Below are 257,714 nucleotides of genomic sequence, written 5' to 3' on the forward strand. Positions count from 1 at the left end.
CTTTGGTTGCCAGGACACCTTGAGAGGAAGGATTGCTTGTTCAAGCCGCACATTCTTGGAAGACCAGGTGTGGGCTGCAGCTCCTAGCTTGGGCCTGAGTATACCCAGCAGACAAGACCACTTTTTGGAACTTCAGAGCATAGAGCTCAGGGCCAGGCCCTGGGCAAAGTCATCAAAGTGCTAGAAGAGAGAGCCTGGAAGAGTTCATGCCTGACCCTGGGAGGAAGAGAGGAGATGCTATAAAAATAAATGCTTATAGGCATAATTAGTTTGGATGGCTGTTCTGAGCTCTGGAAAAAGTAGCATGTAAAAATAATTCTGTTATAAACTGACTCCTATATATAGCAAATACAAATAATCATCCACTTCCCCGGCTCATCTGTTCTGTGAGTTCCTGTTGTTAAATACTGGGTTTTCTTAAAAGCTCACCACACACGCAGAAGTTCTAGTAACAGCCACAGAGGAATGTCCAGCCATCAAGGTGACCTAGAGGTCCCTGCAGGGGGAAGTGGGGTGATGGCTATTGCAAGAACTGGGTGATTCACCCGCAGGGGAAATCAGGCCACTTGGGCAAAATCAGGAGCATACATTTCAGATCGCTGCTGCTGCCGTTCAGTCTCTAGCCCTGTTCCCAGGCAGGCTGGAGGATCTGCTGGAGGACCCCAAAGCCCTCTACAAACCTTTGTGCTCCCCGCCCTGTGCCCCTGCCCCGAGTTCCTTAACAGCCTCACTATAAAGCGCCCAGGATTGCGGTGGGGAGAAGCCACCTACGTTAAGTGGGTATAAAGGCATATGTAAATTTCCAGGTATTTCTGTGGTCCCAGGTCTGACATACTGTTGAGCTTGCCTTTCCCTGTGAGTAGGCATGTGAGCAAAGGACCCAGGCTCTTTTCCTCTGAGCAGCTTAGCCAAGGAACTGAGCCCCCATCAGACGTCAGCCCAGATACAGTTAGAGCCCTGGGGGGAGGAGGGAGGAGCAGCTGCTGCTGGGAATGCACAGAGGGAGGGGTCCCCCTTCCAACTTGCCCAGAGGCTGCCCAGCCGAGTCTTGTCAGGAAATGCTACCTGGTGTTAAGCCTTGTAATTCTACCCAAGAAGACTCACTTCCCATTTCTTTTTAATTGTTTCCTCCCTGTGTCCGTGGAGCAATTTAGGGCACTTGATTCCCCACTAGCAGCCTGCCGGATGATGACAGAGCAGAAAAGAGGAGACAATCTAGAGTAGAAAACCACTGTGAAAATACCTGCGGAGAGTCTCATAGAGTCTTGGGAAGCGGGACCACTCCCTGGTAATTTAAATGTTCAGAATACAAGCGGATCTGAAACAGCAGTGGGATATATTTTCGTGGCCCAGACAGGGAGTATGCGTTAAGTGCCTGTCCCACGTCGGGCATTACAACAACCAACAGCTGTTATTTAGCGGACACTTACAGGCCAGGGTCTGGGCTAGTACTGACTTAGGATGTATTATCTAATTTAATCATCCCAAACATCGTGCCATTATGGCTTCCAACTTATGATCAAGAAAATAAAGGCACTGAGAAGTTAAGTAATTTTCCCAAGATCACAGAGCTGAATCATGGAAAAGCCGGGATTGAGCCCAGTTCAGGCTCCAGCTCTCGCCCCCATGAGAGATGTCCAAGGAAGATTGTGCAACCTGCCCCCCGAATCTGTTCCAGACTTTGCCCTCAGAAAGTCCCTTGTAGGGAATTTAAATTCTTCTACTTCCGTTACAGTCCATTTCCTCTTGCTCAGCTCCAAGGGGAGCTGGAGAACTAGGCGTGGCAGCTTCCGAGAAGGGGAAGGGCAGGGGATGGGGACTCTCCTGTGCTCCTAGTACCCGGAACTGAAACACTTCCAGTGGAGGTCACCTGCCGCCACTGGGGGCCTATTTACATCCTGCTCCAAGCCCCGTGCCCCCTCCCCCCACCGCCCTTGGAGAGCAAAGGTTCGTTTGCCTGCCGAGAACTCCCGATTCCGCCTCTGATGCAACAGCTGGCATTTGATCAAGCTGACGGTGCTCGTGGAAAAGGGCAGATAGTGCTTTTGTGTCCATTCCGAGAAGAGGCCCTTAGGTAAACAGCGTTGACTGTGCACTGGAACCTCCCCCAGACCCGGGGGCTCGTTTCTCCCCATCACAGGTTAGCACCATGACATGAAGCAGCCCTTGGCACAACTGAGCATGCCCGAAACTGGAGCGTGCCCAAAGGGCTTGTTCAAACACAAATTGCTCTGTTCGGTAGTGGGACCCAAGACTTTGCATTTCTAACAAGTTCCCAGATGATGCTGCTGCTGCTGGGCTGGGGACTCCACTTTCTGTCTTCAGAGATTCTTTTGTAGCATTCTTGGTGCTGTGTTAGCACCGGCAACACCATTACCATAAATCACAGCCCCAAACACAATTCCAGCACAATGTAATATTTAAAATCCCAGGAGCACAAATATGTGTGAGGTAAGAGGTTGAGGGAGTGAAGAAATTAGGACAGGGGAGCCCAGGATGAGTGGTAATTTAAGAGTAAGCCCCTAGCTTGGCTGGTGTGGCTCAGCAGTTGAGCATTGGCCTAGGATCCAGGAGACAGTGGTTGGATTCCCAGTCAGGGCACATGCCCGGGTTGCGGGCTCCATCCCCAGCAGGGGGCGTGCAGGAGGCAGCCGGTCAATGACTCTCATCATTGATGTTTCTCTCTCTCTCTCCCTCTCCCTTCCTCTCTCTCTGAAATCAATAAAAATATATTTAAAAAAAAAAAAAGAATAAACCCCTAAAGGATGGGAGGAGGAGGTTGGCTAAAGAGGAAGCTGAAGGGCTTGCAGAGAAAGCCGTGTTCATAGTCAGGCTTCCCAGCTCATTCCTAAGAGGACCAACTTCGGTCTGAGCCACGCAGGCCCTGCCCTGCCCTGCCCTGCCCTGCCCTGCCCTGCCCTGCCCTGCCCTGCCCAGCACTGTCCTGCCCAAGATGTTCTCTCCTTCCTCGGGAGAGTAAATTTACCTCCCAGCCACAGCACAATGATGACATTTACATTCTCTTTCCTGGTAAAGGACAGCTGCCTGCCACCCCTGCCGTCCGCATAAAAAGCTGAAGCGAAGGGTCCTGTCCCTCATTTGCAGCCCTTTACATTTCTAGAAAGTCTAGAGGTCGGGAGCTAGAAAACCGAGCAAGGGCCTGACACAGGCCACTGAGACATTCAACCTCCTCTGGTCTTACCCAAGGTGACTTCACCCATGTCACTCCCTCTGGATGGAAATCCCTTCCTCGTGGGCCTCTGGGTGAATTCCTCATTTTCCCTCAAACCTCATCTCAGGCATTTTGTCTTTGGGAAATGACCCTTCAGCAGCCCAGGTAGACTTGTCACTGCCTTCTCCATGCTTTCCCCACACAGCGAGCCTGTTTCCATACTCTGCAAGCTTCTGAGTGGCAGGAGAGAAACGATTAACCTCTCACTGTTCCCAGCCTGCCTCCTCTCTCCTGACCAGCTAAAAGGGCTTGTCCCACATGGTCCCGCCACTCTGTCACCTCTGAGGATACAGGCCTCCCTGCCAGAATTCCCCTTCTCTCTCTGTGATACAGAACCTAAGGCTGGTGACAGAAAACTGAGGAAACAGAAGGAAAGAAGAGTGCTAAGAAGAGATGAGAGGCTCATGGCCCAGGGCCGGAAAGATATTTGCTCTAGGATAGAAAAGAAAAAAATTGCAAACTCAGGACATTGTTCCAGGGGGTTGAAGAAAGAGAGCCAGGGCAGCCCAGGCTGTGAGGAAGCAGCTAGAAAAAGGAAGGGGTTGGATGAAGGGCAGGTAGGGGCTGTCCATGAGGATTCTATTTACAGAGTTTGAAAACACAAGTAAAAGACTTAAATTATTCTGAAAGATCTTTTGGTCCCTGGAGCCCTCTTTCTCTACTGCTGCTCTGGGACTAGCCTCCGTGGGTTATTCTTTCGTTGGGTTACATCCTTGGGCTTCTCTGATCCTTCGCTGTGCTGTTCTCAGAGCCTGGTGCCTGAGAGATGCTCAGAGGCGGCCAGCTGTTTTCTTCCCTCTGTTCCTTCTGTCAACCCTGAGCAACCCTTCAGGCTGCAACGATGGCAGAAGGGAGCAGGGCTGACAGGAAAGCTCGGGGGAGGGAGGCAAATAAAACATCCCACCAAGTCTCCCTGGACTGAGTACCAGCCCTGCAGTGCTGATCTTGGCTGGGAGCCCACCATTTACCAGCCCCCTCCAGGCCTCCGGGGTATGGCTAATTAAAGACGTGGTTACTCATTTCATTCCCTAGTCGCTATTTAAGGAAGTCGAATCATGCCATTCCTATAAGGCCTCTGACCCTACACCAGAGGCAAACAATGCCAGGGCTTGTCCAAGTGGCTGTAAGTACAGAGCTGTTCAAAGAGGCAGGGAGGGGGCAGAGCAGGGCGGAGACCGCAGGCCCTGCAGCTGGGCCAGCTGCTGGATTGTTCCTCCTTCAATGCCCTCCTCTCTCCCTCTCCCCAAGGGGCCAGGATCTGGTGATAGACAGCCCCTCCCTGAGCCCCCTGCCAGGGCAGCTCCTGTATTTTCTGGACACACTCAGAGTCACACAGCTGATTCAGAAACAAACATGAACATGAATTTCAAGTAGCAGCAACTTGGAGCATTTGAGATTTTTCAGTTATTTTTTTAAGAAGTAAAAATAACATTGCTTTTAATCAACAAACTTTCACAGAGATCTGTTCTATGTCAGGCCCCCTGCTAAGCATTGGGAAGGAAGTGAATAAAAATAATTCCTGCCCTCAAAGAGTATCCAGTCTTATAGATGAAAGAGATACAGAAACAAATAAATCACACTAACATGGAATAAGTGTAAAGGTAGAGTTATATACTATGCATAGTACAGAGAAGGTGGTGATAACCTCTAGTGGGTAGGGAAACAAAGGCGTGCCAGGGAGCGGGGCATTTGAAGTTGGTTTTGAGGCCCATATATTAGTGCATCAGGTAACCTACTAAGCAAAGATCACTACCAGGGGAAAGGCATATTCAAAGTCATTTAAATCACAGAGAAACAGGTTGGACCCATTAATTTCAATAGGTCTCAAGCTTTCCTAACAAAACATAATAGCAGATTACAGTGAATGGGGGGGCTAGTCTGAATCATCCAGTACTAAGCATGAAATTATTTTTTAATTGAGATGTCATTGACATATAACATTATATTAGTTTAGGTAGCACAAAATTTCTTAAATATTTATTTTTATTTTTTAAAGTACAAATGATGCATTATGGTTTATAACATACATGTTGATATTAAAATCATGTTTTTAATTTCTATTCAGTAGAATGGTTTGACTTTCCAAATATACACTGTCAAATAAAAGTGATCAAATAAAATGTTGACCCCTTGGGTGAGAGAGAGGCGGTTTGGACCCAGCCTGAGATCTATAAGGCCTGTAAAAGAAGGTTGGAGACCAGGACTTTGTCTCTGAATGTACACGTGATTTTTCAGATTCCTGTTTAGGCGAGTTGACCAGGTTTGACCACAGCTGCAGTATTTTTCAAACTCTTCTGGAAGTAAGTTTGTGTTAGCTCCCTTTCGTCCTCGCTGTTGCCGTGTTGGTTGATACGAGGAAGAAACCCCTTTGGGGGGCCACTGGGAGCCAAACGAAGCAATGACAGTGTGAACAACATGGACTCTCCCACAAACCAGCGTTTAGAGGAATTCCACCCTGAGTGTGCCGTTGGTAGCCACTCAGGTGCAGGGCACCACTGAGGTTTAAAAAAGCCACCTCAGGTGAAAGGTAATGATTTCCTAATCCCCACGCCAGGTTATGCTCCAGACCAATTAAACTCCGGGTGTGGCGTCCAGGCATTAGTTAGAATTTATTAAACCTCTCAGGTGATTCCAGTGTGTGGCCAGTTTGTGAATCAGTGGGCTGGATCACCTGCTCTCAACCTTGGCTGCACAATAGAATCTCCTGGAGCAGTTTTTATACAGAAGGTGGGGGAGCTGGGCCTCCAGCCCAGTAGGTCAGACACTCCACAGCTGGAGTGTGGGCATCGATGTGGCCCTTGGACCTGGGAAGGGAGCAGCACTCCTTACTCTGCAATTTGAGGTGTCTTCCATGAAATTTTCCAAGTCCTGCGTGGGGACCTGGACCCAAAAGAGCTGTCAGACTCATCCCTGGGGCACCCTGAGAGGGAACAGGAGGCAGGTGGCCTCAGACTGTAGTGACTCACACCTTTGAAGTCGCCAGGACTCCTGTGGCCCAGTCAGTTCCTGGAGGGCGGCCTGGGTCACTCCTGCTGCCAGCATACTGTGTCTCACAGGAGGGATCAGGCCCCCACTGGTGCTGACACCTGATTTGTGGTGACCACTCACACTGAACACACCACTCACATGAGGTGTGTTTGGGGCTCTGGCCCACACATGGTCACCCCTGCTTGAGTTGCACACGTTGGCCCTGCGTGGTTCTTGTTCCTTGGCTTTTAGACCATCAAAGTCCACAGCACTGAGGGGGACCTTGGCCCTGTGCACCCCCTGGCAGACACCTAGGACAGTCATCCCCCCACTGTGGGAGTTCTCAAGTCTTCCCAGGTGACTTTCCAGCTGTCCCTTTCTCTCTTGTCTCCCAAGAGACTTCATGCTGGCCCTGTCACCTTCAGCAGTGCCTAACGAGGGTGGACATTTTTTCGGGAATGGGACTGCTCTTCTCACTCTTGCCACAGGCCACTACCCTCTGGGGTGGTGGCCATGCAAGGCAGGGGTGTGGTCCCCAGGGAAAGAAATCACATTCTGGGAAGGCAATGATTACGCCCAAAGCGCTCAGAACACAGTGGGAGATAATTCTACATTTGTGGTGGAGGATTTCAGACAGCACAGCTAAGATCACCAAAAAAGACTTCTTTTTCACACTTTCTTGCATAGCAGGGAACACTGGCGTTTAGTGCTCAGCATCCAGGGGGAAGCGCAGTATGACTTAAGACTTAAGAGGGTCACCGGTAACAGTGTAACAAACCTTAAATTCACTGCGCTGGGGAAAAGCTGACACGAGAGCATTTACAGCAGCCCCTTTATCTGCAGCTTAACTGTCTGCAGTTTCAGGTACCTGTGAAAATATTAAATGGAAAATTCCAGAAACAAACAATTTATGTGTGTGAAACTGCGCACTGTCCTGCCCCATCCTCCTGGAGGTGGGAATCATCCCTTTGGCAGTGTATCCACACAGTACATGCCACTGAGGGCAGTGATGGTGGTAATTCAGATCCGCCAAAGGGAAGCCATAAAGTTCTTTCTTTAATAAAAAGGTGAAAGTTCTCAACTTAAGAAAAAAATTGTATGCTGAGGTTGCCAAGATCTACGGTAAGAACACATTTTTCTACCTGTGACATTGTTACTGGACTAAAGGGGTCTGTTCACCTGCGTGCATCAAAAGCCCAGTCAAAGGCAAACAGGAGTTTGCAGCAAAGTAGAGGTTTATTAGTTGATGAAATGGTGCCATGCCAGGAGTCACAGGTGAGCTAATGTCACCTTCCAGGGGATGGGTTATATAGGGGAAAATCATTCTTCATGGTGGCTGAAGGAGCTGGGGTCCTGGGCTCTGCCGATTGGTTGGGGCCAGGGTAGCAAGTAGTTGGTCATTGTATCAGGTCCTGACATCAGCCACGGCATTGCTCTGTAGGGTTTCATGAAGGCGTGGTCCACAGGGTCCCACAGGGTTTCCTTTCATGGGCCTGGGGTTGACTCACAACTGAAGTCACTATGTCATCTTTAGCTTGACCCAAACTATTTGTGTGGTCAACAGATCTGAGGCTTTGTTCTTAGGACAGTTTGATGCTAACCAGATTCTGATGTCCTAAGGGCTTAATGATTAAGGAAGGGACTGGAGGGGCAGGAAGGAGAAAGGGTCATGTTAAAGAAATGGAAAGTCTATGCAGTTATGGCATTTTGAAGAAGAAGAAAAAAAAAATCATGCTAGTTTGCTGAGGGAGAGAGACCACATTCACATAACTTTTATTACAGTGTATTGTTATAGTTGTTCTGTTTTATTGTTAGTTATTGTTGCTAATCTCTTACTATGTCTAACTTAAACTAAATCATGTATAAAGTATGTATATATATAGGAAAAAACATAGTATACATCGGGTCCATTACTATCTGAGGTTTCAGGTGTCCACTGGGCATATCACTGAATAAGGTGGGGACTGCTGTATTCTGTTTCAATAAAATCTGGCACTGTAATAATAACAATGTTGCTTCCTTCTTACAGTAGGAAATGTGAAATAAACCAGAAACAGTGCATTGGACAATAAAGAACTGGAAGACAGGGTGTCTGGACCCTACAAAAAGGCTTCCTGTGCACTGACTGGACAATAAATTAAAACACAAAGTAGCTCTTCTCTACCCATTATCTGCTTTTTCTTCAATAAATCACTATACCTCATGTGGGCCCATAAATTTTATAATGCATTTCATAATCAACTTGTTTTACACTGAACAATAAATAAATATGTATGTAGCTCTTCTCTATCCATTATTCTAATTTTTCTGCAATAAATCACTGTACCTTATTATGGGCCCATGAATTTTTTAATACATTTTGTAATCCACTTGTTTCATAGACAGGAGCCCCGACAGACATCATTTGCCCAACCTCTGCACCTGCCAGAGGCAATCCTCGTAGGCACCCTGTTTTGTTGTTGTTCCCCAAAAGCTCTCCAGGTGATGTCAGGTCAGTACCAGAAGCCAGAAGGCAGGTGTCCACACCTCTGATTTCAACCGGCAATGGAGAAGTGCCTCGGGTGGAGTCAGAGGATGATTCATGCCCCCTCCCCCCTGCCCCAGTATTTGATCGTTGAAGCCCTAAGCCCAGTACTTCAGAATATGGCCTCATTGGAAAACAGTGTCATTGCAGATGTAGTTAGTTAAAATGAGGTAAAAGGAGGTCGTATTGGAGTAGGGCGGGCCCCTGATACAGTATGACTGGGTCCTTATAAAAGGGGGGATTAGGACACGGTCACACACACAGGGAGGGTGCCATGTGAGCATAAAAGCAAAGGTCAGGCTGCCATACCTACGCACCAGGAATGCCAAAGATTGCCGGCAGACCTCCAGAAGCCAGGGAGACACCTGCAACAGAAGCTTCCCTCGCCACCCACAGAAGGAACCCACCCTGGCGACACCTGGATCTTGAATTTCTAGCCCCCGTTGCTGTTGTTCACGCACCCAGGTTGTGGTTCCTTGTCATGGCCCTAGGAAACCGGCATGAGGAGGCTCCTCAAAGGATCCAAATACAAGTTCAATACACAAAGGTTCAAAATGGATTAAAAACAAAAAACTAAAACAGACTCTTTCCAGATAGGGAAAGAGATGGAAACACAGAAAAGTCGTTTTTTTAATGTGCTTCACACTGTCCAGGAAGCACCATAAACCTCCATCAATGCACATTCCCCACCTGTTCAGAGCTGGCAAGGGAAGAACCGCCCCGTGTTGTGCAAGCTCTGTTCACACTCGCTCATTTCACCCCTCAGACCCAGGAGAGATCATTGCATTAAGTCACCTGGAAACGTAAGTGCTCTCTCTCCCTATTAGCATCAAAGAAACCTTTTTTGTTGACCAATTAAGAACCTGAGGTCCTCTAGCAAGTAGGAAAGCCTTAGGATTAGGAGCTGGCCGGAACTGGGTTCAGCAGGAGAGCTTCCAGGCGTAAAAGGAAGTTTCTGGTGGGCTCTAATCAGGTCCCCCACAGAGGCTCCCAGGGGTGCCCAGGGGTCCTGGACAACAGTGGCCTGTACCTCTCTCAACAGATACTAAGTTCCTGGAAGGAGGGAACTCTGTCCCTCACCCCTCACCACAGGCCCTATTTTCATGGCTGTTCCACTGAGTCCCCTTTCTTGGGCATGGAGAGTGTGCACGTGAGGCCTGTTCGGGGATATGGGCGCACCGAGGCTCGCAGACTACGAGGGATACAGTGGGAGGGCAGGGGAGGATCATCTTAGCAGGGCATCTGTGGCAATTCTCAGGGCCACCCCAGCCAAATAAAAAGATAATAAATGGAAATTTAATTAGGGGCGGTGAAAGGAGAATGGGTGTTGAACTTATAAATAAATTTTTCTTTGTGAAGATGTAAATAGAACCTCTGTATCCTTTGGCTCTTTTGACCAATGGAAATGGTTTTCTAATTGAAGAACCTGAGACTCACTCATCTTCCTATATAAGATGTAAGCAGGTCTAGGGAGGTTGAGATAAGACCCTTTTAAAAATAAATGCAAAAGAAAGAATTTAATATCTTCCATCCTGACAGCTCTTCTCAGGTCCCCTCCAACTCTAGGACTTCTCAGTGGGTAGATTTGGAGGGGAAATATCCAAACATGAAATCGGTTGTTCAATTCCAAGTCAGTTTCATTTTCTCGTCCCTGGAGGGTTGCCTGCCAAATCAACCAGTTCCCTCGCAGTGCCCTTGCTCACAAGGTCACAAACACCTGGCACCATTCACGCTGAGCCCTTGCTCCTCGCTGGCTGCCTGGATCCCTGCCGCTGAGAAGGAAGCTGGGCCTCTGTAAAGAGCTTCCATTCCAAAGCCCCCGGTCTGAATCCAGGTCCTTCTCCTGTGTGGTGACTGACTCTGTAGGACTCGGTTTCCTCCCCCAAGAATGGAGACGAAATTAGTGGCATGAGAGGCTTCACACCCTTGTGAGGGTCCAATGGAAGAACAAGTAAATAAAGCTCCTGGTACACTGTATCAGAAGAATAGTAAATAAGTATATAAATACACTAAAATAAAATACATATATAATAAAACTCATTATATAGAGTAATAGATATGTATAAATATACTGTCTCAGGAGAATGGTAAACAAATAAGGCTCCGAGATGCTCCTAACAGATAATAAATAAAGCTCCGGATGCGCAGTCATAGGTGCTCAGTTGAAGGGCCTCCACTCCACTTTGTCTGACCTGCAGCTCGGCTGAGGCTCTGATCCTTCTGTTCCATCGGGAGGGGGGATGGGACCAGAGTTCTCTGCTCCCCGGACCCTGACCCCTGTGGAGGTGGCTTAGTGTCCAGGCTCCTGCACTGCGCCCTCCGAAGGGGGAACTCGTGATGCTAGAGAATCAAAGGGCAGAAGGCTGGCCCTTGTCATCCGGGGGAATCAGATAAAGGAGAAGCCTTGTGCCGGACTTAAACTGCAGTCAGTAAACACGTGTTGAACATGTCACCCCTGTGCCAGGGCCTGAGGATGAAGGAGTGAGTGAGACCTGGGCCCACCCTCCAAGCCGCTCTTCATCTCCATGTGCAGCTGCGTAAAGAATGCAAAGCATCTCTCAATATATCTATTTCCCTAGGAAATTGTAGTAGTTCCATATTTTATGACACTACTTTGGCTTATTTTTATTTTAACAAAAAGATTTATGCACCAAAGAAAAACATTGTTTTTTTCCTCTCTTAATCCATAAACCTCACTGACATTTAAGATCAAATCAATTTCTAATAGTATAAACAGGAAGTGACTTTTTTGTTAGTAAATATAAGCAACCATATTTTCATTGAAATAATTTGACAAAGACAGTTTTTAAATCCTGGAGAAGAACTCATTCTTTCATTAACTAATTAAAACACACTTATTCTAGCCCTGCCGGCGTGGCTCAGAGGTTGAGCATTGACCTAGGATACAGGAGACCACAGTTGGATTCCCAGTCAGGGCACGCGCTCGATCCCCGGCAGGGGGCCTGCAGGAGGCAGTGGATCAATGACTCAACATTGATGTTTCTCTCCCTCTCTCCCTTCCTCTCTCTAAAATCAATAAAAAAATATATTTTTAAAAATCCACTTATTCTAATCAAGTAGATTCTCCATGAACCTCCTAGAGTAAAGTGTAGTAATCTGAGTTGAGCTACAATATGAATTTAGGAAATAAACTGAATTGGGGTGGGGACAAATGTGTTCTAAGTGGGAACTCTCACTTACCCACACCAGCTCCCCAGCTGACTCCACGCCATTTGACAGGTAGCTGTCTTCCCCAGTTGGGAGCTGGAAAACCAAATCCCTTTAATTGACAGCTGGTGATGTCTTTCCTTTGGGAAGATGGCATTTGTTCTGCTCCTTCCTGCTGCCAGGTCAAACTGATCTTGCCCAACAGCTTCCCCTTGCAAAGTGAGACCATCTGGTCAACTAGCTTTTCCCGTGCCAGCAAAGGGGGCTTGGTGCAGAGTGGGGAATGACATTGTCTGATTGTCCTCCCAGGTGAGTGGGTACAGAGCAAAACTCTCTCTCCAGGGAGCCCCAGAAGTGTGGCTGACGCAGAATAGATCTTAACCTGGGTTATGGGGCCTCTGAGTAAGAACATGCTACTTTTAAAAAATCACATATATGTGTTATGTATGTATCTGCAGAGATACAGCAATGAATACATCTCTGTGTTTTCAAGAAAGAAGCCTCAGTTGAGGCCAGCAAAGATTTCCCCATACCCTAGAAGTCTCTAAGGAACTTGCTTTAATTAATAGATCAGAATAGTTTGTATTTAACATATCAAATAGATGAAGACAGACAGACAGGTAGATAGATAGATGATAGATAGATGATAGATGATAGATAGATAGATAGATAGATAGATAGATAGATAGATAGATAGATAGATAGATAGAGATAGATAGATAGATAGATAGATAGATAGATAGATAGATAGATAGATAGATAGATAGATAGATGATAGATAGACAGATAGATGATAGATATAAAATTTAGAAGTCAGGTAGACCTAAATTTATACCAGCTACTGACTGAAGGAGACTTTAAAAGTATTACATTTTCCTAAACGTACTTGTCTGTAAAATGAGTCAGATTACCTCTCCAGATGGTTTCCAGGCATAAATGAAACAGAGTACATAAAGTAACTGGCATAAAGTCAGCCTCAATAAATAGGACCCACTACTGATATCATTCTCATTGAAGACCAGTTCATATGGAGCACCTCTGTGAGTTCAGGATTTCAGAACTGGAAGGAGACAGAGCGGATAAATGGAAAGGTTCTGATAGGCACACCAGTAAAGTGATACTTTCCACAACAGTGCACAGTTTAAATAGGGTCAGTCACCTGGTGGTCAGGTGTTTCTCAAGTCACGGAGGGTGAGACAGTTCTGGAGAACCCAGCTTCATTTCCTGGTTCAAAAATCACACCTGTGAAACTCGATCCAGGTGGGAAATTCTTTCGGTTGACTCTGCTGAAGCCATGGTTCATTATCAAGTCATTTCTCTGGGTCACTTTGAGGTCATCTCCTTAATTAATGTAACAGCCAAAGGAGGCTACAGAATCTAGCTGCTCAGCCTAAAAGTCCATCAGAGCACCTTTCTTATATTGAACACTTCCTTGGTGCCAGGCACCATAAAAATAGCTTTACATTCGTACATCAGTTTATTTAATCTTCTAACAGCCCTCCCGGAGGGCAGCTACAATAATCCTCATTTAAAGATGAAGAATCTCAGGCTTGCGAAGTCCAGTCATTTGTCCAAAATCACAGCTAGTAAGTGGCTGGAGCCAACGCTGCAGGTAAGTGCCCCAGCTTCTTCCCAGCAGGCTATGCTTCCGCAGAAAACCATTAACCCCGCTTTTCTCTACCCTGGCTTGTGTTTATATTGCATCTGAGAACAAAAGGAGGTATAAAGTTCTCATTTTTCTCACCCACTGAAGAGCAGCACAGCCTATTATTACTAAGCAAGCTCTGCCTTGCTCCAGGTTCTCCAGACTATTCCTCCAATCTTCTTCACATATCTCATCTCTGATTACCCCAATCCTTGCTCAGGATTCTTTCTGGCAACAACTGGCAGCAATTGAGCAACTGTCTAGTTTGGCCAAGACGCTCCTTTTCAGGGGTACCTGGTTGGAACAAGAGTGCCACCTGGTGGAACATTTGGGTCACTGCCAACACATGTGCCGTGGGCCAAGGTGGGCAGGCCGGCTGGCTGAGCTAGATAGAGGGAGGAGGAGCGGCGTTCACACTGCCGGGACCTTTCCCAGACAGCTACAAGAAATAACTGCGCAGGCACTAACGTACTGCAATCCAAAGTCTTGCTGAAGTACAAGTTTGGGATCTTAAGGGCAAACACTTCTTGGCTCCTAAGTCAGGGGCTGGGATTAGGGTGAGGTGAGTGAAGCACGGCCATACCTGTGCATGGTTGTGTTCCATGTTTATTTAAAAAATTGAAATTTTATCCATTAGTGGGTTTTGGGTTTTTTTTACATTTATTTAGACTCTTTAAAGTTGCATTAAAGTAATATCATTTATCTTAATTGCTGAGTTTTTTGGCACCCACCCCTCTTACATTTTACACCTGCAGCAAATGCCTCACTTGCCTCACCCTAGCATTGGCCCTGCGGAAGCCCTCTGAAAAATGATTCTGTTTTCTTCCAAAGCTCTGTCTATAGATAAGCTACACACAGTTCCTGTCACCTCTCCAAACATCTGCCTTCACTCTTTCCCATCGGAAAATGGTCTTCGTATCACCATGGTCCCTCCCACTTGATTTTCCAGCTTAAGCCAAAAGGAGGTGCGGGAACACATTTCAGTGCAACTAGTTCGCCAGTCACTGATCTCATCCCAGATTACTGCTCTTCAACGGGCAGCTAACTTGCCAAGCTGAAAAGCTGCTTCTGCTTTTGCTAGGTCCAAGACCACTGGGCCACAAGGAATCTGGGCAAGGGCTGTTGTCAACACTGCCCACCCTCACTAACCCTGCTTAGGGCATGGGGACGTTTCTTTCTCTAGAGTCTCCCAGCCCAATGCCCACGTCAGGCTAGGTCACCGTGAAGCTCTGTGTCTATACTGGCTCATGCCAATCCCCCCCTCCACACACACACACACACACACACACACACACACACAGCCTGACTAGGTGGGGTGTGATTTATTTAGAGTATATGAGTGGGCATTGGAGGGGGGATGAGTGGGCATCGGAGGGGGGATGGTTCTGCAAACCTAAAATTTTATGCAAAATTATGTGCATTTTCTGAAGAGACTGTGTAAGACTTTCCTTCCATTCTCCAAGGAGCCCTGACCCCATGGAGGGTAAGAATCTCAATAGTCTAACAAGTCTTCAGGCTTTTTCAAGGGTCTGTGCAAACAGCAACAAGAAACAGCTTCCTGTGCCTGGCCTGGTAAAAGACATCTCCCTGGCCTGATCTGTGGGATATAAATGGTGTCGGGTGATCCTGATACAAATACCCCAGCATTTTTCAGAGCTCAGGGGAAGAAAAAAATCCTCTCTTGATAAACTGGAACCTCAGCGGGACACTGAGAACTGCATAGTTCACGCTGCCTTCTTTGCCTTCCACTCCCTCCTTGAAATCTTTCCCAGCCTTGCTGCTGTCCTCGGGCTGCTCTTGCACAAGCCCAGGACTTTCCTCTGGATACCCTCGTGCCCTTTGGCATCCTTTACTCATCCTTCAAGATCAGCTCCCTGGACATTTCCAGGCAGGGCTGGGTACCTGACGCACTCCCATTATCACGCAGGTGGCCTTTCTAGATTTATTTGCATATTGATCTATCTTGCCCACAAGACTGTGAGCCCACGAGGGCAGGAACCCCATCTTATTGTTTCCATATCCCTGGCACCTAGCATAGAGCCAGTGTGTTGAAAAAAAGTTTAGATGGATGAATAGTTAAATGCATCCATCGATGAACAAACAAACTACTCCCAACCCCCACCATGCCTTCATTCCTAGATGAAGTCAGTGAGGCTCCTCTAAACACTGGCAAGTCAGTGAGCCTGAAATGAGCAGGGCTGCCCCCAGGAGCCACACCCAGCCAGCTGCAGGCCGCTCTGCAGCTGTGTGCTGAGATCATGCATCGCCCCCACCCCGGGGCCACTTTGCTGTGAGAACTACAGCACGCCACCTCGCCCGGCTCTCCCTTCTTTTTGCGGCTCCCTGGCTCAGGGTTCCCTATGCCCATGCTTGGCGCACACAGTAGGAAGACACTGACCAGGGGAATTCAGAGGTGAGAAAGTGGTGGCTGACAGATGCCAACTGTCCCCCTGGCCGAGTCTGGGGGAAAACATGAATCTTCTCCGTGACTCTCTGTCATTACCACTGTGAGGACAAAAATGAGCAACCATCTGACTCTTTCGAACTCACTTCAACAGCAGGATAAATGGAGCTGAACTTCATGCCCAGGAATGCATTGTCCAGGAAAGTAAACAGCTAAGTTTCACTCGGCTTCCTCCTGCCGGAATTAGACTCATCCGAAGTCTGATAAAATCTCCGGACGGCGGCTGCAAGCCCTGCCTGTCCCAAACACATTTCAGAAACTGGAGAGCTGGGAAGAGGGAGGCCTACCAGCTGGTTTTGTTCCTGCTCTAAAGCTTGGGAGAAAACCAGAGACCCGATCATAGCTCTGGTTGTTACCAAATCCCTAGACTTCCCACAACGAGATACAAATTTCAGACAACACAGAAGGCTTTTCCATGGCCTGTTGAGTGGGGCTTCTCGTGGAGTTTTGGTTTCTTCTGGTGGCTCGGCTTCGCCTACAGGGTTTCCTCACGTTCAGTTGGCCTTTGTCAGAAGTCACAGGAGCCCCCACCCACCCACCCACCCACACAGCCCCATGGCCCCTCACACAGCTCCTCGGGAGCTCTCCTCAATGGGGCCCAGGGTTATGTGGGGTTGTCAGTAGGTAAATCTGGAAATGACTTGGGGTTTGGAGTCATTGTGTGAACAGCATTGGGCTTTCTCTTGTCTACTCCTCAGAATCACAGGCCCCTCCTCTGAAGAGCATAAAAGCCCTCGCAGGGAGAGAGAGGGGTATCTCAAGGCTACAGCGGGGAAAGGGAGTCAGTGCCCTGCTTTGTCCTCAGTGTTCACTCGGTTGAAATTCCCCGCCTCTTCCAAGGGCGGCTTGCTCCTGACCCCACAGCTTTTGTCCCGTGTATGTCTTATCTATCGCCCCAGCCCTCTCTGTTCTCTTTTGTACCTACTAAGTGTGTAATAAATATTGGCTGATGGATAACAGCCTAGAAAGCTAAAGCCAATTGAAAGCCAAAGGCATTCTTATAAAAATAGAGACCCTTTAGGAAGGGTTGCTACAGGCCAGGCCCTGCGTGTCACACTGAATCCTCACTGCAATCTTGTACTGTCGGTGTTTTTAGTCTGTTTCACAGATGAGCAAACTGAGGCTCAGAAGGATGCTGGGAGAGCAGACAACTTCTCAGGGGTGGAGCTAGGATTCCAGGACCATCTGACTTGCACAGCTGTGCTATTCATCACCTTGCAGTTCCCAGCAGTTCAGCAAATGAGCCAGGGAGGGAGGCTTTCGCTTACTGAGCACAGGAACAGGAACCTGAGGGTCAGGAGACTGCGTACAGCATGGCCGGGCCCAGAGCAGGGAGAGGTTCGCCCGTATACAGGAGCCGTTAGTGTTTCTCCTGGCGGAGCGGCACACACTGCCCAGGCCAAGCTCTCATTCCTCCAGTCCTGCCATTGCCTCCTAACCATGCCCAGCCCCCTCACCCCTGTCCACCTTGGGTGGGTATCGGGTTAAACCTTCCTTTGTCTCCCCCATTTAACCAGCTCTGTGCGGGGCGCATGGGACACACAGCTGAGGACATGTGTGACCGCTGACACTATTATCACGCTCATACCTGATTTCCCTGAAGTGATTCCAACATTCTTTGCCCTAGAAGACAGACTGGACCTCAGACTCCTCAACACAGCGTTCCAGGCCCGGCTCCTACCGATCAGTCAGCATAGCCAACGACAAAGAGAAGTTAATTTGCGTTCCGTCTGTCCTTCCTGCCTGCCTTCCTCAGTGTTTCTGGGATGGGTGATGCACAGACGATGGCTGAAGGGAAACTGAACTGTCACCTTACACAGGAGCCCGGGTTGGCACCGCTCCTAATTCTGCTGACTTCACTAGATGCTGGTGCTTCCTTGACAAAACTTGCTCTTCGCATGAGGCATATTTTGTGGCATTTGTTACAGGAACTGGTGAGATTTCTGGGTCATTCTGAGGTCACGGAGGATCCTCGGAGTCAGCACTTTGCTTTTTACTCAGTCTCATTTCCTCCCCCTCTAACATATGCCTGAGCTTAAAAACACTCGTTCACCCCATACTTCCTTCTTTTTTTTAAAGCTCGAGCTGACAGGAGAAGTTTCTTCTCCCACTCACCTTTTTTTCCAAAATGTATGCACAGGGGAAAGTGCTCCACTGTGGGGTGTGTGGCAGTGGCCAGTGATGAGCAGCTTTCCTTGCCTTTGGAGCCACCAGCATCCTTACCCTGTGCCATCAGCTGCCGGAGGTTCTGAGTCTCCCCAGGACTTAGCTGTGGGCGAGGGGGCTCGCTTTTCCAAGGCCCTTCCAGGAGCCAGGCTTTTGGCCTTGAACCCATCCACCAACCCAGTTATGGTGATGTCAGGATATCCTTTCCCTTCGCAAAACACCACTCAGTGTTCAAGAGGAAGGCAATGTTAAGAAATTCTTATTCAAGGGAGTCTGAAGAAGAATAAAGTCTTTCTTACACAGAGCATTTCTGAGATGTGAATATGAGTAAGTCTGAAGCATATGGACCGTGTGCCACTAAAACATGCTTTTGTTTCCCCGGGAAGGCAAAAAATACTTGGGAAAAATGTATTTTCTAAAATGGCATATATTGGAAAATAGCTGGAGATTTTTAAGAAAGCCCAAAACGTATTAGGGATGGTCCAACTCTAGTTATTAATACCCTGCAACCAGCTGGGGAGTAAAATTAGGTGGTAAAATGATTGGACCATTTGCCGTCCTAAGCTGGAAATGACAGGTTTCTCGTATAATTCCAGAAAAGAAAAATGCTCTCTAGACTGAGGTCTGTGACATGAGGCTATGTTTCATTGTCTCTGTTTTGATATTAGCTATGATAATAATTCTTTTCCCTGAACTCGCAGACTATGAAAGGTCAAGTTTCAGAGGTACGGGCCCTGTCCTGGGGTCAGAATGTTGGCTACAATCTTGGCTCTGCCCACATTAGCCACGGGCTCTCAGGCAAGTTCATTACCTCTCTGTCTTAGTTTCCTCATCTGGAAAGTGAGAATGATGATCGTAAGAACTGCTACACTTACCACCTGGGTGAAGCACTCGGTAGAAATGCCTGGTGCTCAGGAAGTTCTCGGTAAATGTGAGCTGCTTCTCTCTGTCATCCTGCCTGGAGTGCCCGCCACTAGGAAACTCCATGGCGAGTCACTCACTTCAAACGCTGGCCAGCCTTTAGCTAGACTGACAAAGAGAAAAATGAAATGACAGCAGAGACGTTACAACCAATCATAAAGATGTTAAAAGGATTAGAAGGGAATGTTATGGACAAATGCACCCTAACAGATTAGGTAACCTAGATGAAAAGGCAAATTCTTAGAAACACACAAATTACATAAACTGACTCAAGAAAAATTAGAAAATCACAACCAACCTATAATGAGTAAGTAAAGAGATTAAATCAGGAATCAAATCCCAATGAAGAAAAGTCCCGGGCCATATGGCCTCACAGGTGAATTCTACTAAACACTGAAAGAAAAATTAACACCAATTCTTTTAAAACTCTTGCCAAAAAAATTAAAAAATAGAAGAGGAGGGAACACTTTCTAACTTGTGTGCAGCCAGCATTACTCTGATACCAAAATTCATCACTCATTTCTTTCTGGATTCTGCCATCCCTGACCCTTCTGTATAACTATAGCATCACACACACACACAGACACACACACACACACACACACACATTCCCTCACCCTGACTATTTTCTTCATAGCACTTTTCACCATCTGATATATTACATACTTATTTAGTTATCGGTTTACTAGTTACTCTCGCCTCCTACTAGAATGTAAGCTCCATCAGAGCTTACATTTTTTTCCCCACTGTTGAATTCTCCATGCCTAGATGGTGCCTACCATGTAATAGGTGCTCATAAAAATTTACTGAATGAATAAACTAATTGTCTAATCATTCTTTCACTGAGAGAAAACAGAGTGAAAACTAGAGAGGAACCTAGGTATTACAGAACTCCAAGATATAGCTGACTAAAAGACAAAGAGCCTTCAAAGGCCGATAACCAAGAAAGTGTTGTGTCAGGAAAACAAAGGGAAATGAGATTTCTGAAGATCGGGAACTGGTCAGCAGTGTCAATTAACGCTGAGAAATCAAATACAACAAGAACAAATGTGTCCATTGGATTGAGCTGCAGAAGATCATTGGCCACCTGGTGAGAGTCCTTTAAGGGATGTCATAAGGCTAGAAGCCAGAAGTCAGGCTGCTTTAGGGGGGGAGGCAGTACACTCTGACAACATTTAAAAGAAGCTTTTCCATTTTAAAAAAAGAAAATATACAGAGATAGGGATAGCTGGAAAGAATGGGGGACAAGTAGGGACATTGTTTCTAAGTGGGAAAGACTTGTCAATGTCCAAAAGCCTATGGAAGGAATCCAGTTGAGAAAAAAAAGTTGTATATATAGGAAAGGGCAAAGTTTACCAGAGAAAGAGGGATGGGACCCAAACCATAGGACTGGTGTTGTTGGCAAGGAAGAGCAACCTCTCCTCCACCCTTAGACTGCACACACACAGGACTACAGGAAAACAAGATTCAGAATGAGCGTGGAACTCACCTACCAGCACCAACCAGGACCCATGTCCAGTGTTCTTTTCACTATGTAGTTTTGTTTTTTTCTCTTGCTCAAATTAGAATGTTCAAGGGGCAGTGAAGAAGTAAGAGGGATAGAAACCAAAGCTGATGAATGGAAAATGCCTACTGCAATACACATTGCCATTTAAGACTATTGGAGAGAAGATACTTCTTGCCACTCAAGTGTTCCCTTCCCTGTGGTTTAGGCCACATTAGCAAAATGGTCTTTCTGCAGCCCTCCCCACCTCTCCCCAGGACAGTGGTGAGTCTGCTCTAGATGGTTCTCGAACCCATGGTAGGCATAGCAGTAAAGCTTCGCTGCACACTGGCCTGTATGGAGGCTACTGGTGGTCCTACCAGTACTTGGGCTCAGTATTAGGAAGTCCATTTGCTCACAGATATACTCCATTTTCTCCAGTGTCAGCTTTATCAGTAGAAAAGGTGATATTTTGGTTTCCATCTAACTTTCTCCTTTGCCTTTTTTTTTTTTTTAAGGTAGGTTCAGAAAAAGATGAAGAAGAAAGAAGCTAATTACTCCCCTGGGAAATATACTATTAAAATTGAGGGATATGAAACTTGACTCTCAAAATCATTCTTTCCAAGATATAAAGACAAAAATCCATCAAACACAATATGAATAATTTCTGATACGATTTAAAGAATAAAAGCCCATCTTTTCAGAGAAGTGCACTCAGGGTGTGTAGACCACGAGAGCCTGACTCTTTTCATAGATGTCTAAAACCCAAAGGACCTGCTTCCATAGTTCAGTTGGATCAAAGGGAGGAATCACAGTTCATAGTTTCTTCAACTCTTTTCAGGATTCCATGTTTTCTGTCTGGAAATAGCCACTGCCACATGCACAACTCAAACTTGAGAAAGTGGCCCGGAATCACCACAGCATGTGAAGAGACCGCAGAGCAGTAACCACTCTGTGAAAGCAGGATAGAAACCTGCCAACATACATTCTTTGTGGGTGAGAAAAATGCATCAGCAATCGTAAAATTAGGGGTTGGCACCATATTTAGCCATGGAGCTAGTCTTCAACTCACTTCTCTTCCACTTGTGCCATGCCAAACAGTTGATCCTAATAATCGCTTCAGACATAGCCACTATCACCTTCTCCAATTCTTTCAGTCTCCATATTGCAGGCTGAAAAATATTGGCCTTAACTGTACGTATACCTTCCCTCTACTGCTCCTAAGTTGCTATTTGGAAAGTTGTCAGATAATCTTTAGGCCTATCAGTGAAGACAAAAATTATCATCACACTCTTGCCATTTTGCTTGCAAGCTGTCTAAAGAAACAAAGGGGCTGGGTATATTTAAAGACTTTATGGCACATCAGAATCCACTGCAAGTTAGAAGCCTAGTGTGGGAACCTGGACAGAGACTAAGAGAGCTGAAGGAGACACAGCAAAGCTCAGAGCAGGTGTGTGCAATGCTTGTTCAAATTCAGGGCTAATTCTGTAGAGTGTGTGTGTGTGTGTGTGCGTGTGTGTGTGTGTGTCCAGGTGTGTTAACCAATAAGTATGAGAAAGCATTAACCACTTTTTTCTTGTTCTCAGTGAGGATATCTGGGCATTCATGGTGGTCATGGAAAAATTACAAGTCTTGGGGGCTTCTGGGTCTAACAATGAATTATCTGTGCAGCCTTCTCTTAGATTTGTTCTCTGAAATCTGATGAAGTTCTCCTCATCTATAATATTAGAATAATAATATCTACAGCCCAGCTGGCATGGCTCAGCAGTTAAGCATCAGCCTATGATCCAGGAGATTGCAGTTTGATTCCTGGTCAGGGCACATGCCCGGGTTGTGGGCTCAATCCCCAGATAGGGGCGTGCAGGAGGCAGCTGATCAATGATTCTTTCATCACTGATGTTTCTATCTCTCTCTCTCTCCCTCTCTCTTCTTCTCTCTGAAATCAACAAAGACATATTTATAAAAATATATCTACCATTTATCATGTACTTACCATGTGCCAGACATGATGCTGAAAAATTTTAAATATATAATTTGATTTGTCCCCCAACCCATTAAGGTCTTATGTATATTGATTTTACAAATGACGAATCAGACAGAGCAGTTAAGTAACTTGACTGAGATCAGGAAGCTGGAGAATGTGGAAGAGGTAAGATTTTGTCCCAGGTATGTGTGACCCCAAAACCCATACTCTCTAACACCTCATCCCACTGCCTTCATGCAGGATGTTTCTGGTAAGACAGGGTCAGCTGCAGGTGACCCCAAATCTCAGTTATCCCCCACAATCACCAAGGACTGCAGCTCCTTCTTGTTGCTTTACCATTGTCAATAAGTGGTTTTCACCTCAGGGACTGAAATGGCTGTTCATGTCTAGCCATCAAGTCCACATTCCAGTCAGCATACAAAGAAAAGCAAAAAAAGGGCATGTTCCCCTCAGTTAAGGACATTTCCTGAAAATTACACACAACACTTCTGCTTATATCCCACTGACCACATGGGCGCACAATGCTTCAGGGAAGCTGGGCTATGTAATCTTATTGCAGGAAGTCATGTGCTTGGCTACAACACATGGGGCTATATTATTAAGGGAGACAGGAAGGACAGACACTGCAGGACAATCTCTGGCACACAGGCTATTGGAACTATGAGGGATAATGTACATGAAGCACTAAGTTCACTGCCTGGCACATAGCAGGTACTTGGAAAATAACCTTGTTTATTATTTATTATTATTGACCCAAATCTGGCACTCTGTGGAATACATGTAGAAAATCATAAATTCAAGTCAGGCCAGGAAAGGTCACAGAAAAAGAGTAGGAGAAGAAAACACTTCTTGAATCACTGTGATATTAGGGATGGGCATCTCCTTGTTCAGTTGCACTAAAGTATCATCTTTGCTCATCTGCAGGGTCCCCAGGACTAGGTGGAGGGTGATAATGAATAGATGCTTCAGCGACCATCCCTAGCAGAGCAGTCCACGCCACGTAACCCGCTGTGTGATGTGATCACAGGGGACCACTGGAAAGTGATTTCTGCTGCAGCGGTTAATGGCAATGCAGTTTTCATTACAGTAAGAAAATTGAAATCTCAGCCAGCCTCTGTGGGTTCCATCTGACCCAAACCTCATTTCTCATAAGATTATATGTTGTTTTCCTCCTTCTTATGATTAACCTTTATCATGAAGGGTAGGGGGGAAGAGGTAATTGAAATCCCCAGGAAATCTCCACAGCACGCTACCATTTAAAAAAAATAATTATTGATTGATATGAGAGAGAGATCTATTTGTTGTTTCACTTACTTATGCACTCATTGGTTGCTTATTGTATGTGCCCTGATCAGGGATCAAACCCATAACCTAGACATATACGGATGATGCTCAGACCAACTGAGCTACCTGGCCAGGGCCCATACTACCATCTTCACATTCTTCCTCAACCATCCTGATACCAGAGCTCTGGAGACTTAGAAAAGGGGCTGTTTTTTAATTTAATGTGGAAATATTATCTAGTAGGGAAGGTTCTACATGGCTTGTCTGAGTTGAAGTGACAGACACACAAACAGCATAGAAGGGGAAATAGGAAAGGGAAAGAAAAGAGGAAAAATGGTGGCACCAAGGGACCTGTGTCATTGAAAAGTTTTTAAATGTATGGGACAACTTCCCTTGGGCAGGAGGTCTTTGGCACATTGATACTGTGAATGCCTCCCACACAAAGCATGTTTTCAACTCCGTTTGGCTCTTGCTCTTTGAATTGCAAATGATCTGTGGCTGCACAGATTTTCTCCCTTATAAGAGAAAAGTTCACTGAACACAAAGCAGAGTTGCTCCCTCAGATGTCCCTAACCTCTGAATTCTGAGTCATCGTACCTTAGCTCCTGATCTCCCAGAGGTCCCTCATGCTCTTTCCTGTCACTGCTGGCTCCTTCCTTACAGCTTTCATTTTTGCACCACCCACTCACCAGAGTAGGCAAGGACCTAATAGATTGGCTGCAAAGGGAAATCTGCTCAGCTATGCAAGTTGAGGCATTCTCATAATATTGTTGAGAAAGCAAAAGAGCACGCGACATCTTCCATTCAACAAGGGCACACCCTGCTTACAGCTTGAGGTTTTATCTCTTCCATGTTTTTCTCTGCCATTGCTCAAGATATGACCAAGTGGTTCCTGGCTGCCATTGTCTCAACCCAGAACTGACACTGTATCCACCATGTGCTAGTAATCTCCAGAAGGGGAACTATGGTAAAATCAAGAAGGAGGGAAAGTTAGGTTTTAGCAGACGGCCAGAATCAGAGGCTTTCCCTAGCCTCCTGCACACTGACATGTTCCAACCATAACCAATTCGACATGGAGTGGTGATGGGGGATCCATCTCAGCCATTCTGGAGAGCCTAGTGTCTACTCTGTTTGATCGCTCACAACATTGAGAGAAAGAGAATTGTCATATCCTTCATTTACTCATTCACACATTTGCAAATTCTTCTTCCTGCCCAACCTTGCTCTTTTATGGGATACTTCTTTTGCTGTGATTGACAGAAGTTCATGGGCACCAGAGCTAAATTCACCTATTAGTCTCCTGGAGGGCAATCTACCTCAATGTGCAGGTAAACTAGGATCCTAGGCTGGGGATAACATCACTGGTTGGTTAATTGGGTTTAAGTTCCCCTTTCAAACCTGGAAACTCCCTGGTCCCCACTATTAGCCTTGAATCCTATTTCATTTACATCTGCATGTCTGGGAGACATCTGAGCCTGTGGATAGCAAGACCCACCAGGAGACCAGCAGAGCTGACTTATCTTCTCCTCCTTTTGCATTTCTGAATCCAGTCAAGCAACATGATGCCCTTCCCAAACCCCAAATAAGGAGCTGACCCCCTGCTCTTTGGCAACCTTCAAAAAGATGGGTCAGCAGACAGAGAATGGGTTGAGGAAGAAAAGAATCACAGATCGTAGATTTCAGAGTTATGAAGAACATTAGAGACCATTCATGACTGTCGTTTTACAGAGGGAAGTGCCATGGTGAAGGTCACACAGAAACCTGTGGCAGAGCCAGGCCCACAGACTAATCCTCTGGCTCACAGTTCAGGGCTCTCTCAGATGTGCCCAGTGTGTCTTATGAAATGCTGGCCTGACATGTACCAAATGACATTCCCCAAATGCCAGAGTTCACATCATGTGAAGATATCAAAGAGACATAAATGTGGAACAACTGACAGAGAGGAAGGGGTAGGAACTGCCTTTTATTTATGACCAACTGGTATTTCTACTGGCCTATTCACAATGGGGGAGCATTGAATGGATGTGAAGGTAGGGAAGGGAGCAGAAGAAAGATAACTAGAGGGCCAGAAGAACATAGCATGGTGGCTGGGAAATGAACCTATGGAACCAGCCTACAAGGGTCTACATGCTAGCTCTGACATTTAAAAGCTATGCTGCTTAATCTTTTTGTGCCTCAGTTTATTCATCTTTAAAAGGGAGATAATATTATCTGCTTAAAGGTGAGAATTAAGTGAGTCATTTCATGAAAAGCACTTAGGACAGTACCTGACACTGAGTTAGCCATTGTTATTATTACCAGGGATGGGAAGCATGAGAAAGAGCCAGGAGAAAGCCACAAACATCTCTCAGGCCTCACTGTAAGTAAATCACCTTCCCTGTCTCTGGTAGTTATACTAGGAGGCAGTATAGCACAATGAAAAGAGCCTGGTAATAAAAATTGTATCAGTAATTGTTAAGTCTAAGCTGCTGTAACAAAGAGGCCCTGAAATACCATGACTAACAAAACAAAGATTATTTTTCTATCACATAATAATCCAGATATGGACTGTGCTGATCAGTAAAGCAGCTCTGCTGTTTATAGTCATTTGGGAACCCTGGTTCTTTCCGACTTGTTGCTCTGCCATTCTGTTCAAGATCTTGTCAAACTGAGTCACCACCACATTCAGGTTTTATGCGGCAGGTGGAAGGAAGAGAGCATGGAGGAAGCACTCCCATGATCTTACAGCTCAGGCTCAGAAGTGGCACCATGATTTCTGCTCACATTTACTTGCATGAATTGTATCATACAGTCACACATGGCTGCAAGGGAGGCTGGGAATGGAGTCTAGCTGGGCAGCCATGAACCCAGAGAGGAGAGGAGAACAGAACTATGTTCAAATCCAGTTCTTTCCATTACTAACCATGTTTGGAGGCAAGTTATGTAACTGTTTCCACCTCTTTTACCTCTTTTTGTTCATTCATAAACCAATTCTCTATTCCTGGTCAGTCTTTTATTCCACAAGTATTTCCTGAACACCTACTATGTGCAAGGCACTATTTTAGGTACCAGAAATACGATACATCTTTGAACAAAACAGATCAAGTCTCTTCCTCTCCAAGGCAGATTCACTGTGAGTCTAATAAGGAATCTTCCAAGGACCTTTACTTTTCATTCTAAATCAACATTTATTTCCACGCGTAATTTTATATTCTTATATTTTATTGTTTACTTCAAATTTATATGCACGTTAGTCGCCACAAAACTTGGATCTGCCTCTACTACTCTCATGGAGCTTATACCCTAGCTGGGAGAAAGAAGGTAAACAAGTAAACCAATAAACATAACATCAGATAGTGATAACTATTATGATGTGTAGACTTCAAGAAGAAAGATTCATTTCATGTGAAGCCCAAGAAAGAATTTATTTAACTGTTGAGATGGACTCCCCATGGTCAAACAAGGGCCCACATTTTATAAATAGTAAGAGTCTAGCAGCCATCTGCTTGCAGGAGCTTCTCCTGTACTTACTCTGAAAACCAAGAAGAATCTCTTACTGAACTCTTGGTTTCCAGGCACTATGCCCTGCTCCTTTACATCTTTATAAAGGAGTTCTTGGTTTTATCTTTCAACCAATGGACTGAGACCTGCCTCATCCAATCAGAGCTGCTCCACAGCAACCAATCCAGATGTGCAATACAGGCCAATCAGAATTTTGCAATTCAGACCAATCAGAACTGCACTAAACTGCATGCCTCATTTACAACAGGGGGGACCTCAAGCCATAGGCTGTTGACAGCTCCAAACACGGTACTCAAAGCCAGTCACAAACAGCGTCTGACACTGGCCTGCACCAGAGACCTTCCAAAAGGACTGAGAGTCCTAGAAGTCCTACCTATTATATAGTAACAAACCCAAATAGGCAGCCAAAGTGGGGAGACAAAAAAACAGGCCCCAAATGAAAGAACAAGGGAAGTCTCCAGAAAAAGAGCTAAATGAAATGAAGATAAGCAAGCTATCAGATATAGAGTTCAGAATACTGACTGTAAGGATGCCTAACAGCATGAAAAAAAGATATAGAAACTATGAAAAATGACCAGTCAGAAATGAAGAATGGCATAGAAGAAATAAAAAATAAACAGCAGATTAGAGGAAGCTGAGGATCGGATCAATGAATTAGAAGACAGGGTATTAAAAATCACTCAATCAGAGATCCAAAAAGAAAACACAACTTAAAAACAGGACAGTCTAAGGGAGCTGTGGGACAACATGAAATGCAACAATATTCACATCATAAGAGTGCCAGAAGAGGCCAAAAGTAAGCAAGGTTTAGAGAACCTGTTTGAAGAAATAATGAAAGAAAACTTCCCTAATCTGATCAAGAAAAAAGCCACACAAGTTCAGGAGGCACAGAGAGTCTCAAGCAAGAAGAATCTAAAGAGGCCCACGCCCAGACACATCATAATTAAAATGCCAAAAATTCAAGACAAAGAGACACTATTAAAGGCAGCTAGAGAAAAGCAATCTGTTACCTAGAAAGGAGCTTCCATAAGGCTGTCGGCTGATTTCCCATCAGAAACTCTACAGGCCAGAAGGGAATGGCATGAAGTATTCAAGGTAATGCAAAACAAGGATCTGAAACCAAGACTACTCTATCCAGCAAGGCTATCATTCAAAATAGATGGTGAAATAAAGAGCTTCCCAGATTTAAAAAAAAAAAAAAAAAGGCTTAAGGAGTTTATCACCACCAAACCAGCATTGCAGGAAGTGTTAAAGGGACTACTGTAATTAGAAGTAGAAATAGAAGCATTGCAAGAAATGTTAAAGGGACTGCTGTAATAATAAGAAGAAATAGAGAGAGAAACATAGGCATAAAGAATTAAAATAGCAGTAAATAAGGACCTGCCAACAATAACCTTACGGACTTTAAGGGAGAGATCAACAGCAATACAGTCCCAGTCAAAGACTTTAACAGCCCACTGACTTCACTGGATAGGCCTTCCAGACAAAAAGGCAACACAGAAACAGTGACACTAAATGGCACACTAGATCAGATGGATTTAATTGATATTTACAGAACATTTCATGCCAAAGCTGCAGAATATACATTCTCCTCAAGTGCACATGGGTCATTCTCAAAGACAGACCACATGTTAGGACACAAAACAAGTCTCTACAAGTTCAAGAAAATTAAAATCTGTTACCTGATCAGGCATCTCAGATCACAATGGCATGAAATTAGAAATCAACTACAGTAAAAACACTCAAAAATGTTCAAACACATGGAGGCTAAAAGCATGTTATTAAACAATGAATGGGTTACCAATAAGATCAAGAAAGAAATCAAAACCTTCCTGGAAACAAATGAAAATGAACACACAACAATCCAAAATCTATAGGACATAGTGAAAGCAGTCCTAAGAGGGAAGTTCATAGCACTGCAAGCCTATCTCAAATAGCAAGAAAACTTTTAGTAAACTATCTAATCCAATAACTTAAAGAATTAGAAAGCTCCCCTGTAAAGCCATCTGGACCAGGGCTTTTGTTTGCTGGGAGTGTTATAATTACTGCTTTGATTTTATTGGTTGTTATTGGCCTATTCAGGTTTTCTGATTCTTCTTGATTCAGTTTTACATGATCTCACTTATATGTGGAATCTAATAAACAAAATAGGCTGAGGAACAAAATAGATCCAGAAACAGAGAAGCATGGAACAGACTGGGGAATCTCAGTGGGAAGGTGGGGGTGGGGGAGTGGAGGGGGAGAGATTAATCAAAAAACTTATATGCATATGTGCATAACCCATGGACACAGACAATAGTTTGGTGAAGGCCTGGGGGGTTGCGGATGTGGAGTGCAGGGGATCAATGGGGAAAAAAAGAGGGGAGATCTGTAATACTTTCAACAATAAAGATAAATTTTTAAAAAATAGAAACAGCCTCCCCTTTGTTTTGGAGGAGCACACTTGGTGTTTTCCCTGAGGCTTTCTCCCCAGTTTGCAAACTGTTTACCTAAGTAAAGTCTCTTCTTTTTCTACTCCAATGTCTTGGTTTTGTTTAGGGAGGTAAGAAATAAAGGCAGGATAAGGGGAGAAGAGAACAACTTTATTTAGCACAGTTTGAGACCCCGTCATGTGTGCAAAAATTGAACAAAGTGAGTTGTCCCTACTTTTTCCTACTATAAAAACTACTGTGATTTATCCTCTTATGCACAAATCTTCGTGTATGCTTCTGATTATTTTTTAGGAATTATTTCTGGTAGTGGAGTTCATGAGTCAGAGGGAGAAATGTTTTTAAGTTTCTTAAAAACCATGTGCTTAAAACCTCTCTTTTTATTGAGACTGCTTATGAAGATTATAAAAGAAGCAATGATAAAGGTCTAAATTTTGAGGCATTTTAAATATCATTTTTTTAAAGGTTAAAGATGCTTGAGAATTTTAAAGGATTACTTATATCTGGACAATCTGGGCTTCTCCATGCCCTGGGTCCTAGCTGGCCTTTTCACCTCCCATCTTAAACACGTACATGCAAGTTCTTATCCTAGAATTATTTAAGTCACAGAATTTTAATTGAGAAGGAATCTTTGTGTTGATGAATTCATTGCAGAGATAATGTTGACTTGCCCTAAGCCTCATAGGGACAAGCTAAGATAAAGCCTCTATCTCTCAATTCCTGTGCCTGCAATAAAAATCAGTGATAAGTGCAGTGTGCTTACAGTGTTTTGTGACAACAGAAGTTAAGACAAGTTTTAAAATAAACATCCATGGAGAGGGCCTGCCAGATTGACCTACCTTGTAGGTGGCATGAGCATTAATTGAGATAATAAACATAAAGTATATAGGAGGGCACTGGAACATTGTCAGCAACATTTAAATGTTAGCACTGGATACTACTTTGGTGGCAGAGCAAGAAGAGTGTTCCAAGACCAGATGTGGGCCCCATGGGAAAGGGAGCAGGTGTGGGGTAGTGAGGGGTGGTCTTGGGGCCTGTAGGCATGGACAGAAGACCTTAGCAGAAAAGTCTGGTCATTCTACCTCTGGAATCCCGGGAGCTGGGCAAGAAGTCACATGAGACCACCCAGAGGGACAGAGACCTTCAGCCTGGGTCAAGGGAACCACAGGAGACAGGGGCCCAGCTGGAGGCCTCTGCAGAGCCCATCACAGGGCCAGCTTTAATCATCTGCCAGGCCACCCCACAGAGGCCAGCTGCCGGCCCAAAGGGCTCAGGCCACCCAGTCATGTGAGAACTATATTACTCCCTTACCTCTCTTTCTGGGCTTCATTCCAGGCATGGAGGAAAACAGCAGCTAGCCAGGGGGAGGAGGTGAGCAGAGGGAGAGGAGAGGAAAGGACCATGCCCCTTTCCCAGGGCAGGCTTCCAGCACGAGGCAGGTCTGAGCCAAGGGAGAAGAGAAGATGTAAGGCTAAATCAGTTTCAGAATTTTAACTATTACCTGGGACTTCGGATGCTAAGATCTGAAGTAAGGCTATTTTTTGCAACTCAAAGGATTTTTTTTTTTATTGCCTGACCATGATAGTAAATTCATCGGCTTGTCCAAGTCTTCATTGGGGGTAGAGGATTCTGCTGCTATAAAATAAAATTTAAAGATACTATAGAGGGGCCCACAAAACTTGGATCTGCCCCAGCTGCTCTCATGGGAGATAGATTATAGATAGGGAGAGAGAGAAAGACAGAGAGAAAAGGTTGTATTTTGTTTACAATCCCTGTTTCATGCTTTTCCAGTTTATCAGTTACACATGATTTTAATTTCGTCATCGTTCTGCCTGTGTTATACACGTCCTGTGTTATTTCCTAAATCACCACTTTCTGCTAATAGGACACACTTTTATTCAACAGTCCTGCACTCACTCATGAGTTAAAAATAATTTTTGGATTTCCTTTTAAACCTCTCTTCCTGATTGCACACATGACCGCTTTATTTTTCTAGAATCCCCTCACTTACTCGAGGCCCAGTAATATACATACTATAGGCCAATATTACTCTGAGCTCTACATGAGCTCAAAATTGCTATCATTGACTCCTAATGTCTCTGAGCCAGAGTCCCACATGGTGTTTTCATGGCCCTTGAGTCCTTTCGCCTCACCATTCACTGACTGCCTATACTCATTCATCCATCATTTAATGAACTGGGAACCCTCTTTATGCCAATCACCCTGTGGGGTGCTACAGATACAAACTCCATAGCTGAATGACACACAGTTCCTGCCCTCAAGGCACCTACCATCTACTCCTCCATAATTCTGCGGATATTATTGTGGTAACGGGTGATAAGGACGAGGTTGGCATTACATACAAGGTGCAACAGGAGCACAGGAGGGAGTAATTAACTACCTGGTAATGGGTCACAGAATGAAGACAGTGGGGCTGGAAGGGTCAGTAGGACTCTCCCAGGCTGCAGGGGTAGGGGGGCAGACAGCCTACACTGAAGCACTTCATGAGTCAGGATAGACTAAGTTATGCTGTGGTAACAAAAGGACCCTGAAGCCTTAGTGGTTTAATATAACTAAGGTTTATTTTTCAGTCAAACCACATGTCCAGTGCAGGTCAGCTGGTTGGGGGTGGGGGTCAGGGAGCAGGACTCGACTCTACGCAGTCACTTGGGGACCCAGGCTAGTGGAGGCTGTACACAGTTCTAGCTGGACCATTCAGCACATTTGGCTTCCAAGTTGACATGGCAGGAAACAGCACGCTGAAGGCAACGCACTGGCTCTTAAATACTTCAACACAGGGGTGATACATGAAATGTCCATTCACAGCACATTGGCTACAACGAATCACATGCCTCACTGGGCTGTGAAATGTACAGGAACACCTGACTCTTTAAGGAGTAGTAAATGTCTCTACTACAAGCTCAAAGGCACGAAATCATTTCCCAGGTTTAGGATATGAAATAGTTCAAAATGATTGGAGAAGAAAGTGCAGAGAGGCAGTATCAAAGGTTGAGTTTGGAAAATAAGGACAAGATGATATCTTGTGTGCCATGCATTGGAGTTTCGACCACCTATGTGCAGAGCAGAGCTTTTGAAGGGTTTTAAACATGGTGTGAAGGGCACAATTGTGTTTTAATAAACCTGTCATGAAGCCACATGGAAGATGAACTGGAAAGGATTCAGACAGGAGATGGGAAGACTAATTTAATTCCCACAATTGTCCAGGTGAAAGATGATGAAGGAACTAAAATAGGGCCATTGGGGATGAATGTGAGAAATTTGGAAAATAGTCAATAGAACTTTATTGCTAATTAGAAATGGAGGAGGGAGGAGAATAGGATGACTTTCTATTCTGCTTTAGATGGGCAAGGTGCCACCAATTAAGATAAAGAATACTGGAGGACGAGTGGGTTTGGGGAAAAGACACTGAGGGTAATTTGGGACCTGAGTTTGAGTTACTTAGTATGCTTGTCATGGGTTGAATTGTGTCCCCCCCAAAAAGATTTGCTCAAGTCATAACCCTCATTAGCTCAGAATGTGACCTTATTTGGAAATAGGGTAGTTGTAGATATAATTAGTTAAGATGAGGTCATCTAGAGTAGAGAGGGCCCTTAATCCAATATGACTGGTGACCTTAAAAAAAGATGGCTATGTGGCAATGGAGGCAGAGATTGGACCTTGGCATCTATATGCCAAGAAATACCAGAAAACACCAGAGGTCAGAAGAAGCAAGGAAAGATTCTCTACATGTTTCAGAGGGGATATGGCCCTCCCAGCACCTTGATTTTAGAACTGTGAAGAATGCGTTTTTGTTGATTTAAGCCAGTTGATGGTACTTTGTTATGGCAGCCCTAAGAGATGGATATAGGCATCCAGGTGGAGCTGTCTGGTTCCAAGGTATGCATGAGGTCAGACCAGTCTTCTTCCAAAAGCCCAAAAAGGGGTTACTAAGGAAGACAGAGCATGCTGGGGCGCATGCTGGAAGAGATTTATTCATCCCAGGATGGAGAAGAGAAAGAGGAATTAGGGAAATTCACAATGAGGATGACATTCAGAGAGGCCTTTGGGGAATAAGTAGAAATCGTTTTCTCTCCCAGGTGATGATAAGCTCCTGGGAGCCAAGTCTACATATCCATTCAAGTATTTGACAAATATACTTGTTAGGCTCTATGCTAGGCACGGAGAAAGTAATGGTAAGCCAAACAGGCACAGTCCCCATGCTCGTGCAATTTACAATCTACTGGGGAGAATGACATTGATCGAGTAATCACTCGGAGAAATATGTAAGCACTCACTCTGATTAATGATATGAAAGGAAATTACCAAGTTAAGAGAACATGTTGCAAGGAAATCAGTCAAGCCTGGAGGCTGTGAAAGGCTTGTTAAAGAAGTGATGTTTGAGCTGAGATCTGGGGCAAAGATGTTAATTTTAGGTGATGAGGGAAAGCATGGAGACAGTCCAGGCAAAGGACCTGAAGGAGGGAGAAGAGGGCATGTGCACATTGGAGGGTCTGAAAGACAGCCAGGACCGCTGCAGTACAGAAAGGGCGAGGAGCTGAGGCTGGGAACGGGCCGTAGCCGTGGCCCGCAGACCTTGAAGGTTTAGTGTTCGTCCCATGAGCAAGGAATGGAAGGGAAAGTCAGTCAATGACTTTCAGCAAGAGTGGGGAGAAAAAAGATCACATTTGTTTCTTGTGGTTTGGTTTTTGTTTTTAGATCACCTGGAGATGAGAATGATTGGAGAAAGACAAGAATGGAAACAAACTGAACTATTAAGAAACTATTGCACTGGTCTGATCCCGAGAGAATGGTGGCTTGAGCAAGGTGGTAGCAGGGAGACAGCGGATTCCAGAAGTATTTCTCTAGGCACTTATTGAAGGAAAAAAAGCAATGAATGGATGAAACTGACCATCTATATCTGCAGCTATTTCGTGCTCTTCTCTGTCTTCAGGTTTTTAAATACCATCTCTCTGAAAAGCGGCATTGATGCCTCAGTACAAAACATCCTGACGTCTGATAATGAAGATTCAGTGTATGGAGAAGAGGAAAGCAAATGTTCTGGGGAGATGGTGAGACTCTCCAGTTGGGGGAGGAAGGTCCATCAAGAGAGAGTAAGAAGTTGGGCCCTTGAAGACTTTCAGAGCCAAGGAGGTCCCAAGGCAAAGACCTATCTAACGAAAGGGGTCCCAACAGCACCGGCCAGCCAGTAACCTCCTCTCATCTGATATCCTCTAAGGAGCATCACGCACAGGCACTGTGTTCAGGAGGGACACAATGTACAATTGAGCTCTCCCAAGCCAACCTGCAAGACAGTGTCATCACCTGTAGAGTGTGGAAGCTTCTATAGTTTGATTTCCCTCCACCGCTGCACTTAAACTCTGGGTAAGGATGGAGCCCAGACTGTGGCCTCTGCATCCCAGGAGAAGGTGAGCTTCCTCCCAGGGGCCTGGCACACACCTGAAGGTCTCTGAAGCATCAGATCCCAGCTCCCAAAGGAGGCAAAGCTGCGGTTCTGGGTGCCGAGAGACTTGGCCCACTTTCGCTACTTGGGATGTGTTGTGTTCAAATTGTTGGCTTAGGTGGGTACCTGATGAGATGTGCGTTGCTGTCGGTGGGCCCTGTGTTCATTTTCCGTCTCCATCGTGCCGGGAAGGATGAGCTCTGAGGAGTGAAAGGCAGCCGGCCGTCCTTGAATACTCAGTGTCAGGGCGAGCTGAAGGCTGCTGGGGAATCGCTTCACATCTCACCTCCCGGTATGGTTAAAAATGCTGGCATGCACTCTGCGGATCTAATTTAAAATCAATATGTTTCCATCCTAATTAACCACACAAGAGCTACTTATGAAGTGACACAGACAGATGACTCAATATTTGTTTAATAGTGACATCATGTTCACATATATGTCCAAATTCCAATGAGGCCGAGCTCCCTTGCCAAATGGCAGGACTCAAGACCCCTTTTAAAATCTTCCTGTGATTTCTGAGAAACCCAAAGGGGTGTCCATGCCCTGGCCACAGAAACCACACAGCGCTCTCCACTGGCTTTTTCTGCAGTAATTCATCATGGTTAGAGTCCGCCAAACATATCCTTAAAGAACCCTCCCTGTCACGACTGCTGACAGTGTCAAGACTGTCCCCAAACTCTGTGCCATGGCTTGTCGTGTAGTTGCTAAGGAAGGACTGCCTGGGTCCAGGCTTACAAAGTCTTTCATACAAATAGTCCCTTTGGACTATGGTTCTTACCCCTGTCCTTGGAGAAAACTTGAGCCTGGCTCCGAGGCAAGTAGACAAAGGCCATGGCATGCCCTTTCTTGCCATCCCTTTTGTCTCTACAGGGCCCCCAGCACACCCCATTCCCATCTCTCCCCTTTCAGTTGCACAAACCCCAGGTATGTCCACAGAAACCTGAAGATCCTTTCTTCTTCTCATTAACTGCATTAGAGCTTCAGCTCTTGCTGGCCCAGACACACACACACACACACACACACACACACACACACACACAGGCATAGAAAAGGAGCCAAAGGCCACACATCAAGGAGTTTTAATAATGTTGGCGACCCTTGGAGAGTAAGTGTTAGGGTGTTTCACATTTTTGTCTGCTGACATACCCACTTACTTTGCTTTCCTGTTGTCATTTTATCTTGTAATATTTTTTAAAAATGTGTATTAATATATACTTTACATTTTATTATATCATGTTTTCATTTTAAAAAATAGCTTTAGATATTACCATTTGGCTGATCATCAGAAGCTCTCTAATTTATTTGGGTCTTCCTATAAGTTGCTTTCAACTCTTCAAGAACTGTTCTCTGAGTGTTTTCTGGCTTTGTGTCTCAACCTAAAAGGGAAGCTGATGAAAGTTGGCACCTGTGAGCCCTCCCTGTGTGCCAGGTGCTGTGCCCAGTGCCACCTTCCCCAGAACCCCAGGCGGAAACTGTAATCCCCACAGCACCGACAAGGACACAGCACCTTAGAGTGGATATAATCTCCAAGGCAGCACACGACAGGTGCCAGGTGCATGGTGTGGAGACCCAAGTTCTGCAGGAGCCAAGGGGCCTAGGCTCCTTCTGGGGTATCTGGGCACTAGTTTGGGGGCTTCCTCAGGCACTGCCCAGCCAGACTACCCTTCCTCAGGGAAACATCTTTCCTCTTACTCCAAACTCTCGTGTCTTGGAAGAAACAGGGCAGGGTTGGGCCCTTCTGTGGAAGCCCACACACCCCACCCGCAGGCTCCTGCAGAGCATCGGGGAAGCTCAGCCAGCCCAGTTCAAAGTGGCTGTGGTCCTGCCACGCCCACCCCACCCAACCTCCTGCAAGAGCTTAAGTCAACAGGCGCAGAAAATCAGAAGGGACATCTTGGGATCTGGAAAGGAAAAACCCCAGCAGCTGCCGCCTAATTGGCATTCTAAACAGCTAGAGCCTTCCAAGTGCAGAAATGAATTAAATAAGCTTTTTTTCCCCTTCAGGGTGGAGTACAGGCTCCAGGTCTCCACCCAAGTCACACCCTAGCTGCCGCTATTTATAAGATCTAAATACCAGATGGGGCCTGCCAGGATGAGACCGAAAACAGAGACCTGGACTAAAGGCAAAGGCCTCACGAACCCAGTTGACCCCGGGCTCAGATGCCAACCCTGAGGGGCGTCAGAGACTGACTGCAGGACAGAGCGTGGGAGACTGGGCACCTCCACAGACCCCGTCACCGAAGTCGCGCTTCTCCTACACTCTGCAGCCCAAGGACCGGGCTGGGTGCTGGGCAGGGACTCGGGCTGTACCTGTTTGACTAAGAGCAGCCAGCAGGCTCCAGGAAAGCTTGCCCGGGCCAGCAGCCAGCGGTGGAGCGGCCTGGCCGGCAGCTGGGTGGGGCCTGGGGCCAAGCGGAGGTTGGAACGAGGTGGAGCGTGGTTGGTCCGGGTGCAGGCACAGAGACATGGGGCAAATCCTGCTTTCCTGTCTCACCCGGGGCGACTTTCTGCCTGTTGTAGCCCTTGGGGGACTCTGCTTCCTTATTTGTGAACCGGGCAGGCCGGTAATTAAACCAGCTGAATGGGATTTTTTGAGAACGCGGAATGGAGGGTAAGCACTTTGGATAGTTCCACAGCATTGAAACAGCAGCTGTTACTAGTGGACTTTGTGCCCAGATACAAAAATGCCCCTTTGTTGGCCACTGTCTGTACCAATGCCTTTCAGGACAAACGCAGGTCGCTCTCCTCTTGGAGGCCCTGTCACAGCTTCCAGTTCCCGGCCCTAGTGTGCCAGGGCAGACCCAAAGGCTGGCTGGAGCTGCCACCTCATCCGAAATGGGCACCTGATAAAGGCCAGTTAGCGGCCTGCTGCCTTGCTGGGCTGCTGGTGAGTTAAATAGTTTCTCCCTGCCAGGCCGGGCGTGGCTCAGCAGCTGAGCATCGACCTAGGATCCAGGAGATCCTGGTTCGATTGTCGGTCAGGGCTCATATCAGGTTTCGGCTGGATCCCCAGCTGGGGACCTGCAGGAGGCAGTCGATCAATGACGATTCTCTCATCATTGATGTTTCTCTCTCCCTCTCCCTCCCTCTCCCTTCTTCTCTCTGAAATCAATAAAGATATATTTTTAAAAAAAAAGTTTCTCCCAAACAAAAGGGCTTCGTCTCCCTCTCAGATGAAATCCTCCCTGCCATCTCATCTCGGCTCCCCTCTCCCCTTCCATAACTTTCCTGACCCCAGGCCATGCTGGAGGTTCAGAGTCTCCAGAGTAGCCTGTCCTAGGGAAATGCCATGCAGACCACACAGGTCACTTTACGTTTTCAAGAAGCCACATGAATAAAAGTAAAAAGAAACAGGTGACATTAATTTTAATATATTTTATTTAACCCACTATATAAAAAATAGTATCATTTCAAAATGGGATCAATACCAACATTATTAACGATATTTACATTCTCTTTTTGTACCGGGCATTCAAAATCTGGTGTGTATTTTCTACTTACAGTACATCTCCATTCCTACTAGCTACATTTTAAGCGCTCAGGTTCCACATGTGGCTAGTGGCGACTGGATTGGACAGCAGGGTCCTAGAGCATTTGATTGATTTGCCATTGAATCATTGGGGGCAGGGAGGGGGAAGCCTACAGCTTAATTCTTTATGCTGCTTGCTCTGGGGTTCAAACACATGGAGGGATGTCAGAAGAGGAGCCGCAATGCTGTGCAGGCCAGCATGAGAAGCCTTGCAGGAGAGACTGCCATCTCAGACGGAGCCAGAGACAGGACTGCCAGACTCCAGACATCACCCAGTATTCCTCTGGTCTTCTCCTAGCAGGTCCTCCCAACAGTTTAGGAATTGTTACCGGAAAGGGGACCTGACCCCCGAGCGGGTTTGCCTAGGGCCAGTAGTGTGTGAGTTCTTGATTTTGTGCAGGAAAGATTTCACAACACAAGTCCAGGTGATTTTTACAGAACATTTATTAAAGCTGGGGCCAGTGAAACAAGGAGGGGCCTAGGATAGAAGAAGCAACAGGAGAGGGACTAGGTGGGGAAATGAGCCTAGGCTGGGCTGCTTTGGCTCACTAAGAAGTCAGAGAAAAGGGGCCCCTGGGGACAGGGTCAGGGGGTTAGCCCCGGTCGAGCTGCCACTGCCCATTGCTGCCCTGGTGGCAAACCTCATGGGGTCCCTTAGAGTTTAGGAGATGCAGGTCTGTGGGGGAAGAAGAGGAGGGGAAGGGGGGAAAGGCACAGGTGTGTTCCTGAGAGGGAGAGCATGTGCTGGAACTTTGGTTTTAAGGGTTTTTAAAGGCTGGGAGTTTAGGGGAGGATCTCAATAGAATATTCATCAGTTTTATGCCAAAATAAGATTTATTCCCTTAACTTCATCTGTCCTTGGGTGTGGTTGGCAAATGGCACTAATTGGATTTCTGCTGTCTCCCTGAGTAGGGTGATTTAAGCTCTTCACCCTCTGGTTGGGGAGAAGAGCAAAACCATTTACTCTTAAGTGTCCCTGGTTACAGAATAGGATTTTTGTGATTTACTAGATGTCTGTAAACTGCTTGACATCTAGATGGCTGCAAACTGCTTGTTTAACTATTTGTCTCAGTTTCCCAATTCCTCTTGTCCTGGCTTACTTGCCTGTCTCAATATTAGTTGTAGGGTGGGGATGGGTCATGGGCACAGTACAAATAATACATAAATAAATAAAATATAAAAAGCCATTTGCGCCCTCGCTGGTGTTGCTCAGTTGATTGAGTGCCATCCCAAGGGTTTCGGGTTCGATTCCCTATCAGGGCACATGCCTGGGTTGAGGGCTCAATCCCTGGGAGGGGGTGTGCAGGAGGCAGCTGATCAATGTTTCTCTCTCATCAATGTTTCTCTCCCTCTCTCTCCCTTCCTCTCTCCCCCCCCCAAAAAAATCAATAGAAACATTTTTTAAAATAAACCATTTGCCCCCAAAAGATCTGGAGGACACTGGGACACTGGCACGCTGCTTTGAAACCCCCTATAGCTGAAGGTGGTTTCTTTACTTTCTTCCGAATTCCCACAGGTGGACTGAAGCTTTCAGTCATGACCAGGTTGTCATGATTGAGGGATAAATGGAACTTTCCAGGGAAGGGATCTGATGGGGGAAGAAACAGTAAGGAAAAAGAATGAAAGGAGAATCTCCAGACCACAAGCTGTAGGAACACTTGCAGCCTTTTCACACAGCCTCAGGAAGCTGGAAAAGTTTCTTTGGCTTCCACAGTGTCCAAAACATTTTTAGGTTTGTGGCCTTTGAAGGTTCGGTGGGCCTCCGCATATGAGAAATAGTTTCCAAACACATCACATGAAAAATATTTTCTTTTGGTGCTCTGAGGACCTGAGCTCAGTGAGGTCTGATCCCACTCATGAACACGGAGGAAGGGCCTCCCTGACTGATGAGCCACACTCACCCCCAGTGAACCACAGGATTATGATCCCTGCCTTGTGCAGGAAATCTAGAACCTTCTGGAAAACCCAGGAAGTGGCCAAGATTGAACTGCGTAGCTGGTGCCTACCAGTCGTGAAGCCATGACCCATGGTTTCCCACAGGTCCCCGCCCTGCTGGGGCTGCTGTTTCTGGCACAGCCGGGGAGCCTTCCTGAGCCTGAGTTGGCCTAGTTTTCCAAGGCATCCACTCCTCGCTGTTTCCTGCCTGCACTGCAGACTGCCAAGCCAGTTACTGAGAGGATTTGGATCTGGGGAGTAGGAAAAATCACCACCTATTGCTCTAGGGGAATTTATGAGCTCAGTCTGAACCAGATGACCTCTTTTGGCCAACCTAGCTTCAGTTCAGTCCCTTCGCTTACAGAGGTACAAGTTGCCCCTGAATTGAGCCAGTGGGCAAGGAGGTGCCTCCCCTGATTTTGTCTGGGCTACTCTTATGTCCATCCAAAAAAGACCACATGGATACCTTGTCTCAGGAGATAAATTTCTCAGAGAAATTGCTGCAGCACACTCCCTTGAAAAATAATTTGCTTTCCTCTTATCACTATAAAAATCTCAAAAATTAAAATGCTGAGGAAATGAGGTTCTTTTGATAACTGGCCTTTTCTGGCTAACAGGAAGCTGTTTTTATTTTAAGCAGTGATGCTGAAAATCTCTGTCTCATGGATCAGGGCTTGGCCCGTTTTTAATCATACAGGATCTGCAGGGTTGCAGGGCACTGAGTCCAGATGACATGGGTTTTCGATGTAGAACACATAAGCCACTCACTTAGACCAGGTTCCAGGCATGCCTCAGGCTGTTGGCATTTTGTTTCTGTTAGGTTTGAACCGGAACCTTTAGATGAGCTCATTTTGTTGTAGCATGTCCCCTTTCCCTAAAATCTAAGTATAAAAATTCAATTTGAGGGCTCAAGTTAACTGGGTTCTATTAAGAAGTGGCTCTAGTTGGAGCAGAACATGTTTGGCTCGCATCTAGCACCTGACCACATTTGGACTATGGGATGACTAGCATTCACTTGGCAAGGGCACTTCCATTTGGCTCCCCGTGAAATCATAGAAATTCTAGTTATTTCTGTAGTGTGTGATAGCCTGCTTTATTTATAAGAACCGTCCATCGGGGCTGAACTGTTCTGTGTCTGGAGTTGCTTATATTATCACAGTTATGAAATGTTTATTTTCTTAGATCAGCTTGAGCTGATAAGGCAGTTTTGAACCACTAAGAATCTTGTAAGTCAAGAAAATTTAGATAGGGGTTGATTTTTCTGGTGGGGGCTAAATCAGATGAATCAGTACCTCTCCCTTGATTGGGCTATTACGCTAAGTGGGTGTGACCATCACATGTCCCTGTGAGAAATGCTGTTGCCTAGTGTGGCAGATTTGCTGCCAGCCCTCTTTGTTTCCTCTGGCCCACACTCCCGCTGGGAGGTGTAGCCCCAGGGGCCTGGGGAGATGAGGTCGCCTCCCACAAGACAGAGGGACAAATGATAAATGTTCCAGGGCCACAAGGCCTATTTGAAACTACACTGGGCACAAGAAGCCCAAAGAAAATATTCCAAATTAATGAGGGTTGAACATGCTCATGGATTTCAAACCTAAGGACAAATCTATTTGAAGGGCAACCTGGCAGCATCTGTCAAAAATGGAATAGGCACGTTCACTTGTTCAGCGAATGTTTGAGGGCCTCCTCTGTGCCAGGTGCCGCTCCAGGTTATGACAGAGAGGAAGGCAGCTCATGCCTCACAAATCCTGCTGTCCTGTGACAGGGACAGAAAGAGAAGCAAATAAAGACGCAGCACGCTGACAGGAGCACCGAGTGACGTGGGCAGAGAAAGCAGGGTCGGGGAGAAAGAGAAAAGGGGCAGGTGGGGCAGGGTCACCTGGTAGACAGGTGGTCAGGGCCCGCCTCTCTGAGGATAATATTTGAGTTGAGACCTGAATAAAGTGAGGAAAACCCCAAGTGATCATCTGGAAGAGAAGCTCCCAAAGCAGAAGGTCTAGCAACACAAAGGCCCTGAATCTGGGGCGTGCTGGCCATGGGCAGAGCAGAGGCATCAGGGCATCTGGAGAACAGCAAGTGAGAAGGAGAGGCATGAATCGAGGGGGGGGAGAGGGAGGGAGGGGGGGAAGGGGGGAGGGGGGGAGAAAGGGGGGGAGAGAGGGGGGGAGAGGGGGGGAGAGAGAGGGGGGATGGGGGGGAGAGAGAGAGAGAGAGAAAGGGCAAGCGCAGGGGCGGTGGGCTGCAGATCTGCAGAGACTGCAAACTGTCCCCAGCATCAGTTCTTTCGTCTTCCTTCTATCAACAAAATCCCCGAATCACTGAAGGGCTTGTGGCCCCTCAATGCCACGTCCTCCAGCCTGTCGCGTAGCTGGGTGTGGCTGCGTCACTAAGGCCTTGCCAGTGGGCCCCAGTGGAAACGGCGCCTGCCACTTCTGCTCTTCTGGGCTTGGCTCTTCATGGCCAAGGCCCGTGCCTCTCTCTTACCCTCTCCGGGGGCGGAGCCCAGACGGGGCGGAACCGTGAGCCCGCCTCGTCCACGCGGACGAGTGGAAGACCCCGGGCACAGGATCCACAAGCGCGGTTCTTGGAACTTCTGGGAAACCTGTAGAAATGCCAAATTGGGGGCCCCACTCCACACCTACTGAATTAGAAACTGTGGGAGTGGGGCCCAGCAATCTGAGTTTCAGCGAACCCTCCAGGGGATTCTGACGCATTCAGGTTTCAAAACCACTGCCCCGAGCAGGGGTTGTCAGCATCAGTAATACTGACATTTTGGGTTGACAATTCTTCGTTGGGGGGGCTGTTCTTCATATGGTAGGATATTTAGCAGCATATCTGGTTTCTGCCCACTAGAAGACAGTAGCACACGTCCGTCCCGCCAACTCCAGTGTTTCCAACCCAAAATGTTTCCACACACACACACACATACATGTTTCCTGTAATACACATATCAATTTGGGGAAGAAGAGATAAGAAACTAATGAAAATGATTACCTTTGGGTAGTATTTGGAGGACTTTGCTTTTATTTTGTATGTTTCTGTTGTGTGTTTGAGTTTTTACCATGTGTATGTAACCTAATATTCATGGGGAAATGCTTTAGAAAGACCACCTATTGAAAGATGGAAACTAGCTTTCTTCACTGTAATTCTGACACCAACTCCAATGTGTGGCTTTTCCTGCACCACCAAGCAACCCTACAATTTACTAGTTTAACCTGTTACGTCAACACAATTAACTGCTCTTCCGTCCATGTAACTTTAACTTATTTAAGCTATTATAAAAGATGTCAAAAGATTTGTTGACATCAGGTATGTTTTCCTACAGCTTTTCATCTTATATCTGGTCATAACACTTTCAAAATTATAAAATTATATTGGCCTGATGTGACATGGTCTTGGGGAATCATTCTAATTTTAAAGATCACCTTTTACAATCTGTTGAGAAATTCTGCCTGGGGTGGAGTCCAAGCTCATAGAATCAAATTTATTTACTTTATAGAATCATAATGAAATGATAGCTTATATTTATTGCTTGCTAACTTTGTCTTAACCAGAGTGTTCTTCACAAATATTTGCATAACCATCGTATGAAATAGCTGTTATTATTTCTCTTTTACATACAAGGTCTCAGGGTTGAATTCCAGCCCACTCCAGGGTTTGTGCTTTAACCACTAGATGTTGCTTCTGTTTATATTTTCCAGGATCCCTCTTTTTCCTCAAATGATTTACGGTGATTTACAAGAATGTTAAAGATAGGAGAAAGCATGAAATAACTGGAATAAAGATTGGAGAGGGTCAAAATGAGTCATGGGTCAGAACAAAATGCTTGCACATTTGCTAACTGAAGAGTTACAAAGAGTTTGGCTTTGAGTGTTCTGGAAATGTCGAGTCCAAATAGGATCACGTGCACAGTGGACACTGGAATAAACACAAACGTTACTCGGGAAAAGTACCTGAGAAGCCCTGGGGCTTCCTAAAGAAAGCGCCGAGGGTTAAAGGAACATCTGCAAGAGTATCTTCAGGATTGATGCAGTTAAGAGTTCATAGGGCTCAGAGAACCATAATTTACACCAGCACTTCCTTATTTAAAAAAACAAACAAACAAAAAACAGGGCGTTTGGCTACCTTTATAATTAATTCTTCAAAGACTTCTGCACTCCCATTTCCAGTACCTTTTCCACCATTATCAACTCACTGCAAAAGAATATTAATAACAGCAATCGAGCTATTCTTTGCTCAGATTTTCTCAGTATCCTGGAATATAATTAGAACAGTCAGGATTTACTTTTGGAGAGTTTCACCGTCTCCTGACTCACCTTCCCTTTTGAATTCTCACGCCAGGAAATCACACCTAACTTTAAGGACTATCTTCCCAGTGCCCAGTGTCCCCATCATCACAGTGTGAAGTCAATCTGGCAGTGTCCACAGGCTGGCTGTCAGATCTGTAGGCGACAGTGGCATAAACTGAAGTGACAAGGTCACTCCCTGTCAGGTGTCTATCACAATGCCCATGTCACCAACTCATTCTTCTTTGTTGCTTGATGCTAAGTCAAGAGTTGTGTCACTTGAAACAAAAAACAAAAAACAAAAAACAGTGGATGAGGCCAATAATTTATCATTTATATTTATGGGACTATATAGTAATGGGATGTTCTATCTTGAAAAATGTTGGTTATTTTCTTGCCACCTGAAAAAGACATGATGTTAAAGTGGGTTGGGGATTTTGAAAAATATATCTCATACAAAACTGAAAGGTAGGGTAGAATTATGCATCATTTGGAAAGTGCTCTTCCATCTTCTAACGCTGAGCTGCCCAGTACACTCTCACCCAGCTCTTCCTGGCTTTTGGGTCTCATCCTGAACACCAGCTCTTCACCATAGCCTACTCTGGCTACTCTGGGGGGGCAGCCCCCACCCAGGATTTTCGTTTACTTGCTCTATGTACCTAGCTCCTCTGCTAGATAAAAGCTAGATGATGCCAGGTGCTATCTTATCGCCCCAGGACCTAGATCAGGAGTAAAAACAGACAAGCAGGTGATATATCAGTGAGAGCAGAGTTAGGGCCTGAGTGGTAGGCGGGTCCATATCTACACAAAGGGTACACAGTGGGGGCTATAGAGATATTGAGTGATCACAGAGTACGTGGGGGAAGAGAGGAATCCTGAGTGAACAAGTTCATTTTAACCTTCCTAATAACCAAGCCACTTAGATGATTCGAGCTTATGAAATTTAGAAGTTGACTGCCATGTACGTCAAAGGAAGGAAAATGGATAAAGCACAGAGATGGGTGGAACTTTATCATTCAATAGCCCCCCCCCCCAAGCAAATTTGCCTCTACTTCTCCAATGGGCTACATCTGTACAGATTCCCCAAATGGCAGCTCAGGATGTGACCCTGTAGGGTGTTGAGAACCAAAGGCAGAGCTTAACCGTAACCCGTAAGCTTTTCCTACGGTTGGAAGAAATGAGAAACACGGAGATTTAGAAAAAAATGTCTAGAAGGGCAGGAAGGAGACACCCAGAATTGGTCAGCATGGGTCCAATTATGGAATGAGACAAAAACAAGGTCAGGAAGATGGAGCCAGAGGGTGAGGAAAAGCAGATGAATGTGACTGGAAGAATGTGACAAAGCTGCTTCCCCTCGCCTGTCAGTGCCCCCCATCTCCCCTGGTCCTGGGGAAAGGGCACTGCAGTCATAAAGGGCAGCGAGTCACAGCCGCTATTTTTCACACACACACACACACACACACACACACACACACACACACGGGGGGGGGGGGTTCAGCTCCTTTCTGCTCCACTCAGCCAGCATCTTGCCCGGCCCAGGCCTCCAGACTCGTGACAGGCACACAGGCAGGTGACCCGAAGCCACATGGTAAAGGCCCCCAGGCCAGACCCTGCCCCAGGGCTGAGAGCAGAGGGCTCCGGGCGAGGGGTCCCCAGGCAAGACAGCAGAGAAAGCACTAGTAAAGGGCTTTTCGGAAGAGGATCTGTGGAAGTGTTTCCATTGTTTAGGTCCCCTTCTGGCCAAAAAGCCCTGTGAGAGTGTTCCTCAGTCTTGGAAAGGCTTTTATAACTTGTTCAAAACTTTCCAAATGAAGCGTTTGAGTGCTTTAAAGTCCTTGGTTTAAAAATCTCAAACTCTAACATGTGTGGATTAGTTTACAAGAAATAGTCTGCCAGCAGAGGAGATGGAAATTTTCTAACCAGATTTCAACAAAAACCTCTGCATCATTGGTGAATCAAAGCGAATTAATGAGCTTCATGACTGTCACCAGCAGTGCCCTTCCTCCAGGAAGAGTTACTGGATTTTGGAAGCCACCTTTTCCCAGCATAAGTGCATTAAAACCAACCATCAACCTGGGCTCAACTTGGAAACTGACATGTGAATGACTATATCCCAAAACAATATTTAAAATGAAATGTTCATTGTTCTTAAAAACATGGGATTAGCAACTTTTTCATCATTAATATTTTTAAACTATTTGACTTCATTTTAAAATTTGTTTTTATAATCAAATGTAGTCACATACAAAATTTTAAACTACACACACACCCAGTGGTGTACTTTCAGACACTCTGCTCATAAGGGGTACAACCCAAATGGTTGATTGTTCAGTTTAGAGATACGAAGGCAGATATCTGTGAAGTCTAAAACATTCTTTTATTTTTTGTTATCAATTTCAAAAGGTTCAGTTAATGATTGTTTGGGGCTGCTCCATATCCTCTTACATTTCCCTAATCATTCTGGTCATTTCTAAAAATGGCAGCAAAAAACCTTTATATAATGGAAAAACATTACAATTCAAGGGTTTTCAAAAGTCTAAAGGTTTAAAAAAAAAAGAAAAAGAAAAGCTGTCAAGAACACACGTTGGACTCATCGATCCAGACCCTGTTGCGGGAGTTTTCCTCTGCCTCTGACTCCACACAGCGGGTTGGGCTGGAGAACCCCCTGGGTTTAACTCATGATAAATTAAGGCCCCTGGAGACTCCACATTTCAGGAGAAAACCTGATTTGACTCTTTACTATACAGGTCACCCAGTGAAAATGACACAGGCCTTTGCTTGCTTTGAATCTTGATGTCATCAGAAATGATTCTTAAATCTCACTGCAATTAAAGCTGGGCGGTGTTGACTATTAGGCAGCCAGAAGGCTGGGGATCTACTCCGATCCTGTAGCTGGCTGTTCGGTGATTTTGAAACTCTTTTCACCTCACTTGTCCCTCTATCAAATGAGGTGGGATGTGGTTTTCTAGTATGAAGTAGAAGGTTCCTTACAGCTTTCCCAGTCCAAGATTATTCTGAGCCATTCCAAATCCTTAAGGAAGTTTCAATTTAAGACAATGTGGCCTGTAAATTATTTTACCACATAGGAAACTTCTGGGTTTTTAATTTGTAGAACATTTTTAACACTTGACAGAGGAGAGCAGATGAAGGATGGCAGGTCATCCTGGATGCCAGCCATGGTCTGGTGCGGTTTTTAGTCTCCAATGTTGCATCATCAGTGACTCTCAAAGTCAAAATCAATCTGAGAATCGGAACTCTATGGATCACTGATCATATATATTTAGATGGAGGGCCTCCTTAAAATGACTCACACTGCATGCGGTCATTCAAATTAGGCAGGTTTCAAAATGAACTGGTGTGGTTTGTATTGTTATCTGAGTTAAGTCGGAACTACCTTTCCCAGAGCCCCCTTCCCCAGGTGGTGGTATGTTGGAATTGGCTCAAAGATGTGCCTGTGTGAGATATGGAAGACAAAAGTGAAGCAAAGGCCGTTTTTCTCCGAAGGTCATCGGAGTCAAATATGGCAACTGACAGACACAGAGGTGCCTGTCCTCACTCTCCTCTGGTCCACCTCCATCTCTTCTTCCCAAGTGTTGACCTTCAGTGTTGACCTACAGTGGCCCCGGGGTCACCACTGAGGCATCTGGCTGTAGGTACACGGCGGTGGCACTATGTGGCAGCAACAGCTTCCCACAGGGCTCCCCGAATGCCACCTGCCCAGGCCCACTTCAGCATGGAACGTGTGTTTTGCTTCTCAGATGATCCGCTGGTTCACACACCTCAGTTCACGTACCTCCTCGTGCAAATTCACTCTCAGTTCCTCGCGGCCCTGTTGGGTGCGATTCCTGTAACAAATCCTGATTGCCACGGCACTCAGCGCAACTTCTCCTGATTCACCAAGCGAACAAGCACAAATCCCCCGACGGACAGAGTGCTCCGCATAGGAGAAACTTTTGTGTGTTTTCTAATAATGGGCTTCCTGAGGACTCAGAATGTCCTAAGTCTAAGAGGGCACAAATGGTATCAAAAGAAATTCAACCTTGAAGCACACACTCGAGTGTGTTTGGGGAGAATATGAAGCCTTTGCTCATCCTCATGAGTTGGTTCTATGTATTTTCTTTCCCTGGCTAAGTCACAGGCGAGACTGTCCGACCTGTTTCCACAGGCTCCTGTCAACAGTCCCCTCTGCCCAATGATCTCATAACAGCACCGGCCGGCACATACAAGTGATGGGGCTGGTCTCATTAGTGCCACCATCACACCCCGAGTGGAGGTTAGCAAGCACTACTGAAAACATAAGACGCCAGGACTTCAAATGGTTCCACTGATGGTGAGGTAATAGTCACACTTTGACCTGTAGGTGTTCCCGAGGCATTCCTTCACTCCTGGACTGAGAAGTGAAAATCCGAAGCTTCTAAAAAAGACAAACACCATAAAAGTGTGCACATAAATTGTTTTATTGCTTTCTTGTTTCTTATTTAATGCAGAGTCATTGTTTTTGAGTAATGGTCAGATGTCCAGATTTCAACATTATTAAACATTCAAACAGTAAAATACGTGGAAAGAAGCCCTCCAATGTTAACTCCTGTTCTATCTGGTGGAACAACTTGGGATTGTCGTCTTGGTTTATGAGAACTGCTCCCCTGACACAGGAACAGGGAAGGTCCCAAATACCACTCAAGTGTTTAGGCACCGGGGGTGGCACGCTTGTCTTCCTTTGAAATGCCTGGGGAAACTGACAATGACTCCAAATATGAGAATCCTTCCTTTCGCCTCAGGCTTAATTAAAAGGGTCAAAAGAAACTCCTGTGGAATAGAAGAAGTGGTGAGGACAGCGATTTTCAACCTGTGTGCTGCAAGAATTTTAAAACATGCAATACCTGACTACTGAGTCAGGGGCACTGACCTCTTTCCCCTTAGATTGTTAAGTAAAAATATGACAACAGCCAACACAATAACCGTCCAGTGTGAATGAATCAAAATTATACCTTTTTTGGTCAGATCAGCAAAAAATACACTTTTTGATGTGCTGCAGAATTTTAGTAATTAGTTTATGTGCCATGAGATGGAAAGGGTTGAAAATCGCTGGGCTAGGATGATAAAGACCAGAAATGATTCTGCTGTTAAGGAGTGACATGGGCCCGCACAGCTTCTCTCTGACCCACCCCTTGTAAGGCTTCCGATTCTGAGAGTGCGCGTGGGAGGCCCCAAGCAGTGACCAGGTGAAGCCAGGGCCACCGTGAGCAGTTGAAGGCACAAGGTCCTCATCGTCCTGAGGGAGGGGAGGGTCGCTGTGTTGGGAGCTGTGTTCAAAACACACATCCTACCTCCAAAAAACTGCTCTCAGCTGCCACACATTTGATTGCAATTTTAGGCTGATCTCTTTTTGAAAGTCCCAAATCTCTGGCACCCCTAAAAATCCTGCTGTGGCTTGCTATCTCTCTGCAAGGAATCAGATTTCCAGGGGGTGGAGGCTCAAAGGGACACACAGCTGCATTATGTCATACAACAGGCAAAAATAAATATATAACTATAACATGAATATGAAACACCACAAAGAAATAAATATCTCAGACTCTACAACTGTAGGTCGCATGTGAGCAATACCTCGTAGAGTCGTAAAAATGGTGATTTTTCTCATAAAGCGTTCATCTACAATGACTTTGATCAATACTTAAGGACTAAGCAAAAAATGTATGAAAATACTATTTTTTTTTTAAAAGAAACTTCATTAAATACCAATAGTGATCAAATTCAAGATGTCAAATTTAAATAAATCACTTCGATCTTTCCTAACGGTCATCTTGGCCTTTCATAACGAGAACGGACCAGGGCCACCTGCACGCCCTGCCGATGCTGCTGAGGGTGCAGTCACACCGGCCCTCCCTGGGAGAGCGATGGACCCACCTCTTTGCCCGAGGAATCTTCTCGAGCCCTCCAGCTTCTCAAATTCCACAGTATGAAGAATGCTCTTTACAAACACAGTGATACTGAAAAAGGAACATAAAAGTGCATTTATTCATGTCCATGCCGTCTAAATCTACTGATTACAGTAATCAGGACCAATTGGAACCTAAACAACAAAAACACAGGGACATTCATCCCCCTGAACCACAAGTTTCAGTCCAGAAGACTCCGCATGCTGGCGAGCCAGCTTCCTCCCTGAGAAGCATGCTTCACGCTTCACTCTCCCCGTCCAGCGTCTTCTGTCTCTCTCAGTTAAGGCCTGGATAGTGTCAGGGTGGTGTCGCAAGGTCTCCTCCAGAGCCGTGCCCGGCGAGGTGCTGTCAGTCGCCCGTGGGCCTGGGCTGTGCGCGGTCGGGCTGCGGGGCGCTCAGCTCTGCCGCCCGCCGCTGGAGCTCCTCCACCGTCTGCAGCAGCGCCGACCTCTCCAGCTCTAAGGCAAGGGCAGCCTGCTTCAGCTTGCTCTCACTGGTCAGGAGCTTCTCCACGGTCGCCTCGAGGCTCTGGATCCTACCATTGGCCACCTGGAGAATAAAAGGAAATACGAGAATGTCACTGCCCGGTGACGACACAGGGGGTGCATCCACAGTACCCTCCCCTGTCCAGCCTTTGGGGAGCTGTGGGGCCATATTTTGGCAGAGAGGAATCTACTGTTTACTATCAGTGCTTCTGGCCTCACAGGGAGACTACATTTCCCAGGTTCCCTTGCAGGTAGTCTGGGCCACCAGAGAGCCTCTCCTGCTGTGGCTGCTTTGGAAGCTGTGCTGAGATGGTGGCTTCACAATGCAGAGGGAGCCTGAGCTCCTAGTCACCCACTACAGGGATGACAGCTCTGCTTTGGCCAAAGGATGCTTCTTGGAGAAGAGGTGGAGCTTCAGGGACAAAGACCTCTGTGTTATGCCACTGATATCTGGGCTTTATTTATTCCCGCAGCACAGCCTGGCCTACTTTGACGACTACATATACTTATAAGGACAAACTGTTTCAAACTGACTGTCAAAAGGGACTCCACGTAAAGGCCCAAGTAGTAATAATTCTCTAATCTGAAATTCTATTTTCCTTACAGTAACAAGACAGCTCTATGTCAAGGAACACGGGCATTTCCCCTGGAACATGTGTGGATGCTCAGAACAGCCCAGCGTGCTGCTAAGAGGCTCCTGTGCACCGTCTCTCAGACTGGTCACCACCACTGCGAGCTCAGCAGTCCTCTCATGCCCACCTGGTCTACATCCTCAGCAGCTAGCACAACATTAATGTCAGTTAGGTAGAACTTCCAGGTGCTTCTCTCTCCAGTGCACTCGGGAAGGCTTCTCAGGCAACCAGTGAGTTGCCTCTGGTGAAGCTGAGGGGTTTCCTGCGAAAACCACAGGCACCCCTGCTGTCCCAAGGCCTCTCTGGCTGGGGCCTCGGGGCACAACTGCATTCTAGCAGTGCTCTGGTCACGGGGTCCTTAATCCAGCCCAGCCCTCTAGACATCCCATTTCAGGTGGGAAAAATTGTACTTTTTTTTCTTTTCTTTTTCAAACAGGAGAAACAGTGTTTTGAACAAGATAACACCTGTGCCAGACAGACAAGTCAGAACTCAAAGTCTAGCTCTGGCTGTGCCACTGGGGCACTCAAGACAGAAGGAAGGAAAAGGACTGGGATCCTAAGTTTGTCAGGACACCAGGCAGGGGGTGCTCATGCCTGGTGTGTGTCTCCAAGCAGGACTCTGATCCCCATAATCCTACCCACGGTCACAGCCTGGGTCAGGCCTCACTACTTGCCCAGGAAGGAGCGCTCATTCAGAAGGCCCACAACATCCTGAGGTGCATCCCACAGCTTAGCAGGGAGCTTTCTGCAGGGCCACCTACTGCTCTGCATGAGCATCAGGTCTTCTCAATGTGACCGAAGCTCTTCCATGAGAAAGCACATCTCATCCTGCACAGGGGTCTGGCTTCCCATAGCCCCTAGCTCATGGCGTTCAATGACTTGTGGTTGATTATCATGGAAAATGCACGTCTGTTGTTATCTGGCACTATCTGACATGTCTATGCAATTGTCTCATGTATGCTACTGGATAAAACAGGTTAACTGTTTGGTCTCCAGCTGCTAACAACATTTTTTAGTATTTAACAAGAAAATAAATGGGAACTTTGGGATGTCTAACAACTATAAGGATAGAACAAAGTTTGAAAACAGGTAAATTTTGATACACTGGCCAAAAAAAAAAAAAAGATTTATGTTGGAAAATTAAGCATCGTGTTGAACACCTATTCTTGGACTCTGAAAACTGCTAAAAAAAAAAAGAAAAAGATGGAGGTAAAAATCTCACAGAGTCTGGCTGAAAGACAGTAAACCCACGTGACTCATAGAGGTTGATGGGAAAACAACACACAAGCACCCACAAATCAACACAATGCACTCTGTACCCCAACTCTTTGAGAGCAACAGTGTCTTACAGATCTTGGTGGCCCCTAGCACGCAGGCTAGCAAGGACTCAGTCAATACTGGTGGATTGGCATAAGCTGTGGTTCTGAATGGTACCTCCAGAAATACAGAGCCACTTGGTCAAGAGAAAGAACATTCCAAGGAGAACATCTGTTATTACTGTTACTGCCTAATGCCTTTCTTGAGGAATGCAGATTTTGGAGCAGCTTTTCCCAAAATGGTACAATATCATAGAAGCAGCATAAACTTTCTCTCCACCCTTCATCACACACACACACATAAGTCACCTGGACATTAGCCCAATAAAATGAACTTTTTACTTGAGTACTGCCTAGCTTAGCAAGCCAAGTCCTCCAAATGCAAGCCTGAGCTTTGTGAGAAATGCTTTCATCCTGTTATACTTCAGGGAGCCACTGTCTGTTTGGAAGTCATTTGAAATTACCACCTACACTACAGACCCTTACAGGCCAGATAAGGCTCTTTATCCCCTCAAGCTTCCCCACACATTACAGCTGACATGTCCTGGAGAGATTGTACACAGACAGTTAGGACATCTCAATCTTGGGGGAGAAAAGAGCTAAATTTCTGAATGTGACAGGCAGTTAGGACTGGGTAGGGAAAGCATTTTTCTTTGTTCCGCTACAGTAAACATCTACTCAGTCTACGGGGACAGATCCCTGCCGAGGGAAATGCATTTCAGACATGGCTGATTTATTAGGCTCTCAAAGGCTGGCCTTTCTCATATCACTGCCAAGCTGTGTCTGCAAAGTGGCAACTTCCTATGGAGAGAAATAAGAGGCTCAGATCAGGATGGAAAGCTTATTCTAAGGTCAGCTCAAGGGCACCATGAAACATACACTTAGGGGTGGGGGGAGGAGTATGTGTTTTTCTGTGGAAACGCAAAAAAAATTCTTTTAAACACTCCACAAACAATTCCTTAACCCTGACAGCATTACCACCCATTTATGATGTTAAAAAAGTAGGCCGTGTGGTTCCTTTCTTCGATCTGATTGGTAAAGGGGCAGTGTGCTAAGCAGTTAGGAATTCCTCTTGTCCTTGTGACACAAATGAGGGAATCAGGAAAGAGCAGGTCAGCAGTCTGCCCAGGGTGAGTGTGGGTGGGAGATGTGGGGAGACGGGTCTCTGGACTGCCCCCGTGCTTGCTTCATGTCACCCTCCTGTGCCCACAGTCAGTGTTTCCCTTTCTACAATGTCCTCATTTGCACATGTCCACGTTAAAATGGAAGCTTCCAGAGTGGAGAATCGTGTCCTCACTAATCAAGCTTGGTATCTGCACCAGGGACTCACGTATCATGATCCTGTGCCTGGTGTATTTTGTAAGGTAGGTTTTCATGTCGTTTTCCTCCCTTAGCATCCCTCCGTGGACCTGTCTGGCTTTGCTCCTGGAAGCGCAAGCCTTTGATTCTCTTGTCTTTCCTCAAAGCGCAACTGCTGGCCTTCAGCTAAGAGCACCGCGGCGGCCTGAGCGCAAGCTCGTCTCTGGGCCTGTCTTCTGCCAACGGCAGAAACAGCCCCTCAGAAAGCTGTCTGGCCTCAGCCAAGGATCATCCATCTGCTGCCTAAGAAAAAGGCCCACTTCTCCCGGGATACCTTTGATCCCAACTCTAAACAGACGGGGACGAAAAGGTCCTGCGGTCATGGGAAAGCCCAGCCTGCTGGTGCCCCCGGTGAGTTAATCAACTACTGTACACACGGGGTTCAGGGAGCTGCTTCCGGAATGGGTCTACCTGCAGTTGTTCAAGGAGGTCAAGGTTCTGTTTGCGTAAGCTGCTGTTGGTTTTCTCCAACTTGTCCATTCTTTGGTTGTCGCTGAGAGGAGAGGAATCAATAAGTTCTTCTTGAAGCACATGGTATTCGACTTCATACGCTTGTAACTGTTTAGAGATGTCCATCTCAAACACCTGTCAAATGCAGAGAAGTCGTCAGGCACCAAAAGAGAGAAAAATCACACACATGCACACGCACACACGCACACATGCATACATGCACACACACACACAAGACTATGGCAACGGGCACCCTCTAAACACCTACTCTCTGCCTGGTATGTTCGTGACAATTAAGGAAAACTCCCTGCATTGAGAAAGCAATCATTTTATTTGGGAAGAAAGGGCATAAGAAGCATTTAGAAATAAACCTAAGGTAACCGTAAGTGTGGGTCTCTGACACTCATTGTCCAGAAGCCGACACCTCATTTTCTGAAAGGCTGGCAAAACTTATTCTGAGTTCTTATTCCAGTACTTGTTTTCTTTTTCTTGAAAACTCTATTAGGTTAGAAACATCAACTATGGGTCAAAGGGAGGAAACAAAACAAAAGCATCGTGGCCCTGTCTGCCCAGTCACCGAGTCAAAGTTTAATTACAGTTCAGTGGGGTTTTCAGGCTTACAAGAACAGCTAAGTAATGGAACTGTTTACTAAAAACCATTCTTTGCACACAAGACATGCAGAAATGAGCCAAAACCCAAATGTCACCCACGCAGATGAGTGAATACGAAACAATGCCCGCGCTGCCTTCCTTCCCATAATAGTAACAGTGATAAAAACACCACGCGTGTGAAAAACAAGCCCAGCCGCATGAGCGAGTGAGTGGCTCTGTCTGTACTTTCTCTTGGTGAGCGAGCCTGAGGGAGGCGGGGCTGAAAGGGGGTCAGAGGGCAGAGGCCGCTGCCCAGGCATCTCCTCTCTTTCCCGGGGGGTGCGGGGGGATCACTCCACAGGGCTGTGCCTCTCGGCACCCAACCTGGTCCTCAGGGAACCTGAGAATCCAGTCACCACATAAAAAAGCCAGCATGATCAGAATACAGGTTTAGAGAATGAGATCAGGCTTTACAAGAGCAGAAACAGACTCTTCACTGCATTTCCTTAAGAAAGAAAGGCCAACAGAGTTAAAAATCAACGAAAAGCTCATTCCCCCTGATGGCACTCTATCAGAATTCACACACGGTGAGTCCTATCTTCCCTGAAATCAATTTTCAAAAACCATGTTTACTTTCTCACCATTCACGACAATCTTATTTTGTCTTCCTTAAGGTTAATTTCTCAGCTTCCGGGTTTTCAATTTAATTCAATGGATAATACTAATTAGGCACAAAAGTCTTTCTATGCTGAAAAACTGATCCACATTGTATTTATGGCATGTGTGTGAACTGTTTACAGTACTGACCCAATTCTCAGTTGTCCCTCTGAGTGACTATGAGGTCAGCATCGATCACCATCTCTATTTTCAGTTGAGGAAACTGACTCAGAGGCTTTGAGTCAGTCTCAGGTCAGGCTCCACTGGTGACTTCCTGAAGGACCTTGAGCAAGTCACTTGACCTTTCCCAGTTCAAGCCTCCAGCATCACTGTGGGAGCTACAAGAGGCAACTTATGGGAGTTCCCACACCTGCCTGGCTAGTTGAGTAGGCAGGTGCTCCCTCAGCCAAGGGATCTGCTTCCATATACTGGTGAAACTCTCACATTCAAGCTCATGCTTCAGCCCAGTTACAAAGAATGCCACATCACGGAACTTCTCAACAGCTCAAAAAGAGCGAAAACCGCCAACATCAAAACCGAGACTGCGTGGCATTGGCGTGTGGTTATAAATATGGTGCAGAATAAATGTCACACACACAGTTACCTCTTCTTCTTTCACCAAGATTTATTTCTAAAGGAGCTCCTAACCTGGAAACCTTGGGAGCAAAACCTCTGGCCTTGTATACAGATTGATGATCCGCTAAGGTTAAAGGCTCTCAACTGTGCCCGAAGCTATAAACTCTTTCAGGCCTCCGTTAATACCTAGGAGCCCGCCTGGGTCATAGTCATCTCTGCGTAACTGCACCATTATTTCCTGGCTCCCCAAACACACAGAGCCCTCAGATTTTGCAGTGATGCCCCAGAATTTATCACAAAACCATGGCAGCACATGGTTGGGGTAAAAAGGGCCCTGGTCCTCAAACAACGCTTTTTCAAGATGCTATATATTCTTCATAACGGTCATTATAAATGGCTTCATGGTAACCCTACCAACTCAACGTATCACAACCATGCCAATCCATTCACCAAGTGTTGGCTGTCCAGTTACCGCAAGTTTCTATTGTTATACACGATAACTCTCAACATCCTTGTACATATGGCTTTCCCCATATTTTGGATTACTTTCTAAGCATACATTCCAAGAAGTAGGATTACTAAATCAAAGGGTATGACTATTTTACTGGTTCGTGAGACATATTGCCAAATTGCTTCCCAAATGGGAATGATCAATGCATAACACCATTAGCAACATACGAATGGGCCAGACACAGTACACCCCTGGCACTGTGTGTTGGCATTAAAAATTTAATCTGGTCAGTAAAGCATTATATGTTATGTACATTTGAATCACGCATGAAGCTAAATATTTTCCCAGATGTTGTTTACTAGCTGGATCTCCTCTGTGGAGAATTGTCTATGCTTTTGGCTCATGTTCTACTGGAGACTCAGAGTTTCTCTCTGCACTCTGTGGTCACTTCGTATAATGAAGCCATGAACCCTGGTGTCTGCACAACTAGCCTCGTACTGCCCACGTTCCCTACCCCAAACCCTGTCCCCATCTGTGGGTCTCAGTGGCACACCAAAGGCGGAGGGTGGAGCAGTCGGCCCAGGTATCGGCCCTAAAGGGGAGGTGGGGTCTGTAGTGAATTTAAAGACAGTAATAAACCCCACTAATAGTTAGTCTGCTTTTTATTACCACCACATGCAAACAATTCTAAACAATGCCAGTGGTAAAGTAAAATATCTCTCCCACCCTACCACACCCTTTAAGTCTGGCACTGACTGGCCTTTTAAAAAAGTACTCATTTTCTACAGTGCAAACTGCCCAAGCAGCAGGGCTCCTCCCAGAGGCAGAAGAGGCAGCCTGGCCGCTGACTTCGAGGAGCCTTCTGAACAAAGGAGCCTTGTTAAGATTCTGGTTTCCACCCTGCAAGTCAACTAGAACAGAGAACTGCGGGGTGTGTTTACAATGAACTTGCCCATAGCAGAGCTAAAATGGTCCCCAGAGTGTGAATCCCCTGGGGATCTTGTAAAATCTGCAGATTTTGACTCACCGGGTCTCTGGGGTGGGGCCCCAGATTCTGCATTTCTCACAAGTTCCTACCTGGAAGGCTGGGGCCACACTTTAAACAGAGCCCGAAGGATGCTGAAAATAGGGTCTTTGCTGTGTCTACCCACCCCCATCCCTGCCTTTAACTGTTTTCCTTCCTTACACTGAATCAGGTTGCATAGGCAATCGGCCCTCACTGTGACAAGAATACAAACCTGACCTCCTCTTAGCTTCTGTTTATCCCCCGGGTTTCCCCTCTTCTTGGGTCGGGACTCCACAGAGCCTTCAGAGACCCTGTCCTCTGCCCTGGGCTCTCAACTCTGGAGCTGCCACTCTGTGGCTGCCCCTAGTCCCTCCATAATGAGCCAGCGTTCCAGAGCCCTGTCCCCGGCTACTCTCTCCCCCATCCTGGATGCAGGCTGTGTCCCAGCAGCTAAGCTGAGACCACCCATGGAGAGGGCATTTAATAAAATGGGGCCATGACTATCACACAGGATGCCCAGACCTGCCCATCCACACAGGACAGATGTGTGAGTGAATGCACCCACCACTGCCACCATGAGGACCTCCAAGACTCAGAGAGGAAGCACTGCGCACCCCAGGCCTCATTTCTGGGTAGGACTCCAGATTAGAGCCCCCTCTGGAGGGGCAGTAAGCCTGACAGAGGGCTCTTTGGTAGCAAGTTCCAGGTGGAAAATCTGGGAGGGAAAGAGGAAAGAGCCACCTGGCATTGTAACAGTTTCCCATCAAGATTTTAGCAGAATAAAAACCTGGGCCCCAAAATGTAGATTTTTGTGTTCCCTACACCAGGACTCCTCAGTGCCCCACCCTCTCTCTCTCTCTCTCTCTCTCTCTCTCTCTCTCTCATACACACACACACACACACACACACACGGGACATGTCAGGCATCTGGAACTTCTCTCTGTTCTCCCACTCCTATGCCTTTGCATACGCTGTGATCAGCAGTCAGCAAACTACAGACTGAATCTGTCCCACTGCATGTTTTTGTAAATAAAGTTTTATTGCAGCACAGTCACCTCACTCCTATACACATGGTCTGTGGCTGCTTTCATGCTGCAAAGGCAGAGTTGAGTGGTTGTGGCAGAGACCTGATGGCCCACAAAGCCCACAATCCCACTACCTGGCCCTCTACGGAAGATGTGTGCTCACCCATCTTGGCTCATTCTTTTCTTTTCTTTTTTTTAATTTATTTATTGATTTGAGACAGAGAGAGAGAGACATCAATTTGTTGTTCCACTTATGCATTCCTTGGTTGATTCTTCTATGTGCCCTGACTGGGGATCAAACCCGCAACCTTGGTGTAGCAGTACAACACCCTAACCAAGTGAGCTACCCGGCCACGCTCTGGCTCCTCCTTTCAGGCCCAGCCGAATTGTATGCCTTCAATTCTCAACCCTGAGCACTCCCTCCCTCCACCAGACCGGCTCCTGTGAGCCTCGCACGAGCACCGTGGCAGCTCGCACCACACTTGTAATTACCGGATTACATGCTATTTTCCGCACAGGACAGGCTTTGGTGTCAGAGGCACATTACACTCCTGGCTCTGCCACGTTACACAGGGTGAGGGCACATTACTCTCTCCATGTCCGGTTTCCCCAGCTTTAAAGTGGGGATTATAACACATGTTCCAAGTTGTCAAGGAGTCAGTGGTCTAACGGATGCCAAGTTCAAAACAGCTGTCTGAAACAAGTCAGGGACACACACAAAACTTCTCTCCCCATCTGTGTCCACGTCCCTTCTTCCAGCACTTGAGGAGCACCCGATGACCTCAATAAGTGCCTTTTACAGAAAAGGGGAGGAAAATGGGATTTTTTCCTGGAGCTCAATACCCAGGAGGTAAATGGAACATCAGTTGAGGCTGCTGGCCTTGCAGTCAGGAGCAAAGTCAAGGTGCTCACTGGACGTGGACTTTGATTTAGGTGACCAAGGCTCTCTGTGTTTCTGCAGCAGCCAAAAATATAAGTATATGTAATGAAAGCTCTGAAAAGGAATAAATGCCAGAAATTAAAGAGTGGAGAATTCGGTATCAACATGCAGGTAAAAGATAAAAAAACTCCGTAATGTAATGACACCCAGAGGCCCTTGGGGGTGCTGAGTGGATGCTAGAGCACTCTGAGGCCAGAGGACCCGAGTTTGAGACCCTCCCTCCCTGTCCACTCTGAAGCAGGGTGACTGTGCGCCAGTTCATTATCCACATTGAGCCCCAGGTTCCACGTGGGTTAAAACCACCTCCCCTCTCAGGACTGTGGTCATGATTAAATGGCATCATGTATATTTATAGATTCACACAGAACTTGGCAAAGGTAGGGCCTCAAGAAGCGCGTTATTGACATAGAAAGAAACATGCTAGGGACGTTAAATACAGAGGCAGAGCTTATCAATGAACTGAGGACAACCACGCGGAGTGGAGAACTGCTCACATACAGGCCTGTGCAACGTGCAGAGATCCAAAGGGATGCTCAGCATGATACCCTCCCCCCTCCAGGCCATTTTGCTCGACACCTAAGGAGGGGCAGCTAAGGAAATCACAAACTCTGCATCTGAGTGCACAGCACCAGAACCACTGACTCCTCTTGGACTAACAGAAATCCTCAGAATGAGGATTCTTTAAAAAGCTTTATTTCACTATTTGTTTTTACCCAATTGCTCTATGTTTTCATTATATTTGGAGCAGGTGAGATAAGTTCTAAGCTTAGGAGAGGCCTGACTGCTGACCCTGCAGTGCCTGAAGCAGAACTCTCTTCAAAGCATTTTCAGCCATCCGGCTCTGGGCACCTCCAAGGGTGACCCCAACCTCCACTAAGCAGCTCGGTCCTTCATAGTCAGCAATCGTCACTGGAAGATTCTTCCTTAAACAGAACCAAAATCTGCTTCCATCCCTGCTCCAGGCCATGTAACAACTGGTCTAGTTGTAATTCCTGACTCAATTTATCCCTCACCCCTAACATTCCTAAGAGTAATGGTTCTACTGTACCCGGAAACCAAAGGTGCTGTAACCACAGATGAGGAGGTGAATTCTATTAAAACACACACACATATCTATGAAAGAGTTATTTTTATAAAATAATATTTTCAGCAGAAAATCAAAACACTTGTTTTCAAAAGCCTACGCTGAATAAATGTATGTGTTTTAGAAGAACAAACAACTAGGGGTGAAGTCTTTTAATTATAAGAAACTACTGATAATTTGTGCTGGTTACCACACCTAACCATTGCCACGGTGTTTCCATTGACCTGTCACCATTGTACTCACAACACACATGCACATTCAGATAGGCATTTAATCACTGGACACATATTTTCGATGTGACTCCTACAGGCCAGGCAACACACAAGATGCTGCCCAGAGTACAAAGTGGTAGGAGATAGGTCCTGTTCAATAATAATAATAATAATAATAATAATAATAATAAAAATAAAAAAGAAGAAGAAAAAGAAGAAGGAGAAGCAGCTTCTACATACCCAGGAGTACTTATGCCTTTGGAAGGGTTAGGACTGAATCATACCTGACTGATGGTCTTTTCCATTTGCACCAAGCCCAGGTTGGGTAGTGTGTTTTTTATAAAGTCAACTATGGTTTCCAGGTTTTCATGCTGCAGAATCAAGGGCTTATGGCTCCCCAACAGACTCAAAGCCACTTTAAATATGACCTCTGATCCCTGGAGAAAGATCATATCTGGAAAAACATAGAAAGTTAAACCAGACCAGTTTCTGATGAAATCCCATTCCGTTTCCTTTTCCACACATCACGGAGCAGGGCAGAGGGAAACATGACCTTAAATTGCAAGCTTTATTTCCTTTTCAAGAGCCTGGTATTTCAGATAGAGTTGTCAAGGCAATGTTGCAAATAATAAAGAAATATAGGTAAACACACTACTAAGATTTTGTCATAGACTTACATAAATCTTTTTATTTGCTCCAAAAATATATTAAATCCAAACATGCTTCAAAAGTTAAATTTAAAAAAGGAAAACTTATCAGTCTGTTTTTCCAGGAATGCTCTAGATTTTAAAGGCGTTACTAAAACATATGTTCTTATGGGTAAAACAAAAGTTTTTAGCAATATAGCATCAGATATATAGCATTTTTATATAAACAGTTAAATATACAGCACCTGTTTCCTCTATTTTGAAATAGGGATTGAATGAAAAGACCACTAAAAACTCTAAAATGTCTGCTCAACTCCAAAAGTACATTATTAAATACAAGTATACTGAATTTTAGGTTAATAATGGAGTAAAAAAGTCTTCCTCAGAGGACTCCCAAGAACTTTGCCAGAGTAATTTAGTTCTTGCCATGTTTTGTTTCCTGTGTTAGCAATCCCTACACTGAATGTGCGCAGTGAGAGGGAGGGCAAGTTGCCGAGCAATGGGGTGAGCAGCCAGCCCAGCACTGGCTCCCTGGTTCCTCCACAGAGCTGAAACCACTGGTGAAAGAGGGTCATGCTGTCCTGGGGCTGAAGTGCAATTAACAGCTAACTGTTGGTGACTAAATTCAGGCAAGTTACCTGACAACTGGAATAATATATATAAGAAAAAATATAATTTTAAAGATGGGAGCATAAATCTAGTTAGAGGTGATTGTCAATGTCCCCCGTGTCCCCCCCTCTTTGGCTGTAGGATAATGGAAGAGACAAAGAGGTTGGAAATTCCATCAAGTCAATGACGACAGAAGCAGCTGAGAAAGAATCCCCGGCACTGCGCCTCTCTAGGCGGTTCAGTGAGATGACATGTAAAAGCCGTGAAGAAACAGAGAAGGCTGATGCCGCTGTGCATAAGGAAGAGGTGTCGAGTCAGAGTGGTTTGTGGACATCGCATAGGACAGCCCTAGGTGCCCACTGGCCGGGTTAGCCCTGGAGGTGCACTGTGACCTTCACGAGGCCTTAACCACCTGAGTGCACTTGGCGCAAGGGTTGGGGATGGCCCTAGGTGATGCTGCTGCTGAGGTCAACACATCTGTCTCAGAGCTCAGGGCCACAGTCTCCAAATACTTCACAAGTGCTTGTGGTTCAGGGCAGCCCCAGGGACCACACAGTTTCGGTGGCTGCCTCCCTCTTTGGTTTGGCTGCAGAGGCCGATCTCTGAATGTCGAGTCTTAGGGTCTTAGGGGACCTATCATGTGTATCAGGGCAGTGCTATGGAAGAGTCTTCCCATGAAATGTCCACTTTACAGAATACACAGTTTACCCATGTAATTTGCTACTACAGAAAATAAAGAGGTCTAAAATACCACTATGACCAAGATGTACTTTTAAACAGAAAAGACCTTTTTTTTAAAAAAAGTAAATTTGAAGATTCTGTGGTTTAGACACTAAACCTTCCTTTCAGTATATGAACATTTACAGCTGAACAAAAACTGATGGCATTTATCAGAATAAACATCTAGGACATTTTAGGCAGGGATCCTGGGGAATGGACCACACTTTCAGACCACTGACTTGCTATGGCTCAGTATCTTTGGTCTCTGAGGAACAAGTAACTTAAAATTAGATATAGCACCACTTGGGGTGGTGAACACACAATATACAGTTGATGTGTTATAGAATTGTTCACCTGAAACCAATATAATTTTATTAACCAATGTCATCCCAATAAAATTCAATTTAAAAAATTAGATACAGTACCAGTATCTAAGTCAATAAAATAATTATTGGGGAACTTCTGAGCATAATCAAATATGTAATTCATATTAGCAGTCTCTTAATGTTAACAATGAGTCTTCCAAGTTTTATTCCTTTAGGATCTTGATTTTTATAACAAATCTACTTAGTAGAGTGCTTCCTATGATTCTAGACTCAGACTTTTCTGGACTGTATGAAAAAAACAAAAGGAAGTTCGGACAGTTTTTTTTAACTCTCTTCACTGGTATGTTATAACTCTGGATATATTTATTTCATTGGGTCTAACGGTCTGTATTTAATGTAATAAAAAAGAAATATTCTTTCCTAATGCTATTCTCAACACCTTAAGAGCACTCTTATCTGCTGCTGTTTCTCTAATTTAACGAGCACTCACTGGGCATCTAACACATGCCAGGCACTATAGTGGGTGTGGAGGAATCAGCAGTGAACAAAGAACAAACTGCAGAATCGCCAGCAACCCCCGGTTTGGTAAAGTTATGTCCAGGTGGTTTTGAGAACAAAAGGAAGAAAAACAGTCCAAGGAAAGGTGGTGGCCAAACCCAGTCTTGAAGAACCAAGACAAACTTGCTGGGGAAGAAGTCAGGGAATAATCGATAAATACTCTGAGAAAAGGCAAAGAGGGTGTAAATGCAGAGAGGTGTTGACAGAACCGCAGCAGGTGAGGGAGCCCAGGAAGAGTGCGGTGAGGCAAGAGCCCCGGCTGCCAGCAGGTGTGCTCAGTCCCCAAGGCGTTCTGCCAGGCCACGCCGTTCCAACTTTTCTCTGAGTGGGTCAGTGCACTGGTAAGGAGATGATGTCAGCGAGACCCAGGTTAGGGGTCTGATGCTTGAGTGGGTTTGTTAGTTTTAGAGAGAGAAAAGCCACCTCCTAAGGGCTGCTGACAAGACCACGCTGACTCCACCAGCACCCCCAGGAGCGCAGGCTCGACTCCCCAGTGCTCCTGGAGGCCACAGCAGGTGCCCATCCTCCCAAAGACTAGCCAGCCGGTTATCTGCACTAGTGAGCCTGGGAGAGCCTGGCCCCAGAAGCTTCTGTTAGACGGGGGAGGCCTCAAGTAAGGAGTTCATTTGGGTGCACGAGGATGGAATGTGCCTGTAAAGTGGAAGGAAAGATCCCTCCAAGTTCGCTTGGACGAAGAGGCTTTGAAACCTATCTGACTACACTTGTGGGGCAAGAGCTATACCCTTCAAACAATGAGTGCATGTGTCTCCCTTGGGAAATTTTAAAATATAGTAATTTTTAAACAATGATAAAGAAAAATGTTACCTATAAACCCACTGCCTCAACCTAATTATTTTCATTTTTGCCCATTTTCTGATCCTTATACATTTACATTCTGAAATTGTTTGCTTGTTTTTTAAACCAAAAAACAAACAATAATCTCCTTGGAAAACTGATTTAATTCCTCACATTTGAAAATCACTACGCAGGAAAGTGACCTGCTGGCCCACCCAGCATTCGCACTGTCCAGCTCTCAACACTGGCTGGCTTTCTTTCTTCTGTCCTTTCTCAAGCCACTTAGACAGGCCCAGGGTTTTATCAGGCAGGAAGTAAAAGGAACCTTAAATTCAGCTGACTGCAGCACTTTGCAAATTATCTGCTTAGAACAAAGCAAATAGCGACTTTCCTTTGAAGACACTTGGGCAGCCCTGTTATTGTGCTACGGGTATGGGAACTCTATTTGAAACGCCCCATGATGTAAAAGGGCAATTTTCCTGTGGGGGAAAACGATAAACGCCAGGCCCACGGCCAGTAAGCAAACTTACACCGCATCCCTTTTCCAGCCACCTCTGTCTCTGTCAAGGGCCGTCTCTCCCCCTAACTTTCTAGGGGAGGCTGCAGTCCTCCAGCTGTGACACCCCCACGCTCCTGCCAGGAGCAGGTAGGAGGGGAATGAAGGATGAGGGCAGCCCAGACAGATTTTTGCAAACACTCACTTCATCACTGCTGTGTCACGTTACCAAAGGGCCATTTTTCCTGGCTGTATAAAAATCTTGTTTACCCATCTATTTTAGACCTTTAGCCTCTCTGAATCCTTCCCCACGCTGGAAGCACAGGTGGCTTCTGTGCTTTTTGCTAAAGCCTTAGTTTTTACATTCCGTCTCCTCTCTCACCTACGTGTAAGTGCCTCCTGTAGAAAACTTCAGGAGCCTCCTATTGTTAGGAGCAAGCCTGGTCCTCTGTCCCCCAAAGGCAGACATGATTAGAAGGTGAACAGAGCCAGGACCTCTCCCAGGGACCCCTCTACATCCAAACTGGAAAAATACAGGAGGGGGCTATTTTACATGATGTGACACCCAGGCGGAAGGACTGACTTCCAGAAAAGCATGATTACCAGATGCCTTAATGATGAAGGTCAAGGCACATACATTACTGGCAGCTACCCCTCCAAGCAGCATAGACTTAACTCCAGGTGACCCATTAATTAATGTACAAGCCATGCTGGCTGCAAGCCGAGAATCCTTTACATATAAAATAGTGAATAGTTAACAAAGGTCCATTTGTTTTCAGGGTTTACCCAGACCTAAAGACATAACAAAATGGGCTTCAGACCAAAAAAGACTCCAGTGTATGAATGGCAGACTTTGGGATTTAAAACTGAGCAACCCACCATCATAAAGCAAAACAAACCCAGTTCAAGTCACTGATGCTAAGTACAGAAATGGTTTTTAAAAATCTACCTTTTCTAATAAAACATTTTGTTTTTAAGAACTGATAGATGGGATGAACTGTGCAAAAAATCCCAGCAGTTTTTTTGCAAAATGAATCACGACACAGGGCTGCCTTGAGTTCCCACTTTCTGCCCACGACTCCAAGAGCCCTGAGCCCTTAGCCGGCAGGACATGAACTCACTTAGTGTAGCCAGGGTCTGTGAGATCCAGGAATTAGAGATACTAGCATCTTTATGTATAATGTATAAGAAATTCCAAGGCCCATCATGACTACAGAACATAGGGAGAAATATGTGCTTTTACTGGTTTCAGCTTTTATTTATGAAGTCATGAGGATGAGCTTCACAGTTCTGGACACTCATTTCCAAAGCAGAGTTTGTCTGCTTGCTGTCAATGCCTCTTACCCACTGATGCAGCCTAAGAAAACATTTTTTTCCTAGAGATTTATTGCCCTGGAGCCCAGAACTATCTGCAGACAGCAGCTTTGGTGCTTGTGGCCAGGAACAGTGACAACTCAGCGCTGGCCCTCCTGTCCAGGCCCCTGCACACCCTGTAATTTGACGCTTGAGCTATTTCTAATCACTGGCAACGCTCCCTCCCTGCCCTGTCAATCTCCACTTCCCACCCAGTTTGAAAAGACAGTAAAGAATCAGGAGTGGGGGAAAGGTGAGTAAGAGGGACGGACTAAGGATTTTCTTTGAATTTCCAGAGTAAGAAAAGTAAAATGCACTGAAATTTTGGGCAAGACAGAAGCCTCCAGCTGGAGACCTTATAGTTTCTGTGACTCTTTTGTTAGTAAACTATGCAGGCAATTTTGGGGCTTTTAGGTATCTTTTTTTTTTTTTTTTAACTATGGTATAAATCCTTCATGAAATATCACTAACATTTTTGTTTAACCAGGAAGATATTTTTGAGTATCTATTTTCCTCAACGCTTTTTCTTTTCAGGGACAGAAAATAAAAATCCACTCGGGGAAGTAGTTATACAAAAGGGGGTTAGTGAAGATTTTAAGAACACAGATTCTTCTAGTAAAGCCAAACGGAGACTTTTTTAAAAGTTCTTCTGGATTGAAGTGAATAAAAATGAAAATCTAGTACTTGGGGGGGGGGGAGGGGCAGAAGACCACTCAATGCCCACTTAGATTAAAAAGCAAATTTTAGGATCCCCAGAAATTGGTATACAAAGCTGCCTAATGTAGTACTCTCTCAATGTTTGGGAACATCAGATGCTCCCTAATTCTAAAACAAATGTAAGAAAGGATGATAAGATTATCAGTCTTTAAGCCATCAAGTGACTGAACACAAATGACACCTTAAAACCACCTGATGTTGTGAGGAACATCAATTTTTTAATAACCTCCACAGTAAATAAAATAAAAAAGAACCTGAATTGTCAAAATTATTGTTTCATTCTACAGCAGGGAAATCACACTGTACAAGAACTGCCAGTGCTCGCAGTGTCTCACTTGGCTCCTGGTATCTAAGAGAATGTGCCTATCTGCCCCATGAAGGCAGCTTTAAAATCTAATTTTTAATTTTTTAAATTGATGTATAATAGACAAGGGGTTTTGAGACTTTGCACGTGAATACCTATTCTACTTAGACAGGGACAATCTTCTTGAAAAAGAAATCAAGAAAAAGGGAGATGGTCTGAAGTGTGAGCCTATGGTTACACAGTGGGGTGCGGAAGTGGAGGTGATGTTTGAAAGGTAAGCGCGGGGACATGTGAGGATGGGAAAGTGAGTCAGCACAGAGGTGTCACCGAGAGCTTGATGGCAGAGAAAACGAAGAGCCGAGGGTAGGGAATAGGAGAAAACAGGAGGAGATGCAAAGAGAATCTAGAAAGAACAGGAGCCCAGGAGGCACTGGTGCAACAGCTCTAAGGAGCGATCGGTGAACAGCACCGCAGGCCAGGGAGGCCGAGGAAGATGATTCGTGAGAGGTGCCTCCCGGTACAAGGTGCCCGGGCTCCTTGGCCGAGCCTTTAAGATGTCAGCTCCAGAGAGAGCCTGATGGTGAGGGAATCAGGTCCAGTCCCACCAGATGAAGGCATGTAGGGAAGCCCAGTGATGACCAGGGTTAAGGTTCTGCAATTCACAAAACCCAACCCTGACTAAACTGAGTGTCAAACAACACCCTGTTCTTACAGAAGACACAGGTAGAAAAATAAGAAGAGTCACCAGGGAGTGACAGCTAATGGTTCTCACCAGGCAGGAGAATGGGGGTTTAGGTGAACATTTCCACCCACTTACCGAAGACTCTGGCCACAAATCCCAGGGGGAACTGGGAGGCGAACACGGTGAGAAACCAGGGGGCGGCGTAGAGGCTGGGGCCAATCTCATGCTCCTCCAGGTGGTTGTACAGGTCTCGGTGGTAATCGTGCAGGAGCCGCGAGAGCTGGTACATCTGGATCTGCAGGGACACAAACGGGTCAGCTCTCACTGTCCGCTGCATGTGCGCAGGGACTCACCTTACTCACAGGACAAAGAGAAGAATTCTTAGAACCTGAAACACTCTGTTTGGCTCAGGATGTCTTTTGATCTCAGCTTCTCATTTATCCAACAAGAGCTCCCTGGGTCCCTATTGTGTGCAAGGCCCCGGCAGGGTGCAGGCCCAGAGCACTGATGCTGGGTCTCCGACCACTTCCTTTCTTTCCACCGACCCCTTGTGTTCTTGGCTGAGAGAATCTAAACTTCCGTCTTGTGGAAACACTTCATAAATTCTCTTGCAAATACACATTCCTAGCAAAACCCAAAGCGAGGGGGATGAGAAATAAAATGCTAAGAGTGAAGTGAGAGCATGTGATGATTCTGTGGAAGGACTTTGTGGTATCTGTTCGGTTAGTACATTCCCTCTGGGCCCCCCACATTATTCAAGAGGCAGGACAAGTGGGATTTCTGTAGGTTTATAACATGAAGTAGATCCTGGGCAAGCTAAAATAAGAAGTGTTTATCTCAAGACGGAGAAAACTTTTCCAACTAAAGTTAACTTCAACGTAAAGGGTTCCCTTTTCGGAGTGTGACAGGGTCCTGGCAGGAAGCCCTGAGTCCAGCAATCCCATGGCTCGAGCCCAGAGAAACGATAACCTAGGGGGGTCAGCTCCCTGCTGAGATGCTACAAGTTGGATAGTGCTGTCCAAACCAGAAAATACTGTCTACAGGGGCCATACAACAGTCCTCTTAAGTACCAGCTGTGGCTGTTTTGCTTTGTATTTAAAAGAATCTAATCACCAAGGCCACAAGCCCCTCAAAAAGAGTTTTGTGTTCAACATTAAATTATGTAAAACTTGAAAATTCCAATCTCTTACATGGCAGGTACATCTAAAGTCTATATTAAAGTGAATAGGAAGAAGGTAGGAGGAGCCTGACAAATGTGTGGAAAGTGTTATGTGGGTCAAAATCTTTTAGTGAGTGGAATGGCCTCCTTTTATGAGATCTACTTCCAGGTGGGTCACATTCACGGGTGGGGGCGAACTGGATGTTTAACCACAATTCCGTGTTCTCAAAGAGTCCTTAACGCTACTGTATCCTTTCCAAGGATACCTTCTGAGGCTCTGAAATCATGGTATGGCTGGTAAATAAACACATAAACACGTGCTCCAGCATTCAGAAATATTCCCCAAGGAGGATCCAGAGCTTTCCCACTTCTAAAGGTACAGAGTCAGCGCTTGGTACTTAAAACACACTGTTGTTTGCCTTTCTTTTAATATGACCTTTCCTCCTGTCACTCGTTCATGCAACAAATACTGACTGGGTGTCTATGTCATCCCAGGCACTGTTCTAGGAACTACAGATGCAGCTCCAAGATGGGCATGATCCCCCCTCCCCTTTCAGGATATATTCTAAGGAAAATCAGAAAATGAACAGGTAAGTGAATAGGTAATTTCAAGCAGTAAGAGTGTGAGGCAAAAGAAATGGGACAGGATATCGTGATACAGTGTGCCTAGGGTGGAGGTGGGGGCACACAGTGGTCAGGAGGAGCTTCTCCTGGCATGTGTGATATTTGAGCTACCCCATGGATGACAAGGGGTAGGGGTCACTAGGGTCCCTGGCACAGGAAGCAGCAAACATGGGAGGTAGGAATTAGACCATCTGAAGATGCTTTGATGAAAAATAAAAGGGAGGGCCCTAGGCTCAGAGAGGCTAGCTGTGTGACTTGGTAAAATTCTGTAACCCCTCTGAGCCTTAGTTTTCCCACCTATAAATTGAGCCAGTTGACAGTGTGTTCCTGAGGGTCAGTGAGGAGATCAGTGCCTATGAAACAGGTGGTGTAATGCCTAGCAGAGAGTAAGTTCTCAGCAAAGATCGCTATTAGTGTTAACTGACGGTGGAAAAGCTCCTTAGTGCAGCATGGGGATGCAGTCAGTAACACTGTAGTAACTGTGTATAGTGCCAGGTGGGCACTGGAAATATGAGGGGGGAAGGCTACTTTGTAAAGTATATAATCATCTACCCACAATGATGTACACCTGAAACTAATACAAAATAATACTGAATATAAACTGTAATTAAAAAATAAAATTAAGGGGAAAAAAAAAGAATGAAAAACCTCCTTAGCTAGACCTAAAAAGGAATCATGAACATTTTGGCTTTTGTCCCCATCAAAGACTTAAGGAAGGATCTACCTGTAAAATAATCATGTCGGGCCGATACTGTTTCCGCAGCCCCCGGTCAAACATCAGGAACTTGAGCATGTGAAACGCCTCCTCCTCTCCCATGTGGAGCAGCAGAACGCCGGCCACAAAGCTGAGGCCCTGGCAGTAGCCCACTTCCTGGTCCAGGAGCGAGTAGGCCTTCAAGATGTTGTAAAGGGACAGCTGCCCCGCGCCCAGCTGGGCCGAGAAGTACGGGTGCGTTGGAAAGGTTCGCCCTGCGAAAACGAGACACATCAGTCATAATTTTAAGAAAGCAAGCCTGTGAATCAGGAATCCATGGGCATCAGGTTACAGCAACAGACCTTTAGAAGCCGGATATCCTAAGTCAGCTCTGTAAACAAGGTCATCTGGTTGTTCTCGGAATAATGTTTGCAACTAACACCTCAGCAAGAATTCATGCTGTTGTATGGTGAGAGAAATGAGAACGACCTTAGGTTCTAGATACCTAGATTTCTATCTAAAGCAAAAAGAAAACGGTGGGTCCTCTAAACAGAGGAGCCGAAGCTGTGGTCCTTCAGGAGCACCCGTCCCAGGATCATCTAGAGACAGCAAAAGGCCCGGCTGGCTACAGACCACCCTCATGGGCTTTTCCCAGGCAGCCTGTTTTGTGCCTACAAATGCTTCGGGCCACACGTGGTATTTCTGTACTTTTAAACCAACGGACTGAGGAGCAGGAGGTGTTTTCTTTTACACAAAACAGTTACCTTCCTTCCGGAAAGAGGTTAAAAAAATAAGTTCTCGACACCCTGATTATTTACACAAAAAGCTGGTATTCAGAAAAGGTTTAAAGACTTCTTTTGTCCAGGTGGCTTTTGTGGCTGATACCTGTCAAGTCCCACCTCACCCCCTCCTTCTGGAATGTGACCGATGGGGAAGTGTGTTTCCAGGGAGCAGAGAAAAAATGCTTGGCCAGGGCCCGGCGTGGACCCAGGTGATTGGTTGGCAGAGGCAGAAGGTGCGTCTGGGCCGCAAGTTAACTGTCAGGCCTAATTATTCGACCGGCGAAAGGAAGACGACACACTCACGTGTTCTGCCTCAGCCTCCTGCGAAAGTGTTTGCCAGCCCCGAGTGGTTTATCTGAACTTGACTTAAGAGGATATCACCAGCCCCCTAACTACCTTCCTGATTTCTTGTCCTGTATTCATTTCTTGCCCGCTCTACCTCTTCTCCCAACGAATGTGCCCAAAACACACCTCGCACGCATCATCCCACTGGGAATAGCAACCAATGGCTCCCCAGTGGAGCTCTGCACACTCGCCTCCTTACCTCCCCTCCCAGCCTCATCCTCTACTCCAGGCTTAACCTAGGAACTGTGACCTGGGCCTCTGGATGCCTCCAGGCTGCCGGCAGGCCTGTGCGTGTGCGTGTGCCAAGTATTAGAGAGTCCAGTTAGGCCTGCCCATCTTCCTAGTCTACAGCAGCATGCACAACTGACCTGTAAGGCGAGCCACATACATCATTTAACATTTTTTAGCGGCCACATGAAAAAGGAACAGGTGAAATTAATTTTAGTAAGACATCCTGTTTAACCCAAGATACACAAAATATTGTCATTTTCAACACATGTCAATATACAAATTACTGAGACATTTTGCATTCTTTTTTTCATACTAAGCCTTTGAAATGCAGTGTATTCTTTACTGACAGCACATGTAGTGTAGACCAGCCATATCCAAGTGCTCAACAGCCTCAGGCAGCTGCCACACTGACAGCATGAGCATGCCGCTCTCTGCAGGTTCTCAGAGGGACTAGGAAACGGGAAGCTCTTCACTCCATCACCTCATCAGCCTCCAAGCAGATGGAGCAATCCCACCTCTGCGTGCCCCTGCCCTGCATGCACCTCCCCCAATCTCTCTTGGTCTCAAATAGGCGCAGGTGGCAGAACACACAGGGCTCTGTGGCATGGAGGAACACCAGGGAAGGTTTAACTAGTTGTGAACTGAATCCTTCAATATTATCATTTCTGTTCACCAGATACCCTCTCATATTGACACCACACCACACAGAAACAAGAGCTCACACAAACTGGCGCTGCTTGTGGAGTGGGCATTCCTCACTTAATAAGGTTCCTAAGAGGATGAGCCTGGCAGCCTGGAAAGTGACTCAACAGTTGTCAGATGTGGGGCAGGGCCTTCATGGGCATGGGGCCTGTGCAGTCACACGGGCTCTGCTCAGAAGGGCCTCGTGCTGGGTTTAATGCTCTATTGTTGCCACCTTGAAATTCTCAATTTAACAACAGGCCCTGCATTTTCATTTTGCAACAGACCCTGCAAATTTGGTAGCAGCTAGAAGGCAAGATGCTTGTCAGTCCATGTGGCCCAGCCAGAGAAGAGAGGGCTGAATAGATGTAGCGGAAACAGGGCTTAACGGATGGGGCAGGTTCCTGAACTCAGGCCTCAAGATTCACCTGCTGAGCCTTGGGAGAAGCTGTTTCCTCCTGCTTGGGTGTGGTCAGCTCTGAGGGAGTGTTATGACACTTAACTATAGGAGGAAAAGCTGTGTTGGTATGCAGTGGGCAGGGCAAGAAAGACGGAAGCAATATGGTGTCCTAGAAGGGATGTGATAAGGAGGCTAAGAAGACCTAGGTTTTAGAACTTTCTGCCACTTGGTAGCTTGTAACAACCTCGCTGGGCCTCCTTCATCACCTCTGAAGTGGAATAACATGTGCCCAAGTTCACACAGGGTTGTATAAAGTTGAGACCCAACAAAGCTAGATGTTTCCCAAACGATAAAACACTGCCTAGTCTATCATTCTTACTCTTCGTAAGAAAAAAACCTTGCAAAAAAGCTGATGAGACTAACATCTAATTTCAGAAAGTAAAGCCAGAGGCAGGAAAACAAAATCCATGAAAACGCAAAGTATGTCCAATCAACAAGCATTCTGTTCTGGCCAGAATTTTAAAAAAATATATATCTTTATTATTTCAGAGAGAGGAAGGGAGAGGGAGAGGAAGCTAGAAACATCAATGATAAGAGAATCCTCACTGGTCAGCTGCCTCCTGCATGCCCCCATCTGGGGATTGAGCCGGCAACCCCGGCATGTGCCCTGACCGGGAATCAAACCTTGATCTCCTGGATCCTGGGTCAGTGCTCAATCGCTGAGCCACGCCTGGCCAGGTTGGATGTCACTTTTGAAGAAACACTGAAATTTGTTTCACTCGGTACTATTCACCTTTATTGGGCCCTGAGTTAGCCATAATGAAGACTAAATAGACACTGTAGACTAAGTGACTGACTTGGCAAATGCCACCTCTTGGTGAGAGGTGAGGGGGAAGCAACAGGCAGCTTGGGGGAACTTCTAAGTGAGGCCTCCCTGAACTGACCCAGGAAAGCCTGGCAGGCAGGGTTCTCTGGAACTACCAGGTCTGGGCCAACATACAGGCTTTGCCAGTTCAAGTGTGGAGAGAAGGCTGGCCCTGGTAGGTCCCTGGATAAAGCCTGGAGAGATGCACAGAGGTTATTCGAGACCTGTACTGTTGGAGACAGAGCTTCTTTTCGGCCCTGGGAGGGTATCTGGAGGACTGGGAGAAAAGCAGAGAGAGGAGCCAGGGCTCCCAGGGAGGTGGCTGCAGCTGGCCTGCGGGGTGGGAGCTGGGCAGGACCGAGAGGACATGAGCGCAACCCAGCCCTGCCCCTGAATGAGAAAAGGCCCAACCTTGGCTCCCACAGACCACGTGCAGACTGGAGGAAAGGCTGCAGGAGGCCACCTGGGTGTGGCCAGGGTAAACAGCTCCCCAAGGAGAGGACCCCCCCAGGCCCCGTGTGAGCTGGCATCTTCCTTCCCGTCTGCAGAGAAGTGATTACATCTGAGCAACAAGAGGCAGAGGCCTGTCCTGGCCATGGAAGAAGGAGCGGAAGGCCAAGACAAGAGGAAGTCTGAAACGAGGGGAGACACCTTCCCTCGTCCTCCCCACATCCCGGGAAGGGGGGGGGAGTAAAGAAGCTGTCTGTACTCCCTCCCTTTCAACCTCTTACTCTGAACTGATTTTTCACTTCATTTCACATGATAGGAACATGATGTCATTTTTTCTGTTACTCATCACATGAGCAAACAGAGCTATTGGCAATTCGCAGAACTGCTGTGCTCGGGGTCAGTGGGCCAAACGGGCACCAGCCCCACTGTCCCCAAGGTGTGATCACAGCCTGTCAGCATCCTCCTTCACCCAGCCAGCCGTTTCCATGGGAACACACAGGCTACTTAGCTCAGAGGGCCAGGGCGCAGCACAGAGCCACAGTGGGGTTAGGCCGCCAGCTGAACTGCGTGACCGTGGTCAGCACTTGATCTCTCTGTGCCTCAGTTTCCTCGTTTCTTATCTCAGGGCTGTTGCGAGGATCACGTGAGATTGAGGTGCTAGTGCAGTGCCTCATCAACATTTCAGGAGACTTACTGAGCATATACAACGTGACAGGCTCTGTCCTAGGAGCTGAGGGAGCAATGGTGAAGCATCCCACGGGAAGACAGGCAATACAAACGCTGTCGCCGCTGCCGCAGCACCCCCAGGACCGTGGCGGGGAAAGCGGGGTGCTCAGCAGTACGGCGGCTGTGTCCCGGGAGCAAGGTACTCCACCTCTCTGCGCTCCAGTTTCCTCAGCTCTAAACGGGGATCGAATAGTATCTACCTGGTTGTGTTGTGAAGATCACAGAAAGTAATTTAAGTAAAGGTCACACAACATTTGGTGTGAGGTAAAGTTAAGTATTAGCTTTAAATAATAATGGTAACTGTAAATGTGGTGAGTGTCATGGGGTGTGGGGAAGACACGGGGTGGGACAGATGACCTAACGGAGGCACCTAATCCAGCCAGAAAGTGGGAGGAGAGGCTACAGCCAGGGCCAGCTTCTTGGAGATGACACTCAAGCTTAGACCAATGGCAACATTTATGAAACTGACCCTTAAACTTTGCTGTGTGGCTGGACAGAAAAGACCCAATACTGCCTGATCCAGCTCCCCTTCAAATTCCTGGGAATGTCCTCCCTCCCTCCTGGCTGCTGCAGGGACCTAAAGAGCCAGGCCACTGCCAGGCCTGAAGCACAGAGGCTCAGGCAAGTCCCAGGCGGCAGCAGCAACAGCCAGGAAGAATATTCCGGAAGTAGGGCCACATGCTCTGAAAGCAGCAGGGCCAGGTTCCAGCAGCCTCCACATGGGGCCCTCAGGGCTCCCGGAGCCCTGCGGCCGGTGGAGATGGAAGCCGCAGTTAGAGGCGGCAGGCAGAGAGGGTGCACGGGTCCCCGCTCCGCCTCCACCCGGTGAGCGGCTGGGGACAAATCAGGAGGCTCTTCCATACATTAAATTACATCCTCATGACACATGCTCTTCACCGTGGCAACGCCACATGTCCAATGCACTGTTCCCATCTTAGCATTTTCAAAACTAGTCAAGAGACAAGGTACCCCCTTTTCCAAAATAAAACTGCCCCAGGCACACACAATCTGCTCTCTACAATTTTTCTAATAAACCCTGTTGGAAAGCAGTAAAGGCTAGGGAGTGGCTCCTGTAATTAAACCAGCCCTTGGTTCTGACACTTATGTCTTCCAGGATGCTCCTTCGGTTGACTATAAAACCTCCTGTCAATATTTGAATTACTGACCTGAACCATGGTCACAGCTGGAGCCCTCATGACTGCCACCCTCACACAGAGCAGAGTTAACAGCTGCCTGGTGAAGGGAGAGAGATTTTTATGTGTACTTGATGAAGGCATTTGTTATTACTCCAGGGCTTTTTTAATTGAAAGGCTCAGTAGCAAATTTCGATTGCTAAACCTAAAGGCAGATCACTAAATAACTTGGACAGTCTCCCCCGATTTTTCAAGTGAGTGAAACTTCCATTTCCACATCGCATCGATCTGCAGACTTACCAAGGTCGATAAGGATGGCATGCTGCTGCGAGGTGAGCTGTTTCAAGAGCTCTTTGTACAGCGTGTCCTTGGGTTGCTGTTTCCCGGGAAGCTGGTGTTTAAGGTGGGATTGCTCTGCGAGGAATTTCCAGATCTCACCTCGGTGATGACGTGGCACACCTTCGGGGACAGGGCCAGGAAGGGGTAGAAAATGCAGAGAAAGACTTTATGCACAGAATACAGCTTAATAATAAAAATGAGTTGTGTTTTATTCCATTGATCTGAATTCTTGTTCTATTATGAATTAGCAGCACAGGAAGCAACCAAAATTTTGTTCTATCTGTTCCTTTCCTTCCTTCCTCCACACCCCCCATTTCTCCCCTCACATCCCCAACACCCTCCCACTTTCCTTTCACCTTTCAAATATATACTCTCTGTTGGGACTATGCTAGAATCTGCCAGGAATAAACTGTGAATGGTCTGAGCCCCTATCTGGTGCCAACTGATAGTGTCCTAGGGAAAGAAGAGGAAGCGTGTAACTCTACCACGCAGAAGAAGGTCATTTCATAAAAGGGGTGTGATCAAAGTGAGGTGCGCTGAGATGAAGGAAATCAAGATTCCACAGAACCTTTCATTTGTGCAAGGACTTACGAGTGGGGGTAAGGAGGAGAGAAAACTCAGAGGAAGGGAACTGTGAGTGTTCTGTCACCTTGGCCCAGGGCACACATGGGGCTGGAGCAGGGGCCCGTCATGCTGGACAGATTTTATTAGAAGCAAAACTGAGCAAGAAACCTGCCCTTCATTTAGTAGCTCTAGGGAACCATGGGATGTTTCTGAGCTGGGGAAGGAAGGGCCTAATCACAGCTGAGATTCCAGGCTATTGATGAGACACCTTTCTGCAGGGTGGGCTGGGGAAGGGGCCTAAGGCCAGATGGCGCACCGTCTGCGCAAACCTGCCGGGGTGAGCAGTCGGCGGAGACCTGAAAACAAGAGAAATCACCCAAGAGACTTGGCCCAGTGATTCAAATATGATTGATTTGAAAACTCAAAGTGATAAAAAAAAAATGTCCACACATAAGAAAAGTTCTCTTAAAGTTAATGATGTTATTTAGGGCAAACCTCATTAGAAAAAGTGACGGTTTTCACGATTCAAAATTCTCTGGTTTTCAAGATTCAAAATTATTTGGTTCATCACCAGTGGGAAATGGGGAGAGAAAGACTACCTAATAAGATGCCAAATCTTTCTCATCTCTGATGGGAGTTCTCTTAAGAGAACCTCCAAATAAGGAAAAGGAACCTGTGAATAAGGAATTGAGCTTCCCCCATCCAGAAAAAAGGTGACCGCTCCCTGCACTTCCCTGCCCCTCAGGGAGCCTCCCCGGGAAGAAGGTTTTTCTAGGTTCCCCACTGGCCACCTCCGAGATAAGTCTGTATTCTGGCAAGAGGGCAGCGGCCGCAGCTACTATTCCTACAAGGTCATGGTGCTGTCCCCATTCTGAGCACTTGGCATCATCCTCACAACCTAAGGGAAATACCACCCTCACGGTAAAGATGAGGAAACAGGCTACCGAGAATAGGTCCCTTGTCCGAGATCACCCAGCTGCTCAGTGGCAGCCCAGGGAGAGGGACTGACATTTTCTACAGATGTCCTCCCTGTCACAACAGTTACACACAGGGCTGCTCACAGGGTACTGGAGAAAAAATATTTTATGTTCTTACCTGGCAATTAATAATAAAATAATAATTTGTCGTTTGAACCAGATAGCAGTCAATCTATTACTTGCTCCATAAGGAAATATTTTGAAATAATTACAGCCATCTCTTGGAAATGCTTAAGTTATAGTAAGTAATTTGGTTTTCCCTTACACAAACCAGTTGTAAAAAAAAAGCCTGTGGGAGAAATATAGAGCCACGCTTAACTGTGACCGTATCCTACACCTTTCTGAATGTTTATCTCAGCCAGTGTTAATCTGATGGCCTAAGGAGTGGGTTGAAAGGTGGCCTCCAAAAAGGTATGTCTGCATCCGAATCCCCAGAACATGTGAATGTTAACTTATTTGGAAAAAGGTCTTCATAGATATAATTAGGATCCCAAAATGAGATCGTCACCCTGGATTATCCAGGTGGGCCCTCTATCTAATGACAGGTGTCTGTAAGAGACACACAGAGGAGGCGGCTATGTGACCACAGAGGCAGAGGCCGGAGTGAAGCAGCTACGAGTCAAGGAATGCTGGCAGCCACCCAAAGCTGGGAGAGGGGAGGTGCAGCCCTGCTGCCACCCTCACTTCAGAATTCCAGCCTCCAGAATGTGAGAGAATAACCTGTGTTGTTTTAGCCACTGATGTTGTGATAATTTGTTATGGCAGCAACGGGAGACTAATACACCTGGATATCTGCTTTTCTACATTATTCTATTGCTTCTCTCCCTCTCTAGTGTTCCTGCTCAGAAATATATCTTAGGGCTGTGTGTGTGTGTGTGTGTGTGTGTATATATATGGTTCGAAGTAGTAAAGGCTAGTATGTGTGTGTGTGTATGTCATATATATATACAGAATATACATGTTATATGTATATATATATGCACACACATACTAGCTTTTACTACTGCAAACCGCATTAGAAATAAATGTGGCCTGAGAAACAGCATGCTAAGTGATTTATAGTGGGGCTTTTCACAAAATAGTTTTTTTCAAACTGGAAAATTTTCCCAAGTTATGAGATGAACAATTTCCTCTTATTACTAAATCAATCCCATTAAACTTATCGGACTTTTTTTTTGGAGGAAAAAAACGCACTGGCTCTGTGTCACTGGGCAGTACCACATATTCTGGTATTTAAGAGAAAGCTTAGACACGTGATTTAAAAACAAAGGCTCATGCAAATTGGAGCCAATGCTTTTGCTAATGACCTGGAATAATCTTTCCATGCTCTGTTTTGCCTCCACTCCTAACCCAAGAGAGAAACCTGCAGGAGTCTACCCAGGACCTGTAGGCAGAGCTCTGGGTGGGCAGGCGGCCACCCTCCACCCAAATGCAAATACTTTTTCATCTGTATGACGTTAAAAGTAATATATGCTCACTATTCAAATACAAAACTCCTGAAAGGGCAAAAAGCATAAAGAAGAAAATGAAAAACTACCCATAACTAGAGTGAATATATAAATCACCATCCAAAGCAGGATGCTTATGAAAGCAAAGGGGAGGAAGGGGATTGACTATCTTACTGGAACAAGCTGTAAAACAGGGCTATGCCAGGCAAGCCAGATGCGTGGTCATCCTGCTTATTACTCAGATATCTGCGAACACATCATGATGTTTTTCTACAGATACACACACAACAGCATGTGAGGCCACGCTGTACTTTTTTCTTTCATTCAGCGACTCATTTTTTGCATCAGTACAAATCCACTGTGTCATTTTCAGGGAGTATGGCATGGGTGTGGTCACATGGCTGGGGATTTGGGTTCTGTTTTCTTTTTTGGCTATTAAGCAATGCCAAATAAGCATTCTTTCCTACTGCAGAACACTGTTGATTGATTAGTATCTAGGTTTCTATATATGGCATTGCTGGGTCAAAGGTAAGCAGAGTCTGCACCTGGCCCATAGTGCCTACTGCTCAGGTAGACTCTTTGCAACCCCATTCCTAGAAAAGCACACTCCTGTTTATAAAGTTCTACTTGACACCTCTTAATCATTAAATAAATGAGATCATTTAAATAAATCATTAAATAAAATAAACCACTTAAACCCAAGCTAAACTTTGAAATGTTTAAAATTCCACAGAACTATTCCTCCTTCTCCCAAACTGACATTCTAATGCTGCTACTCTCAGTTTTAACTTGGAAAGTTCATAAATCCCTTCATTTCCATCACTGAGGGGCCTCTTATACATACAGAGATTGCCTTTTCTTTTCAAGGGCTTGGAAGTGAGTTGGCTTCGACCTAGAAGGCCAAAGGTGTGATTCTGATTTAATCTCATTTTTTATTCTGAGCTACAAGATGGACTGAGGCCATTTGTTTGGAGTTGTTAAATCCTATGCGTTGAAACCAGCTGAATAATTGACAAAGCCCCTTTTACAGTTAGAAATTCAGAGTTCCTGCCACGGAAAGTGATGTGGCAATGTCGGAAATACACGAGGAAATTCCAGGTTAGCCTCAGCTCACCTCAGTATACACACTGTTCACCCATCTATCCTTAACAGACAGGTTCCAGGTGCCTAGAGTATTTAGCCCCCCTTGTAAAAATGCAAGATGGAAACCAATATATCCAGGTGCAGGCTTCTAAGAAAGTCAAACATCTGGAACAGCTGTCACAGGCCCAGGAGATTTACCTTTTATATAAACAAAGACAACTGAAGACCATGATGTAGTCACCAGTGAAAAGGGGAAGGAATGAACTCATTCTTTTCTCTGCTTCCTCTTTTTTTCAAAAGAGTGATCTAGGGCCATGTGGTGCAATGATAAACCTCCAGCAACCACTATGGGTGCAAAGCATGTGAGAACTGGAAGAGAGCTCTGAGGACCTCTTCTTGGTCCATGCCTCTCTAGCAGCCAGGAGGCCAGAGCTCAGAAAGGTGAGGACACCTGCCAGAGATCACAAGGGGCCCATTTGCAACCTGTGTCCTCACCACGTGCCATATTTCTGGTCTCAGAGAGCAGCACTGCTGAGGCACAATCCAACCACAGGCAGCGTCATACGGTGCCTAGAACTAGGGTGTGAGACCAGCACTGCAGCCCTTACGCAACTGCTCTGAGTCCAAGTTTCCTTATTCATGGAAGGGGGGAGAGTCATAACCAGCAGTAACTATGTATTACTAAAACTGATGCTGCCAAAACCCAGATAAAGGTTGGATAATGCCTAATATACTACAGAACAAAACCACTTTGCTCCATTTTCTCTCTCATGAAGGACGCATGTATAACTTCTTCCAATGAACAGCTAATAAAGTCAGGAGAAAACCCTAAGATTTATATATTTTTGCAACTCTTTTTCTAAACACTTGGTTATTCATGACTAGATTGGCCAGAACTCAGGAGCACTGGAATTAGATTAGACTCGAAAAGCTCCCACCCTTGCCAGCACACACTCATATACATTTTAAAAGAAATGGTTGTTTCACTTGAACACCAATAAGCATCAAAGTTAAGCTCTAACATGGCACTTCTCCAATTATCTGTGATGAAGGACCAGTGTTTTCTTTTAGAATTTTCCAATCAGCAAACTGATACTTTTGTAAAATGCAGTAAAAAATGAATTAGTAGAAAAATAAAATGAGGGGAAAAAAGACTGACAAAATAAAACGTCTACTTTTTTAAAAAATGGGATCTGTCAAATTGCTGGGAAAGTTTCTAAATGCTTAGTCTCAAGTTCTGAGTTCATCCTGGGCCAGTAAACAGTTTGGATTGGTATAGAGTCAGCAGGCCACTAAGAAAAAAAAGTAGCAGAACTGCCCACTCTCCAGGGACCTCTCAGTGGAGCAGACACATGCAATGTGCTCCTGGGTACCAGCTCATTTACTCCTCGCAACAACCACTGTCACCATCACATGCTACACATATGGGAAATAGGGCTCAGAGAGGTTAAGTCATTTGCCTAAGATCACACTGCAGATTGGTAGGGCTGGGATCTGAATTTGCAACAACTTGTCTGATGTCTGTGCCCAACACTCTATGTTGTCTGCCAAGAGTACTCAGAGAGAAGCCACACAATTAGTTCTCAGCTTACTATTTAACTCAGAGCATATCATCGTATCTTTGCCTAGTTTATAGGCAACTAAGTCCTTGGGTTGTCCTCTGTCTGCTTCCTGTTTCCTGGGCATTGTAACTGGTTTACTTAAGAGGAATCATGAAAGGTGATGAAAGTCACATCAATTAACTAAGATATTTAGAAACAGATTAATTAAGTGATAAATAGGGGAGAGATGCCCACTAACATTGTACCTAAACTTTTTTTTTTTTTTTTTTTTCAGACTTCTCCCCAACCATCAGTGAGGGGTGAGGTTTGCTGGACTGATTCCCAGTAAGGCTTACCTTGCCCAACAGCGGAATGAATTTTTTCCATGTCAAACTTAATTTTGGATCTTCCTGGCATGCTCAGCATCTTTTCCCACACCATCGTTACTTCTTTAAGGCAAGGCGTGATCTCTTCATAATCAAGCTTCAGGCGCTTGTTCAGCAGGTCGTTTTCAGAAGCTGGAACAGACCATGTGAGAGCACATTACTGAACACTGCGGAGACGTGTCTTCTGTTTCCCAGCGTGGCTGCCTAACAGGAAATGTTATCTAAGCTAAGGGAGGCTCTTCAAGGGTGGTCCTTTCTCATTTAGAGCCAAGCCCCTTTCAAGCAGCTTCTACTGATAGTCCTGTTTCTGCTTCCCGGAGCTGAACAGAATAAATGTGCACTTTTCAGATGACATCTCCTCACATATATGAAGGTAGCAATTACTTCCCACCAACCCTACTCGGTTTAAAGCTGCATTAAGAAGAATTCTACCTAGCCTGGCCGGGCGTGGCTCAGCAGTTGAGCATCGACCCAGGATCCAGGCGATCGGGGTTCAATTCCCAGTCAGGGCACATGCCCGGGTTGCGGGCTCGATCCCCAGTTGGGGGCGTGCAGGAGGCAGCCGATCAGTGACTCATCATTGATGTTTCTATCTCTCTCTCCTTCTCCTTTCCTCCCTCTGAAATCAATAAAGATATATTTTAAAAAGGAGAAGAATTCTACCTAAATTACCGAACCTGGGGGTGAGGGGGCAACATCAACACAGGAAGATTTTAAATTGACAATTCTAAGAAAGATTAAAACTGACAACTTCATTTCCACGTAAAACCACTAAATCCTATTTAGATACAGTGGTGATGCTATCAGCCCCCAAATCCACTCCACACCACATCTGAGATCTAGACTGTGCATTTATTAATAGAGCAGATAGGACATATAGCTAAGTATAAGCCAAAACACAGACTTTCACAGAGCTGGTAAACTCGGCTTTGTGATGATAATAAATACTACATGTCTTAAGTGCTTTATGTTTAGTACCATTTCATCGGAATGTCACTCTGAGGCACTAGAGGCTGAGTAGCTTCACCAAGGTCCCAGAGCAGGAGGCAGAGCGGATCTGGGACCCTCGGCCTCACTGTGCTACAGAGCTTGCCCCTATTAATTACACATTTTTCCTGGGATTAGGCACAGATCAATTATTTTTATTTTTATTTTTTAATCCTCACATGAGGATGTTTTTTCCATTGCTTTTCAGAGAGAATGGAAAGAAAAGAGAGAGGGAGAAGGAGAGGGAGAAAGAAAGAGAGAGAGAGAGACGTTGACATGACAGACAAGCATCCCTGGTTGTCTCCTGCACTTGCACTGACCGGGGCCCAGGATCGAGCCTGCAACCGAGGTACATGCCCTTGGCTGGAATCAAACCTGGGACCCTTCAGTCCTTGGGCCAATGCTCTAACCACTGAGCCAAACTAGGTGCTGATGGAGTAAAATAAAATATTTTCTTTTACCAAGTCAGAAACTGAGCAGATGCTAACTCACTAAATCTGGCTAAAGATACCCTGGTGGTGAGACCTTATGCATCTGATGCATGGGTTCTGTACTTAACTGGTCCAATTACCACCTTCCAGTACAAATACATCAAAAGGTAGCACTGAAAAAGCCTGCAGAGACCCCTGGTCCAGCCTCTCACTCATGGACACAGTCACTGAGGTTCAGAGCCATTAAGGGTCTTGACAAGGTTGCTGACTAGCTGGTGGGCAGCCAAGTGACTCCAGGCCTAGTGCTCTCTTATTTTTTGCAATTTCTCATCTACTATCTCTATTCTTTCCCTTCTTACTTTGAAGAATACATTTTAAAGGTCCTGCCAAACAATTCCCTACATCTGCAGAGTTCAAATTTTTAAAAAATGTCAACTCTAGATTTTTTTTGGCTGTGAGGCAGCACAGTAGATGTCATTAGCATTGAACTAACCCTTGTGGCAAATCGGGTTCAGGATCAGCCTTGCTGAACACAAGTGGCACAAGGCTCTTGGAGCCGACACACATTTCTCTGGCTGTGAACGCTTGCTTGTGAGCATGTCTGTGCACTGAAGAGCCCAGCAAACAACACAAGAAACTGGCTCTGAAGTTACCAGGACAGGAATATCTGGCCAGAAGATTCAGCTGAAAAGGCTTAATCCGCATACTTCACTATCGGCCCCGGCAACATTCTGCTGTTCAGCATCCTGACAACACTGCTGCCTAAAATCAGCTGCCTCCAAAATGCCTGTCATCCAAGGCAGATGGTGCAGGCCTGCAACAAACGTCAAGGCGTCCAGGCAAGCCCTTTAGATATAAGACCAAACTGAAACAATAAATAAGGGTCTACAATCCCTTGTGTGTGAGTTTCTGGGGCTGGGGGAGAAACCAGGACTGCATGAGATCGGGTGTAACTTTGCAAGAATCATCAAAAACATTTATTATCACTTAACATGGACGCGTGCGCTAATTTGGACTCTGGACCAATGTTCAGATCTGATTTATGTCCACTGTGTAAGGCGGGCTGTGGCTGCCCGGCCCCAGCTCTGCGCCGTGAGCCACCTCCACAGATAAAACACACTTCCTGCTGCCCCCACCTGGTGAGAGCTTAGAAAGGAGAGGCTAAGGGGCTGGGAGCCTCAGTAATTAAATGGCCCCTGAGCTTGTAAAGATTTTACAGAAACTGCACCCATTACTTAATTTTTTTACAATCAACATGTAGTATTTGCTTAACCAGGAAAAAAACCTTTTTAAAATATCTTCAATCACAATTCAATGAACATTCCAAATTCGATGTGTCATTATGCAGATGTATTACCTGTGATATTTTAATCTTAAACAAGAAATGCTGAACTACGAGAGTCAGTCCAACAAGAAATAACGTGCTGACCAAGAGCTATGCTTGTACTGAATCACGCTCTGCTGCCTGGCAGGAGGCTGCTTGAGTCTTCATTTACAACAGGGGAAAAATGGCCTTGCAGAGGGGCATAGCAGAGGGCTGTTGGGGATGCATTTCAGTCCCAACATCACTGAAAAAATAAGCTGTTTAACTGAGGAAATTACAATTCAGCTTCCAACTGTCTCCAATGAGTGAGGTAGGTTTCAATGATGTAGTTTGGTTCTTTCTCAGATGCAGTGCTTCTAGGACAGTAATAAATATTTGATCCATATATGCAAAAGCCAGGAACTAGGCTGAGCAGTAGGTGGAACCTCCTCATACATTTTTCTTTAATTCCCTTTCCAAAGAGCATGCCAGTTGGCCTGAACCTGGGAACAATTTCAAGAGCCACTCCCAGTTGCAAATGAACTTTCCTTTTTAAAAGCAATTGAAAAATAAAATGCAATAGAAAGACTGTCTCTTTAGCACATAATTCACTCACTCCCTGGTTAGTTCTTGTCAAATTTCGCTTCTGTATTTATTGACAAAATTCTGTCCCCTATCCCACCCCGACACAGCTTACTAAATGCTTCTAGGCAGCTCACGATCAGGCTCTTATTGATGATTATTTCTCAGCAATATGGGTACTGTACACACTGATACAATGCTTTCTAAATTATATTTAGCAAGTTCGTTGTGCTTTCACCACAAAGGTAAACATGTGTTGAACTCTGCAGAGCTAAAAAGAGAAACTAATCCCAGCAGCAAAAACAAAAGCCCACACAGGACTGAAGGCTGCCAGGTGAAATGAGGAAGCGGCAGAAAGATGCAGGGCGGGGCAGTGCACATATACAACACCCAGCAAGGTGTTCCAGGTAACCTGACGAAACGTCCCAGCTCATTCTACTCTGGCAAATCGCCACTTACACTGCTTTACAGCAGCTCTGCTTTTGTGGTCTCCTGATCTCATCAATGACAGTCATGATTCTTCCCAACATTCCCAAGAGGCCGGCCAGCACCATTCCCGTTTCACAGTGGAGCCCTGATTTCCTGTGGCTGTCATTTGCGTGATCTCCAGGGTAGGCACTAAGGTTTATGACCCACGTGATAAACATGACTGCCTTTTTGCTTCAAACAAAATCCCAACCAACACGCACAGGAATGAGAGTGCTGTGTTCCAGAGCTGTCACTCAACTGATGACAGTCAGCGATGCCATCACTATCAAAGCTCTTTTAGACCTCTGCCCTTAGAATTAATTATCTGCAGGAACCCATAAGAAAATGGAAGAAAACTGGAGCTAGGAGAAACCTTCGCACTCACAGCACCCTCAGGGGATGGCCCTTCTCGCTCAGTAGTCTACACCCCTTATCCACAGGGGATATGTTCCAAGACCTCCAGTGGATGCCTGAAACCATGGACAGTACCGAGCCCTATATGCACTGTTTTTTCCTGTACATACTCACCTTCTCATTTAAAGGAATCACTTTATGGCTTCTCTTTGGCATATCCAAATTGCCAGTAACACCACTTTTGTGTTTTGGGGCCATTATTAAGTAAAATAAGGGTTACTTGAACATGAGCACTGTGACCCAGTGACAGTGGATCTGATAATTAAGATGCCTACTAAGTGACTAGTGAGCGAACAGTGCAGACAACGAGGACACTTTGGACAAAGGGATGATTCATGTCCTGGGCAGGATGGAGTGGGACAGCTCGAGATTATATCACACCACTCAGAACAGCACACAATTTAAAACGTACGAATTGGCCCAGCCGGCTGTGCGTTGAGCGTCAACCTAGGATCCAGGCGATTGGGGTTCGATTCCCGGTCAGGGCACATGCCCGGGTTGCAGGCTCGATCAATGACTCTCTCATCATTGATGTTTCTATCTCTCTCTCTCCCTCTCCTTTCCTCTCTCTGAAATCAATAAAGATATATTTTAAAAAAATAAAATAAAAAATAAAAATAAAACGTATGAATTGTTTATTTCTGGAATTTTCCATTTAATATTTTCAGACCACAGGTAACTGAAAGCCCAGAAAGCAAAACCATAGCTAAACGGGGACCACTGTACTCTAATTCTAAAATTTCCTTGGGAGTGATGGCGTGACTGAACTACCTGGACGGGGCTCCTTCTAACAGTATGTCTAGACTCATGATCAAAATCCTCATTATTTTATAGCCAGGCAGCTCTCCACACTTTAAGACCTGTGTTTTTTCCATTATACCGCCCAGGCTATGTAAATAGCTCTTAGCTACTTCGAAAACAATATTTATTGCTTCACATGACAGCACGGAAACAGGAAATGAACAAAACCTAAATTTCCAAAGTTCATGTCCTATTCTGATCCTGACATGCCCCTGGGCAAGTTGCTTGGCTTCTCTGAGCTTCAGTTTCCTCTTCAGGCTAATCCCTGCCTTCTGGAGTTGTCCTCAGGGTCGAATGGGTCTGTCTACATAAAACACCTTGAATCAGCACAGGCAGAGCTCAGCTAACGGTGACGTTTCCAAGTTACTTGAAACTTACTAAAAATGCACGTAAGAGTTGAAGCAATGAACTTAATGATTATGTGGGATTAGTTCATATGTAACATCCAGACACAGACTATTGTTGGGGACAAAGTAGGGAGAGAGAGAAAAAAACAAAACAAAATCCACTTTTAGAAAGTTGAAGCTTGTATCTGCAGGTTGTTCTAGACGTTATGCTAAAAATGGCCATACAGGAATAGCTAGTACACTTGGTGAGATCACCAGATCTCCAGGATGTGGTGTTAACTTTACTGTGAAAAGTAAACAGATACTTATATATATATATCCACACACACACGTATGTGTGTGTTAGAGGACCTTGCTTTCTTTTAAAGGCAGCACGCTTATGTCAGCTGTGGTTTCACTTCAAAGTCCAGACGAATTAAGATCATCAGGCCTGTGCAGTATAAAACCCGCAAACCAACCTTGGAGCTTCTGGTTCTCCTTCTCCATCCTGAGGAGCAGTATCTGCTGCAGAATCGCCTTTCGCCACAGTTCTCGCAGCTCACGAGGGGTCCTTTTCTTTTCCTCTGGCACAGGGCCGAAGGGCCCATCTTCACAGACGGGCTCTAGAGGCGATCGTGGGGGAAGCTCTCCCAGCTCAGAGTAATCTGGAGAGGGAAAAGCACACTTCAGGATGGCCATTTTTCCATAAAAATCTATATTTAATCATGGTGCCAAATCAGAAAATTCTACTTGTTCAGATACTACGTGATGATGTCACCCAAATTGATGATTCATGTTTTAATATGCACTGTAATAAACCACATCTGAACTACAAACTTTGAACAACACATCAAGTAGTAAGCAAAAGCTGTAGCAGCTGAGGCAATGTTCAAAGAGACCTACTTTTTAAGGTGTAATGTATCTTTTTCTGAGTTAATGACTACATTAATAACAATAAGAGCATTCACCTAGTGCTCACTGTGTGTGTATAATAACTTATTTAACACCCAACCGCCCTAAAATTTAGGTACCAGAACTATTCCGTTTTAAAGAAAGCAAACTGAAGCACAGGGAACTTGAGTAACTTGCCCAGTGTCGCACAGCCAGGAAGTAGTAGAGCGAGGACTGGAATCCAGTCTCACTTTCATATGCACTCTCACCCACTCTGTCATATGCTAGGTATTGTGAAAGAAGATCAAAACACATTTAATAGCCAAGAATAACAGTGACCATCAGCGGATCCTCTACCAAGTGCTGGGCACTGTACCAGGTGCTTTGTGTAGAATGACTCATTCGATCCTGAGGACAATTCCAGAAGGCAGGGATTAGCCTGAAAAGGAAACTAAGTCTCAGAGAAGCCAAGAAACTTGCCCAGGGCCATACAGTGAAGGAGCAGGTGCATCGAGATCCCAACTTATGTCTGACTCGGAAGTCCAAGCTTTCTGCTGGATATCCCCACTATTCTAATGTTTCCTAGCAGTCATCAAGTTTTAAATTTCTATTTATTAGTTGAAATCTCCTCACAGTTCGTGAGCCTGTACCTTTCTTGACTGCAGACACTGTGTTGCTGGCACACAGTGTTATCACTCACACGGACCGACAGCACGCACAGAGCACCCCTGCTTGCTGTGAGCCTAGCTCTGAAGAGCAGCACACGTTCTCGTACAGGTGGACCTCACCTGACACAACTCATTCTTGGAACTTCTGTCTAAACTCAACCTAAATACAGTCATGGTCTGAACGCATGCTGTGAGAAGCCCTTCACAGTCACCCATAATATAACATACAATCTCTTCTAGCCCACAGCTCCACCACAGTTCCACGTTACGGTAAGTTTCCAGAACAGTCGTCAGCATCGGCTGCTCACTATCTTCATCTGACCTTGGGTTTGTTTTCTGCTATAAAATCAAAGACAAACTACAAAATGTTTAATTTCCTAGAGTCACTTGTCCATGTTAACTCCTCTTAAAATTACTGGATTAAAAAAAATTATGATTGGGGGGAATACTGTGTAAAGCATATGACTGTTTAACCACTGTGCTGTATATCTGAAACTAATACAAAATAATATTGAGTGTAAACTGTAATTTAAAAATAAAATCTAAAAAACAAAAATTAAACTAAAAAATTATGATAAGCATTAAGAAATCTTAAATCTGTAGCATTTAAATGCTTAGCATCACATTTCTATATATGCTTATTTCATTGTGCTCCTAGTAAACAAATAAATAAATTAAAATTCTATTTCTTTTACTGGTAAGAAATAATACACAGTTCATGTACATTATGGGAGGATGCTCATGTGTTAATGATCGATATAAATTCAGGAATCAAAACTGTGTATAGCATGATATCAATATTATTACATTATGACAGGCAGTACAGTTCAGTGACTAATAGGTTAGGCTCTAGAGCCAGGCTGCCTGGGTTTTAATCAAGAGTCTGCCTTCATTGATTCTGTGACCTTTAGCAAGTTGCTTAACTTCTTTGTGCCTCAGTTTCCCAATCTGTTAAGTGGGAATAACAGCACCTCCCTCATTGTGGTGCTAGAGGGACTGACTTAATACGCATGATCTAAACCACCTAAAACAGGACCCAACACACAGTAAGAATACAATAAACTAATTAGCTCTTTTTGTCTGCTATAACGTGTTCGATAGCACAGAAAAAAATGCTGAGATTTAGCCTGTCGATTGGAAGCTCTAAGAAGACTCAACAAAGCCACCTTGTCAACAAGGGTTTGCCCAGCACCAAGCACGGTGCCTGGCACCCAGCAGGTACTTCATAAGTAACTGCTGAATAAAAGGAGAGAGAAGCAGGTGCTGGGTTTGGGCACATGCGTTGTTCTCCTTTGTATTTCCTGAATTCATGATGAGAAACATTTTTATAATCAGAAAATCAAGGAAAAATAATGCAAAACTGTTCTGATTTAAATCAAAGATTGAAAAATGTTCTCCTGCAAAACGCCCAGAAGACAAACCAATCCCCGAACCACCTGTATACACAGGACCAGTCACTGTGGACCGTGCCCAGCTTCAACCCTCCTTTCCAGAGGAATCTGATGCCGTATCCCCGTTCCCTCTCTCCAGCAGCCTGAGCGCTTCCATTCGAACGCTTTCCTTTTTTCTTTTTCCCCTTTTACCATCTGGGCTGTTGAGACTCTGCTGGACACTCAGTTATGATTCAGGTTCCGCTTTATCTCATGTTGGAAGTATTTACACTCCCTCTGGTTCACAAGGGCCTTGCTTCCAAACGGTGACTCCTGGCTGACGAGGGGGCCCCGGGACAGCGGTCAGAGCGGCAGATCCGCGCTTCCACGTGTGAGCAAGAAGGGCTCAGGGACCCCGCAGGCAACGGGACAGGAGGGGACGTTAACCTGAAAGTTCTTTCCCTTTCTTCTTTGTTGTTGTCTGTTAGACAATTTTTTCTTAACCTTATTTTTCAAGTACAGTTTACATTCAGTATTATTTTGTATTGGTTTCGGGTGTACAGCACAGTGGTTAGACAATCACACACTTTACAGTGTTCTCCCTGATGTTTCCAGTACCCACCTGGCACCACACACAGTTATTACAATATTATTGACTATATTACCTACACTGTACTTTACATCCCCAGGACTATTTTGTAACGATCAACTTGTACTTTTTAATCCCTTCACCTTTTTCACCCTGTCCCCCAAGCCCCCATCCGCTCTGGCAACCATCAGTCTGTTCTCTGTGCCCATGAGTCTGTTTCAATTTTGTTTGTTCATTTATTTTGCTCACATATAAGTGAAACAGTATGGCATTCTTTCCCATTCTTAAGCCCTGCTAATAAGACAAGGGCTCATCTCACCCAGTCTCCTTCCTCTAACCTCATCTTTTCTGTTTACCACAGCCTTTCTCCTGGGTGTCTTGAAAATTCCTGCTGCATTAATTTCCCATGTGACATAATGAGCAGAGCAGGTGTAACTCAGGTCAGGCTGCGGGAACACGTTTAGGAGTTTAGGCTGTTTGGTCCATTTACTTCTGCCAACGGGGTCGCTGACAAGGACCAAAGTCTATAGAAGCTTGTGAAGCTCCAGCTTTTGCAGCTACTTTCCTATTCAGAGACATGAGATCTGCCAAGAGTGGAAGCACTGCTTGATGAGGAGGATGTGGGGTTTAAGGCATAAACCGCTTCCCTAATGTTCTCCGCTCTTGCCTTCTTATTGTCTGTCACAGCTCAGCCTGTTGAGCTTTGTCCATGTGATGAGTCCTTGACCACCTTGTTGATTCTCACGACCAGCTCATGAGAAAGGCAGTGTCATCCCATTCTACAGCCAAACAACTAAGGTGCAGTGAGACTGTCTTTCACTTGGACAAGGTCACAATGCCAGTAAGAGTCAGAGTTGCAATCAAAGTGTATTTTCCTCCAAAGCAAAAAATGCTTCTCCAGTGCTGCTCTGCGCAGGTGCGCAAGCATCATGAGGGAATCTTGCTAAGACACAGATTCTGATTCAGTAGGTCTGAGGGGAGCCTGAACGTCGGCATTTCCACCAAGCTCCAGGGGATGCCACCTGCTGACTCTCCAACACTCTGAACTGTTGGGCGCACACTACACTTTTGCCGTTCATTCTCTCTTGTGGCCCTGGGTACTCATTCTCATGTCAGTTCTTCGTTTCCTTTCACTGTTACCACTGGGACACAGTTCAAAAGCTGTTACGGTCAGCTGCCTGAACTGAGGCCTTCACACATGGCCAGAGCTTGTCCTGACCTTGGTCAGGTACCAAGGCCAAGTGTAGAACACAAAGAAGGATTGCAGTACTATTGTTAATTTCACCTCTGAATTAACTAAATTAAAGTGAATCCACTGAAAATGTCAGCAAGTGCCCGGCTGGCGTGGCTCAGCAGCTGAACACTGACCTATGATCCAGGAGGTCACAGTTCGATTCCCGGTCAGGGCACATGCCTGGGATATGGGCTCGATTCCCAGTGGAGGGCGTGCAGGGGGCGGCCGATTGGTGACTTTCTCATCATTGATGTTTCTCTCTCTCTCTCCCTCTCTGTTTCTCTCTCTGAATCAATAAAGACATATTAAAAAAAAAAAAGAAAAGTAAACCCGACAGTTACGGCAGGGTTTCTCAGCCTCAGCACTCCTGACATTCTGCAAGGGATAACTCTGTCATGGGGGGCTGTTCCGAGCACAGTGCAATGTTTAGCAGCATCCCTGGCACTACCCACTAAATGACAGTAGGATCTGCCTAGCCCAGCAGTGACAATAAAAAATGCCCAGACATTGCTAAAGGTCCCCTGGGGAAGAGGAGGGACAAGATCACCCCCAATGGGAACCTGATTCAGAATTTTTAAAAATTCATCACTTATTGTCCCCTAAACCCTGGGATGAGGTAAAGATGTACCTCCTTCACCCAGATTTATTTTATGTGGCAACAATTACCAAAGTTACAGTTTATATTGAACAAGAATTTTTAAAAATATATCATCTTTTATTCATATTAACAGTAGCCTAGTTACAAAGTGGTTTAGTAACTTACAAGAGGGGGAACGTTAAATATCTGTTTGTTCTAAATTTGGCCAGGCTAACTTGATCCAAGAGGGCTATTTTCTTATCAGTACAGAAAGATCCAGATGTGGGACAAGGCTACAGCTTTGTTACTGGCCTTCTTTCACCTGTGTGTGTGTGTGTGTGTGTGTGTGTGTGTGTGTGCATTTGGGGTACGGTCTGGTAAGGTGTGTACTCATGCACAATAAGGGATTGAGCGGACTGGCAGAGTGAGGATAATAACAAAAATGTTGCACAACTGTCAGCTGGGAACCTTGTTCTGATAATAAATATGCAGATTTCTGCAACCTGGACAATCCCTAAACCACTGACACCAGAATTCACTGAGTCCCTTTCATGTACCCGGGACGCGACGTGCCGAGGGGTCTATGAGAGGCTGCTCTGATGTTTCCACTATCCTACAGAGCAGCACTGGGACCTGGCTTCTTTCCTCAACTTACATCCTGCTGAGAGGCTGGCACACAGAGAGGCTGCCGAGGAAGGGCACGTCAGTACAGCAGAGGCTGAGCCGGGGTGGGCTGCTTCAGCCCAGGCCAGCGTGGTCGGTCCCTCTCCGTAAACACCTCCACCTTTGGGGCTCTAATCCCTGTGCTCAAAATGTGAGAAATTAACTCACCTCCTACTGCCCCAACTGTGGAGACCACAGGCACTGACAGGCACACTTATCAAGTCTGAGAAGCCACAAAACCAAAGGGCTACAATAACACGTTAGCCTAGGATTAAATTTTACTATTCTGACTTCTCTGATAATGACAGGATGGAGAATGCTTCAACTATGTAGACTTTCCAAAACAACAGCCTACAATGGGTTCTAGGAGCTTTAAAACCAGCCATCCTTCAGGGGCCCTAAGAGACAACTGCCTCCATTTAAACCACCGCTGTGATGTTCTCAACGGAGTCATAAATGTGATCTATGCTGGTGTGTCAACATTGCAGATGCCAAATGTTCTCCAACAACTCTGAGCTGCTGCACTCTTCTCTCTGCTTGTACACAAGCATGGGGAAGAGCGTGACCTTGAGTTCGTGGTATGAACACAATCGGCGCTGTGACCGAGCAGGAGAAAAAGGAACATGCAGATGGCCTCACACATGGCCAGCTTCTGGCTCCAGAAAGGAGTGAGTACAGAGGACCTTTGCTATATTTTCACACAAGACAGCGATATTGAGTCTGAACTGCAGTTATGGACATGACATTAAGATGCTCTTACAGACATGACAGTAAATCACACGCCAAGTGCCCTAGAAGAAAGAGGAGCTCCAGGAAGACAATGAAGAGATAGACCCTTATTTTCCAATATTCTGGCCTCTTCTACTATTCCACAAGAGAGCATTTTACAACTCTCTCCTGGTCCCTCCTGAAAATCCTGATCTCCCAGGCGAAAAGAAAAAGAAATGTTTAAAATTCCAGTTATTCCAAAACCTCTGTTTTAACAACATGAATAGATTTTGGAAATGAGAACTGAAATTGAGCACTGACTCTCTGGAGAAAAGTTAACAGCGACGGGAACGGACATCTGCAGCATCTGTTGTTACTCACAGCTGAAGAAAATTGCTTCAAAAACAAAGTAACGTGGACGTGTAGATTTAAGAAAGGAACAGGCAGTCTTCTATGGATGGCATCACACTGTTTACAAAGCATGAATAACTTTACCTCTACTACAGAAGAGCAGAGATGGCAGGAGAGCAGAGATTTCTGTTCCCTGCCATATCTTGTGCCCGGGAAATGGCCGGTGCACATGGAAGAGTCACGCACAAACGGATTCGTTAACCCAAGATGGCTCTGAAGTCATGGCACAGCCCTACCAGGACTTCTTTAGATGGTTTGTGGAAAATAATACAAGAACTTCATTCTTTTCCTATGGTTGTATTGCATGTGATCTAGCTATAGGGAAATGGAATTTTTAAAAATCAACATTCACTGGGTAAAAAGAAATATTTTTAGATTTTTGCTACCTGCTGCTAGAAGTGCAGGTATCACTATGACACAGTCCCTTCCAATTTCAACAGGGCGATGTTCATTGCGGCATTATAGCCAAAATATGGAAACAGGCTCAGTGTCCACTGATGGATGACTGGATAAAGATGCCATAGCCATATACAATAGAACACTGCTCAGACATAAAAAAGGTGCTATATTACCATTTGTGACAATGTGGATGATCTTAGGAGTATTATTTAAGTGAAATAAGTCAGATGGAAAAGAACCATAACCGTAAGATTTCACTCACATGTGGCACATAAAACAGAAGGCAACAAATGAACAAATAACACAAACAAGATCACAGACACACACAACAGCACGGTGGCCACCAGGGTGGAAAGGGGAAAGAGGGGGTGGAGTAGGTGAAGAGTGTCAAATACGTGGTAATGGGAGGAAGCTAGACTTGGGGTGGTAATCGCTCAATAGAATACACAGATGCCGAATTATAATCCTGTACACCCGAAATTTATATATTATTAACCAATGTTACCCCAATAAATTTAATGATAATTTAAAAATTTCAATAGGGTGACTGAGAGAAGTACATGACTACTAAGCATTCTAGAAATTCAGCAAAGAAAATGAATCTCTCCTGTTCATCAGGTAAAGAGCATGGGCCCTGGAGCCAGTCATCTGGCCCCACCACTAATCTAGCTACTTAACCTCAAACAGGCGGTCTGACAACTTTCCACCTGTTTCCTCATCTGCAAAATGTAGATAATAGTGCTCATCCCACAGGGGTACTGTGGGCATTTAATAGGTAAACGTGTGGGAAAAACCAAGCCTGCACCTAGAAGCATCAAGCATTCAGTAAGATGTCAATTATCCTTCTTCTCATTTTCGTCATCAGCATCAGGGTTTTGGAAGCGGCGCTGGTTCCTGAAGGACGAGTAAAAATCAGACAGGTAGAAATGATGGGGGCTATTTCAGGTACACGGAGCAGCACAAACAAGGTGTACAGGTGACCACCAATGAATCATTCAATAATCCACCTGGCTAACAACCAGATGGCCAGATGGTGAGGATGTGGAAACAGAAGACCAGAGTGGCAGAGCCTAGCGTACAAAATGTGAGAATAACCCTGCCCGAGATGGGATGAGTGGGAGGTGAGGTTATGTGACAGGGAGGCAGACACACACGTTTTGATACAAAGCAGCAGCCAGGATACGCGAAAACTAGAAACAGAAGCAAGAGCCCTGCAGATCTTTATTCCTGCACCCTCCCAAATTAATCATTCGGGTGAGTTTCCAAGGCTCTATGAAGACAACTCGGAGTCAGGAGGCCCGGACTCGGCCCGGTTAGGGGTTGTGATGACACCTCCAGGCACAGCAGAAAGGCAGCATGGCGGTGGGGAGTCCAGGGAAGAGAACAGGACTGGAGAAAAGGGGGGCAGCAGGTGCCTGGGGAGCTCTGGTGGCCAGCCAGCAATGTCCTGGCTTCCTCCCTCCTGGCTGAAGCTGTGATAGCACAGGCCCAGGCAAAGAGCTTTGCTTTCCCCAGTGGAGGGGAGATGGCGGCTATGAGAGCCTGTGACAGTCGAGGCCTATGTAAACTTGAAAAGAACCAAGAAAACGCTGTGGACGAATGAATTTTTATTTAACACACTGGGTAAAATTAGCCTTTGAAATAAATGGCAATAGTTTTTGCATCTGCAAGGGGAATGATACTGAACTTTTCGAGAAGGCTGAAGGTCAGGGCTCCTGTTTCTTGTTGAAAAACAATAAAACTATAAAGAGGAATAAATATTCAGCCTCAGTTGGAGTATAAAACGCTGATCTTTGCTGTAGTGTGCTCTCTCCCGTTATAACACTTATACAACACAGGATTTCAAACTTTGGAACTTGCAGTTTTATGGGACACCTGGGGTGGAAAAGCACCACCACACAGAAGGCCCACGGTCAGTGCCAGCAGGATGTGTGTGTGTGGGGGGGTGTCCGAGGGCTCCCTCCAGCACCCCCTTGCTCACCCCCTTCCTTCTTCTGGACTGGGGGGGAAATGGTCAGCATTCACAGGAGCATAGAAACTCAGGGCTGAAAGGGGCACTACAGGATGACTGAGTTTCACCCCACCTCCCTTCCCAGATGAAAAACCGGAGACTCAAAGGGGTACAAAGTCCCATTTGTTGAGCACTTACTACGTGCCAGGCAGTGTGCTGTATAAGTACCCATGGGTTTCGTCCTCACAACCACCCGATGAGTGAGGACTGTTTCGATCCCTCAATGGCAAGGACTGAGACATAGAGTTAACTAGTTGGTGGACCAGGACTGGAACTCAGACCCCAGGCTGGCTCCTGCCAGTGCCTCAGGGTGATGGGAATGAATGCAGAGGGAAAGGAGGAGGCACCTAATTACACCAGTACTGCCACCTACTATCCAAGAAATACACAAGCCGCTTGACCTCTCTATGCTTCAGTTTCCTCATCAATAAAAGCATCCCCTGCCCACAGCTTTGCTGCAGGGCTTAAATGAAAAATCCTTGAGAGCACTTAAAACAGTGCTGAGTTTCTATTATCATCATCATTTTATTCTGAACCTGCCAAATCTTTCCGTCGGGTAAACATCTCCACAAGCACACCAGGGCTGGGATAAAAAAGAAAACTGGGGAAGACAGACACTTATTCTATGAAGAAAATAACAGTGCTGCCCCAGGGACTCCCTACAATAGGAGGCCCCTGGTCCCTACCTTAGTGTGTCCAGGACCTGTGGTCCCAAGAGGCATGGAAGCCCTGAAAAGGGCTGGCCACTCTCACAATGGTAGGAATGCCCTTTTGGCCTTTCTTTGTCTGGCTGACTCCCTTCCTCCTCCTTCAAAGCTCAGCTCCAAGGTCACGCCCTCTGGGAGGGCTCCTCTAGCCTCCCTGCCCTGCCAGATCCTTCAGCATCTCCTTTATGCTCCCCCAGCCCCGAGGCAAACCTCAGTCGAGCCTCCATGGTTTTGAGAATGGCATCCGAGGGGCTGACAATCACTGCCCTGAGCAGAGATCATACATGTGAGAGGAGCTCAGAGAAGCAGGAGATCAAGGCAGCCTGGAGCATCTTGCAAAAGACCAAACAGCCAGGAAAGATGAAAGAGGCTCAGTCTAGACAGAGGGGACAAGAAGACACCTGCACAGAAGTAGAAAGAAACAAGCAAGGCCCTGGTGCAGCACACGATTCAGGGCCCAGGGGACAGGGGCTCAGCTCTTGTCAACAGTTTTAGTCTTACATTATGCAGAACTTAAAACTTTACATATGTCTATATATAAATATCTGACACTTAGGTATATAAATGTATGTATATCACCTTATATATATAAAGCTTTATAAACACATTACAAATAGGTTGTTAAGCATCCCTCCAATAAATCATTCATTTAATCCATCCCCAAAACAGTGATGGAATGAAACCAACTTTGTCCCCAAGGAGAGAGCTGAGTTGGCGACCATGACAGGTCAGCGTGAGAAGCAGCCACACAGGGGTACAAGCAGCACAGAGGGCCACCACGGAAGAGCCTAACCTGACCCTCTCACAGGACGGGGGAGGGACAGTGCTGGAGGGACTGGTTGAGCGCCAAGTCCCGAAGCATGACCAGGACTTACGACTGCCAGAGAGACGGTCCCTCCTTATGAAGTGCAGGAATGAAAACAAAACATCATGATAGACTCAGAAATTTCAAGTAGTTCCATATGACCCTGGGAAAGCATGTGTGTTGGGGTGGGTGGAGAGGAGTGCACACAGATGGTCAGAAATGAGTCAGGTCAAACGGCGAAGGGCCTCCTGTGCCAAGCGAGGCTGCCGCCCTGACACAGGCTCCAGAGAAGAGGAGACAGAATGACCAGCCATTAAGTTCTCTCTGAGAGCCAGCAAGCATTAGCCATGGGGGGACTTACCCACACTCAGCCCTCTGATCTCATCCACATGCATCTTTTAAAAGGTGTCAGACCCTCCAACATTCATCATCTACGCTGTTGACTCTCCATGACTACAGTGCTGGTCAAACCCACCCTGCTTGGACCTCACTGTGGGTGCAGAGGACAAGCTGTCTCCCTGACACCCCTCCCACGACAGCATATGGGGTCACTGTCAACAGAACCTAGGGCGCGAGTTCAATCTACGGGAGCAGCTCTCCAAGTGTGGTCTCCAGACAGGCGGCTTCAGTAACCCCTGGTTGCTGGTCAGAACTGCACATTCTTGGCCCCACCTTAGACCTAGTGGACCACAAGTTCTGGGGTGGAACCCAGCAACTAGAATTCCAGTGCACACTAAGGTTTGAGAACCCCTGGCCTCTGGCATTTTTTTCAGCCACTTTAAGTTAGAGGTTTACCTTAATTGGTGGTTTCATATTATATGACACTAGGGAACAGGGGTACCTTCTAAATAAACTATTTCAAATTAATTAAACAATGACTGCATCTATCATGGATGACCTCACCATTAAATAAAATTTTCAAATGTAACTTATCACCAGCCACACCTAGTTTTTATCTTTGTTCAAGGCAACTGTTTGACCTAAAATTAATACCATTTTCCTAAGAAATGCATTCAGAAAGTGGTCCCTCCCTGCTGACCCACATCAACTACCCCCAGTATTACACTGATAATACTGAAATTTCTTTCCAGAAAAGTCCCAATATGAACATAAAGAGCCAGAAACAGACCGATAGGTCACCCAACACAAACAGAAAAAACTAGTACTTAAAAGCTAAGATTACAATTTTCTAACTCTTGATATTTAACCATCTGTACAAACACAGTGCATTCATTTACAGCAGGGCTTCCAGCACCTCCATGGAACATCCTCCAAGCAGGACAGCCCCTGCCACCTACTCTGGGAGAAAGGTGTGCTCGGTCCCGCTTCCTACTGAGGCAGGTAAAAAGAAGTCTAGAGAGGAAGTCAGTGTCCCCACCTTCAAATCTCCCCTGAGCATAGCACAGGGTTATGAGGGTCAGAAGAGACCTGGGAAGGGCAGAGTGACTGCGTTATGAAGTGAGAGCTTTCAAACTATATCCCAAGGAGCTCTGTTGGCAAAGGCCATGCCAGGGCCAGGGGCATGGTGGGGAATGGAGCTGTCTTGGTCAGCTCGGCCTGCTATAACAACATATCATAGACCAGTGGCTTAAACAACAAACATTTATTTCTCACAGGTCTGGAGGCTAGTCATCCAAAATTAAGGTCCCTGCACGGTCAAGTTCATGGCGAAGGCCCTCTTCCTGGTTTGCCTCCTCTGGCTATATCCTCACACAGCAGAAAGAGAGCGCGCTCTGGTCTCCTCTTCTTGCTCTAAGTAAGGCACTGATCCCATCTTGGGGGCTCCACCCACCTGACTTCATCCAAACCTAATTACCTCCCAGAGGCCCCACCTCCAAACAACAACACATCGGATACTGAGGCTTCAACATCTGAGTTTGGTGGGGGACACTCAGTCCACAGCAGGAGTGGGTGTGGTTCTAAACCAGCCCTGCACTCCACCTTAGCATAGCAGGTCCGATTTAAGGTTTCATAGGGGCCCCGCAAACTTTCCTTAAATAAGAAGTCAGTCAGCAGCCAAGAAAAAAGTTAAGTTTTGAAAGCACAGGTAAGAAGGTTTTATTATGAGCGAAAGGAATAGGATGGTGTTTTGAGTGTTGAGGGATTGGCAAAATTCAGATTTTTTGCAAGGGGAGGAGAGACCTGGAGGCCAGAGAGAGGGAGGTGCTTGAGTAAAGGTACTAAAGCGCTCAGCTCAGAGCCATCCCTCCTTCTGAATTCACAGCACCTGTGTCATGAACGTGGCAACTCACCTGTGCTGCCAGGTGTCATCTTTTACATGCCAGGTGCTGGAGTAAGACTTAGAAGTAGGCTGTCATCTGGTCTACCTTTTACCCGCTTTCTCAGCCAGCCTGCTTCCAGGTCAGAGCAGGACAATGGCTCACCCCCCGGCAGGAAGCACGTTTACAATGGGCACTTCAACCCAACCGGCTCCAGCGCCCGGCTGGCAGTCCCCCGGTACTCGGTACTCGGAGTGAATGCCAGGGCCTCATCCGTGAGCCCAACTTCCAATTTAAATCGCGTGCGCTCCCATAAGATGGAAGAAAAAAAAGGGCAACAGGACATGAGACAAGCACAGGTGTTCAATACAAAGTCAGGAAAAACACATTCAAGGCAAGAAAACATTAAGGTTTTGTGAAAGAACCAAGTCAAGATACAGTTTCTGTTAAACATTTATAATACTGATGGGTAGATGCACACGTAGTGTATTTAATTTGTATTTAAATAATACTTACAAAGCTTGGGGTGGAAAATGATCACTTTATCCCCATAACGGTGCAACCCCCAAATCACGGAGGTCTACGCCATAAAGCAGCACTGCACCCATGTAAGACTAACCAAACCCCTCCGGGGGATCTGAAAGGCTCTTTCCCTCCATCTGCAGCCTCAGCTTTCCAGTTCGGAGCCCTGAACTTCGCTATACCCACACCTGTATGCCCATCCCTTTTTCTGCCTTGGTGTTGGTCTCCCTCGTTACGTTTGCAAGCTGCTTTAGATAGCATTAAATCCACTTTCGACCCCATTCCCAATACAGTGCTTTGCAGACCACCCTGCACTCGGGAGATCTGCGTGTTGTATGTAACACACGACACACCTCCCTCTTCCGTCACGGGCAGGAGTTGTGTCTTGTATGCAAATTTTGGACTTTCACGAAAAATGACATTAGTACCTTGATGGTGTGACAACCAAGACCGAGAATGAGAAAGAACCATCGTGAGGGGCCGAGGACCAGCATGGAGGTCTGCAAGGTGCATCGATGGCATCAGGGAGCAGGGAGGAGGGGGTGAGAGGTGAGAGGTGCTGTGGGAGGAGAGAGCTCAGAGAGGGGAGGCAGAGAGCCTCCTCCAGTGTCTCATCTCCAGGGAGCAGCGAAACGACTGAACGATAGCACATATCGACCATCGTCAAGAAGTGAAGCCCTAGTTTTCGCCTTTGGCCCAGGAGAGAGTTTTTAGATACGCTGACTGGCTTTTTCCCCCTAAAAAAGGTAATTATTTTAACTGATTGCTGAGAAACAGGAAACATTAAAAAATATGGGGAAAAGGAGAAAATGTGACCTGTAACCGTACCTCCCAAAGGTTAGCACTCTTAATATTTTCATCTCTTTCCCTCTGGCCTTCTCTTGGATTTTCACTGAACGCACATAAATGTACCTTCCATCCCCTATTCTGGGTTTTTATTAGCATTGCATTGTGTCATCTCCTCAGCCCATAATCACCCTTTTACAACATCATAATGGGGTGCAGAGTCCGGAGCACCCAAGAAGGAGCGAGACCAGACGCAGTGGGTCACCCGCCACCCCAGTCCCACAGAAAGGGGCTCAGGCCGGGCGGGCACACTTAGGACTCATCTCCAGAGAGGAGCACCTGAAGCTATTCAACTAGAAATAAAAAAACACACGAGAGGGTCATGTCACAGTCCCGTAATCCCCAGGGGAGAGCTGGGGTGGGGGTGGGGCTTCGGTGGGAACTGCTGGAAGAGGGAGAAAAAGCAGCAATGGGAAGCAGATGTCATTAAGGGGTTCAGGGAGGGGGGATGTGGGGAATGTAAGAAAGAAGTGAGTGACCAAGGAAAAAAATCAGAGGAAGAGAGGGAGGGGAGGTCCCACAGGCAGCACAGGTGACACGCAAGGCAGCAAGCAAACCCTAGTGGGGGCTTTGCTGGCACAACAGCCCTGCAGGGAGAACTCGGTGGCTGAAAGGGATGAACTGCTAAAAGCCCAGCCAGTGATAAACTTTGCTGCCCTCCCTCCAGCTGCTCATGCATCTGGAACTGAAAACCTGACCCCACCCATCCCATTACACAATGCTTATCTGAGATGATCTAAGGCCCAAATCCATGAAAGGAAGCCCAGGCCTTAAGAGTTAGGAAATACTTTCGTGCTTCACTGGGGAGAGGGGATGGGGAAGTCCACACTATGAAACAAGAAGTTTAAAATAGTGAACCCGGCGGCTCCTCCCCCCGCTCGACACAATGCTCCCCGGGCCCTGTGTGGAAACGTGGCCTCCCACCTGGAAAGCCCCAGCCTCGCAGCTTCCCTCATCTGCACCCACGTCCTGTAGAAAATCAGCTTGGAAGGTAGCTTTCATCTCAGGTAGATCCACGACCACCCGACAGCTGGGAGACACGGGTGTCAGCTGCGTGAAGTTTGGGACTTTGACGTTTCCAACGAGAAACTGGAAACAGGCTATCTGATCACTGAGACGGCGTCCTTCCCTCAGCCAGGACACTGAGATTCACTGGAAACCTCAGCGGATTTCACACGCTCACCGTGAGTCTGGCTTGTGAACATGCCAAGTTCAGACGTTCTTTGAAAATTGTTTTCCTGGTAAGTAAATTTCTTAAACATTACCACGCTTTACCCCAAAAACTCATTAGAGAGGCGATGTTTCCTCTGGCGTCTCCAGTGACCATGACACGGAGCTTCCCCTCGGGGTCGGGGAGAAGGGAGAGTTGTCACATGGGCACAGGAAAAAGAATGAAGGAATTGGCTGCTCTGATTGCAAAAGTAATTTGGTAAAGACGCACAGGTCTGCCATGGCAAAGGAGGCGGAGCAAAGAGAAAAACCAAGGACTGCGCACTCAGCTGAAAGGGGCGCCTCAAATTCCGGGGATGCTCAGCACCCCGGGACCTGGACCCTCCGGAGCCTGACAACTGTGCCTGACTGCAGGGTCTCACCTCACTGCACTCGCCAGCTGCTCAGACGTCTGAAAGCGGCACACTGTCTAACCTTTCACTGGGACTGTTCTAAAGGGTGCAACATCTATGACTAATTTCTTTACAATGATCCTGGGTCTTTTGTCTCTGCCCATCAAGAGTCTGAAAAGAGACCATCCCCCGTGTCTGCATCAGTCAGCTGGCCGGCTCACAGATTTTTCCACCCCAGAATTCAGAGCACAGCCTGCTCAGCCAGGAGGCCAGCTTGTCCCCACAGGTGTGCACATGGGGTGGAGCAGGAACAACAAGCTGCAGCCTAAGGACCCAGGTTTTCTTAGGCTGTGACTTCAGGCAATGACGTGCACTTTGCCAAAAAGCTAAAGCCATTGTGCAAACCACCAGCACGCTGCCCAGGAGGCCCAGAAAGGCAATTTTTGGCAACACGAGGTACTCCATGACAGAGTCTCCAATTGTCCAAGAACCTCCTTTTGCTTGTCCTAAAAGTCCAGTGGTGTTAAAAGACAAGGTGGGGGAAGGTAGAATTAAAGAATGGCTGCCACTTGTGGAGGGAACTGAGAAGCCAGCTGTATTTTTTAAAATTTCCTCAGACCCTATTAGGAAGAGACTGCCTGTACTTTTCACAAAGCACTAGCTCCCATTTCTTGGGTGCTTCCTCACTGTTGCCCCAACACCCCTGACTCACACCACATCTCCGACTCTGTAAGGTGGGTGCTATGGCTACGTCTGTGTGACTGCTGATTCTGTGGCAGCAGTCCCGGGTCAAACAGCTCCTACATGGAGGAGCCAGGACTGAACCCTGGGTCAGTCTGGTTTTAAAAGTCCACACTCTTCAACTCAATAATTAAAAAAAACAAATAACTAGGTTAAAACATGGGCAAAGGACTTGAATAGACATTTCTCCAAAGATAATATACAAATGGCCAACAAGCATATGAAAAGATGCTCAACATCACCTGTCATTAGGGAAATGCAAATCAAAACTATGATGAGATATACTTCACACCCATTAGGGTGGCCACTATAAAAAACAACAACAACACACACACACACACACAGAAAACAGTAAGTGTTAGTGAGGATGTGGGGCAAGATTTTACAAGATTAAAAAGTTCTGTAGCCCAATTGCACCAATATGTAAGTAAATATAATTAACACTATATGGTTAAGATGATAAATTTTATGTTATGTGTTTTTTACCATAATTAAAAATCTGTTTAAAAATCCGCAGGTTGCTACAACTGACTCTCTAGGCCATCATGTCTTTCTGAAATTATATATAACCCCTTTTCCCTCAAGTGTCCAGAAGCTGTTTGCAGAAATAGTCATTACAATGGGAGTTATCAACTAGCACCGAGTTTCACTTTATTTTGCCTCATAACATGCCAGGAAAACAAAGGACCACAGGCTGGAATGAGTCAACAGAAAAAAGCTCCCAGGGTCCATTTTTAAAATCCTGGCAACTCAGAAAACGTGTGCAAGGAAAGAATCTTGATGTAAATAAAGATCTGAGATTCCAGGATGTCCTCACAAAGGTCACACCAATTCAAAAACGAAATCAAAACATTCCCAAGCCCTGTCTCTCTGCCATCGGGACACGTGTGCCGCGGCGGGGTTTCCGAGGGCACGCACTTTGCCTTCCTTGGGCCCAAGCTCTCACTCGTTATGCAATCCTGCCTCTTGAGGAAGGAGATGGTACTGCGGCCCCACTTCACAAAGGAAGGAGCCAAGGTCAGGTAGCCTAGCCCGGCCAAGCTTCCCTGCGGCCAGCCATCGCCGGGTGCGGACCCTGGACACCGCGCACAATGCAGATAACGGCTCACGTGGGTATTATGTTCTTCGGCTCTCAGCCTTCTTATCGGTGAAGTGAGACGTGGGATTAACAATCCCTTTTCTTTCTAACGTGAAGGGCTCCAAATAATCTAAGTATCAACAATATCAAGGAGAATGTAGTGAGCTCCACAGGCTCAGGGTATTATATTAGGAATATTCAATAGAAATACTTAAGCAAACAAAATAGCTTTTTTGCCTCAGGCAAGTGTAATTAGTCTAAGATTAAAGTACATTTAAGATTAAATAGCTATATGTGGCCAGTGTCTACTGTATTGGACAACATGGATCTAGAGACCAAGGTAAATAGCCCCAAGACAAAGTCAGCAGCTCTCCACCAGGGGCAAACACAAACCCCTAAGGAACATCAGGGAGGGAGAGGCTGATTATGCCCAAGAGAAGAAAGAAATGGTGACATCTGAAGTGGCCTGAAAGGAAAGTCTGTCAGTGTTACAGAGCATTGCTCTCCTGCTACGGAGGGGCCACCCTTTCCTCTTTTGCTTTCTTCTTCGCTCTGGCGGGAACCGGAAGGGATGCTGAAGGTGGAGCAGCCGTCCTGTGACCACGTGGCATCCAAGACGGAAACAGAGAAACAGAAGGGGTCAGGTGACATCACAGAGCCACTGAACCAGCCTTGCTCCACTATCGTCCAGATTTCTTGTTGATGTAAGAAAAATGAATCTCTCTTTGCTTACGCCAGTGTAGTAAGATACCTTCAGTTAGACACTGTCTCTAAATAATGTAAAATTTGGTACCAGAAGTGAGGGGCTGAAAAATGTGGAATTGGCAAGGCAGAGAAAATTGGGCAATGGAAAATGAGGAGGAACCTCCAACAGATGAACGGACATCTGGTGACTCTGTTACATGCTGGTGAAGCATCTGCTCTAACTACGTAGCCTCACTGTACGTTGGGATGTACACCAGGCACGGCTAGGCTGTCGTGTTAGGGATGATGGGAGGAAACTTCCAGAATGCGGTGCACATTGCTTTCTCCAAGGGAGGATGACGACTCACAAAGCTCCCCGTCAGTCACTGTATGGGGAGGACAATGCTGAAAAAAAAAAATCCAAAAACCGAACCCACAGAGGTAAGACTATAACCTCACTACCACAGGAAATGTCCAGAACAGAAAGTTCTCGAGCTCACACACCTGGACAGGAAGTGAACCACGAAACTTCAACTTTCTGTGGGATACCTAGTCCATATTCTCTCAAGTATAAAATGTACAGTTTGGTACTGCAAGTTATTTTCAGAATTATACCAGACCAGAACAGCAGCATTCCTACTTTGGTAAAGGATGTTTAGAATCTTGTTAGTACTTATTCTACAAATATGTTCATTTATACAAAAGTGATAAAACAAATTTACTTGGAAAAAATCCATTTACAAAAATCCATGTGGTTTAATGCATCCCCTGGCTTTATCTCAGGATGTTACAAAATCAAGAGCTCGCCGACTTGCTGGCCGCTGTAATTCTGGGGCTGCTGCCTCCCGTCTGTGAGAATGCACGCCTTTACCACCTCTGAGAGGGACACATGCTTTCATCTAAATAAAGTTAACAGAAACCATTCGACTAGGAAAATTCTAATTCTGTTTTAAAAAATTAGAATTACCAATAAATAATGCTCAAAATGTGCGCTCTGTTAGCGAGAGTGAACATTTAATTCTAGAATACTTCCAACGTAAGAACTGTTCTTTCTCTCTAGCACGGCCTGTCTTCACACCAACACTAATTTAAGCGAGTAGACCAGTCAAAACTCTTGATAATTTATTCCTAAAGCTGTCCACAGTTCATTACTGGATTTAGAGTTGAACCAAATCATAGCGATGTGAACTAAGCACAGTGAGAACGAGCTACGGGCACAGCAGTCAATATTTCTAGCCTCCTCTCTAAAATAAGGGGCAGGAGTACCTTCCACACGGAATCAGTGTGAGAATCATCACCTGACGGTGTAAAAGTGCAAACACTAAGGCTAATTACAATGGCTGTATTTACTATTCTACTAGTTTTACTGCAGTGAAAACAATTTGTTGGCTCTTTCATAATCTGCCGTAGAACACGTTTCTCATTTTCAATCTGTTTATTTTACTAACAACTATTAGGGCTCTTCTGGCTGGAATTTAAGTCAGAATAGGCTGTACCCTTGCCTATGGACAACTGCAGTTTGAGAAACTGAAAGGACCTCAGAGTGTGGTCTTCAAAACTGCAGCGTCAGCATCACCTGGGAGCCTGTAAGAAAAGCAAATTCTCAGGCTCCACCAGCAGAATTCTACCTCCATACTCACAAACTTTAGGGGTGAGGCCCAGCAATCTGTGTTTCCCCAAGTTCTCCAAGGGACTGTGGGCATTCTCAGTTTGAGAACAGTTGAATGAAACGTAGCCCTGAGCCAATGCCACTAACCTGTGGCCCTGTGACTGCCCCTCTGAGATGGAGAGAGCTGTGGGAGCCCTGAGGAAGGCTCCCCCTCATCCTCGCCTAGAGCGCGAGAATGTAAACAAGGCCAGCCAGTAGGGGAGCCTGGTCCTGGGGGGCCAAACCTCACTCACGCCCACTGGTCTAACAATCCTCATGGTCAGAATCAGGTAACCATTCAAAGCCTCCCAGGGAAGAAGGTTCCACACTAACTCACCCTCAAAATCCTTTCTTAATACACATACATGAAAGTTCGTAGCAGCACTACTCACAACAGCCAACAGGGAGAAACACCCCAAACATCCATCCGCTGGGTAAATGAACAACAGAGTGTGTTTGAGGTCTATATAGACGATGGAATATTATATGACCATAAAAAGGAACGGAGCACTGATACATGCTACAGGATCAACCTTTAAAACACGGCACTAAGTGAGACAAGCCATATATTGCATGACTCCATTTATATAAAATGTCCAGAACAGGCAAATGTATAGAGACAGAAAGATTAGTGGTTGCCTAGGGTTTCATGGGGGGAGGGTATTGGGAAGTGACAACTATGGGTTTCTTTCTGCGGGACAAAAATGTTTTAAAATTAGATTGTGGTGATGGTTGCACAACCCTGTGAATATAGGAAAAATGTACACTTAAATGGGCAAATTGTATAGTATGTGAATTATATCTCAACAATCTGGTTTTTTAACAAAGCAAATTCTTCCTTCCAAGGACTCCCTCCTCAAAGCCAGTCTAGCCTCCCTGGCAAAACTGTCCAGGTTACTTAAGCAAGCTGGACTCACCGGTGAGCAACTGTGAAGAAGGCCAGGAGGAGGCAAGCAGGCACCTAGGATGTAATATTTAAGGAGGCTCCGTTCTCAGGGTGCTGTAAATGCAAAGGCAGGAATTGCAAAACCCTGAAAGTGAGTACCCTCCTCAAATTTTGTACCCAGGGCGCCTGCTTGCCCCACCCTAGTCCTGCCATGACTTGGAGGTTGCTTCAAGTCAAGACAAGCCTACAGATTTTATATCCCTGGGGCTATTTTCAAACTACTTACATCAATGGCTCCCTCCTGCCTGCGATGAAAGGTCAAGATTTTGACTTGGGACTTTAACCCTGCCAGGGCACAGGCACAGGCTCTGGAGTCAGCTTAGTCCTGAGGAGAAATTCCCAACCAGCTAGGTTCCTGGAAGCAGGGATTCACACCCCGTCTGACTCCAGGGTCCAAGCCCTCAGCCCTCCGTTCTTCCCACCAAGCACTGGAGGTTGAGGTGATGCTGGATCACCAGCAACCTGTATCTCCAGCCTCTGCACCAAGTGTAAGGACTGAACAGAAACACTGATGGCTAACTAGGAAAAGCTCCATCAATGCTACAATTGTTATCAGGCAAAAACAGCCAACTGAAGTGAAGTCTTGCCATTTCCTGTGGCTTCCCCAACATCTGCAATGACAAGCACAATAAAGGGGGAAATCTAGTAGCTTCCAACTACAGAAACCTGTGAACAATCAGATTCCTGGCTGCAATATTTTATCTTGAACCTGGCCTTTACCCACCACAGAAAAGCAAAGTTATATGGAAAATAAATGAAGAACAATCTTAAAAAGCTGTGTGTTTCTGGCAGTAGGAGAACTTTTTTTTCTCCCTTATTTCACCCACCCCCTAAAACACTAGAAAAAATAAAGAGAAACCCCTCAATTTAGAAGGCAGCTCTCCATTCAATTAAGTTGCAAATGAGTGAGAAAGAGGCATGCTGTAAGAAAAACAAGACCAAAAACACAAACACAGGAAGGGAAAAAAAAGAAAGAAAAGAAAAAGGAAGAAAGCACAATTTTCTGGGTTTTTTAAGAAAGCGGGGGCCACAGAGACACAGGGAGCAACACTGCCACCAAGTGGTGACAGTGTCTCAATCGGGGCAGCAATCAGAATCACCTGGGAGAGTTTAAAAAGAAAAGAATTCACACCCAGGCCTCATCCCAGAGGGGCAGGTGCAGCCACATTTTCAAAATCTCCCCAGCCGACTTTGGTGCACAGTGAAAGCTGAGAACCTGGGATCAAAGCAAAAGGTGTCACTATGAGGCTTCAATTTCTCAGTAAAGTTTTACTTGATGTTATTCCGTTTATATCATCCATTCAAGTTTCCCAGTGGTATATAAACTGGTGAAAATTTGGCTACATACAACACAAATAAATCACAGTCAAAGAGCAGAGTCTACATTTTCACAATAATGTAAGAGTCATCATAAAGATTCAGACTACATTCCCTTAGTTTTGCCATGACTATTTACATCTAATATCTAATCCAAAAGACTTGATCTTATCACAGGTTAGGCATCCTGACACAGCTATACTCACAACACAAAATCCCTTAGAACTTGTTTCACTCGACTATTTGCTTATGCAATGGGTTTCAAATAGATAAATCTTCTCTCTATCAGATGGGTTTTCCTTTTTTATTTTAACAAGTCACAGAAAGCCTGAACATGTCTACTGTTGGTGAAATCTGTAAATTCACATGGAACCTGCAATGCTTAAATGAAAGGTATGAGACTAGGACTAGCATTGCTCCTTGGCAAGCGGAGATAAATAATAGGATAACCCCACATCCCACAGTTGAGAGTTAGCTAAAAAAGTATTTCTTAACAAAAAAGAATTATCTTTGGTATGATACACTAGGAGGAAAAGTTGTGGAGTACTTCTACTAGCAAATATCTAGTCAGAAGTTGATTTGCAGCATTTTTTGCAGGCCTGACAATTAAGTCAGAGCCCGCAGCTAAGAAAACAAGCACCACACACTCTGAGCCCTCGGTGCCACCCAAGGGGCAAAGCATCCCCGGGAAATAAACCAGCAAGAACGAAGCGGAGCCCCTGTGGTTGGTTTCATTTGGCACATTATCAAATTTTTCTGTTTCCCTGTTACCACGCATTTGTTTTTCACTGCACTTTCCCAACCAGACTAACTCTGCTTCTCCAGGAAGCACAAATCTCAGAAAGTGTCACTGATGACCCTGATCTATCGGAGGTCTGCGACACTTGGCTGACCCCCTGGGTCATCTGGAGTGAGCACAGCAGCAGAGAGGTGCCCAGAAGGAGTCCCATGCCAGGACGAGAAGGTCTGGGCTAGAGTTCCCGTGGTCACTTGTCCTAAGCCCTGGCTCCTTACAGTGGACGGGCATGACGGGGAGCCTGTTAGAACAGGAGGCCCTCTGACCACCCAGACCCACTGTACAAGGATCTGCCTTGTCTCAAGATCCCCAGACTCCAAGCACGTGAGCGTTTGTGAAGTGCTGATCCAACCACAGTGTGGGGAAGGCCACCTCACACACAGCTGTGCTCACGCCTCCATCTGGGGACGGGAGTACACCGATCGTCTTCACTTCCATGCAGGCCGCCGGCGGCTCTGCAACAGCAGGAGGTTCTGGAAACGAGAGGGGCTGTTGGACAGCCTCGGCATCACCAGCCTCAAGCACACTCTGCAAAAGCAGTCTCAAACACACAGCCGGTAACGGCCCTAATCGAATCCCACGATGCTGCCCTCTACTGAGTTTATAGTTCCCGAAGCACAATCTTTCACACACTCAGCATCTCACAAACCTCTCACCCAAAAGACCTGTCACACAAAGGAGGGAGGACGCATTTCCCTGGGGTTTCTGGGGCAACGGCCGGAAGTGACCACTGCAAACGTAAAGCGCCACTCAAACCTTTGCTTTAAGTTTAAATGGCCACGCAGCTTCTACCATTCTAGTACATGATCTGCCTGTGTGAGCTTTATCACAAAAATGTGTGTCTCACCACGTCCTCAGGTACACACTGGTGGCTCCCCCCATGTGTCGGATAGTTTCCCCTCAACGTGGTGATGCTGTGCCCAGCCCTGCTGTCTGAGAAGCAGAGCCCACTCCGAGTTCACCGTGAAAACCACCCCTCCCCGACTTTGCTCCCTTCAGGTGGGAATTCCTACAAGAGACCACTTGGTCTCTGTTGAATTAAGAAAAACAAACCAGTGCGGGATTTGGGGGTGGTCCGGCAGGACCAGCTATAGTTATGACCCACATCTAAGTAAATTTCCAAACTGCCTCCCTACTTGAGACAAGTCTCCAAAACATAAAGTTCAGATTCCTGCAACTTAATTATTTCAGAGGGATTATGTACACAGAAAGTCGCACACCTCTGAGTCAATGCCAGGCTGATTCCGCTGGCGACAGCATTCGCCCAGTCTAATCTCTCTGCCTCTATCCACACCACCTGGCTTTGTGTTTTCCTCTCCTTTTGCACTGTGTCTACCTGGAGCACACTCCTGACTCACTAACATCCTCCTGCCCAGGCTCTAGCCCATCTATAAAAACCAGAAGCCCCAAATTACAGAAAACCCTGCTTCTCCTGCGCTCTCATCCTTATCACTATGTCAGCACCATGGTTTTTAAATTTCTGGTGGTTTCTTTTGTTAGTATTTCCCAAGTGATATGAAATGGATGGGACAATACAAATGTCCCTGCCTCACCTTTCAGCTTGAAGAAAGGCCAAAGGTTTCCTGTTTGTTTAACTGAAGGTGGCACCACCGGAATAAAAATGAAAAACAGTCCCAAATAATCACTCTGAAGATCCGAAACATTTTAAAAGCACTGTTAAGTGGTCCTTCAAGTCCAAGTCGGAGCTGGAGCTCACCAAGGTGACCGGCTGCAGACACCTGGGCTGCCAGGATCCAGCCGCTAAGGCAACAGACCTGGGGTGGGTCGCAGCGGTCCCAGACCACAGTGGAAGACGCTGGCATCCGTGCACCTTAAGCATGGGGAGCAGAAAGTGACAGAGGATGAAGATGCCCGACTTGGGAGAAGAAACTGCGCAGACAGATATCAGGAATCAGCCTCCCTCCCCTGCATTTTCCTGCCCCAGTGCCACCAGGGCGGGCGGGCGGGCCACTGACTGAAGCCAAGTCCAGACGATAAAATGCTCGGAAACGTGTCGGTGCCGGGCCCACGGGGAGATGGTGGCAAGACTGAGAACACACACCCAATGCAGGTGCCCACAGGGAACCTCCCATGGGAAGGAGCCCCACAAAGGGATGCACAGGGACACAGGGCCAACCCCATGGTGACACTGTCATCTCTGGGATGCGGACCCATGAGCTCCAGTCCTGCCTCTGTCACCCACTAGCTCTGTGGTTTGGGGAAAGTGATTTAGGCCACTCCACAACTCAGGTCCCTCGTCTGTAATAAAAATGCCGACGGTCATAAAGCTGACTGGGAATTAAAGGAAATAATTCATGGAAAGCACTTGCCATAAGGAGGTCATAATAAGTGATTATTATCATTATACCAACTTAGTCTTAAATGCTTTTATTCTCTCTTCTCTCTCATACACAGAGTACCTACAATATAATAAGAAAATTCAGACAGCATGTTTTAATCTCAGTAGGAGAGCAGAAAGGACAAGTATCTACAGAGGAGGGGAACAGTGTGGAGGAAGGTAGGAAATCACCAGTGAACAAGTACCGTTTGTAAGAACCTGAGCGATTTACTTGCCTCCTTGAGAGGGCGCAAGGCCCGTGTAGACAGGAGGGACCTGATGGTAAAGATACCAAGTGACTGCTGGCGTATGTTACAAGGGGGCAAGTGCTGGGGAGAAAACTCAGGATAAGGAGACTGGGCCTGTCTGGTGGTGGGAGGGGAGGTGGTCAGACAGGCCTCGTTGAAAAAGTGATTTTAAGCAATGATCTGAAGCGAGTGAAGCAGTCAGTCACGGGAACAGCCTTCCAGGCAGAAGGAACAGCTTGTGCAAAGGCCTCAGGAGCAGCGTGGTGGCGAGAGTGAGCGGCCTAGCAGGAGTCTTAGCCAGAGGAAAGATGGGCGACGTATCAGGACTGGCCTCGCCCCGCCTGGGCTGTCTCAGGACCTTCCCGACAGCCGCTCAGGAGCCTGGGGCCTGAAGCATGGGTGGTGTCTATGGACTAGGAACGGCTGCAGCGGTGTCTGGCAATGGCCCTGTCTCGCGTTCAGCCTTTTATCAATTGCTTAAGGACACGGAAGGCACGGCTCGTCACCTTTACATGGCTCTCCACAGCGCAGTGGTCACCAGAACCACACTTCAAAAGCATCCCAAGGGGACTGGCCAAATCCAACGCTGCGACGCTCCATGGATACGAACTGTTTGGGAAGCTTTTTAAAAACCCTTTCTCAAGTGCAGCTAGAAATCAGTCCAGTTTTTAAACAGGAGTTCAAGGCCAAAGGGACAACACACTGTGAGAGTCGAGAATGGGAGATAATTATTAGAGCAGAGAGAGGTTATGAACGGTGGCCACTGGGTATACGGAAGAGGCTCCCAGTGAGGGCTGGAGACCCAGGAGCACCCTGCTGGGTGCAGGTTCCACAGGGGTAGGGTGCTCAGGGGACAGGGCTCTAACTAGAGGGCTCAACAGGAAAGCTGTGTGAGGGCCAGGGGCTGACGGCGATTAGCCCGGACAGCAGCTTTAAAGGAAGCAGCTCCGTCCAGGGGCCTCTGCCGCCTGAAGAACAGAGTGGAAGCAAGCGTACCCTGTGCGGCTGCAGAGGCAGAGACGGAACCAAGGGCTGGGAGACAGGGGGCAGGGCTTGGCTCAATCTGAGAAAGTTCCTTCGAAAGCTTAGAGCTGTTTAAAATGGGATGGGTTGTTTCACAGTCATCTGTGGCCTTAATACGTTCCCAGCCAGTGCACCAAGCATTTTAAGGGCATTATCGTTACACATTATACACTTATATACATTAAATACACTACCACGCTTCAGTCTCCACAATGAGACTCTGCACCCACAGCAACACCGGCCCTATTTTTAAACATCGAAACTTCACTTCAGGTGTTGCTGCTGTTTTGTTTCAGCCACAAATCACAGTTCAGTTCCCCCTCCAGGGCTTCCCTCAGGTCCCTCCCACCTCCGTCCACAGCCCCTGCACACCCCCAACTCCCCTCCCGACAGGGCGCGCCCAGGCCCTGGGAGGAAGAGCCGTCTGCAGCCTGTGGGCCTCTCCTCTGTGGCAGGGGAAGAGTGAGCGAGGCACCACCCTGCTCAGCTGGCAGCAAGAAACCAAAGCCCCAGGCGCTCAGCACGGGAGCTCCTCGGGGCTCCACCAGCAGGAAGGCGCTGGCAGCGTGGAGGCTCCACAGCGCCCCCGTGTGGAGAGGGGCAGCATAGGGCTGGGAGCACCACAGGCACTTCCACAGGGTGGGAGGTGACTTTATAGTGAAAACATTCACTTCACTGACTTTCTTTTTAATCTTATCAATTATGAGAGCTTAAAAAAAAAAAAGTAAAAATGTCAGCTCTCTATCTTAATCAGTATGGCAGGAGGCACAATGAACCCTGTGTCACAGGTAAGAAATGGAGGCAGGTTGTCCCAGCGCCGGGCTCCTGAGGTGAAAAGCTGGGACTTGAAACACAGTCACTCTGCTCTTGACTTGAGAAGAGGAGCCTAAGTGAGCGCCTCTCATTTAGGGATCTAGAGGCCCTGTCAGGTAGACGTTCCAATACTCACTCTTTTATGTGTTTTTTTAAAAATAGAACTGTCTCATTATTTTAATGGTTTAAACTTAAATTTTTTTTTAATTCCCACCCGAGGATACTTTTTCCATTGCTTTTCAGAGGTGGGGGGGGAGAGGAGGGAGAAACAGTGATGTGAGGGACACATCAATTGGCTGCCTCCCGCACACGCCCTCACAGGCCGGGGATCGAGCCTGCACCCGCAGCAGAGGGACAAGCCCTTGGCCGGAACCGCACCTCAGACCCTTCCATCTGAGGGCTGAGGCTCTAACCACTAAGCCAACCGGCTAGGGCTCTGGTGCTCTTTTGAGAACAATTTCCACTGAGGGAGGCGGACAATACCAAGTGCTACACTCGCAGTTCCCTGAAACCAGTGCTCTGACCTCGGGGGCAACAACGCATTATGCCATTTCATTCGCTCCAAACTTTTGCCCCGCTGTGTCAGCAAGCCCAGAATTCACCAAAGATCCCTATCAATTGCAAATATCAGAAATAAGAATGCAACTCGAAGTTAAATATCCATCTCTTACAATATTCCCAAAGTACACTGATGAAAAAGAAAAGCTTCCATAAAGGAGTGTGTGGACACAAATTGTGGTGCGCTTCCCCCTTCCCTTCCCTAGCATTTCTACCCACTGCGGTGACACGAGGACGCACGCTCTCATCAGCCCACAGGCCATCCCACTCGCCCGTTTTATCTCGGGCCCTCCAGAGAAGCAAACATCTGCCAGAACTGACCAACCTTCTGACCCAGGTCCTCAGACACCAAGTGGGAGATGCCGGTGCCCAGAACTCGTCACACTTCCACACACGCGGGCAAAGAGCAGTGCTGGGGTGGGGCCTGCAGAAGTCACCAGCCACTCCCGAAGCCAGGGCTGCTTACCAGGAGAAGCCCCCACACTGCCCAGTTTACGAGCCCAGTATTTTCCACAGGCACCACCCCAGCAGACTTGGCTTAGAAGCTTAAAAAGGAGGGAACTGGGTCACACAACCTAGGTCACTGTTTTCTCCAACATCAAAATGAAACCTTTAAAACTAAACTTTCTAAATTGGCACAAATTGAAATGACTCAATTTACTGAAAAATATTTTAAATCTCACTGAACTTATAAACCCCGTCTTTCTAGTTCCCTTACGCGGCTCCTGCTGGGGAACCACAGCTCTGGTGTACAGGAAGCCGAACACCGGTGCCCCAGGCTCAGTAACGGTGACCAAAACAATGTTAGAACTTTACGTCTGACATGTCTTTAGGTTTTCAAAGTGCTTTCACCTGTATAACTTAATGTAATTCCATGAGACAGGAAGAGCCAACATTACTGTAACTGTTTTACAACTAAAAGAACTAAGTGTAAGTGAAGTTATATGATTTATATCATAAAACTAGCTGGGCCCAAACCAGACTCCTGTTTAATTTGGCAGAGAATTCATTTTTTTAAAATTAAATATTAATGAGAACTCGGGGAGGAAGGGAAAGAATGGGAGAGAGGGAGGAAACAAGAAAGAAGGGTGGAGGGTGAGGAAAGCGACGGTGCAGGGGTAGGGGGAAGGGGTCTTCCAATAGTGCCACTTCCCCAAAGCAGGAGCAAGGAACCAAAGTCTGAAAACTCAGATTAGTCCCTGCTGCTTCCTAAGAGATATGCAGAAGTGTGTCAAGGGACAAGAGTAAATTCACACTACAAACAGTCTGAGGAACTCAAGTAATCTTTGGAGGTCTGCTTTTTCAAGGGAAAAAAATGTTTTCTGATTAAAGAAAATTAAAGACAGGAAACACTGTTGAAAGTTTATGATATTGCTGTGCAGAAAAAAATACTGATTTTAGCCAAAAGAACTGCATTTACATTCATATTTTACAATACAACTCAACATAAGAAGGCCTAAAGACAGACCTCAGCACCGTGACACCAGACAGCAACTGAGAGCACACAATGCACCACGAATGTGACCAGAGCATTGGGATCGGGTGTCTCTAAAACCAAACCACACGAAGGTAGTGTGTAAACCTACATGTAGATCGAAGAGAGGGAATACAGACAAGCTTGGGGACACCGTGAGAAGGGAGGGGAAAAGTGGGGGTGTCAGGCTGAGCCTCTCAACACTTCCACGGGCAGGGTGGTGAGCGATCACAGAAGCTTGGCAGAGGCGCCGTTTTCAACGCAAGGTGTTGCTAGCTGCTGAGTCCTGTTACGGGTTTCTGTGGAACTTGGGGACCCTCTGAAAATAGTGATAGGCATTGTCATTTGAGCTTCTTACCCAGGGAGCTTTAAAATCGGGGATGATTTTGACTGGGAATCCCACTGCACCTCTTCTTCCACCGTAGTACTTTTGTTACAGGTAGAACTCACGCCAGAATCTAGCAGTTTTATTCTTGGGGTGACCTTACCTTCGTATCTGCTGGGAGAATCGCACGCTTTCTGTGGGGTTGCCACGCGGAGAAATATCTGCTGCCTCCACGAGTGTTTCCGGGTCTTCACAGAGGTCCCACTGGTGTCGCCGAGATGGTGAGCTTTGGAGTCAAAGTCTCTAAAATTACAAGATAATTTATGACTGGTGAGGAGGTAGAAACATGTATTTTAGCTTGATTTTTTGTTTTTTTTAAACACAGCACTATATTATAAGTTATCTTTGTATGAGAAACTGCCTAAAGGGGGTGCTGTCAGCAGGGCCACTATCTTCCCTGGTCTGTCTGTGGGAGTATTTTCTCAGCATAGGCCTACATCTCCACAGATGACCACAAAAAATAAAAAAGTTAAGTTACATAGAATGGTCAAGGCAGCAATTACACGATCACTTGCTGATGACTATTGCTTTAACATTTGTATTTTTAAAACTATAAAACAAAGTATATATATCAATATATATAAATAAAATCTAACCATTAATGTTCTTCCTATTTACAGGACAACTTGGGGAAGCCCTTATAATTTATACCTGAGTGTACACATACAGCGGTGGGCAAAAGGAGGCTTACAGTCATGCGCATGGAAAATAATACAATAACCTCTGTGTTTCATGTACTCACAACTGTAAACCCACTTTTGCCAACCCTGTACACATACCCACAACCAAGCAATCACCTACACCTACAGATCAGACACCCAGCCACAGGCTTACTATCCACAGCACTGCTGTCCCTGAGAAAACTGGTTAAGACCTTCTTTAATCTTCTGAAAACAACAACATATCAATAAACTAATCCTCATCAAAATTAGAACAGGTTGACAGCACATTTTTTAAAATGGTATCAGTAAAATACAAGTATAAGGAAGAAGACACAATAGATTTAGCTAAAATTATTTTTTAAATGGCAAAAGAACAGCTGGCAATCCCTGTATATCTTAACAGCTCAACACTTCTACCCAGGCTTGAGATAGCTAAAGTAAACCCTACCTTTTTGTGTTCATAAAGTCAGAGGTGTTATTTTCATCTACAGGAGCCAGAAATTTTAGAAAATTTGGCACAGAGGAAGAAGAGTGGAGTTTTTTCCGCAGGGCATTACGGTAGGAGATGCTGAGAGTTTGGTTGAAAAGAGAGTTTAGGATAAAGAAATACAAACATACAGAGTATAAAACACCAGCTTCAAAATAAAAGAAACATTTCAGTTCTAATGCTAAGAAAAGTAAACCAGGTAAGAAATTAAAAATAGTTTACAAGTGATATTTAACTTTCATTTTTCAGTTAATAAAATTCCACTTTAAAGGAATGAAACCAATGAGTTAATTTAAAAACAGCAGTCCATTTAGTTATGCAAGATGAATATTCTAGAGAGCTGCCATGCAACATTGTGCTTAGAGTTAACAATACTGTGCGGCACACACTTTAAGTATTTGTTAAGAGCGTAGATCTCTTGATAAGCACTCTTACCAGAATAAAAGAAAATCAAAACAACCACCAAAAAAATCAGTCCATCTTCCAAAGTGACTCTTTCTTTCAAATTGGAATAAGGCCGTTTCTGATGTGGTACAAACTGCAGTGTATATGGTCAAACACAGTGTTGTTAGCCTGTGTGCGTGTGTGTGTGTGTGTGTGTGTACACTGGGGAAGCAGAATGTGAAAATAAGTATAGAAAAATGGCTCGCCATCAAGGCCTTTTGAGAAAATTAATTTGGAAAAAAATTTAATTTTGAGAAAATTAATCAGTAGCAAAATTAAGTCAGTTCGAATGACAGACTGAAAATAATGAAAATAATAAAGCCCAAAACCGACACACACACGCACACGCACACGCACGCGTGGCCCAGGCTCCCTCCATGCGGCACACCCTCTCTGTGCGCACCTCCCAGGAAGACGAACGACACTGAACTTGCCATGCGAGTGCGCTCACCTCTTCGGCACAGCATTCCCACTCTGTTCTCCACTGGAATTATGTTTTAGGTACTTAAAAAAATTTGGTGAGGAGGCGGAGGGGTTAAGACGAGGTGAAGGAGCAGGAACTGAAGGACCTGAGCAACTTTTAGATTCGCCAACAGGTGGATGATTCCCACTAAACAGCAATTAGAGAGAAAGCACTGGGGTTGAGAGGCGGACAGGGGAGCCACAGAGGGCACGAGAGAGCGGGCAAGAGGCGGGGTCTCACTATGTACAGGAAGTCACTTCGCTTCTGCATCCCGACTCTCAGGGGCAAAGGTAGTTTTTAGTAAAAAAAACCCCAAAAAACAGAGTATTGTGAAGGTCATTCTTGGTCATTTCCCACATATCTCCATGCCCCATAGTACTGTTTCCTCTATTCCCTTTTTAGGAACTGACAGGAAAATTTTTTAAAAAATTAAAACAAAAGCAAAGGAAAGCAAAACAAAATCCAGAGTTTTAAAAATACATCTCTCTTGAAAATGAACAATAACGTGCCTTGAATGTCAATGCCTCATTTCCTGTATGTAAATGAGAAGAGTTCCTATGGGGTGCAGAAAGCAAGTAGGTAGGAGAGAGGGGGGAGAGGAGAGGAGGGAAGAGGGGGAGAGGGGGACGTTTCCCTATCCCCCGTCCCTCTCAGCACCCATGTCCAGCGTGATCCATTGGGAAGCTGCATTCTTAGGGGGGAAGGGACATGTGCTGTCAGGGATACTAATTCCCACCACCTCTGCCTTATGTGAAACATCAGGCTTAGCAAGGGAACTAGGAATCTCTAGACAGGAATGTTTGCGTTATCACTGAAAATGCCAGAATATAGGTACCTCGTGTGATACAGGCTTTAAGAAACATGACAAGAACCTCGTAAGGCCCAAGTTACGCTTGCCTCTAAAATGTCATATTAAATATTGGCTTCTGAAGTATGTCCTGCTTGGGGATCATGGTTATCAAGCTGAATTCCAAAGAACCACAGTAGCTATTTTCAATGGCTGATGAAGACAAAGCTGAGAGGCTCGGCTCTATTGTTTGAGGACCCTTAACGCTGTCCTCAACATTTCCACCCCCCCCACGTGGACTGTCCATTATCCGTGCATGACCTGCACTGACACACATCCTGTGGCCCTGTTGTTGCCAGAGGGAGGCAGACTGCAGGCAGGTGTGGCCCTACTTCATATTTATGAGGTGAGGGGCTGCAAAAAATTTTTTAAAGTTATTTTAAAAGATAACTCTATCCACTTATGGTCTCTGACACTTAGGGTCAAAAGCATTGCCAAAGGACCCCAGAAGGAACAGGGAAAACTTCTGTCACTATATTACTTACCCATCTCTGTAACCAGAAAATTCCAATTAGAGCCCAATTATTAAAATCAGTAAGTCTTGTTAGAAGACTCTAGAATTCTCACACCCATGGAGATTTTAGAAAAACATCTGTTCCAATTTGGTCAAAGAGAGATTTAAGCACCTTTGCCCAGGTCACAGCCAGCACAGGACAGAGCTAGGAGCAGGGTCCACAGCCCCGCAGCCAGCACAGGGAGCCACCTCGCCTCCACGCTCCCCTCGGTGGCAACCGCTGGCTCAGTCCCCAGAGGAAATGCTCCAGGTTTTCGGGGAGTACCCTCCCCTGCGGCCCCTCCCTGCTCCTCGAAGCCAGGCGCTAGCTCCAAAGTCAATACTGCCTCCAGGCTGGGTGAGCAGCGGTCACTGTACATCATCAGGGCCATTTCTGCCCGTGTCGCCTGCTTCCTCGCAAGGCTTGTACGGGTCATTTGAACACGTAACAAGTATCTATTACATCTATGTTTCCCAAGGGGGAGGGGAGGAGCCTGGCACTACAAGTTTTATCTTTTTAAGCCAGGAGTAAAACCCTAACTCAGGTTTCTCGTTGGCCCAATAAACATACCTGGGACGCACAGGCCTGGCTAGTAACAGGTATGGCCCCACCATTTTATACAACAAAGTTACATGTGAAACAAATCTTACTTTCGCTCATGAGGCGTCTCTGTGCTCACTGAGTGGTACCTCATAAGTTTCCTCTGCGAGCCCGCCGGGGAGCCCTGGGCGGGCTCCGGAGGCTCCTGGCACTCCACGGGGAGGTGGCTCAGGGTGTTGGCGCGCCGTCGGAAGCCCTGCTGGGCGCAGGGCGGGGCGGGCTCCTCCTCCGCGCAGCCCGCCGGGTGGCCGGGCGGCAGGTCGTCTGAGGAGCCCAGGAGCCTGGCTCTGCTCTCCGACGCGGGCAGGGCCTCCTTCTCGCACACGGACAGCCCCTGCGGCAGACAGACAGCAGGTCAGGCCTATCCCAGGAAGTCCGTGGGGTGGACGCATCTCTAGCCCCAGCAGCAGGGAAACCTTTCCATCGATAAATAAGCACGTCCGATTATAATGCCATCTGGAGGCCACCAAAATACATAAGGAAATGAAGGCCCTCTGGTGCCTGCTTGTCAGAGACGAAGTGCTCGTCTGTGAGACAAATGGGAAACTGCCCAGTTGAAGCGTGAAGGGCGTAAACCGTAGCATACAACTGTTCCAAGCGAAGCCCTAAGCTTCCTCTCCAGAAATCGCAACTCAACTGCTGCTCTAAGGAGCCTAGTGAGGGCTGTATAACTGGTCGGCACTGTTTACACAAATCGAGTTCTTTCTCTCTGCTAAGTGTGTCCACGGATGTTACACCCACATTTTAAGGCTCTGAATTTGATCTATTGTGAAAACTGAACTTGGTAATCTTGAGGGTTAAAAACTATATCCTTGATTTTTCTTAAGAGTATGGAAAATCTCTCGCCAGGCACTTACTGCCACAATTTAGGGCCAATCGTTTATCGTCTTTCTGCACCTCAGAATTAAGAAGTTTCCTATGACTGAAAGTACTTTATTCACTGTAAAATGTTATACAACTATAAGTTATTGTTTTGTTAGGTACTCAGTGAACTTACTGAGTGGGTGGGTACTCAAACATTTGTTGAGAATCACGACAATATTTTAATACTGTAGACTTTCATTCTTTTTCAAAGGTATGAACTACCACCACTCAAACCGATGCTTAGCACTGAACGCCCAGGACTTGGTTGGTGGCCAATATATTTTTCTCAATTAAAAAAATATAAAATAAGAGGAAGTATACTAGCTTGTCCCTACTGAAATTGCTAGAAGGGATAAACAAATCAGCATGAAAAGAGTAAAAAGGAATGGATGCATCTAATGGTGGACTGCAGAATCTAAATCCTCTCTGTTCATTTGTTAAAACAGTTGAATGCCTTTTAGATGACTGGTACTAAGGATTTTAATTTTGAGAAATTAAATTTATGTTTATTGAGGGGAAAGATTATACACACTTAATTTTGTAGGAATTAGATAGGGAAAGCTTAATTCCCAACATACTGTGAGATGATATTTTATTTATTTATTTATTTTAATATATCTTTATTGATTTCAGAAAGAGGAAGGGAAAGGGAGAGAGAGAGAGAAACATCAATGATGAGAGTCGTCAATGATCAGCTGCCTCCTTCATGCCCCTGACTGGAGATGGAGCCCACAACCTGGGCATGTGCCCTGACCGGGAATCGAACCACGATCTCCTGGATCCTAGGTTGGTCAATGATCAGCTGCCTCCTTCACGCCCGACTGGAGATGGGGCCCGCAGCCTGGGCATGTGCCCTGACTGGGAATCGAACCACGATCTCCTGGATCCTAGGTTGATAATCAACCACTGAGCCACGCCCGGCTGGGCAAGATGAAATTTTGAACATAACTAAAATGTTTTATTCTTCAGGACTATAGTTCCAAAGATCCTTTTCATGCAAGGATTTAAAAACTTGTCTAAGACAATGCATCACAGCAAACAATCTCCACCATGCAGACCTGTTCACCTCAGTTCTCACTGACACCTCTCCAAATTCTGCGGAAGGGCTAACCAACCCTTAGCTTAATCTTACACCTGAACAAGACACTTGGATGTTCAGCTCTTTGCTACTCCTGGATGACCAGTTTATGGGAAGAGACCCAACTGCATTAAATGCGTACCCTTACAGCAGTTTCTCAACCTCGGGGGGGGGGGGGTGGAAACGAAGGTGTAAAGACGTGCACGTAAAGACACTCACACACATACAACACACACAGGGGGCTGGTGAAAGCTGCAGTTCTCTTAGCATCACCCTAGAAACGCGAGCTCTGTGTACGTTCCTAGGTGCATGTTTTGGGGAAGAACGAACAAGCCAGGCTTACTGGGAAAGCCACCTGAGTGACATGAGTTCTTCACAGCATCTTTATTCCCAGTGATCTACCTGAAACACCTGCATCCTGGTCCATTTCCAGAGGTTCGCTCCCTACACTTTCTTTAAAAGCACCACTGCCCCCTCCCCAAGCCTTCCCGGGTTCCCCTGACCAACTACAGCTCTGCTTCCCCTCGCTCCTGTGACTGCTAAGTCACCGCTGCTTCTATGCAAACCCTCCGGGCTCCTACCAGACTCTACTTGGTGTTGGTGTCACCTGTGGATCTGTTACCTCTCCCCTACCAGACAAGTTCCTACAGCGCAGGGGCTCTGTGTAGTCATCTATATACAGCAGAGTATAATGTTTCCAAACTTGAAATGAATCACAAGGTGGAATCAGTACGTGGTGAACCGAGGGCAGATGATGCAACATTCTGTGAGATTTAACTCAGAAAATCTATTCAGAAGACTGTTGTGCAGGGCCTCACTCCCCAAAGTGGGTTCCCAGACCGCAGCGTTGACATCGCCTGGGAGCTTGTCACAAGTTCAGTGTGTCTGGCCTCATGCAAGGCCTGCAGAATCAGAGCCTGCATTTTAACCAGAACCCACTGAAGACGTGCCTCAGAGTCTGAGACGCACTCGTCTAAGGTGTGTTCCTCAAACTGCAGATGGAAACATGTTAGTAGGCAGCGATGCCAATTTAGAGCTCTGCCATGAACACCTTTTAAATAGAACAGAGAATACCAGTAAACATTGTTTTGTGACATTTTAATTTTGTGAGTATGTATGTGTTTATGAATCATTTCATAATGTTAAATGTTTCTTACTGCTGCTTATGACCTAAAAACTTTAAAAGCCATGAGCCCAGTAGAGATCTCAGAAGAACCTGGAGTTGCTGTGGGAAGGAGCTGGGCGCCACAAAAATTCCTCTCTTAAGTCTGAAGCCCTCTGGTAGAAGGAAAGCTGACCTCCTCTGCACAAAACCCGAAATCCACATCTCGGTGGTTAAAAAATTGAACTAGCCAAGTTTAAATGTGCTTAAATGACTAGAAAGCAAGAAACTAAAACGAAGACACAGGTTTGTCACTAAAGAGAACCACTGGCTTTGTCACTGTCACAAACCTGTGCTTGGGGGCAGATGTGAGGGCTAGAGCTTAGCTGCTTATTTAAATAAAACAGCAATGTTTAATCATAATCACAGAGTCAGCTGAAGAATAAAATAAGTTCCAGGAATTTAAGTTGAATATTTCTTAGAATTCACAAACCCACTTCTAAGGTTTGCCCAATTTCAATTATTTTTAATATTGGAAAAGCTACTTGGGAAAGCAATCCATTGGTGGCTTTGTGATAAGGCAGATCTCAGTGGTCTGAAAGTATGATCTCGTTTCTTTGTTTACAGAATAGCCATCTGCTTGGCTATGTAAAACTTTTATGTTAAGTATAATTGCATGACCAGCCCTCCATGGCACCACCAAGTCTGGAAGCACCAAGCTTTTCATGAGTGGAGCTAGGAGGCCTCTTTGTCCCTTCTGATAGGCCCTGTACATAGATGAGCGAGACCTCCTCGCTGGCTTCCTCAGGGTGTCACATAAAGAAAAACGTGCTTACTTTGTTGGTGTTACTTAATGTGCTAGACACGGAGCTGTCCAGATCCAGGCTGGCAGAATGTTCCGGAAGGCCTCTGGCTTTATTACCCTACGGAAAGAAAAGGCAGTCGAGTTATGGCCCCTGAGGCTTCTGCAAAGGCATCGGCCACCAGGATCTTGGTTTATTTAAATAAACTCAGGAAAAGTGCATCTCCCGAGAAATTCTGAGAAATTCTACATGTACATGGAGACAATCAACATTTCTGTCTTTTTGTTTTTTTTAATAACACGCCAACCTAAATGCTCTAGAACGCCTTGTGGATCAGTCAGCTGGCTAGTTTAACAGGCAGGCAGAAGAGACAACTCATTTATGAACTGTCACTGTAACCTGCCAGCTGTATGACACTCACACAACACTCCGTCCATGTGGGACTCAGAGACAGCCGCCCCACCCCCAGCTTTGTAAATGAACTGTTCTTAATTATTTCTAAGGATGCTGCAAAATTCTCAAAAACATCCTCAAACAAATTAAATTTAACTTTTAAAAAATACAGCATGTTTTTTAAATGGAGTGTGTCAGGAAATCAAAAAAGAACTATAAGAAGATGTCGCAGGTTATCAAACTTTGATTTCTGAAAAGTGCCATCAAGGGTATTTACACTCATGGGGGGGGGGGTGATTTCTTAAAGAACTCCCAGAGCAGTGCCTATATGTTCTTTCTGTTCCTACAGAGCTGCAGTCTACAAACTTTCCGGTAAAGGGCCAGAAAACAAATCTCTTATATTTTGTGGGCATGTGGTATCCATGGCAACTACTCCACTGTGCACAAAAGCAGCCTTAGACAACCAGTGAATGAATGGATATGGCTGAGCTTCAGTAAACCTTCATTTACAAAAACAGGAGGTGGGTGGTATTTGGCCTGAGGGCTGTAGTTTGCTAACCCTGCTGCTATAGAGAGTTCCAGGCACAAGACAGGAGCAGCTGACAGTAACTGGGTTTTCACATTGTACCTAGTGACTAGGGAGAAGGGAACCCACGCTGGGTGTATCTAATCTGCGCACTTTATAGGAACTAGCCAATGAATAACATTTTGGGGGGAGACAAAAAATTCCATGAAGAAGACATTAAAAAAGATTTCACCTTCTATGCTTTACGATGAGCACTGATAGATAAAAGCAATGAATCAAATCTTATACTCTTTTAAAAGGTGATTTAACTTAAATTAGGAGAAATTATGCTACTTACCCGGGACAAAATATTTTCTAAAGATTCCGTTAAAGATCTCTTCGCTTTGTTTTTCAGCATATCGAGCTTAAATCGCGTGGCACTAGAAGGTAATTCACTTCCAATATTCTCTGCTGCAATCTGTGTTGTCTAAAAAGTGAAACAATGGAAAGTTGAGTCACAACTTCCTTTCTTTTTTCCTTTTTAAAGGAAGCATATTTTTTACCCCAGGCCATAATTATATCTGTGATCTCATCTCACCTGCTCCTCAGTGACAGGGCTGCAAGTCCAGGAAATAGTTTTGCCTCAAAGAGTTGCTTTGCCTACTCCCAATGAAACAAAGAAATGTGCTTGGAAGCCACTCAGCAAAGCTCTTTAGAGCTTGTGCTCTACAGTCCGATCAGAGATCCATCATTCACTAACCGGCCTTGTGCAAGTTACTTACTTTCTCTGGGCTGCAATTTCCTCTTGGGTAAATTAAGCCCAACCTCAAGATCTAATCAAAGGCTGTGTTGTGAGACTAAAACAGGTAAAGCCAGTAAAGCACTGAGCACAGCTTCTGGTATAAAGGTAGCTATGATTTGCTTTCCCAAGTAAAGTAACAACTTGCCTTTGGGGACATTTCAGAGGGTAAGATAAAATAAATTTAGCAACTGAAGAACCCCTTCTCTCTGCCTATGCTGATCTCTTCACTGCTTTCTTTAGAGCTCTGTCTTCTCTCCCACCTGTTGTTTCCATCATTCCTTTCATTCTCCTCTGCCACCAAGCTTCTCTCCCTTAACTGGCAATAATATGAAACTGACAACACTAAATGAAGTTTAATGTTACTTATTAACAGAGAGGTATATTAAAAACAAAAAACCTACAAAGCCTGTAGATAAATTGCTTCCTACTTCTGTGTATTCTTACCTGATGGTTTCACATAACCCTGGTGCTCGTCTGGCCAAGTTAACGTTTTGTGGGTGTTGAGAATAGTGAGGAGCCTGGGATCTGGAGCTCAATGCCCCGGAGAGATGCTTCTTTGCTCTCCCCAGCTGGGTGGCCTTGGGCAGGTTATTATTACCTGCTGCCCCTCTCAGTTCCTCTACCTGCAGACTGAGAATGCCCAACGAACCCTCCTCACAGAGCAGTTACGAGATGTAAATAAATCAATACGCATTAAAGCACTTGAAACAAACCTGACTCTTGATAAATGTCATTATTAGCTATTCTCTCGATTCGCTTTCTACTTTTAATAGTAAAAAAGGACACACCTACTTGAACAACTCTCCTTCCTCCTTTCTTCAGAAATAACCCCTCTTCTGAATTTGGTGTTTATCATACCAACTCACATTTTTGTACTTTTATTTTTTTATATATCTATATCTATATCTATCCATTAACATGTATGTTGGTTTACATGTAGTTGAAACTTTAAATGAATGTATCATCCTGTACGTACCCTTCAGTAATTAGGGTTTTTCTTTCAATGTTGTTTTTGAGATTTGTCCATGTTGACAAAGGTTCTCTGATTCACTTACTTCAATCACAAAGTAATATTTTCACTGTATAATCATAAAAGTTATTCATATTCCTATTGTCAAATACTGACTCCCTTTTTCACTTTTACAAAGGAGACTGCAGTAACCTCTCTTTTACATAGCTCCTTATCACATGTGTAAAAGTTTTATTAAGTAATTAATTGGGAATGTCCTTGCTGGGTGACTGGGTCTATGCATCTTCAATTATACTAGACATTGTCAATTTTCTCTCTCCTAAATGGTACCAAATTCATATTCCAAGCATCAGCATTTAAGAGTTCACCTTTATGTGGTATTGTCAGATTTTTACATTTCTGCGAGTCTCATGGGTATAGATGATCTCTTAATTTGTCTTCCCCTGATTTCTATCGTGATTAAGTATTCTTTATTTTATTCAGTTATTTGCTGGTCAAAGACCTTACATCTTCTTTGACATAATGAAATCCTAATTCACCAATGAATGTTATGCATTTTTCAAGGCATAAAAGAGAAGCAGTTCTGGTAAGAGCTCCATTTGTCTTCAGTCATCCAGAATTTTACTTCCATGAGGATTAGCACATGCATTAAAAAAACAACTTAGCTCAGAACTTCAAGGGGAACTACCACTTATCTTTATGTTTTCACTGAGTACACTGAGGATGCTCTGGACAGCTCATGCTTGCTGAGGAACGAATACGTGAGCGATGATCCGCAGGCAGGCCCATGGGAAGCACACACCTGAAGTTACAGACACACTCAACAAATTCCAAGTGCCTGCCGAGCATCGCGCACCATCGGCAGGTGCCTTACTAGTCGCAACTGGTCCTGTGCAATCACTTACCAAGAACAGGAACCTGTTCTGACTCGCAGCAGCCTCCGGAGCAAAGGGTATTATGCACAAGGAGCCCTCACGCGACCCAACACCCGTTCACTCACTAAGTTAGGAAGCTGTGGATTTGCTTTCAAACTCGTAACAAAAGTTTTCATAAAATAGGAGCATTTAGGGCGGATTGTTCTGATATATGAAGAAAATATTGGCTAAAAGCCTAGTAGTATGTAACAGGTCCTACATGGACAGAAGAAAACTGATACTTGCGTTTTTCTCTTTTTAAACCCAGCTGTAAGAATCCCCATGCACTCAGTGCTTCCTCTACTCTCCTCTCCCATTTCATGAGATATTTTTGTATGTCTATCATCGCAATTCAAATATGATTTGAAAATAATTCACATTTAGAAAATAATACATGTTTAGAAAGTGATTCACAATTAAAAAATAACCTACTCCTAGTTTACTTTAAATTAAGCATCCAGAAGTTTCTCCTTTGATGATGCTGGGGACACCCGAACACATCTGGGGATCAGGGCCTCTTCTTTGCAGGCACAGATGCGAGCCTCCCAGGTGACAGAATGTTTGGAAACCTCGAGAGAAAGTACTGGCCAGAAGCCAGCTCCGTGTGGTGAGGTTTGGTCTCTTTTACATTTAATCATCTGATGTTTCCAGAGAGAAAAAACCATTAAATATATTTCTCCGCTGGACTATTCTATGCCCAAATCATAAGGATGCTACCTACTTCATAAAAATGAGTTGCGACTTTCGTCAAATCTTTCCATCTACCTTAAGGGCTTAATTCCCCTCTACCAGTTACAAATCATTTTAAAATTATCATTTCCTGTTGGGGACAAGTTAGGGGGGAAAATCAGAACAAGGAAAAACTATTAGTGGCACAAAAGGGGGGGAAAGCAATGGAAATAGGAAAAAATAGGTTGAAAAGGGAACTAGAGAATCAGCCGAAAAGTTAGACAGGGTGGCCCACCCCAAGGTGGACGGGAGGGGCACAGCACTCCCACGCTGTCTAACGGGTACAGGCTGGAGAGGAGGAATGTCAACCACAAAGGCCAAAGGCCAAAGACACAGGCGGTGTACTGGCGTTAGTGTCACTGCCGAGGGAGCCTGCAGTCGGCCAGCGGTATTAGTTACACTGCCAGACACTGTGCGTGCGCTCTGAGCTCAGGAACAGCACGCGATCGCCAAAGCTGACTGCAAGCTAGAAACTCGATGGGGAGAGTTGCTGTGTGTGCATCCTGGTAAAACCGCACGATGGTGAGGCCACCAGAGAAGAAGAGGCTGCTTACGGGGACAGGGCACATGACTGGACATTACAGTGCCTTTAGAACAAGCATTCCGTGTTTTCTAAAGAGGCGATATACTTTTAGGAAATTGAGTTTTTAAACATCCTTCACTGATTTTTCTCTAGCTTGACTGGCCTACAAGTAATTGAAACAAATATAAAATACATGTTTTGAAGCTGTACTGATTATGATTTGACTTACGTAGAGTCCAAAAAACACAGAAAAATGGTCTGTGGCACCGTGTGTACTGACTCCCGGAATGGAAGCTTCTCAAAGACAGAGACTTGCAGGCAGCCCCAGCTCCTGACACAGCACCCCTCAAACAGAAAAGCTACCCAAAGCCTGCAGACAGCAGTGGACACAGGCAGACTGTGCCTCCCTCATGTGAAATGGGATTAACAGAAGTTCCGTATCTGAACACACACACGCAGGCTCCCTAACGTTCTGACACTCAGTGGGGCTGGCTTCCATTCACACAGCCTTCCCGTCACAGAGAGCCGCCGGGCACTTTACGCAGTTCTGAAGGTGGACATGATGTCATCCCCACCTCACCAGGGAGAAAGGCGAGGCGACGGAGGCCCGCTCCAGTATCCACCCTGGAGCCTCACTCTCGGCTCTGCACCAGGCCTCCAGCCAGAGCAGCTGCGCCACCCTCGCTGCGACGCAGGAAGGCCTCGCCTTCCCCGGCACAGTCTGAATGTCCTCAAATCTTCCCTACACGTGTAACAAATGAAAATAAAATACAGGGAGACAAGACACGTTTCGGAGCTCCATAAAACCCTCAAGGCTGTTTTACACAGTGTCCTGGTAAAATTATGACGAGAAAAAAAACTCCTACCTGCTTTATCTCCCCAAGATGGACGTGAACTTTTTGCTTCTCTTCATACAAACATCTCAGGAAAGAAATAACCAATTCATTCTCTCGCTGCTCATTTCTTGGTCTCAATTTCTTTAAAAAAAAAAAAAGGAAAGAAGAATAAGAATGCATTACATTTATTTTTCATTGTCAACAAGACTGCTAAACCATCCCTTTGGAAAGGCTGCCAGCAGCTCTCCATCCATTAACTACTGTTTTTCCCCGATCGTGTCACTAGGGGGCACCAACGATCCCCAAAGTGGAGATAATTTTTAAAAAGAGACAGTGGGGCCAGCCAGTGGGGCAGATTTAGCTTTTCACCTCAGATGTCCTTATACCTAAAATAAATATTTCACATCAGATAGAGGCACAGTCAAAATATTTAGTACATAAACAGTCTTGGAAACAGAAGAACAAAATCTGTGTAAACACAGAGGTCAAGAGCCATGGTGGCTACACGTTTATAAACTCCTGTGGTTAGTGAAGTGGAAAAGGAAAGAGCGACTGGACCCAGGGTCATGGTTCCACATGGCCCATGTGCTCGTCACGGAGCACGCGCTTTCTGGAAGCCCCACAAGGCAGGCACTCGCACACAAATTTTCATGGCACCGACTCAATGTTTTTTCTTTCTACTTAAAAAAATATTCTCCGTGTCTTTCATTTTTCAGGCAGGGTGGTGGCAAAGCACACGGGAGTGGAAACGAGGGCATGCAGGTTCTAGGTGCTGCCTACAACTGTGACCAAAGGCATCACTTAATCTTAGTGTCCTCGTTTGTTCAAACGAAGATGGTATACAAAACAAACTCCAAGGTCTCCTCCAGCTCCACAGTCTTCGGATTCAAAACAATCAGGGTCCATTTTTAGAAGACCATCTAACTTAATCGTTTGTTTTCTCTGAAGATGAAGAAAACAAAACTGAATTACTCGAGATACACACAATTTCTAGTGTATATACTTTGGAAACACATCTTTTTTCAGATGAACAATTATCCGTGGTCCTGCTGCTGGACTCTCTCCCTTCTCCAAACTTCTAGCCTGCCCTTTAAACAAAGTCGGGGTGTAATAGATGGATCAATACACATGCATCTGAGTCTGGGTCAACCACTCTTGGCAACCTCCTTCCCCAGCTAACTAAGGAACAGTGGTTTTATCCTTCATGCCACCAGCTTGACATGAAGCAAAGGCAGTGCTAACTTAGACCTTCTGACATTCCACCTCTTTAAGATCATTTTGAAAAATAAGCTGTTCCTGTTACTCAAGAAAAAGACAGTGAATAATTAGAAGGGGTTGTTTTCACTGAGGACTTTCTGTTCTTTCAACTTTCAGATTTAAAGGTTAACTATTTTAGAGGCTAGAACAGATGCTCTCAACCTGGATTCTAAGCCACGAACCTTGATGTTATAAAACTGTACATGTTTTATTCAACAAGTGGATTTTTCCAGAGAGAGATCCCATCAGATCTTCAATAACGGAAAGTGGTGGTCAAGTACCACAATCCCAGCTGAACACTGCTGACCCCAAGATGGTAATAGATATCTGTGAGTTTAAAAGCCTGGGAAGCTACAGAAACTCTCATTCGTTATCGGTGGGACTAGAAATGGTATGGCCACTGACAGAGACAGCTGGCGTTTTACAAAGCTAAACATCCTCTTACCATATGATCCAGCGATTGCAACGCTTAGTATTTTCCCAGATGAGTTGGAAATTTATGTCCACACAAAAACCTGCACATAAATGTTTACGGCGGCTTTATCTATAATTGCCAAATTATATTATTTATAATAAGCAACCCAGATGTCCTTCAGCAAGTGAATGAATAAACTGTGTTACATCCGGACAATGGAATATTATTCAGCACTAAAAAAAAAAAAAAGAGCTGTCAAGCCCTGGAAAGATGTAGAGGAACTTTAAATGCATATTGCTAAGTGAAAGGGGCCAATCTGAAGAGACTATATTCTGTATGATCCCAATTATAGGCAAAACCAGAGACAGGATCAGTGGTTGCCTGGAGTTTGGAGGAGAGGGGAGGGATGGAGGGACAGGCAGGACACAGAAGATTTTTAGGGCAGCAAAACAAATCTGGATACTTGTTTTTATACATTTGTCAAACCTATAGGATGTACACCACCAAGAGTGAACCCTAAGGTAAACTACGGACTTCAGTTAATAATAACACACCATTAATGGTAACAAATGTCCCCCAGTTAGGCAACATGTTATTAAGAAGGGAAACTGGCTGGGGTGGGAGGTGCAGAGGTGGAAGTTTATGTGGGAACACTCTGTGCTTTGAACCTGACTTACTGTAAAACTAAAACCACTCTAAAGAATAAAGTCTCTTTTATTTAAAAAAAAAAAAAAAAGTTCAGAAAAGAATTACAAGAAGCCCCTCAGCTGGTGTAGGCACCTGAGGGCTGACCCATTCTTTTTTCTTGTGTATCTTTTAATTCAATCTTTGGGCTACTCTCACAAGAAAATGTGCATTTTTCTGGGAGAAATTCTTTGTCTATTTCAAAATATCAAAAAAGGCTAAGAAAGCAGTAATAAAGAGCATTATTAATACATGTTCTTTTCCTCAAAATACACGTGAAAGAAACTATTCAAATGGGCAGAAAATGAGAGTACAGCTGGGCACAGTTGCTGCGCATTAAAAACTGAAGGAGGGGAACCGGAGACCACATCACGGGGCCGGTTAAACATCACAGAGGAAAGTCAGCAGAGCAGAGACGCGCATCTTCACGGGGGCGGACAAGGTCAAGGATAAACCCTGCCTTAAAAGAACATGGTTAGGGGCTGCCGTTCTATTGAGGTCACTGATGAGCAAGGTGTCATCTCCCCCTACCTCCCATGGGACTTCACCATCCTGCCTAGTGGCAAATCATTATTTCCTAGAGGGGACTTCATTTTATGGACACTCACTGGGCAGAGAGACAAGTGTGAGGGGGAGAATGGGGAATCAAGTTGGATAACCATACTTCGCAGTCAAAAATTAACTTGCTTGTTCAAAACTAAGCTACGGGCATCAGGAGCCGGGACGGCGGTGACCTGGGGCAGTGCCAGGCGCCTCTGAGGGGCGGGCAGTGCTCTAGCTCTCTGTCCCCGCGCTGGGGCACAGGTGCATCCGCCTCGTTAGAAACCACTGAACTACGCACCACTGACCAGTGTGCTTTCCCGGGACTATGTTATACTGCATTTTTATTCTTTTTCAAAAAGAACAATAACAAAACGATGGGTCTTAACCTTATCTGTATGAGGGGCCTAGAAACTGGCTGTAAAAGCATTACAAATAAATTCCCGCTGCTGACTGATGGATACAGAAAGCTGAGGAAGCTCACGGTCTTTGGAGGAAATGACTTAAAACTGCAGTGCTCACCTGGACACGACATTCTGACCTCTTTTAAAAAATTATAATCAAATCCTATGAGAAATCGTTTTAAAACCATGGCAAATCCAAAGGAGCTGATACATATTCTTTACAAAGTCAAAAACAGCTCCTCTAACCATTGATTTTTAACTGGTGAGAAGTCACTTCATCTAGTCCATCCCTGACACCGACTGAGCGTCAATCTGCCTGATTTGTCTGCTCAGTATCAGTGGAGTCATTCCTGAAATACACTCACTCGGACGGGAGAAGCAGCGTTGAGACATTTTCTTCACTAGCCCTACTTCAGCCTGAAGCAGTTTTTCACCCTGGACGTGGCCCCTCAGCCCACAGCCTGAGGCAACAGCAAGGCCCCAGGAGTCGTCGTCACGTTGGCTGTTAGATATGTTTGAAATGTGCACAACTCCCGGGCAGGGCCCAGGCCCAGGTTGTGGGCTCAATCCCCAGGCAGGGGTGCGCAGGAGGCAGCCGGTCAATGTTTCTTTCTCTCTCTCTCTCCCTTCCTCTCTCAAATTAATAAAATCATATTTTTTAAGAAAGAAAGGAAGAGGAGGGTTAATAGGCCCAGACATCCATCTGGCACAAAATTCTCCTCTCCAAGAGCTGAAAGTGTGCATGTCTGCAGCGGTGATAACCTTCAGCATCATCTACATGATAATTACTCATTTCTTTTTCTTCATGGTTCTGTTTGGGTTGCATTTTATTTTGCATTAAACATTTATTTACAAAAACATGATTGCGTATGCTTTAATAACTATTTAGGTGATCACGTACCATTAATTTCAATAATAATTACATTTGTCCTATGAAAATGTGCCATTGGAGAGTTCTTCAGAAACAAATTACCCTCCAGGAAGGACTGTATGGGGGAAAATACTAGCCATTCTACTTATGGGAGGGCTCATTGCAGAGCCACCTTTTCTTCATGATCTTTTTGAAATGTATGGTTTTCAAACACATTACCAGGCACTGCTACCTAAAAGGAAATCGTGACTTGGTTTATGAAATGTTTTACAAAAACCATAATGGTCATTGAGGAAGTAGTTCAACAAGACGATCAATAAGCCATTAGCAGAAGAGATCGTGTCAAATTCGTATCAATCAAGGAAAAGCTGAGCTTACAGTGATGGGCGACGAAGTCTGAGCTGGTTTTTCTAACCCAGTACTTCCCTTTGGTCTTTAAAGTGATCAAAAAACCACAGAGCCAGGACAACACACAGGGGCCCCAGGATGTTAACTGAATGCACTTTTTTAAAGTAAAACTGCGCCACTGCTTTTCTCTAAAGTGTCTTTGTCATATGTATTTGGTGTCTCAAAACTTGTACAGATCAAAGAGAATATTAAAATTACATCCATTAGACACTTCTCATTGCTGCAGAAAAATATTTTGTGTATTTCCCATCCTGTTTCATTGCACTGTTTTTAGGAAAGCTACGTGGTGCTATCTACATAAAAGAGAACATTCGCATTAGGGAGGAATATGCCTTGTCTACACTGGCTGGAAGGATGCTCCCCAAAGTGACTTGACAGCTCTCTGTAAGTGCATTAATAATCAGAAGCAAATTACCATCCATTTATCCACTTATGAACTCCACAGACCCATCACATTAAATCTGTCTAAGCATGCTGTGTACTTAGAACTCTAAATACCCTTTAATAAAAAATTAAAAAAAAAAAAAAGTGGTGTGTCTCAAGTCGATTCAGAAGAAAACAAGAAAATGTAAAGCCAATTTAAAATCATGAAAATTACATCCTAAGTTATTTATGAAATTTAAAAATATCCTCCTATGCTTTCCTTCTACTAACATATATTAATCCTTCTGCTGGAGGAGAACAGGGGATTAAGAGAACTTGAACGTGTGATTAAAAGAAAGATGATCCTTTAATTTTTCACAGTAACAGAAAACAGACCTTGGGTCTTAGCTGTTGAGTCTTTCCCAGAGTGAGGAGGGAGAGCTGCGAGCCTTCTTGTGTGGTTTAATGACCCCTCTATTTGCAGGACCCCTACCGCTCTCCTCTCCCCCCCCAAAAGAGATATTTATTCTTTGTTTTGATGTGCTTAACTCCCTAGAAAAGTGCCAGAAAGCCATAGAAAATGCCCCTGGGCCACAGCAGACATGAAATTTTTGATGAGTTCATTAAAGATTCATAATGAACAGACCACAGGCATGCCAGCGCACGCAGCGTGGTTTCCCTGAGATACGTGGCATCTAAATGCAAGGATGAGAGTCAGTTTCTAGGTTTAATGCAGAAAGCCCACAAGCTTGGGTTTTCATTTTGTATTTTGTTTAGGTTTCATAATATTATATAGTTCTAAGTAGACAACATCATCTAAATTTACTTTCAAAACTAAAAAAAATAGGAAGACAAGAGGAACAACTAATGTTCAATTTCATATAGAAAACGACGTCTCCTTCAACTCCCATACTTGGGGCCGATCTTCAGACCCAGAAGGGGCTGGCAGAGGTTTCCCACGGAGCAGACGAGTGCTCAGCAACTGACGTCCCCAGGCTCAGGCTCTCCCACTGTATAATTTCTCTCATTCTAAAATACATTTTTAAGGGAGCGCTTCCCTAGTTTTGTTGCCTTCACACAAAAACCAAGACCTGATGTGAATCTGCAATTCTGACCTGGCCCATCCATGCGGCTCCTCAAGCTTCAACCAAGAGGAACTCAGGGCGCTTTCCTCGGGGCCGTGACAGCTCCGGTTTCCTATTTTTTATAGAGTATTTCCCTGGTGAGCTGCTGCCCTGTCTTTCCATGTGGAAAATAAAAACCAGGACTGTACCTGCACCTCCTCAAAAATCATTGCTTGCTCCTGATTGGTTAATGTTGTCAGGTGCTTCTGGAGTTCTAGTTTGGTTTTGGAAGAATTCATTCCTATTAAGAGAAAAAGAGAGAGAGATGAAAACATATTTTAAAGTTATGAGGCAGAGTGAACACTCCTACACTCACTCCCTTTACAGTCTCACCCACCCACTTCAGGCTTTTGAGATTTATGAAAATCCTAACCAATAAAGTTGCCGACAACGACACCACCTAACGTTTTTTAGTTAGGCCCTCCATGTGCCAGGCACCGTCCTAAACACCAGGTCTGCATGCTATCATTTCATACTCAAAACAATCTGATGAAGAGAATTTGATTATCCCCATTTTACAGTTAAGGAAACTGAGACCCTGAATGCTTACATATTTCCAAAAACCACCACCTTGGACTCCATCTCAAGCCTGTGAGGTTCCAAAATACTTCTTGGGCACTGCTCTGTGTTCAAGCCCCTCACACAATCAGAACACTGTCCTCAGAAAATGATAAATTCCTGCCCTGGCTGGGCAGCTCAGTCGGTTAGAAACCATCCCAATATTCCAAGGCTGCAGGTTCGATCCCCAATCAGGGCACATTCAAGAATCAACCAAGGAATGCATAAATAAGTGCAACAACAAATTAATGTTTCTCTCTCTCTCCCCACCCTTTTCTAAAATAAATGTTAAAGAATTTTTAAAAAGATAAATTCTCATGCATATTTGCTCTCGATAACTTTTCTTAGGGAGAAACAACTACTGCTCCATTTGAAAACTGACCAACATATTTCTCTTGCATGTTAGACTCCTTCACATGAAACTGAATCATGCGGCTAACAACTTTCCTTTTATCACCACTTGCTTGGTAATACTCTTAAGACCATTTAATTACCATTACAGAGGATTCCGAGAAAAAGTTATAAAGTCAGAGTTTTAGTGCCCACTAGTGTCTGATATTTCAGAAAGATCCTTCTCGACACATATATGGCTCAGACCCTGTTTTGCTTTTTCTTGGTGTCAGAGATAAATGCTCCACAGGATGAGATTTAGAATGAAAGGATTTACTGACCTAACTACCATGAAAACAACCGCTGGGTATTATAGACATACCTTGCTGCACTGTACTTCACTTCCCTGGTGTCTGAAGATACTGCATTCTTTACAAACTGGAGATTTGTAGCAACCTCCAGCAAAAAGATTACAACCTGCTGAAGGCTCAGGTAATAGTTAGCATTTTTATTTTTATTTTTATTTAGCAATAAGCTATTTTTAATTAAGGTACGTACACTGTTTTTTTAGACATAATGCTATGACACAATATAGTGTAAATATAACTTTTATATGTGTGGGAAACCAAAAAATTCGTGTGACTCATTTTTATTGTGATATCTGCTTTATTGTGGTGGTCTGGACTGAGCCAGTACTATCTCCGAGCAATGCCTGTACTTTTATGCCAGGGGTGGCCCTCTCCCTATCCCCCTGCCACTCTCCTTCTGTGAGCCCCGGGCAGGGCCCGGTCTTGTCCTCCAGGAGCCAGAGGACCATGGGGATGCACCTATACAACTAAGGATGGCCAGGAGGGGACACCTCTCAAATCTGCAACAGGAACCTGGAGTCCTGCCTGCTTTACAGATGAATTTGCTGAGGTCCAGAGGAGACAGGTGACCCATCCAAGGACAGGAGCCAACCAGCAGCCAAGCCTGGCCCACAGCTCCTCCCTCCTAATTGGCAGTGGCGAGGATGCTGTTCCCCTCCTCACACTTGCAGCCATCTCGGCTTCCAGAAGTTCTTCCTTCCTTCCCACTTTGTTTTGTTTTTTGGGGGTGTTTTTTTGGCCAAGAAAACCCTAAGAGGCCACCATAAAAATAAAGGCCAGTATTTCTCCAGTGATTGCTGTGCCACTTTGCTCAATACTACATGCAAAATCTCATTTAATCCTCAAAATAATCCTTGAAGTGGGAACTATTTTTAGTAATCCAATGTATAGAAGTAAAAACTGAGGCTCGATGAAGTCAAGTATTTTGTCCAAGGTCATCAGCTAAGTAAGGGACGGAGTTAGAATCTGAGCCATGCCTATCTGCCTCCAGAGATCACTCTTAAACAGTCGCTGCCTCCCTTTCACCCAGAGAGTTAGGTCATCTGACACATGAGGGCTTCGATACCAAGTGAATTAATTCACAGGTGGGTAAAAGTGCAGAAAGAACAGGTGGGTTTTGTCAGAGCAAATTCAGGTGCTCTCTGGCAAGATGTCAGGTCCCAGGAGCCAGGGAGATGCATGGTTGATTCTACTGTACTAACTACTTATATGTAGAATCAAAATAAGTGTTTAAACTTATGGTAACATCAGCCCTCAGTGATCGTAACTAACAAGCCTCCCCGCATATGGAGATGTCCCTGACACAGTGTCACCATCCCAGTCCGAACACAGTGTGTTGCTTGATGAGACACTCACATGTGGAGAGAAACCCAAGCTCTAAGAAGAGTTGGGCCGATTATACACTTCCAACCACCTCAGGTGAATTCACGTGGCACAGACTGTTCTTCATACTCAGCAGGTACGAGAGATCCTTCGGCAAGTTTTATTCTTGTCTTCAGGATGCTTGGATTCATTCGGTCCTTCCTGCCCCCACTCAAAACAGAGGCCATCCGACCCCGGTCCAGTTCACTTACCCCACACCCTCCACATGGCTTCGCACCACCTTCAGGGCCTCCTGGGGGGTTTCTGCAGCGAGGTGGCGCATCCCCAACGTGATGCCAAAAGGCTTTACAGGGGGAAAGGGTGGCTAGAGAAAGGGAACCAGAGTCCAGGGTGTTCGCAGACCACCATCCCCGCAGCCCCCTCACCAGGGCGCCGCCTTCCCGCTGTCACTGTGGAAAAGGCTCTCGCTGGGGAGCCTGGCGCAGCCAGAGGCGAGTTTACTTAGAGTGCAAACCTCAGTTCTACTGTTTGTTTTCTTTTCAGTGAAAGTATAATTCATTCTAGTAATTCTGAAAACACTCCTCTAAACTTTAAAATAGCAAAACACTGCATAAATACTACTAGCAGTGGCACACAATTCAAACTCAAACCCGAGCACAGATGCACCTCTCGTGTGTTGTGAGTGCACATTAGGGTGACGTGTCCAACGCCGTCAATGTGTGCCATGTATTTACTCTATTTTATACATCCCGGGGCATGACGTGGCTGTATCAATTAACACAGTGCAGTCCTGAGGTCTCCCTCTCTGTGGCCATGTCACTGGCCCTCTCCACAGCTTATGGAATTCTCAGCCAGACCATATGTTCCCATTAGAACTACTCTTAAGGGAACATGCAATGAGCTTTAATAAACCACTTACTTCACTGTACTGATTAGAATGCAACAGAGCAAAAAGCAAGGGCCTCCAACTGTTCATGAAATGATTAGCACCTCCCCTGCTGAGCACACCTCTAATAACGCTCCATCCACACTCTGGAAATGCTTCCTGTCAAGCAGGCAAAACATACCCTCACCAGCCTACGTGATGGATGCTTTTACATCAGCATAGCTTTCTGTGTGCTTAGATTTTATCAGGTGAAGGATGAATTAAATGATACTTCCCAAACTACAGCTGCAAAATTCCCACCCTGATTAAACTTTGCAGTTACGACTTTTTGAAAGCTAAGCCAGACCAAAGAAAGATTTATCAGGTGGAAATCTGGAATCCTTCCAGTCCCCACAGATCCCAATCTGCTTTATCTGCATGGCCAAAGTCACTGCTGGCTCCTTAATAAGCTCTTAGGGGACATTTCCGTCATCGTTCACCTTATCTTGAAAACCACTAAGGAAAGGGTTAGTGATCCTCTCAGATGGGCCCTTTAGTTAAAGCCCAACTTTTCTTGTTCCCAGATATATTTTGTATAATGTCAGCAAATGGTAACAACTGGGAAAACACAGTTAAAAATATTAATCATTTCGATTCATTTTAAATAGCACCTATAATGCCAGAAAATGAACTTTCAAAAACCTTAAGATGAAAATTGTTAATTTAGCTCACACAAAAAGTGAAATCAATACCATTTCACACCCATTAGGATTATCATAAAGTAAAAAATAAAATAAAAAAACAGAAAGCAACAAGTGTTGGCCAGGATGTGGAGAAATCGTTGATGGGAATATAAACTGGTGCAGCCACTGTGGAAAATATTACAGTAGTTTCTCAAAAAATAAAACACAGAATTACCCTATGATCCAGCAATTCCAGTCTGGGTATATTCCCAAAAGAAATGAAAGCAGGAATTTGAACAGGTATTTGTACACTACCATCCACAGCGGCATCATTCACTATAGCCAAAAGGTGGAAACAAGCCAAATGTCCACCAGAAGATGAATGGATACACAAAATGTGGTAAATATACGCAATGCAGTATTATTCAGCCTCAAAAAGAAGTGAAATTCTGACACATGCTGCAGCATGAATGAAACTAGAAGTTATGCTAAATAAATGAGCCAGACACAAAAGGACACACACTGTATGATTCTACCTATAGGAAATACCTAGAGCAGTCACACTCCTCGAGACAGAAAGAATGGTGGCTGCCAGGGGCTGGAAAGGGGAAAACTGAGAGATGATGTTCAGGAAGTTTCAGTGTGAAAAGATGGAAAAGTTCTGGAGATGGACGTGGTGACAGCTGCACAACAATGGGAATGCACTTAAGGCCACTGAACTGCGCACTTAAAAAAGATAAAATAATACATTTTATTTTTAAAAAATGAAATTAGATTTAAATAGTAATGTCGTTTTTCTTTATACCAGTAGAGCTTATAAGTATTAGAGAGACGTGAGAAACAATCAGATCTTTGTTTTTTAACAGTAACATGGGTTGTTTAACTCTGTGATTCTCCTCGAAAACCACACACAAAAATGTTTTAGAGATTCTCCCATAAATGGAACAAAATACAAAATCCAGGAGAGAGAGAAATGAGCCCCTTCAACTTCGGGGTTCCCTCTGATGAGCACCACGGCCACCACTTCCTCCTGGCCCTGGGCCCTGGGCCCCTCCTGCACTCCCAGCGACAGACCCACTCTCCGCGGAGCACTTCCCTCCCCTTTTCAGAAGGAACATCCTGTCCTCCGTCCATCCTGACTTGTGAGGCCCCCCAGGCTCTGAACTTGCTCGACCCTCCGGTTGTGAAAAGCACAGTCGCTGGTTCTTCCCTGCACAGGCTTCTCCTGGGAGGCCGGCTCTGGTGGCGGGTAACAGCTGGGGCTTTCCCACCTGACTCCTGGACCAGTTTATTCCTAGTTTACCCTAGTTTACGCTTGGACTTCTCTAATCCTCAACTTACCCCTACAATGTGCAAAATAAACAGCCCCCTTTCCTCCGATGATGTGGTGAGGTTTAAAGGGATCGGGATACATGGGAAAGAAGGGGCTTAGCGCAGTGCCTGGCACATCCCGTGTTCTCAACAAATAATAACTGCAGATCATAACATTATGGTTCCCCCTTAAGTCAAATTTCTAGAAATTGTAGTCCATACTCAGTCACCACGTCCTCTACTCTTTCCCATTCGCTCCTCACCTGCGACCCGTCTTCTGTCCCCTGTGCTCCATTAAAACTGCTCTGGCAGAGGTTACCAATGACCTTCGTCACCCAGTGGAAATTCTTTAGCTCTTATCTTACCAGATCTCTCCATAGCAGCCAACAGGACCGGCCACTCACACAACCTTGATTAACAACCGGGCTGGTTTTGTAGCCTTTTTCCCTAACCCCTCCACGACCCTCAGAGCCCCTTGCAGGGGAGCTGGCAGAAGGGGCTGTGGATTTCTCTCTGCGAATCACCTGCCATATGGAACACATTCACTGCATGCTGACAGGTCACCGAGCCCGGTAACTAATACGAGCCTCTGTTGGGCAGAACCTGTCAGCGAATGCAGATCGCCCAGTTTCCGGGGGCCTTTCCCTCCCGCCAGGTTAAAGCATGAAAGGGGCCCCCACTCACCCTCGATGCGCTCGCAGAGCTTGTGCAGGCCCTGCAGGGGGCAGCCCTCGCACAGCTGGGCCGGCGCTTTCGTCTGCTGCACAGCAGCCACCGTGAAAGCCTGTTTCAGCGTCATCATGATTTCATCGACCTGATCAGAGAGAAGAGGGACTGTAGCCACAAGCAGTCCGCTTAAAGTGAGCTGGGCTCAGCACTAAGAACTCTGTGGAAAGACTTAGCATTTTAAGAGTTTTCTGGACTGTGAGCCACAGGTTGGCGGGTAATAATCATATCAGCTAGGATTACCATCTGAGACACACTACGTAGATGCTCAAGGCTCTTACTGGGGATGAGAGAAAACTAAAAACACAAATGCAGTACTGAGTGAAAAAGCCACCTCCTCCCATCGAAAGTTCAAAATGGCAGTTAAATTGCTAAACCAGAGGGTGCGGGCAAGCTGGTTCTTCGAAAATAGTGAAAATTGAAAATGCACATCCAAGTAAGGCTCAGATGCATGCTAATTATTCAGTAGTCATGAAAGAATAATTAAAGCCAAATAATGACTCGTCAGCGAGACCGAGGTTTTGCTAAGGAAAGAGAAACGAGTGCACGTGAAAGTCCTTGTGGCTAAGGTTCCCCGGTAAGAGCTGCCCCCCCGGCTTACCAGGGCCTCATTTGTGCACTGAAACACGTAACAGACGAAATGAAAGCCTCCGCCTCCCGAAGACTCTCGGCAGATGAACCCGAAGTGGTCCACGTGTCTAATACCCTGTTGGAGGCAGGGAGAGAGGAAGGGATGTTGAGCTGAATCCAAAAGGGGCATCACTGCCAGGAAGGCAACTGCAAATTTACACCATGAAACATGAACGAACACCATAAAACGATTATTATTTCAGATATTTTAAATGTCTAAAAGCATCTCTCAAATATGAGGATGAACACTGTTCTTCTAAAATGTCACCCTGATTATTCCCACGATAAGAGAAATAAGATCTATGCTCATTTTAGTACTAAAAGGAAGGGGAGGAAAGCTGACACAGCAAAGTAAGAACTTTTCTTAGGTATTAAAGAATAAGTTACTTGGAAAGTCAAAAGCAGACCTGAGAGTAATGAAGAAACACAACTGTACACATACACACGCACACACAGACACAAAGGTTAAAAGAAAAGATTTAAAACATGTACTTATAAAATAAATGGGTAATTACTGAAGTAAACTGCTATATAGAATGACTCAGAAATTATAATCACAAAGAACAGAGAAGCTTTTAAACATAAGATATTAAGGCCAGGGCTCCATCTTAGTTCCTTGAGAGCTCTTTTTAATAAATATTAATATCTAAACATGTTTTGAGTATCAGCTAAGAGGCTCCTTAACACAGATAAGACATCGTCCATAAATATTAATGTGTCAGGATCTCCTGAGAGCACCAGCCTGAGAGGTATGAGTGCCAACAGCGGGAAGTTCAGGCGATTATGTAAACTTTAGGAAATCATAAAACTATCATGTGAAAAAGCAAACATTTAACATTAACATTTCAATAGAAATAGCAGCAAATCAAGAGAAAAATTCTGTGGAAAATCTCACTTTCAGATCAAATAGTTTCCAATAAATGGGAAATCACAGACGTAAGCTAGCATCTCAAACAATGTTCACCAATAGCCAAGTTGAGCATGTGCTAGAGGTTACTCTGAAGGGAACAAGATTTGGAAAAACTGTTCCTTTCTAAATGGTTCCCTAATTAATCTATTAAGGAACATTATTTTCACATTTTGAGGGGGGAAAAAATCCCTTTTGAATCCTTAAGTAGATCATGTTATAATCAACAAAAATGAGATTTTCATCTTATTAATTAAGAGAAAATGGAAGTAAGGAAATGAGAAGTCAGAGTTTAAAAAATAGTCAAACAATAATGTTAAGTGACCTCATATTTGTTAGGAAGATCCTGAGTAAAACTGGCACAGCTCATTTATAACTGATAGGTTCTCCAAACTCTATGAGACACACTGGGAGAGTATCAAGAAAGAACCCAAACAGACAGTATTCTGAGCAAAACATCCTCAAAAATAATCATTATCTACTATATTTTAAGGAAGAAGAAATAATGATTGGTACTCAAAAAATGTCATGAACTTTTGTAAAGAAGAAATAAGTATCTATTTAAAAATATGTACTTATGTGTATGTATGAATGTGTATATAAAATGTGCACACAGACATACACATATACACCTAGGAATCATCTCTCAGGAACATTACCCATAATTGCAAAAAAAGAAAAGTAGACTTATTTTCTCCAATAGGTTATTGTTTCTAAAAACAAAATTCTTAATTTCAAAATTACAATCATATTTTGCCTTAATATACGAAAGGAAAAGAAAGAAACGCAAGGACACAAATCAAATAGTTAGAGCACATACATCTTGTGACCTTTAGCACTTCTGTTGACGGACAGATATTAAAATAATTCATTAAAAATTCAACTGCAATTGAGCCAATAACCCGTCTCCACTTACCTGAGAGCAAAAGGATATCTCCTTAAAATTTTTCTCCAATGCTATTTTTTTGGTGTCAGGACTGATGAGGTAAACTTCAGATTGACCAATCTTAAAAGATAAACAAAAAAAAGCAACCAGCTTCTCATGAAAGTTGAATTCAAATTTATCACACAAACTTTCTCATTTCATGACCTATGAAAATAGAGAGTAAAAGGGGCAGGCTTCTATAAAATTCTGACTACTACCTCACTGTAGAAAAGATTGTAATTTATCCTATGGATTTTGGGTAGCACAGGACAAGCTGGGTTGCATCACCTTTGTAAGACAGCAGTCTTCTTTGAGATGGAAAGACAAAATCAAATATCCAACAGTTAGCAGCAAAGCCTCAGCTCCCACATAAGTGAATCTTCCAGAAAACAGATCTCTTTTAAAACTTCCTAAATGGTTTTCTAATGATTTCTTACTAAGTCTTTTAAAATTATTGTTAAAATAACCTATCATTTGTGGAGTATACACTGTGTGTTAGGCATTCCTGTACTACTTAGTTTTTCAAAGTTAGAACACTAGCATAAATTAACATTGTCTTACTGATGTGGGTCAGCATGATAGACTTCATTATAGGACTGAGTTGCCATGGCCGCCTGTTAACTGTGCTCCATCCCTCCCCCAGGGCCTTCTCTCTTGCTGCTCCCTGAACCCAGGATACTCTTCTAGTTAGTCACCCTGAAACCTCTGCTCGGTGAAAATCGTTTCCTCAAAGAAGCCTTCCCCAGATGCTCTTGCAGCATCCTCTACTTATCCTTCAAAGTATTTATCACAACTCTAATGAGATAATTACTTGCAATCAGTTGTTGGTCTCCCTTTCCAGAATCTAAATTCCACGTGGGCAAAGACCACATTTATTTACTGACGTATTTCTAATGTATTGCAAGCGACCCTGTACACAGCAGTCATACAATTACTTTCCCAATGACTCCAAGAGAGATTTTTTAAAAATATAGATTAAGGTACAAGGCTGAGTGCCAAGTAGCACCCTTCAGTATACTAGGTCTATGATGAAAACAGAAAGAAATCAGCCCTATGTTCCCTACCTCACTCTCTTGATCTTAAACCTGCATACATCCATCAGCATTAACCTGAGTAGCCAGCTTCCTTACCCTCAACCATCTGACTGCCCTGAGTTAGACACAAAAACAAGACATGACCTTTAAGGTAATTTTGCTCTCTCTAGAATGTTGGTCAGCTTTAAGCCAAAGGAAGAACAGAGAAGGGGGTCAAGGAACAATCAGCTCTCTGTGTCTTCAGAGGCCAGCTCCCTGCTGGGACAGCTCCAAACCCATCAGCTCAGACCCAGGGGGCACCCAGGGAGGGCAAGCCCAGCCAGAAGAGCCTGGATCAGCAGGGGACCAAGGAATACCAAACACCAGGGAAAGCTTCCCTGTCCATTCCTTTGCTGGCATTTGGCCCATTATCAGTTTAGGTATAAATTTCAAAATATCACACCATCTCAAAATCCAATTATCCTGATTTACAGAGAGTAAATGTTTTACAAATTATTAAAAATAGCAAAGAAGAAGTATTTTCCAAAAAGATTTTGTTGAAATAGATTACTTGAAATTAACAAATATTTTTTAAAATCCCTTTTTGGGCCTCTTTTACACATATTAACTGTGTTCTTTCTGCAATGAAAATACATTTTTACAAGCATGGTGGGGGGAGATAAAAATTATACAAGGAAATGAATTCTCTTTATCTTTCCCCTTGGTGATTTTAAAGACTGAGGACTTAAGCAGGGATTTTATCCTGAGAAAAGAACTATTCAGGATAAAAATATATAGACTTGCACATCAATCCAAAAGCTCAACAAAGCCGATTCTGTTCTGAACACGTTCTCTCAGACTGGGGATGCGCACGAGGCTTGGCGATGTTTTACCGTAAAGAGCATAGTTCGATTTTCCTCCATATCTGTGGGCTGCACAATATTGTGCCCGCTGATGAGGTGGTTCTCAATGTCTCTTTCGTCAAAAGAGCTGAAGAAGCTGTGGCTGCGAAGGCCCCCGTCCTGAAGCTCCCTCTTGTAGGCCAAGGAGCGCAGGCCGGGCTGCGAGAAGGCCTTGCGCATGGGCCGGGGGCCCGGCTCCGCGCCCCCCGCCGGGGGGGCGCCCCCCGCGGGGCAGGCGGGCTCGGGGCGCTGCGAGGCCGAGTCCAGCTCCGCTCTCCTGCTGCAGCTGACATGGTTGAACTTCTCGATGCACTCATCGATCAGGGCCGGGGGGGCCTTCTTGTGCGCCACGGTGACCCGGCCACAGAAGAGCACCTCGAACTTCTTGGAGAAGGTGTCGTCAAACTCCGAGGGGCAATGGAGCTCCTCCTGGCGGGCAATCCTCCCAGCCTGGCGGATGGAGCTGATGATCTCCGGCACCTGCACAGAGAGGAGGGGGTGTTATTTGGCACACGCAGTAGAGTGCACACACACACACACACGTGCACAAGAAGCCAACATCGTGCTCTCCCCTGGGCTCCGCTGCACACTCCATCACATGGTACCAAGAGGGTTCTGCAGGGAACCGGTCCATTCCTTTTCTGGCATTTGTCTCAGTCAGTTTACCAGACTTCTAGAAAAAGAAGTTTGCCCTCCTCCCAAGCACAACTTTCACAGAGAAGAGGAACGGTATTTATTAAGCACCTCTTACATCCGAGGGGCTACACTAGAGGGTTCACATACCCACAACACCCCACAAGGTTAAGTCAATTGGCCCACTATGCGCAGCCAGCATAGCAAGCCTTGGAATCAACTGCAGGCTGGTCCCACACCAAAGCCAAAGGTCGGCTCTGGAGAAGCTGTCACCACCACCCTGAGTTTCACCTCCAATGTGGCTCACCAAAATACTACTCAGTTGCTCTAGATCTCATGGCAGTGTACCTTGGAAAGTCATCCACAATAAATGGTTGGTATGAAGATGACACGACTAGGCTGAAATAATCTTACAAAACATTTCTTCAAATCACAACATCATTATTTTCTTCAATGACAGCTGACCATTTATTGCTGAGTCCTGTATTTTCTCACAGTTGGATAGCACTCACTGCAGAGCTTGGAGGTTTTAATCAAGGAGTAAGCAACCATAACAGTATCATTAACCAGCAACACACTGGAGCTCCTACCCACGGAGACTCCAAAGCCTTTGGATTCAATGTAAAGTGACAATCAAGAGAATGAACAAAACGCTCTTGTGCGCTATCGTCGCCCCAGTGCTACACCCTCTCATCACTAGCTTGGGAGGAGATCCTTCAGAGTTCAGAGCAGCAGCAGAGATGAATCTGTCACTGCAGGGGGTACAATCATCCGGATGATGTACACACAGGCACACGCTAAAACAAGACAAGCATGGATTCTACCTCCATAAGGAAGTGCCTAGTTACTGTCAGGACCTAACACCCATAGCAATTTTTTTCCCTTTTTTCTATGTTAGGTAATTCAGTTTAAAGTCTAATACCTATAGGCCCAATGTCATTTAACAACATTATGGGGGGGGGGGAGAACCTTTTCAACTCAGGTCAAAGATCAATACCTACAGTAAAGAAAAGTGGTTTTAATAGATTTTAAAACTATGCTTATATTCTGGGCTCATGACATAATCCCCAAAGTCCCAATGACTCAAAAGATTTATCTCTTGTGATTTCATATCAAGCACATCCTAAAGGCAATCTCTCTGCCATAAAGGTTATGATATATGCTTTCAAGGTATTTTATCATATAAAGAATCAAAATACCTTTAGAAATATTAAATTTTAAAAATTGGTTTCAGAAGTACAAGACCTAAATGATACTAAGTAAACTGAAATGTCAACAGACATCAAACATCCATCTGCACTATCTGCTTGTGCTGTAGCTCACTCTTCTACTGCCAAGTAATTATATAGCATACAGAGGCCTCAAGATTGCTCATCAATATGAAAAAAGGCAGGACAAAGAAGAGAGAGGTAGAAGTCTAGGTTTCATTCACACTTTCGCCAACAAGTCACCAAAGAACCTCAGCAATGACAGCCTCAGTTCTCTCTTTGGGGCGGGGGGGGGGAAGCTTATTAAAAGTTGTTTCTGTGAGGTAAACAATAATGATGTTTTTCAAAGAAAAATAACCAATTTCTGCAAGTAAGGAACCTTGTCGCTCTTCTGAGCGAGTGTCTGGAATTATTTTATCAGGAGTCACGTGAGCCTTCCCAATTATTAACGCCCCTCTCTGAACAGAAAATTCAAAGCTTACCAGTCTTTGAGGTTAAAATAACTGACACTTCTGTATGCTGGGTCATCCGCTGCATCTGAAGTGAGTAATGGTGCCTTTCATTACGTATCAAAGGAGAGAGAAAATGTGTGAAGTCGAATACATTTATGATGACTCAGCAATAAGTGGCACAGACACGAGTAAGACACAAAGCAGAGAACTTGGCCGTTCCCTCGATTCACAGGATCAAAGAAGCTTGGTCAGGGTTGAGCTGCGGTAGCTTTTCCAACCACCAACTTCTTCTATACTTTAATCAGAATCCTAAAATGACATGTTATAGTCCAAGGCCAGGGCCTGCCTCTCCTTGCTCTGGTGTGCTATGTGTAATGTGGGTAGAAAGGAGGTAATTGGGGTTAGAAAAATCACTGGGATCCTGACCAGAAGAATATAACAATTTCAGAATATTTGAAGGCATATTGCCCATACTTTCAACAAGAAATCATAAATAGTTAAAAATCTAATGTTTAAAGATTATTATAAATCATTCAAGTATACTAAGAGACTACTTAAATTTAAAAAATAGGTTCCAAATGTGTGTAACTGTGTAAAACTCTATTGACTGTTTTGTTCCCTTTACCAGAACAGACCTGGGCACTGCTTTCTGAAAGGTGAGGGTACAATGTCCACTTGTGGGGAAATCTCGAATTCTCCATTCTTTATAACTCTGTCCAGGACTCACCTGCACTGTTACTTGTTACATGAGAGAACTGGATCATTTACTTCATTTATTTCCAAACATTTTTCCAGGTATGACTCCATGCCAGGAAGCAGCGGTTCAGGAGTGTGAGGTGAATGCAAGGAGGCCCTGCCTGGGAAGGGAGTGGAGTACCGAGTAACTGACATGGGGTCTGCTGGGACCTGAACTAAGAACCAAGCACTGAAGATCGAGAGAAAGGATGAATGGAAGATTCTGAAAGACAGAATCCAAAGGACTTAATGATCACCTGGAAGGAGGAGGTGAGTGAACTGAAGACTGCATGTGACTTGCAGAGCTCTGGCTTAGACTTCTTGGTGGATGGCTGTGCCATTAGCCCAAGTCAGGAAAACAGGAGAAGCAGGTCTGGGGAGCTATTACAATGAGTTCTGCTTTTGTACATGTTGAGTAAGACCAGGGGGACCTGAGGTAAAGGCATCTAGTGGGCAGACGGACAAATGGGCCTGGCCCCTAAGACAGGAGATCTAGATTCAGATGTCGACAGCTCATACACAGGAGGTAGCTGACACCTTGGAAAGAGAAAAAGGGAAAGTAAAGGAAGGGAGCAAAGATGGGACCTTAGGATATACCAACATTTCAGGCAGAGAAGTGGGAAGGAAGGCAGGAAAGGATGATGTCTGAGGTCCAAGGGAAGCCAGGACTCTGGTGTCCAGGAAGGGAGAAGAGGCGACTGAGAATAAACCGAGGGCTGAGGCAGGTCTGCTGGAGCTGGCAGCTTACAGAGATATGTAAAAAAAGGGGGGACTGCCAATACTTACCCCCAAAAGAAGCAAACTTAACTGAAAAACATCTCAAGGTGAAACTTCAGTCTCTACAAGAACATATACTTCAAGATACAATATTTACAAACATACAGACCCTTTCAGGCAAACACGCTGAGGCCAGCGGAATTTATTCCCACTGATATGATCTGGGTACTTTTAACAAAAATCTTTTTTTAGTTTAGTCACAGCAATAATATCTACGTCATTTCTGACTGCAGATAAGCAGATAAAGTAAATCAAAATTAACCAAAGCAAAAACAAGAATCTGAAAAACATTTTACTGGAATAAATTCAAGAAGAGTTTGAGATTTGGTTTTATTTCTTTTTACTTTGGGACTCGCAACAAAAAGGAATCATCAATAATAAAGAGGCCCTGTTTAGATATGAAATTTTACTGAACTACTCTTCTGCTGACCTATTTGAGTTTATACTAAAGCTCAACTGTAATGTAAATCTGCACTTATTTCAAACCAAAACAAGTTTCTTTCGAGTTCACATACTAACAAATGTATGGTGTAGTATGAAGTTTCTGCAGCAGGCTTAAGTGAATATCATTGTTACTCAGTATCCGGAAGATGATACCCTAAGAGAGTCAGAAATACTCATTTCTATAAATAAAATCTCTATTTAAACATTTGGGTCAACTTTCTTTTTAAGGATTTAGGGATTTTAAAGGATTATAAACACACTGCGAGGTGTAATTTTATTCACAAGAACTTAGGAGCCCTGAGACAATATTTGGAATGAAAAGTCATTTTATTTTACATTTACAGTGTTTGTCTGTCCACTGGTAACAAATAAATATTAAATGAATCTAAAGAAGCACGTATTTGTATTTTAAATTCTAGCACTTTTTCCTGTTATTTAACATTAAAACATTCCAAAACTGCAAAAATATGACAGGCGACACTGTACTCTGTCCCTTGGATGAAATGTTCCCCCACTGCCAGGCGTTAAAACAAGCACTTCAAACAGGAAATAATTATTCAGCAGTTACATTCCAGAAAGAACAGCCTTGGGTTTTGTTTTTGTTGGTAATTAGTGGCAGTTTTTTATTTGTTGGTGATAAACAAGGTAAATAGGGGAAGGAAACTAAATTAAACCAAGTATTTCTTCACTCCATATTACATGCCTTGAATTCCACACAAAATACTAAAGAACATTTCTTCATCTAAAGAGAATAAAAGACCTGTCTGACAGTATCTAGACAGGACACGTGTGAGCATCTGTATCCAACAATGCAACCTGTTGAGATAAGATTCAACACAAAGATGTGAATACACCTCATACAATGAGTAATCCGTGATTCCCCCGACCTTATGCGGCTTGAGGTGCAGGAGGTAAGAGACACGTCTAAATATGTGATTTTTCAATATAATGTGATAGACGCAGGAACACAGACGGGAGCGAGGCACAGCATGTGTGCTGGAGACGGCTGTCCCGAGCAGAGGTCTGTCTGCCTTGCCTGCCTGCCTTCCCTACCTCCTACTGAAGCCTCAGCTCCTGCTCTGCGCTTACAGTTAGCCACATGCCAGATTAATATGCTACATCTTCCAAAAGAGAGATCAGATGTGCTCATCAGCTGGCTGAGGAAGCACCTGGCACATATGAAACGCTAATAACCGCTAGCCCCCACCACAGGCCCACACACCCTCATTCATCACTATTTTTCATTAAACAGGAGTAGTAGTCCGCTTCCCTAGTTCTGAAACGGCAAACTGGATAGACACAGCTTTCAAACCATATGGAAAGTCTATGCAAACACAACACCCAGCGTTATATTCCAAATGATCGTTTGAAAGGTTCACCACAACCTCTTGATTAAACCAACACGTTTCTATAAACCCTTAAAACAATGAGACTACAATCCACATAAGAAGCGATTTAATAGCTGCAATAGGGAACAAAAGGAAATGTGAGAAGGTAAAAAAAGGAAATGAAAGAGTGGGAGAAGATACCACTGTAAGATTATGAAATTATTTTGTAAGTTTTCTAAAACAAGTTTTAAAAGTCAAAACATTTTGATTGGTCAGCATAAATATGGACAGAAATCATGGAATAAACCACTGGGAACATCAGTCCTCAAAGTCCAAGCCTCTTCATTTAGTGTATTGATTCACAACTCAGATGCACATCAGAATTGCCAATATTTTAAAAAGTGAATGTCTAGCCCACCCCAGTGCAGATGAAGCAGCTGCTTTGGAGGGCGGGCCCGGGCACCTGCAGTTTTCAGAGGCCCTCCAAATTCTAATGGGCAGAATCCCCAATTTACCACCTGTCCTTTGTTATGCTCGAAATAAGGAATGCTCACCCTGTCCCCCACACCATTGCACCCCAAAATGATTGATTACAAGGCTTTAGCAGCACAGATGCAGCCCAACTGCACAGACCATGCTCACAACAGAGGTGAAAAAACTAGTGCAGACAAAAATACTGAATCACCATCCAGGTACCTGATGAACTGTTTATACCATTTAAGGGCACATTTGATTTGCCAATAAATTCACTGCACTTCAGAGGTCTCAGCTAATTAAATACCTAAGAGTGAATGCCTTATAAAAAATGTTACTCTATAATTCTGATCAAAGTTTACTTCAAAATAATCTCTCAAAGATTAAGAAATAAATACAATGAGCTAGCAGTTAATAATAGCAATCACCCAATATTAGTTATGTATGTTACAAAATCTTTAAGAAGGGACACTGGGGTCCCTTTTCTACAAGGTAAGGAAATAAAAACGTCACTACGCTACGAGAAACCATCAAACAAAGCTCTGGTTCCTTCTCCAGGACACATGCCATCATCAGTTTTTGAAATTCAGTCACTGAGGCAGAGACCATCAGTAACGGAATACTTGGTCACACAGTGTGTGTTTATAAACAAAACAGGAAAATCAGCTAGAGCATTGGGCCCCAATACTGTCTTGCTTCTACCTAAAATCATCCAGGACCAAACATATTAAACTTATTAAAACTTATTTTCAAACGAATGAGTTGCCCATGTGTTGTGTTTTCACACGCAAATCAGTAACCTTAGACACAACACTTCGAGGAGGAGCATATGGCCCCTCAATTAGGCGACACACGAGTCCTTCACCTGTTCTCATTCATGCCCCCAAACAGAAGTCCTTGGGAATCTCAGAGCAGCTAAAACCCTAGCGTGGGAGCCGGCAATTCCCGCCCACGGTATCCGCCACAGACGTGCCCAGGCGCACCAACGCTGCATGCAGGGACCGTCACGGCATTCCTTTTTTATTTTAGTCCTCGCTTGAGGACATTTTTCCCATTGCTTTTTCGGGGGGGTGGGAGGGAGGGAGAGAGAAAGGGAGAGAAACATCGATGTGAGAGAGACATGGATTGGCTGCCTCCCGCACGCGCCCCAATGGGGACCGAGCCTGCAACCGAGGTACATGCCCTTGGCCAGAATCGAACCCGGGACCCTTCAGTCCATGGGCCGACACTCTAACCACTGAGCAAAACCAGCCAGGGCACGGCATTCCCAATGGTAGAAAACCAGAAACAACCCCGTGTCCACCAAGAGAACTGAAAAGTCCGTGGCACAGTCGCGCAGCCCAAGACGTGCAGAATGAGAATAAGCTGTTCCACGCGCAACAACGTGGCAGGTGCGCAAACATGACAACAGGAGCAGGTACAAGAACCGCATGGCATGATTCCATTCTTGCAAGAGTTCAAAACGGGCAAAACTAAGCTAGGATGACCGGGGCAGGACAGTGATTGTTCCTGGAGGATGATGGCCTGGGAGGGGCCTCAGTTTTTTCCCTCTAAAATAAAGGGAATATATGAAATTTTAGATCATATTGGAAAATGTTCAGAACGGGCCAAAGTGGAATTCACGCTTGAATGACTTGCTTACCCACTATTCCCGGCCCCTGTGCTCCCTGCCACACAGAATGAGGAAGGGTTGTAATCACATGTGACACAAAACGACTAAGCATCAGGACACAAAGGGTCTCCACGGTGCCTCACGCAAAGGTCTAAATCTGCCACTAGAAGATTATTCCGATTCTCTCGGAAGGCGATTTTCTTCCCCTCGCACCAGGGCCTGGGGCCACTGGAGTGGCACATGGTCTTGCCCTCTCTCTGGTTGACACCCCTCCTTTGCTCACCTGTACACAGAATCTACCTCAATGGAAAACACAGCAAAGGAATTCTCTGGGCCAGATCTCCAAGGGCAGGCCTTTTTTCTCTTTCTCCAGCAAAAGATAAAGCTTTGCTCTCCCAAAGGAACTGAATGAGAGCTCTGTGTGCCAGGTGTAGGGCTCTGAGCCTCAGCAACAAGAAACAGAGTTGTCCCCACGGAGGCTGTGCTTTGTCTCAGAACCCAGGTAACTCAGTGCGAGGCTGGAGACAGCACCATGCAGGCCAGACACAAACACGGGAGGGGGCATGCTCACCACCAAAGCCACGGGTCTAGTCCTTGTAATCACACCGGAACTTGACTGCCCACTACAACATGCAAATACCCCAATTCATGTGTAACCAGCCCCAGGCAGCACCTCAGTTTCACTCTGTGTACTTGAAACATGCTCAGTGGAATCCGTTTATCAGAATTAAGGTGGCTACTGGAAAACATAGGCTTTGATCTCAAACTCTTTCCCTCTCTATCCCTGTTTTAAGAGGAAAATATAGCATGTGGCTTTCCCCCTGAGACATCTCCCTGGTTCACACACTCTGCTCCTCCAGTCCCCAGGGCCTGGGCTCCCTGTCAGCTCCAGCAGAGGTTGCCTCTAGGCCAGAGGGGCTGACGTCTCTGGGCTGAACTGAAAGGTCAATTGTTTTATGACCAAGACCTTTTGCGGGCAGGTTGCTACTGAGCAGAAAGGACAGGAAGAGAGGAACGCCTTGAGCCTTGCCTCTGACTCCCTCCCAGGAGCCATGGTGAGGCCGCCGGCTGTGGCATCTTGCCTCGGTGTGAAAGTCCCAACCTCAGGAACCAAAGAGAAACAAGTACTGATTGTTCTACCACTTCTCTATAATCCAACCGCCTTTTAAAACACAGCAGCAGCATTAGTCATCTTTTATTTCCAATAATAAACTTAATACACAGTCTTGTATAAAAAAGGAAAAATATAGAAACATATAAAGTCACCCATAATCCAGTGGGTTCACTGGATAAGCCAGGCTAGAAATACCCAGTGAATTTGGTGGTTCTTACATGTGGCTCTCTGTGTATACTAAATGGTAATTTCCTTTACAAAAAAGGGAGGGAACATCACAATGCCCTGAAACTTACTTTTACTATCACGGGCCTATAGCATTGACATGTCAACCCACACAGAACCATCTCATCCCTTTCTTATAAGGACAGCATCAGTTTCACTCACTGCAAACCCTGTACACAATGGGAATACCTTATAAAAAGCCTTTTATAACCTAGTCAGGATCCAATTCCAATGTACCTTATGCTAGTTGTCACAAACTCTGCTCGACAATAAGCCATTTGGGCAAATGCATGATGAGCATCCCAACCTTTGCATAAACTGCCTGGACCCCTAGTTACATTTTAGAGAACAGCAGATGTTTGCGTGCACGTTGTAGGGAGGGAGGGAAGTAGGAGAAATTATGAGAGTGAACCCAGAATTGCTTACTAGACTGGAGAGGGAAATCTGGGAGCAGAAACCAAAACAGAATAACCTTTAAAAAGATGGAGATGAAGTCTCGCTGCTGCTCGTGGTCACAACTATTAGGAGAAAGCCAGCCCTAACTCCTGCCCCAGCTGATGCCACGAATCTGCCCACTAAGCTAAGAGACCTGATGGGGGGCCAGGGGAGAGATTCTGAAATAAGCTCCCAACCCTGCAGCCAGCTTCAGTGCAAGCCTGGGCAGGTCGCACAGCGTCCTAGAGCCCCAGCATCCTCATGCATCAAAACGGCACATTACCAGCTACCTTGTGGGTTGTTTCGAGAATAAAATTAAACAATGTGATGTGAAAGTTGTTAGAACAGAGCCTAGCATATATCAGCTCCCCAAAAATGCCAGCTGTTACCTCCATGTTTGCAAAGTAAGAAAAGGTCAAACCTCTGTTAAAGTAACAGTACCTGAGGGGCCCCAGCAGGATGGCAAGAAAAGCCCAGGAGCACGGAGACACCAGCCACGTGAGCAAAGACGCAACCTTGGAAGTGAATCGCCTAGACCTCACTGTCCCACATGAAGCCGGGCAGACAAACTGCCCAGTGGAGCCCTCCCCAAATTCCTTACCCACAAGACCACATGCAAAAAAAATGGTTCTAAGCCACTGAAAAAATAAATAATAAAGTAATAGTACCTAAAGGCAATGAGTTTGTTATTATTCCACATGCCTTTCAGTATGGAACTGCTAATAAATGACAAAAATCTCGTCTGTATAAGCCAGCAACAGATAATGCCAATCATTTAAAGATTTTACCACATTTCCAAATATCCTGTAGGCAACAGAACTCCCCCCTACCTCACCCCACCCCCAACTTTCCAGCAATCTCAAATAGCTAAGAGTAGGAGGCTCTGATTAAACTGGAGCTGAGGAAGTGGATCACAAGGACCCACAGGAATGGAGTGTGGAAACCACTACGCAAGGTCTGTGAGTGGCAGGTGGCTTTTGTGGCACCTTCAGGATAGCCCCACAAACTTCAGAGCATAAAACATCTCAATCTTTCATGTGAGCTCCAAGAAAGGAGAATCATTGTCTATTTTGCTCATTAACATAGCCCAAAGTGCCTAGGACAGTGCCTGGCACACAGCAAGTACTCAATAACTTTGCTCTATGAACGGTTGCAACTGAAAGTAAAACTTCAGTGATTTCAAGGTTTTCGGTAATGAGAAAGAAGCATCTCAAATGGACTTTAGAAGAGAACCATGATGAATCTGCAATATCCCCAAAACAATGCCTGTGAATAGTATGCATGCAACAAATATTTGCAGAAGGAACAAATGCTGTAAAAATAGTAAACCACAAACACCGGGACTAAGTCCTTTTGGATTGTAAGATTTTTCGAGACAGCTGAAGACTGACCCCTCTAAGTGCCTAAGCTATTTTTATTTTAACCAATTTTGGATGGGAATGGGTTTGTATATTTTTTCAAAGGCTATAGAGGATGTAGTTTAACCCTTCTGTGTGTGTGGTGAGCATCTATTACACCGTGATGACAAGAGCTATTGAAGCTTGTGTTAATTGCGTGCTGCTGTGAGTTTGGGGCAAAAGGAAGACTGTATGAGATTAGTAGGCGCCTTAGGTTGAGAGACAGTATTTCAGCTTTTAATTATATACCCCACATTCCTACCAGTTCTCCCTAAGCAAATGTTGGCATGCCTCTCAAATGCACCCCAGGGACCAAAGCAGAGGCTCCTAAACTTTTTGTGTCACATACCCTTGACAGATGCCCATGAACCCTTCTCAGAATAAGGTTTTTAAATGCAAAAAATAGAACACAAGGGAACACAATAAAACTTAAATATACTCAAAGGAAATTATCCAAATAATTATGACACAGTAGTATGTGTTTATTGCCGTATTTAACAAAATCTAGAGGCAAGTCAAATAACTGCTGTGATTCAAAGTAATGATGAACACAGGCAGCATTTTTTTAGAAATGTGTAACAACTATAATGCAATATAAAAATAACTGATTTTATTGATGTTGCCGTCACAGGAGCTGCTAATGCTACTGGGTTTGATGACTACATTCATAATTGAAGACGATGTTACATTTCAGTTAGAAGTTGGTAAAAATAAAGATGCAATTTTTCCCCCACCCATGTCTATGGACCCCCTCCCCCGTCCGGCTTCCATCCTCAGATCCCAGGACTGAAGGAAGCCCAGGGAGCTGGGAGAACCAACCATCACGGACTCAAGGATAAGATCACCCCCACCGGCAGTCATCTCTCCTGGGACCATGGTCTGTATATATTGTATAGTTGTGTAATGCAATGAAACCATCCCACCTTTCCAAGGCAAACATAAAGCCAACTGAAAATGGGAAAGCTGCACCAGAAGCTACAGCCACCAAAATCTATAAAGAGAAATTAAAATGGCATGATGCAGTCAATAAGGAAAGGGAATTCTAATTGGGTAAAGCTCAAGTGTCCATTAGTTAGAGTTACGGAATTAATTTCTACATAATGTAAATGCCTCACCAGTATAAAGACATTACAACTCTTTGCAAATGTTACAAATACTCAGTTTAATTCTGATGTGATTTTTTTTGCCTAGCTAGTCCTTGAATATGATAATTTAGTCTAATAAACAGATGGAAATTATTTTCAATCAACTTTCAATTATCCTTGCCAGTGGGAGAATAGGAAAAAACATGACAAAATAAATGCCTTTGAATCCTCATTTCAAGAAACTGTTATTTGGGTTGCAGCCCACATTTGACAACTGCAGGAGAGCAGAGCAGGGGAGCCTTGGCTCTAGAATGTTGTTCCACCTACTCTCCACTAGCATCTGATTCTTCCAGATCCAGTTCAAACCTCTCCTCTGCTCCATTCCCCGGGTTCCCAGGCCCCCGCTCCCTGGGTCAGACAAGTCACAGCGCTGTCTGTCTGCCACACCACACTTGGCTGGGGGTGGGAGACTGCTGCATTCATTTCTGTGGACCCTGAAGGCCTGTGCCAGTGTTTCCTGAAAGCACACACTTCAATGTAAGAGGCAAATAAATGGCAATTTTGTTTCTCCAGCTTAAAGTGTAAAGTTAATAATGTAATGCTAATTCATAATTCACCTCAATTTAAACATATGCACTTGAAAATACGCCAAAGCACTGTAGGTAAACTCTATAAGTTACCATAAGAGAAACAAACAAAATGGCCTTATTTTCTAACCTTCCCCCATACTCGGCAGAGAAAGTGTGACGCCAATATTTCACGTCTACACTGTCAGGAGGAAAGCTCAGCTTCTGACACCTTCAGCTGAATCTAGTCAGTTTAATACAGCATCTCAGGCACCAGTCACCACTTATCAAAGCCAACTACGTGCCAGGCTCGTGCTTCCCACGGATCATCTCACCGAATCCTCATACCAACCTGCTGAGGAAACACCATTATTTCCATTTTGCAAAAACACAGCCTCTTCTGATCAGTGCTGGGCATGGGGTGTGTAGGTGAATGTGGCACCATCTAGGAGGGAGGTGGCCATGGAAGCAACGTGAGCCCCAGCTCAGCAGGTGAACAGAGGCCAGGCACTTACACCGGGGAGGGGGCAGGAGGGAGGAGAGGGGTCCCCGGAGCCCGGGGCTGCCTCCAAGTGGAGGTCGGTCAGAAGTGAGGAGGGAGGTGCCCCAGGCCCAGCACACCCCGAGACTGAGACGGGCGAGGCTGGGCCAGCTGACATTTCCAGCAGGTGACACGGCTGCCGTGGAGAGGACAGGTTTGCCAGGCAGAGGAACTGAGGAAGGATGACAGGCAGGAGGATGCTGAGTGGAAACAGCTCAGGGACAGGCCTCCATCCCCAACGAGATGACCAGCCGCTGGAGCAGGGGCCTCGGCGTCCAGTGCCTGGCACGCTCCTCACACTCAGACTAAGAACTGAATGAAGGAGCCAGCGAGCACCTGGGGGGAGAAACGGCCACCCCAGCTGGGCAGTGGCAGGACAAGCGGGGAGAACAAAACCAAGGACGACTCGGGGTAAAACTGGCAAGAGCTGGTAGCTGGTTGGGTGTAAAGGCTGAGACCAAACACATCCAGAAACCTGAAAACAAATTACAATTTGGTATTTACTCATTGAGTTTTCTCTCTTTTCAAGAACATTTTATCACTGGAAGAAGAGTGAAAATTGTGCAGATACTGAAAGCAGGGGCAATCAGGGGCCAAATCCTCCCACCCATCTACTCCCAGCCCGCTGGCATTCTGGCCAAAAATTATGACAGATAAAAAAAGTAAGGGTTTACGAAGAGCCTTTATTTTTTCAGCAAAAGAGATACAACTTAAATCAGTGCTTATTAATAAAAAAGATACAGCAGGAACGTGGTTTGTTATTTTTGCTCATCTGTATGTTGTTTTCTATAATTTTCATATATTGCTTCCGTAATCTTAAAAAAGATAATTCTTAATTTTTTAAAAAGTACATTGTTCTTCAACTTTAAGACATTTCAGAGGTTACTATCTACTATTATTAGGTAAGACCCTCCAGGGGCAAAATTATTTGGTGAAAGGGGGGGAAAAAATCTTCATTTTAAATCTATGATAATAAATTATTTCAATGTGTAAGTAAAATGGCAGACACTTCCAAGTGTCCCCAAATGCTTCACTACAGAACATACAAAGCCTTTAAATCATGAAAAACAATCTGAAAAATAAACTTCACTGTCTATGGAAATCAAACACTTTAGGTGACAGTCTAAAAGCGATATTCGGAAGATTGTCCTTTTATATACATAGGTACTTACTTAAGACAAAAATTTATAGCTTAAATGAAAATTGTGATAATAGGAAGAACTGGCCTATTTTATGAACAGTAAAACTTTCAGCATTAAAACTTTTACAGCATTAACTACATTCTTGAATAAAACCTATCACTGTGTTCAAGAATCCTGACCATCATTCAGATCAGTAGTAAAAACAGGCCTTTCCTCTCATATCATTTCAGTGCTTTTCTTGAGATAAACTATTCTCACCAGCCGTTCCCTTTCTTTAATCTTGATCAACAGGAAAGAAAATCAGAACATTGGCCAGTACAGGACATTAGTTAGAACTGGTCAGATCTATTTTCCACTTAACATATTTTATGCTTCATGTAATAGCAAGTGTAACAATCACAATGTTATTTGCTGCTCCTCAGAAGTTTAGATAAATATTAGCCTTGTTAATCAGATGAACACTTTCATTACTTCCTAGGAAATGCAGTACAATGAATGTGACTCACATTGTTACCTTTGGACAATATAGAATCATGCGGACAACATCAATTTTTTAGACACAAAATCATTTCTAGCACAGGGCTACCCCCTACATATACAGTGCCTTTGTTCAAATTTTTAAAAGCCAAACCTCTGTCTGCCTCCACCTTGCGGACAAAAAACCAGGATGGCAGACTTCAGCAAGCCAAGCGCGGGCTGGGTCTCAGCCCTTACTCTAGCCGTTGGCTGAGTGCCACGTGCAACCTGCACAAACATGCCGAGCAGCCCGGTCACAGACCTGTCACCAATATCTGTGAGGTTCGTAATCATTTCCCAGCGAATGTTAAAAATTTAAACTTACTTATGCATGACTGCCAGAATGAGTTCTGGCATGTCTTATAAATACAGTTGAGCCTTGAACAACATAGGTATGAACTGCACGGGTTCACTTATACACAGATTGTTTTCAATAAATGCTTGGACTGCTTTCTCTCAGCAGTTAGAAGTCCATGGATGCAGACGGCCAACTGTATGCATTGATCTATACCATTTTTATAGGAGACTTGAGCATCCGTGGATTTTGTTATCTGCAAGGGGTCCTGGAACCAATCCCCAGTGGATACTTAAGTTTTGGGGGAGTCAAAAATTATATGCAGACTTTCAACTGTGCAATTGTGACGTGTTGTTCAAGGGTCAACTGTACATCAATCATTTACAGTTTTTACGTACACCACACTAGCTTTTACAGCATCAACTACATTCTTGAATAAAACCTATCACTATGTTCAAGAATCCTGACCATCATTCAGATCAGTAGTGGAAACAGGCCTTTCCTCTCATATAATTTCAGTGCTTTTCTTGAGATAAACTATTCTCACCAAGTAGCCGTTCCCTTTCTTTAATCTTGATCAACAGGCAAATCAGAACATTGGCCAGTACAGGACATTAGTTAGAACTGGAGAGATCTATTTTCCACTTAACATATTTTATACTTCATGTAATAGCAAGTGTAACAATCACAATATTATTTGCTGCTCCTCAGAAGTTATAAATGTTAGATGACTTTGATAGATGTTTATAGAACTCAAACTGCATCCTAGCACACGACACCTCAGAAGCAGAATTAAGTGGCAAATACTTTCTCCCTGCATTGAGAGAGGAAGGGAATCAAAAGCAATACACAAGACAAAAATGAAACAGTATAAAACCGCACACAGAATGAAGTTGTCCAAAGCTGAATCCATAACCAGTGCCTAGCCCTCAGCTAACACTGTTCTTCCTCCCTGACTCGCCTATGCTTCTCATATGTAAGAAAGAAAATTTGATCTTATCCAACCCCCCAATCATCCCTCCTCGGCCACCTTCTCTAAGGCCATTTACTCTGTGTCACATTGAAGGGAACAAACTACAGTATTCTTTATTTTCCCCCAATTATAGTTTACATTCAGTATTATTTTGTATTGGTTTCAGGTGTATGGCATACTGATTAGATAATCATATACTTTACAAAGTGGTACCCTCCAATATTTCAAGTACCCACCTGGTACCATACATAGTGATTACAATATTATTAACTGAGTTAATTACATTACTCTTCATATCACTACCATTTAAAAAAAATTAGCTAATAAAGAAACAAACCAAAAAAATCCCAACAACAGGCACATGGTGATATATGTAGAGTATTATAAGTTGCAAAAACAAAAACAAAACCTTCAGCGGGTAAGTGCCCATGGGATAGGACAGACCCAGTTTGCCAAAAGTTCATGTGAAAAAGATTTGAGGATTTTGTGGACTGTAAGCCCAGGATCAGCCAGCAAAGTGACCTGGATACTAAAAGAATGAAAAGGAATGAAAAGCCTATGGCATTAGGAGAAATGCCACCCTGAAGTTGAAAGAGGGGTCACGGCCTCACAGTCCTTCCTGCAAATCAGGCCACATAGGAAGTTTCATTTTTGGTTTTAGGAGACTTTGTAGGTGGCAGCCTTGAGAGTCCAAGGTGCCTGCAATTCCATGGGTGGAGACTGGGGGAAGGAGCTCTGGGCTTTCAGCTTGGAAGGGAAGACAGGACACATGTCACTGCCTTCCCAAATCTGTCACAGGGAAGAGGCATTAGCACACTCTCATAAATGGGAAGGAAAGGAGAGACACAAAGAGAGAAAGATTTCTGCTTAGAGTATAAAAATCTTTCTTTCAGCAGGCCGGTGTGGCTCAGTGGTCACATCGCCCCATGAACCTGTAGGTCAGGATTCAATTCCCAGTCAGGGCCATGCCGGGTTGCGGGCTCGATCCCCAGTAGGGGGCGTGCAGCAGGAAGCCAGTCAATGACTCTCTCATCACTGATGTTTCTCTCTCTCCCTCCCTCTACCTTCCTCTCTCTGAAATCAATAAAGACATTTTTAAAATAATAATAAATAAATAAAATGGAGTGGACTTCTTAAGGAATGCTGAGTATCCCTTGAGGAGAAGATTCGAGAACCAGACAGACGGAGCATGTCCACGCTGCTCAAAGTCAGACTTTCAATTCTCGGAGTGGAGGGCTTTGTGTGAAGACAGACACCCCATCTCTCCCTACCCTATGCTCCTCTACTGGGAGGATAGCTTCATCTTCACAAGACAGGTTTGTTAAATCAGGAACATTCCTAGAGAAATGACACCGCAACCAAGGCCAACAAGAGATAAAGACTGGCTGTGCCAGCCAAGATCTGCCACTGGGAGTGTATTCAAAGCTTTGTTGTTCTTCCCGTGCCAAGGGAATGGCTAATGTGTGACAAGAAGCCTCAGTGACTCACTGAACCTCAACTCTGATGATCTGCCCTCAATTAATTGTACAGTCAAGGAGCAAGCATTCCACCTACCAATGGGAACTGCAGTCTCCAAATCCTGACGTTTTCAAAAGTGAAACTTCATCTTGATTTATGAGGGTAAAAGTAAAATAAAGATAAGTCCTAAGGGGAGGGAAAGGGTAAGGAAATCTTAATACTGTAGTTATCTCCTTCAGCAGATATTTAGTAAAATGCACTTGTCATTTCACAGACATCTTGGAGAAGATTCTTCATGGTGTTCTGCTTTTTCTGTCTCTCTCCAAGGATCTCATCTACTCCCCCAAGGACCAAAAAGATTTCTTTTTCATTTTTTTACTCTTTTTTCTTTTTCTTTATTGAATTTATTGGGGTTGCTCTGATCAATAAAATATCAGTTTCAAGTGTACAATTCTACAATACATCATCTGCACATTGCATTGCGCACGCACCATCCAAAGTCTAGTCTCCTTCTGATAATTTCTGAATCTACATCTTGAGTTCTGAATTCTTTTCTAAACTTGACTCAAATTTCCAATCACCTCTTTAAGAATCACAAACTTCAGGTGGTACCTTGACCTTAAAACATCCAAATCAAGCTCATTTTCTGCCCTAAAACAGGCCTCTTGCCTTCCTCCCTGTCTCCCAAATTGCCTTCCAGGTAACTCATTTTGAAACTGGAGAGTGGCTTCTACTCTTCTCCCTCTTTCCTCCACCGTTCCATCAGCTCTTACAATGAGTCCCAAACCTCAAGCACTGGTCTAGGCCTGTACGTAAGTCAGCCAGGCCACAGCAAGACCCCTGGCCGGCAGCCCTGCCTCGGGCCTCTCCCAGGGTATCTACCCACCCATCCCACTCTCCACCGACAGCCTTATCTACTGGAAACACAGCTCCAAGGGCCTTGGCCTTCCACTCCCAAACCTAGGGCTTCTCTCTGGCCTCTACCAGGACACCAACACCCCAGCCCGACCTTCAGAACCCCCACCATCTCTTCCCTCTGAGTTTCCAACTGGTGCATGGGGCCAGTCACTAAACTCCACTCAAACAAATTCTGGGCTTCTGCCCATCTGAATTTCCACCTCCATGGCTTTGCTCATGTAGCTTCTTCCATCCAAATGTTCTTTCTCATGCCCAGGATGAGACCCTTGGACCACTCATTCAACTTATTCATTTGATCAGGAAACCAAGCTGCGGAGGGCTGGGATGACTGGCATCTGGCCACAGAACCAGCCCTCCCATTCAGGGCTCTTTTTCTAGACCACACCAGGTGCCCATGATTTGCTTTTAAGTGGGATGAAATATAGTCTTTGGTTTGAAATTTACTTATTAGACTAAAACATCTAAACCCACTAAATTAAAAAAAAATAAAAATAGAACAGCAGCCGGTGTCCACATTTCCAGTGACTTTGGGGGTTTACTCTTAGACTCCCAAGCGTTATTGGGCTTGTGCCTTCAAGTTTAACAGCAGGCATGATGTGAGGGTGAAGGCTTCGGTGCCCATCCTGGGGTCTGCACAGGGCTTGAGAGCCCTTCCTCCACAGAGAGGGGCAGAGGGGCCCCACTGCCTATTTATTCAATCAGGATTAAAACAACAAAAAATTGTCAGAGACCTAAAGAGCCCCCAAAATCTGCATGGAGAGGTGCTCCAGGACACTGTGGACCTTTCTTAACACCCACATCCAAACCACATTGCTAACTCCCAACAGGAAACAAGGTTTTTGAGAAGGACAATGTTTCATTTAACAGTGTACAAACAGTCCTGACTATCCCCCCGATGAAAATCAGCTGTGAGACTGTCAAGTGGGATTTACTGCATTTGGAAAATTATTACCTCTGCATCCTAAAAGGCTCCTTAGAGGTTTTACATCTCCTCCAGCCCACTTCACTGCAGGACTACTGTGTAAGCACCTGAGGACACCCCTGCTTTCTCCTGCATGAGGCAGCAACTGTGTCTTTCTCATCCTGGCACCTACGCCCCGAGTGCCCAGCATGGAGAAGATGCACAATTAATGAACGTATCGGGATCAACACAAACTTGAAGGAGAAGCTGGCTTTCTTGGCCAAGAATGTTGGAAATGTCACAAGACTACCCTATATAGTGTGGCAACTGCAAACCAACTACACAGGATTGTATGCTCTGGTGGTCTAGCACACTGAGGAATTTCCCTGGGGAAAAAGATCCAGAGATCACAATCTCAGCTCATTTAGAGAGCAGAGAATTGATGAAATCAAACTCTGGTATGATGTTCTTTCGGCTACACTAACATTGGGTGGTACAGACTGGAAGGGCCTTTACTGAAACTCTAGTGTAACATAAACTCCTAAGTATTACCTTCATATATCTTCAAATATGAGAAGAGAATCCCTTCCACTCATCTAGAAATTCAATAATATGGTTATTTCTGGAACCATAAGAGGGTTGTGACCATAGTAAACACATTAGCACTATTTCATGCCCATTATACAATTAATTTCTTAATAATCAGTGCACAAGGGGCTTTTCTGGGTTGTTTCTGAAGTCAAATTTTACAAATCTCTAATATTTTAACTTTGGAAAGTTACGTGTATGAAGAAACAAAGAGCCTGACACAATAGAGACCATCACAATAGACCTGTGCAAACGTCTCTAAGCAAATATTGTCCCAAAAGACCTCACAGGGTATTTTCACCTAATGACTGATTTCCTTTGGGTCCACCCTGTGAAAAGAACTTCCTCAGAGTACCAGTTGGCCAATTCTCTGCCTTCGGCAGGCCTACAATTATGCACTCTGCTAAACAAATAAACTTCCTTGCTATTTTTAAAATTTTCCAAAATTGGAGAACCTTCATCTTTGGTCGGCACAGTATTTCCTGGACTTTAACAGCCATAGAAGTGAAGAAATTCCTCATAGTATTTTGAGAAATGAAGAGGACTTCAGAAACGGTTGAGCAGCTGCTCCCTTTTAGGGAAGGGGAAATTGAGGCAGAGTGTAACCTTGGGCAAGGTCGCACAGGCTGCTGGTGGCAGAGGTCCATGGAATTCTCTCTGCCCCATTTTCCCCTTATCTGATCTAAATTATGTGTGGTCTGACAAAATCACTTTGCTCTTGTTTTGTACTAATGAACCACAGCTTATGTTTACTTCATGCAAAATGTGATAAAACAACAGAAAAATTCTAAATATCACAGTGAGTTTTGGGTGATGCAAAGAGCTCTGGACTAAGAGTCAGAACATCTACGCTACGACTTTGGGAAAGTGACCTCACCTCTGGAAGGCTCCATTTTCTCATCTTTTTAAAAAAAAAAAAAAAGAGTATAAAACTAAGCAACTGTAAAGGTCTTCTCCACCTCTACATTCCACTATGATGATGATGATGATCAGTGGCAGTGGCAGTGATGGTGATGGACCACCCTTATTAAATGCTTCTCTGAGCCAGGAATTGTTCCAAGCATGTTATGTGGACACATCTTCCACAGCCTGGAGGATGGCTTTGACCCCCATTTTGTGGATGAACACATTCATGCTTAGAGAGAAGTGACTTGTTGGAGGTCGTATCTCCACTAGTAACAGGCAGAGAGAAGCTGTGGCCCAGACCAATGGCTCCAGGGGCCCTCTCTTCCTAATCACAGGTGGACGATCTAAGATGACTGGCCTGACTTGCAGTAATATAGACCTAGGGTCCAAATTGAAAAGAATCACAGCAATCACTCGGCACAATGTCCTCATTTCACAGATCAAGGCCTGAGGCCCAGGGAGGTATAACTTGAGTGTAAGTCAAGAAATCTACTGGAAATAGAGCAAAAACATCTGCCCAGACAATCTCTTCCTAAAGAGTGCCTGATAGTTTACACTCATATCACCTCGTGTGACACCCAAACAGCGCTACCCGATGGGCAGCAGGGCAATGACCTTCATTACCATGGCATGTGGCTATGGTTATACAGCAAGCACAGGGCAAAGCTGGGCCTCCAGCCCGCGCCTCTGGCTTCCTGGCTGACGCACTGCCACAGGCTGGAGGAAACACCCACTGTGGTGGGGTTCTCTGGAGGGCCTGCTCAGAATAGACTCTTAACACTGGGAAAATTTTCCAGAGAGGCTGAATAACTATGAAACATAGTTTCATGGTGCTTTGAAAAGAATATCAGATAATAAGTGAACACTCTCTAAAACCCACAGCTCAAGTCAACAAGAAAACAGAAAACTCAGGCTTATGGTCATCTCAAAACGGACCTCTTTCTGTCTATCACAATTGCCCCTAACCTCTCCACAATCTTGACCTGTCTTTGATTTTCCTACCAGTGATTTTTCCTGCTTTCTTCTCCCCTAATCAAGAATATCATGAAAAGCAGGGATTTAAACCTTAGTAGTTCCACTTCCTGTATAGCTTCAATATTACACACTTATTTTTAAAAGCAGGTTGGTTGAAACTTTTATGCCCCTAGACCAAGGGAGAAAAGTTTCTCTGTGGGACAAGATATTTTTCAAAGTTCTGACAACCCTGTTCCATACCCTGAACCTGTGTTGTAATCCCTTTATTATAAAGATAGCATATATACAACAGATAAAACGTAAATTTTGAGCAGGACAATTCAAGCTTTAATCTTAATAGCTACATGTTACCTAACCTCTGAACTTTAGTTTCCTCATATAGCTTTTCCAAATAATACAGGAGGCAGGAATTATACCATTGCTTCCACAATTATCTGGAAGTTGACTACTCCCAACATAATGGCTGGCATATATTAAGTGCTCAAAAAAACAATTATCTCTTCCTTTCCATAGCTGTATTAGTGCTAATGTAATTTTTCCTCCCGTTAAATCCTCTTGCAGGTGACGTTTCTCTGAGTGAACTCAATCTCCCATATTGGAAGAGAAGGGATACATTACGAACTCCTTCCTCACCTCCCAGGGACACCCCCCTGGAACCGCAGCACTACGTGAGATCAGCAGGTCACCGCAGCCCAGCACTGGGAGCCACACTGGACTCCAGCAGCTTCCATTCTCTTCAAACACTTGGGTCCTGGTACCTTCCTGCACTCAGTTCACACAAGCAGTCAGGCCTGGCAGGCTCTCTGGTATTTATAACGCCTTTCACGTCTGAGGACTTCCACCCACCCACCCAAGATGCTCGGCCAAAGGCTTCCTTCCCTCTCCCTCTTCCTCGAAGGCACCTCGACCCACTCGGAAGTGCACATGCCTGCACTCAGGTGATTATATCAAGTATTCTGAAATACAATATATTGTTTCATAGGCACACACTTTTGATTTTAGTAAAATACTTTAGAGATAAATCACAAACAAATGAGCAGGGCAACATTAACAAGATATGCAAAGCCCAGGAGTCTAACAACTTGGGTTTCACTTCTGCCACAACCCAGCTGTGAGACCTTGTTCAAATTAAATTACTCTATTGCTCTGGGTCTCAGCTTCCTCATGTAAAAAAGAGAATGACCACGACCAGGCTAGTCACAACTACTGAGAACAGTGTGCACACCCTAGGGTGTGCTGGGATGGGAGAAAAGGGCCTTTCTTTACTCCAAAATTCCCTATATCTGGGTAACATATTTCACCTGATGTGTCTTCTCCAAGGTTAAAAATCACTAGTCTCAAAACAAAGGAAAACAGAGTTGGAAAGCAGCCCTGAATAATTTCAAAACACACTGGAAAACTACCACTAGTATTTCCTGTTCTTTTTCACAATCCACATAGTCCACCCCATCAACTCAATCATCTTTCTTTCAAAGACTTAGCTCAGGCCGCATCTCCTTCAAAGGGCTTCCTGGAAGCCCCAGCGAGTGATCCCCTGTGCATGCATCTGTATTATCACAGTAAATTAAATTATCTTCACGGGTGTTCCTCTCCCTGCTGGACTACAAGCTGCTGGGGGGCTGGGCCCATATCTTGCTCATCTCTGGAGCCATAGCGCCCAGCACCACACATGGCCAAAGCCACTGACTTAAACCGCAAACTCGACCATGTTTTAACCAGTTTACATGTACTAATGTTCTTCACCATTTCCTAAGCACATCTTGACAGTATTCAATTTTAAAACATGATCTATTTTTTGTAAGATAAGTACAGAATATATTAGTGAGTTAATTTTATAGATGAGAAAACAGGCTCAGCAAAGTTAATTTAGCAAAGCTCAATCAAAGCAAGTGAACAAAGCCTGTGCGTTTAATCCCATTATAGCACATGACAGATATAAAAATAATTTTCAGAAAAAGTACCAAAGTATGTGAACACTAAAAATATTCTTCCATTATGTCTTTCTTATAAATCTAACAAGTAGTGCAGTAGAATGCTGGTTCATCACTCTTCCAAGAGTAAAATCTGAGATAATAGAAATAATGGAAAAATTAGGGATACTCAAGTTTAGATTCACAAATATAAGCATATAAAGTTTTGTTTTTCTGTTTTATAGATGTTCCTGAATATCACTGTGTATTATGAAATAAAATTTAAAAGGGCTAATTTATTATTTTTACTCGTTATAAGTTAATCAAATGAAGGGGGGGATGGCTCCACATCATATGTCATCAGGGAAATGCAAAGTAAACCCACAATGAGATGCCGCTACACACCTATTAGAATGGCCACAATCTGGAACCCTGGCAAGACCAAATGCTGGTGAGAAGGTGGAGCAACAGGAACTCTCTCTCACTGCTGGTGGGAAGCAAAACACTATAGCCACTTTGGAAGACAGTTTGGCAGCTTCTTACATAACTAAACATGTTCTCACCATATGATCCAGCAACTGTGCTCTTTGATATTTACCCAAAGGAGGTGAAAATTTATGTCTACACGAAAACCTGTGCAAAGATGTTTATAGCATGTTTATTCATAATTGTCAAAACTTGGAAACAACTAGGATGTCCTTCTATAGAATAGATAAACTTGGTCCATCCAGACAGTGGAATATTATTCAGCATTAAAAAGTGAGCAATCGAGCCATGTGAAAGTAGTCAATCCGAAAGGAACATATACTTTATGATTCCAACTTTATGACATTCTGGAAAAGGCAAAACTACGAAGATCAGTGGTTGCCAGGGAATGAGGAGAGGAAGGGATGAACAGGCAGTGCACAGAGGATTTTTAGGACAGTGGAACTATTTGGTATGACACTACAGGTACATGTCATTATGCATCTGTCCAAACACACAGCATATACAACACCAAGAATGAACCACAGAATAACCTAGACTTTGGGTAATGATAATATGTCACTGTAGGTTCATCAGCTGTAACAAATGCACCTCCCTGGTTGGAGATACTGACAATGGGAGAGACCATGCATATGTGGGAATGGAGGAGCTATGGGAAATCTCTGAACCCTCTGCTCCATTTTGCTGTGAAATCTATAATGCTTTTAAAAAGTCTATTTAAAAATGAGAAATGGGGGGGATGAGTCTATTTTTTAATAATAATCTGATTCTTATTCTATTTTAATATCCTAATGGTATTTGGGGCAAAGTTAAATATACTGAAAAAGAGGAAAGGCCTATGTATTTTTTAAATTCAATAAACTGAAGAGTTCATATGTAAAAAGTTCAAATTTTTTAAGAGTACACAGTGCAAATTTTTCCTTCCACTCCTGTTCCAAGACACCCAATTTGAAGGTTATTGTTGATTTTTAGTTTTCAAAGTTTTATTTCATTAATTTCCACTATTATCCTCCCAGAAGATACAAGAAACTAACCTGAAGTTATAGCATTTGTTTCAAAAAATATATAAGCAACTCTTATGTTTAAAGGTAGGTGTAACAGAAAACACATACCCTGAGAATTTTGCTACTCAAAGTGTGGTCCCCAGACCAGCAACGTCAGCATCACCAGGGTGCCTGTTGCAAATGCAGGACCTTGGGTTCCATCCCAGACTTTCTAAAGCAGAAGTACATCAGAACGAGATGCCCAAGTGATTTGTATGTACTGGCATACAACACAACACAACATCACCCCTGTTTTCATGGAGTTTACTGGCTAGGAAAGGAAATAAAATATTCACATAACTGCAACTCAAGGCCTCACACAGAATGGACTATGTGGCAATGAGAGTTTAGGCAAAGATCCACTTTAGTCCTTACAGGGTTCCCCCTGGCCCAGGATAAAATGCCAGGTCCTCTAAAGGGGTCTGTGTGCCATGTGCATCCTAGTCCCTGCTCACCTGGCCTCTGCTACTCCCTACAGCAGATTCTCCTTCCAGCAGCCTGTGGCTGAGGTTCCTCCAACTTGCTTCCAGGCCTTTCTTTGCACATGCTACTCCAACTGCCTGCCATCCTCTGCTCACTCCTCTTTGGCCACCTTCGGGCAGAGTAGAGACACTCCCTTTTCTCCCAGGCCACAGCCCAGCTGGCTAGTGGTCTAAAGTCCCTTGCAGAGGAGTTCCCACAGGACAGAGGAAATGCCCTAGGGGTTATTTTCTACCCTGCGTAGTACAATTCATCAAATGAATGACTGAATAATCAGAGATGTTTCAGGGAAGGGGTGAAAGATGAGAAGGCTTTAGAAAAATGGAAGATGGGGTAGAGGCACATATAGGCTAAAATCAGTTTAGGGAATGTGGAAAACAAACTATCATTTGCTTTTTTCTCTTTAGGTCATCTGCTCTGGGTTCATGGATTCGGTGGAGTTTCTATCCCTGCTTTTCTCCACTATCTCTTAGTAAACCTACCTGGGCCCAAATTATTGTCACTCTGAGCAACTAGAGCTCCCAAAGCCCAGGGGAGCTACTGCCACTGCCGGACAAAAATGCCCCACAGGTTCTCTGCTGAAATCTCACTCAGGGCTGTACTGGCTTTGTGAGCAGAGTCAGCGAATTTTTCAAATTCTAGGGATGATTTGATTATGACAACAAGCTTTCCCTCTTTATTAAACTCAAATATCCACTAATTGAAAGTCATAGAAGTCTCCAGGAGAAAAAAACTTTTAATATATATATTTAAATAACCCATCACGGTAAGCTAGGACACACCAACATGGGGCTGACTGGAAGCATCACAGCAGAGCAGCTTCCTGAACACCGGCCAGTCAGATCACACCTTACAGGAGGGCTGCTGTGTGCTGTGCAAACAGAAAGGCAAGTCCAGCTGATCTCAGGCACCCAAGGTGGGCTGATCTAGGCTGTAGAAAACCTCAAAGGTAAATAAAGAAGCCCGGCATCTGGGCACAGCTGCGCCTGAAAGCCGTGGTTAGAAGCAGCTGAACAAAGGACACGCTGCACTTGTGCTCAACACAGAAGCAGCAATTAGTTACCCGGTCATTTGCAGCAACCTCAGACAAACAAGACAGCCACTGGGTCACATCATTTCAGAAGATCAAGGAGAGTTATGTATCCACTGGTGCTCCTTCCTAACTACCCAAGTCCAAGCTACCACTATCACCTCCCGTCGGAACCACAACAGCCTGAGTGGTCCCTCTGCTTCCACCCAAAGTATACACAAGGTGACATCACTCGGCTCTTTCACACCCTCTAATGGCTTCCAGTGCACTTTAAGGCAAATCCAAACCGCTACTGTGCCTACAGAACCTGTCCCAAATTACCCCTCTGGACTCAGGGTCTAACCCCAATCACACCTGCCTTCCTCCTGCTGCTTCAACGGGCTCACCTGGTGCCACCTCCAGGCCTTGGTCCCTGCTGTTCCCTCTGCCTGGACCATGTTTAGCGCCCTCTTACCACTCTGATGAAATGTCACCTCCTTGCTACCCCAGGTCCCAGTCACTCTATCAAACCACCTTGTTTACTTCCTAGCACTCACTCCACCTTGCTCATCTATTAGCCTGCTTCTCCCGTCTATTAGCTGTCTCTCCTGTCTAGAATTCGAGCTCCATAAAAACACAGACCTGGTCTGCCTTGCTCACTGCTTAATCTCTAGTTCTTCCAACAGTACCTGCCACATACCTGGTGCTCAATAAAAATCTGCATCAAAAACATTTTGTTGAATGATTAATTAAATGAATAATGGCTATAAACCTGTTTTAAGCTAGGCGAAAACATGAGAAATCTGATATTACATAAAACATCAATTAGTAATTGGTTATTTTATAAAAGGATTCATTCCTTCCCTAACGCATTTTTAAGTATTTGGCTTACGAAGCTTCAGTGTGCACTTTTTAAAGGTTAATCCTATTGGGCAAAGTAAACTAACTCCTCCAGGGCATGAACAGTGCCTGGTACACCCAATGAACATCTGCTGAATAAATACATGAGCACTAGAAAATAACTTAATACAAGGCCTATGAAACTGCACTTGGATTTGAGAATACAGAAAATTTGACTATATTTAGGTCCCATTTTCCATTATACCTGATAAATGGACATATATATATTCATAATCTACTAATTTGAGATACTAGCAATAATCTTAGATATTATCTTTATGGGCAGGTGCAAATCCAAGTAAATTCAGAAAGTTGCCTAGCAGTTCTGCTGTAGTTAGTCTTCACCAACTGATATATGGAGGAGGTGTAGAAACACTCAAAACTGACAGGTTGTTGGAGTATGGGTTTAGTATGAAAATCACAAAGTTTGAGAGGTTTTTATTTATAATCTACATAAAAACTCAAGTGTTCCCAATGAAAGACTAATCAAGAAATCACACTCTACATAACCTGGCCCCATTTGTGATGCTTTAATATTCCAGGTCATGCCCAACATAAAACCAAAAAAAAAAAAAAAAAAGCACATTATTTTTTCTTTTTTTAACAGATAATCTCTTTGAAATAAAATTCTCCCCTGTTTTGGCTTTATTATTACACCATAAAATTGCTCACTGTAAATAGTCATGCAATATTAATGCATCATTCAAGAAAAACAAATTCACATCCAGGTATCCATCTGCTTCAAGCTACGCCCACTCCCGTTCTTCTTCCCTACCAGCTGTTGAGTTGCAGTTTGCAAAGGTCAAAATTGAAAAGAAAATTAGATGCTTGTGTGAAGTGTGTGCTACATGCATTTGTGTGTTCCTGAAGGGTCATTCTAAAATCAAATATAAACGCACTTGGGAATTATACACATTGTGTGCATTATGTGCCTCTTGCTTCTGCTTTTAAAACATTCCCTAATCTATAATGCAAAGTGTGTTAAGGACTTCTCTCAACTGAAAACCAAATAAGTTCCATAGAAAGTCACTCTTACAATCTATAACCCCAAGAAAGGAACTTTCATATTCTAAAAGCTCTCAGAGAATAACATAATGTCTATAAAAATCAATTTCAAGATGTGATTCATAATAGCACACCATCTAGAAGAAATAAAATATAAAATAACAATATTTTTTAAATTATACTGATAAATTTGCTCCAAAGATATTTCAGTTTGTTGTTGTTGTTCTGCAGTTTAAATAACTTTGGAATGACATGATTCAGAGTTTAGATCGAATTATCACCACACAGTTCACTTACATAAGCTTTTCAAAAGTATTGCTAGTTGGCTTACAAGCCTTGTAAAAGTCATTATTATTATTATTTTTAAATAAGGCGTTGGTTCGGTGTTCTCACTGTCACCTCCGTAGGCCAATGTAAACAAAAATCAATCTCACTCCCATAGTGAAAAGCGCTTTATTAAATATGTTTTGGAAAAGTAAATAAACTATAAAACAGTACTGGCAATAAGTAGGGATTTTTCTAGATTTACTTCCTATTGATTTCATAATTTAAAAACATGAGTTTCTATTTGTTTTGTTTTTCTCCTTTTGGCCTTACAGTATAAAAATATAAAAGTAGATTCAAATCCTCAACCTAGAATGGGTAAGTAAAATATAACCAGACTACACACCCTGAATGACTTTTTAAACTACAAAACACCATTCTTAAAAGTTAGCATTATTTAGAAAAGCCAATGAGCTATTACTTCAAACCAGAAAATCTGGGCATTATCAATTTTTCTTTAGCAAAAAATGATTAAAAACTTTTTTGTCATTTCACTTTACCACCAGCTGTGTTTCAGGAAGTGAGGATTCCGTGATGGAACATAACATAGCACCTGTCTATAACTAACCTTATTTGGTTTCTGAGTCTCCATTTTATCATAACTTAAATGACAGGCAAAGCCTTACCTGTCTCATAAACAGGTACTCATAAAAATGAACTTTAAAATAACACTCTGAAAGTGTTATAACTAGAGCTATAACCACCACCTAATTAGTATCCGAAAACGGGCACAGAAGGTCTCAGAGGTTTTCTCAGTGTGAGCTTGTTACTCAACCTGCCAAACTCCAGGAGCAGCCCTACTAAGGTGCTAGCAAAGGGAGGGGCAAGAGAGATGCCCTATTGCCCCTCTGGCCCTAGAGGCTCTGAGGGGTGCATCATTCAAAACGCACAAGCACCTGGGGCTCTGGGTGGCATTACTCCGCTAGGGTGCTCTCCAGCTGGTGCAAGCTGGTACCTTCTCCAGTGCCTTCATTTCAGCGACAGTGAAACTGGGCTGGATTTGTAACGCTCAGCGACTCTGAAGGCGCCAACGTTCTAAAAATAAAACTTTAAGGAAATAGAAAGCAAAGAACTTATATTTAAAACTCAGACTTCGAAACCTGCCTTTGAAAGCAGGGAGTTAAAAGCAAAAGGCAGGCGCTCTCTGGGTGCACTAAGTTCACCAGCCTTGGGGACACCCTCAGTGTACTACCCCAGCCAACCAATTGCACACCTAGATCAAGGAGGATGACACACAGGTCCCCGAGTCGCGAAACCACCCAGCGGCGGATCCAGGGCGCTGGGGGGCTACGGGGCGGGAGCAGCTGACCGCCAGATGCGACCCCGGGCGCCCGGTCAGCCTCACTCTCCCCACCTGTGAAATGGGCGTGACACCGCCTGCCCGCTCGCTGCACCCGGAGGGACACGAATGAATGAGAATCACCAGGACGACGACCCGGGGCGCACTGGCTGCTCTCCCGCCGCGGAACCGGGGCTGCGGGGCGCCCCCCGCCTCCTGCGGCCGGGGCTCAGTCGGATCCCCGGCCGCCGGCGCTCCCCGCGCTCCGGGCCCCCGGCGGCCCGACGGTTACAACTGTTCCCGGAGCCGCGCCCGCCGGGACACCGGCTCCCGGGGCCGTCCGCTAGGCAACGGGCGCCCGCCCCACGCCGCCGGGACGCCGCCTACCTTGGCCACCCAGCTGAACAATGGTGACATCGCAGGTCCGGCGGCGGCTCCTCGCCCGCCGCGCCGGCTCACTCCCGCCGCCGGCTCGTGGAGCGGCGGGCAGCCGGGAGCGGGCTCGGGGCGCGGCGGGGCGCGGGCATGGCTCCCCGGCGGCGGCGGCGGGCTCCTCCCCGAGCGTCACTGCCTGGAGGGGTCGCGCCCGCAGGACGGCCAGACCCAGAAAGGGAAGTGGGAGGGGACGGCGCGGCGGCCCCGCCCTCGCCCCGCCCCGGCTCGCGGGGCGCGCGGCGGGAAGTTGGGCGGCGCGGGGTCTCGGTGCGCCCGCCGCCCCGCCGCGCGGCCGGGAGGAGCGGCCCTGAAGCCGGGGACGCGGCTCCCCGAGCGAGGACTCCCTCTCCCTGCGCTTTCAGGAGAGCCCAGAGCTGGAGAGAACACTGAGCCCGCCCAACTTTCCAGGGGTCGCCCCCACCCCTAAACTCCCGAGATTGCTGGTAACAAAAGGACCAGTGTTTCCCGAGCCCCAAATAACCTTTATGTAATCGAAGGTGGTTTTCGCCGTCGGACAACTCAGCTATTGACACGAGACCCGGCGGGGAAAGAGCCTCCAGCTCCGCCAGCCCGGGGCTTCAGCCACGTGAGAAACGTTGATTTCCCCAGCTCCCTGCCAAGGCGAGGTGATAAGACAACTGTAGTCAGTTTATAGCTGCAAAGGTTAAGCTGAGTTTCAAACTCAGACACCCGAGAGCTCCACGTTGAAAAATAAAATAAAATAAAAAAGGCCAAAGGTCTAGTAGCGGGTGCACGTGTCATGCTGAGCCACTCCCTGAGTTCCAGATAGCCACCGAGCCCCCAAATTCTGCTTCTTCCCCTTTGTCCTATTAATCGCGCGTTATCTTCAGGATAGGTTCAGTGGACCATTTTAATAATGTTCCCCAAATGCCTGGCATCTGAGTTAGGTGGGTATATTAGCTATCTATTATTGCTAGTAACAAGTTTCCCCACATCTGAGAAGCTTAAAACAACAGTTTCTGTGGGCCAGAAATCCAGAAGCATCTCAGCTGGGTGCCTCTGGCTCCAGGCCTCTCTTAGGATTGCTGTTAGCTGGAGCTGCGGTAATCTCGAAGGCTGGACTGGGAATGAAGGGTGCCCTTTCACGCTCACTCACTAGCTGTTTTCAGGGTTCAGTTCCTTGCGGGCTGTTGGTCTCCGCCTGGGTTTTCTGCGCATCACGGTGGTCCTCTCCACGGGCTGCTCGTGACCCCAGCACAAGTCATCCAAGAAAGGGCACGTGTCCAAGAAGGAAGTCAGTTGTATGGACCAGAGATTTTCAACCTTTTACTTCTCGTGGCACACATAAACTAATTACTAAAATTCTGTGGCACACCAAAAAATATATTTTTGTCTATTTGACAAAAAAAAAATATGATTTCGATTCATTCATGCTGCACAGCTATTGTTGTGTTTGTTGTCATTTTTAATTTGACAAACTAAGGGAAAAGAGGTCAGTGCCAAGAGGAGGATCATGGGGGAGGGAGAGATGTCATCCCTTTTTTTTCTCCTTCCCATAGGGTGCCTGGGAATAAGAAATCTGATAAATATGGGGGAAGTCAAGAGTGACTCATTCTAACAGAGGTACCTGGGTAATTGAAAATGGCCTTACAAGCATCTTGGGGAAGTGTTTTCCTTTTAGTCTTTTAAGCAGAGATGTTCCCTAAAGAAATTAAGCGGCAGAAAAGGGGAGTGCATTTGTAGCCATTTAACCACATCTTTCCGTTACCACATCACTCCCCCAAGCAAGTGGAAGAGATGGAGGCTGAGAGCTCCATTAAAGCCAGAGACCTTCTGACTTTCCAACCCTGCTTCTCCAAGTGCCGTCCATGGACCAGCAGCCTCCGTATCACCTGACAGTTTGTCAGAAATGCAGGCCCTGCCTTTATCCAGCCCTACTGTGTCAGAGCCTCCATTTCACCGTGATTCCAGTAGCTGGTATGCACGTTAAAGTTTGAGAATGCACTAGTATATGACATTCATTGACATCAGTCTAATAATAATAATGCATTACTGACAAACAGCCCCCTAAGAAAGCAGCTTACATTGTCCTGTGTCGTTGGAATGGTGTGAACCAGCTGAGCTAGGGCGAAATCTTGCCAGTTCCTAAGCAACAACATAGTTTTGATGGGAGTGGATGGGCAGCTGAGGACCACTGGGGACAAGCTGGACTGATGACAAACATCGTCATCCTCCATCACTCCAACCCCCAGACTAAGCTCGATAACAGGGGTGGGGAACCTTTTTCCTGTCAAGGGCCCTTTGGATATTTATAACATCATTAGCTGGCCATACAAAATTATCAACTTAAAAATCAGCTATGAAAAAAAGCTAGATTTATTGAATTTCAAGTCCCACCTACAGTTGCCTTGGCAGGGCCAGACCAAATGACTTCGTGGGGCATATACAGCCCGTGGGCCGGATGCTCCCCAACCCCGCTCTAGGAGACTGCCCAGACCTTAGAAGCAACACTGGGGAGGGAATAAGAGGAGCCTGAAGTTGACTAAAGAATCCTGAGTTACCTCTGATTGGTTGAGATTAAATTTTTTGCCACTTGAGCAGGAGGTGGGGCAGCAAAAAGAAATTACATTAAATTTAGAAGAATAAAAATTGCACCTATTACAAAAACAATTGAAGTCAAACCAGATCCTGAATGTAATACAGTTACAACGGGATAGTGTGCAGGTGAAATAGGGACATCAAAGCTTCATTTGTTTAAACCTGAATCCAGGTCTCCACACATGCACATCACAGTGGAGGCTCTTACAGGTCTTGGTCTGAACTTGCCTAAAGCTTACATATCTTTTAGACTTACAGAGGTCTCCCTCTGTTCCAGGTCTCCCTGGTGCAGGCCTGGGCAGAATGAGTATTTCATGGGAACCTAAGGGCCTTTCCACACGGTAGACTTGATAGACTGTAGGGTGTGGAGCTCTAACACCAAATATTTTAAGAAATATACATGAAAGATCTTATTTTAATTCACTACCAACATGTAGCTTGCTGGTCTCACTGCACAAAGAAATTCTGTTATAATCTGGAAGTTCATTAAAGGGAAACTGTTAACATCAGACAATCTAAGCGATCCCACACCCAAATAATTTTTCTTAACACACCACACTCCCTCCCACCTGAAAAATGTATTCTCCCAAGAAATTATATATTCCCCCAGGGAAGAACTGTATATGGACCAGGGATCAGGAATTTTTGACAGCTCCATGTGACTCTCTTTCAGCCAGAGTTAAGAACCACTGCAGACAGAATAGTCACTGCTCGAAGATGCTGATTGTCTCTCAGCGTTACCTGTGGGGCCAAGTGGGGCGGGTGGGGAAGGAAGGCTGATGATTTGGCTGCTCTAGGACAGGGTCAAATTCTCAGAGACCTCAGAGGGTAGGCAGGTCATATAAATGTGTGAAGAGGACCATGTGTGAGACAATAAGGAATGAATGAACTGTGGCATCTTGGAGAAGGCATGCTCAATTATTAAAGCCCCACCCAGCTAAGCAAAATGTGTCAGCCAAAAGAATTCAGCCAGAGAGGTTAATATTGGTGGTCACCTCTAGGTTTACTTAGGCTTGGAGAAGTGTGTGTGTGTGTGTGTGTGTGTGTGTGCGCGTGTGTGTATTTTTTCTCCTAAGGTGATTCTGATTGTCAGCGAGGATTTACAACCACTTCCATAATTCTAGAACCCTTATTTGAATAAAATAAAAAAAAAAAGATATGATTGCTCTGTGGAGAGCAATAGGCTATCCAGATAGGACTGCAGAGATCTAAACAAATAGGATCTACAGAAAATACAAGACTGCTGTCTTTCTAACTAACTTTAAAAGAATGATTTAATCTCTCACCATCTCAGTTTTCCTGAGACATTAAGGAAGGACTTGAAAAAGGGGAGATGGGCAGGAACTGGAAGAATTGCTCCCCTATAAGCCTGACCCTAACCCCGCCAAACATACCCTGACACTCCTGCCCTACTCTTCTGCCAATGTCCTCCTTTGAGGCGGAACAAGAGACAACTAGAGCACAACCTTCTGAGGGCTGGGAGGGATTTCAGACAGGCTGCTCCCCACTTCTCCCATGGAGGGGAGGGAAGATGCAAAAGCATGAAGGACCTCACCCTACCAACCTGTTCCCCTCATTCCCTACAAGACCTGGTAAAATAGAGCCATTGCAATACCAGCAATAAGGAAACCGAACTTCCACTGAATCAGAACCACTTGACACTTGGCAACTACAACTGACATCAATTACAATGTGTGTGGGTTTTTTCCACATCACCAAACACTTCTTACACCAGCTGGGAGTTCTATGATTCAAGCCAATTCTAACACTATCTACCTGGAGATGCCATCAGATCCCACAGATTAAGGGCTCAGTCCTACAACACTGCCTTCTTTCCCCCACTTCGGATGCCAATTACAAATCCAGGTTGTTACCTATATTTCTGGCCAACTGGCTGTTGATAACAGGTTCTCACAACCCCCTTCTTGGGCTCAATTAGTTTATAGAATGGCTAACAGAACTCAGAGAAACATGTTACTTATGAGTTTAATGGTTTATTACAAAAGGCTAAAACTCAGAAACAGCCAGATGGAAGAAAGGAACAGGGCAAGGTATAGGGAAAGTGAACAGAGCTTCCATGTCCTCTGGGAGCGGCACTATTCCTGCATCCACATGTGCTCACCGACCTGGAAGCTTCCTGAACCCCATCATTTGGGGTTTTATGGGGGTTCCATTATATAAACATAATTGATTCGATCATTGACACTTGGTGATTGAACTGAATCTCCAGCCTCTCTCCCCTCTCCAGAGGTTAGGGAGTGGGACTGAACACTTCAACCCTTTAATCCTGTGGTTGGTTCCCCTGGCAACCAACCTCCAACCTTTGCAGATTTGGGGTTTAACCGAAAGTCACATCATTAACATAACAAAAGACACCTTTCCCATTCTCTTCACAAGAAATTCCAGGGGTTTTAGGAGCTCCGTGCCAGGAATTGGGGCAAAGACCAAATATACAGGGTGTCCCCAAAGAACCATATACACACTTTAACAGCTGATAGCCCAATTTTGAAAATGAAATGTATTTTAATAAACACTGACTTTAAAATTATTCGAAGTGTGTATATACATTTCTTGGGATACCCTGTATGTATTTATTATAAATCACAATATCACAGCAGCTGATCAGGAGTTTATTCAATTCTAGAGTATTCATTAGCAACTATTTTATAAAGCAATACACGTCCTTACAAGAAATAGCAAAAGTGATCAGACCTGAAGCCTGACCTCAAGAGGCAGAGAGGGTAGCAGGTAGCAGGAAGATCAGGCATGGGAGGGAAGCCACAGAGTCCCAGAGGAACGAAAGGTAACAGGCTGCAGGGGGAGAATGGGCCTCCTGGCTGGAAGACTCAGGACGTCTACAGGTGGTGATGAGGGAGAGGGCTCTCCAGGAAGGAGGACCCCGCGGGATACAGGCATGGGGGACTGTGTTCATCTCCTGGAATCAAGCCCTACTAGGACACAGGGACAGAAATCGGAGCTCACATTGTGGAGAGAGAATTTTAGTAAACGGTAATTTGGCAGTGTGCAGTCATCCCTCACCAGCATAAAAGTTTGTTTCCAGAAAAAATATTTGCTGAGAATACTATCAAGTCCAGAAAATTCATGAAAAAAATCCTTCTGTATGAACGAAAACATATGTCCATGAAAAAAACTTGTACGTGACTGTTCACGGTAGCATTATTCATAACCGCTAAAAAGTGGAAACAGCCTAAATGTTTTCCCCTCCCTTTCCTTCCCCTCCCCTCCCCTCCTTCCCCTTTCTCTTCCCTTCCCTTCTCCTCTTCTCTATTTTTCCCTCTCTGGAGAACCCTGGCTAATACAGTATAATATGTTATTAATGTAGAAATAATACAGAAGTGATGGGCTGGAGGTCTCAAGATCTTGGCTGGGTCTATACATAGGACAAACAGTTGAGATCAAACAGGGGATTGTGAGCCAAAACTAATTCCAGGCTCGGTGGGCCCCCGGATGTCTCTCAATATTTCCTCTCCCTTTTTATGAGTTGCTATGTCTAGAGGCATGGCTGTGCCCCATTTGTTACTGTATAAGCCACGCGGTGAGTCCTCCAAGTTTCCCTGGTAAATTCCTATCATTCTAGCTGGGCAGAGACTTCCAGCTCCCTAAGCAACTGGCTCTGTTCGCTCACTCTCCCCACTCACTCACTGCTCCCCTTGCCACACATATGTACTCATATTTTAAATCATGCTAAACTCAAAAACGGAGTCTCTGATTGACAACACCGGGCACTTTGAAGACTGGCTTCTGAGCAAAGGTGCTCAATAGATTGGTGAATGAGTGAAAGAAAGTGCAGGAGGCAGTGAAAGGCTACATTTGATGAAGGCTTATTTGGAGTTAGACAATAAATTCAGGTGATGGCTACAGAACATTGCACTCTGATAGAACTGTGTCAAAATTTAAATTAAGGTCTCTAATTTTATGTTTTGATTGTAAAGGGAACCAACATTTTGCCACCCTGAAGTTGCCCTTTTGGGGATAGTGATTTTTAAGCTGCTTATTAAGAAACAAAAAACTCAAAGAATCTTTGATCCTCCCCACTTTCCTGCCCAAGAGATTGTGGCAGAGAAACCTGCTTCAGGAAGGAGATCTTAGGATGCCACCTTAGCCTAATTAGAATTAAGTATGGTAAAAGAGAGGGCTTCAGGCAGGAGCCTGTTAGCTACATAGCCCTGAGTCCCACTGTTTCTGAGTCGCCTAGCAAGAGTTTGCCTGCCATGTATGTTCTGCTCTTCCTCTCTCACTTCTGAAATCTAATACCCCGCCCCACTTTTCTCCGTTGCCCAAAACATCTTATATACCCAATGTTGCCTCACTGTCTTTGGAATTTTCATGGCATTTTCACGCCTATGTGAATTCTTCATGCACATGTATTAAAACTTTGATTCTCTCCTGTTAATCTCCGCTAATATGATTATTAGCCCAGCCTTGAAGAACTTAGAAGGTGGAGGGAAAGTATTAATTTTTTCAGTCTCCACAATTGTGTGTCCAGTTATAGTTACTTAGAAGCCAGAATAATAGCAAGCAGATTTAATAAAAACATTTTTAGCCCAGCTGCTGTGGCTCAGTGATCGAGCGTGGACCCATGAACCAGGAGATGGCGGTTTGATTCCCTGTCAGGGCCCATACTCGGGTTGCGGGCTCCGTCCCCAGTCGGGCAGCCAATGGATGTTCCTCTCTCATCAGTGATGTTTCTCTCTCTATCCCTTCCCTTCCTCTCTCTGAAATCAATAAAAATATATTTTAAAAAAAATGTTAGTGGCTCCAGCCATCTTCACTCTCCACCTCACTATATTTATCCAGAAGCCTTGCAAAATTGAAAGCTGGCTGCAACCCAACTAGAAGGACTAAGACCCTGTGGAGAGCCACTGAACTTGTAACTCCAGAGGGAACCAGACAGTAACAAGCCCCTTAAGGAAAAAAGTTCACACCAGTTTCAGATGCTTTTTTCTCCCTGCACTGGGCAGCCTTGTTAAAACAAAATTTTACTTTTTGACACAAATTTATCTCTTCATTAACATGCTTGCGACATTGCTAAACCAGCTAAATTAATATATTTTGCTACTTAAATATTCATTCCTGTCTCAATATTTTTGCTTAATATATACACTAATTGCGTTCACTTTTTAGCTGGCAAGACAGTCCAAAAATAGAAACAGCGTTTTTCTATTTTTAGCTCAGCCTATAAAAGTTTAAGCAAATAATCTTCTTTCCAAAGTACTGAACACACATGTTTCAAATTCATGGAAAAACCCAGCGGCAATGAGCTCATAAAAGAAAACACAGTGAAAATTTAGTCAAAGATCCTGACATCCTCACCCTGTGTTATAACTAAATATAGATGCTCAACCTTAAACTCAGACATTTTAATTATAATTTACAATGGAAACATTAAAGATGCTACTTGCATAGCACTAATTTCACCAAAAAAACTTTTTTTCCAAACTGAAAGTCATGTTTCTCCTTAAAAATTTGATTGACAAATATCAATTCCTATCTCCTGATCAAACCTATCAGTGAATAAAAATCAGACCAAGCTTCCTTTTCTTCCTATAATAAATACTAATTTCCTTTAAAAAAACAAAAAACCACACAGTTTAGTTTACTGTTGATTAGAATTATTTCCCACTTCTAAAACAATTTCTATTTGTTCACCTTCATTTAGTTCTTTAAAATTAGCAAGTTTCAATCCAGCAATCTCACTCCATGATATTCACCCAAAGAAATTGAAAACTTATGTTCACACAAGGTGCATGGATGTTTATAGCAGCTTTATTATAATTACTAAAATTTGGAAGCATCCAAGATGTGATTTCCTTTTTTTTTTTTTTTTAAATATATTTTTATTGATTTCAGAGAGAGGAAGAGAAAGGGAGAGAGAGAGAGAAACATCAATGATGAGAGAGTCACTGATCGGCTGCCTCCTGCACGCCCCCGACTGGGGATCAAGCCCGCCACCCAGGCATGTGCCCTGACCAGGAATCGAACCACGATCTCCTGGATCCTAGGTCGATGCTCAACCGCTGAGCCACGCCTGGCCGGGCCAAGATGTGATTTCATAGGTGAATGGCCCCAGAGAGATATTTTGCCCCTTCTGCCATGTGAAGACACAGTGAGAAGATGACCATCTATGACGCAGGCGGTGGGCTTTCACCAGACACCAGATCTGCCAGCACCTTGATCTTGGACTTCCCAGCCTCCAGAGCTGTGAAAAATAAATTTCTATTGTTTATAAGCCACTTGGTGTATGGTGTTTTTGTTATAGCAACCTCAGTGGACCAAGATAAGTAATAATAATGGTAATAGAACATAAAGTGTATTGAGTGCTTACTACCTACCAGATACCGCTAAAACCGTCAAAGCTTTGGACAGCACTCATTACGGCGAGGCGCTGTTCTGAAGCATTTACAGTGTGGGAGGTAGGGACCAGGATTACCCTGTTTCTAATGGGGAAACTGAAGGGTTGGAACCAGGATTTGGGCCTAAGCGCTCTGTCAACTTAACCACATTAGTACACAGCTCCTATTTATTATCTCAAAGCTCTACTGCAAGGTATTATCTATTCTGTTTCACAGACAAAGAAGCTGAGGTTCAGAAAGGTAAAATAACTTGCCCAAGGTTGCCCCTGGGTAAGCCGAGGCTCTCTCTGCAATGTCAAGAAAACAATGGTCCTAACTGCTATCAACACAGGACTTTGTGCTCTAAGATTTCAGGGATGTAGTCTGGTCATGAGAGGTTCTCGAGACAACCACCAGCTTCCAGCCATGGCAGGCTTTGCCAGGAAAGAAGTTCTGCCTCTCTCCAGGTGACGTGCTGAGCCGATGCTGGCTAGACTCCACGGAGGTGGGCCTGAAGCAGTAGCAGATTCTAATAAATAATCAAATGAATGAGTGAGGAAGGGAAGGGAAACAAGTTCTCTTTGGCTCTGGGGCAGCAGGGCCCTTCTCAAGGCTCAGGAGGCCTGCAGCAGGCTCCCCACTGAGGCTGCACTGGGGGCTTGGCCAGCCAGACCCAACCTGAACCTGGGACAAAGCAGGGGCTGGGCTGCTGGGTGTTGGGGAGGCGAGCACAGCAGTCCTCCCAGTGAAAAGCTGGCCTGGCTGATGGACTGAAGGACCCTGACCTCCCAGTGTCCAGGAAATTGGCTGAATGGGGTTTTGCCCCTGTCAAAGCTTAATGGGAACCTGATTCCTGGGTTACATGAGTCAGTGGGTCTAGGACAATGTTTCCTTAAGAGAAGCACATCACCTTGACACTGGCCCAAGAGCCACAGGCTGGCCAAGTCCAAGAAAGGGGCACACAGCCCTTTAGGGCCAAGAAGTGTTGCTTTATAGTTTCGATTCATAGTTGATACATGGTTGGTGATTTCAAGTATCCAACTCTGGCCCATATGAGCATAGCAGTGAATTTCAGCCACTGAAGTACCCGTTAACTCATTCAGTCACTTAATAAATATCTCTGGTGCATGACTGCACACCAGTCTCTGGGGATGCTAAACAAGCCACCTGCCCCCAGAGGAACATCTTAGGGTCCAGTGGACACATACAGCAAGTAAACAGGAAACTACGTGACTGGGTGAGAAGTGCTTCGAGAAGGGAAAGAGAGGATGCTATGAAAGGATACAGAGAAGGCCTCTGACCCAACACTGGAGGCCTGGAGGACCCCTGGAGGAAGTGAGGCTTAACGACACACACAAAAGCCAGACAGAAATTAACCACAAGAGGTTAAAAGAGGAACCAGATTGTTCCTCAGCTACAAAGGAGTAGAATCGGATACTAGGCTTTTTATTACATATATCATTCTTGTTTTCTGAAGAGTTTTTTAATAATAGAATATTTAGCCTTGTCCGGGTGGCTCAGCCAGTGGCTGCGGGTTTGATCCCTGATCAGGGCGCCAACCAATTGATGTTTCTCTCACATTAATGTTTCTCTCTCTCTCCCTTTCTCTCTCTCCCACTTCCTCTCTCTCTAAAATCAAACATATCCTCAGGTGAGGATGATAATAATAATAATAAAATTTTTTTTTAAATAGAATAGGACAGATACCTAGGTACCTACCACCCAGTTATTTTATATTAAATATGTTTTTATTGATTTTTTTAGAGGGGGGAAGGGAGAGGGACAGAGAGATAGAAACATCAATGAGAGAGAAACATCATAGACTGGCTGCCTTCTGCACCCCCCTCCCCCCCGGGATCGAGTCCACAACCAGGGCATGTGCCCTGACTGGGAATTGAACCAGTGACCTCTTGGTTCCTGGGTTGACACTCAACCACTGAGCAACATGGCCAGGCATATCAACACAGTTTTAACAGTTTTAAATGTTTTGCACATATGTACATATATGTGTGCTTTTTTAAGTAAAATATTACTTACAGCATTCTCCCTCCATCCCCATATATAACCACCATCACTCTAGGTGTATCTTTCCCCCTCCATTTTATGTATTAACCTTACAAATTACCTTACAAATAGAAGGTAGGACACTTCACCAGCAAAAAGATTAAAACTGGCTGAAGGCTCAAATAATGGTTAGCATTTTTTAGCAATACAGTATTTTTTAATTAAGATATCAACATTGATTTTTTAGACAATGCAATGGCACACTTAATAGACTACATTATAGTGTAAACATAACTTTTATATGCACTGGGAAACCAAAAAAATTTCATGTGGCTCGTTTTATTGTGATATTCACTTTATTTCCTTTTTAAAAATATACCTTTATTGATTTTAGAGAGAGAGGAAGGGAGAGGGAGGGAGAGAGAGAGAAACATCAATGATGAGAGAGAGTCATTGATCGGCTGCCTCCCGCATGCCCCCTGCCAGGAATCGAGCCTGCAACTCGAGCCTGTGTCCTGACAGGGAATCGAACCACAATCTCCTAGATCCTAGGTCAGTGCTCAGCTGCTGAACCACACTGGCCAGGTGATACTCACTTTATTACAGATAGTCTGGAAACAAACCCGCAACACCTCCAAGGTATGCCCATACTTGGATATCATGGTGAACAAAACAGATACGGTCCCTGCCCTCATGGGGCTCACAATCTAGTGGAGGGAACGGGCAATAAGCAAGTAAGAAAACTAGTGAAACATATAATCAGAAAGTGAAGTAAGTGCTATGAGAACAAGGTAATGTGAGAGAGAAAGGCTGGGGGCAAGGGACCTAAGTTGGAATGTATAGTCAATAGGCCTCTGTCAGTGCTGAAGCTGAGGCCTGAATGAGTTAGCCAGGCCACAGTTAGGGGACAACCACATGCAAATGCTCTGTGAATGGAAGGAGGGAAATATCTCTGGGGGATGCCGTAGACTGAGGTACAAAGCGGCTCAAGATAAAGCTGGAGATAAAAGCAAGGAACAGATTACCCAAGGCCTGGAAGGCTGTGGTGAGGAGCTTGACTTTGTCCTAAATGTAATGAGGACCTCTTGGTGGGCTGGAGGAGAGGGATTACATGGTTCAATTCTTTACTCAGCCACTCTGACCACTTATGGAAAATGGAGTATTGGGGACAGGATGGCAACAAGAAGCCAGTTCTCCAGTTAGAAGGCGATTGTGGTGGTGGCTTGGATTAGGCTGGCGACTGGCAGTGAAAATTAGATAAAAGCTGACGGATTCAAGATATATTTTGGAGACAAAACCAACAGGGCTTGCAGTTGTATAGAAAGCGGGGTACAAGTGAGAGAGGAGTCAAGAATGGCCTTTAGGTTGAAAAATTATGAATAAGAAACCATCTGTAACCACTTCACAAACATTTTATGATTTGCCTTGAATTTTTTAACTTCAACCCTCCTCAGTGAGAAGTAAGGGGAGGAGAAGTTCACAAAATTGTGACCCTTCTATAAGGGACAGTAGGGCAGCGTAGGACTGAGACTTTGTATCTTTTCGGCAATCAGTTCTCAGCACCCTTTGACTGGGAAGGAATCTGGAACCCTTGGTATCTAGCGGCCTCGGATGGTTCTCAAACAGCCATATCCATCCGGCTTCTTATGGAATAAGACATTCAGAGACATAACTACCACCCACTTGCCGTAGCAGCAGCAAAACTACTAACATGTCTGATATGTACTCTCTAAATCCTGGAATTCAGCAACCACAGAGGGACTCCTCAAGGCTCACAGATGATGCAGACTGACATCAGAAACCTGTGACTCCATCAAGGCTTGTACAGGATCCAAGGCCTGGGTATAAAGCTGCTTTAAGTTATAAGACGTTAGAAGCAAAATGAAAATTCGTGTATATCATTTAACCATGCAGACGGTTTAAGATAATCAGTGTCAGTCTAAGCTGTAAGCATGCTGCCTAATTTTTCAGCATTCCACTCATCTTTCAATCTTCTGATTATGGCCTCTGGCTTCTAGGACCCCCCTTAAGGCTTCTATCTGGTTGATGCCAGACTGGGACTAGAAGACGAGAAGACGTGGGAAGCTCTTGACCTGACCCTGGCCTTTTCTCCTTTATCCTTAGCTATTTCCTGTCTCCTGTTTTCTCTGCGAGAGCAAATCTTGTTCACACATCCCCAAAAGAGGGGCCCTGGATTGGAAGGAGTGTGAAACCAGGGAGAGCAAGCAGGAACGCGACCCACTTTATGCTGAAGTAGAATGTTAATACAGTAGAAATCGTTGTTGTAATAACTAACTCATATGTCTAGATTGTGATCTGGGAGCCAACATGACTTCATGAAAAGAGCAGAGGCCTGAGGTCAGACACAGCTGGTGGGAATCTCAGCGCACCACTTACTATGAGCTGGGAGACTTGGATAAGTTTACAAAACTCCCAAGCTCTATTCCCACATCCATAAAGTGGAGGTAACATCCATCTTTCAGGCATGTTGAAATGATAAAAACCATTTAGGTAAAAAGCAAACAATAAAGAAACAGTAGCTGCCTTTACAGCATTTTCTAATTTATAATGTACTTTTGCATACATGATTTCACTTCCTAATAACCTTTCGTAAATTCAAGTCTTCCATTTTTGACTAAAGCACCGCTCCAAAGGTCTTCTAATTACAAGACGCCAAATATGTCTTATCATGACTTCTCTCTTTTGCCAACTCTGATATACTGGCAGAGCCACAGTGTTGAGTAGAGTCACTAGGCCCTGTCTGGACTCAGGGGTGATGTCCCAGGAAATGTGACTACTGTGGTGTCTGCCATGGGCACAGGACACAGGAGTGTTGCCAGGACTACATGCAGTTGCCAATCCTACTCCAGCCTAGTCTCTTGATGGACAGCAGCTAAGTGTCACTTCTGTTTCTGAGGTCTGGAAATAAGCTGAAGGCAGTTTTGCAGGGAGTCCTTTCAGTTCAAAGATAAATATGCTTGTTCTCCAATTCATTCCAGGAATCTCTGAAACATGGCCATCTGTGTGTCTGTGTTTGAGTTTATATGCATAAATATACCTGCTTATTTGCATAAGGCCCACCTCAAATACAGAAGGCCATTCAAAGACATCATTAGCACTCTTACTCCGAGGCTGAGACAGCTAGCTAGTCTGTGGCAGAGCCCTGACTTGGATCTGTGTATCAAGTGATTCATTTAACTGCTACATGGAGCTTGTGAACTCAAGTGCCACGCGGGCTCAAGCAGGGAATGTAAATATGTGAATGCCAGGTGGAAGGCAATAAGGGCTGGGGAGACTGCTGAAATGAACTGTGCATGCCAATCTGCAGGCATTCTAACTGAACTGCTGTTTTTCACACTCACTGGTAGGAAATAAAGAAAAAAATATATATCTATAGGCCATCTATCTGCAACTTTGCCCCAATATACCATTAGCATCTTTCAAAGTGTTTACATATGCATTTCCTAAATGAATAGCCTTAAAATGCTTTTCTGAATTGGGTCAGAAATTAAGTGAAAGATATAGTATAAGTATCCTAAAGAAGGAATAAACAAAGATTTGTGAGTTCTAGAGGTGTGAAAGCAAATCCAATCCAGGAAAGCTTTCTGGAGGAGGTGGCATGTGAGCTGGGAGAGATGAAATGCTTCTGTTAAGTAAAAGAAGAGAAAAACCTGTCCAGATAAAAGAAATACAAATGGGCAAAAAAAAGAAAGCTTGGCTATTTTGGAAAAATAAACAGTTCCATTTTGTTAAGAGAACAGGATACAAAATTTTGGACTTAGTGGAAAAAGTATGAAAAATCATCTGAGACCAGATGGTCAAGGCCTTTGACTGCCAAGCTAAAGAGATTGGCAATTATTGGTTGCAGTTGGAAGGTAGACAGGCCAGAAAGCCTTGGAAATGAAATGGCCTAATCAGAGAATGGGTTTTCTAGGCAATAAATCTCCTATGTTGATCTCACAGATTCTTTCTTAAGCATAGTTTTTCCCCAGAGAACTTCAATCTAAAAAATCATGCCATTATTCTTAGCATATGTTTTTAAAAGTAAACTTAGTCACCATAAACGTATACGAGAAAAGGGGCATAAAAGCTAGCAGCGAATCCAGCACATGTGGCCATCTGTTTCTTTGCCTCTGAGTAGAGATGGGGGGGAGGAGCATTTTTTGAAATAACATAGAGCTATAGCTGAAAATCATATTTTCCAGTGTAAGTTTCCACCAGTGACTACTTATAATTTTATTTGTCTGGCATTTTCAATATAATACACCATCTAGAGGACATCACAAACAACCATCATCTGTTGGATTATAAGTGGAAGGAATGAAAAAGGAAGGAAAAGAGGAAGGCAGGAGGGAGGGAAAGGCTATGCTGCTAGTCAGGAAATGTAAATCAAATGTCAGAATTGACCTTTTAAAAGGTAATAATGAAGAAAAAGAAAAACATCAACAGTCTCTTTTGAACTTTTATGAAAAAGTGGTAGAGGGTTAAAAAAAAGAAAAAAAAGAATTTGGAGTAAAAAATAAAGGCTAGCCCAGCTCGCATGGCTCAGCAGTTGAGCACCGGCCTAGGATCCAGGAGATCAGAGTTCAATTCCCAGTCAGGGCACATGCCCAGGTTGCGGGCTCGATCCCCAGCGGGGGGCGTGCAGGAGGCAGCCGATCAATGACTCTCTCATCATTGATGTTTCTATCTCCCTCTCCCTTCCTCTCTCTGAAATCAATAAAAATATATTTAAAAAATAAATACATAAAAATAAATGCTATATTAGAATATCAACTATCTCCCTTCATATATTCTTGTGATGACATAAATTTGCTTATCTCAAAAAGGGTGATACTATTTATTACTTTAATGGTTGTGAGGAATAAAAGCATTACATAAAATCATGTCTCACATATATTCAGTTCTTTCCTTCCTTTGGAAAGGAAGGGATATGCCCGCCACACTGTGCTGGTGTGGCCATGGGCATTATAGCAACTCCCCAGCTGCTTACATTCCCCTAACACAGGAAAGGAGTCTAAATGTTGATGCAGTTGGCTTGAGGTTCCTGCAAGGGGAGGGAGGCAGGGGTGCAGATAACCCCAAAGACCACATAGCAGTAATCCTTTATGTTTCACTGTGGTATGCATTGAGTGACTTCTCTGGGGGAATGCATTCCTGTACTCCCTTTTCTTTAGCTTAATATTAAAATTACTTGACACCATATGAGGTCAAGGGGGAAGGACACAGAATGGATATATAGCGAAAGCCATTTGGAGATTTTAAATGTGCCAAGGCAAAGTACAGTGAAGATAATCAGCTGGAAATTCATTCATTTATCTGCAAATATTTACTGAACAACTATTTGGGGCCAGATACTGTGTAGGCTGTGGGGATACATCTATTAACAAAACAAACAAAAATCCCTGCCCTCACGAAATTTATGTCACTATCTTGATTCTCCAATGACAGCTGGATCAAGGCCAGTCTTGGCATGGATTCCAAGACTCCTCCAAATCTGGACTCACAGACTGTGGTGAACAATGATTCCTACCTAATAATGATCGCCACCATTCCTCTTTACTAGTAGAACCCTAATTTTGTTCAATTAATGAGCAAAGACACGTGACCTCAGGCTTTATTCCAAGGATGCTTAGGAGTTGGCACATAGTAGACAATCCATTTTTTTAAACTAAATTAATGGCTGGTATAAATCAGTCACGTTTATACCATTCTTTTTCCCAAGTGATTAGTCTACAAGTCAACATGTGACCCAGCTCTGGCCAATGAGACATTAGAAAAGTGTGCCCCATCCTTCCTACTTGGAACTCACTTGTGCAAGGAGCCACAGCAGCTGTCTTGGAACCATGAGGTCACAAACCAAAAGACCAAAATCAATATGCTTGAGATGGCAGAATGTAATGAGATGAGAGTTTGTATTATTGATGATATAGATCCAGCCACTCTGGAACTGCTTACCTCTAAATCCTGAGATAAAAGCCTGTGATATTAATGATTTAGATAGTCATCCTGAAACTGCTTACTTCCAAGTCCTTATTAAATGAGATGCCAAAATATCTTTATTGCCTAACCTAGACTTTAATGTGCCTAGGAGTCATTTGGAAATCTCATTAAAAAGAAAATTCTGATTCAGTAAGTCTGAGATGGAACCCAAGAATGTACACTAATAACAGGCGCCTGGGTGATACTGCTGTCTGAGGATCACATTTTAAGGAATGAAGATAGAAGCCACTATAAATTGGGCATTCTATTACTTTAACTGAACTTGTTCTTGCTGGCTGCAGTCTCTTCCCACATACCAGGCCAACCACATTAACCTTCCAAACCTCTCCTTATATACAAACAACCTCCTGGGCTTGGCTCACGCTCCTCGCTCCCTTGAAGGAGCTTCTGTAGATTTTACCCCTATTCTACACACCAGCTTTGGTCACCTTTTTCACTCATTAACCTTACTTGCACTTACTTCCACATATGTTTCTCTACAGTCTTTTATTCAAGTCATTATTAAACAATTACAATGATATGTTTAATAGGCAAAGTGACTTTGAAAGACCTCAAGTTTAATCACAAAATTATTGAATTCCTTACTAGATTTTATATAATACGTTATGTAATTGGCTGTGTTCCATTTCAGTAATGGGGGAATTAAAAGCTACATAAACAGTGTTCTACTGGCAGTAATGATATGCATGTGCCTCTCCTTCATCAAGCCTTAATTGCACAAGACACTTTGACACCTTTTTAAATAAAGTCTGATATTAATATGCATCAACTTAAAACTGAGTTCAGAAGAATTATTCATGATCACTCCCTGATTAAAAACACTATCCCACTCTCATATATCCAAGAAATTCCTACCTGATTCTATTTCATTAATTAACAACATGCTTTTCATACCACACTGTATCCCTATGTATCTTTTTAATATTATTCCAGAATTTAACATTTATACTTTTCAGTCCCAACTTGCCAGAAAGGGCATCAGATACTCGAGTTGAATGCAAGATACGTGCGAGTGGCAGAGTGGGAGAGGAACGGAGGAGAACTGAGTGGGTAGCCTGGAGCTGTCACAGACCCTGAACATCCATCAGCACAAGATGACGACTGCAAATCATCAAACTCATGTGTTGATCTGCTTTGATTTCCACTGTAAATCGGCACAATTTACCTGCAGCCCCACTCAACTCAAAACCATCACGTGATCTGCACAAATGACAAGGACATGAGGGAAAACTGGAAAACCAGGGCTCCAGAGACAGAGGTTTTAATTCAAATCTTACCAATAACTTTGCACAAGAATATCCGCCTCCCCACAAACTGAACAAACCTCTAAGTAACATACTGTAAGAGTAAAAATCTAAAACTGCCCTGTGGCATTCACAACTGATTCAATGAAAGACACAACAGAAAACTCAAAGAACAGCATGAAGACGCCGCGTAAATCATCTCAGGGCCACCGGTGTGACCTGGGGTGAGCTGGACCCCGGGCTTTGGGACAGCCTCGGCCTTGCCGACCCTGGTGGCTCACTGCTGCTCTCCCTCATCTTCCTCAAAGGTCTCCTATAGTAATAACGGGCAATCCAGGGAATGAAGAGGAAATCCAGGAGAAGACTCACAGTCTGCGGGCTCTTAGGTACTAAAGAGTAGATCTGTACACTAACAGAGTGGGGGGCATCGTGAAGGGCATGTCCACTATCAACTGAATTTCACGGTAATATTCTACAAGCTAAAACTCTTAGCTTAATGACCTACTCCTCTGAGCAAACACTGTGACCTCTTTCTAGATCTTCAGCATGTTATTGTCCCAGACAAACGCTATAGCTACTTTATAGATCCCAAGTGTTTTACTGAACAGATACTCTGATCACTTTCAAATGTCTGTTCCAAACATCCTTTTCAAATACGCTTTTTAAAGTTTGCCGATTTATTCCCATTTTGCTCAGGGGCATTCCCCCAGTGCTGACCACATAAGACAAATCTTGCGGGGGTCTTAGGTATATTCAAGAATAAAAAGAGAGCCTGTGCTCTTGCTGTATTAAGGAATTTGGTTATAATGGTCCCTACCCTTGAGCTGGACATAATTTTTTCCTTCCTTCCTATGATGCAGTCCTTATAACAGCAAGGTTTTATTTACGAATTTTAAAACTGTCTTTTTTTTTTAAACTTTTAATTATGGAAATTTTCAAGCAAATAGAAAAGGAGAGAAAATATAATGAACTCCCAGGTTCCATTACCCAACTTCAACAACTGTTAACTCAGAACCAATCTGTTTTCATTTATATCCATACCCACCTCTCTCCAAGGTTATTTTTAAGATGATCCTAAATATATTATTTCATCTTCAAGTATTTTAATATATGTCTTTAAAAGACCCGAACTTTTTGTACTTTGTGCTGTTTAACTATGAAAGACAACAGATTTGCAAATCAAGGCCTAACCTGGGGGGAAATGCGTAGGATTGGTCAGCCATTTTTATTTCTCACTTATAAAAAAAAATAACAAAAATATCAATTCATTACGTAGTTTTCCTACAAAGAGGGCATTAAGGCACTTTTCCATGAATGCAGGAAAAACCATCAATCTTGCAAATATCAACATGCATTGTATCAGGCACTCTACTCTTTTACAAAGATGAACATAAAATGCTCATGATAATACTTTGCAGTAGGTTCTGTGATAATTAATACCCATTTTACAGATGAATTAAGTGAGGCACAGAGAAGCAAAGTCATTTACCATGGAGGGGCAGAACAGCAGCTCAGACTCACACTAAGTCCATGACCTTGTCACGTCATCAGCCTGTCACAATATTGTGTTAAATAGCACTGTCCTGGTTTCTCAGTTTGGTTCCCCACAAAAACAGTCCCTGAGAAAAGGATTTGGGGGCAGGGAGTTTGCCTGGTTAGAGATCCCAGGAAGCTCAAGTGAGGGTGTGCCAACAACGATACAGGAAAGAAAGAAAAGCCAAGAAAATGTGCCAGTGAATGGGCTACCTCTGGGGGCAGCCAGGGTTCAACCACCTTGGGAATATTCTGGGGAATCATGGGGAACGGGCGTCAGCCAACCACAGCCGGCAGGCCGAATCCAACCCACCGCCTCTTTTTATAATAAAGTTTTATTGGCACACAGCCAGGCTCACCCTTTTAGTTGAATAGCTGTGACAGACACCGTATGGCCTGAAAAACTGAAAATATTTACTATCCAGATCTTAAGAGGAAAAGTTGCTGACTCCTGATATAGAACATGTGGAAGGGAAGAGGGAAGCTGAGTATTTATTTCCCTCCTTAGTTCAGGGTTGCCCTGGGGTCACCAGATCCCTAGCACTGCCAAGAGGCCCTCCCAGCAATCTCAGCTAAAGCCCCCAGTCTGAGCTAAAGCCCCCGTGGCACCTGTAAAAGCCTCAGGCTGAGAAGCACAGAGGATCGATGGTTACAAAGAGAAGCTGTCTGCCCATGGCCAAGGGTGAACTCAGAGGTGGGTCAGAGATACAGCCACACATCACTAGCGTGTGCTACAAGCAACCTCTCTGGGTCTGGGAAGCCTCTTCCATAATAAAGGTGACAACCATATTTACTGCAAAGATTAGTGTAAAAAATTATATTGGAAAATGCATGCCAACCTCGCAGGAAATGGAGAGCAGGTAAGGTGTGCTCAATACATGTTATCAGTTATTTTGCAAATAATTTTCCTAAACACTAGTATTAGGAAACAGTATTATTGGCACCCATAGCCTGAGTCTAACTTCTTTACCTCAGAGGAAAATATTTCAAAAGAGTCCCCACATATCTTGTTAAATTCAAAATAAACCAGGTGGCCTGCAAATAGAGAGCCTTGCCTTCTGCTTGTATGGTGTTTGTGCCTGTGATTGATACCTGACTCTCTCTTTACCAGTTAAAATAACCATTGGTTGTTTAAACAAAACTGATTGAGAAGAGCAGCACTGATCATAATAGCCCAAAAGTAGAAACAACCCAAGTATCCATCAACTGGCGATTGGATAAACAAAATGTGATATGTCCATGCAATGGAATATTATTCAGCCGTAATAAGGAATGAAGTTTTGATATATGTGATAGCATGGATGAACCCTGAAAACATTATACTAAGTGAAAGATGCCAGACACAAAAGGCCACATGTTGTATGATTCCATTTATATGAAATGTCCAAAAGAGGCAAACCTGTAGAGACAAAAAATAGATTCCTGGTTTTCGAGGGCTTGGAGGTAGAGTAGGGGAAAGGGCGGGGAGAGAGGGGAAGATGGAGTGAGACAGCTGGTAGGTACAGTGTTTCTTTTTGGGGTGCCAAAAAGGTTACAGAATTAGATTGTGGTGATGGTTCACAGGGTTGTGAACATACTAAAAGCCACTTTAAATGGGTGAATTTTATAATATGTGAATTAAACACTGAAAGAGAAAAGGAAAGTTCCTGTGCTTAAAGAGTGCCCACAAAATGTTCTCAGTGGAAGCTCTTCCCATGCCAACTGTTCTCTGTTCCCTACTTGCTGCCTCCCTGGTACGTTGCCCCTTGTGATCCTCCTTCTGGGCCGGCTTGTTCTCCTAGCGCTGTCTTCACACTCTTTTTCCTACTGTGGGGTTCAGGTGTTAGAATTAGACTTCACTTTAACTATACCACCAGCTGGCTGTGTGACCTTAATCAAGTTACATAACCTCTCTGGGCTCATTTCCTCATCTGGGAATCAGAGATAATAATAGTGCTTATCTCATACTATTATTACTATTATCATTAACATTTACCGAGAACTTAGTGTCTAACAGGCCCTGTTCTCTTTTTTGGAGGTTTTTTGGTTTAGCATTTTTTACAGTAAACTGTACATATTTAAAGTGTACAATTTGATGTGTTTTGACATATGAACATATCTGCAAAACCAATACAACTTACCAAAAATGTCCGTCACCCCAAAAAGTTCTTGTGCCACTTTGCAAACCATCCCTCCCCTCTACCCATCACCAAGCAACTAATCTGTTTTCTTCATTAGAGATTAGTTTGCATTTTCTAGAGTTTTATGTAAACGGAATTATATGACATGTTCTCTTTTTATTGGGGCAAGGAGATTGTTCAATCAGCATCATGACTGCGAGATTTTCCACGCTTCTGTGTGAATGCTTTTCATTGGTGAATAGCATTCTACTTGCCACCTATAGATGGACATCTGGGTAGGTTTCAGTTTCTGGGCTGTTCCCATTTTTAGCTATTACATATAAAGTTTGCAAGAGCATTGGTGTACAAGACTGTGTGGACATGTATTTTCATTTCCTTGTAGAATCCTGTGGCTGGAAAGCCCAGCAGAGCACCTGGCTCATGGCCCATGGGCCGAAAAGACAACCAGTCTCAGCAACGCCACAACTCCCACTCCGACACGCTCTCTCCAGACACCACTGGTCCCTGCTGCTCCCGCCACAGCTCCCACTTCTCGTCACGGTGGCACCACAACCCAGCTTCCTCCTCCTGCAGCTGACACAGCTAATCCTTTTCTTTGGGCCGCTGCTGACCCCTCAATGCCCCAGTCATGGCCTAGCCTCTCCTTGGACACATGACAGAGTTGTTCACTTCCTGCTCAGACAAAAAAAGGGTATTATTTGAACAGATTCAGATGCTACTGTGTTTTCCAACATTCCTAGCCCACTGAGGACTGTGTGTGTAACAGTCAAGGCAGCAAAGCAAGAGCAAATTAAATTCAAATGAAAACATCAAAGTTTATTGCTTTGCTTTCATCTCTTTTTAAATGTTGCCAGTTTAACTGGCACCTTCTTTTAAAAGCCAAATTTAGTCTACTTGCCATAATTACATGTTGTAAAATAATATTTTTAATAAAGACCCTTCTCTGTTATCAACATTCCAAAATATGCACATATTTTCAAGTGAATCACAGCTGACTTTTATATTGGCTGTGATTCTCAAAATGGAATAGTCTCAATTAATCCACATTTTCAAATTTCAACCCATGTCTGTTTGTTAGATTATATCAAAAAGACCTAAAAATGTATCCCATTTCATGAGTATAAAACAGAACTACTACCAATTTAGGTACAAATACGGCTTCGATTTCAGACATAAAGGGTTTGTCTGGGAATCCTGGATGTCACATCTTAATCTTACTGAATCTTTTACCTTCTGTGTAGAAATACTGTGGCCTGATCATTTGGTAAAAAAAAGCACATGGCATCATTCAAGATTACTCTACCCAGCAAAGCTATCATTTAGAATGGAAGGACAGATAAAGAGCTTCCCAGACAAGAAAAAGCTAAAGGAGTTCATCACCACAAGAAGAGCATTACATGAAATGTTAAAGGGTCTTCTTTAAGAAGAAGAAGAAAAGAAGGTAAAAAATATGAACAATAAAATGGCAATAAATACATATCTACCAACAATTGCGTATACAAACAAAATGAGCAAGCAGAACAGAAACGGACTCATAGATAGAGAACTTGTTGTTGGTTGCCAGATGGGAAGGGGGTTAGGGGGCTGGGTGAAAAAGGTGACGGGATTAAGAAGTACAAATTGGTTGTCACAGAATAGTCACGGGGATGTAAAGTACAGCATAGGAAATGTAGTCAATAACATTCTAATACCTAGGCGTTGGTGCTGAATGGGTGTGGGATTTATTAGGATGATCACATATTAAGTTACATAATGTCTGGTAACTGGGGTGTACAAAAAATTTTTTTAACTATAATTTAAAAATTACATATGCAACATCTTTCACTGGCATACACGTGGGCGTCTGACAATCCAGAGCCAAGCGGACTGAAATGAAGTGCTGACCTTTGCTTTTAGGCTCTTGAGAGGCCACAGTGGATTCCAGTGCAAGGCCCTGTGCCAGGGCCGATCTCAGCGATCGGCGTGGGTCAGTCCCATAACAACCTGAGATGCATTTATCCCACCTCACTCACATTTATTATTGAGTTTACAACCTTACTGTATGATTAGTCAAATATTTCTTACAAATACGATTTTTAACAACTAGTTCTGCTTTGTTAAAATTCAAATCGCTTATTTGAGCAAGAACTGTGTTCTTTGTGCAAAATTGTCTCAAATAAAAAAGTCTTGTGTTTGCACTACCCAACCACTGGGGGGCACCTGAGCGCTGCTTCCTGGGTCCTCCAGACCAGCTCCCAGCCAGGACCAGGGAAGTTAATAGCTACACACCAAGAATAACTTCCCTGGAGGTCAGCTGAGGATGGGTTCCTTCCAGAACTTTACTTCTTTAAAATCCAAGCAAAATATTATTTCAGATAATTTTTATGTTTTCTAACAGGCTGTCCCCTCAGCAACTCAAATCGATTAGGGCAAAAAGGCAGGGTGAGTGCCTTCCCTGCGACAGAACCTAAATTGTGCTCACCCATTAAAACAACATATGCCATGACATCATCTTAGGCCTCCACGCAGCCACTTCACTCCCAAGTAAAAAGCACGAGACAACAAGCTTTATAAGCACCCAGCAACAGCTATGAGGTCCAGCCCTGTGCAGTTTAAGAAACAATTCTTACCCAAAAAGTTTTTTGAAGAAGTATGTAAAACCACATTCCTAACCAAGAACAGTGGTTATTTCTTGGGGTGGAATAGGGATTGGGAAGTAAGGGGTGGACTTACATTTTATATCTTACAAATTTCTGAACTGATTGTATTTTCAATAGTGAGCATTTATGATAAAATGTTTTAAATGAGAAAGTACCTTCCTTGGTGCTGAGTTTTTGTGTAGTCCTCCCATGGTGGACACTTAGTGCTTTGTAGGCTGCTCAGCAATGGATGACCGTCTTATTTTAGAAGATATATTAAAACAGACGGCAGCATGGCCCCCTCTGCTGATGAAGACAAATATTCCCTCTCTCCTGCTTCCTGGCAACTACTGGGCAGGCAATTGACCTTGGCTCAGCCAGTCAGGCATTCCTGTCTGGGACTTCGAATCTTGAAGGAGTAAATCAGGTCACAGGGTCAGTGAGCCCTGACCCACAAGGAGGGTGAACAGTGGCACTGCAGCTAATGACCAGTGGTGGCAGTGCCAGGGACATCAGCCTCTGGCAGCAGTGGTACCAGCGGTGGTGTCCTCAGCAGGGTATTCCTATGATGCAACCTTGGCCATGGTTCCACCTGCCCTTGGTTGCTGTTTATCTGCAAGGCTTGACTGTCTGGTCTTGACGTTGATTCTGTGAACTACCCCATATCCTTCCAATAAACCCTTTTTCTGCTTAAGTCAGCCAAGGTCGGTTCTTGGAGCCAAGAACTCTGACCCACAGTTTGTTCATTCATTCACTCAATAAAGTATTTATAAACTGTCTGATATGCACTGAACACTGTTCTAGGCATGAGGATTCTGAGATGAACAAAAAAAAATCCATTCTCTCCCAAAACTTATAGTGGATCTCACCTCTTCCTGGCCCTGCCTTTCCTATATCTTTGTCTAGAAATCTGTTTTACTTTGACACTGTCTGTCTAGCCCTAAACCAAGCTAGTCTTTTTTAGGTTCCCTTGACATTAAAGAAGCAAGGACCTTTTCATGTCCTTCTGGTCTTGCTCTTGAGTTCAGGCTAAACCCTACTGTTTGACACCATAAATAGTCATTCATCATCATTCCATAAATACTTACTAGCACCTAGACTATGGGAGGCACTCTGCTGGGAGCTGGAGACATAATGTTAAACTAGACACTGCCCTCAAAGATATTACAGTGCAGCAGCGAAACAGAGAGCGGACATTTAATTAAGCTCTAACGGGCGATCTGTGCCACAGAAAAGGAAAGATGGTGCCACGGCAGGAACACTTGGTGCAGGAAGGAGCCAGAGAGCGCTTCTCGGGGGAAGCACTGTTCAAGCTGAGATCTGAGGGTGAGTTAAAGTTAGTCAGCGGAATTATTCATGGTGGCAAGACACGGCAACAACCTCAGTGTCCTCTGATGAATGACTGGATGAAGAAGATGTGGGACGTGTACACAATGGAGTACTACTCGGCCGGAAGAAAGGACGATGGACTACTGCCATTTGTGACAACACGGATGGATCCTGAGAGCGCCATGCTAAGCGAGATGAGTCAGACGGAAAAGAGCAAGAACCACCTGGCTTCACTCATATGTGGGATCTAGAAGAGAAAGCAATAGGTGAACAAACTCGCAAACTCACTGGCACAGACGCCCTTCTGCTGAAGGGTGGTTTACCGGGGGGAAGGAGTTGGGGGAAGCTGAAGAGGGTAAAGGTGGTCAAATACATTGAGAAAAAAGGAGACTAGACTTTGGGTGGTGAGCATACGATGCAATATACAGATGATGTGCTATAGAATTGTACATTTGAAACTTGTATACTCTTATTAACCAATGTCACCCCAATAAATTTAATTAAAAAAATGTTAGCCAGCTGAAGCAGATATAAAGCATAACAGTTAGAAGAAACAAAACACAGAAGAGTCTAGGAGTAAGAGAGAGCATAGCATCTCAGAAAAAATGGAAGGGGTTCAGAATGGTGGGGGCATGAAACGTCAACCATTGTTGGGAATGGGGTAATGGTTAAGGTGAGGTTGGAGAAGCAGATAATCTTACCAGCATCCCACAGCTTTATTCTCAGAACAATTGGAAGTCATGCAAGAGCTTAAGCAGAGGTGGCAATGGAAGGATGTATCATCAGATCTGCAAATGAGTTGACAAGGGGAAATATGGAGGCACTGCAATTATCTAAGAGCTCACCGAAGTAGTCCAGGATAGAAAGACTACATCCTGAACTCGCATGGGTAGGAGAGATGAAAAGAAGCAGAAATATTCAAGAGACACTTACTGAGTACAATCAAGAGCACTTTCTGACTGATGGTTGGATATGGGGCAAATAAAGACAAAGAGAAAACAAAGATGACACCGAGGTGCCTGATTTGAGTAACCAGGTGGCAGTGGGTCTTCAATAAAAAAGAAACAAAATGCTGAAGAGGAAAGGACTTAAGTTTGGTCGTGGTCGGTTTATAGCAACCAAGGAGAACTGCCTGATTGGCATCTGCAGAGGTGGCCCAGGATTTCAGTGCAGAGATCTGACGGAGAAGACCAGGCCTAGCATCATGTGGACAGCTACTGAGGCATAGGAATAGTGAGATGCCCCTGGGGTCAGTACAATCATGGGGTGGACTGTGTTAGTATTAGAAAGATTCATTGCCCCTTCCCGGGGAAAGATTACATTTGCCACCTTGTTGATGTCAGGCTTGGCCACATGACATGTTTCGACCAATGAAATGTGAATTAAAATGACATATGTCACCTCCCTTCTGTGCAGAAGCTTTAAGGTCAGCTCAAGGTTCTCCATGGTCTCTTTGCCGTCTGCTATGACAAGCAGCAGCACTGCAGAGACTGCTCACTCAGCCTAGGTCCCAGAATAAAGACTGCAAGCAACTGAGTGGTAGCCAATTCACAATGAACATGTAGCTAGAGCAAGAAAAAAAATGTTGTTATAAACCACTGAGATCTGGGAGTCATTTGTTACTGCAGCAAAACCAAGCCTACACTGATACAGGTGGGAAGAGAGGCAGGTGTATGACAGAGCCCTGGAGAAAAGCAACATTAAGGGTCAGCAGATAACGTGGAGCCTACAAAGAAAGCCCACTCCAACCTCAGCCTGATTCGCAGAAACCTCCATAGGTTAGCCTTGGTGGGACTCCTCTCTGCAGGCCACGTCAGGTTTTACCCTAACAAAAGCAAATGCTTTTTCTTCTTATGCTCACTCTGCCCCCCTTTCCTTTCATCAGAAGCCATTGCATCAACTTTCAGGCCTGGGGGCACAAACTCTGCACAGGGGACAGGAGGGACAGATGACAGTAGAAGCCACACACCTTCATCCCCTCCCTCCAATCCGTACCCGCCCTGGTCCAGCCTGTGACTTACTCTCTTCACTCCCTCCAGTTTTCAACCATTTCTTTGGACTCATTTCTGCCTAAAATGTTCTTGGCCTTGGACCCACTCGGTGCCTGGGCTGTCTGGGCAGCCTGATGAACATTTGGCCCTGGCACAGCCTCCGGGTCAGCCTGCACCTGTGGTGCCCATGCCCATTCTGACTCATCCTGAGCTTCTGGCCTTGGCTCCTGGCCATGCCCCAGACAACGGCTGTGTGCCCAGTTGACCTTGCCAGATGCCAGTCTGTCTGGTTCCTCTTCCCTTCACACTCACGCCCCCCAGCCTCAGAATTCAGACCGTGACACACTGGGTGCCTGTTGCCAAATCTTCTCACCCACCAGCTTTCTCCCATCTGATCCAGGGGGTCACTGTTCACCCAGTAGAATCTGACATGTGTAAGTGTCTTTGTTTACACCAAACACACACAAGGGTGGCTTCTGCTCACCTTCAACTGGGACAAGGCTACTCAACAGGCTGTCTGGCTCCCCCCTTTCCAGGTCCCTGTACGCTTTTCTCCTTCCACCCTAGGTCAGGACTATCACCCTCTGTTTAAAAGCCCTTTTCTCCAAATACGCCACCTCCCTTGGTTGAGGCCCGGTCCTCAAACAGAGGTCCCCGCCTGCCGTGATGACTATGATGGGCATGGAGGTCCAGACAGCGAAGCACACCTGCCTTTGCTTAGGTTTACTCATGGTTCACATGTGCAAAGTGCTCACAACGTCAGCTCCTAATATTTAACGAAGGCTTATTAGAAAGCAAATAGTGTGCTAAATACAACACACTCATTTTGTTTCTCATAGTCAGTCTAAGACTAGTAATATTTTTCTCATTTTACAAGTGGTGAAACTTAGATTTTAAAAGTTTACATGATTACCTGAGGAAATACAACCAGTACTAGTAGGGTTATAGGTTTGCCTGATTCCAGAGCCCTTATTTTCCATTATTCTGCTATATATGTCTGTATGTACACACAGATAAGTATATCTGTGTGTACACATATGACTGTGTGTGTATATATGTACACACATGTGCATGTATATGTGTTGACAGATATGTGTATGTATATATAGATAAATATGTGTGCAAATGTATATATATGTAGCTTTGTATATGTGTTTGTGAGTATATAAGGATATTTATACATGTGTATGTACAAGCTTGACTTGATGTCTCATCAGGGCCTTTCCTACTCTGAAATGCCACAAGTCAGAAGCCCTAAAATGTCAAAATCAAATCCCTCTTAAAATAACAGCTTATATTGAAAGTAGATTAATGCTTGCTCATAAGGGTTAGTAGTAGTGACACTTGATTTTCCAGTGCCTGTTTCCATTCTGAAAAGCCTTGTAAAATTATTTTCCCAAGTATCAGTGAGAAAAATAGAACTTGATTTTCTATGACCTCCAGTCTAACGAGTACATCAAAACAGAACAATTATAAAACATTAGTGGATAATTTTTAGTTCTCTGACTCAATTAAAAGCTCAGAAATGAGAAAGATTGTAGGTTCTCTCTACGTTTAGAGGGCTGGACAATGGCACCGTGAAAGGAATAGGTCACAGAGAACTGACAGAAGCTATTTCAGTAAAGGGCAAACTAAGGAGCCGGGTCTTGACACAGCCTTTAGCAATGACTGGGAGTTAGGTTTCAGAGATGTCCCGAGTGATTCAGGCTGTTGATTCTGGCAAAAAATCCCAAACGCAGTGTTTCACTGCCACTGAGGGGAAAACAGTGACAGATGAGTTTAAGGTTTTCTCAGATGATTCCAAATTTGTTCATCAAAATCCTACTGACTGAAGCTAATGTGGAAAAAATGGGCCAGATCCAGGGCTCTGAGGTCTAATTCATGATTTCAAAATGAATTTCTTGGTCCTGCTCAGTTAGCAACACGAGGGCAAAGTAAATTAGATGTGAGGCACAAGGAGGAGGAAAAGTTATTTTCCATCACAGGATGAATTTGCAAAGCGTCTGGTGTGAATGAGTTTGAAGAGAAAGGACTGAGGGGTGTGGGAGAAGGTTAGGGGATATTGGGGACAACAGTACTTCATTCTCAGGAATTTTTGTGACGATTGTAATTAAAATATATAAGTACCTAAAATATAAAAGTACCAAATGGTTTATGCCATGTAGGAATGTAAGAAATGGTAAGAGTTGTCATTATTCTCAGAAAAATTCAGTATCAAAAAGTCTCCTGATCCATTTTTCTCATCTGAAAGGGAGGGTATACAAAGTATAATCCAGTATGATTTTCTCCACTTTTATTAGAGATTTTATCTTGTGAATGTGCCTAATTCTTCACCTTTTCATTACTCACAGTTTTAATTAATTATTTATTATTTTGAGATCTCATAAATGCTCCTTTAGAAAAACAAAAGTGTGTGTGGTACTTAGTTCATTCAATGCAAAATCTTAAAATGACTAAAGCAGATTTGTTTGAAAGTATTACTAGTCTTTCCAGAAACCTATAACCACAGAACTCAGCATTTTAAGGAAGAGTTGAATAACTTAATAGCTTATCCTACCTTTAAGATTTTTCATTATTCTAAATCTCTATCTAGTTAACTGTTTAAATAGTTGGCATTTAGCATTTCACTTTGAGTTAGATGTGATTCCAAGAAATGATGTAACTTATATTTATCTGAGTAACAATTATAACTAAGCACAAATGGGGAGCTAGTACACCTTGCAGTTGAATTTGTTGAGCTCATGAACATTTGTGATCTTTGTTACACAATTCATGATACATCACAGATAAATCTGCCTTCCAAACAGATTATTTTAGTGCATTTCTAAAATTTAACCTTTAAAAGACGGCATTTAAAAGACAGCATCATACAAACTCCATATATTTTCCAAGATCAACTGTACAAATAATGGTTTCTTTCCTTTTGCCTGTAAAAAAGAACGTATATGCTTAGGTTTCTGAGTATTTAACCTTTAAAAGACGGCATTTAAATTCCGTCAGCATTTAAATTCGGCCAGCGGGACCCACTCCTTGCCGGGAACTAAAGTTCCCTTTCATCGGATAAAGGTTAACACAGAATATAATACAACAGCTCAATAAATTTTTACAGCCAAACACTGTAAAGTGTTAGCTATCTCAGAATGATTTACAACAATGGGGAAAAACCATGAAAGACAGGTAAATGCAGAGACTTGACTCAAATTCTCCATCAAGGCCTACTTATCTGAACTGAGTGAGCAACTAAACTGGCCAATGTGAGATTTCTTCTCTTTTCCCTCTTACTCAATAAACATCATAAGAGAGGTATGTATGTCCGATTACAAAGGAAGGCACAGCGTGTCAGTGGATGGCTATCCCCAGTACACAATGACGTGCTGCCTACTGGGCATATCTAAGCCCACAGGGCCTCTCGCTCGCTCTTGGCGTGATGCCACCCTTAAGCATGGGAAGGCCGGGGTAGTTCCATTTCTTTGGCATTTCTGATACCTTATTCCCTACCCCCCCACACACACTTTTGTTTTTAACAGCTTTACTGAGATATAATTAACATGCAATAATCTGCATATGTTTAAGGAACATAATTTGATAAATTTTGACATTTGGATACACCTGCAACTTTATCATCACAATTACAATAATAAAGATCTCCATCAATCCCAAAAGTTTCCTCCTGCCCTTTGTAAACCCTCCCTCCCACTTCTGCCCTGCCCAATCCCAGGCAGTCCCTGAGCTAGTTTCTGTTACTCTACAATAGTTCCCACTTTCTAGAATTTTATATAAATGGAATCATGCAATATACCTTTTTTGAGTGGCTTACTCAACATAATGATCTGGGGATCATCCATCTGTTGCCTGTATCAATAGTCTATTCTTTTTATTGCAAAGTAATATTCCATTGTATGGATATACCTCCATCTGTTTGTCCATGAACCTGTTGGTATCATTCCCTCGACATTTAAAACCGGTGTTTATTGTGAAAACACACATACAAAAAAGTACATAAAACCACTTACCACGTTATATTAAAACAGACACATACACAACTACCACCCAAGTAAAGAAATGAGTGACTGTCATAGGCGCAAAGATCCCCATGTGCCCCTTCATGATCCTGGCCCCTTCCTACCCTAGAAAGGTAGTGACTCCTGACTTCTAAGTATGCATCCCTAAAAGTGTATCTGTTCTCTTTTTACCCACTTTGAAGCTGACACGAATGGAACCCTGCTGTATGTATCTTCTTCCACCTGACTTCCTCTGGTCAGCGGCATGTTTTACAAATTCATCCATGTTGCTACACATAACTGCGATTCCTTCGCTCCTGTGGCTGTCTAGTATGCTATTATATTCCACAGTTTATCCTTCTGTTATTAATGGGCACGTGGGTTGTTTCCAACACTGTCACAAACCATGCTCTAGACTTTCTGTTCACGTTTCCTGGCATTAACGGCACAAATTCCATAGGGGACACTCTTAGGAGTGGAACTGCTGAGTCATGGGCTTGGCAATATCCACCTTTTGTAGATGACAGCAAACTGATGTCACTCCCCTTCCTTTTCTGTATTGTCCCGTCACCGCTCCCCCTCCGCTCTCTTCCTTCTTCTCCTTTCTTCCCAAGAGAGTTTGCCCCCCCCAAAGAGTTCCTCTCTCATGCCACTTAACTGAGGGCAGCAGACTCAGCGACATGTTTCCTGTTAGAGGGGACGACAGAAGACGTGGCCTTTCTGAATTCCTGGGCAAGTCAAGACCTTATCAGATATTAAAGTTCATAGAGGCCCAGCTGAACCTTCGTTTACACCTCATGTCAAGATGTTATCTCTGCACACTAAGAAAAGACAGCCTCCCCTTTTCATGCCCACTGCCAGAAAGCTGGCAGCCAAACTCCCCCGTGTGCAGCAGGGAGCCCAGTCCCACCCCACTGCGTGCGGACCGCCCGGGGCGCATTAACAGGCCAGGTGCCAGGGTTGGGGGCCAGTGCAGGCTGCCTGTCAAAACCACCGAAGCAAGGCTACCCAGTACTGCATTGGCGCTTTCCTTTCCGACTCATCACATTCTCATCATTGCGTTTCTCTCCTCCGTCACCCAGTTTTTAATCCATAGAATGTTGTTGCGTTTTGTGAATACTTGTAAGTCACTTCTGATCGTTTCTGGTTCAAGAGCTGGACTGGTAGATAAATAAACAGATAAATGCCAGGCTAGATCTATACAAAGAAAAGGTTGCTCTGGCCCCTCTTAACTACAGGTACTACTACTCAATTGTGATATTATCAAAGTAAGATTAAGAATAGAGGTACAAACTTCCAGTTATAAACTAGATAAGTCACAGGGTGTACTGTACAGCACAGGGAATATAGTCAATAATATTGTCCTAACTGCACGGTGACAGATGGTTAGTACTTTGTGTGGTGAGCACGTCGTAGTATATTAATGTGGAATCACTATGTTGCACGCCTGAAACTAACATACTATTATACGCCAATTATGCTTCAATAAAAAACTTTTAAGAGATGAAGTAAATACAAATTACTGATTGTGGTTTTGCATTGAGCCATCTTGTGGTTTCATCGTGACAAACCTAAAGCACCAACAGATAGAGAGGTGCTGATGGGCTCAGAGTGGTGGTGCTGATGGGTCCAGAAGTTCTTTGTTTCCTCCCCACAGACCCTGCACCGAGCCCAGAAGCCTTTCAGGAAGAGCTTGCTGTGCCTCAGATAATTCTGCCTACAGTTCCTATAACCTTGAATTTCAAGAAGTTACCCATAAAAATAACTACTGTGGTGTAAAAAGAGAAATTCACTTGCCATCAGAAATGCTCAGGTATAAGGGCTTCTATTTCTGCAACAGAAAAGAGCGGGACAGCTTAAGGCTGGATTTCTTATATTTTAGCTCAGATTCTGGCCACCCACCAAGGCGCGCTCAGCGTCCGACCGGAGCAGCCAGCCGTCATTCCTCAGCCAAAAGGAGCCTGGGAGGACCTGGCACAGGTCTGCTGTTTATTGTGCACAGACAAGCTGCAAAATCAAGATCTGCGTTTTCAAAAGTGTGCCCTCTGCGAGGGCTGGCAGCCTTCCTGCAGTGAGGAGAGGCAGAAAATAGACTCCAAACAAACTGCGAAAAGCAAACCAGAGCAGAGGAGCGAGCCACGGGGACTAGCAAGGAGCCACAGACTCAGAGGCTCAGCAACCAGATCTAAAAGGAAGATTGGGGTTCTGCTTATTAAGCTTCCCTTGACTGGTAACAGATACGCCCCATCTAAGGAGGAAACTCCGAGGGTAATTTGTTATCAAAAGTTGGCAAAACAAAACAAAAACACCATTGTGTTTTAAAACATTTAAACATTTGGTATTTATCCCTGTTGGATTTCATCACAATGAGCTTGGCCAAAGCATTAAAAAAATTAATACTACTTTATAAAAATACATACCTAGTCCTAGCTGGTTTTGCTCAGTGGTTAGAGCATCGGCCCATGGACTGAAGGGTCCCGGGTTCAGTTCCAGCCAAGGGCACGTACCTTGGTGGCAGGCCCCATCCCTGGCCCCGGTCAGGGCATGTGCTGGAGGCAGCCAATTGATGTGTCTCTGTCACATCGATGTTTTTCTCTCTCTCCTTCTCTCTCCCTCCCTCCCTCCTTCCTTCCACTCTCTCTCAAAAAGCAATGGAAAAAACTATTCTCAGGTGAGGATTAAAAAGAAAAAAAATGTGTACCTAAATTTTCTCTGACTTCCAAAGGATAATCTTCATACAGTAGTTTTCATGTAATAGCTAACATTCATATACTAGTAGCTCTTACTATGTGCCAGGCCCTATTCTAACCATTTTAGACATAATAATTTATGCAATCCTTGCAACAACCCAGGACAGTGGCACCATTAATATCCCCATTTTCCAGATGAGGACACTAAGGCACAGAGAAATTCAGCACCTTTCCCAAGGTCCTTAAACTAGCAAGTTGCTCTACAGTACAGCTTTGAATCTCATTTGCCATCTATCAGTCATTTTTGTTTTGGTGAAGGCTCGAGAATGACCTGAATTTCAATCTGCCAATATTTCTGAGGGTGCATTAACTGAACAAAAACATAAGAACTTGTATTTAAGCAGCTCGGCTTCATGCTGCATCACAGATTTCCACGAAATTACATTTCAACTGCACGATTGTTTCTAACATGAAAAATGCATCTACCACACCTACGACAATATAATAGCTGGTTCTGCTTATAAAACATCATCATAGCCCGGCTGGGCGTGGCTCAGCGGTTGAGTGTCGACCTGAGATCCAGGCGATCGGGGTTCGATTCCCGGTCAGGGCACATGCCCGGGTTGTGGGCTCGATCAATGACTCTCTCATCATTGATGTTTCTATCTCTCTCTCTCCTTTCCTCTCTCTGAAATCGATAAAGATATATTTAAAAAAACAAACAAAAAAAACACATCATCATAGTAAAGCAAAAACCAGGGATGCCTAGTACAGCTGGAACCATCAATCTGAGCTCCCTAGAACAAAGAAAATATGAGTTAAATATCAATAGTAACAAGAGAGAGAATCTTCAGGAGTAGCTTAAGAGAGGGAAAATCTTGAGATGAAGTAGCCCAGGTAAGTTTATAAACCAAGACCCAAAGAAGAAATACAATTTGTTCTAGCCGAAGAAGAGTAGACTTTAGCTTCAAATTAAAAAAAAAAAAAAAAAATTGGAAGTGAGGAGAGTTTTAGATGGGGCCATATAGCTTTGTGAGATCTAGCTGATATGTCCCAGACTACAGGTGTCCCTGACACTATGAAGAGAGTACGTATTAATCTGAATCACTGCTAATAATTACATAGTGATGTTTTAAGGACCTGTAGACAAAACTACTTCCAATAAATTCAGCCAAGACTTAAACAACTTTGTTGAAAGTTCTAGTCCCTAAAATATAGAGTTGGTGGAGGTTGTGGCAAAGGAGAAGCTAGGACTGGGGTCTAGGTCCAAGTAGCTTTAAGAAGACATAAATCTGCAGTAATTGAATGGTGACTGGGCTTGGATAGTAAGTAAGAGCTCAATAAACATGTGTTGAATTGAGGATCATGTCAATCAGGGCTCATGTCAACCTAGAATCGGGGCTGCCTCACCTAGATCTAGAATATCTACAGCTTCCACATCCCCAGAGAAGAGCGGGACTCAGAAAGGCAGAGGCAGGACCACTACATAGAGTTTTACGTGTTCACTGAACAGGGTGCTTGGCCAGTGAAGAATGAACCAACTCAACACCACTCTGCTGGCCAAGCTGTAGAGCAGGGCTGCTCCTCCCAGAAAAAGAGAGGGGCACCTTGTTCTAATTTGAGCAAAAGTGCCGCCTGACTTAAGCAGCCCTGGACAGCAATGCTAACGCACCGGGAAGCCAACCTGACCTACAGAGATGGAAAGAAGAGAGTACCCTCTGGAGGCACAAAGCGAGAGAATCGATGTCCTGGAATAGATCCCGTGTCATTTGCACCGTCTCTGCCCCTGGCAGTAGAGTTCAGATAATAATGTGTGCTGCTAGAACCCACCCGCTTCCCCAGAGAGGTCTCCCTGTATGATTCCTCAAATGGCATCTTGCTTCCAAAGCACAGATATTCCCTCCAAGTAATTTAAAGTTAATGCAGACAGATTATGGAGCATTTCCTTCTAATGATGATGGATAATCATAGGAGCCATCGCAGGGCAACATCTGGCGAATTCTGTAGGGTGAATGTCCTCCAAACAGAAAGACATAAATCTGTAGTAATTGAATTGAGCAATTTAAACATATTAGAGGTAGATGGGGAGACTTTTAGGGCCAATTTCCCCCTTTTGCTTCACAGACCAAATTGACACCAAACTATTTTGATCTTTTCTAATAGAGGATAAGATAGCAGTTTATTAATTTATTTTAAGCTTTCATAAAAAACAATTATCTCCGAACGGCATAATTAAAGGATGGTTTCTGTTTTCTTTGCTATATGTTTCTATGTTTTTCCAAACTTGCTGCCTGCAATAGTTATGTCATTTTTGTAATCAGAAGCAATGTATAGATTTTTAAAAGTGTGTTTCTTTGTTCCCTTCACCTACAGACAGGGTTGGATTCACGCAAGAAAGCAGCCGTACGTGCTCTGAAAGAGGCTGACAGAACTGGCCACCCGTCGGGCAAGAATAATGCCCCTCAGTGCAAATGGGAAGACAGACCAGGGGCCACACAACCCACTGAAGAGCAGTGAAATCTTACAGAAGACTCCACATCTGGCTGAGCCTCAGTTTCCTCAATACCGAAAGGGGGATTACGTGACAAGGCATCTCGGACCCTACGTGTAGGGGAGGTAAAAAACAAAAAGTAGATGGACTTGGTAGAGATAAAAATAGTGAAAGGAAGAAAAAAAACTAAGTAGAGCATAATGAAAACGTCATCTATCTATATAAGTACATATATAGATTCATGGGGGGGCGGAAGTCACAGTGGCCTCTCTGTGCTTTGCTGTTCATCACTCCTCACTGACATCTGGCATCCACTCCCCTGACACAAAGGTCCCCATGTGAGGCCCACCCACAGGGCCAGATACAGGGAGCGCTTGTCAGCTAGGTTTTCACGAACTTCATTAGTGCTCTTGACGCTGCTTGCTGCCCTTGCTCTCATTCTGGAAGCTCTGTAGTGTCTTGGATCACAAGACGCTGACATCTTGTGGGTCTCCTTCTATCTCAATATTCCTTTGGACTCCCCTTCGCCTGCCCACCTCCTGAAATACGTTTCCTTCTCTGCGGATAATATCAAGCACTCTCATAGTTCTGCCCGCCCTGCATATGCTCCATCTACACACCTCCAGCCTTGGCCACTCTGAGCTTCAGCTCACGGGGATGTCCCCCAAACAACCCCAATGCCCACAAGTCCCAGGTGGAAGCCATCAGCTGCTCTCCCTCCAGTCGACCCCGTACTCCTCTTAGCCCCCAACTCAGGAAGCCAGCAGGCCTGAATCCCACTCGCTCTCCCTCCCTCCTCTTCTCTGCCACCCTCCATGTCCCCACCTCACGGTTTTCATAGTCCTGCGCCTTTTCCCGTCACCTGATTCTCATTTCTCCTTAAAGATTCAGCCCACACATTCTCCTCTCAGATGGCTCCCTGGGACCCCGGGCGGACCAGAGCTCACCGTGTGCCCTGGCCATGACTGTGCCTCCCTGTCTCTCACCAGATTACATCGAAGCATCTGTCTGGAGCTGTGCCCCCAACTCCCGCCCGACTCTCACAGCCCCTGGACTCCAAACTCCTCAGGCTACTTGTTGGGGTTTGTATCCCTTGTGCCTAGCACCGTGCCCGGTACAGGGTAGATGCTCAGTTAATGTTCACTGAACGAAACCAGTCCTCACCAGTGATAGTGAAGCTAAATAAGAACACTCTGCTTGTGATTAAAAAAATAACTTTTAAGAGTAAATATAGATAAAAAAATAATTTAACTTTTAAGACTGAACATAGAAGTTCTAACACCTAAACTAGAAAACTCTGTTGCAGTGATCACTTTGTATGGTATATGAATATCTAATCACTATGATGTACACCTGAAACTAATACAATATTGTATGTCGATGACACTTGAAAAATACATTTCTTGAAATCTTAAAAACAACTACAAAACAGATGATACAGCAGATTCTGAATTTACATTAGAGTATTTATCTTGGGAAATGCGCACTTGTATTCTTTAATGTGATCACATTACAAGTCTTAAATACAAGCAGTTGCTCTTTTCTCCGTAGTTAACTGTACAGAAACTGTATAATCAAATTAAAATCTATAACTTTAAGATTCTTTGGGTTGTTTCTTCTTTCATTTCCAAGATGCATGTTTCCAATTTTTTAAAAAAGGGGAGGGGAAAAGTCTTTAAGCCTCCAGAGAGAAATCATCTCCTTGCACGGCTTCTCTCCCTGTTGTTGACATTTTCTTGTAATAAGTAAAATATCATCTAAAATCTTCAAGAAAAAGTATTCAACAATTATGTAGAATTATGCTAATTAACACTTTTTCATGTTATATATATTAGAAATGTAATAAAGAAAATTTTAAATAGTATGTGTTGTATATCTTTTTTAAAAATAGAATAACCTATTTTTAGTTGAGAGACGAAGTGTACATTCGTACATCTGGTTTTGGATACTGATAAAAAAAGGCCAGAAACACTCCATGATGACATTGGCTTTTTCACTATTTAAAACATGAAAGCCAAGGACAGAAAAACCTTAAATCTAATTTAGTGTCATTTTGTTTTCTTCATAAAGCACAAATGCTATCACAGCTTTTCAACATAAAACCATCTTTCTTTTCCTTTTCTTCACTGTAAAAGTCAGTGGAGTCACCTCATTTGTTATGGGAAAATCCATAATATCGTGGAAGGAGAAAGGCAGGAACAGATTTTAGAAGTCTGCGTGTTATAAATCAATCTTTGAGAATGGAAATCACATGGAAACGGCATTTGTTCACTTGCATGTACAACTTGTCTCCAGTTGTTGTTTTTTTGAGCTGTGAATTCCACTAAGGCATGCCATCATAATTAAAATGCAATCTCTGGTTTGAAATTTAACATCATGGAAGTAGCACCAGGCAAGTGTGGACTCCAAGCCACGCCCACTGCTAAAGGGATCAGCTTCAAAATACCTGCAGTCTGTTTTTGAGAAGGGTAGCATTGTAGCAGATACAAAGCTACGCAAGACTCTCATTGCAGAGAAAACTATAATAAAGAGGGAGAAATGGGGAAAATCTAAATGACCTTGAATAGGGGCTGGCTAAATTCTGGTACATCCATATATAGTCCAGATAGTAGCGGAGGCCCTTCTGTAATTTGAGAGAGAAAAAAATTTGGATCAAAATTATGAGAAAATAATTTCTGTCTTCTCATGGGATAAGAGAAGCCCAGCATCCACCCCAAATTCTCCAGGGGTTCTTGGGAGTCACGGCTCCTCTTGTTCCTTCAGCCTCCGATGTCCAGCCCCCAGTCAATACTGGCTCTCTTCCTGCCCTGCCTCCTATCACTCTTGTTACTTGTCCCTTCTCTGCTCACTGTGCACAGACATGCCACATAGACCCTTTTCTTTGATGTCTACAAATAATACTCACACAACCTCTTATGTGTAATAGACTGTAACAGCTATTTGGGAATATCAGCAAGGGAAACATGGTGGGAGGAGGAGGGAGATATCTTACTGCAACATAACACAATATAGCAGCTAGCTAAAAACAAATATTGAGCCTCCCGTTCTTAGACCTTGGTCATTCCCCCATTTGCCATCAAAAATAGGAATTTCACTTTGGCCTCCATGTCCCATACTGTCAAAGCCTGGTTTTCTCCAAAATATTTGTTGTTGTTATTATTTTATCTATTTTTTTATTGTGCTTGTGAATCTTTTTTCCCCAGCATTATTGAGATGTAACTGACATATAACATTGCGTAGATTAAGGTGCACAAGGTGTGGATTTGGTACACTTATATATTGCAAAATGATTACCACCTTAGTGGTAGTTAACGCCTCCATCTCATATAATTATATTGCTCTCCATATAATTATATTGCTTTTTTGTGGTGAGAACATTTAAGATCCACTCTTTAGCAACTTTCAAGTATATAATACAGTATTATTAACTATAATCACCATTCTGTAAACTAGGTTCCCAGAACTTATTCATCTTATAATTGGAAGTTTATGCTCCTTGACTAACATCTCCTCATTTCTTCCACTCCCAGCCCCTGGTAACCACCATTCTACTCTCTGTTTCTATGATTTTGGCTTTTTTAGATTCCATAGAAGAGTGACTTCATATAGTGTTTGTTTTTCTGGGTCTGACTTATCTCACTTAGCATTGTGCCCTCGAGGTCCATCCATGCTGTCACAAATGGCAGAATTTCCTTTCTTTTTCATGGCTGAATACTATTCCATTGATACATATATCACTTCATCTGGTGATGGCTACTTGAGTTGTTTCCATGTCTTGGCTATTGTCTTGGCTGCAATGACCATGAGGGTTCAGATAGCTCTTCAAAATCCTTTGGATATATGCCAATTAATGGGCTTGATGGATCATATGGTAGTTCTAGTCCTAATATTTTGAGAAACCTCCATACTGTTTTCCATAGTGTTTGTACCAAGTTACATTCCCAACAACAGTAGACAAGGTTCCCTTTTCACCACATCCTCACCAACAGTTGGTATAGCTTGTCTTTTTGAGAATAGCTATTCTAACAGGTATGAAAAGATATCTCATGTTTTGATTTTTATTTCCCTGATGATCAGTGGTGGTGAGCACCTTTTCATGTACCGGTTGACCATCTGTATCACTTCTATTTAGTTTTTTTCTATTTATTCTGTATTATGTCTATTTAGTTCCTCTGCCCATTTTTAAATCAAAATGTTTTTTGGCTACTGAGTTGTATGAGCTCTTTATAAATTTTAAATATTAACCCCTTATCAGATATATGATTTGCAAATATTTTCTCCCATTCCATAGGTTGCCTTTTCATTTTTTTGATGGCTCCCTTGGCTATGCAGAAGATTTTTTAGGTTGACGTAGTCCCACTTGCTTATTTTTGCTTTTGTTGCTCTAAAATCTTGCTTGTTTCTAATGCTAAGAAGATTAGACATCTGAGTCGCTTCCAGCCCATCCTGGCCATGCTCTCTTTCATAACCAAAGAGGCTCGCTCATCAAAGCTAGACAAAGATGGTGCTGTCACCCAAGAGCAGCTCTACCACGGTCATGAAACTATCCCTTCCTCTCTACCTGCTGCATATCATTGCAATCTCTCAAAAGGGTGCATCTCGACTACCATAAAAAAGTCTAAAATATATCTATAGTTATAGCTCTGTATGTATTTATTCCTACTTTATAAATATGTAGAGATATATTTATTTACCTTAATATATTTAATTATTATGCTCTATATTAATACTAATTAATTCTTATGTAATAATATATATTTAATTTTAAGAGACATGGGGCTGAGTTAAAACAGTGATGGTAGAAATGAATATATGAATTGATTACATACAGAAACATTTGTTTGTATAATAAAAGAACACAATCTGTAAGAATATACAGCATTCTGTTAATGCTGGTTTCTCTCTAGGAGGCAGGATTAAGGTAAAACCTTTAATTCTAACACTTTTGTACTAATTTTTTTTACATTCGGCATAAATGCTTCTATAATTATAAAAAGAATTTATTTTGGAGGAAAAGATTGATGCAAAAAAAAAGGCTCAAGTCGCAGCTGAAAGAATTTAATTTATACACATGAAAGAGATTCTATTCTCAATAGTAAAGGCTGCTCAAATATTCATGAAACCTTTCCCACCACTATCACCAATAAATGTCAGGAAAATTTTGTGTTCACAAAAGCCAAGGAGGAGAAGTGTGTAGATTTCAAAGAGATGAGAGCCAATGAACATTATCTTATGATTAAAGACTCTAAGGGGAAAGAAGCTCAAGAGGGAGGGAGGAAGAGGGCTGTTATCTAAGAATGAAATCCTGACTGAGCAAGAGAAATGTGTCCTGCTGAGGAAAGAAAAGACAAACAAGGAAATAAACTACTATGACTGCACAGGAGTTTCCAGATGAGATTGGAGGGTGAGGGGAGGAGGAATACACCCCTAAGAATAAATACGAAAAGGAAACACTCATTCATTCATTCATGGAGCACCCACTACGTACCAGGCACTGTTCTGGGTGCCGAGGGCTGGCAGCGAACGCGGCAGGCAAGGGCCCTGCTCTCTCGTCACTCAGGCAGGCGGGGAGATGGTAAACAGGGAAGCACATGCACAAACCGGATAATCTCAGATAGTGGTGAGACTCATAAAGACACTAAAACCAGATGAAGTGGCAGTGATTGAAACGACAGTGATCGGTGAGGGTACTTTTAACTGGGGGGACAGAAGATGAAGTTCAAACTGAGCTCATAATGATCTAAGGAAAGAGCCGCATGAAGAGCTGGGAGCAGAGCCTTCCAGGCAGGGGCAACAATAAATGCAAAGCCCCCGTGTGAAGAATGAAGTTGTCGTGTTTTAGTAACAGAAACACCAGGGTGGCTGGGGTCTGCAGAGCACCGGGACGAGTGTGGGGAAATGAGGTCCAGGCCCAGCAATGACAGAAATTTAGTCTGAGCACAGGGGGACATAAGTCACTAGAAAGGTTTTGAGCAGGGAAGTGGCATGAATTGATCAGTTTTCTAAAGAAGGCTCTGGATGCTTTTTGGGTGGAGAGAATGAAGAAGGGAAATGGGGGCAAGAGCCAGAAGTACTGGCGCAGTTCGCGAGGGAGAGGGCTTGGGCTCGGGGTTAGCAGCGGACCCAGAGAAGCGGCAGATCTGGAAGGGGTCTGGAAGAATTTGGATGAACGTGAGAAGGAAAGCGAAAAGTCAAAGATGACTCCTAGACTTCGGCTGTAGTAACTGTCATTGCCATATAAGAGCTGCAAAAGACTGGGAAAGCAAACAGGTTGGTGGGAGTAAATCCAAGGGCTCTATTTAACAAGCACGTAGAAAGTCAAGTTGGCAGCTGGAGAGACAAGTCTGGAAATCTTCGGCGAATTTGAAGCAACAAATTAACTTTTCGGAGTCACCGTCGAACAGGTGGCATTTAATGATATGATGAGTTCATTTGGAAAGGGTGTCTCGACAAGAAATGTAGAAGACCAAATCTTGAGGGACATAAAACTCAGAATTGAGAAAAGGAAGAATAAAGGAGACTGGGTAGAAATCACTATTGAAGCAGAAGGGAAAACAGGAGGGTGTGGTTTTCCAAAAGCCAAGAGGGGGGAGTGTTTCAAGATAGAAGAAACACTTTCTCTTCAACTATGCCGAAAGCTACCGAGAAACTGGATGGAAGAAATGCAGAGAAGGGTTCACTGGATCTCATAAGCTGGAGGCAGCTGGTGACATGATAAGAGCAATTCTAGTGGAATGATCAAGACAGAAGTTCAATTGGTAAACCAAGGAGAAAATGGGTGATTGGAAGTGAAGGTAACCACCATGGCAACTCTTGGAAGAATAAAGCAGAAAACTGGTCTAGTAACTGAAGGAAGCCAGAATGGGAAATGGGGTCAGGGAAGGGTTTGTTTTTAAGAAGGTAGATACCAGGACATATTTTTTAGAAGACCAAGCAGAACCAGAATAAGAATTTTGTTTCTGTTATTCTTATCATTCCTTGGGAACCAAGCACATCAGCATCAATAGGACAAGAAGTTGAAACCTGACTTTCTCTTTCATTAAAGACCAACAAACAGACTATTAAAACCCCTCTGGAAGTGACCAGAAGACATCATATGGGTTCAGTGAGAACAAGTCACTTCATATATTACACTGTGGGTCATGAGGCTTCATGAGTTTTCACCCTGACTACTTCTATAGCCTCCTAACTGGGCTGCCTCATCATCTGTCATTCTTCTACTCCATCTTCCACTCCAAAAATCTAAAAACAAGTCCAATTATTTCACCTCCCTAATCAGTGTTTCTGACAGAAACCTTCTTAAGGAGAATATCCAACCCCTTAGCAAGGCATACAAAGCCCTGTAAACGCTGGCCCAGCCTCTTCTGTCTTACCTCTGACCATACAACTTGTAAAACACCACTCACAGCATCCCCAGCCACAGGGGACATCTCCGACCCCCTGTCCTGCTCTGCCTTGACATGTGCTACGTTTTCTACTTAGAACGTCCATTCAATCTGCGCCCAACTCACTGGCCTGGAAAACTCATAGCAGGTCTTTAAAACCCACTCAAATGTCCCATGGAAAATGCATTACATTAACTCAGGGTTGGTCCCTCCAGAACACAGACATGTGACAAACAGCTAGACATTGCAGGGAACAACTTCATTTCAATCTAAAATAGATCTAAGAGCAACTCAGCTATCTGAAACCAAAGCCGAGCACTGTTGGGAAGTACGTTCTTCATGGCAGGAGGCGTGGAAACAAGGAAGGAGATGGTCTTGCAGATGAAACCACCTTGAGACAAGATCCAGCCATGCCCATGGTTCAGTATCACCCACCGAACTGTCAAATGGATAACAAAAGCCAAAAACCTGTCTCTCTGCAGGTTTCCATCGTTCCCATCTGCCCCCTGGAGCAATTCCTCATTTGTCCCTTACTCTTTGCACATGGCAGCTTTTCCAATAACTGCAGCACTATGACATTAGGCCTCCGGTTCCTCCCCACGTCCCCTTCCACAGCTTCCAGGTGTTTGCAGCGCCTGCAGTGCAGCATTCACAACCCATATTGGGCATACAGAACATCGTAGCACTTCTTGAGGGGGCAATCATGCCTTCTTTGATTTTGTACCCTAGCACCCAGCCACGTACACGACACATTGTTGGAACAAGTGAATTCACATAAAATCTACATTACAAATACCTACATCACCCAACCACCAGAAATGATGGCTCCCGATGCACCAAGGGAACTGAAGTGAACAGGAAAGTGACCCTGCAGGACCAGCTGCCAGGAAGTCACATTTAAGGTGCAAAGTCAGACACAGTCGCACATCAGTGATCACACTCAACTCCACCTCTTTCCTTGAGTGTCCTGCATCAGGCTCCTCCCCCAGGCCCTACCCCGAATCCAGCCTCTTCTGAGGCTTTCTCAGAGCCAGGCCAGCCCCCACTTGCCTTGCTCTTGTTGTGGGTTCAGGCTCAGGCCATAGTTAGTGGGGTTGGATGCCTAAGTATTCAAAGGGAGGAAAAGTATTTTAAAAAGAAAAAGTAGAAACAAGAAATTTATCTGCTTCAGTATATCCCAGACCAGTAGCCCTCAAGGCTCTTGTCCACTGTATTACACATCTGGAATTAAAAGCAGGTTGTAGTTATGCATGTGACCTATTCAGAGGAACTTAGAGCAAAATTCTATCATTAACAGATAGAAGGTAGCAAAGAAAATGGGAAAACCTGGAATCACTCAGATAAATGTTCAGATTATTTCCAGAAATACTTCCTAGGTAGATTATTTCCAGAAATACTTCCTAGGTAGCTAGTCTCATCCAGAGCTGATTAGTAGAAAGAAGATGCACACTGTATATGAAATTTAAAATTTTCTACTTGGCACATTAGAGAAAATAAAATGAAACAGGTGAAATTAATTTTAGTGTTATATTTCATTTAACTGAATATATCCAAAAGCTTATCATTGCAACATGTAATCAACATAGAAAACTATTGAGAAATTTTACTTTTTTTTTTTTCTTTAAACTAAGTCCTCTCAACCCACTGTTTTGACACTTATAGCCCATCTCAGTTCAGACCAGCTGCCATCACAAGAGTGTGGGCTACAAATAAGTCCTTTTAAGATACAAGTCAACTCTAGGTTCCAGATACTTGTAAAGTCTATTCTTGGGAACAGATTTGTATTAAAAAATAACTATCAAATTCAAAGCATTGGGTGAACAATGCAAAGTTCTTTAATGTGAAAGGTATTGAAGAAATAAAGACTTAAATTTTTTCTAAGCGTCTATCGTAAGGTGGATACCTCTAAAGCCCTCGGACTCATTTTTCAAAGTCGAAAATAAATTACGTAATCCATCCAGTGCCATGACCCCAAACCTTCCAGTAAATACTTCAGGGTTTATGAAGTTCAGGACATCCTTTTTATAGATGAAAAAGAACGCCTGCCAACCCTTGCAACCAGCAGCCGACTGCTATCTAGCATGATATACGGTCAAGTGTGGATTAGTGGACATGGATACACTGTGTCATGTAGCCAGCTGTGCACCGAGTCACAGCTGCCAAGTAGGACCCCAAGCAAAACCTAATAAACCAGAATGGGGTTAAAGATGCCCAGTGGGAATTAAACATAGATTTAAAAGTCCTCCAAAGCCGACACAACAAACCTTTCCAGAACCACTGCCCGAGTACCTAATAATAATAATGATAATAACAATAATGTCTGATATTTAGAAATAATGAAGACCAAATGCAGAAAGGGCAATAGTATTTTAAAAAATACTTTTAAAATAATACTATGTTCTTCAGAATTATCATCCTCAGGAACAAAACACCCCAGCTCAGCATTATAATGTCAATCAATCTTCACTTCAGCAAAGAAAGAAATGAGCTCACAAATATAACAGCCAAGCAGGAGGCCCAACCAAAGCCAGATTCTACTGAAAATCTGAAAATAAGTGGAGCATATTTTAAGTCACTAACTTAAAATTCCAAGCAAATGGAGCATTATTAAGACAAATCAGCAATGGGCAAAATGCAACTGAAACAAAGCTACAATCTACAATTAAATTTTTAAAAATTTTAATTAAATCATAAGACTCAGCCAAAGCAACTCTGGCTTTTAATATAGGGGACTGAAGTGTTAATTCTGCTAATCACAGGGAAATAACTTTAGGCCACCTTCTTATTTAATACACAACATAACTGAACCCAAAGAGGCAGTGCAGCTACTGAGAAAGACGACTTACTTACAGGGCCTTGTGCAAGAGTACACTGGTTCTAGACTGGAAATCTTTAAAGAAAACATCTATTGCTCTTAAGTCTACAAATAGTTAAGTAGTTTTAAAATTAGCAGTAAGGAAACCCACAAGGTTTAGTCTCAGATATATGTCACCTTCAAGAAATGCAGTTTAGTTGCCAAAATCATAGAAAAGGAAACCCATTTAGTCAAAGGACATTGACATTTTCTCCTCAGTAACGTTTACTGAAGCTCTCTTTAAGTAGATTTCTACTTCCCATGCAGTTACTCCAGCTCCTCTACCCCCACCCCAGTCTCTTTTCCCAGCACTTCCCCTCCTCTCTTTATCCCTAAGATTTTAGCACTTTATAATGGAGATTAATTTAGCTTCTCTGCCAGCAAGAAATAGCACTTCCTCTTTGGAAGAGAGGGGAATAGGCCAACAAGATTTTAGCAAATACAAGATTCTCTTAGGCAGGATGGAGGAGGGGAAGCCCCTGAGCACACCTGCATTAATGACATCTGGCCCATCACAGTTAGGAAACACCCATGCTGTGCCCAGAATGGATGCCAAATCCAGAAAATCAGAATCTGAATAAAGTCAGGGACAAAGTTTGAAAAGCCAGGGTCTATCTCAGGTATGAAAAGGATTCAAAAAACAAGGGGCACTTGTAGCAAAGCTACTCTCATGTACCCAATCTCTGACCCACACCACAAGCTGTCCCCTCCCCTCACCCACACACCAACTCACACGTCCCCTCCATGTACCATGCTCCTATGAGTCATCTAAAGAGGTGGCAAGTCAGATGTTCTTCTGAGTTCAGGTTTTCATAAGACTAGACAAAGCTGAAGAACTGGAGAAGGGAAAAATCTTGAGATAATTTTCTTAGACTTTATGTTTTTTCTAGGGCTGAGTCCGGGTGGAACTCTTGGTTTCTTTGTGATGTGATGGGGTAAAGACCTAGTCTGGGTCACCTATGCAACCATCTGTTTCCAGAGCAGATGTTATCATTTCCCGCCACGGACCTAATCTCAAAACTACACTTCAACCGAGAACCTTATGCCGGGTGTTCACATGTGTTCTGAGGGATGATCTTGGATTTTATGAGCAAATGTAATCTATGGTCCAATAAATATGAGGATTTAATGGACTAATGTACAACTCAAGAATGGAATAGAAAATACAGTGTTTCCCTAACACAGAGATTCTCAGAGTGTGGTCTGCATAATTTAGTTAAACACTATTTTCCAATAATCAATGCAGGATATATGGGGGCTAAAAAAAATTAACAGTTTTCCTCCCACCTTCTGAATTCTTATGGCTGCGCTATAATCAAATTAACAAAGACAGATTAACAAGAGAAAATAAAATGTTTAATACATGTGATACCATTGTAATTAGCTAGTTATTAATAATAGGAAAGGAGCAAAAGGGAGGCCAGACATTATAAGCATGGCCATCTGGGCAGCTAAACCAGGAAACTGCAGCTTTACACTCCCCAGCAAACCACTGACCCAGTCCCCACAGATCACTGGGGAAGAGGGTCCAACGAAGGGGGGATGGATGCATGCACAGTGAGTTGGGGTGACTAAAGAAGGTGCCTGTCAGTCAAACCTGGGAACAGAGATCATTGGCTAGAGGGGGCAGGGCCCCTGCAATTTTTGGGAATATATAATCCCCTGACAAAGGAATTCACTCTCTTGGCATCCTTGGCCCTAGGCTCTTGTGGCTTCCTTGCATTTGCCTGTGTCCCTAAAAGCTGCATGGACCACGGCCATGCAAACCCCACACACAATGGACTGACGGACTGCAGCTAGAGACAGAAACTAAGCTAGCCTGATGCTGGACTGGACTGTGATCCAGCATAGAACAGAAACCCTGGGCAACAGCTTTATTCTTAGCTCTGCTGAAAACAAAATGAAACTTCTTCCTTGGCGGGATGGAGGGAAATGGGACCTTAGAAACTCAGGGATTTAATTCCACACAAATAAAAATCACTTGTTCTCCTGTGCGGGCCTTGGAAAATTCCTTTTCTTGTGACATTGCAAGAAGTCCTCTCCCACCAGCAACAGGTGGGGACACGGAGAGCTCCGCACCGATAACACATGGGGAATTCACATAAGCATGAAAATTCCAAAGACAGTGAGGTATCACTGAGTATAGATGACATTTCTGGACAAAGGAGAAAGGGGGGCAAGGTATTAGATTTCAGAAGTGAGAACGGGCAATTTACAGGTAGCTGAGAAAGAGCAGAACGTACACGGCAGGAAAATTCTTGCTAGGTGACTCAGAAGCAAGGGACCCAGGGCTATGCAGCTAACAGGCTCCTGCCTGAAGCCCTCTCATTTACCATACTTAATTCTAATTAGGCTAAGGTGGTGTCCTAAGCTCTCCTTCCTGAAATAGGCTTTTCTGTCTGAATCCCTTGGGCAGGAAAGGGGGTAAGGTCAAAGGTTCTTTCCGAGTCTTGTTTCTTAATAAACAACTTAAAACAAATATCCCAAAAAGGCAACTTCAGGGTGGCAAAACTAGCTTCCTTCACATGCTTAAAAGATTCACTGAAGTGCAAGATAGGCCAATGAGATTTAATATAACAAAGTACTTCTGCTGAAGAACCTATTTCTTCTGGCAACACTTAGATATGGTTTCAGAGTTCATACTGTAACAAACTTTTAAGAAACTACCACTTGTCGAGTTTTGGTATAGTGTTAAAGAAAAATACCCAAAGTTTTCTAAAAAGGCTATAAAATATGTCTCCATTTTCTTAGGACATATCTGTGTGATGCCAAACTTTCTCATATACTCAACCAAAACAACATACCACAAAGGGCAGAAGCAACTGAGAATCCAGTAGTTGTATTGATCTATACATTGAAGAGATATGCCCCCAAAATAGTAAAACTGTGGTAGGCAGTTAGACAGACATGAGCAGAGCAAGTGTTAGCATAGGTAGCTCTAGTCAGTTATTAATAAAGAAAGGGAGCAATAAAATCAGACATTAAGCCTAATAAACTATGGAGCTGAATTGGACATTAAGCCTGATTTACTAGGAAACGGTAATATTCACAGTCTCCCCATGGGACAGCTGCGTCCTCTCCTGAGAGGGCAGGAAAAACTGGCTTTCTCATCTCCCTGGGGTACAACAGGCTTGTAGCCTGGATTTGGGGGTGGGATGGGGAATAAAAGAGCAGAGGAAATTCCTTTACTGGGCACATGTGCAACAGAAGCTAGGATGGTGCAGGGGGAAGGCCCAGTACAAGCCCACAAAGAGCCAGGAAAGAGATTGATTAGTTTGAAAGAAAGTTACCCCCTTCCCAAACCCAAGAAGATATAAACAAAGCTTAACAAAGGCCCAAGGTTCCTTCGTTCCCTTGCTCTCTCTCCATAGCAGCCTTGCAGGCCTGGGTGTGGTAGCCATGTGGGCCCAAGTGGGGCCAAAGCACAGGGCCACTGGATGGGAACAGAGACCAAGCTAGCCAGATGGGGGACAGAGACCAAGCTAGCCAGACGTGGGACAGAGGCTAAGATAGACTACTAGATGCCAATGCCCAAGTAATGGCACAGCATGTCTGGGCCTTGGTCGTCCTGGGCTTGGGGAGGACAAGTGCTGGCTTGCAGCTCCAGAAGCTACATTTCTCCCATAGTGAGATGGAACAGAGCATCCTAGTCATGGATGAGACATCAGGCACCTGGGGGGCAGTCCTTTTGTTTTTTTTTCCAATAAACCTTACCACAATTGCTCACATCCTCCTATGTGTGGGTCCCTGAAATGCTTTTCTTTTGACTCCATGGAACGATCCTGTTTCCAATGGCAACACAAGGATGATGGGCCAGGTACAGGAGGTCATCAGGGCAGAAAGCCCTGGGTGCCTAGCAACCACCAAAACTGGGGAAAACAAGTAGCTTGCCCCCAGGGTAATCTTTCCTCCCCTAGCATATCTCTGGTCATGTGGTTTAGACCCCATGACCTTTCATATCATTGGTCATGCAGGCTGGACCCTCCCCTGACCTTTTTCCCCCTGGCATGTAACTAGTCCTGTGGTAGACCCCCTTGGAGGAGGAACACAAGTCAGAGGGTGGCCTCATGTGACTCCCCTGCAGGCCCTTGTACAACTACTCCCTTAATCATTAACCCCTAGAGATAACATCTAGGCCTCAGTTGTGTTTCAGCTTCAATCCCAGAAAAGCAGCAAAACCAGACCAGCTAACGACCCCCTGCCCTGGAGCTGACCAATCAGTGGAGACCACAACTGGACACGCCTGGAAAACTGATGAATATTCTGTTAAGATCCTTCCCGGTTACCTCCTCTAAAATCCCTACCCTTAAAAGCCCTAGGACAGAGGACCCAGGGCACTCTCACTCTTGGGACATGCCTTTGCCTTTTCCATCCCCATTTTCTCCCCAGTAAGTGTGTTACCTGTATCTTTCTCTCTCCTAAACTCCAAGGGCCCCTTCTTTGCCTCTGTAACTTGTTTCCTAAGCCCATTTCTTCTACAACTCACTTCTTCTACCTCTGTGACTTTCTAAATAAACTTTCTTTTATCGTTTGAGTCTTGACCCTGAATTCTTTCTTAGCCAGAACTCAAGTACCAAGGTTGCTGAAGTCCAGCCTGACTCCACCAGTCTAACACCTGGTGCCATTATTGCTGCCAACAAAACTATGCCTCTCATCATTAAATATTTTTCTGAAAACATAGTTACTTTTTCACAAAAATATTATTTATGCTGACATGTAAGAAGCTTATTTTTATTTTTTATTTTTTAACCCTCCCCCAAGGATATTTTTTCCATTGCTTTGCAGAGACAGTGGAAGGGGGAGAGAGAGAGAGAGAGACATTAATGTGAGAGACACATCGATTGGCTGCCTCCCACACATACCCCAACCAGGGCCAGGGATCGAGCCTGCACTTGAAGTATGTGCCCTGGCCACATTGAACCCGGGACTCTTCAGTCTGCAGGCTGATGCTCTAACCATAGAGCCAAACAGGCTAGGGTGAAGTTTATTTTTAAATAAATTATTTAAATAATTAGTGATTAAATAATTTCTTAATTACATATAATATAGTTCAAATAAAGATTTAATTAAATAATTAACTAAATTTTAAATAAATTAATACCTGTACAATTTCTCAGTTTTAATGTCTTATACGGTATTACTAAATATTACAGTAATAGATAATACGGTAACTCACATAAACTAATGCTCTTTGGGATCCTTAATAATTTCTGAGAGTGGAAAGAGGTGCTCAGATCAAAAAGTTGGAGGTGCTGCCCTAATGCATTTTGATCATGGAAGCCTTTCTCTGGGGAACACCTTGAGTATATCTTATGGAACATACAGTGGGAAACACAATCTCATGCTGTGCTTATGAAATTATTCCTTTATGTGCCTCTTCTCCCTAGACATTCCTCAGTAAATTAATTTATATTCTGATCAACGAGTTTCCCCTCAAACAGAAGTTTTGTGCTTATGTCCTCGGCAGTTAATGCATATATCTTCTCTGGCAAACATAGTTGATGTTGACCTCATCTATTTAGAAGAGGTCTTAATCTAGAGGATTATTTCACTGGGCAAATGTTACAAATAGTCAAGAGAAACGATGACACAGGTTAAACTGCTCCTACAGCAGATAATCCTCTGTTATGAGATACAGCGCCAGGGATATCCCAAGAACATAAGAAATATCGCACCAGTTGGAATCATGGCCACTTTGGTTTAGCATCTGGTTTCCAACAACAGAATCACTGATTGAAGTACCTATGTTACAAATTGCTCTTTTACAAAATGAGCAGGATGACGGCAATTTATTATTCCAAGTACTGACAATTTGCATTTGCAAAAATTGTATGTGAGCCAAAAATAACTTAAGAACTAATTCATATTTCTACCATGCTTTTTAGAATATAGAATGAGGCCAATTCTCTACTTTTTGGCAAGACTGGAAGCCCCAATTACAAAATTTACTTATAAATCTCTTCTTCCTGTCAGGTATCTGAATGACTGGCCAGAAGCCTATTCTCAGATGGCTGCAAAAGATTATGCGGAAAAGTCAAAAGGGTAAAGTGCTGAACAATTCTGTGCAAAAAACTCCCTGAGGAAACTCAGTCCGTATATAGAGCTGGCCTGGAGCACAGGCTGTTCAGTCCTCTAATTTTCATTCTGGAATTTGTCCAAATAACAGAAGCCATTACGTTTATTTATGCAGTTTTTTAAGTGTCTAGTTTATAAAATGTTGCTTTTTTAAAGATGACCAGGATCTCATCCTGAAAGCGGAAGACACTCATCTTAATCTCTTTTTTCTTACTGAAGACTTGAAATTAAATTAGCATATAGTTGGCTTCCAGTCAAACTTTCTTTGATTAAAATGTTTTTATAGCCATAAATGCTTAGTAAGTTTCAAGTCCTGTTCTACTCATTAGGTCCTCCCAGCAACTCTATGAGATAGAGACTATAATTATCCCCATTTTACAGATGAGGAAATAGGCTCAGTGTTGCCTGAGGCCACCCAGTTTATAGGTGGCAGACAGGACTAAAGAAGAGAGTGATGAAATAAAATGGACTCACTACAGTTAAGCTGCTGAATTGCTATTCTTGTTCTAACAAGCCTAGGAACTAAAACTTTTGAACTTTCCAGTCCTGTGTCAATGCTTGAATATCCAAACCTCCCGATAACCCTCTGATTAGCCCCTGAAGGTCTAAAGAAAATGTTCATGTATCCAGACTGCCTGACATTGGATCCAGACCACCAATCATCTAAAGAATTAGCACTGCAGACCAATCCAGAGGCTAAGATTGCAGGACTGATTCTTCTCAAGAATGTACTTTTTACTCTAAGAAACCCCCAGCTTTTCTTTCTTCTTCAGAACACTGTGGGTATTGCCTATTAGTGTTTCTGGTTTGCAAGCCCTAAGACCTTGAATAAACATTCATTTCTAGCCAAAACCCCCTGATTCATTTACTCTTGGTGGGCAACTGGAATCCAGGAAGTTAGTCCCTCTGAACCTCCAAACTAGGATGCCACCCTACCTATCTGTGATGCTTGGGTGGTAACATTAAATGATTTACAGTGAGAAGATACCCACTTTTGCGGGGAGGATAATGGTTTTAAGCTCCAGATTAGCCTTTATTTCAAAAACACTTCCTTACACTCTGGTGTGTTAGGCTCCATTCTCTGTCTTCCCCGTCATAACACGACCATATGGCATTTATCTATTGAGGCGTCTGCCTTCCTTCCAGCCTGTACTAATATCCTCTCACATGGTACCGGGAGCAGCAATCACTGAATGAATGAGTAAAAGAACCAAGGAATGATCAACAAGAGTGAATTTCCACAAATCTACTTAGCCTCCAAGAGCATTAATTTCCAAGTGAGTTCTATGCACCCTGGAAGGTAAGCAAAAACGGCCAGTGGGGTGCAGGGAGGAAACGTGAGCATTGCTATTTCCATTCACTGACATTTACCACATAGATTGACACTGGCACCCTCACGTTGCCTGTGGCAGACGGCACACAGGGGGCCTGGCACAGGCATTCCTCAGTTCACCGCGTGAGCAGCGGGGCCCTCACCTGTTTGCTTTCCACAGTCTGTGCCAAATTGTAGTTCACAGGGGCCCAAGTGAGAAAGTGGATGTAGGGATTATATCTTCAATTTTTTCTGAACTAACCCTCACAGATTGGGCTTTCAAAGAATCTTACACAGAAGTGCAAAACATGCCAACAATACAAGCACAAATGAACAGAAAGATAGTAGAGCTGGTGACATTTTTACCATTTCTCATATAATATTTTTCTCAGCCACATCATGAGATATAACAATAACAAGCTAATCCTATATACGTGAACTTGGCAAACAAACAAAGAAACAAAAAAAAATCCACCTTGGAAGTATCACATCTTAGATTCATATCCACTGTTCTTGCGAATGGTCCTTTCCTAAGTGAGTACCATGCCTTGGGAAGCTGGCTAATAATATTCTTATACAGTTTATAAATAAATACATTTTTATTAACAGCATCAAAAAAACAGGGAGCTCACTGATGTAGAACTTTGCTACTCAAAGTGCAATCTGCAGAAGAACCAGTTCAGCATCACCTGGCTACTCGTTGGAAATGCAGAGTCTTAGGCTCCACCCCAGACCTACTGAATCAGAGTTTGCACTTTAACAGGATCCCCAAGTGATTGAGGGGCATGTTTCTGTTTGAGAAGCACTGCTTTAGAACACACTACTTAAGTGATTTCAATCCTGAAAGTTCAGCTCTTATTTGTAAGTTTAGACAGATTTCGCTTTTGAATTTTTGACCTCATAAACTTACAATTTTTTTTTTAATATATCTTTATTGATTTCAGAGAGAGGAAGGGAGAGGGAGAGAGAGAGATAGAAACATCAATGATGAGAGAGTCATTGATCGGCTGCAGCCTGCAACCCGGGCATGTGCCCTGACCGGGAATCAAACCCTAATCTGGATCCTAGGTCGACGCTCAACTGCTGAGCCACGCCCGGCTGGGCATAAATTTCTAATTTCTAATATCTGTTATCAAGTGTTCTTCAAGACTATAAAGAAACTATCCCCATACACCAAAACTCCAGTGAAATAATCTGCATATAACTGCAGCATTAACTCTTATTCATTCCAGTGTATGTAACATAAACGCCTGGGCCCCCATACATTAAACACCACCCAGCCACACCTTCATGGTTTTGCTCCCCACCTCCACTTACTTTTGTTTGGTCATCAGCTTTGAACACGTAGCAGATGCTCCGCCTATTGGCTGCATTGTCCTTAATCAGACAAGCGAAGTAACTTGGGTCGTGACTGTTGTGAATCAGTTTGTGTACGTCCTGAGGCTTACACTCAAAGATACTGGAACAGATCAGTGGATCCCACTGCTGAGTCTTCCCGGGCTCAGGTTCACATCTCAGTCCAGAGGGCGAGACAAAAAGCCGGACTTGCTTGGTGCCAGGCTCCTTTTTGGAGGACTGCCCACTGAGCCTTCGCACCTCTGCAACGACCCAGGGCAGCATGGGCATGGTGGTCAGAGCGTGAACAGGCAGGGAGCCCACCAGCTGGAGGCTGAAGTCCACCCAGGCCTCGGTAGGGAACGGATGCTTCCTCGCTGTGAATGTTATTGGTTCCATCTTGGGAAAGGTCTGGAAACGCAGCAGAACGTTGCCGCTCTTTTCTATTTTGAACCAAGCAATCTATTTTACGTGCTTCTGGTGCAGAATCCTGGGGGAGAAGCACAGAGGCATTGGAATTTGATGACGTCACAGCAAAAGCTACTCTCAAAGAGTGGTTATTTCAGAAGACCTTAAAAGTCTGAAAGCCAACTTGGGGTGGCCAACACACAATACAATATGCAGTTGATGTAGTATCGAATTGTACACCTGAAACCTATATAATTTTATTAACCAATGTCACCCCAATAAATTCAATTTTAAAAGTCTGAAACCCAAACATAGGAAGAAATGGATATTAGTTCCAATAAGCTGCTCTGCCAAGGAAAGAGCTTTCTTGAAATTGCATCTCATATAAAACCCGAATATGCCATAAATGTCATATTTATGACGGGTTACAAAGATCCCACCGGAAACCTCCTGTTAAACTTGAGTGTCATAGAGCCCACAAAGCACTATGGAAAACAGCATAATGCTACTCAGACAGCCTGAAACACTGTGATGTTATTTAACATATGTTTCAAGGAGCTGTGTTGTTTTTTTAAGATAATTAAATGTAGTACTGGTAACTCACAACCCCCCCCACGCCAAAAAAAGTAATCTCGCAGAAGAAATATCAGCTAAGCATCATCATAGTCTACTGAACCAGACCAGTTTTAACACCTTATCTATTGCTTATGATACCATTTAAATTTTAAAAGCCTCTCCCTCATGTAGTTGAGGTTCTGAATCACAAATTCAAATTCCATTAACATGTACTTGTTGCCCATTATATTCCAAACACTGTGATAAATATCGTTTTGTTTCATTCATGCAAGCCATCACCCAACACCTAGCCCATCCTCATCAATAGAGAATGTGGTTTCTTCTAGACCCAAACTCTCTCAACCACCTTCCCCTCTGTATGGGTGATTTTCAACAACCGTATCTGATGTATCCTAATACCTTGTTCCACTGGATGACAAAACCCTTCTGTTAGGGCTGAGCTGTCTACAGCCCCTCAAGCCCTTTACTCTACTCATTTGCCCCTGGACAGGCATTCTGTCATGTAGTTCCTGAGTATACACACGCCGAGCAGGAACTCAATAAGGCAGGGGTCACATCTATCTGACTCACCATTCTATCCCTGGTGCCTGGCACAGAGCCTGACTCAGAATAGGCCCAATAAATATTTTAAAGGAGTGAATGAAGACTCTCCCATCCTAAAAATAAAGATATTTCCCCTTGACCTCATACCTCCCCCAGCCACAACTCTTCCTTCTCTACACAAACTTCTTCAAGATAAAGTCTATGTGGTCTCCACTTCCTACTGTCCATCCACAATCTGGATTATGACTAGAAGCACCAAGGAGCTACTAAAATTGCTCCTGAGGAGGTCACCCACATCCTCTGGTTGTGAAATCCGAAGGGGGCTTTTTAGTTCTTAACTGTATAATACTTTCTGATTAATTTCTCAAAGCTGACTACTCCCTTTCCTGCTTAAAACTTCTGGTTCTCATCTTATCTCTCTGGGTTGCTTCTTTTCAGGTTCTTTGATGACCTTCTTTTCCTGTTCCTCTCATTCCACCTGCTTTCTTTGGACAATTTCAGCTAATCTCTTGGTGTCAATAACCACATTCCAATACTCCTGCTGCTAACAGCTTACTTTTATTATGTACCAGGCATACTGCATGTGTTATCTCATTTCATCTTACAACAACTTTCATCTCTAACCTTAGTCTCAGTTAGAGACTACTGTTAGTGCCACTTTTATGATCTAGGGAACTAAAGCTTGGAGAGCTTGAGTCATTTGTGTGAGTCTACACCTCATTCTCAACCTATCCTCTTGAGTGCTGCACAAAAATGCATCTATGATTCCTAAGTGTCTGCCTCCCATTGAACCTCAAAGAACTACAGATCAGTGCAAGCCATTAAATATTTCTATCTGGGTAGCCTATAGGCACCTCAGTCTCAATTTAATTATTTTAAAACTAACCCAGTCTCATCTTTCCCCTTTTCCCTTCCCAAAACTTCTCTTCCTTTCTATAAGCTATACCTCTGTGATCAGCATCAATATTTATATTATTGGTGAAGCCACAAGCCAAGGAGTCATTGTTATAGACTAATGGCTTGTGTCCCCCCTCTCCCCAAATTCATATGTTAAAAATCCTAATTTTCAATGTGATGATATTAGGAGGTCAGGTCTTTCAGGGGTGATTAGGTCCTGAGGGTGGAATCCTCATGAATGGAATTAGTGCCCTTCTAAAAGAAACCTAGACAGCTCCCTTGCACCAAGCTCAGCACAGAAAACATATGGCAGCCTATGAACTAGGAAGTGGGCCATCACCACACTGAATCTGCCAGCACTCTGATCTTGAGCTTCTCAGCCTCCAGAACTATGAGAAGCTAATTTCTGTTGTTTATAAACCATCTAGTCTATGGTATGCGGTTATGCAGTCTGAATACACTAAAATAAATCATTCAGATTCCTTCTTCATCCTACCACTATTTCTAAGCTGACTCTACGTATAAATATATCTTCTCTTTTCTCATCTGGAGAAAAAGTGTCCCAACTGTCAATCCATCCTTCACATATTTCCTAGAGCAATTTAGCAGACACACAAAATTGATCATGTCACTCCTCTGCTAAAAATTCCTTAATAATTGTCTCCATAAAATCTAAAGTCTTCTACAGGGTATATAAGGTCTCTTAGCAATCTGATCCAACTATATGCTCCCCTCAAATGCCCTCCTTCATGTACCTTTAGGCTCTGAAGGTAGAAAACTAGTTATGATTCTGCACACGAGGTGTGATTTCTCATGCCTCTGTGCCATTGTGCATACTGTTCCTCTCTCCCAGGAACACAATACCTGGGAGAGAACACAAACTGTAAGGAATCTGAGATTTTAACAGGTTAGCCTGTCACAGTTAGCCTGCTGGTAGGAGACACGAGACTCCTGGGTCTGAGACAAAGGACAAGTATTACTCAGATCAACAGGCAATCAGCATTTGTGTCAGTTCCCGAGCCCCAATTCCCACAAGCCAGGTGACACCTGTATCTACACTGGGTTATAGAAGAGACACCCAAATATTACATAATGGGAAGTAAACATGTCTGCCCTTTGCTCCAGAGGGAGAAGCAATGTCTGTCTTCATGGCTATTTGCTGTTTTTAAGAAAAGACAGAAAAGATAGTTCAGGACAAAGGGAGGTAATGCCTCTGCTCACAATGTGTGTAGAAACATGAAAGACCCATGCAGAATGATTCCCAATGATTCCAACTCTTGTCCTCTAAATTAATCCCAGCACACATTGAAGTCATAGGTCAAACAACTACCACCTCTTTCTTGCAAGATGACTTAGGGCATCCATCACCACAACCTTCTGCACTTCGTATCTACTCATCACATTCACTTTAAGAGTTTGAAGAGGTGTCCCCTCAACAAGACTGAAAATTTCTTAAACTCTTCAGGTTTGGAATTTCTAAAACCAGTATTGAAATTCTAAACCTTTTCTGAATTAGGAGTCTCTTCTTTTTACTCTGTGTTTTCCTATGATATATAGGCATATATGCTCAGAGTGAATTTTTATAATATAATTTGAACTTAGCTTAGAGCTAGCTTTTTCTTTTAAATGTTCAAAAGTTCAGAAATGAATTCCTGCACTGCTTAGAGTTCCAACATATTTCATGAAAGTGTATTCCCTGTCTCTTTACCTTTAAAGTACAGCTTCTCTTGATGATGAGAACAGACTTGAAGTTCATACAACCCCATAAATAATGGTCTCTCTCTTTTTTCCTCTCTCTCACCTACAGGTGAAAGTGGCATTAAATGTCTGGGTCAGTGCCCACTCCGGTAACTGAATCTGTGTTTCAAGTTCAACCGTTGACAGCTGCTAATCCTAAGGCATGATTAAAGAAGCACTAGAATTATTACAAAGGGTAGACCTGAGGTCTGTCAATCAGTGTAGATGAAGCAGTTATTAATATGATGGCAACGGCATTGCAGAATTACTTTCAGTTCTCTTATATGGGGATATATACACAATGCAAAAAGTACACAGGTTAGTCATTTCAATCATTCGGTAAATAGTCATCAATCAGTTCTGCCATTTCACTAACAAAACTATTTAAATGATTAAAGTTTTCACTTTTCAACCAGCTGGGGTACATTCCTAGTATCTCTGTAAAAAGTGGGCTGGACCTTAATACTGTCTATAAACTATTAAATAAGTTCTAACTCAGACATAGTCATAATTACTTATAAGCAATTCTGATTCTGCTGATACAAGATGCATAGTAATAGACCAGGTAACTGTATTACTTTTCAATAAAAAGTTTAATGAAACAGGTGAACTATTCAAATACTATCAAACTGTGTTAGCCAGTTTGGCTCAGTGGGGACTGAAGTGTCCTGCGTTCAGTTCTGACCAAGGGCACGTACCTCAGTTGCAGGCTCAATCCCCAGACCCAGTTGTGGCAAATTCAGGAGGCAATCAATCGATGTGTCTCTCTCACATCGATGTTTTCTCTCTCTCCTTTCCACTGTCTCTGAAAAGCAATGGAAAAAAATATCCTCTGGTGAGGATTAATAATAATAATAACAAACCATTTGATTATTTTTTAAGCCATCTCAAGCCACATCATTTGTACACAACCTCTGACCTTTAAGCTCCAGGTTGAACCACCTATTCCAAGAGGCCTCTTGTGCCTTATACCCTCAGTAATGATCTGCTATTCCAGTGAGCTCCAGTTACGTTCTTGTTTGTAGAAGCCCGATCACTTACAGAGACCGTCTGTGTTCTACACAGCTCCTACCTACCACAGTCCCTAAACATGCTAGGTATCTGGAACACAAAGATGCTTTTCATTAGAACAGCTTCAATAATCTGTTAGTGAATCCTGCTCAACATATTCCTGGAAGCCTGCACTTAGAATCATTCCATCTTAAAGCTAGAAACAGCCTTTTAAGCCATTTAGAAATGCCCCTCATATTTGAAATGAGGAAACTGGGTTCTGAAGAAGTTGAGTGGCTTGTCCAACTTTGGTGACAGAATTAGGACAATCCAAGTCCCTGACTCCCATCCAAGTGCTGCAAAGGACCTCAGTTTCCTCATGAAAACACTTTCAAGCGTGCAGTGAAGGGAGCAAGTTACTTAACTTCTCCAAAGTTCGAGTTTACTCTTATAAGAGAATGGAACAGGATCATCCCCAAGTTTTCTTCTCTCTCTAAAATCCGGTGAATCTAACTTTATAATGTATGACAGCAAATGCCCTCAACATTGCGTGGGGATAGAAAGCTGCTCTCATCTTCCTGCTGAGAATATAAATGTGGAGGAGGCACATGAAGAATGGGGTTGGCTGATCAGGGGGCGAGAGGAGCGAGGGTGGGACTTAGGAGTAGGCTGCCACCGGGAACCCCCTCTCTTCCCTGCCCCCCCCCCACCGCCCCGTCCATCCCTGCCAGCGGGCCACAGGGAGAGGACAGGGGCTTTCCAGTGGCTACCTGCCGCCTCTGCAGGTTCCACCCTCGCCTCCTCAGAACTGGTAGGAGGAAGGAAAGAAGGAAAAGGGAGGCTTATTGGAAGCTTCTAGCTCCAGGCCGGGGCAGGGAGTCCCCAGGTGGCCACTCACCCCCACTCCTGGCAAATCAATGGTTAATTTGTCCGTTCTCCAGCCCAGCCAGAGCGGGCATGCGGCGGAACAGAACTATTCTGCCGCCTGAATCCTGGAATCTCGTCACACGGGAAGGACCTGGCCTGGCTGAACTATCTGTCCACTGTGCAGAGCAGCGCCCAGAGCCGCGCGCCGCTCACCCCGGGTCGCCCGCAGGCCCCTGGTCTATTCGGCATCAGTCGAAGCTCCCGCAGCCTGGACTTCCAGTCTTTTCGTCATTGAGGACGCTCCTGCACTGGCGTGAGCCTCTCTAATTTGACACATAAAATAATGACGTTTGGAATGGTTTCCTTCCTACGTAAATCAGAGCCCATTTAAGGCCAGTCCTGACACTGTCACTCTGTATTGTCTTCCCTTGTATTGCACAGGATAAAGGGGTAGCGGGTGGGGTCATAACCCTCCCTCCTGGCACAGCTGCTTTAAGTGATTCTCCTAAAAGTAATAGTAATAGTAATATATATATATATATATATATATATATATATATATATATATATATATCTTGGTATTTAATAACTTTTTCTGTTTTTCAGTTACAAGTGACATACAATAGTATATTAGTTTCAAGCGTACAGTGTAGAGATTAGGCATTTATATAACTTATGAAATGATCATTCCAATAAGTTATTACAATATTATTGACTATATTCCCTATGCTTTACTTTACATGCCTGTGACTATCCTGTAACCACCAATGTGCACTTTTTAATCCCTTCACCTTTTTCACGTATGCCCCAACCCCCCTCCCATCTGGCGACTCTCAAAATGTTCTCTATGAGTGTGTTTCTGTTTTGTTCGTTTGTTCACTTTTAGATTCCACATGTAAGTGAAATCATATGGTATTTGTCTTTCTTTGACTGTATTTCACTTAGCATTATACCCTCTAGGACCATCCATGCTGTCGCAAATAGCAAGATTTCACCTTTTATGGTAAATAAGAGTCCACTGTATAGATGTCGCACATCTTTATCCAGTCGTCTGGATAATTGTTAACACATAATAGTGCTTCTGTGTCCATTAACCGATTTAGCTCTCACAACCACCATGGACCATAAGGACTATTATCATATTGGAATAAGGACTATTATGAAGTATTATCATTATCAGCTCCAATTTAAACATGAGAAATGAGAAGGAAGTTGCTGCACAAAGAAGTGAAGTCACTTGCTCAAGGTCATACTAGTAGCAGGGGCGGAACCAGGTTTTGAACCCAGGGCCTTCCACAGAGTCTGTACTTGTGCTTAACTATTTTGCTAGATTGATTAACCGCCTCTTCTTGGATATTACACACATGTATTCTTACAGCTCTGAGAAGTATGTGTTGTCACCCCTGTTTTACCTCAGGGTCCTCTGGCTGGTATACTGTGAAGGTAGGATTTAAATCCAGACCCGTCTTATGCCCAAATTTCTATTCTTTGAGATACAAGGATATCTCTAGAAGGAAATAACTCTAAAATATCTTTCTAGTGGATTAGCTGGGTTGTTGTCTACCTAAATCTTTTTTGGCCTCAGTAATGCAAATCTAATGACAGTTATACTCTAAAAGTATAAAATAAACAAATAGTAGCAATAAGTAATATCTGAGTGTTCACTATAGATAAATTAATTAAGTTTGACAATAAACCCTTAAGTGCTTACCTACTTTGGAAGTGTAGAGTCATTGATCATAAATAATGTATTGTTAAATAAGCATATTATTTTCTTAAGAGAAAAACAGCTGCTGCCTGTCACAAAGGAAACCTAAATGCCTCTAACATATTCCCTGCATTCTGCACAGCTTCACTGAACCTGAGTCCCATGATCATTTCCCATGGCCCAAATATGGCTAATCTTCTGCTAAACATTTGAAACCTAAAAAGGGACACACTGCCCTAAAATCTAAGAACCCATCCAATGGAAATCTCGGCTTGAAAATGTCAAAACCTTGAAAATAGAAGCCTTCCTGTCTTTTGTGAAGAATCTAGTTTAAAAATATTTTTATCAGTGTGTGGGGCTGGAAGGGAAGAAATGAAGATACAAGTCAGCAAAGGCAATTGTAAGGTAACCTTTTGCCATCAGCAACACTCTTTGTCTGCTCAGTGGACTCAGTCATTTTTAATGAACAGATTCTGCTTCTCTGGCTTTTAATGATCAAGAAAAGAGAAGGGCTGAGAAACACATCACATATTGGAAATAACGTAGCCATTAAACTCGAGAAGGTAGGGAAAGGGAAGAGCAAATTTTGCCAAGGCATCACACACAAGCAGAATTAAGTCCCCAAATGGACTGATACACATTTTAGGTCATCTGGGGAATCTGAAGAGTGGAAACTAGGGACCTGCAGAGAAATGCTGTAGAGGGAGTAAAAGGCGTGTGAGGGAGTCGTCATTTTGTGACATAAAATTAAAAGCATATTCAAAGACAAAATCCTCTCAAGCAGGTAGCCCTACTCTGGACACTATAATGATTGGAGAGGTTGGTGTGAATGGGGAACAGGTAAGCTTACGTTGCTTGGTACAGCCTCCCCGCTGCTTCCCAGTGGTACATCGTAGAAGATCCTAGGCGATCTGGGCACGAAAGGAATTGACCACCCACACCTGGCTCCCCGTGGGGTACATGTGACTGCTGCTGCAGCCCTTCTGGTGGGAGGCTGCTTTCCAGGGAAGTGGGCCACAGAGATTGTCAACAGCTGGGTAATAAGACACAAGGGGCAGGCTGCGTTTCTTCAGAGCTGCCCATTTCTTTCTCATACCCTCTGGTACTATGACAATGTCATAATGGGATAAAAGGTCAACACTGACAAGATTGCACCCAACCAGATAACATTTCTGAAGTGAAAGGGGAAATCCCCAGAGCGCTCTGTGGGAAAGATAATAGTAGACTATGACATAGTCCTATTTGCCAAACTTTACTTTGATGCTAATAATTTATAACATCAATGAATTTTCCTCCTATTTTACTGGTTTGCAAACAGCTGGACAAATTCACATAAAGGCATTTATTTTATTTATCATCTGATGATCTTATTTACTGCTTTGAACTACTTTAGTCTCTTTTATATATCCTGTGCTCAATTAATAGTCTCAGGATACTCTACCATGTTTACTTAAGAAAATGTCCCCTTGCCCTGGCTGATGTGGCTTGGTTGGCTGGGCGTCATCCTGTGCATGGAAGGGTTGCTGGTTCGATTCTGGGTCAGGGCACATGCCTGGGTTGTAGGCGAAATTCCCAATAGGGGTCGTGCAGGAGGCAGCCAATTGATGTTTCACTCTCACATCAGTGTTTCTCTCTCTCTCTCCCTCTCCCTTCCTCTCTCTCTAAAAAAAAAAAAACCAACAAAAAACCCCAAAACAACAAAAAAAAACCCAATAAAAATATGTTTATAAAAAGAAAATGTCTCCTCAACATTTCACCCTTTAAGTCACAGCTATGCTCTCTATCCAGTAGCTCGTTTTGTCAATGGTTGCTTACAGATAAACCTGAAGAGAAAGCACTTTTGAGAGTCTTAGGGGAAAAAAACAACACAAGTTTGAGACTGTGATATCATTCCATTTCTAACAGACGTAAGACACCTGTTTACAAAAGCAGTCAGCCCTTTTCTATACAAACTTTCTCAGGCAATGTCCTTTATCCCTGCGGGTCTTCAGGGTTCCCAGGAAGGAGCTCCTCCCCAACCAAAAGAAGCCATCTCAACACTAGGACTCACCTGCTCCAGGCTCCCTAAGGCAGGAGTGACAGAGCAAGAAGTGTTCAGAAACATGAAGAGCCCTTCTGCAAGGCGCATTCCCAGCCCCCGCAGACAGCTCCCCATTCGCTCCTCCATCCAACCCCTCCCACACGGAGCAGGCTCCCAAAACAGAACAAAACCCACAGGTGGCCCTTCTCCAGCTCCAACCAATCCCATCTGGAGTCTGGGAAAGAAAATGAATTTCTGCTTTCCTAAAAAACAGCTTTTTACCAAGGCCTTTGCAGTTCAGCTTAAGTACAGTGCAAAAAGTTTTAGAAGTGTGGACTTGTAGAGATAGCTGAGTTTCTCGGGTGTGACCCATTTAAGCCAGGTCATTTTAATGCTCTTTCAAAGTCCGATTATATTAATAAATTAAATGATCCAATCATCTAAAAGGAGGAATGAGATCTAGATGGAGTGGATACCTGTCCTGTAACGTAGGGCACTCAAAAAATTGTTTAGTGAAAGCAACAGTTATCGGTTTCAATTTCTTTTCCTTTTTAAGCAACTTGCAGAGAATAAACTATCACAACGGGTAAAGCCGCCTCTAGGTGGATTTCAAAGAAAATGGCACCTCTTTTTAAAAAAATATAAACAACGTGTGTTGAAGTTTGGGGGTGGGGGGGTCCCATAATCACAGACCAATCAGGAAGCTGCTAGCAACAATTAAGCAGGGTTTCAAAATGACTGGGACAGGATGTGCCCATAGAAAGAAATGTTGAGCGCACTGGTGCAGCTGCCAAAGTTACTACTGCAAAGTACCCTGAACTTCTAAAGGGTGCCCTGGGATTGCTATGACCCCCCCCCCCCCAACGTGGGCGCCTCACACACACTGGCGTGGACATACTTGGCGGGAGCGAGAAGAGGGAGATGCGAGGACCAGGAGCGCGGGTGGGGAGGGCAGAGGGAGGGAGCCTCTCGAGCTCCTGCGTCCTTAGGAGCTAGACGGTTTCGCTTTCGGCCAAGCGGGGGGCACGGAGGTGGCGACGAACTTCCTCCCCCGAGAGGCCGCAGGAACGGCCCCGGGCGGCGGGGGTCCGGCCGGTCCGCGCGCCGGGAGCGCGGGGCTCGCGGGGGAGGCGGCGGCGCGGCGCCCGGGAGGCGCGGGCCAGAGGAGGCGCCTACCTGTGCGGCGGCGCGCTCAGAGCGCGGGGCCCCGCCGGGGCGCGCAGGTGCCGGGGCGCAGCCGGAGGGCGGCCTGGGCGCCCATCGTGCCCCCTGGCGGCGCGCTCCCAGCCGCGGGGGCCTCGCCCGGCTCGCGCCTCGTCTCCACCGGGCTCAGGCTTCGGCGGGTCCCGCGGCGGCGGCGGCGGCAGCAACAGGCTCGGAGGCGGGGGCGGCGGCGGAGGAGGAGGCGAGGAGAGGAGGAGTTGTCTGCGCGCCGCTCGCGTTTCCTCCTCCCGGGCTGGGGACGCGAGGGGAGGGCAGGAGCGGGGATCCCCCGACTCGGTCCCCCGGGACCTGAGGGGGACGCGGTGCCCCCCTCCCCGCTGCGCCGTGTGACCGCCCGAGCGGCACGGCCGGGACAGGCGAGTCGCACGCGGCCAGCAGCTGCTGCAGTGCGGGTCCGCCGCTGCCTCCCTCCCCTCCCCTCCCCGCCTCTCCCCTCCAGGCGGCCCATCCTCGGCCCGCGCGGGGGCTCCGCACCCGGCCCGGGGGAGGGGGGAGGCGCGGGGGCGGGGCGCCGTCCCCGCGTAGGGTCCGGGTCTGTGGCACCCCTGGGGCGCCGGGACGCGGGGCCTGCGCGTGATCAAGGCCCTCGTGGCCGGGTGTGCAGGCGCACAGCCTGTCCTCAGCAGCCTATTTATAGCAGGTGGCCGGGCCCACGGGGCTCTCAGCAGGTGGCACTGCGCGCCCGCGCCTCGCGCCCCGCCGCAGCCCGGCTTCACCCGCACTCTCGCCCTCTCCCTCCGAAACGCACCGGGTGGGAACCGCGCGGAACGCGGGGCAGCACCCCTTCTTCCTGCCCTAGGGTGGCGCGTAGTGAGGCCAGGACATCCTGTGGGGCACTGGCGGGCAAGGCGGGAAAACCAGGGACTTGGGGAAGGGACTGAGGCTGACGTGCCCTCCCCCCCCCATGAAACACCAGTGAGCACCTTTCTGAACAACTGCGAGGGTGACGCAGGGGCTGGATGGGGGCTTTCTGGCGCATGCACGCGCGAGGGCACCCCCCCTCCACACACACACACACACACACACACACACGCTGCGTGCCTACCCTTGGATCAGGTTTGGGGACGTCCCAGCGGCCTTGTAGAGTGTAAGGACGCACTGGGTAGATGAGGTGTAAGAGGACTGGGACGGCGGGCTCCGAGGATGAAGGGATGGCGGTGGGCAGAAAACAGGCGACCCTCCTAAACCCCTGTCCCACCAATTTCACTTTCAGGAGAAAGATGAGGGATTTGAAGAAAGTAGGGTACATAACACAACTCTAGAGATGAAGGGGGGCTGTAGGTGAGGGGGAGGGGCAGTGGTGGAGAACCCAGGAGGCATTCTGGGGGGTATTCTGCTTAGTGTCGCTGGACGCCCACTCCAGGAAAGTGGCAGAGAGCTTGGGCTGAGGTCGGACTTGAACCCAGATCCCAGCTCCGCCGCCGGTGTGGCCTATGCAAGCTGTGGCCCTCCGTTCTCTTACCTGCAGAATGGGACCATACACCCTTCGTAGGACCATTGTGGGGATAAAGTGGGAAAGTGAATGTAAAGCAGACTGGCGCGTGCAGGGGCCTCAGCTAATGGCAGCAGCTATTGTTACCCTGGCAAAGAAGGCAAATAGGGGTTCGAGGTGCTCCCCCCCTTCCTGCCTCCTGAAGGGTATGTTCCCAGAAGTTGAGCCAGGCTCTTGGACCATTTTAAGATTCCCTGATGAGATTCCCTGATCCCACTCCTCTGTGCGCTCACATCCAGGGGAGTTATGTTTAAGTGGGACGTAGAAGCTTTATCCACGGCTCGATCTAAAACTCTAGTAGTAGTGGTAGCTGTTACTCATTGAGGGGCTAGTCTACTTGGGACATTGTAGTAGCCATGCATCGTGTGTAAGCATCACAAAAGCTCTGCAGAGCAGAGGTGAATTAAATCCACTTGACTAATGAGGAAACTAAGAGGTTAATGCCTCTTGGAGGCCACAGAGCTAGTAGGTGCTGGGACCCCCAAAGTCCAAAGCCGCTTATAACATTTTCTCTCTGGCCACTGTGTAGCCCTTTTGTAGCACTTAGCTCATTTTTAGTTATTAAGCACAATTATTTGTGTACTTAGCCTCAAATCTTTTTCAAAAGAGGTGAGGAATACATACAGACATGAGTATTCTAATGATTAGAACGTTCACTGGGTTATGGAAATTGGTCTACGTTAGGTTACAAGACCAGGTAAACCAGTTCAGCCATATTGTCACCTGAGTCACACCATAATTATTTCACATCTTTAGCTCCAACTCAGGTGTACATTTCTCATCCCTCCCTGCAGCAGCCAGAACACACTTACCTCGAGTGCTAAGATGTCAAGACAGGTACGCTGTCATCCACTTCATTGACACCCCTAAACCGCCTTTCATGTGCAACCTGGCAGATGATGCTTGAAACTATTATCTAACAACCCTGCCTCTGGGGGGAGGGGGAGGCCAAGGCTGGGCTCTGCTAACAGAGCATTTTGGCCAGAACCACCCACCACTCTGCCACTCCCTTGCCTTTCCTCATTCACCCCCTCACTCCCGCTCCATCCTCACTCCCAGTTCCGGGGTACAGGAAAGCTTAGGTACCCGTAGGCAGCCAAATGGGTGCCTAAGCAGGTCACATGGTAGGAAGTGGGAGGGGTGGGGGCAGAAGCAGGCCTGGGCAGTGGAGGGGGAAAACAGTACTGCCAGCACCCCACGGCTGAAAACCAGCAAGATGCAGCTCAGTGATTTACAACTTAGTGGCAAGTGACCCTTTGCCCTGACCCCTAACCTGGGTTAGGGAAGGGCCATGGCCCTGTAAACATCAGTGATTTCCACATCATTTCCTCAGTTTCCATGGTCAGGTAATGCTCTAGGAAGGATTTATAATACATGATAAGGATTTTCTTTTTCTTTTTTTTTCTGTTTAAGGTATTATCTCAAGAGAGTTGGAAATAGCCCCATCAGCCTCATTTGCACTCATTTCTAGCAGCTCTGGGAGAAATAGTAAAGGAGACTTTGGGGCTGATTGCAGGATGAAGGGTGTCAAACTGGGGCAGGACATCCACGTGGTTCCCTGCAGAGTGGAAAGGTAACAAACAGCTCACCACCACCTCTCACCTTCCCCTTGTCATGCAGATGCCTGACTCCCAGCAGGGTTGGTACAAGGCCACGCTGTAGGCTGGGGCTATGCGGAGCTCACTGGGGGCCCATGGAGGTCTTCTGTTGGTAGTTCTTTAAGTCTCCAATGACAAAAGTAAGTAGGGAGTGGGGCCAAACTCCCTGTGACTCTGCTTCAGGCCCCTGATTCTGATGACCAGAGTGACTTGGGAGTGCAGGAGGCATTTAGCTGACACCAGCTCCCAGGCCCTTGGCTCAGTGAGTGAAAACCCGAGACAGGAAGGCTTCCACTACCTTGGCTACTGCCGTTTCCTTGTGTGGATAACCTCTGCACCTCTAGCTCCTCCTGAAATCCTACCATAGGCCACTCTTTCGGGGCTTCCCCTGTAACTCTCCCAATTTAGTCATGTGCAGCATAATGAATTATTCATTGCCAAAGGCCAGGAACACTAACATTAACCTGAAGATGGCTGCAGAGCTCTGGAAAACTGGGATCTATGATGCCATTAAATCAAGTGAGAAGCCCAGAGGTTGAAAGAAAACAGAGACCACTTGACTTTTTAAAAGTTAAGAGAAGTATGGGTAAATCTAGAACGAAAAGTCTTTGGTTAATGTAAAAAGGAGACCTTTAATAAAATTACTCATTAATATTAGATCTATTGGCTAGTTATTAAATGCTTACATTAATTAGAAATCCAAACTTTATTGCTATGATACGTTTTCACCTAACTTCTACATATACATAACAAGGTAAGAGTTCTTGACTAGTGGGCCTACTTCCAAAATTGGCATAAAAGCAAGAAATTAAGATTATGCTAGAAAGAGCCCTTTATGGTTTAATGGGTATGTTCTCCTATTAACTGGCAGTGACTTTCTGGAACCCTGGACTAGCAGTGATACCTGGGAAGTCAGGGGAAGGTTTCAGAGGCAAGTTCAAGCTCAGTGGGAAAGAGTGGGAGACTGAGAAGCAGCATCTGCCTCAGTCATGGGGAGACAGGATCTTAACACCATGCTGAGTGATTTGCAATCACGCCAACCCAAGGCATAACTACTAGCATCTAAACAATACACGAAGTCATGCCAGTGTCCTAATTAGCTATAAGAAACATTCTTCATGGCAAGTAAATGGATTGAAGTCAAGGTCAAAGAGTCCATTACACTGACTTGCTGGCAATGCTGGGGACCCGAAATTGCTCTCTGAAAGGCCCGAGAATGAGAAAGTGCCGCGGAGTAATAAAACAATAAAAGGAGCAGATACGGGATGTACACTTCTGGGATTTCAGAATGTTTACTGCATGAGAGATCGTGCTTACAATGATGAGACACCACAAGCCCGTGTCGTGTGAGAACAAGTGGACTGTATCCTCGAGCCCGAGTAAGCTTCTGTGATGTGTCTCATCTCCTTTTATGGACAAAGCAGATAAAACTCTGGGCGCTGGTTCCACTTCTCTTTTCAGTTCCCTCTCCTATGCGTTAAATTATCGTTCTACACAAGCAACTGTTACACGCAGCTATTCAGCCGCTAGTAGGGGTTCCCACTTCCCATCAGAGCTGGTTTTGTGGGTTCAGGCACCAAGAGCAAAACTGAGCCAGTGTTAGCTAGACCGTCACCCTGCATTATGACATCTGAAGTTGTCCAAGATCTGTGAGAATTTCTTTGTAATTGTCAGAGTTACGGATCTTAGGGATTTTTCCCAGACTGGTAAGATGACTAAGCTCCCAACACTGCAAGCCCCACACTTCATTTTATCCCCAGTGCCATTGCCACACTGCTGGGAAGTGATGTGGAATCCCACCTGGGAAATGCAGTGGCTGGCTAACCGGTCTCCCTGCTTTTACCCCCACAACCCTGCAGATCTATGTTGAGTACAGCAGCCAAGTGAATCTGTTAAAATGCTGGTTGGGATATGCCACTACTCAGAGCCCTCCCATGGCTTCTGATTTCCCAGATTAAAAGTCAAAGTCCTTATAATGGTTTCTAGAGCCCTGTGGGATCTCTCCCTTCACCACTCCCACATCACTACCTCTCTGTACTTCATGCTACCAGCCTTGGGGCTCTCACTGCTCAAAACACGCTGGCCTTGCTGTTACTCAAACCCGCCAGGCACACTCCTGCCCCAGGACCACTACATCGCTATTCCCCCTGCCAGGCATGCTCTTCCCGCAGACATTCACCTGGCCCCTACTTCAATTTCTCTAGGTCTTTATTTAAATATCACCTTCCCACTGAGGCCTCTGGTCATCCCTTTGAAAATGAAAATCATTGCTCCACCTACACACTCACACACTCTTATCCCCTTTTCCTGATTTATTTCCCCACAGCATTTATAGCCCTCTACTATACTATATTAGTTACTTGCATATCATTTGTTATGTTTCTGTCCCCTCCTCGAGAAAAGAGAATTTTGTTTTGTTTTGTTCATTGCTGTATCTCATGCAGAGAATAGAAACTGGCATACAGGGGGAACTAAATAAATATGAACGAATGAAAATAACTTGTAACATGACATTTGTGAGTTCATGGAATGTCGAATGGTACCTCCCTTAGATTAAAAACTTTCTAGGTTTCCCTCTCTTTACCCCTTGTGTCCTCAATGGGTTTCTTAACTGTCCTAAGAGATATATCAGTCCTTCCCCATGGGCGAGCTGGGTGTTCAAGCATGTGACTCCTTGTCTGACCATCAACACAGGATCTGACTTCCAGATAAACTGTAAAAGGGTTATAAAACATGGAACAAGTGAGAGCTCATCCACACTCAATGTTTGTCAAAAGCTTGGCTGAGAAAAAAATCATTTTGAAGAATTGCCTAAAAGATGTACAGTCCAACTGGTCCTCTAGACTCTGGATCCCCTAAATCAGTTCCTGAATCACATCAGCCACAGTGAAGAGCAGTTTGCCTGGACTGTATCCAGAAAAACTTCTTTTACCGAATCACACTTGGACATTACCCCATTTGCCCATAATGAAAAATCTATTTTCTAAAAATGCCCTATTCAGTCAGGGCTATTGTTTAACACCTTACACAATGTCCTTTTAAGGAGAATCAGGAAAAAGTTCTTTCAGGGCTCTTCCAGGAATAATTTCTTTCCGTGACGAACTGGTAGTATCTCCATCCCTGCACTGACTAATGGGCTCCAGGGTGAGAGTTGGGATCCATTGCTTGGCAAGTATCCAGGTCACTTTGTGTATTAAGTCATTGATTCACAAATGTCCTTTCTAAGCCACTGCTGCTTGTGCCAGCTGTCATCCATCCAAGACAAAATATGAATAACAGCTTGTAATTTCTAAAAACTAAACCAGACTACCTTGTATTCGGAGATGTTTTTTCCACTTTGTAGGTGTTATCAAAAGAAAGCTGTGGTTTTGATTTTATTAAAATAAAATGATGGTGAAGGTTAACAGTAAGAGCCTTTGTTGGCATGTTTTATTTTTGTATTTTAATGTCTTTACCTGGCAAAAGAACACGATAGCATGCTTCTGTCAGTTCTGAGTGTTTCGGAAATTTTTACTGGTTCAGAAAATCCAAAGTATAGGAAGTACTGTTTGTTTGTTTTCTCAATGACAGTTTACACTCAATATTATTTTGTATTAGTTTCAGGTGTACAGCACAGTGGTGAGACAATCATATACTTTAAAAAGTGATTCCCCGATATTTCAAGTGCCCATCTGGCACCATACCACAATAGTTATTATAACATTATTGACTATATTCTGTATGCTGTATTTTACATCCCCAGGACTATTTTATAAGTACCAATTTGTACTTCTTAATCCCTTCGCCCTTTTCACCCAGCCCCCCATGCCTCCTCCTCTCTGGCAACCATCAGTCTGTTCTCTGTATCTATGAGTCTTTCTCTTTTGTTTGGTCATTTATTTTGGTCTTTAGATTCCACATATAAGTAACATCACATGATTATGTCTTTCTCTGAATGACTTATTTCACCGAGTATAGTACCCTCTAGGGCCATCCACACTGTCACAAATGGTAAGATTTCAATCTTTTTCATGGCTAACACTCCACTGTATGCATGGACCGCACCACTTAGGAAGCACTCGTTTTATTCAACCTCACTGACATCTCCGCCTTTAGTCCTATTTCTTATTCACTTATTTTTAAAATTTGTGCTGCTTTGTATGCATTTAAGTACACAAGAATCGTTTAAGCCTCATTTTTGGATTGCGAATGAATAAATGGATGTACAAACAGGCTTATACAAGGCAACTTGCTTGGCGTGGCCTCCAGCTCCACAGTGCACCCAACGTTCTTACCACCTTGAGCACTACCTGCAAGTGTGCCAGTGCTTTGTAACGGACGTGTCTCATCTTACCTAATCCTCTGCGTAGCCCTTAGGGGTGTTATTTCTCCCTTTTCCTTATCATATACATGGACAAACTGAGGCTGAGTTTGAGTTTTCATAAAGCAGAAAGCTTATAGGGGACAAATTAGAATTTCAATAGATGTTCTACTTCCAAGCCTAATTCTTTTCCTCTACACCATATTACTGTCTTTTAAAACTACTGTTTTTAATGGTGATACTGTTCAGAGTTGTGGTTTTTTTAAGAAGATGTAAGGAGAGCCTGGTTGCTTCCTTGGCTTTAGGGATAAGCTTCCTTGTTGCAAGGCGTTTTGTGGGAGGGCTGAGCTTTGGCTGGGGCTTTATGACCCTGCAGCATAGGGGAGCATCCTTTGAACTGAATCAAGTGTCCCTTGACCAGCACTTACTGAAGAAACGTGTTCCAGGCTTGTCTTCTTTTGATCACTTTTTCTATTGCATAATAATTCACATTGTGCAACAGCGTTGGAGTGGGAGCTTGCCTCATTACCCAGTAATTTCCTTTAACAGTAAAGCTGAGCTAGAGACATTTGGCCGCTTCTCGTTTTCCTGTGGCTAAATATAAAACATAAGATGAAGTTCTCCTACTGTTCAAGGGAAAGGAATGGGAGTCTTTGAGCAAAGCTTAGAGAAAAAATTAATGGGGAGGTAAAATTTACGAAGGTTCCCAAACTTGACAGGTACGTACCACAAAGGGCTTAGTAGAGTCGTTCAGCCAACAGAGATTTGTTGATTCTTTCTATGGACTTGAACTAGACACTGAATTGATGCAAAAAAATAGGAGACATTGTCCCTGTCCTCAGGACCCTTACGCTCTTCTAATTCAGGCTCAATAAACTTTTAACAAAGGCTCATTTAGTAAATATTTTAGCCTTTGCAGCCATTCAGCGTCCATCCCAACTTTCAATGCTATCATCATAGTGCAAAGTGGCCATAACTAATATGTAGACATTTAAATAAGTATGCCTGTGTTCTAGTGAACGTGGGCACTGAAATTTGAGTTTCATAAACTTATACATGGCATGAAATATTATTCCTCCAATCATTTAAAAATGTGAAAACTACTACATCAAATTAAAAATCTTCTGCACAGCAAAGGAAACCATCAAAACAAAAGGCAACCTATGGAATGGGAGAAAACATTTGCAAACCACATATTTGATAAGGGGTTAATATGTGCTTTGTTATTAACACACTAAATAGCAAGACAGGTCTAATAACTACCACAATTTTGAGTAGTGATGAGTATATATGATCTACTGAAATACATACACATGCGATGGCAGGTCTGTGGTTCACTTCAGAATCCTCTCAGAGCAAGACAGTGAGGGGCCTTTAGATGTAGTGAGATTGAGCATGAATTGAAGACTTGCTATAGCTGGGTGATGGGTACTTGGAGGTCCATTATATTATTCTTTGTATGCCTTTGAAATTCTCCATAATAAGGTTAAAAAGAAAAAGACAGGTGAATGTCAAACATTAAAATCACCAGAGATTCTGGGCCAGTGTTTTGAAGTGGCGGCGTACAGAGTAGATTAGAGGGAAGGCAGCTGAGAGCTGAGTGGGGAAAAAGTATTTGGGGCCGGCTGCATGGAACGCAATTTGAGGACACCTAAGGAGGAAAGGGCAGGTAGGCACATGGCAATAGAGGGTCGGAGCTTGGAGAGGTCTGAGGTCCTGCACTTAGACACTCACAGCCATGAGCACAAAGCAGCTTTCAGAAGGCAGAGAATCAATGACTACACCTCAGGGAAGGAGCAGACTACAGTTCAGAAATAATAAATAAAGGGAAGCCCGCTGAACCAGCAAAGGAGATAATTAGCCCAGGCCCCCATCTAAAGTTGACTTTTGTTAAATGACAGGAGCACTTAACAGATAAGGAGCTACTTTGCACTCTGGCCACCTAGAGGTTTTCTTAGCTCTTTTTCCAGTGAAGGTGAACTAGTTCAGAACAATGTATTATAAGGACGCAATCAGGCTCTGTCATCTCTGTAAACTGCAACCCCAACTTCCCTTTGGAAGTTGCACAATGCCATTTTGAAACGGTTTCAAAAGCTCTTTAGACCTGGAGCTGGCTCTTTGGCTGGACTCCATTCTGTACCAGGTTTGGGCCAAACACCAAAGTGGCTTTCACTGGACCCAAGTAGGAGGTGGCCGAGAGCTGTCTCACATTTTATTTTCAAGAAGGACCTGCACAAGGAAGCCAGGTCAAAAGACATGGTTGTCCCAACACAGCTCTCCATCCCGGTGACTATGCACTCTTGTCGTAGGGTGTCCCCTCTCTATACTTGTTTCTCTCCAGTTAATCTGAATATCACTATGCACTCTGCTTACATGGAGAAGCCTACAGAAGGAGGGATGTTATTTTCAACTTTCATACTCATTCACCTCGGACTGTGATATCCTGCTTTCAGCGGCTGACTATTCTACACAAACAGGCTTGTAGCAAGTGTGGGAGAGGAAGAAACTTTCCTCTACCTTTCAACATTCTTCAACTGGTCTAACAGTTAAATCTACATGAGACAGATTAACAACAGAAAGTAACAAAATTAAATTAACAAATTTAATTTCATACGTACATACAGGAACCCTCCCCTTCCCCCCCACCCCACACACACAAGTCAGAGACACCACATGCCTGAGAGGTTCAGAGACAGGGAAAATGAGGCACATGTGACATTCTGAGCTGAGGATGTGGTAAGGCACCTGGGGCTTCAGAGGGTCATTGCAGGACAATAAGGGCAGATGTTCAGTAATTAGTAGTTAGCCCTGCCCCATAGACAGATCAAAAAAGGTCATCTCTGATATCTCTTACCATGGGCAAGGCCCCTAATTCATATTCTTCTGGGCAGTGAAGGGGGAGGAAAGCAGAAGTTTCTTGTGAGCCTGCAGGGTCTTCATTACCTTCAGCCCCAAATAATTCACATACCAAAGTGGCCCATCTTGGGGAGGCCTGTTCTGAACCCCTACACAAGAATGGGGCAAAGGGATGATACAGGGAAATGACATGCAACTAGTCTCCCAGCATCAAACTGTTTTAAACAAAAATGTTAGGGATTTGAACTTGATAGTCTGGAAACAAAGTTTAAAGCGGGCTTTAGAGAGCTGCTGCCCACAGCTGGAATGCTGTCATCTTGCCGTGAAGCACACTCTGTTGTGATGGTCTGTGCACAGGCAGGTCTCCCCTGCTAGTCTATGTTTAAGATCAGGCTGCACGTTTATTACCAGCATCCAGAAAAGTGCCTGGCTCACAGCAATGTTCAAACATGATTCAATCAGTAAACATATGAACAGATGCACAAATAGCTCTGAGGATTTGGTCTTTTAGGATGCAGAAATTATGAGTTAGATACCATTTTTTTCAAAATTCCTTCAAAACAGGACATAAGCATTTGATCTGCCACATAATGCAATAACAATACTTTCCCATAAGGGCATTACGTTTGAGGTAAATCAATGAGACAAATACATGAGAGGTACTTCCAGTGTTTCTTAAAGAACAGCTGTTATTTCATAGACCACAAAGAAAAACAACAACAAGCAGTTGGCCTGCATTTCCTTCTGCAAGTCAATCTCTCAGACTTAACTTGGGATTTGTTATTTCTAGGCACCAAGAGAAAATAGGTTGCCAGCTCTTCCCTTAAATTGGAAGGTCTTCCCCAAGCAGGGTTAGCCGTTAGAATGCACAGGGGGCTGCTAGGCCAGCACTCGCTCCTGATCACTGCCTTACTCCCCTGCAAAGCGTTCCCAGGCATTTGCAGGTCTCACAGTCTGCCTTGCTTGTCCCCAAGAGCATCACCCACCCCCTTCAGGCTGCAAGGCAGGATATGAACACAAGGCTGCTCT

At 44.5% G+C, this 257,714-nt stretch overlaps 1 protein-coding gene across 1 annotated transcript; it reads right to left on the minus strand.

Annotated features, from left to right (window-relative positions):
* Positions 1-49,412: 49,412 nt before the first annotated feature.
* TBC1D1 (TBC1 domain family member 1) lies at positions 49,413-156,908 on the minus strand. Its single transcript, XM_087828340.1, has 19 exons — positions 156,810-156,908; positions 148,995-149,483; positions 147,080-147,169; positions 145,228-145,332; positions 144,585-144,714; positions 138,612-138,703; positions 132,427-132,537; positions 127,981-128,109; positions 126,758-126,844; positions 122,928-123,211; positions 118,984-119,123; positions 89,129-89,314; positions 83,308-83,469; positions 77,300-77,458; positions 71,417-71,661; positions 69,045-69,204; positions 61,987-62,156; positions 55,122-55,295; positions 49,413-51,467 (listed from the first exon to the last, which is right to left on the minus strand). The coding sequence occupies exons 1-19, from the start codon at positions 156,906-156,908 to the stop codon at positions 51,267-51,269; spliced, it is 3,213 nt and encodes a 1,070-aa protein (XP_087684466.1). The 3' UTR covers positions 49,413-51,266.
* Positions 156,909-257,714: the final 100,806 nt, after the last annotated feature.

This window comes from Miniopterus natalensis, chromosome 1 (genome assembly GCF_054644295.1).
Source record: "Miniopterus natalensis isolate mMinNat1 chromosome 1, mMinNat1.hap1, whole genome shotgun sequence".
Lineage (NCBI taxonomy): Eukaryota > Metazoa > Chordata > Mammalia > Chiroptera > Miniopteridae > Miniopterus > Miniopterus natalensis.

Bases quoted from the DNA above. Each gene is read 5' to 3' on its own strand.
- TBC1D1 (XM_087828340.1), bottom strand. From the start codon at position 156,908: ATGTGCCACTCCAGTGGCCCCAGGCCCTGGTGCGAGGGGAAGAAAATC. The intron at 144,715-145,227 runs GTAAGCCGGGGG...CTCTCTGATCAG, and splicing joins AGTGCACAAATGAGGCCCTG to GTCGATGAAATCATGATGAC. The intron at 62,157-69,044 runs GTAAGTGGGTGG...ATGTTTTTCCAG, and splicing joins ATTTGTGGCCAGAGTCTTCG to ATATGATCTTTCTCCAGGGA.